The sequence below is a fragment of the Dermacentor albipictus genome, chromosome 6 (genome assembly GCF_038994185.2).
Source record: "Dermacentor albipictus isolate Rhodes 1998 colony chromosome 6, USDA_Dalb.pri_finalv2, whole genome shotgun sequence".
Classification (NCBI taxonomy): Eukaryota; Metazoa; Arthropoda; class Arachnida; order Ixodida; family Ixodidae; genus Dermacentor; species Dermacentor albipictus.
In genome coordinates this window covers 121,664,398-121,911,631 of record NC_091826.1, presented here as the reverse complement: position 1 = coordinate 121,911,631, position 247,234 = coordinate 121,664,398, and the positions used below count along the sequence as shown (strand labels likewise).

Below are 247,234 nucleotides of genomic sequence, written 5' to 3'. Positions count from 1 at the left end.
ATGATTTCCACTATATTAAAAAAGAAACATAAAAAGTGCGTGGCAAAGATGTACCGTCAGCAAAATAAGCTTGAGCTGCAATGTCCCATTCTTTTCGTAACACATCGACGAGCGGCGCCACGAAGTGTGCATGGGGGGGAAATGTCATGCTATACTTTACGGCACACATTGTCTTGTCTTGATATTTCTGCTGCACATTTAGTGTTCAGGTGGGGCAGTAAAGGCTTTGACACAAGTGGAGTACTCATAGGAAAGCGAGGAACGTTGTGGAGACAATATTGCTTACAAGGACCTTTGCAAATATTGTGTGAATAAACAAGGACATTAAATAAGCATATAACGCCAATTCATGCTCACGCATACTTGGAAAATGTAATTTACTGTTTCATGTTGAAAAAACATCTAAGGTTTGTGTATTCAAACGAGGCAAAGAGGTTGCAAGGAGATGAACATTTCAATTGAGTAACAGAGATGAGCGAGGGAAACCTCAGCCTAGAGCCAACGTTTGAACAAGCAAACATTTGTGAGGGCCGTGACCAAGACAAGTTTCCACGCTGAGGCTTCCCTTGCTCGTCCACTGTTGATTGGCTGAGTGTTAGGCCAAACTTACTCCGAGTATATTTAAAGACGTTTTTTCGAGCACACTGCTCAGGTTTGTGATCTGCTGTTTGAAGAGAAAGAAAAATGGTTTTTAGTGATTTGTTATGTATGAGAAGTGTGGAGTAGGCCGGCTGTGTGCGTTTGCCTTTTCTAGCTATCTCTTACGGTGCAGGGCTAACTTGTTTATTGATTTCAAGCAAACTGTGCATGAGCCTTTTGTAGTTAACAAATGTAAAATAATGCACGTATTCAAATCTAATTCTCATCCTAGCACTTACCACCTGAACAGCATTCTCTTAGATTTCATCATGTCATATAAATATCTTGGTGTACACATTACAAATAACTTAAATTGGACCATTAATGTAATATACGTCATTAACAATGTCAATCAGATGCTCGGGCACTTATGGCCCAACTTTTCCAAAGCTCCGTCAACTTCAAACTACAGATTTACAAGACTCTAATACGCTCGAAACTTGAATATGAATCTGCAATATTTAAAATTATGGGGTTTTACGTGCCAAAACCACTTTCTGATTATGAGGCATGCCGTAGTTGGGGACTCCGGAAATTTCGGCCACCTGAGGTTCTTTAACGTGCACCTAAATCTAAGCACACGGGTGTTTTGGCATTTCGCCCCCATCGAAATACGGCCGCCGTGGCTGGGACTCGATCCCGCGACCTCGTGCGCAGCAGCCCAACACCATATCCACTGAGCAACCACGGAATCTGCAATATGGGACACCAGGAGCGTTAATCTTACTACTTTGCTCTACTCGTTTCATTCTTTCTCGTTAGAACCGTACCATGAGTACCTCAATGAAAACAAACCTAGCTCTAATTCCACTAGCTAACCGCCGCAACATTGCCAGTCTTTCACTAGTTCATAAAAGTTTCCATCACACCACATTTCACGAGGACATCATACTGCGACCTCAGTATATTTCAAACCGCATTGATCATCCTAATAAGGTAGGAATTGATTCATGTTCCACGAAATCTTTCTTTCAATCTTTCACTCCCCGTACATATCAGGAATAGAACCACCTTTCCTCCATTATCGTAGCCATCACCGATAGCAAACATATTTTGCAAAACATTAATTACCTAGCATTGTATACTCAGGAGAATCATTACATTACCAGAACTCACTATACTTGTATGTGTGTTTGCTTTACTCTTCTACTTTGTAACCATCCCGCTTTTTATGACATATGGCTCTGGGGGCACCTCAAACAAAAAACAGAATATTAAACTGAAGAGTGATTGCGAGGGCTTCAGTCAACATGAAGTATAATTTCCTCGAAATTACATTGAGAGTTTTTGAAGGGTTTAAAATTATTTGCATTTTCATATAACAAATTAACTTTGCGAGAGAGCTTGGGATAATTCGTGGTAATCTCCGTCAAGCGGATTTGCAAAGAGCAGATGAAATAGTTTGTCCGTTAGGAAGTAGGAGCTTGTTACATTTATTTATTTTATTTATTTACAATACCCCTAAAGGCCCTCGAAGGAGGGTATTACATAGGGGGGGGGGGGGGGCTACAAGAAAAGCAAGTGTACATTCAGGTAGAGCATACAAAAAAAGAAAAACATTTACAAGACATATGTTTTTTGTTTCAACGAGTTAGTGTAGTCATCATAAGGAACAAAAAAAAAGAAAAAAGAACGTTACATAAAAACGTCAGGAGAAAGCAACAAATCACAAAGCATAAAAATTGTCTACCACAAAAGAAAATTGACTACCACAAGAGAAACAATGAGTCATGGCTATAAGGACTTGAAAAGAAACAAGTTGGCAATCAGCCTGTTACTTCTCCGGTTGTCATAAAACGCCCTTAACTGCAAGCGAGCTTGTATGTAAACTTTTAGCATTCCCGCTCGTTACGATACAAAACTGCAGACTATTGATGCCCGCACTCCTCCATTTGGTCAAGTTGCGAACATTTCATGGTGAGGCACATAGTTCAAGAGGACTTGTCATTATGGTGACTGCTGATCTTCTTATGGTTTGGTTTGGGCAGCTTGCAGACCAACAATCTCTCTTTTGTCTTTCTTCCTAAAAAGAGAACTGGTGAAGCTATGACCAACATGCAAGCAAAAAATGGTGAAACAACAATCAGTCCAACAAATGGACAAACCTGGGTTCAGAAACATACCTTGCGAGGATTCTGGCCCAGTGGTGACACATTCACTGTTGACTTGTACGTCCAGAGACAATAGTCTAAAGGGGAGAACAAATATGAGCAGCGTCTTGGATGCAGTAGTAAAAACAAAAAGAGCCTCAATTACTATGGCGGAAGCGTGGGTGAGTTAGTGATTCATGTATAACTGAAAAGAGAGCACAAAACGCTCCATGACTGAAAAGCTCAAAGACAACACTGTTTTGAGTGTGCAGTTCTTTCAATGGTGTCCTTGTGCGGGCTGTGATTAGTGAAGCATTGATTAGATGAATTTTTTTGCCAGGTACTACGTAATTTATTTATTTGAACATGCTGCTAGCCTTACATTTGAGGCTGTTGCAGGAAAGGGGCAGGATACATATTCAAGAGAACACAGTTCAAGTAGGCGTGGACATAGATAAGTCTGGGTCAACAAGGCAGTACATATGCGCTCTATAATCATTATACAATTTCTATAACAGGAGCGGCGGAAAAATGGTAGTAAACGCCATGTTGGAAGGTTTAGCACACAGAACAAAGAAAGAAAATGTAAATATTTTTGATCTGCAATGCGCAATAGACAAGGTTCAGCAGGTATTTATATCAGGGCAGAATACAAGACACTGAGAAGGGAATCAGAATGCCATTGTACGACACAACTCGCCTACGTGCTGATCGTAGCTACAGAGCATTGTTTCATAACTTGGCGATAAAAGTTTCGAGTGATGTGAAGATGAGAAAGCCATCAGGCAACATGTTCCATTCACGGATTGCATGTGGAAAAAAGGAGTACCTGAACATGTCGTTGTGAAATCTGTATTCTGCTAAGTGCTTGGTGTGTTTTGTTCGAGAGCTACGTGTATCTGTCTGTAGCAAGTAGTCACTCACATTGATTTTCATACTGCCATTAAGAAGAAGGAAAAGCAACTTAAGACGAAGTAGTCGAGCTCAATTTTGTATAGCGGGAAGTTCAGCTTGCCCTAATACTTCTGTGGGGGAGTCAAGACTGCGATACTTATTAAAAATAAATCTAATCTCTTTCCTTTGTACGCTCTCCAGTTTGGCTATGTACTCCGTGCGGAAGGGAAACCAACATACTATTCCATATTCCAATGTAGAGCGAACTAGTGACAGGCAGGCTAAGCGTTTAGTATCTATTTATGCGGATCTAAGCGAGCGTCTTAACGAGTTTAGAACTGCCAGTGATTTATTAACAGTATATGTTACCTGCTTGTCCCATTTAAGACCTGATGAAATTATGACGCCTAAATATTTATAATCGTCTACTTTCTCTAACATCTGTCCTTGTACGTAATACGGGTAGTTCATGGGCACTCTTTTATTCGTCACTGTGATAGAAACTGCCTTTTTCTGTGTTATCACCATTTGCCACGTTTGGCACTATTGGGTTATATTTTCAAGTGCACTGTTTGAGGTTATCTGGTGATCACGACAGGTTATTTCTTTGTAGATAACACAGTCATCTGCAAACATTCTTACTGTGGCGTTAGTATTAATGTGTAAATCATTGATAAAAAGAAGAAAGAGGACATGAGCTAAAACGGCTCCTTGTGGGACGCCAGATAGCACATCGCCGCAATCTGAAGAGCAGTCTTTGAAACCTACATATTGACGTCGAACTGCAAGAAAACTTTTTATCCACTTGCTGATGTTGTTATCACCGAGGTAGTGGATAAGTTTCTGAAGTAACTTTGGATGAGAAACTTGATCGAGTGTTTTAGATAGATCTAGGAATATCATATAGGTTTGACTGCATGTGTCCATTGTAAGCGCTAAGTCGTGAATTGTTTCAAGCAATTGAGTAGTCGTAGACAAGCCTTTTCTAAAGCCATGCTGATTTCTAAAGCCATGCTGTAATAAACACAGTAATCCTGTTGTGTACCAAATTCAAATAATCCAACTGTATCACCGGAAGTACATTTCCACTAATGTTCAGTGAATTTATCGCAGCGTATCATTTATGTAGAAACGGCCAAAACTATTTATTATCTATGCTTGCTCCGTGCTGGGAATTTTGGCAATGTGGCAAAGTAACAAGAGCCTTGTTTGAATACCCTTTGAAGATCAATAGCTGCTTTATTATTATTATTATTATTATTATTATTATTATTATTATTATTATTATTATTATTATTATTATTATTATTATTATTATTATCCACTTTTAAGAAATGACTACCGGAATCTCTTTTATCGGCCTCCCACGCAAAGAAATTCGGAATTCAAAATGCGAAGCAGTGCTTTTTACTCACCGGTACACACACCCTGAGGCTGCAAGGTTAATCCGTTTGCGTGAGTAGTTTCCAAATGGACTGTGCTTGGTTCCAGCGGCGAATTTTCACGCTAGCTAGCACATTTCTTCAAATGAACACGTCATTACGCGGCCAGACGCTGCAGATCACTAACCTGGAAGCCGTGCATGCAGCCGTTATGCCAGTGAAACGCCGCATCTGATAAAATTCACCGTCTTTAACCCCCTTCTCTTGCTGGCGGCTATCGAATGTAGGGCGCATAAACTGACTGATATATTATTAGTTAATTGAAAAGAACCTGCTTGATGCTGCTCAAACAAAACAACGAAGAACAAAACAGAACAAAGAACGCTGTACAACATGAATTGATAAACGGCATACACTGCAATCAATACCAGTGGACTCCTGCATATCACACGTCAGTGAGGTGTCAAAACTTATATTTAAGTAATAAAACAAAAACTTCAGTGACAGAAGTCCACTAAAAACAAATGTTGACCTACTTTGTAACAGAATGACATGTTAAAGGGCCCCTAAAACAGCTCGGAAAACTTTTGTAGACGCGTAGGATACAGCTAAAGTTAATCATTCGCGCCACAATTTGTGTGAAGCGTCTCATATTAAGAGAGCTACGGAGGATTACAAGTTACCCTCCTCCATAGCTATGCACTTTCTCCTCAACTCGTTCGTCTAGTGATCGGGACTAAGCTCCGCATTCACTGGTTCTGTATCATGATGGCACGTCGTGTCGTCTACTTCCACTTCTCTTGGAGCGAGCACGCGAAGCCTCTCCAACCTCTCCGCCAGCTGCTTGGCAGTCGGCCCCAAGCGACAGCTATCGAAGCAAAGTGCGTTGCGAGCATTCTGTCGCAGCGCCAAACGTGTCTGGTATTCCGGTAACCACAGGCAAGCTGGGCGTTGTGTTTTTTTTCTCGTTGAGCACTACACCACCAGGCGGCTGCACCGCTCCGACCACTCACGTTTTCGCCCCCACATATCTGGCAATTCGCCCAAGCTACCCCGGTTTGCCGGAATAGCGAACAAGCTAAAGGTCCCTATCTTCCGGCGTAAAGTGGCGGCCGCAAACGCGCAATTCCTGGCGCCGATCTGATAGCGACAGTGGGACGCGTTGCAGCCACTCTGCTCGTCTGCTGCCTTGCAGAGGGACACCATGTCGCAGCTTGGCATATTAGAGCGGTTTAGCTTATCCGGTATTCCGGTAAAACGAAGGTGCAGGTTGGGACGTTGGGGCAGAGGCGTAAACGTGAGCAGTCTGCATGGTGTAGTGTTAGGGTTGGCGTCTGACACCATGTGACGAAAGGAATTTCATCCGACCATCTTCGTCGAAATGAGGCGTGCCTTCTCCTGCGATGGTTGGCGTCCCGCACATCATGCACGAAGAACTTTCTCTCACCCGACCTTCTTCTACCAGGCTTCGTCAAAATGAGGCATAACTTCTCCTGCGATGGTTGGCGTCCTGCACCTCGTCGAAATGAAGCGTGACTTCTTAATTCGCCTTGACCGTTTCAAGTGTCTACCTGTCTGCCGGAAGCCCCGCAGTGCACAGCCTCATTTGTGCGTGTGCGTGTGTGTGTGTGTGTGTGTGTGTGTGTGTGTGTGTGTGTGTGTGAGAGAGAGAGAGAGTTTAGAGAGGCCCTTTCTTCGAATTGGACCTAAAAGAGGACTTCTACGAATCCGCAAAGCGCAGAAGAGGCGGACAGGCGTCCTTGTTCTTGTTCCTTTCAGCAGGCTCGGTATAACCAGAGGAGGAAGGGCCCTCTTTTCGTGCCAGTCACGTGACAGCGACGGAAGCAATATCCTGCCCACGATTGTAGAAAGCCAATTTAAGGGGCTCCGAAATGTACTTTTATTCACTTCATGCTCTTCTCTTTTTCCTTCATCTACCTTTGAATAAATCGTGCGAGTTTCGCACTAGAAAATTGTCTCGCCCTTGCTTGGTCCCCATGGTCTACCGGATGCCTGCAGCCCGCCGACAACGCCACGCTACCCAAGAAGTAACGTCGGTCGAGCTTCGATAGGCAGGCGCCGCTATTACTCGGCAGCAGTACGATACGCTGCCCTGGAGTACGCAACAGTAGCCACCTGGTGGCGCAGTGCGCAAACAAACAGAAACAGCTAATATTGCATTAACCAAGCGTATTCTTCTTCACTGCTGGTGCACATTTTCGGCACTGGCGTAACAGTGCTGCTACCAAAAATTTACACCCGTAACAAAGTAAAATACACTCGATCACTGCAGTATTAGTTGTTTCTGTCTGAGCACTGTGTCACCAGGTGGCTGCACCATGGAGACCGCTCACATTTACGCCTGCGCCCCAACGCTCCGTCCACCTGCGTTTTACCGGAATACCGTACAAGCTAAACCTCTCTTTAGAGTCTTTTAGCGTGTCCGCTATTTCGGTAAACGGGGGCCGTTCGGGCGGATTACCGGATGGTCGGGGGCGTATACATGAGCGGCCGGAGCGTTGCAGCCGCCTGGTCTAGTAGAGCTGAACCAAACAAACACAGAGCTAAAACTGCAGTATCCCACTATATCCTGCATCGCTACTGGTGCAAATTTTTGGCAGCGGTTCAATTGTGAACACGAGTACGCCACTGTCAAAAATTTACACAAGCAGCTAAGCAGAATATAGTAATTAGCTTTGTGTTTGTGTGGTTGAGCTTTGCACCACCAGCTGGCGTTACCAATCTGACCGCTCACGTTTACGCCCCCGCTCATCCGGCAAACCGCTTGCCGGAATACCGGAGCTTGTCCGGTATTCGGCTAACCTCAGGCGGACGGGGCGAAGGTGTAAATGGGAGCGGGCTGCATGGTGCCACCACCTGGTAGCACAGAGCTTAAACAGACAAAACGAGCTAATATTGCAGTAACCAGTGTATTTTACTTTGCTGCATGCGTAAATTTTTGGCAGCAACACGATTACGCCTGCAAGAGAATTTACACCAGCAGCGAAGTGGATCACGCTTGGTTAATGCAATACTAGCTGCCTTTGTCACTTGGAGCTCTGCGCCACCAGGTGGCTGCACCATGCAGACCGCTCACGTTTACGCCTCCTCCCCAACGCCCCAGTCCGCCTGCGCTAACCCGAATACCGGACAAGCTAAACGTAATCGCTACTTTTGCAGCCCACAACGCAACATCGCCAAATCATGGTGCTCGCGAAAAGACTGAGACCGACTCTGACCGTGGAGCTCTCGTCAAAATTCAGCACGTTGTAATACAAGCAGACAACGCTTGCCGTGTGCCGGAAGTGCTAAGTGTAGTGAGAAATTGTTCTAGTGCATTCTCTTTCTGTTATTTTCTCTTTATAGAAACAAATTAACTAACATTCCAACTATTATGAAGAGCATTTGTTCACCATGAAGTTGGAAAAATTATTGATGACGCGCCCTGATGGTAATTAGCGTGTACCCGCTCAATTCATTGCCAAAGGGAGAAACTTGGGATGACAGATCAGATTAAAACAATTCCTATGAGAATTTTTCTCCGTAACACAGCATTAAGTATAGCGAACATGATGAGGAGGTGATCCACGCAATTCTTGTTCCACTTAATTATATTCTTATTTGCCTGAACTTTCCTATCGGAAAGGACAGCGTTCCTTTGACTGGGCACGATCTCGGGCGGTCCTTACGAACTGGGCAACTGCGGAACCCCTCAGGGCTCGGTCCTATCCCCACTGCTATTTAATATCGCCATGCATAAACTGTCCGAGAGGCTGGCCGCACTCCCAAAAATAGGCCACGCAATCTATGCAGACGATATTACAATCTGGTCCCCGGGGGGATCTCTGGCCGATCTAGAGCAATCTCTCCAGGCGGCCATAGATGTAACGGAAGAATTTCTTACAAGCACGGGTCTCAAGCTGTCACCGACCAAATCCGAACTCCTCCTCTACAGACAGTCGAGGCAGGGCGTTAGGAACCTCGAGCCTCTGGAAACGCTGCCAGTCAAAATTACAACACGAGAAGGGCACCCCATTCCGAGGGTGAACTCCATCAAAATTTTAGGACTTCTAATCAACGCCAAAGGCTGTAATGCAGAAGCTCTAAACAAGCTGGGTGCGCAGGCGAAAAACATATTAAGACTCATAACTAGAATCGCAAACAAAAGGGGGGGACTCAAGGAGGACAACCTACTCAGGGTCTTCCAAGCTTTCTTCATCAGTCACATTACTTACACGGCACCGTACCTCAAATGGAGCAAAATTGAAAGGAACAAACTCGACACGCTCATCAGGTCCGGCATCAAAAGAATACTCGGTATCCCACAATCCGCTAGCACAGTAAAACTACTTCAACTCGGAATTCACAATACCACAGACGAATTAATTGAAGCGCAGTTTATTGCACAGATCTCCAGGCTTTCGTCAAATAAGCCGGGAATCAAAATTCTCGATGAAGTTGGTCAGCTCCTTATACAGGCACCGCTCGACAGACACCCCCTGTCTAAATTAGCCCGTGAAGGTATAAAGGTTGAGCCCGTGCCGAGGAACATCCACCCAATATATAACGAAGGTCGCAGAAGAGCGCGGGCTAGAACCATCCTTCGACGAATCGATCCTTACGGGGCAGACGCATTCTTCGTCGACGCCGCCAAATATGGCAGCGGAGACAGGTTTGCAATCACGGTCGTTGACGCGCGCGGTACACTTATCAGCGCCGCATCAATTTACGCTAAACACGCGAATGAGGCGGAGGAAACCGCGATAGCCTTGGCTCTTCAAGCCGCAAAAGGCCCAGCGACGATTTTCTCCGACTCGCGCACGGCGGTTAGGGCTTTCTCGTCCGCTCTAGTCTGTAAATACGCAGCCGACATCGTCAACAGATCCTTTCGTATTACTACGCGAGAACACATTGGAGGTCATACATTAGCGTGGTTCCCGGCGCACATGAACGATGTAACTAACCAAGCGGGTTGCAACCCTAACGAGCGGGCCAACTGCCTGGCGCGTGAATTCACGAACCGCGCCCGAGATAACGGTCCGGCTCTCCCACAGGATTGCTCCTTCAAAGATAATCTTACGACCTTTCATGAAATTACATCACATTACAGACTAAGCAGAAGAAAATTCCCTCCCCCCAGCCCGAAACTCAACAGGGCTCAGGCTGTTACTTTCAGACTTTTACAGACGAGATCCTACCTCACCCCTAGAGCGCTGAGTTGGATAGACCCGAACTTTCCGCAATCGTGCTCCAAATGCGGTCACGCGTGCTGCTCCTTCGACCACATGCTCTGGCTGTGCCCGTACAACGCGGGCTCCGACTTTCATAACAAGTCCAAGTGGGACGCCTTGCTGAAGAGCTCGGATTTCACAAACCAACTACAGGCCGTCCAGAGGGCCCGCGACGTCGCGGAGAGTCACCACCTCCCTGTCCCGTCGTGGGCGGAGCCACCAACTTGATCGGGGAGCCTTCGGTCCCCCCAATCGAGTTCCTCAGGACACTCTAAATAAAGTTCTTGTCACTGTCACTGCCTGAACTTCGTAAGTCATGGCATAAGTTCCCGTTATGAGTGTTAATTATATGAGTGTTATTATATATGCTGGCACGAGACCTCGAAAAACAGAATACATCGTAAAGAAAATAGCTTTGCTTTAGAAAAGCGAACCCTGAGACGTATGTCTTTAGGAATTACAACATGACACAGTGGTTCTCCTCCTATCTTTGAATCATAGGTCGTTTTCATTCACGTCAAGTGGTCAGGCCTTGCAACTTCACCGGCTACAATTCGTAAATTGCAATATGTGCCGTAACGTAATTAATTAAGAAGTTAATTAATGCATTATTGTTATGTGGTTTTGAACACGTGTTTCGATTTCTCGTGCAAGTAACGTCCACCTCTCCGACTACTCCAGCCTAAAGACCAGGATTATGTTATCTGCAACAGGGGTTTTTAAAAAATTCCATAAAACTTACAAATCATCACCCTGTAAAATACGATATCTACTCCTGACAAAATGGAACGCACTTTAAATCTCAAAACAATAAAAAATTCATGAGCGGCAGATGGATTTAAGTTTGTCAAAATTGTGATGACAGTAAGTTGGAATTAGAAGCCCTATCCTAGAACACACGTACTCTGTAAATGACAAGAAATTCGCCAAAGTCGAGGAACAAAAATACTTGGTCTTATCAATAACTTTTGATTTGAGATGGAATTTATACATTGATTACGTTTGATCCAAGGCCAACAAAACGTTATGAAGACTTCGGCGAAACTTGAATAGCGCAAGTCCTTAAATTAAATGCCCGGCTTATAACGCACTAGTATAGCCCATTTTTTCTGTGAGGAAATCGCATAGGATTCCTCTACAACAGATAACTGCTTAAAATATGGTAAAGTACAACCACTCGCATCCAGGTTTATACTTAATAAAGATCGGCCTTTCTAATGGGTAAGCTTCGTAAACAAGTCCACCTTCCTCCACTTGAAGAAAGGAGTGTGTAAGAAAGGCTAAAATTCTTTTTCTCTTTATTAAAGTAAAAATTTACAAATCAATCTATACTGAAATAAAATCTATGGAATCATCGAGACTACACCCCAGCATATATATTCCTCCTCCTAGATCCCACAATATTTGCTCCCCATACTTTTATTTTTTTTCGTAGGCAATCAGTAAGTGAAACAGCTTGCCAACTACTTTGCTTCTCAGTAGCAATAAGCGATTCGTTTATCAAATCGCTTGATAAACAAATCGCTTCTATACATGTTGTTCGTGCGTTTCTGTTTGTGTAATGTTTGTGTAATAGCCATAGCGGACTGAGAGTGTATATAAATTAAATGAAATTATATACTCTAGAACAATTCAGACATATGTCTGTGAAATCCTCACTCAGGCCACAAATTATTGATTATTCACGTGGCAGTTTTACTTCTGTGCGTTTCATGCCAGTACCCTCTTTGAATCGCTGCTTACGTGCGCGTATGTGACGTAAAAGTAATTATCCCAGCAAACTAGTAAATGGCACCCTCTTTAATTACTCTTCTATAGCAACAAAATTAAACCTGGAAAGAAATCTCATTTTCACACATCCAATAAACATGAGTAAGCTTCGTTATTCAGCCGTAGTGTTACCGAAACAGCTAGCCGAGTAAACTAAAAACTCGAAAGTAGGCTCGCGCCTTCAATACGACTCACTGCAGCTTTCTGCTGCTTAAAATAGTTGTGTGGTAGTCGATCACATATGACGGAGCACTTTGTTTATGCGGCTATTTGTACTGCTGCTACTGCTCTTCCAAGTCCGAGACACTCGCTTTCTACGACAACAAGTTTAGCTTGAGCTGCTCGGCACGTTTCTTGCCGTCGTACGACTGAAGCTTCATGTCTTAGCAACGTTGGTTGTTTATACAGCGCAGCACACCGCGGGCGACGGGCCGTCAAAGAATAATTCAATCATTCCTAGAAGCGCGTCTCCACTTTCAACTAGGCACGCATAATTGTCAGTACGCGCAAGCGAAGCGTGGTAGAGCTGTAGGATCCCCTGCGGGGAACGTAGCTTTAAATCATTCGAGCAACATCGCACCGGACGAGTTTGCCTTCGTTCACGGCCTCACGTGTACAGCGTCACAGCGCTTACTAGACACATTCCCGTCGACACGTGTCCAAAAGCAGCAGAAAAAAAAATGAAAGCCAATGTACCCGAGAAACATTGCCGTAGTAATGTACGGGAGATGCAAAACAGAAAGCAATGTACAGCCACTTAAGGGGCGAGGGAGGTTCAATGCTGTATCACTCCGCGCAGCCACCGACTGCTATTATTAAACTCTTTAGGTGTGCATGGTAACAGCTATTTGTGGATAGTAACAGCGTACTAACAGTTGATTAGGGTTGCCTGAGCCTGTCTCATAAAAATCAAAGCAGAGCAAACTTTTTTATGGTGTCCCAACCAGACTACTTTTTCTCGCGCACCAGAGAAACCGGGTTATCAGCTTCACCCCGTGCTGCCCATTACCCGTGGGACAGTGCTCCCGCTGTACCCGAAGAAAATTCCCAGGTTAAAGGCCGCGAAAACAGGAATTTCGCCCTCTCATCTCGGCTGCGCTCAGTAGTGTACTCGCTGGCAGCTACAGCGGCCAGAGTTGGCAGAGACCTGCTGACCCGCATCACCCTTCAGCAGTGTCTGTCGTCGGTCTGCTAAGAAAAGATGGGTCCCGGGCCCTGCACAAAGCTTTGTCTTTCAATTATAGCCGCATGGATGTTGATGGGCCGCGTATCGAGTGACGACGTAGACTTGGCACTGGCCTTAACGTTGCAAGAAGTCCAAGACGCTTACCAAGCGACCTCTCCGAGCACGACGCCCTCTCAAGCGTATCCGAGTGAGTACACCCAACATGACTTACAAATAAACTTCAGCGGCTCAGTGGCTGAGACACTGAAGCAGTGCTGAAATGTAATATTAACTCGCTATGAACCTTGTTCTCGCAAATGTTTGGCGCAAGACGTCTAAATCCGTAAAGCGCCACAGCTAAAGTATTTGAAGACTTTACAGACTTTACTTTTAGAGGCTTTTTTAAGAGCGCTCTTTAAGGCTTTACTTTTTGCAGTAGCGAAAAAAAATGAAAGAAAATAGCGGGATGGAGGAAGGCAGGGAGGAAGAAAATGGGGAGGAAGGAATGAAGGGATTGAGAAAATAGCGCACTTCAGCATAGAACAAAGTATTCGTGGATGCATAAGTCTCAACATCTTAAAGCAAAGGAAGAGCTATAGAATACATAAAGGGGGGCTTTCCAGAATAGTTTTGGTAAAATGCAAAATTCTGTAATGTGCGCTTTGAGCGTGGAAGAATCATATTTTTTTTAAATACAGGCTCTTTGTTAGTGAGTTGCAACCACTTTTCTGTTCAGTTTGTGTGTCTAGCCTTATGTCTTGGGCCGGTCCCGAAGATGGTGCAGGCTGATAAGTGCTACTGGAGTCACTTCAAAGTGCCGTCTAGAAGCAGCCGTTACATACCATAACCGGACACGTACTAGACGCCTTGCATGTACCCCACATTTCCCCACGTGTGGTGAAGTGGCGAAACTGTCGGCCGACCAGGAGCTTGGCATTTCAGACAAGCGTCAGCTAACGCAACAACTAAATATCATCGAGGAGTGCCACAGCTATCGCCAAGCGATGAAACGTCGACAGAAGACATCATGGACCAGATATCAGGCTATACGACTTTGTGCTTATCTGAAAAGGGCTACCAGGAACCGACGTAATAATGTAGAACCGACGTAATAATAACAGAACGTGTGTGCAGCAAGGTGTAACCATAACAATGTTGTGTATAAGAACTGTGGACAATTGGAAGTAGTAGCTGCAAGCAACGTCCTTCGTTATCACGCCAGGAAGAGTGAGACAAAGAAGAGGTTAAGGTTGGAGGGAGAGAAGAGGAAGAAGTCATAATAAACAAGCATGGCTACCTTGCCATGCTTAGTTATTACCTTGTTTATTTAAGCTGTGGTAAGTTTAGAAACCTACCACAGTTTTTTACATATTTAACATTGGCTGTGATGGCTATAGCAATAACGCGTGATGCTACCAATTTAGTGTGATCATGAGCTTCCACTTGTTCCCTCTATTGGCCCAACATTTTCATGGTGTGCTATCTCTTTTCTTGAAATCAAGAAAAAGAAATCGGCATGGGTAGGCCCTGTAATGAGGAGAAAAGATAACCGATGGTCGTTAAGGGTTACGGACTGGATTCCAAGAGAAGAGAAGCGTAGCAGGGGGCTGCAGAAAGGTAGGTGGGCGGATGAGATTGAGAAGTTTACAGGGACAACATGGCCACAACTAGGACATGACTGGGGTAGTTGGAGAAGTATGGGAGAGGCCTTTGCCCTCGAGGGGGTGTAGCCAGAATTATTATTATTATTATTATTATTATTATTATTTCTTCTGATGACCAAATGACAAGTTCAGAAGTTCACAAATTATTTATGGCCGTAAGGGTTACGCATTATGTATTATATAATTGTGGGATCCCGTAGCTGTCGTAGAAATTGTCAAGGGAGTCCCTATGTTATATGCTTTTATAGAAACATGAGGGCGTGTGAATTCAAAGAGCAGAAAAATTATGCTTTCGACAGTACAGATCTATTGAATTTTCATTGAGTGAAGGATGCAAGCAGGAAATAGGGAATGTTAGTTTTGAAACTGATAAATGACTGTAGTAGTGTTATATCTGAAGGTAGTTCATTCCAAAGCTGTTATGTGGCATATGACATAAAAGGAATGACAAGGAAATGACACGCAAAGGAATGAAGAAACGTTCACTTCCCACTGAATTCACTGGATTGGCATTAAAAGGACGAGCTTAATCAATAATTGTGAGAACATAATTAAAACACCATAGCAAATATCAACAGAACTCACTTGCGGCCACATTGTGTAACTACTCCTACCATTTACCATTCTATTTGGCTACGTTCACTGGTGAAAACGAAGCCGTAATATGCTATAGGTGGTCTCCTCAACGACAACTCCCCCAGAGTAACGGAAAATCGTCTCAGAGGTGATGATTTTGCGTACCGCAGGAGCCGCAAGTGATTGGAGGAGCCGGAAAAGCGTCATAACCACCTTGTTCCTGACACCCCTTTGTTGTTTGGATTGACCATGGGTGACATAAGAACACAATCAGTCGAAAAGTAACCTTACAGAATATGATCTTTTTTGTAGATCAATCCTGCAATATAAACACATGAATGTGCATATTATTTATTGTTTGATAGAGTCACCTAATGAATGTCGCAATTTGCATGCTCGAAAATATACAAGAGAAAGCCACTTCTGGTGTTTAAGGTCCTATACAGAATTCATATGCTTCATAAAGGCCATGTCTCAAGGTATTGAGCAAAATGAGAACATGGTAAAAGCAGGAGCCAACGTTTCGACAAAAGGACTTGTCCTTTTCAAGGCATCATTATGCTACGATAACGGCTGTAATTTAGGGAACAATCATGTTTCATGGAAAGGAGCCACTTTATTCGGAGGTTTTTAGCAGGCCCGAGAATATCTCCTCTGATTTGTCGCATTTTTGCATCTGACACATGCTGTGAGCGCTTGAAAAGAATTTTCTCTGCCAGTTCAGCTTAGGTCTCAGTGGTGGTGGTGGTGAAACTTTATTTCCAAAAAGGGTCCTGAAGGACACCCGACTGTTTGTAAAGGGGTAGAGAACACCTCCCGGGGAGCCCTACAGGTTCTCCGCCACTTCGCAGGCCTTCTGGACAGCCAAGAGTTGGTCTTGTAGCTCGCGGCTCCTAAGAGTGTCGTCCCACTTGTTCTTGTCCTTCAGATGGGAGGCCTGCGTCACACATCCCCGCAACATGTGTCCCAAGCCACATTTGGGTAGATACCATAAAATAAACACAACCTTGTACACTAACTCTTGCCCGTGGTGCGGGTCATGGCCTTCATTACCTCACGTAACATGGGAGTGCGCCAAAAGACCTCATGCCATTAATTCACCTTTGGTACTCACCTTACTAAGGGAGCCCTGGAAGGCCATCCTCACTCTTCCTGACCTCGAGGCCCAGAAGGGCCTCCTGGACCAAGCTGGGCGGGTCGCGATGGCGACTGGAGTCTTGGAATAGGGACCCACCCTGCACCGCTCCCTTCCGCCATTTTTCACACATCAATAAATGTTTATTCCTCCTCCTTCCAAGCTCACATGTCCACCACACTATCCACAATTGAATGATCCGTTGTATTCCGAGTCGATTCGGCTGATACGCCAAGGATTGGGGTACGAGTTCGTCTGTAGCAAGCGGAGAGTGACTGACTGCACATTGTTAAGTTCCTTGTTTGCAAGAGAGCATTCTCTACATCCTAAATAGAAGTGCATGGTGAGCTCACTATATGTCTGAAGTTGATCTTGAAAGGCCTTCGGACGAGACGAGTGGGTCTGCAGGCGAGCGCGGCTGGCAAGTCATCCAGCGGCCCTAGGAGCGCATTCGTTAAGGTTCCGCTGTCCTCTCACGAAATCGCCCATAGGGGCTGGGAACATAACTATAGAGTGCAGGTTAATGGATCTACCTTCGAGTAACTCGCAAACCTTCGCATCTACCACTCTCCTAGCATAAGCGTGAGTGGCTTCCCTAGAATTGCTATAGATTACTGAGCGCTGTTGATCTAGCAGAGCGAGTGCAATGACCATTTGTTCGGCCACCTTCGGATTCTTGGTGTAAGCAGAGAGGGCGTTGCAGGCTACTTCGTCGGCGTCTATTACGGCTACCGAAAAAGCTTCGCGACTCACCATCTGGGTGGCGTCTACGAAGACAGCATCCATAGCAGTCTCGGCAAGAAGAGCCTTCGCGCGGGCAAGCCTTCTCCCTTGGTTAAAGACGGGGTGGGTGTCCCTGGGAAAGAGATGAACCACAATCGCGTTCCTTATTTCTTTCCTAAGATGTGTGACGTTATCCTTTTCGTGTGGCGTAGAGGTAGAGCATCCGCCTCGCGTGCAAGAGGACAACGGTCCGAATCCCGGCGCGGCGCAATTTTTCACCGGATTAAAAAAAGAAAAAAGAACAAAAAGCCGCGTGTTGATAAAATTGCATAAACAGGCCTGGAATGTGGCCTGATTCCGGTGACCACAACCATTAACGCATTCCCTCACCAGAGCAGGATTGGCCACCCTGGTGCAGTACTTGGCCACACCCTTCTATATAAGTGCAACAATCAAACCCCAGCCCTCAGTCCCCAGCAGCTGCGAAGGAACTGACCACGGCGGCGGTCAGACCTATGACGCAGCAAAGGGTGCTAAGAATATCTGGGTCCGGACAGGCCGCCATTGGAATCTGAACCTGGCAACGTTTAATGCTAGGACGTAATCTAGTGAAACGAGTCTAGCAGTGCTACTAGGGGAATTAGCGGGCAGTAAATGGGATATAATAGGACTCAGTGACGTTAGGAGGACAAAAGAAGCATATACAGTGCTAAAAGTGGACACGTCCTGTGCTACCGAGGTCTAGAGGAGAGGAGCACTGTGAGTCGGATTTCTGATTAATAAGGATATAGCTGGTAACATACAAGAACTCTATAGCATTAACGAGAGGGTGGCAGGTCTTATTGTGAAAGTTAACGAGAGGTACAAATTGAAGGTCGTACAGGTCTACGCCCCTACTTCCAGTCATGGTGACCAGGAAGTCGAAAGCTTCTATGAAGACGTGGAACTCGCAATGGGTAAGGTCGAAAGAAAATGCACTATACTGTTGGGCGACTTCAATGCGAGGGTAGGCAAGAAGCAGGCTGAAGACAAGTCAGTGGGGGAAAATGGCATAGGATATAGGAATAGCAGGGGGGAGTTTTTTGTAGAGGTTCCAGAAGGGAATGGTTTGAGGATAATGAATACCTTCTTCCACAATCAGGATAAACGAAAGTGGACGTGGAGGAGCCCGAATGGAGGGACTAGAAATGAAACAAACTTCATACTCTGCGCTAACCCTGGCATCATACAATATATGAACGTGCTCGGCGAGATGCGCTGCAGTGACCAAAGGATGATAAGTTCTCGAATTACCCTAGACTTGAGGAGGGAACGGAAGAAACGGGTATATAAGAAGCCAATCAATGAGTTAGCGGTAAGAGGGAAAATAAAGAAATTCCGGATGAAGATACAGAACAGGTATTCGGCTTTAACTCAAGAAGAGGACCTTAGTGTTGAAGCAATGAACGACAATTTTATGCGCATCATTAGGGATTGTGCAATAGAAGTCGCTGGTACCTTCGTTAGACCGGATACCGGTATGCTATCGCACGAGACGAAAGATCTCATTAAGAAACGCCAATGCATGAAAGCATCTAACCCTACTGGTATAATAGAACTGGTAGAACTTTCGAAGTTAATGTACAGGCGTAAGATAGCTGACATAAGGAAGTATAATATGGATAGAATTGAACATGCCCTCAGGAACGGAGGTAGCCTAAAGAAAGTGAAGAAGAAACTAGGAATAGGCAAGAATCAGATGTATGCGCTAAAGGACAAATCCGGCAATATCGTTACTAATATGAATAAGATAGTTCAAGTGGCTGGGGAGTTCTATAGAAATTTATACAGTAACAGTGGCACCCACGAAGCTAATGGAAGAGGGAATAGTCTAGAGAAATTTGACATCCCGCAAGTAACGCCGGAAGAAGGAAAGGACGCCTTGGGGGCTATGCAAATGGGGAAGGCAGCTGGGGAGGATCAGGTTAGAGCAGTCTTGTTCAAGGCGGTGGGCACATTGTTCTAAAAAAACTGGCCACCCTGTACACACAATGCCTCATGGCCTCGAGCGTATCAGAATCTTGGGAGAACGCCACCATGATCTTAATCCATAAGAAAGGGGACGCCAAGGACTTGAAAAATTATAGACCGATCAGCTTAGCGTCAGTTGTCTACAAAGTATTTACTAAGGTAATCGCAAATAGAATCTGGAACACCTTAGACTTCTGTCAACCAAAGGATCAGGCAGGATTTCGTAAAGGCTGTTCAACAATTGACCATATTCACACTATCGATCAGGTCATAGAGAAATTCGCGGAGTACAACCAACCCTTATATATAGCTTTCATTGATAACAAGAAAGCGTTTGATTCAGTCGAAATGTCAGCAATCATGGAAGCATTACGGAATCAGGGTGTAGACGAGCCGTATGTAAAAATACTGAAAGATATGTATAGCGGCTTCACAGCCACCGTAGTTCCCCATAAAGAAAGCAACAAAATCCCAATAAAGAAGACAGTCAGACAGGGAGATACGGTCTCTCCAATGCTATTCACAGCGTGTTTACAGGAGGTATTCAGAGACCTGGATAGGGAAGAATTGGGGATAAGTGTTCATGGAGAATACCATAGTAACTTGCGATTCGCTGATGATATTGCCGTGCTTAGTAATTCAGGGGACCAAGTGCAATGCATGGTCGCTGCTCTGGACAGGCAAAGCAGAAGCGTGGGTCTAAAATTCATATGCACAAAACTAAAGTAATGTTTAACAGTCTCGGAAGAGAACAACAGCTTACAATAGGTAGCGAGGCACTGGAAGTGGTAAGAGAATAGATCTGCTTAATGCAGGTAGTAACGGCAGATCCGGATCATGAGACGGAAATAATCAGAAGAATAAGAATGGGCTGGGGTGCGTTTGGTAGGCATTCTCAGATCACGAACAGCAGATTGTCATTATCCCTCAAAAGAAAAGTTTATAACAGCTGTGTCTTACCAGTACTCACCTACGGGGCAGAAACGTGGAGGCTTAAGAAAAGGGTTCTGCTGAAACTGAGGACGACGCAATTAGCTATGGAATGAAGAATGATGGGTGTAACGTTAAGGGATAAGAATAGAGCAGATTGGGGGAGGGGAAAAATGGGAGGTAATGTCATCTTAGTTGAAATCAAGCAAAAGAAATGGGCGTGGGCAGGACATGTAATGAGGAGGGAAGATAACCGGTGGTCATTAAGGGTTACGGACTGGATTCCAAGAAAATGGAAGCGTATCAGGGAACGGCAGATAGTTAGGTGGGCAGATGAGTTTAAGAAGTTTGCAGGGACAACATGGCCACAATTAGCACATGACCGGGGTAGTTAGAGAAGTATGGGAGAGGCCTTGGCCGTGCACTGGGCGTAACAAGGATGATGATGATGATGATGATGATGATGATGATGATGAAAAATTCCTAGAGTAACTAGGATGTCCTTGCCCACTCTGGTGCCTGGCAACCGGATGACCTGCGCTGTGCGCTGAGCCTCAGTGATTTCAGCAAGAGTATTGTGTACTCCTAGTTTCGTGAAGAGCTCGGTGGATGCGTTGAACGGTAGCGCCAGAGCTACCTTGAGGACTCGACGGATGGTGGTATCGAGGAGTTTCTCTTCTGTTTTCTTCCAAACCAACACAGCCGCAACATAGGTAATGTGACAATGGACGAAAGCGTGAATGAGCCTAATGGCACGTTCCTCGCTCATGCCTCTATTTGAATAACATTCGTAGAGAATTCGTAGAAACATTCGTACAGCATTCACCGCTTTGGCAGTTATGTTTTGTATCATCAAGCCATTGGTTCCGTTACCGTGTATAGTTAGTCCCAGGATTCTGATCGACCCTAGTTCAGTGATGCACTTACGATTCATGTCAGAGAGCATGATATGACGCCTACTATCTCGCTCGCAGCCCTCGGGTTTTCGTTCTGGCCAGGAAGGACCATAAAAGAACAATTCCAATTTCCTCGACGAGCATTTGAGGCCCGCTAGAGACAGGCAGAGCTCCGTGACCCTAAGAGCCTCCGGCTTTCTATCCTTCAACTTTCCGTCGCTGCCCCCAGCGCTCCATAGAGTAACATCCTCACCATGAATGGTGTGTTCAACGCCCTCAATGTACAACAATGTTTTGGCCAGTGTGGCACCACAGATTAACTATCTAGTCGCTCATCGATTACATCTCGGTCGAAGAGAAAATCGGTTATTCCCTTTGAGCTAGCGCGCATGGATCTTGTAGGACGATAAAAGATTTTGAAACTCTAAAGTGACCCCTGTAGTTGGGCTCGACTCGTAACTAATGACGCAGCCCCACTGCGCAAATCGATCAACCATTGCTTATATGCGTCTTCTGTGCGCTTATATATTTATTTTCGGTGGGAAAGACCTCTGTTTTTACTGGTATTTACCGTCGCTATTTTTGCGCAGAGTAGCGAGAGTGCGTTCTTAGAAAGCAACTATATGAAGCACTCGCGATGTGAAATCACGTACGCTACCACACATTACTCGAAATGCCAAATGCAATACTTTTTCTCTTTCTCCTTCTATTTTCCTTTTTTTTTGTTCAGGGATGATAGATCATTGAAATTATTTGTCGAATATCCAAAGCAATGCCTCTCGGTATCCTTAATAAACCATTAACATCGCGGTATTCCTTTTCGCTTTTCATATTTGCTCAGATCCGTTTCACATCTGCAGCCCGTAAAGGTTGATTGTTTAAAGAAATGTTTACTGATCCTGTGGCACAGACCTTTTATGCAAAGCTAAATAGTATCCACCATTGCAGAATAGTGGATGAGGCGTTTGGCTTGCGAACACAAGGTCACGGTTTCAATTACCTGTCGCAGCGGTTGCACTCAGCTGAGGGCGTACCGTGGTTTTGCTAAAAAAAGAAGGGTGCTATACTGTGCCGTAGTTTTGCTGCACATTAGAAAGATAATTAGTTTGCTGCACATTAGGTGGTTTCAAATTATTGCGGATTAAGCCTCCACTACGGCGTGCCTCGTAAGCTCCTGTGTTATCTTGGAACAGTAGGAAGTTTTGGCAAAGCGTTTTTCTGCTCCTCGCTTCGCTCGCCTACACTAGCTCCTGCGCGGTACTTGAACGGAGTAAATAGTCGGTTTTACAGCGTTTGACACGTGCCAGATGTGAAGTGAGAAGTAGCCTACCGTGCCCTATGGTGTCAGGAGGTTATGCTAAAGCAGAATGCATAGTGAAATTTCTGAGAACCAAGCTGCGTTTACTTGATATTGTTGCAATTTTTGTAACAATTCAAATCAAAGATAGCGCTTTTTTTGTTTTTGCTGCCAAACATGGGTGCATTGACAGAAGCTGCGAGGTAGCGCAATAACTAAGTCGAAGGCGCTTGGCATGTCACCTGTGTACTCGTCATTAAGTCGTCGTATTCACAACCACGCTTTGGCAGCCACCGAGTTTTCATACTGACCGCGTTTCATTAGGCACTGTGCCAAATATGCAAAGCGTCTCCCGAACAGATCACCTGACCCACGCTGCAACCGCCAGTGGCAGCAGCTATTTTGTATTTTCACTCGTGTCGCTCGGCGAGTTCTCTAGCGTCGCGAAAATGCCTGTCAGATCACGTTCTCGGTGCTGATCGTTCGGAGCAGGCACACTTGCGCTCCCGCTCACTGGCGGAGGGTGCGCAAAAAAATATGCTCTGCGAAAACGCTTCTAAATTATAAATTAAATTTCATCTGTCACTTACTCGCCACTCAAAACACAATAAGAATAAAAAGTAGTCGACCTCAGGTCTTGTTTACGCAGGGTGCATCCGGAGAGTCACACCAGTGTGTGTTCCGCGCCGATAGGAACGCCTCGCTGGGATGACGGCGAGTTTTCTGTTAGAAACTCTTGTGTTGGCCGATCCCGGAGGTCGCATACAGCCGCGCCATATAAATTACACCATTTATAGGTTTCTGTGACTGTTTCGCACGTTTAATATATAAATCTGAGAATATTAAACACGAAAGGCAGGCGCTGTCGGTGCTTTGTTTCATGGCTTTTTGTTTGTGGGCTGTCATTCTCAAAAGTACGAAGAATACAACTTTGTCAAGAATGCAAAACGAGAAGTGAGCAACTTTAGTGATAGAAGGGTGTGGGAATATAACCCGCGTACACCGCGTGCCATAAAGCAAAGCGTGGCATATACATATACCTTAGTGTGCCATGTATACAATGCTTCGTACTTTGTCATCATCCTGGTGGAATTGTGCCGTCATTGCGATTGAGCTTTGGGGTCGTCTTTTGTTGAAATGCACTTTTTCTAAACATGCGGCAATTTTCGCCCGCGGACAACCCCGGCGACTTCGACACCAACACCGGGTTTTCGGTGACATGGAGACCTTAACGCTATCGCGTTAAAGAAACGATTTGAAAAAAAAAGCTCTTTGTGGTGATCGCCGCATGTTGACGATGATTATACGCTGCATACTATGCCAGACACCCACAAAGGGAGATCGGGCACGAGGAGCATCCGCATTGATGGTAACGATGGAGATGATTTCCATACAATGGCACAAATACCCCCAACATGCGATCTGCCAGAAAGAAGCCGGCGCATTTAAAATAAATACGAACAAATGAGGAAATATAAGCCATATATAAGATTTCTGACGTTGCGTAGCACGGGTGAGAGAGAGCACATGTGTGTGCCAGTTTCCTTTTACGCCGAAGAGGAAGGAAGGAAATGAGCAAATTTAATTTATGGGATTTGATCAGCCGCTCCATGGAAACTTCGCTTCGCACCTTCGAACATGTGCGCTAAATCTGCATATTTGTTTTGTCTTTGTTCAATTTCTTTTGCAGTAATGTGTATAACAGTGCACTTTCATTTTAACGTGTAAAAGGAAGACGCCAGTTTCTATGGCAATCGTCCGACCATCTGGCTTGCCTAAACAGCCTCTTGAGCCTCTGTTTGCAAACGCACCAAAATTAATTCCTCTTCATGGTTCTCCAACCACCACTCGCCCCCTTTCTTTTACCTAAGTGATCTAGTTCAGTTCAAAATGAAAATCAAGAGGCTAGTATGAGGCAGAGACCTAAATTTTGCGGATAATTACGCACTGAACGTGACTAACCAGTTGCCGACGTGGACGCTGTCAGTGCTCAAGAACGCGCGAAATTCTAAGAGTGCGACAGCAGAAATACCCGCGAGCAAAACTACGATGAAGTTGCACGCCACCTCAACAAAAATAACAGCTTTGAGCCAAAAATAATAGCAACGTAACAACAACAACCAATTCATTTAAGAAAGGAAACACACAAAAAATGTGTAAGCGATTTATTTAAGTGTTGTGTGTACGATATCTGTTAGAGGAAAATAATACGTCAGACAGCCGCCATACAAACTCAGGTTCAAGCTGCTCCCACCAAAGCGCGGACTCGTTTCAAAATGCCGTGGACCTATGCAGCAGTTCATTTATCAATCCGGCGGGCGGACCAGATTTTCCAGCAGAACTTTTTGTTGGGCTAGTTGGTGCACGTTACAGAAGTACTAAAGCGCCAAACATACGACACAAGAAGAGACACGAACGAGCGCTTACTAACAACTGATCTTATATAAGGCATCAGCTGTTAGTACGCGCTCGTCCGCGTCTCTTCTTGTGTCGTCTGGTTGGCGCTTTAGTACTTCTGTGAGCAGATTTTTATTCTCCCAATTTTTCACCAGACGGGACTACACCCAATCTTCCGCGGTTCCACATGCGAAAACACGAAGAGGTGGCTAGGTCTGTCAAACCGAATTCCGGCGTTCAGAGCTGTTCGGCGAGAAGTTGCAGGACATGTTCTGCATCTAAGACTCCTCTGGAATTGGCAACAATGACAGGATGCCATTTCGGTTGCGTGGTATAGTTTCAAAACTTCGCTGTCGTATGCTTTGGCGTTTTCCTGAGAGAACCACTTTAGACCATAGGCTACAATCCTATCAGGAACACAGTAACGAGTTCATGATCACTTTAATTCACCGAAATAATGCAAACATTGTTTCAACACATCGACGTCAACGTGTCCCCCCTCAAAAAGAAACAGACGGTAAAGTACTTCAGTACAGATGCCTGTCCTCATGGCACAAGCTTCTGCCAATGTCCATATGTTTTAGGCCATATGTCCACCACCTACAAGTCCTCAAATCGATCTACGTGGAGGCTAACGATGACAATACGAAGTCTGCGAGACCCCATTCGTATAGAATCATGAACGAGGTTCTAGGTAAGCAGTATTTTCTCGGTCATGCAGTTGAAGCTGGAGGCAATCTGTGAAAAGGTGCAGCACGTCCTCGGACACTGATTACCCCCTGAGGCAGACTTACAACCTGAGCCAGATTTATTTGTGTCACAAGTTTCAAGCCACACGTTGAAAGGTGCTGTCGAAGACCTTTCATAAGCCGTAGAACAGTCAACTCGCATAATGACGCCCGCGTGCCTCCGCCACCAGTCCCATCCGACTGCCGTACCAACCTGTACTTCCATCGGCCTACGGCCAAGCCAAAGAGTACTGATGGGACGTCTGGGAGTGACGTGATCGTACTTCTCTGTACTTCCACTGCCCGGGAGAGCAGCCCCATCTTGCTGTCTACCTTTTACGACCACGTCCGTGCTGGTTCTCACCAACGGCACCCCACGTGCTTGCCCTAGTCGACCACCTCGAGAAATAGAGAAAGTATCTACAGGTGGCGAATGCTGGCACTGCTAGAGAACTTGTACATGCTTTTCTAAAAAAAATATTTTAACAATATGCAGCAAATTTAGCTCATACTACTACTACGTCTCGCCTTGTCAAAGTTGCACTGTCGCGACACGGGGACAGTATACCCGAGCGTCAGTGATCGTTAAAATAAGTGGCCCACCTCGGGGGTTGGTTTGCTGGCAAAGGAACTGTGCGCGATTCTATCGACAAGAACTGACAATGACATGACGATGACGGGGCCGTGAGGCGCAGTCACGACACCGAATTAAAGGGACGCTGAAGAGCCTGTAGAATTCCATAAGGTGCTCATATACGGAAGCGGGAACCTTATAAACCATGCACGTAAAATTTCGGGTGGGATTTTTCACTTAGCAACGACGTAATCGCCGGTTAAAATTGCGCTGTCGCTCCACCCCCCGTGGAGCGCGGCGCGCTGCTGACGCTGACGATGCGAGCGGAGACCGGAAACCGCGGCGTAGTTACGTCAGCACTGGTGTTTCGCTCCTTCGCAGTCTCAGCGAACGTGCCTGACCGCACTTGTTTCTGCGTGCGTGCTGTCATAATCTGCCTCGCTCGAGCCTACACTCCTTTGTTTGTGTATATGTAAAGTGGTAGATGACGTGCGCAGCATCAATTGAAGTGGTGGGCCGATCACGCCGGCGTACTGTGCAGCCTACGGCTGCACGAATACCAGTGGCCGCGACGATGTTCCGTTACTCCCCGCAAGACAAGAAGCTTGCAGCTAAGTGGGAGGCTGCTGTGAATCAAATGACCTTCAAGCGCTCAGGAACAACAGTGCTGTGCTCTAACCACTTCCGTGACGACGATTACTACCAGAGTTTATCAATAATGCGTCAATGAGTGAGAGTACAGCTTTCTGCCAGCAGGCTTTCTAAACGCAGCGCGAACAGGTCGGGGCAGCGAACGCACACAGGTGGGACGGGTGCGGGCGGACTGATGGTAACTGGTCCTGGAAGACCTTACGAATACACTAACTTGTCCAAACCTGGATTTTGATTTATTGCTAGCTCCTTCGTGTTAGCACGCTGAACGGAACGTACATCTTCATCTCCCACCCTTGACGCAGGTTTCGTCGCAAACCGCCGTTAATTTTCCATTCGCACGTTTGTTGTGAAACAGCCAACAAGCAGCTACCATAATGCAGTGCAAGTATAAAATTTTCATGTGTTTGAAAGCAGGCGCACGCCAGGATGCTGCGCTCCCCCTCGCGCACAGAGAGAAACCGGCTGTCTGACGTAGCCGACGGAATTATCCGCCTTTACGGCTCCGGTTACGATTAGCGTGTGGATGGCGCGCTGATCTAGGCCACTACACGTGCTACAAGAGCCGCAAAACTTTTCCCGCGTGTAAACCGTCTGTTTAGATTGCCAACAGCTTTGGGGCAGCGCACAAACGCCGACGATCGCATCCCTCCTTACGTTCCACGAGGAGGCATGCAGGAACATAGCAGTACAGTTGTTTGCCCGCAAACGAACTAACTGGATCGCTGAATACAGCTTTGCAAAAGACATGCTCACCAAAGAACGTTTCTAAAACGAAAAGATCCTAAAACTTCGCTTTCGTTCGTGTCGAAAGTACTGCTGGCTACCAGCATCTTTTGCTTCTTGGAAAGGCCGGCTACGCATACATGTAGGGAGCAACGCTGAACTCCTCAGAGAAACGCAAGCTCTCGAAATTTACCATTACCGTCTCACCAAACCACAGCGCCAAACCACCTTGCACCGTGCTTCATGTGTGGCGGCAGTGGCCGGTCCGGACGAACATCAACGTTGACGTCACGAGGCGCCCGACCAATCGCAGGCGGAAACGAGGCGCGCGAGCTGCTCGAGTCTGCAGCTGCACTTTTCGTCGAAATAAAATCTTTTTGCGCTTTCTTTCGCTCAATTTCGATGCGATATTCGAATTCAGAGGGTTGAAAATCATTACGTACAGCTCTTCACTCATTTTTTCTGGAAAACTCTTCAGCTTCCCCTTAAGACATCACTACATGACGAAATGAAACGGCCGCTGGCCACCTTGATGCCACAGCGCAATGATGATGCCCCCTGTTACGATCGGCCTGCGGAGGTCGGCGAACTTAGGGGGAGCGACCGTCGAACTCTGCCCGGCCCGCTGCGATGGCTCGCTTTGTGAAAACAAGAATGCGCCTCGCCAACAACCCGTTGGCGCCGGCATCTCTGCTGCGGCAACTCGCTTTATAAGGACGGCAATACGCCACGTCCCCAAGCGAGTGGCGCCGGGATGTCTAGACGCAGTCGACGGACCGAGTATTGTCAGTGGATTTGCCATCACTGCCACGGTTTCTTTGGAGAGGGGGAACTCCTGGAAGGAGGTGTTTTGCGGCGCCGTCTCATGAATCTTGTCTTAGAAGTCGTCAGCCAATGGACAGACGCGGTGGCCACTGTCTGCGGAGTCAACTCTGGGACCAAGAGGCGCCTGCTGAGGGCAAGACCCATGTCTGCGAAAACCCTCTCACCTTGGTGTCGTCAGTGAAACCTGTGTGAAAGTGAGTGTGTAAACCCTCCCCCTCAAAGGCGGGTCGGCTACGATGACTTTGGACGCTCCGAAATGGTCGACGGTTGAACGGCCGTTTTCCCTCACCTAGGGATCTAGGGATGACCGAGTGTTTATAAGCAGCCATGGCGCGGCTGCTGCGGGTGCATTCTTTTTCAGTCATGCTAGACGGTGAAATGTAACGCTCTCATGTAGATACTGTAAATAAATCCCGTATTCCTCGTTCTCGATCAGAACAAGCCTCTCCCTTCAACAACGTGCTCAGCGTGGATGAGTTGGACGACGGCATGGGACAGCTACCATCTATTTCATGCCCGACCCCAACCCTTGCACGGAAGACCTCAAACATGGTGGGCATTCAAGAAGGCACCGTGTAACGAACAGAATCAACTAAATTATTGGCTGGATTTTATGAGGACTTGGTTCGAAACGGGATTGTGTCAAGTACCACCACGCTGCTATTTTTACCTTTCTGGGGCATTTATTATCGGCTTTTACTTTGTTATGTTCCTACTGTTCTTGCGTAACTATGCGTTCGTTTAGAAGCCACACTTTATCTTAAAGATTAAAAACGTCTAAAATAGTTTGAGTACATAATTAGCATAAGCAATATCCTGGCGGCGGAACATGACTGATTACAAAACAGTGTATATTCGTATAAAGTATAAAAGTGAATAATCATATATTGTACCATTTTTTGACCGCTTGGCCAACGCTAGCTTAAACATTTTGTATATCGCGCAGATATTATATTGTGATTTGTTGTCAGCTTACGCCGGCCAAACATGCTCACTGTGTCGGTCAAGATGTCTTTCTGTGCCACTTGGTTAGCTGGAACTCGGACCACAAGCAGGGCGAGCAAGTTAGCGGCGGAGTTGGACCAGATTTTGCGTGTTTGAACGCGATAGCGTTGAAAGCCCCGTGTCGCAGAATATCCGGCGTCGGCGCCGTTGTCCGCCAGGAAAAATCATCCTGAACCAGTACTACGCATGGCCTCTGGGTGGCACATAGGCGTTACTAAAGTAATTGAATTTCTCAAAAGAAAATGCGTCATTAAATTCTTAAAGTCCGACTTACACACAACCTGCAAACATCATAACGTCAGAATACAATTTGAATATAAGAGAAAATAATTTGAATATAGGAGAAAACATAATTCTTTTGCGCGGTAGCTCACACACAAACCACTTTATCCTTGCTTACGGGAGTATGAGACATTGATGATTCACTGATTGTAGCATCTGCCTTATGGGGCTATGAGCCATTGCTCTGCCCTGTACTGCCGCCGGGATCGGGCCACCATTGTTTTATACCAAGCCCCGTGTCGCAGAATACCGGGTGTCGGTGTCGGCATCAATGGGGCCCGATAACACCATCGCGTTCCGCTCTTAAAGGCGAAGCTTTAGCATCCTCCAATCTTTTTTTTTTCGCCTTTGGTCCCATCGTTCCATTCGGTGGACACTCTACCAATTTTTTAACAGCTTGGTTAACGCTAGCTGGACACACTCAAAGGGCCTCTGAGACGCACGACCCTGGTAATGAAACAGTAAATAATATTCAAATGACTCGTGATAGAGGTCAAACCCTTAAGTCCTGTAACACATCAGGTTCCATATACATACGAACATGGGCCCAATGGGCGGAGGGTGCCACATCACTGGCAGCAAAGCACTAATAGGGATAGCAAGGTTGAACTCTATCGGGTTTGAACTCCTCCGATGGTGTTCTAACTACACGTGGGTGCGACATGGTGGCGCGACACAGCACACAAGGCATCAAATGCAGTGCTGAATGAACAGCGGGCCGGCAACTACCAGGAGTCTGACAGCTCCAGCATGAGGAATAGCCCCAGCAGTGGTTTTGCAAGCGTCGTACGTCGGCGGTGCAAGATATGGGAGCGACTGGAAACCATCGACGTTATCACCGACCACTGAAATACCGAACATTAAGTTGACGTTTACTTCCCGTTCAGAGATAAGCTCAGCACGACTGCCACTGCGTTTATAGTAGTGCTTGCCAATATATGTGATACCCCACATCCGGTTTAACTGGAGGGTAGTGAATCCGGTCTTGAAGATTGGTTACAAGATCTCAAAATTAGAGCGTTCTTGGCCGGCACGTTAAACTTAAGCGGCCGTAATTTGAAGTAAAGCTAATGAGGCTTTCGGCTGTTTGCAATGCATGAAAAGGCACGGACAAATACGTATTATCTTTTGACGGTTAAGTGTACGTTCAACTCAGTTCACCAATGTGCAGGTGCTTGTTTCTTAAGGAACAATTATGACGTATCTATATACAGCTACTCGACCAAACTTATAAGTGTCATATGCCTCTTAGAATGGATGGCTGCAGCCAGCAAGAAGTCGAAACCTCATGAAGTCCGTTTTTTTATGAACTGAAGGAGCGAACAGTTCGCAGTATGTTTATACAAACCACGGAGGCTCGAGACATCGTCAAGGCCGCCTAAACGGCCCTTTAGAGCTGGAGTATATTTTACATATTTCAAACGATGCCGTAAAGAACTGCCTCGTGATTTCAATCAGAAGTTGTTGGGAACGGGTTAGTTTAACGAACAATGCATGCCTCGTAATAACGACAGTTTATTGCTTCCGCTGCGGGAAAGATATATCATATGGTCGATAAAGGCTGTTGCAGGCCAGTATTAAACAATTCATCGCTTATAATGGTTCGGCTCTCTATTTTAACCTCGAAAAGCATTTTTCAGGAGGTTGCTGTTCGTGTGTGCGTGTGTGTGCGTGCGTGCGTGTGTGTGTGTAGAAACAGTTTTTTTTAATACGAAATGCGCACCTAACTCTTCATTTTACGCATTATCGGAGTTCCCACATATTTGACTAGAAGAGCTCATAAGAGCAATAAGAATCTTGATAAAAGCTTCGCAGGCAGTTTCCTTCGAGCATAGGAATTTTTAATGTTGACGCCAAATACCAAGATTGCTGTTGTGTAAAACTAACTACTTAGACAATGTTATGTTTTGAGCGAAATATCATACAAGACTGTGCATGCTAAGTTAGCAGACAGTCTTCTCACGATAAACTTATGGACGGACACGGCACATCTCTGCATTGCAAAATGAGTATACACTTTCAACTCTACATAATGTGCTATATCCAAGCCACATATTTTCACAATTCACGCAGTTTCGAAGAAACTGCAGTTTAGCCGTCACAGCAGAAAGCAGACGGGTCTTCCTACGGGAAGTACGGCTGGCGCACCCAATACCCCGAACATACACAAAGCGGACGGCCACGCACGTCAGCCGAGCGAGCCGGAGCGAGTGGCGTCCCGGCCATGACGCCATTCGCGAGACGGCGCTACTCTAATTCTTCGCCGCTAATATGCTCCGGGATAGCATATAGACGACATATTTAGAACCGATACACTGTTGACAAAACATGCAACACGACTGATCATATTTTGAAAAGTAGCAGATAGCAAGACACGTCTTTATCATTGAATTAAAGTTTTGCCTCTTGACTCGCTTTATGGAATGAATGTTGCTCAATATAGAAACCCTCTAACAAAGGACAACAATCCCTTCCATGTGAGTATATCTCTGTATGCGACTTAGAATGTTTAGAGATCTGCAAGCACTAAGTGTATCAAATTGCTTGTTGCTCGGGATATATTTGGGAAGCAGCTTCTAGAATTCGCCGGCACAGCTATTTGGAACTTTATGCCAAATGTCACTAAAGATTGACAAAATGTTTAAAGTCTCTGCGAATAACTTTTGTTGGGTTCTTAAAAAGCATTCATGTTTGGTAGCCCTTTTAAGCACTAAATATTATTGTCTAGTTATGGGCATAGTGACAAAGTGAGTTATTCATATTGGTATACTGCTACACGCAGTATACCAATTTTGGATGTCCATATTGATATTGACAACTCCATAATCGATTACTTACGCTGGCAACACTGTCCAAATAAACAAAGATGGCTACGACATCCAGGCTCGCGGGCGGTAACGGTGGCTCTTTCGCTTGATGCTAAGCTCACGCCTTTCTCTTTCGTGGCGTCGAAGCGAGGCGTTGCGTGGCAGCCGAAAGGGGTCTTTGCTGCCGATTACTTCGTTTTGGTCGGTCTCAAGGATTTCAGCAACGGAACCACGGAAATCGCTCCCCTTTGTGCGCCAACGTCCGGCTTGCTCAGACAAAAAACCTTTCAAGCGAAGCGGAAGCTAAAAATTGGAGGTATTTGTCCATAGCGGGCTTCCGAAAAGTGCAAGCTCTTGTTCGCTGCGTTGCTGCACTGGTACAGGTACGATACTCGACTGCTTTCGACCTTCGTAGACAACTCCGCACTGCGACTCGTGTTGTACTATATCACATTCGTTTCACCCACGAAGCAGCACATAACAATTCCATCAGGTTTTTAGATCTGACACTAACCTTCCATACTCGTGGTCCCATTTGCTGGGCCTATAGTCGAAGAACTAAAAAGATGCTACTACCATATACCAATCCGTCCAATCGAAACTGATCAAGCGTGGTATAGCCAACTTGTGTTTGTCCAATGCGGTAGAAAGGCGTTGTACGCATCAAATACAAGACAGTAAAATGCAGCAGGAGAGGAGACTGTTAGTGGCAGGCTATCCTGAGGCTTTCATCACTCCAGTGGCTGAATATGCACAAAAACGTCTGAAAATGAAAAGCGGTAGGGATCGCGAAGGCCGAGACAAAAGAAAAAAGAACATAATGAATTATACCGTATGTTCATGGTATTTCACACAGATTGAAAAAGCTTGCGGCACAAAGCGATGTGAAATTGCTTTGTTCTGCGCTTTGTAAGCTTCCAAGACTTTGCATGAGGGTCTCGCACCACAAATCGCGAAGGAGGGCGTGCAATACCAAGCATGTTAACAAGCTTTGCAGGTGCAACACATGTGTAATATATAGTATCTTGTTAAAATGTGGCAATGTTGTGTCTTGCGCATGTTCAATACGGACTTGGGGGACGTTGTTATCATGAATCAACTTCAGTTGTTAGTCCAGCCTCCTTCCTGTCGCTTTGTGTATACCTGCCTCTCCATTATCCCTCCTTTTCAAGTTCGCTGGCATTCCCGTAGTATAAAGCGCTTGCCGACCGGCGCCTTGCAATTATTAGTGCATAACACTGACCTCATAACGCTGAATATAGAGATACCTGGTAAATAACCAGAATTTACAAGTGAGCCTCGTGAGGGACCCATTGCACACTTTCAAGTGTCCAAATCCTCATCTCTGTATATGTTAACTTTTGCTAAAGAGATGCCACTTCATTCGTTCTTTGCAGCGATGCCGGCCGACGGTCCCCGATACTCCCCGGCACTTCGTCACCAACGGAACCGACCGGTGCACCCGGACTCCGTGCTCATGGACACGATGCAGCTCTGGGACGAGCAGGCGCTGCTGCTGCTCATGAAACGGTCGGTCCAACACCTTCTTTCTGCACCGCTATGTACCTGGCGCTGTAGTTTATGCCGATTGCATTTTTACATATTTTGCGAAAAAGCTTTGAAGCCATTGGGTGCGAAATGGGAGTTCTATTTATTTACTATTGTTTACTTTGTAAAGGAAGTCCCATTGCAATCTGACTTCGGGACCTCCTTCTGTATATTAACTATTAGCTAATATTTCCAATCAGCTCAATAAAAACCGATTGTGATTCTGATAGCAACAACATGGATGGCGGTGGATTCGCATTCGCCGCCGTCGGCGCCGCCACCACTCCCGCCGTTTTGACCCGCCGTGAACGGTGTATGCGGGGCCCCCGCGCGGAGGATTATAATCTCTCGACGCGTGGATTGCGTTTGGCTGCAAATACGACGAAGGGAAGTGGACGCACCGTTCAGTACCGCTCACTAGGCTCGGCCGTCCAGCCTGGGAAGCGTTCTGCCTTCTGCTGCTGGCACCAGCACATTACGTACAAACACTAACTTTCCCACTGAGCTGATATGTGGATACACTGGGCTGAGCAGAACAGACAGTAAAGACCAAACGAACGTCATCTAGCATATCACTGGGCGCTGTCAAACGCCAACGGTTTTCAGTTAGTATCATCTCGTAAGTGTGTGTGTGAGAGAGAGAGAGAGAGAGTTCTTTATTAAAAGCACACTGGTTAAGGCCCTGTACTCCCTCAATCGCACGTCAACCCCGCGTCCACCTCCATGCACACTGGGGTGGATGCCCGAAAGGCGGAGCGTGACGCAAAATTTGATGCACGTTGAATCCGCACGAGCGCATAGCACGCGCACTCCGATTGGACGACGTGGTCTGTTGACAGCTGGCAGCCATTCGGCGGAGGAAAGGTGTTCAAGGTTGGCCAATATCTTTAACAGCAGATGACACTGGCATATTTTTGTAGACGAGAGTTCTAGTTTCTGCGTCACGGGAAGAACGCGACTCTAGGCTGTCACAGTCTGTTGTGCAGCCGCATGTATTGTGTTGGCACGAGTATCCTTGTTCGAAGCACTGCACAGTCATGTTATCTGCGCAACCTGTTAAAAACGTATTGCAATCGCAAGATAGAACGTATTGTCGGACGATCACTCACGGAGGGTTTGGGACTAATGCGCCATGTGTTGTGCGTAAAACAGAAAGATTTGTGTGCTTTGTGTTCTAGTGCCTACTTGAGTAGCCAAATAAATGTACCCCCATGAGCACTCTTAGAGAGAGCACTGAAATTTGAGGGTCCAGAGGCCACATTAGCTCAGCCACTATGCCAAGTATAAAACTTCTGCACAAGAAATCATGCACAGTAGCAAATTAGGTATGTATTCCCACGTACTCTTCAATTACTCCATCCCAAATAATATTTGAGTCCTTCCCGCATTCTCACCATTGTACAGGCTTTATTGCAGTGATGTGTGTGTGGAGTAAAATAACCTGACAAATCAAAGCTGTGGTAATTCAGTACATTGAAAGCAAGTTTGCATGTGGCTCAGATAATATAATCTTCCTACGTAGGGGTCACCTAAATATCAGTGGTTTCCTTTACTACTTGTTCAGTGTTACGCCTTAACAATACGGTGTCACGAGGCTCTGCTGTATTCCTACTTGCACGCTAGAAGCGCTTGCCTATATGCAAGCATCCCTTTCCATAACTCTGAAATAAAGGTGGTGCACATTTGATGTCAGAATATGCGTATAAGCATAACTTCCTGTGTAAAAATAGTGTAACGTACGTAGAATAGTACGTATGTTTGTAATTACCTGCATGTACCTTATTTTCAATAATCAAATAGGACCAAAAACTTTCTGATTCGCCTTCATAGGAGATGTTGTGCTGTTTAATTTACCCACACATACACGTAAACGCAAGGTCTGCAAGCGTTTTGCATTCACGTTTTACTGTGTGCGTCAAATCAGGACATAAACGCGTATTATAGTTTGTATAGCGCCAATTCCTATTAATTACGCAAATATTTTTTTTCTCACATTCAGCAAGTCAATTGCATGAGTAAGTTAAGTTGATGTTGTTAATCTAAGCTGGGTTTGGCTATCAAGAGTATGATAAAATAAAAAAGTGTCTTGTGTATCATTCTAAAATGGATGGCTTGACAGTATCTCATCTGGCTGGGCAGTAAACATGTGTAAAAATACAGCACACTTCCCAAAAGAGTGTGACTAACATAATAGAGGGGGTAGATATTCTGTCAGCAGAGTCACGTGAAAGTTTTGCCAACAGTTCGTTCTCATTGGCTGCCGTCGATTACATACCTAATGTTGACATATTTGTAACAATTTTTGCTCGTAATATTCTCATGACAGCCAAAAGGCACCTTTTCTATTGTGAAAGCAGCTGAATTCTCAGGAGCAATGCACCATGGCCACAGTGCATCTGCTTGAGAATGACAAGAGGCGAGGCACCTTTTTCCATAGTCTGGCCGCGCAGCTGAATATGGTTAGTTAATGAGTGGAACCATGGCATGTGCAAAATAAAAGTCAATGAGATTACCACATGAAGCGTTCAATGTCCTACAACCACGGATGTTTTATAGCAGCACACTTAGAGCTAGATGAAAGAGCACCGGAAATACATTCAATGGGCACATTTTGCAGGCACAAGTCAGTTTAACGCACGTTATTCGGTACTGGCTGTCAGTAGAATCATCAAGAGGAGAGAACCTAAAGCACTTCTCAGGCAGAATATGCTAGTACTAATAATACATTTTTCTCCCATCAAACTGAATACTCGTGCCAGAATGGATGACACAACCATAGAATGTACTAAGGTGGACCTACAAAGTAACGGCTAACGTCCCTTTAGCTTACTCGGTCTGGCTTTGTATCATGACCATGGCTATCCAGTGAGGAAGAACTGTTGGCAAAATTTCTTTCAAGCTATTCGTCTGGCTGCTACCAGAATATCATATATCACTATACCTTTGTTCAGCCTTACTTATATTTTACATGCATATTGCGTTTCGTCATAGAACATAAATTTGTGCAGTATCAGAAGGAAGCATCCAGTTGTTACCTTTAAATATTCATCTGCCATGCCACTGATGTCTGCACAAAAAAACTGCGCTTTGTCACCAACAAAAACCAAGCATTAGGATTCTTGAGCACGCAAGCCGCTTGTATCGCAAGATATAAAGCATTTTACGTCGTGCGATCTAGATATTCCTGATATTCACACCAATTTCCACATGATAAAAAGCAAAGCTGCCCAAAATTTGCATTCCTGAGATTAGTGCTCACAGGCATGTCCACATTTCACGTCAACGCTGTATGTCTTGAAGTGTGTAACTTTTAAGATGTTCCCTAAATTCCCCTCACCGATAGAAGCATCTTCGAAAGAGCAGTAACAACTTTTGAAACAAATGATACACGTAGGAATCAGAAAACGCCGGTGTTAGGTGTTATGCACAGTTCACTTCTCGAGCACACGCACACCGCAAGAAAACGAACACTTCATAACAGCAAGCGCACAGCTCGAATGTTGCGGTCACCACGGTGCACCGCAGCCCGCAAAACAGCTTGCGCACACTATACCACAAGAGGAACGAACAGCCATAGCCAGGCAGTAAAGCTTATCGCTACTGAACGTGTCCTCTAAGTTGTAAAGGACTGGCATTCCCCACTTAGTAGCAATGAACCGCACACACAAAAAACATACAAGTCGCGTACACACGGCACGCCGATCGGACACTTTTCATTGCGCTACGACCTGAGCATGTGCCATGGTTAGAATAAGCGTGTGCGTGATGGATTTCTCGTATGCAATGCACGTGCGAAGCATGGCACTAAAAAACCTGAAGTCGACGGTTTAATATATTTTTTTCCGACGCTCTCGTAAACACAACGCACACTTCCGGCACTCCGTAAGGCGAAGAGAAGAAACACCAGGACCTCTTCCTCCTCCAGTACACGAACTGTTGGGCCCACGCGTAGCCCCGACACCAACACCACATAGTTTATGCTTGTGATACCCAACGGTAACATGAAGCGGCTTAATAAGCAATTTGTCTCGATTAAGCTGAAAGCCGTGGTGCCCCACGAAATCACGGACATTCGAGTGAACACCCGAAAAAATGTACTGGCGGTTGATGTTCTGCATGCGAGTGCTCTTAGCGCCCTACGCAAGGTAACAGATCTTGATGGCGTGCAGGTGCGCTATCACATCCCGCTGGGCTCTGATGTTATCACCAGTGTCATATACCACTTAGAGTTGGCCATCCTCAGCAATGACTTGCCGATTCTGGTTAAAGCAGCGAGTGATCATGACGTCATTGTTGTTGTCTTGCACCTGGGAAACTCACGTTGCGTGAAGATTGAGTTCAAGGGCAGCTGCCTGCCGTCGCGCGTTAAGGTAGGCCACTTTCGTCATCCCGTCCGGCCTTTTATTCCGAAGCCTCTGCAGTGCCGCAACTGCATGAAACTAGGACACGGGAGTAGCGTCTGTGAGAACGAAAGAGTGTGCCCCGCTGCGCTGAGCCACACATCGCGGATAAATGTGCGGCAACTCTCATGACATGTCCAAACTGCCATGGATCTCATGAGGCTTCATCAAAAGACTGCCCAAAAATTAAGAAAGAAATGACTTTCTTAAAAGAAATGGCAAGAGATCATTCCACTCACCGAGAAGCCACCGCGAAAATCAGGAAACGACGCTTCCATCGCCGACATTCTTCAAGGAAAGCTGCGTCGGTGACGCGTGTGCCACGTCCGCGGTCACCTCCTCCACTGCCACCAAGGCCGCGCACATCAGAAAGGCCAACAAAGGACAAGAGGACTGAGAAGATTATGGACACCGAAGCCTGGCCCACGTTGCCAAAGCGGCATGCACCTGCAGATTCACTGCACGCCGACGGAAGTAATCTACTCCGAGCATTCTCCTGCCGGGAAATTGACTGAACACGATCGGCTAATGGTTGTGATGCTGCGATCACTAATGAATACGATTCACATGCTACTGAACAAGCTGCAGACACTGACTGATCAAAGCGCATTTCAAATACTGAATGCACTGAATTCAGTACTTGCAAAGCATAGTATAAGCACCATGGCTCACCCAAACCTTGCTACTCGCACTGAAGATAAAAGTGCGACGATTTTTCAATGGAATGCCAGAGGCTTGACGTCGTGCATCTTGGATTTGCATCAATTTATCTTGAAGAACCGGTTTTCTACACTTGTTATTTGTGAACCGAATGCATCAACTCCTTAAAGACCATCTGGTTACGAAGTATTTGCTTCTTCCACATGCAAGGAACGAAGCAACGTTCTCATTTACATCCGCACGGACTTGACCGATGTTTCGCATAAGGTTCAGCTTCATGACTACAACCAATACGTATGCCTCCGTGACAGAAAGAACAAAGTGTCTTTCATTCGTATTGGTTGTTACATCTCCCCATCAAGGCAGTTTGACTGCGAAAGACTGAAATATATATTGCAGGAAACTGATGGCCCCTGGGTCATCACTGGGGACTTCCATGCGCATCAATTGCTTTGGGAAACACCAAGATCAACTCAACAGAGAGGAATGTTGTGTCGCTTGCCTCTTATTGTGATCTCTGTATCATGAACGATGGTAGTCCAACGCATCTGCGTGGTCCAGTGTATAGCAGCTGCCTCCACTTGACCTTAGTGTCACGGAGCTTCACGTCACATGTTAAATGCTTCTGCGACATCGAGGCTCGCGGGAGTGGTCACATTCCCACCTATTTAAAATTATTGGATTCACTCGGACTTTCTTTCATAGTGTCCAGATGAGCAATGACTGGACTATGTTCACGTCGCTTATGAAAGAAGCGTGTCGGAGAGATTTCGTCGGCAACGTCGCCCACACCATCGCAGAAGCAATAAAAGCTGCCAAGTGTTTCTTATCAATGTCGTCAAACCGTATGGATTTCGACATTGAACTTGAAAGACTTCGTGCGATTCGATGGCGTGCAGAGCGAGCATCATCATCATCATCATCATCATCATCATCATCCTGGTTGCGCCCACTGCAGGGCAAAGGCCTCGCCCATACTTCTCCAAAAACCCCGGTCATGTACTAAATGTGGCCATGCCGTCCCTGCAAACTTCTTAATCTCATGCGCCCACCTAACTTTCTGCCGCCCCCTGCTACGCTTCCCTTCCCTTGGAATCCAGTCCGTAACCCTTAATGACCATCGGTTATCTTTCCTCCTCATTACATGCCCTGTCCATGCCCATTTCTTTTTCTTGATTTCAACTAAGATGTCATTACCTCGCGTTTGTTCTCTCACCCAATCTGCTCTTGTGTTATCTTTTAACGTTACACCTATCATTCTTCTTTCCATACCTCGTTGCGTCATCCTCAATTTGAGTAGAACCCTTTTCGTAAGCCTCCAGGTTTCTGCCCCTTATGTGAGTACTGGTAAGACACAGCTATTATACACTTTTCTCTTGAGGGATAATGGCAACCTGCTGTTCATGATCTGAGAATGCCTGCCAAACGCACCCCAGCCCATTCTTATCCTTCTGGTTATTTCAGTCTCATGATCCGCATCCGCGGTCACTACCTGCCCTAAGTAGATGTATTCCCTTACCACTTCCAGTGCCTCGCTACCTATCGCAAACTGCTCTTCTTTTCCGAGACTGTTAAACATTACTTTAGTTTTCTGCAGATTAATTTTTAGACCCACTCTTCTGCTTTGCCTCTCCAGGTCAGTGAGCATGCATTGCAGTTGGTCCCCTGAGTTACTAAGCAAGGCAATATCATCTAATATATATAATATCAGTTACTAAGGTATTTTCCATTAACATGTATCCCCAATTCTTCCCAATCCAGGTCTCCGAATACCTCCTGTAAACAGGCTGTGAATAGCATTGGAGAGATCGTATCTCCCTGCTTGACGCCTTTCTTTATTGGGATTCTGTTGCTTTCATTATGGAAGACAACGGTGGCTGTGGAGCCCCTATAGATATCTTTCAGTATTTTTCATACGGCTCGTCTACACCCTGATTCCGCAATGCCTCCATGACTACTGAGGCTTCGACAGAATCAAACGCTTTCTAGTAATCGATGAAAGCTATATATAAGGGTTGGTTATATTCCGCACATTTCTCTATCACCTGATTGATAGTGTGAATATGGTCTATGGTTGAGTAGCCTTTACGGAATCCTGCCTGGCCCTTTGCTTGACAGAAGTCTATGGTGTTCCTCATTCTATTTGCGAATACCTTAGTAAATAGTTTGTACGCAATGGAAAGTAAGCTGACCGCTCTATAACTTTTCAAGTCTTTGGCGTCCCCTTTCTTATGGATTAGGATTATGTTAGCGTTCTTCCAAGATTCCGGTACGCTCGAGGTCATGAGGCATTGCGTATACAAGGTGGCCAGTTTCTTTAGAACAAGCCGCCCACCATCCTTCAACAAATCTGCTGTTACGTGATCCTCACCAGCTGCCTTCCCCCTTTGCATATCTCCCAAGGCTGTCTTTACTTCTTTCGGCGTTACCTGTGGGATTTCGAATTCCTCTAGACTATTTTGTCTTCCATTATCGTCGTGGGTGCCACTGGTACTGTATAAATTTCTATAGAACTCCTCAGCCACTTGAACTATCTCATCCATATTAGTAATGATATTGCCGGCTTTGTCTCTTAACACATACATCTGATACTCGCCAATTCTTAGTTTCCTCTTCACTGTTTTTAGGCTTCCTCCGTTTCTGAGAGCATGTTCAATGCTATCCATATTATACTTCCTTATGTCAGCTGTCTTATTGTTTATTAACTTCGAAAGTTCTGCCAATTCTATTCTAGCTGTAGGGTTAGAGGCTTTCATACATTTGCGTTTCTTGATCAGATATCTCGTCTCCTGCGATAGTTTACTGGTATCCTGCCAAACGGAGTTGCCAACGACTTCCGACGCACATTCGTTAATGATGCCCACAAGATTGTCGTTCATTGCTTCAGCACTAAGGTCCTCTTCCTGAGTTAAAGCGGAATACCTATTCTGTAACTTGATCTGGAATTCCTCTATATTCCCTCTTACCGCTAACTCATTGATCGGCTTCTTATGTACCAGTTGCTTCCGCTCCCTCCTCAGGTCTAGGCTAATTCGAGTTCTTACCATCCTTTGGTCACTGCAGCGCACCTGGCCGAGCATGTCCACATCTTGTATGATGCCAGGGTTAGCGCAGAGTATGAAGTCTATGTCTAGTCTCGCCTTTCGGGCTCCTCCACGTCCACTTTCGGCTGTCCCGCTTGCGGAAGAAGGTATTCATTATCCGCATATTATTTTGTTCCGCAAACTCTACTAATAACTCTCCACTGCTATTCCTAGTGCCTATGCCATATTCCCCCACTGTCTTGTCTCCAGCCTGCTTCTTGCCTACCTTGGCATTGAAGTCACCCATTAGTATGGTGTATTTAGTTTTCACTCTACCTATCACCGATTCCACGTTTCATAGAAGCTTTCGGCTTCTTGGTCATCATGAGTGGATGTAGACCTGTACAACCTTCATTTTGTACCTCTTATTAAGTTTCGAAATAAGACCTGCCACCCTCTCGTTAATGCTATAGAATTCCTGTGTGTTACCAGCTATATTCTTATTAATCAGGAATCCGACTCCTAGTTTTTTTCTCTCCGCTAAGCCCCGGTAGCACAAGACGTGCCCGCTTTTTAGCACGCTATATGCTTCTTTTGGCCTCCTAACTTCACTGAGCCCTATTATATCCCATTTACTTCCCTCTAATTCCTCCAATAGCACTGCTAGACTCGCCTCACTAGATAACGTTCTAGCGTTAATCGTTGCCAGGTTCATATTCCAATGGCGGCCTGTCGGGAGCCAGTGATTCTTAGCACCCTCGGCTGCGTAGCAGGTCTGACCACCGCCGTGGTCAGTTGCTTCGCAGCTGCTGGGGACTGAAGGCGGGGGTTTGATTGTTGTGTTCATATAGGAGGTTATAGCCCAGTACTGCACCAGGGTGGCCTATCCCGTTCTGGTGAGGGAGTGGTTACCGGTTCTGGTCACCGGGATCAGGCCACACTCCAGGCCTGTGTATGCAATTTTATCAACACGCGGATTTATTTTTTTTCAATCCGGTGGAAAATTGCCGGCACCGGGATTTGAACCACGGACCTCTTGTACGCGAGGCGGGTGTTCTACCTCTACGCCACCGCTGCACCACCGCTCTCTGCCAGAGCGAGCATACAGACGCACTAATTAAATTTATGATCTCAGAGACGCACGACGCTGTCAGAAGAAAATTAAGCGTCGCATAGGCAAACTGGAGAGTGAGCGACGGAATAAATTCTGTGAGTCAGTGGGCCCTCCGAAGCTGCTTTGAGATATCTGGAGGACAGAACACGGTCTTCGTTCATCCCTGCAACAACGACACCCATTTGCAGATCTGGCCCACCATCTAGGCCAAACTGAGCTTGGTGTGGCGGATGAATTCTGTTCGAGAGTCACTGCCGAGCCTGTCAATACCAACATTGATATGAGTGACCTCCATGCGGCTCGGGTACCAGAAATGAACGTGTCCTTTACCATAGAAGAACTGGAAGCTGCCCTGGCTATTTCGAAACGACCATCCTCTACAGGCCTTGACGGCGTCACATATGCTGCCATGGGACACCTTGGACAAGAGGCAAGAACAGCGCTTCTGTGCAGTTTCAACAACTAATGGCATAGAGTTTCAGCTGCAGGCAATGCAAGTAAGTCAGCGGGTACCTTTGCCAAAGCAGGAAAATCTCCGTTGGATTTGGCGGCATATCGCTTTATCGCTCTGGCCAGCTGCATCGGAAAGGTGATGGAAAGGATGGTCCTTGCACATCTAGACTGGTATCTCGAGCTTTGCAATATCTACCCAGCTTCCATGGCAGGCTTTCGTTGTGGTCGTTCCTCATTTGATAGCATCATTGGCCTGACAAAGTTTGTGCAACAGGAAAAGAGCCGTAAGCGCATATCAGTTGCACTCGTTCTCGACCTGAGAACGAGTGCAATTGACATCTGATGCAACTCATCTAGTCTGCCAGCCCGCGATCGGGCCGGCAGACTGGATCTGTCAGTCCCGTCGTGGGATTATGCGGGTGCGCGTTTTATCGCGTTTTGCTGTACTCAATAAAAGTTTATACACTCACTCACTAACTCACTCACTCGTCCTGAAAGGCGCATGTGGCAACCTTGCACATCACGCCGTCATCAACTCCCTGGAGACTATTGGAATTTATTGGTGGCGGCATACTTCGCTGGTTATCCGCCTATATAACTCGCCGGTCGTTTTTGTGCAAACAGAAGATGGCCCCACAGCTGAACATAAAACCTACTGCAGCGTGCCCCAAGAAGGAGTATTGAGTCGAACGTTGTTTAATGGGGCACTCATTGGACTAGCTTAACTTTCACCTAAAACAATCTACCTCTCGATATACGCAGATTACATCTACCTTTGGACGCATACGGTAACTCGCCTTCAGGTTCACGCGCGATTGCAGCGGGCCGCAATTTTGACATTAGCATACCTTCAAACAGAAGGCTTGACTGTATCGGCCGAGAAATGTGCATTGATTGCATTCACACGTAAACCTATGACACCATACCCAGTCTCCATTAATGGACGCACTATAACCTATGGAAAGACCCATCGATTCTTGGGTGTAATAATCGATCGAAATCTTTCCTGGAGCCCTCATTGCACGTAGCTGAAGAAAAAACTGTTGGCGATGGCTCAGGTACTGAGATTCCTGTGCGGGAAAACATGGGTCACATCTGTGCATCTCATGTTTCTGTTGTACAAAGCTCTATTCCTAGGCTGTTTACACTACAGCCTTCCAGTGCTGTCCAGTACGTGCAAGTGAAATATTCGGTCATTAGAGAGCGCACAGGGGAAGCATTGCGCACGTGTTTAGGACTTCCTCGCTGTGCATCAACAGCTTCAACAGTGATGCTCGCCAAAGATCATTCCATCCAAACATACGTTGCTGTGGATTGCCGCACGACGCATCTGCGCCATCTTTCCCGCGTCCCTGATCATCACTTGGCGTTCTTGCCATCGCAGAGACCGCGTGCAACATTTTCTGAGGTTATTTATTTATTTATTTATTTATTTATTTATTTATTTATTTATTTATTTATTTATTTTATTAATTAATTATACAATACTGCGGACAAGAAGACCAAGCAGGGTGAGCAAAAAGGATGATATACACAGAATAATAAGATGAACCAAGTGAGTAACACGTTTTCACACAAATTGTTTGGTCGTAAGGTAGACGATTAAGAAAAATTTTAACTTGATTACAATACAACTATAATAGTATACGAAATAACAAGATTTACACAAATTATGTACAGCTCACGGGCGCTGGGGGTATGCTTCAGTTAGTTTATTCCAGTCATCTATTGTTTGTGGAAAAAAAGAGTACCGAAAAGTGTCAGTCCTTGCGTAAATAGGTGTTAGAGAATGAGGGTAGTGGTGCCGAGTGGGTCTGCTTGTCAAGGGGCATACGTATTTAGCGCTGTCTAAGGCAATCCTATGATTGTTTAAGTTTGAAAGACACTCTAGCCGACTTTTCTTTCTTCGAATTACTAGTAGTTCAATGCCGTTATCGGTTAGTAATGCAGTGGGGGAGTCAGTAGCCTTAAATTTACTGTAAATAAATCGTACTGCTTTTCTTTGAATTCTTTCTAGGTTCTTAATGTTAATTTTTGTGTGAGGGTCCCAAACTATGGAGGCATACTCAAGTTTTGGCCTAATTAAGGAAAAGTAAGAGATTAGTTTAACACTAGACGGAGCAGACTTGAGTTTGTGGCGCAGAAGGGATAGTTTCCGCAAAGCGGCAGAGCAGATGCTATTTATGTGCAAGTTCCATGATAAGTCACTCGTTAATGTTAAGCCTAAATATTTATAGCATGTTACTTTCAGTAAAGGTGATGCAGCTAAATTGTAAGTGTAGTCTAAGGGGACTTTTTTGCGCGTTATGGGGAGATAGACACAGATGCATTAAGAAGCATTCCCCATTGCTCACACCATTTCAACACGTTGTCTAAGTTAGAGTTATATGAGCTCATATTGGTCAGTAATGCAGGTAACATCTCTAATCAAAACACAGTCATCAGCAAATAGACGAATCTGAACTGGAGTGTTAACGACACTGATAATATCATTAATATATAGTAAAAAAAGTAGGGCCAAGTACGCTCCCCTGCGGAACGCCAGAAGTTACCGGAAGGCAGCCAGAGACTTCCTCTCCCACCTGAACGTATTGGTTGCGTTTGTACAGATAGGCTGAAATCCAGGAAATGAATAATTCTGGTATGCCAATCATTCGAAGCTTAGTAATTAGTTTATCGTGTGTGACTGCATCTAATGCTTTGCTGTAATCTAGGAATATTACATCAATTTGACTGTTCGTGTCTAGACAAGCTGCAAAGGTGTGAACTATAGTAACCAACTGTGTTGTGGTAGAAAATACTTTTCGAAATCCATGTTGATGATTTGATAAAACTGAGTTTTCTTCTAAGAATTCTTGTAATTTGTGAGCTATTATGTGTTCGATAAGTTTACAACACGAAGATGTTAAGGAGATCGGGCGATAATTTTGTACTAATAGACGGTCGCCTTTCTTGAATATAGGCACAACTCGGGCTGACTTCCAGTCATCTGGCAATTCTGCTGATAGCAGAGAGACACGAAAAATAATAACTAAGTATTTAGCAACAGACTCGGCAAAGCGACGAAGAAATATGTTCGGTATATTGTCGGGACCACAAGAAGCTTTAGTCTTAGAGTCAAGCAACATAGCAAGGACGCCAGGATAAGAAATGAAGTTTGCATTTACAGCATGGTCCATGTTTCTGGTGGGAAGAGAATCAGTATTGGCAGAAAATACACTATGGAAATAGTCATTGAAGTGTTCAGCAATGACGGTCTGATCAGATACCAATGAACCATCGACAAGAACCTGTGATACCGGTTTCTTTTTTTCGCTGATATAGTTCCAAAACTTCTTTGGATCATTTTTATGAAGCTTGGGAGTGACGTATTGAAGTAGTAGTCTTTCGAAGTAAGCACCGCACGTGCAAGATGATTTAGAGTGTTTGATATAAATTGGGGATCAGCAAGCTTTTTCTTTAAACTTTTTGCTTTGCGCTTAAGGTGAATGATGCTTCTCGTCATCCATGGTGTATGTTTATGCACCTTCTTACATTTAGACGGTATAAAGTTTTCAATGCAGTAGAAGCATATGCGTTTTAATTGGTCCCACAAACTGCAAACATCCGTATTAACAAAATCTGTTAGACAAGTTTCTAGGTGGTCGATAATGCGTGCATCACGGGCACGTGTATAGTCTTTCACATAATGAAAGGACGGCTTTGCATTCTGCAAAAGCCAATACAGATCACCAATACAGATTGCCTTCTAGTAGGATACATACTAGCAGCATGGCCTTCATTACCCTTGTTGTGTATCCAAGAGTCTCAGGTGCCCCTAAGTATTTCGGGTGTAAAGAAGGACAATCACCCAACAATATATCTCAAACAGATGACGCTGCTATTAATCAGTGAGACGTACGGGGACCGAATACACGTACATCTATACTGACGGTTAGGTCTCACCTACCAGCTCTTCAGGTGCCGTTGTCATTCCGGCTACGAAAACCACAATCAAATTCAAACTGTCCCCCATGACAGCATCAACGGCAGCAGAGCTTGATGCCCTGCGTGCTGCTGTGAATATTTCCTGCAAAAGGCACCTCAGAAATGGGTCATTTTTTTTCGACTCTGAAGCAGCACTTCAGAGTCTGTATTCTGCCATATATCATAGGACTCATGAGGAGCCCACATATGAAATAAAAAAAGATCACAATCAAGCTATTGCTAAAGGGCATGAAATTATATCCCAGTGGCTACCTGGACATTGGCTTTGCTGGTAACGACTTCGCCGACGAAACCGCCCGGTCTGCCCATCTGGGTGCCCGACCAGTTCAACTCCCCTTATCAAGAACCGACACTGCAAGAAAGCCTCATATTGTGGCTAAAGCTATGACGCGCAAATACTGGTCTTCTCCCAACCTCCCGAAGTGTCATCTTCATAGGCTGGATCCATCTTCAAAGCTACAAGTGCCTTCAAGAATTTCCCGCTCTGAGGCGACAGTATTGTGTAGCCTCTGGCTCGGGGTGGCATTTACGAAGGCCTACTCTTTCCTCATTGGAATGGGGATATGCCCATGTGCGCCTCTTGCGGAACCACAGAAACGATTGAACACATCCTATTCCATCACCATCATCATCATCATCATCATCATCACCATCGCGCCCTTTGCAGGGCAAAGGCCTCTCCCATACTTCTCTAACTACCCCGGTCATGTACTAATTGTGGCCATGTTGTCCCTGCAAACTTTTTAATCTCATCCACCCACCTAACTTTCTGCCGCCCCCTGCTACGCTTCCCTTCCCTTGGAATCCAGTCCGTAACCCACAATGACCATCGGTTATCTTCCCTCCTCCATACATGTCCTGCCCATGCCCATTTCATTTTGTTGATTTCAACTAAGATGTCATTAACTCGCGTTTGTTCCCTCACCCAATCTGCTCTTTTCTTATCCCTTAACGTTACGCCTATTATTCTTCTTTCCATAGCTCGTTGCATCGTCCTCAAATTAAGTTGAACCCTTTTCGTAAGCCTCCAAGTTTCTGCTCCGTATGTGAGTACTGGTAAGACACAGCTATTATACACTTTTCTCTTGAGGGATAATGGCAACCTGGTGTTCATGATCTGAGAGTGCCTGCCAAACGCACCCCAGCCCATTCTTATTCTGAATATTTCACTCTCATGAGCCGGATCCGCAGTCACTACCTGTCCTAAGTAGATGTATTCCCTTACCACTTCCAGTGCCTCGCTACCTATCGTAAACTGCTGTCCCTTTCCGAGGCTGTTAAGCATTACTTTAGTTTTCCGCAGATTAATTTTTAGACCCACCCTTCTCCTTTGCCTCTCCAGGTCAGTGAGCGTGCATTGCAATTGGTCCCCTGAGTTAGTACTAAGCAAGGCAATATCATCAGCGAATCGCAGGTTACTAAGGTATTCTCCATGAACTATTATCCCCAGTTCTTCCCAATCCAGGTCTCTGAATACATCCTGTAAACACGCTGTGAACAGCCTTAGAGAAATCGTATTTCCCTGCCTGACGCATTTCTTTATTGGGATTTTGTTGCTTTCCTTACGGAGGACTACGGTGGATGTGGAGCCGCTATAGATATCTTTCAGTATCCATATCTGTCTGTCCCCAGTACAACGCCGAGCGCGAAGTTCTCCGGACAGCGCTGAAACCAGCTTGACTCTAGACCATTTTCCGTAACGAAGATCCTTGAACGGTGGCCGTATGCGTCGATGGCTGATAAAGGCCATGAAAGCGCTCTTGAAATAGCTCAAGTCGGCATGTCTTGGGAACCGTGTGTAGACTCGGTGCGAACCTTCGACTGTGCGCGAATCTGTGTTCTCTCTCTCTCTCTGTCTCTCTTTCTCTCTTTTCATTCACATGCCCCTTTCACCCCATGCAGGGTAGAAAACCGGACGTGCGTCTGGTTAACCTCCCTGCCTTTCCTCTCTTCTATTTCCCTCTCTCTCTCCTGCGCTTCGTCGGTTTCTACCGACGATCGCACGCACTAACGAGGTATGGAAGGGCGCGTGGACTTGCTGCCTTCCATGACTATCCCCGTGGGCGCTGGATAACCGTAATCACAAGAACGAGAAACATAGACTGTTTCTGACAAGGGTGCAGCGTAGGCCTCGCGTCCCCGCTTCGCTTCGCTTGGAGCAAGCGCCATGCTTGACATGATGACGTCACCCTATCCAGCTCGGACCAGTCAATGAGAGAAAAGCGGGCGGGTGGATGGAAAAGTATTGAATGGTCACCCAGACGTGATCTAGACGACCGGACAGCCATTCGCACACGGTCGGACGCGGGCGGTGTGGACGGGTGGATTGAGCGAGTAGAGGCCCTAACAGCACACATTTGCTCACTCTGCAAGGAATGGAACGGAGGAAAAGAAAGGCCCTATGAAAAAGTGGCTAGACTGGAAAAAAAGCAAAAAGGAAAAAGGCGCAGGTATTGTGATCCTATCAGTGGCGAAGTAAGTGTCCTGGACGATGGGGGCAGGTAATGGAAGCAAATTTTGACGGCTAATGAAAAAAATTACGGCAGAACTCATCTCATGATATCTTTCGGCGGTAACGCAAATAGTAGTCGAGCACTGTTGCGACAAGCCATATTTCTGAAATTACTTTTACTTAACACGTGTAACGGTAATTATGAGAATTTTGTTGCTTCAGGCATTAGTTATTTACTTTTTTTTATTTAACCATACTGCCAGCCACTTCATTGGTCAAAGCAGCAAGGGCGTTATAACAATAAGTTCGAAAAGTGAAGAGGCTATACAACAATAACAATGATCTACGTCTGATTCAACCATAGTCAAGTTATCAAGAAAAAGGGGCACAAATCCAGAACACAAAAGCAAAAAGTGCGAAAGTACAAATAGGCTTACAAATAGCTAGGTAAGCAAAAACAAAATTGGGACGAAGATCGAGACCACCATTTGAACTCTAATCTTTTATCGCAAAAGAAGTTCACAAATCGAGAACTCATTGCACCTAAGGCACATTTGCTTACGAAAAAAAATACTTTCCAATTCAGGGGCGAAGTCTTTTGATTCTAAAGCGGTTAGCGGTAATTTGTTTAATTCTTTCCCTGTTTTAGGGAAGAAACTGTAATCAAAAGAGTTTGTTTTTGCTAAAATTGGAGCCAATATGTGTTGTGTTGTATGCCTTGTTAGCGTGGTGTTAGCTTGGTGAATGCAATTCGGGATGTTTAAAGAGGATTTTTCCTAAAAAACATCTTTATGAAGGAAGAGAAGTCGACTCATTTTCCGGCGTATTTGTAACGCTGGAATCTGGCGTTCTTGCATGAGCAAGGAAGGGGAATCTTGTATTATGTATTTACCTATATAAACCTTACGCTTTTCTTTTAGTGCGTTTTAGTTTTTCAGTGTCCTTTATTGCGCCGGGATCCCATAGTACCGACGCATATTCCAGCTTGGGCTTTATACGTATATGCATTATATGCCATAAACTCCAATAGCAAGCACTGAATATCATCAAACTTTGCTATGGCACTCGCTAGCCAAGGTCACCCATGAACATGGAGACGTGACGACGTCTGTATGACGCCGACGCTGTGACGATGGAGGGGTCAATAAAGAATGATATCGATGGAACGATGAAGGCGTATAACAACGATGGAATGACGGTAATGTGATGTCGATTAATAACTTACCACTCTGATATAACGACGACAACATGGCGACGACGACATAAGGACGATGAGATGACAACGACGGCATAACGATAGCCATATGAATCAGGAATCACGACGGTGGTCCGACTAAGACAGCATTACGACGGTGATATGGCGGCGGATGCATGATAGCCTCTGTCTGATGGCAATTAATGATGACGATAGCATGGCAATGTCGGCATAATCACGACTGAATGACGACAGCATGATTATGAAAGAATGACGAATTAGAAATGGCGTCAACAGATCGACGAAGGTGGTATGATGACTACCACATGACAAGAGTCGGACATCGAAGTTACAGTGATGACGATAAAACAATCGCGACACGATCGCGACGGCATCCCGACGACGATATGACAACTAATGCATCACGGTGATGCACTGTCGACGATGGCATGACAGCGGCATGAAGATATACAACTGGATGATGACGAGTGTATGACGACACTGGCGTGACGAGGACTGCAGCGCGACAGCTGTACGACGGCCGTGGCGTGACGAGAGTCGATTGGCGAAGCTGCAGTGACGACAAAGGCACGACCCCGCACGGCATTACGTACGACGGTCTGACAGTGGATGCCTGGTAGCGACTTCCTGACGAATACGGCATGACAAGGGAGGTGTGAGCACTGCCGAATGACGATAGTATGTGCTTAATTACCGCGGAAAGCAGGGCGAGTTGGTGATTGAACATGTTCCTATGGGTGGGCAACGCAAGCAGGACGAAGAATGTGAGGAAGTACACAATATGAGCGAAGACTAACGACGGGTTTATTATTTCAAGCAAGGGACTATAATATACAGAAAAATCTAAACACGTGTAAAGTGACGTTTACAAGAGTGTTAGCCTATCTTGCCATTGAGAAAATCTGTTTCTTTACCTGCAGACAAATAGAAGTCTGGCTGACACATCCGCCTGAGTTAACATCCATGAAGTAGGCCTCTAGAATGTCGCGGTTAATTTGATTCATATTTTTATACAGTATTTCCGTTTGTTCAAACACGGGTTCGCATGAGCAACCTCTACAATGCGCGGCCAGATTAGAACCTGTTTCATACCTGATCGCACCTTGGTGCTCCCTAAGGCGGATGTTAAGGCAGCGTCCCGTCTGCCGAAAGTACATTTTGCCGCACGAAAGTGGAATGACGTCGACCACTCCCACCGAGCATGCCACAAGCTGCCCCGAGTGTGTGACTCGGCATGTAGCTTTGGATGCCTGTTTAGGTCTATTGACAAGATTGTATATCTTGTTTAAGGAGTTCTTTGCTGAAAAGACTACTTGAACACCATATTTCATGGCTGTCTTTTTTAACCCATGCCCCATCTGATGTACATAAGGGATGACTGCGTCATCATCATCAGCCTGGTTACGCCCACTGCAGGGCAAAGGCCTCTCCCATATTTCTCCAACAACCCCGGTCATGTACTAGTTGTGGCCATGCTGTCCCTGCAAACTTCTTAATCTCATCCGCCCACCTAACTTTCTTCCGCCCCCTGCTACGCTTCCCTTCCCTTGGAATCCAGTCCGTAACCCTTAATGACCATCGGTTATCTTCCCTCCTCATTACATGTCCTGCCCATGTCCATTTCTTTTTCTTGATTTCAACTAGGATCTCATTAACTCGCGTTTGTTCCCTCACCCAATCTGCTCTTTTCTTATCCCTTAACGTTGCACCTGTCATTCTTCTTTCCATAGCTCGTTGCGTCGTCCTCAATTTGAGTAGAACTCTTTTCGTAAGCCTCCAGCTTTCTGCCCCGTAGGTGAGTACTGGTAGGACACAGCTATTATAGACTTTTCTCTTGAGGGATAATGACAACCTGCTGTTCATGATCTGAGAATGCCTGCCAAACGCACCCCAGCCCATTCTTATTCTTCTGATTATTTCCGTCTCATGATCCGGATCCGCCGTCACTACCTGCCCTAAGTAGATGTATTCCCTTACCACTTCCAGTGCCTCGCTACCTATTGTAAATTGCTGTTCTCTTCCGAGACTATTAAACATTACTTTAGTTTTCTGCAGATTAATTTTAAGACCTACTCTTCTGCTTTGCCACTCCAGGTCATTGAGCATGCATTGCAATTGGTCCCCTGAGTTACTAAGCAAGGCAATATCATCATCGAATCGCAAGTTACTAAGGTATTCTCCATTAACTTTTATCCCCAATTCTTCCCAATCCAGGTCTCTGAATACCTCCTGTAAACACGCTGTGAATAGCATTGGAGAGATCGTATCTCCCTGCCTGACGCCTTTCTTTATTGGGATTTTGTTGCTTTCCTTATGGAGGACTATGGTGGCTGTGGAGCCGCTATAGATATCTTTCAGTATTTTTACATACGGCTAATCTACACCCTGGTTCTGTAATGCCTCCATGACTGCAAAGGTTTCGACAGAATCAAACGCTTTCTCGTAATCAATGAAAGCTATATATAGGGGTTGGTTATATTCCGCACATTTCTCTATCACCTGATTGATAGTGTGAATATGATCTATTGTTGAGTAACCCTTACGGAATCCTGCTTGGTCCTTTGCTTGACAGAAGTCTAAGGTGTTCCTGATTCTATTTGCGATTACCTTAGTAAATAGTTTGTAGGCAACGGACAGTAAGCTGATCGGTCTATAATTTTTCAAGTCTTTGGCGTCCCCTTTCTTATGGATTAGGATTATGTTAGCGTTTTTCCAAGATTCCGGTACGCTCGATGTCATGAGGCATTGCGTATACAGGGTGGCCAGTTTCTTTAGAACAAGCTGCCCACCATCCTTCAACAAATCTGCTGTTACCTGATCCTCCCCAGCTGCCTTCCCTCTTTGCATATCTGCCAAGGCTTTCTTTACTTCTTCCGTCGTTACCTGTGGGATTTCGAATTCCTCTAGACTATTTTCTCTTCCATTATCGTCGTGGGTCCCACTGGTGCTGTATAAATCTCTCTAGAACTCCTCAGCCACTTGAACTATCTCATTCATATTAGTAATGATATTGCCGGCTTTGTCTCTTAACGCATACATCTGATTCTTGACAATTCCTAGTTTCTTCTTCACTGTTTTTAGGCTTCCTCCGTTCTTGAGAGCATGTTCAATTCTATCCATATTATACTTCCTTATGTCAGCTGTCTTACGCTTGTTGATTAACTTCGAAAGTTATGCCAGTTCTATTCTAGCTGTAGGGTTAGAGGCTTTCATCCATTGGCGTTTCTTGATCAGATCTTTCGTCTCCTGCGATAGTTTACTGGTATCCTGCCTAACGGAGTTACCACCGACTTCCATTGCACACTCCTTAATGATGCCCACAAGATTGTCATTCATTGCTTCAACACTAAGGGCCTCTTCCTGAGTTAAAGCCGAATACCTGTTTTGTAGCTTGATCTGGAATTCCTCTATTTTCCCTCTTACCGCCAACTCACTGATCGGCTTCTTATGTACCAGTTTCTTCCGTTCCCTTCTCAGGTCTAGGCTAATTCGAGTTCTTACCATCCTGTGGTCACTGCAGCGCACCTTGCCGAGCACGTCCACATCTTGTATGATGCCAGGGTTAGCGCAGAGTATGAAGTCTATTTCATTTCTACTCTCGCCGTTCGGGCTCCTCCACGTCCACTTTCGGCTATCCCGCTTGCGGAAGAAGGTATTCATTATCCTCATATTGTTCTGTTCTGCAAACTCTACTAATAACTCTCCCCTGATATTCCTAGTGCCTATGCCGTATTCCCCTACTGCCTTGTCTCCAGCCTGCTTCTTGCCTACCTTGGCATTAAAGTCGCTCATTAGTATAGTGTAATTAGTTTTCACTCTACCCATCGCCGATTCCACGTCTTCATAGAAGCTTTCGACTTCCGGGTCATCATGACTGGATGTAGGGGCGTAGACCTGTACAATCTTCCTTTTGTATCTCTTATTAAGTTTCACAACAACACCTGCCACCCTCTCGTTAATGCTATAGAATTCCTGTATGTTACCAGCTATATTCTTATTAATCAGGAATCCGACGCCTAGTTCTCTTCTCTCCGCTAAGCCCCGGTAGCACAGGACGTGCCCGCTTTTTAGCACTGTATATGCTTCTTTTGGCCTCCTAACTTCACTGAGCCCTATTATATCCCATTTACTGCCCTCTAATTGCTCCAATAGCACTGCTAGACTCGCCTCACTAGATAACGTTCTAGCGTTAAACGTTGCCAGGTTCATATTCCAATGGCGGCCTGTCCGGAGCCAGTGATTCTTAGCACCCTCTGCTGCGTCGCAGGTCTGACCGCCGCCGTGGTCAGTTGCTTCACAGCTGCTGGGGACTGAGGGCCGGGGTTTGATTGTGTTGTTCATATAGGAGGTTGTGGCCAAGTACTGCACCAGGGTGGCCAATCCTGCTCTGGTGAGGGAGTGCGTTACCGGTTCTGGTCACCGGGATCAGGCCACACTCCAGGCCTGCTTCTGCAATTTTATCAACACGCGGATTTTTTTTTATTCCGGTGGAAAATTGCCGGCACCGGGATTCGAACCACGGACCTCTTGCACGCGAGGCGGGTGTTCTACCTCTACGCCACCGCTGCACCTTATCCACCGCTGCACCTTATGATGACTGCGTACTTTTGAACTTTTTCGATCTGTGTTTGGGGTGCTTCCCCTTTTTTGCTTTACTAGCCTTTCACATATTGACACGATAACAGATTTAGGAAAACGGGCCTTCTCTAGACGATTGAGTTTTTGCAAAAAGCTCAGATTGGCGAGGTGGTGGCATGGCTTTCTCTAAGTGCGGAACCAAAACACGTCATAGGACTTCCTCTTTTCACAAGGTTTGAGTGTGCCGAGGGGTAGGTTAGAATTGGTTTGCTTGTCCTGGGATTATATCGCCAACAAATATTTTGCGCTGTTAATCTTAACTGCAAATCCACAAAATGAATTTCAATTTTATTGGGCAGTTCATGGGTAAATCTGAGACCCATTCCTTCTTTATCAATGGCTGCGAGAATATCTCCTATATCTTTGGAACTGTTTTCAGAGCGGGTAACTGCCAGGTAGTCGTCAACAAACCCGAAGCACTCGATCAATGTTCCTGCCAAGACACTCTTGGCAGGAGAAAGCTCTTGCTCGAGAAAGCTCTTGCTAACCATTGAGGCGACCTGAGAGCCAATGCAGACCCACTGCTTCTGAATCATAATTTCATTATCCCAGATAACAAATCTGGAATTTAAATAGAAAACCAAGAGTTAGAAAAAAGACTGAACCGGGAAGCCACTATCATTCCTAAACTTTAACTCGTCGTTTTCCATAATGCAATCTTTGATTGTTTTGATCAGCGGATTTCTAGGAAGGGAATTGTATAAATCAGTGACGTCGTTGCTGAGCGCTGTGCATGCTGGATACACCCCTTCTTCTTAAAACCTAATGATATCTTCCGAGTTTTCTACTTTGCCATTTTTACCTGGAGCCCTGTTAAGTTCTTCTGAAGATAACCAGAAACTACGTGTTTCCATGTGTTTCTCTCAGACACAATTGTGCGTAAAGGTTGGCCGGGTTTATGCGTTTTTATCATAAAGAAAACCTCAAGGTTCAACCCCTGACTTTTTTTCACTGCCCCAGATAGACGCTCAAGGTTCAATTCCACCAAATATTTCGTTGCTTGATCTTTGACTTTCTTAGGTTGAACGTGTACCTTCTTGAAGTTTTTTGTTAAAGCGCCTGAGGCTTTCTCAGAAAACTGCCCTTCCGTTAGGAGGACTAAGTACCCTTCTTTATCAGCGGTGAATACTTTCGCTTCGTTTTCTCTTAAAAATTACACAAGGGGTTGAACCTTTCGCACTCTGTCATTATGGTTTGCTTGATGTCTGACCGACACGTCAACGCACCCAGAAATGCACCTGAATTTTTCATCTTTTTCGACATGCTTAGACACTGCTCTAACAGCGGCTATCTTATTGGGCTATCTTATTGGGTGTTTGGTTTCCGCACTTGATCATGCCACCACCTCGCCAATTTTTCGCCACAACCTCGCCACAACCTCAGCAATTTTCGCAACAACTCAATGGTCTAAAGAAGGCCGGTTTTCCTAAATATATTATCGTGTCATTATGTGAAGGGCTAGTGATGAAAAAAAGGGGAAGCACCCCAAACAGATCGAAAAAGTTCAGAAGTACGCAGTCATCCCTTATGTGCATCAGATGGGGCATGGGTTAAAAAAGACAGCCATGAAATATGGTGTTCAAGTAGCCTTTTCAGCAAAGAACTCCTTAAACAAGACTTGCGATCTTGTCAATAGACCTAAACAGGCGTCCAAAGCTACATGCCACGTCAAACACTCGGGGCAGCTTGTGGCATGCTCGGTGGGAGTGGTCGACGTCATTCCATTTTCGTGCGGCAAAATGTACTTTGGGCAGACGGGACGCTGCCTTAACATCAGCCTTAGGGAGCACCAAGGTGCGATCAGGAATTAAACAGGCTCTAATCTGGCCGCGCATTGTAGAGGTTGCTCATGCAAACCCGTGTTTGAACAAACGGAAATACTGTAGAAAAATACGAATCAAATTAACCGCGAGATTGTAGGGGCCTACTTCATGCATGCGAACTCAGGCGCATGCGTGAGACAGGCTTCTATTACTCTGTAGGATAAAGAAACTGATTTTACGAATGGCAAGATAGGCTAACACCCTTGTAAACGTCACTTTACACGTGTTTACATTTTCTGTATACTATAGTCCCTTGCTTGAAATAATAAACCCGTTGTTAGTCAGCGCTCGTATTCTGTACTTCCTCTCGTTCTTTGTTCGGGTTGTGCTGCCCACCCATAGGAACATGATAGTATGTGATTCCAATACAATGGAACGATTGACGTCCACAGAACAACGAAGGCGGTGTAATGACGACGTCATCGATAATGGCATAACGTTACTGAAATGGTGACAATGATAGAGCGACAGTGTGACGATGACCGTGTGACGATGGCATGATGAGATTCAGGTGACAAAGCTCTAATGACGACGATGCAATGAACGTGACGGCATCACAAGCCCGAAAGCAAGCCTAGTGATTCAGGCTATTGGACAACTTGGGCCACTGGGTCGGAGTATAAGGCGCGACAACGAGAGCAAAACGAGAGTCATATCACGAAGCTGGAATGAAGACGATTGAATGAGGACGACGGCATCACTGCAGTGGTGTAACAACGAATTCATGACGACTTTACGACAAAGACGGCGTGATGACGATAGCATGAGTGTCGGACGACACAGCTGGAGTATCGGCAATGCAACGACCACGACGGCATCACGACCAGGAGCACATACCTAGTGGCCCAAGCAGACAGACAAAGACCACTAGGTCGGTGTATAGATAGATAGATAGATAGATAGATAGATAGATAGATAGATAGATAGATAGATAGATAGATAGATAGATAGATAGATAGATAGATAGATAGATAGATAGATAGATAGATAGATAGATAGATAGATAGATAGATAGATAGATAGATAGATAGATAGATAGATAGATAGATAGATAGATAGATAGATAGATAGATAGATAGATAGATAGATAGATAGATAGATAGATAGATAGATAGATATATAGATAGATAGATAGATAGATAGATAGATAGATAGATAGATAGATAGATAGATAGATAGATAGATAGATAGATAGATAGATAGATAGATAGATAGATAGATAGATAGATAGATAGATAGATAGATAGATAGATTGACCACGGCTGAAATAGACAAAGAAGCATTAAACATAAATTCTTGGTGAGGTTTAGCGGCTGGATCGCAGTTCAGCAAGCAAACTTTCTGATTTAAAAAAAGCCCCTAATATTGCGCTGTTTCGATGATCAAGGCCAGTGCCAGGGTTTCAGAGTCAAGAAGCTTTGATGGAACTTTTATATGTTGATCTGAAATCGTCGCTTGCCTCCGCAAGCTGGGCACTGTCAAGCCAGATTTGCTCTAGAAACTCGATGGCGGCACTGTTGCCACAATTTCGGTTTGCTTTCTGACCATTGTGAAAAAGAAGACTATTTGTGTACGAAATGTTTTGTCGAAGCCAGGGACAGAGGATTTCTACATACCGCAGTGCACATTCTGGTTGCCTTTAATGGAGTTCTTGGTCGATGTTGTACAAAAAATTGCAGTTGCTTCAAGATCAAGGCGAGCTTCTGTTTTGTTCTGTGGGCACATAGCGCCTTCCGAAAATTTAACCTTCACTTTTATTGAAAAGCATATATATATATATCGTAGCCCTTGCGGGCTGCCCCATCCGTTTTGTTCTTGCCTGTAATACTGCAGTGTCCTATAAGCCACTGAAATGCAATCACATGACCCGCCGTGGTTGCTCAGTGGCTATGGTGTTAGGCTGCTGAGCACAAGGTCACGGAATCGAATTCCGGCCACGGCGGCCGCATTTCGATGGGGGCGAAATGCGAAAACACCCGTGTACTTAGATTTAGGTGCACGTTAAAGAACCCCAGGTGATCGAAATTTCCGGAATCCTCTACTACGGCGTGCCTCATAATCAGAAAGTGGTTTTGGCACGTAAAACCCCATAATTTAATTTTTAAATGCAATCACATGCCCAGCGTTAGATGCTGTTATGATAGACCTCTCAAGTGTGGGAAAAATTCAAGTGGGCAATCCCATGTCGAGATAATAGCCCTTTATCCCGAAAGAGCGTCACCCCTTTACGTCCTGAGCAGGCACAAAGGGAGGAACCAAAGAAGAAGACACGGAAGGGGAGAAGCTCAGTGGCTATGGTGTTAGGCTGCTGAGCACGAGGTCGCGGGATCGAATCCCGGCCACGGCGGCCGCATTTCGATGGGGGCGAAATGCGAAAACACCCGTGTACTTAGATTTAGGTGCACGGTAAAGAACCCCAGGTGGTCAAAATTTCCGGAGTCCCCCACTACGGCGTGCCTCATAATCAGAGGGCTCCACTGCCATGCGCGACTTCGCGAGCCCGCTGGATCAGCCGTTGCTGTTCCTGCTGGCTTGTGCTGAGCAGCGCAGACTCCCAAGAGGAAAGGGTAGGGTTGGGTATAGGAGGAACACCTGAAGGGTTAGGGCATTCCCATATGGAGTGATACACCGTGGGTTTGGCCCCACAGTGGGGACAATAGGAAGGGTACAGGGTGGGATGAAAGATATGTAGCATGTGGAGACAAGGAAATGAATTGGTCTGCAGTTGCCACCAGACAGCGGCATCTGCTCTATTAAGCGAAGGATGAGGAGGGGGATAGTTATGGCGACTTTGTCGGTAGTACTCGAGCGTCTCAGTGTACTGTATGGGCTCTGGTGGTGCGTCGTCTGGGTTGGACAGCTCTTCCGATGGTGCCCGGCCTGTCAGACCTCGGGCTACCGCATTAACGCGTTCATTACGATGGAGAGAGGCATGTCCAGGAGTCCAGACGATACGCACCCTGTGTAACGTGGGAGGGGGGACAGAGCAGAGAATTCGATGTGTGTGTGCAGTCACGAGTCCTTGCGCGAAGGCCCGGCAGGCAGCCTGCGAGTCTGTCACTGTGGTCATGGGGGTGTCTTGGGCGGAGAGGGTCGAGGCATGGACAATGGCCAGGGCTATTGGCCCTTCCTCTGCTGAGCAGCTGTGCGTTGTTAGAACTGTGGCACACACCCTAAGCGCGTCTGTATTGTCAGTTACATCTAAACACATGGCCCGCCTCTCTGGGTAGCGGGCCGCGTCCCTGTACAAAACCCCACTCATCGAGGAAATTTTCTACTCGCTTTGCGAAATAAATGTTTATTCTCTCTCTCATAATCAGAAAGTGGTTTTGCCACGTAAAACCCCACATATTATTATTATTATGGAAGGGGAGAAGGCTCGTCGACATCACAACCTGACAAAGGCACCGACACTTCCACAAGTTCCCCAGGTTTTCCAAGGAGACATAGACGACCAGAAGACAGCGAAGGGTTACATAAGGCCGTCCTGGCCCCCGTGTTAGGAAAACCGCTCGAGACTCGGATGCAGTCACAACCATGTACCAATGAAGTGAATACATTATTTTCAACTTTTTTTTTCATCATCGCGATGCCTGCCTTCGTCGTCGTTTCTCGATTCTTGCGGGGAAGGATCACCTCACCCGGTCGAGATTGTATCGATGCTAAGTGACGCAGGTATTCCTTGATGTAGTGCTTTTCATGCAATGGCTTTGCAATGCTTTTCGGGTTCATTAAAATTGTCTATCGGTTTGTTAAGCTTGCCGTAGTACGCATTTTATCACCTGCTTTATCACATACAGCCCTGACATTAATCTCTGTAAACCCATAAATATCTTGTCTGCGGAAAGAAACGCTTTCTTTAATTTTCTTCTTCGTCGCATTAATAAAATCTGAAAAGAAAGTGGACTCTTCCTAACGCTTCTCGAAAGACGTTGTTGGATTTGAGGAATTATCATTTCATGGCATTCGACGATGCCATAAATGCCATAAATGCCACAAGAAGGATGCGTGCTTCCTATCTGGATCTGCAGTAGACTTGTTTTTGTTTATGCTTGTGCTGATGTGTATCTCTGGTTGAGCGCTTGTCAATCGGAATTTACTCTGAGCGACCAAGAAATTGACATCCACTGCGCCTTGTGATCATCTTGGCTTCCTGGCTTCTCGACGACCTCGTGTTCACTGGCATCGTTTGCCTCGGAATAAAGCCAGACATTGCACTCAATTGTAGAATTGCCAGTATAATGGTGGTGGAGTAACTTATGTGCACGAATAAGCACCGAGCTCTAAGAGTTTGTTATGTTAACTCCGTGCCAGCGCTCCAGCCATATTTAAAAACGCGTTCCCCATGGGAGTTACGCGACTGGCTCTTACCTGTTTCCGACAGATGGCGTTATTTGTCTATGGCCTAATTCCTTGACACTCGACGCTTCCCCGAGTACAGTGGACGCTATACAGCGAGGTCTGCTCATCTGATCGCCGATTCCTGAAATTGATGGAGCAAAAAATTCAGCAGCGATTCTTCCTATATCTGCTTCGTTTGATGCTCGTAGATTAAACCGACAAATTCCAACGTAACGCTTTCATACGCTAAGTTTTATGAATCAACATTGAGCCTAGCACGAAACCGGTAGTCGAGTTTTTCGCATATTTCAATACGCTTGAGCGATATTTCAGCTGTGGATAGCCCCGGAAACGAATTATTAATTGAATAGGTAGTATGCTGATCAACATATTATTAACACTACATTTATTTACGCAGTTCCTTGCGCGGCTAAATTTTAAAAGGCCAGAAATGAAAGCGAGCAAGTTCTAATTTTTCCTAATGCGAAATTTTAAGTTATGCGGCAGTTTTCCACAGTTATGGTCAAAAACTGGTTACCACGTTGATCATATTCAGAGTGGTGGAAGTAAGTTGATTTTAAAAGGAAGCGTTACCTCGGGAGCTTAATTCTGAATACATTGAAACGGAGAAATCGTTTTCTCCAGCAACCACTTCACAAAAGTTGATGCGGTTGTTGCATTCAAATGAAAAAGAAATGTCCAGTTATTACGATACTTCGTAATGCGAAATTTGAGCGCAGCTGTATAGTTTCTTAATTTCGCGATATGCTGAGGGAAAGGATTTTGGACGGAAATCACCGCCCCGACTCGCAGTGGACCAATGCTGTCAGCGTCTTCGCAGAGGGAGGGGCAGTATGGGAACGCCGGCATGGTGAGCGGCATCGGAGCCAGCTGTGCAACTAGAAGGTGACGCGAGCAGTGGCACGAGCGCATTCGTGCGGTTACACCTCTAATATTATGTTTGCAGCATATTTACAGCAGGCAAAACTGATGAATTGTACAAAGCTTTGGCATATCCCAATAAATTTATTCGTGAGCGGCATTTTGAAACGTATTTGCAAACATTTCATTGATTGCGCGTAAGCCATCAATCTATGGGGTGATCCTTTTTAAGTTTGACGGAATTTCTAAAAGTCGCCTCTTGCAGGATAACCCAATTGTAGGCCTTGAGCTAGATTATTCAGAGAGGCGGACATTACTTGCACGAGAAATAGAAACACTTATCCAAATTAAGAAAAGTTTACTAGTTAGCCTTTAATTTATTTACTTTACGGCACATATTGCAATTCACGAATTGTATCCGGTGAGCATACAAGACGTATACAGTTGGAATGAATTTCCAGAATGACAAGTTTAGAGACATGCACCATTAAACACACCATAAACATGCACTGTTCGTCATTTTCCTTTTTTTACAGCAAAGCTGCTAGCCTCTCGGTAGTTGGCATTTTCCGTGTCCACCCGTGAGCAGAAATTGTCATCATGAGCAATGGCTCATACCCCCCTAAGTAAGCAAAAATGTCAAGGCTCATAGCCCCGTGAGGCGGAGGCTACAAGCGCTCAGCAAAGGGAAGGGAACAGTGCATACATTTATTGAAATCACCCATAGAACAAACAAGCAGAGCAGCATACGTTTAAATAAAGAACAAGCTCAAAGCAAGCAACCTAACCATAAATGAAGCATCGCATACCCCCCCAGCATTTCTAATGATGGTTTTGCGACAGCTTCGCTGGACATCCACTTTCCTAGCGCCGGCATGACCGAGTAATTTTTTTAAAACAAAACGTTCCTTATGCATTGAAGCAAGAAAGCAACTTGAATACCCATATAGTGCATTCGATACTTTGGAAAACAACATCTCGAAACTGGTATCATTCTCAATATTCAATTCAAGCGGATACGTCTTTCAAACTCACTGGATACATGAATGCTTTGTTTAGCGCAAAACAACAGACACAAGAAAGACGACAGGACAAGGCACTACGCTCAACTGTAGCTCAATGCTCCACGCATTGTGCTGAACTATCACCGGATACAGTTTGTAAATTGCAATATGCACCGTAAAGTAACTAATGAAGAAGTTAATAATTGATTTTTGTTAATTAGTTGAATATGTCACGATACCTCGTGCTAGTAATGTCCGTCTCGTCGAATTATGCTTTAAGGAAAAGAATTAACAGGCGATCTTTACGAAGTCCGGGAAACTTAAAAGGGCTCACCCTGTATATATCAATTTTAATATTTTTTTCGTTTTGACGTTCTATTAGATACAGTTTCCAGAAGTGTAATATCTTTCTTTTTTCGTGACACAGTTAACAATTTCCAAACTTCCTGCTTCAAGCTTTGTGCAAAATACCTGTTTTCGAAAAGTTTGGTAACATTGCATGATCTAAATGAATATTCTGCTGCCTAAAGAGTTATAGATTTACCTTTTCCCTCAAATGCAGCAAATTTAATTCACATTGATCCAACGACTGCCTCATAGAAAAATGTCTGCCTCTCACGTGTATCTGAATGGCGAAATCGGACTTGGCCCCCACCTAAAACTTCATCTTAGCAACTTTTATTACCGCAGTAAGTCATATTGGCTGGGTCCGCGTGTAGGATAATTTGGTCTGTTTGCGCGCCGGTCAAAATTAAAACGTGGGCTACTGGGAGTTGTACACTACAACTACGATATTTTGCTCTGCAGACGCTGCGTCATTTATATTGACGCCACTTGCGACACCAATAATCAAACTCCGATATGTGCCGACTGGCAGAAACTTGTAAACATATCGCTGATAGGAATTGTGCTGCCGTCAGACCTTACGCTCAATTCAAATTATCGTTTTTCTTTTGTTGCGATGACATTTACTCTAAGCCAGCGCACAGTGCAATATACGTAGTGTAAGGAAAACAGTGGCAACCTCCGCTTGCTTTCTCTGATAGCCACTGTGTCCTGCATGTATTCGCAGGAAAAAATCACGCATACGGTTTATATCACTATTATGTTGCAGCCAGGGGCATCGATAGGAGGGGGGGCTTCGGAAGCTTCATCCCCCCCCCAAAAAAAATTTTCGTGCTGCCATCCATCGCGGACTAAAGCAACCCCCGGCACCGGAAATCGTGCTGGATTTTGTCTAGAATGTCGTTTTCACGCTCGAAAACAGATTTAAGCGCGAACATTGCGAACTCGGACCGGATTTCGCGCCAACGCCCATGCACTGGGAGTCACGTGACGCACGGAGCCCCATCCGACCACGAAGTTTCAAGGTGCGTTTTGACGGAGAGCGGGCTCGTCGCGGCATCTCGCGGAGGCCGTCGAATTTCGGGCTAGCAGACGGGTAAAAGCCACAATGGTCGCTCGCCGCCATCACTGCGGGGACTCGACGGGTTGCAACGCCTTCGCTTGGGCGCAAACTCTCCGGAAAGTCTTGTCTCGTTGATTTAGGATATCGAGCAGTATGCGCATGGTTCTCTGTGAACCAAACGTCTCATGTTTTTTTTTTTTGATATTCCTTCGGCAGCCACATTAGGTGCCCAAAGTAGGCATTCAATTGTGACCGGCATAATTTCCTCTACGCTTTTTTTTTCCTTGCCCCCGCCCCACAAAAGAAAGAAGACATTGTTGCGGTGCCGCCAATTGTCGCATGGTGAAAGTTCGAATTTGTTACTCCTACTTTTGCGGAAAGTAATGGGCTACGTGACGCTTCAGTTGCCGGATACTCTTATTAAATTATTCTGGTAGCAATTATATGGACACTCCAGGCGCATTCCCGCAATCGCCGTCGCCATCATGTTCCGTATAAGGTCCTATGAGATAACATCATGACCGCACGCCGCATGCCGTATGTGCCAGTGAAAGCGTTATGGGGAAGTGGGGGAGGGGGGCATGGGTGAGCCGACGATGGTGGCTCAGTCTTGTGTGCGCAAGGCAGAAAAGCGGGGGGGGGGGGGGGGGGCTTGTCGCCTCCTGTCGCGCACGATACATCAGGGGGAGCGGAGGGAGGGAGTGCTGTGATCCGTGAATCTGTAGTGGCGCAACATGTTTATTTGCATCGTTTGATGCGTTATTTATTATGAGTTTTCTTAGGCAAGTTGATTTATTGAACACTTATCCGTATATTAAAATATCTTGTTGCGAGGTTTAGTGGTTACGTGCAGGGAACTTTCTTTCCAGTGACATTTTTTTGCCCTTTATGAAACTGTATCCTCGCATTTGTATATTCCATTGTATCTTCACATTTCCAATGTGCGAGGGCGAGTCAAATGAAAGTGAGCCAATCCACTTCGCGCAATAATGGTTCTGTTCATTATGTGCGAGGCATGCGCGTAGCACGCAGACATCTCTCATTTAGAAAAGGGACACGCAGGTGTGAGGATAAATGTTCGTTAATGATCTCATACACTGGGTTGAACATGGTTGCGTGATATAATGGACACTCACAAAGTTGAAGGGCGTGGTGTCGGGATGTTTCTGACAGCTGAAAGTGTTTCCAAAAAAAGAAATTAGTCGCCGTATGGCTGCCATGTACGGTGAACATTGCATTTTATTGGCCACTGTGAAGCGTTGGAGCAAACGGGTCAAAGCAGGACGTGAAAGTTGTAAAGACGATCCCAGATCAGGCCAAAGCCACCATGCAATCACCCCAAAGACAATTGTACAGGTTGATTAGCTGATTAGACAAGAACGAAGGATCGATGAACTGGCAGGCTGTGTGAACATCAGTCAGGGTTCGGGTCGCAGCATAATTCATGGCATTTCGGTTATCGGCTTTTGTGTGCGGAATGGATGCATAAGATTCTGAACCACCGCCAGACGACGGAAAGGTTCGGCGCTGACTTGACTCATCTGATCCGGAATCACAATGAGGGTGACGACTTCTTGTCTGCAATTGTGACGGGGGACGAATCATGGTGCCACTACTACGAGCCTCAAACACGACGGCAAAGCTTACATTGGGAACATTCGAATTCACTACCTCCAAGGAAAGCAAAGACCGTCATTTCTGCCGGAAAGGTGTTGTTGACTTCTTTTTGTCGATCGCCAGCGGCCAGTATACTGATTGAATTTCCTAAACCTAGAGAGAGTATCAATCGTTTCCGATATTGTGAAACCCCGGATTGGCTGCCTGTCGCTATGAAAAACAAACGACGTGAAAAATAGACGAATGGGGTCATCTTGCTCCACAATAATGCCCGCCCCCACGTCGCTGATGGGGTTTACACAAAACTGGGGAAATTCAAGTGGGTAACGCTGCAACATCCACCATACAGCCCAGGCATGTCGTCTTGCAACTTCTACATTTTGGGGCATGTGAAAAAAATTCAAGGGAACCAGATTCGTGTCGGATGATCACGTGAAAGGGTCAGTCACAGAGTTTTTGAAGCAGCAACCCAGGAAGCTTTATGACACGGGAATCACGCGACTCGTTAGTCAGTGGGACAAATGTCTCAATGCTCAGTGAGACCAGTTTTAAATAAAGTACCCCCTTTGTCATATATTCGTACTGGCTCACTTTAATTTCCCTCGCCCTCATATATTTTTCAGAACTCCTCTTCTTTATATGTGCTCTTTGTTGCGACCATAATTCCGGTGCAATTACTTATAATACACGACCGGTGACAGCTGCTTCTGCGCAATATATTGGAACAGATGAAAGCGTCATTGAGATTTTTCCAGGCAGTTACACATTTACAAAAATGCAAACAAAGTTCTTGAATGACAAAATTTCATTCAAATATTTGTCCTCAACTTGTTCATTTCATGGCCTTTACATTTTTCATGTCAGCGACATGCACTGCTTTGCTGGTTTCAAACTGATATAGTTCTAGAGTTTCTGTTATATTTTCTTTACTTATTAACTAGAGAGAAATTATGGAAGCATTCATATCACTTATTTCTGGCACAATTTTTGAGACATACGAATATATTCCTTTATGAAAAAATACATATTTTACTTCTCTTTACAGTGCATAGCGTTCAAGAATTCGTTTGCAGCGTCTTTGGCAATGGCAATGCACTTGACGTCACACGTCAGCGGCCGTGCCATCACCTGCCACCGTTGCACGTGTATGCAGCTCGAGTTGCTGCGCTGGCTGACGGTTGCCTATTGCCCGCTCAAGGATTGGAATAGAAGACTCATTATATTTATACCCGTATTATCGAGCAAGTGCACTAGTTACTTTGCGCAAACCCCCAAATATTGTCGTAGGGCTGGTTTTGTTTTGTTTTACTTTGCAAAGTACATTGCTTATCACATAAATGGGGGTTTTGAGACGTCGCTTCAGTAGACACAGCAGCGATACTTTCAAACCACTAAACCGGCATTATGCAATACCAATAGTGTAAATTGTAGAAGGTCGCCACTATGCTTAGCGTTACCTAGCTTGCATTATAAAATAAAATAATATAAATGGGAATGTAACATCCCAGAGTAATTCAACGGCTAAGAGCGGGGTGCAGAGCTGAATAAATTTCGACAACCTGGCCCATTTACAATTCACTTAGAGCATTACGCACTCGCATTATTGTATTATGCCCACATCGCGATGCCACCGCCACTGCCGGGATCCGCGTCCACCAAGTCAGTGGCCATCATCACAATTTCGCGGCAAATGACGTACCACAACAGGTCACATAACTTCCTAAATAAGTATGTGCTTGTTGCACGCAAACGAAAGCATGATTCTGTTAACTACTGAAATGGTGGCAACTGGCCGAGTCTCCTCACTAGGCCACAAATCGATTCAGCATTATTTCCAATGCGGTTGTTTTTGCGTAGAACTTCGAGGGAGGTCGTAAAAGCGCTGTTACACAATTATTTTCTCGTCGAATGCACCAGGCGCAGTAGTTATAGCACAACTGTCCTTGAAAGCCATGAATGTTTATGCAGTTACGAAAACGCTACCGCGGTTTCTGCAATTTCTTCCTTGTGCGGTGCCAACGAATCCACGACGGGCTTTGCGAGCAATTTTCTTTTTCGCTGCCGCAGGCTACTGCATATCAAGCACTTTAGACCGCAGTTCCTAGGACGTGTGTGTCATGCTAAGTGCATCGACTGGCGCGGTTTCACTATAAATATCAAAATATTACAAAAGGTATTTAATATAAAAGAACACCGTTTGGTAATCGACCAATTTACGAGACACCTTTTCTGAGCCGTTGGTCAAGGTGTATCTGCTGTGAAAGCATTTCCATGAACCGTGTTGCTTTTTTTTTTCGTGTCTCTCACCCTGGACAACTCGTTTTTGTTTTCTCCCTGTTCAACCTATCCCTGTTGGAGTATTTTGAGAAATCAGGTGCTTAAGCCATCTGAGGTCCAAATACGCCCGGGGAAATAGGACATTGGGACAATCGCAAATTACGCTGTCATGTGACACATGAGGAAAGGCGCTCCTCAAAAGCGAGCAGAAATTGTGGCGAAACGAAGCGAGATGTAGCGTTCTGTGAGGAGCTCTGTCTGAAGAGAAACGCTTCAAAAGAAATACTCGCATCAAACGCTACTAGGGATGAGTGCGTACGTAAGTGCTCATTCGTCCGTCCCTGTGCACCCTTTCTCTTTCCTTCTCTCTATGAGCATTAGACTATTTTCACCTCAGGTAGACAACTATACCCTTCTTCAAATAGAGAATCCTTTATCTCCCCCTCTCTTTTTCTCTCTACTTCCGAATAAAGAACTTAGTTGTATGCAATATTTGGTCTATTCCACTACACGTCAGACAACCAGGATCTCTCAGCTTATACCGATTTCCTGCTTTATGCCGCTTACGACGCATCAGCGGCACTGCATTGACTTGAAAAACAAAACTAAACGAACACAAAAGAATGTAAGAATTTCAGAAATGTAATATGGAAAGGGAGACCAATACGAACGTCCGAGAATCTTGCTCTCGATCAGAACAGATGTATGCGCGCGCTTTCGACTCGCGATCAGATGGCAACAAACTAAGCTTATCAACCAGGCCGATGTGCTGGCATGATATGTCCAGTTGTAAGGTTTAAGGTGACATGACACACCCTGAACACACAGAAGCACAACGGTACATACACCCACGGGTATGTTAATGTACTGACCAGAGCTGCCCACAGTCTTAATATTGCTTGCAGCATTGACAAAAAAAATGTATAAGTACCTTCGTTTTGCGCAGCGAAACTGTTTACACCGGCTTCTTCTTCGCAAACTACACACTAACTGTGATTGTCAGGCCTTCGAACACTTCGGTGCTAAAACATAGAAGCATTTGAATAATAACCTAAATTTAGCGCGTTCTTACAGTATGTTCCGGAAGACTTACAGAGCGTTTGCATATTAACAGCTACAAGTTCATACCTGCTGCAGTTTCTTCTATTAAGCTCGTACTTGTGTGTTTGGTCTGAACTAGGTGCCTATTCCGTACTTTCTAATATTCGAGTTTTGTGTTATTTTTATTATTCGGATACAATCACTACGCTGTTCGCATCCTGCTATAGATATCTATGATCCGTGGAAAGCTTTTTTGGGACCAATTAACAACATCGATCTGCCGCAACAGGTTACTAATATTATAATCAATATTTTGTACTTGGATGAAATTGTATTTAATAAAACAAGCTGAAGCACAGCGTGGGCATCACGCAAGGCCCGCGGTCCGGTAATGACAATAGCCAGTCAAGCCGCGGCCATGACACGTTCTGGTCGCGGAGCGTGTCATACGTGCCGAACGCATGCCCTAACAAAAGCCCTCCGTTGTGAAGTTATTATACGCGTAGCTGCACAGTTGCGCAACGAGGCGCGGCGAGACGAAGTAGCTCGGAGACAGCGGCGGGAAAGATACACTGTTCCCGAGGCACTGTGGTCGTACTCTCAAAGACACTACGTTGGAATGCAGGAAAGAGTTAAGACTAAACGGAACAATAGAAGGCAGCAGGAAAATGGGGGTGGGGGGAGCAGAGTTTGTGCGCCAACTAACACTCGGCAAGCCCGCTTTTATTCGCCTCCTCCTGTTGTCTTCCGAGTTTTCACGGTGTCTAATGTCGGGTTGCGACACTCACATTGTTTACAACTTAAACCGTCACGTCTGCACTTACACTCGAACACGAAATCTTTTAAAATAAAGTGGTGGCATCCCCGCATATATATCTATAATGAAACGGCGCTATTTACTACGAACAACGGTAACAGCCTCCTATACTTGTGTGACTTGGTTAGTTAGGTATGAAAATAACATGCATGTTCCTAAAATTTGCAGACTCAATATACCCTTCAGCGTCAGACACCATGTTATGCATGCTGCAACATCATGCCTGCCGCCACGGTCGCATAAATTTATTTATTTGGTCTATTTATTATTTATTATTGACCCCTGGACATTCTTCTCAGATCAATCTAACATTCAGGGCTCATGTTACCTAATGCTCATATTAGCAATATTTATACCGCAATGAGTTCGGGTTACCTAAAAAATATTGATACAGGTATATATGTAAACGCTGCCTCGTTTTGATAGTACAGTAGAGAGTTGAGAAAGTATGTTGAGCTCTGCAGGCCTCTGCGCATGTATGCGACGTTTTCAATGAAGTCTTTTCTCGCAGAACGTGCATTAACGTCGGCATGACGTACTTGCATTGGTGTTTTCCAGGGGTTGTGAACGCCCAGGACCATGAACAGGTCGTGAGGCACGCCGTCCTCGTTGTCTACAGTTGAGAATCGGATTCCGTGCCGTGTTATGGACAGTTATTTTCCAAGTGTGCGCTGACGTATGTCGCGATGAAATTTTACACCCCAGCAATCTATAAATGCGTCTTCTATAGTTTTCCTTCTTTTCTTTTTTTTGCTGAAAATGCTGGGCCTGAGCACTCCGGGCCCCTTTCTCGACTTATTTGTGACAACTCGCGCCATGAGACGCCGTGCCAGACCGCGCTGTCGCCGGGACCGGCCCACTTTCCTCGGTGGTTTCCTCATAGCACGCTGCATATAGAAATCACCACCGGCCGTGTTCACCGTGCTTTGACATTTCTTGGCTGGAGTACGCACGTCATCGTCGTCTTACAGGCACCACGTGACAAATCTATAGAAATGTGCGATTCCATGACACGTTTCCGCTGATTACGTCGCAATCTCTCGTTTGCGCTCGTTCACGCGGCCGCCGTAGAAATTATGCAGTTGCCGCCATGGAGCATCGTCCTCAACGCGGTCCTCGTCGCGCTGCGGTCGTCACAGGCACGCACGCTCGTGGCCCGCATACACAGCTGCTCAGTTTACGCAAACACATTGGCTTACGGGCTATGGCTTTGCGGTACCCCAAACAACGCTGGGTATTTGCACGGAGCAAACAGCGCGTAGGACGAGGAGGCGGGACAGAACGACAACACTACTGACTACTCAAGGTGACAAGTCAGCGCTTGTGTTGTCGTTTTTTTTTTTTCACGTGTCCTCGTCTTACGTGTTGTTTACCCCATCCAAATATACAACACCAACTAGCCCAACGTCGTTCCTTAATGCTGGGTAGCCAAGTGCCTGCGAAATTCTCGCCATAACATCGATTACAACAGTGAGTGGGTCGTGCACGGTTTCTTTTCTTTCTTTCTCTTTGTTTCTTTTTTTCTGTTGGTTTTCGAACGTCTCTGACCACCTTCCTTATTTTCGCATTTCAAGTACCAGGGTCGTCCGCTTTTAGGGGAAACACCTGATTAATATTCATCCGAACATAGCAGCTCCAATTTGGCATTAGGTTCAGCAGCCCGAATTGTCGCTAATAAATATCCGCATTAGGCGTCGTAGAGCAAGGGCACATTTGCTGCATAAAGGAGAAGAAATGATGAGTTTATATGCGCTGACTCGAATACCAATGAGGTATTCGGGAACAATAAGCTCCATAAGTGGAGACACATCGTTCAGCGAGTCAGAAAAACATGAGCGCGTGCCGCCTAACGTGCTTATATTTAAACTGCGTCTTCGCACGAACCTCGATCGTTTATCGAGCGACCCTGCCTCCGGGAGTCGCGACAACAGAAATGCTGGCACATAGCCGAGTCGCCCTTGATCGGCTTAAAAAACAGTTGCGTAGACGCATGGTATTTAGATTACGCTTTCCTAGAATGCAACTATCGCAGCTTCCAGTATACGGCTCGCGACAATTTCTACAATTTCTGTTTGCGTCTGGCCTTGCAACTTCTTCGCTAATTCCTACGTCCATTTGTTTGCAGGCTGTCCGCCACTCTTACGGCGTCTACTAACAAGTGCACGCAAGACATTCTGCTTGTTCGATGGTTTGTTTTGCACTGAAAGGCCTTCTTTAGTGGATACCAGTCAACAGACCTGTGCTCATTGTGATCCGTGACGAAATGCACGACGGACGGCCAAGGTGTTCTTGCACGATCAGGCGCGCGTTAAGGTACGGGCGAGTTCGAATCTACAGCTTGATCGAAGTCCATCATGCGCGGCGAACTGCTTGGCCAAAAGCCACGGCTCGCCTCTTACAGGCGAAAGCACCAATAACGCGTTCAACGCTAGAAACAAATAAGCCTGTTTCCGAATCGCCCCGTCACGCTGTGGTCACGTCCTTTTTGCGTAGCGCTCGTTATCGATGGTCAGACGTAGGCTACGTAAGACACGTGCTGCGTGCTTTGTTGCCTCTCTTTTTCCACGTGCTCAGCATATTTCTTCTCTCTTTTCTTCTGCCCATCTAATTTCGGCAATACTTAGGTACTTATCCTCCAAGAACAACAATTCACTTTTTTTTTTTGTAGGGCTACTGGCAAAATTCGTCTGCAATGCAGCCGACTCGTGTAAACACCATGTCATCTACAAGGTTAATTCCTCGCGGATAACATATTCGTGCAAATTAAAAAACGCTTTCGTGCGCCGGCAAGTTATGCAGCAGAATGGATCACGCCAAATGGCCTAGAACCCTGGTTGCACAAACTGTCCAGTCATCCATTGGCAAGAAACAAATCTCAGTGATCGTTCGCAGTTGCCTTAATAAAAAGAGAGAAATCGCTCACTTTGTTTAGTTGGAGCCGCAACTTGTTCGGAGTCCGACAATGATGTTTCCTTTCTCTGTTTTATCGCAATAGGAAAACGAAACACTTTGTATAATTTCTCGCACATTCTTGTACACTTTGAATTACATTTTAGGAAGAATGCCCGCACTGTGAATGTAATAACAACTTCCTCTGGCGATATTGCTCACTCTTGCGTTCCATATTAGGGAGCTATAGGGCCGTGCTATGCCCTGATAACTTTACTTAACCAACCATATAAAAGCCTGGGCATTCAGTAAGGTGCCTGTATTCAAAGTTAACGCATGGAAAGCAAAATAAAACGAGCAAGTTCCATGGCAGAAACAAACGCCAATATGCCGAGTTGGGTTTTGTTTTTATCGATAACATAATTTTTTAGAAATCGACCGGGATGTTCAGCACAATTCTTCTTGAGCTAGATTACTCTCAGTCGCGGACATTATTTACACAAGAAATCAAAATAACGTTTTGACTCACTAACAATGTTTCGAAAAGTAACTTTTAAAATAATTACTTTACGGCACATATTGCAACCCGCGAATTGTGTGCCGGTGACTTCGAAAGTCGTACGCACTTGGAACAATTTCCGAGGGTGACACGAGTTTCAAGATATGTATCGTGAAAGTTTGCGACAAGATGCATAGAAATTCCAGTGATTATTTAACTTCGCTCCAGAAAAATGCGGTTTGTTAAAACACGTAGGGGGAGCAAAGGTGCGTTCGTCCCCCCCCCCCCCTCCCTCCTGTCCGGTTTGACAGCGCTCATCTGAAGACATATATGTCAACCTGCATACAATAAAATTCGTAAAAATCGTTTGGACACGAAATCGCAGTGCAATTCTACTAAACCAAAAAAAAAAACTCGTTTAGCAGAACCAGCAACTAACGAAACTAGCGACATTCTCAGGTGTCCCACAGGTGGTGAAGTATATTGGCAGCATGGAAGTAATTAAGTCAAAATCAATATTGTCTGCAACAGCGCTGCACAACTTAAAAAAGAAACATGGACGAAGCTTTTATGAGAGACGTCGGATGTTTTGCATGCTACGAAATGCAGTATGCCCTTTGTGTCATCGTGCTCGTTTCTGCCTTCAGCATGTCGGCTCGTTATGCGATGTCGACTTAGTGTGGTGTCTACATGGTGTACACGTCTCCATTTTGTCCTTGCCTGCTTGGGCTAAAATTATACTTAAGTTCGGTACGTCACCTCCTTCACAGGCAATATAATGCAACTCTTTTGCCGAGTCCTTAAACAGAGCGCCTGCTCACCGACACGTGTAGCTGCTTTCGAAGACATACGCCAGGTTGACGCCATTATTAGCCGTAATTCCTGCATTTGCCCTAATCGAGGTGTCTGTAAAACGGAATGAACGTCTGCACCCACTTCAATTGTTTCTAGCCACGGCGAACACTGCAGTTCGACTATCTTTAGCTGCGCAATGGAGCCGCAGTGTTCCTGCATCACTGAGGAATGGCCACGAAGCCGATGGAACAGTTTCTCACTTTCGAACGACTTGCGACGCTATTGTAACTGTGCCGAAAGACTCTCGACATCTTCTGAAGAGCTCGTGTCCCACTGTTTGCCGCAATTGCGCGAGCGTTTCTTAGCATATTGAAGTCTTTCACCTACGACGAGAAATTTTCCAAAAATGAAACGCTATTACGATTTCACTTTTTTAACGATGAGACAAACCGAAATGCCTTTTTTTTTTAATGGATGTGACGTGGCGGCCTTCGCACGCCGCCATCGTGAGTGGTACTGGCAGCACGTCAATCTTTGGACACTTTAGTATGAGCGGTTTGTTATTTGTATCGGCCATGGACCGTTCTTTCATGAATCATTCATGAATCAACAATCTTGATTGAAAATAAATGGAAATGTTGAAAATTAAGGCAAAAGCACCAAGCTAAAGCATCTGTTTGAAGGCGTTATTGCATACGGCCGAGATTCAGTCGAAATGTAAAGTGCGCAACCGCGTGTTCGATTGTTGTACCGACGCTGCTCCAATAATATTGTCTTGACGTCCGTAGCTAAACCATTACGATCATGGTAGTGGGTCTTCATCATATGTTCCCCACATTCCTATACCTTTTTTGTTGTTGTTGTTGTTAAACGTACTTCACGCCTGCGAACTGTTCATTGCTTGTATCAGGTTTGGCGACAAAATCGTTTTGCTCATCTTATTTAATTGCAGCATGCTACATAAAAGTTCGTTTGGTTACAGGACGCTAAATATCTGCTCGAAGGCAGCATGTCGTAAGTTGCACAACCATGAATTGGAATAATGAACGTAGGCATTATTACTAGAGGAAATGTTGATGCAGGTAGTGGCGAAGATCAAGTCTGGGGATCCGAAAAAAGAAATAAAGAAAACACGTGGACCTAGCGCAGTGCCGGAATCTAAACGACTACGAGCTTGTGTAAGTTAGCGAGGTAGCAAGAGTACAGGGGATTACACAAGCACCGACTCGTAGCCTGTATAGCTGTTAGTTGCCTGCGTGACAATTACGAAGGCGATATGCGACGCTTGTTGAGGGAAAATGTTGATGACACGTGCATGGCACAGAGAAGTGCATGGACACATATCTAATCACATTGAACGACTCTATTACTTTGTGTTGCACTTGCACATTCATTCTGGCGGATTCGCCCAGAATGAGCAGTTACGCAGTGAGTGGCGCATGCGCTAGTGCAGGGGGCCAGTGCTGAAGCTGCGTGTTCGGGCTCATATCCAGCGGCATATTTTGTCGGATATTATATATCCAGTGGCCCCAGTTTTCTACTGTAGGCCAGAAAGGAGCCAACAGTGAGTTGTCTATCCCATGCTGCTAAATACAAGGGCGCAGGATCGAATCCATCGGCTACGGCGGCCGCATTTCGGTGGGAGCGAAATGCAAAAAGCCCCTATACCGTGCGTTAAGTGCACGTTAAAGAACGCCAGGTGGTCAAAGTTAATCCGCAGTCCCCCTTTACGGCGATCTTCATGATCATGTCATGGTTTTGGAACTTACGACCCAAGAATTTATGTGTTAATTTTGTTTCTATTGCGGCTCATATCGAAGGCCGAAATTTTGTACTGCAAGACAGCAGCTATCACATGGTTGTATATATCCAGAAGTGTATCCGGCGAGCAATGGACAACGAACGCCAAATCTCGGGAAATGGGGAAGCAAAACTACGCCTTAATCGGTTCACGTAGATCAGGCGGCTGCTGCTGCGTGAACGAACAACTGGTAATCGGAATTAATTTGAAGAAATGTTCCCACCAATAATATTGCGGCGTCCCTCACCAACAAACTGGTTTTGTAAAATAAAACCTAATTTGATGGCAATCAACCAATCAATTTATTAATGGATCGAATTTTGAGCCGCCAAGATCGACGCGCTAATGCAAACTATATGACCGCTCCCTTTGTATGGTGTCCGCATGACTGACCCCGAAAATTGACCTCGTAGAAGACGTGCTTTAGGTATGGAAGCAGCCTAGGTTTTCTGTAAAGTGCCCAGGTATAAAACGGCCGACGGGATGAGTCACTTCTTGCACAACGCGAGCGACATGCCGCCCTTACACAATTCCTGTCCGCTGACTCACAGCGGCCTTTGCTCTGCACTCACCTCCTCCATCGCACCCTCGCCGGCGCCGTCTTGCTCCTTTCCACTGGACACGTTGTGGCCACGCGTGCGGTCTGTCCGGCGACGCGGCAGACTCGTTGGCAGGGGATTGCGAAATCTGTTGACGGCGTTCCGTCGATCTGCGGTCGTCGGAGTGATGTGTGTGGTGAAATCCTTTCGTTTCCACGTATGCCAGTGGCCTCTGTGAACGAGAAACGCGGTTGGGCCAGTTGGGAACCGATGACGGAATCGGAGATCTTACCGCTGGAGATAAGCAGGCAACAACTGAATTGAAATGAATTCTGGGGCTTCACGTGCCAAAACCACGATTCGATTACGAGGCACGCCGTAGCGGTGGACTCCGGAATAATTTTGACCACCAGGAGATCTTTGACGTGACCCTAAAGCACGTGACACGTGCGTTTTTCCATTTCGTCCCCATCGAAATGTATCCGCCGCGGCAGGGATTTGATCCCGCCTCCTCGTTTTTAGCGGCGCAACGCCATAGGCGCTAAGCCACCGCGGCGGGTGAAAAGCGGGCAACAACAGGTCGTCTGGAGCTGTTGCGCTGCTGCGACAGCTGTGCGTTTGTTTATCCTTGCAGGCACAGTCAAAGGTCTTCAGAACGAAGCGCTTCGACGTTCCAAAATGTTTCGTCGCGGAGATGGCTTGGTTGTAAGGAATCGCGCACCGTACCGCTCGAAGTCGAGCAGACAAGCGGTTTTAGATTTTTTTTTTTCGCTAATGGTAATCAACAGATAGATTGCAAAAGAAGTCGCTGATTTTCCTGTGGACACTTCACCCGACGCAATGTGCGACTGCACCTGACCTTGTGGCATTGATAATAATAATATTTGGGTTTTACGTGCCAAAACCACTTTCTGATTATGAGGCACGCCATACATCATCTTTGAAGTGGCATTGACAACGTCGGCATTGAAGTGGCCGACGTTGTCCGCGGCGAAACGCGGGAACGACGCGATGTGCAGCTGCGCACTAGCAAGTGACACTGTTGTCGCCCTTGTCGAAATTCTCGGTTCGTCTGCAGCCTTTTCGCTGGCTGCCTTCGTCGACCTTCGCCTTTTTTCCGACCCTTGATAGCTTCGACGGCGTCATCGTTTGTCATTTCCGACCGTATCGTGACGTTGTTGGCGTGGTATAGCAAATACCACTTATCTGCGGGAAGACAGAGGGAGAACGGCGAATGATAGGGCAGGAGGTTAGCAAGGACTGAGTCCAGCTATTTACCCTGCACTGGGGCAAGGGCAAAAGGGGAGGAAAAGATGAAGAGAAGAGAAATTCCGCTGTTAACTTCGCCGACGCAGCGGCAACACTCTGCTCTATATCACGGACAGTCCCTCAGTCCTGAAGACTCGAGAAATTTCTTATGTCTGTGTAGACAAAAGTGGGCGCTGTGTGAGGCGAAAGAAGATTTGCAGATTTCACAAATGTGAACGAAAATACTAATGTCGCTGAGAATTCTAGCATGCACTCGTGATCCCCGACTTGGCCAGATAAAAATTCTCGGCAGTAGTAGGCACACGAACTTATTCAGTTACTACCTTAGGGCACTTTCTTTAATATCAGCGAGTGGCCATGATTGTGTAGGCGATCCGTCTTTCAACCTTTACAACCGAAAGAGAGCTCGTTTTTCTTGAAACAGACGTGTGGACACCGCTGTGGCAGCCCTGTTCTCTCACGTGTGCTCGTGGTGTTATGCTTTTCGTACTTCTGCGGTGGCTCTTTCCGGTGAATAAGCAGTCTGAGTTTGGCGCTTGTTCCTCGTACCCTCCCATTTAGATCGTGTCTTTTTATCACTACCATCTGTTGCAAGTCGAAGAAGTCAATGGATCCAGATGAGGGGAATATCATAACATCTGCGGAGTCCGGACCCTACCACACGATGTTTGTCCTGGCGTCCACAGGGGGCCCTTCCCATGCGCAGAGCACCTACAATATTTTGGAACCAAATAAAATTATTACTCAGGAAGTCTGAAACAATACAACGACATATCCTAGATGAAGATGGAAGCGAAATGGAAGGGGACGCGGAATTAAATTAGATCCAAAAAATAACCACCGCATCATTCCAAGCCAATGACGAAGTTGTAGTTGAGGAAAAAAGGGCTTCAGAATAGGTAGGCGTTTGGATAACTTATTTGTTCTTACTCAGTATATTGAAACATCAAGAGTAGAAAGGAGACCGTTATTTGTTGTCTTTTTAGACAGTACAGGAGCGTATGACAACGTAGACCGCAACATCTTGTGGGATGTTCTGGAAAGGGAACACTTAGGCGACGATTGTCTGCAGCTTTTGAGAGAGATTTACCTAGAAAATACCGTTTGCGTTGAATAGGAAGGGATGAGGAGCGAGGAGAAAGTTGATATCAACCAGAGACTGAGGCAGGGGTGCCCTTTATCCTTTCTGCTGTTTATGATATACATGGTAATGATGGAAAGGTCGCTAGAAAGAAGTAATATCGGGTCTCTCATACCAACAGGCGGGTACAGTAATAGAGCAGGAGCTTCCAGGTTCGTTTTATGCGGACGACATCGTGTTGCTAGCTAACAAGCAAAGTGACATGCAACATCTGGCTAATCTCTATGGACAGGAAGGCGATAAGCTAGGCCTGAAATTTAGCGTTAAAAATCATGTGTTATGTTATTCAATGAAAACAGTGAACAGACAGTGACAACACAGGGCCAGGGAATACCTCGTGTAAAAGAATATAAATACTTTGGTATATGGATAACCTAAGGCAATAAATATATGGAAACACATGAAGAAACAATAATAGTAAAGGGGAAGAGAAATGCGGCCATAATGAACACAGAGTGGGATATGTGGAAAGGTGTAATGGTTCCAGGACTTACATATTGAAATGCGGTTGTTTGCTTGAAATTAGGGGTACTATCAGCACTCCACGGCAACCAAAGGTTAGTGGGTCGCCTTGCATTGAGCGCTTACGGGAAGACTACAAATGAAGCTGTGCAGGGTGATATGGGCTGGAATAGTTTTGAAGGGAGCGAAGCTCACAGTAATGTTAATTGGGAAGAGCGACTGAGAAACATGAAAGAAAGTAAATGGGCTGGGAGATCGCTCAGGTATTTGTACAAGAATAACATTGATTCACAGGGGCGGAAACGAACTAGGAAGCTTGCAAGCAAGTATGCGGCATGTATGGTGAGTAACACAGCAACAAAGAATGTCAAGCGGAAAGTCAGAGAGGCTGAGATAGTCGCATGGGCAGCGGCAATGGGAAAGAAACGTGCTATGAGTAACTACTTCAGAGGAAAGAACGAAATCCGGTAAAAAACAATTTATGGTAACTCAAAGGGAAGCTCATCACTTTTCGAAGCGAGATCGGTATGCCTTAGAACACGCACTTATAAAGCGAGATATAAGACGGTAGAAGAGGCATGTGGCTGCTGCGGTAAAGCTAGGGAAACGATGGAGCATGTTGTATTAGAATGTGAAGATACCTGCATAGTGGTCGATTTAGGAATCACTGGCATCCTTGAAGCGCTTGAATTCAGTGAGAACAAGGGGAAAGTAAACATATCCGCAATTGAGATTAGTAAGACACGATTGGAAGATTGGTGAAAGAAAAGTAGAGAAACGAGAGAGAAGTGGTTCTTGTGGGGAAGGAGGAAAGGCTGGCACTATTTTCTACAACCCATGCGGGAGCACGGCTCAGCGCCAGCAGGGTGGAGGAGATTGGATTAGAAGAGAGAGAGGGTAGGAGGGAGAAAGGTAGAGGGTCGTAGAGGTAGAAGCGAAGTAGTGGGGGATCAGGAAGCCCGAGGTGGTGGGATGGCCGTCAGGCCATCCGTCTTTGTAAAAATTTCCTATAGTCTCGCCGAGAGCCCCGACGAGTCGAGGTACTCGACGACACTAAGGAAGGCTGGTAGCTGATTACGACAGGGGAAGAGGATATCTTCCTGTCGTGAGCATGGGAGCCGCAGTCGGTGGAACTCTTGCAGAAGTCGGCCCGCGGTGCTGCAGGTGAGCAGGGCAGGCCATCAGGAGGTGCTCCAAAGTCTCTGGTTCACCACAGGAGGCACAGGCTGGCGAGGTGGCTTTCCCAAGGCGGTGCCGGCGGGCTGCTGTCCAGTAGCAGCCAACTCGCAGTCGGAGCAGCAACGAGGCATCCCTTAGTAGAAGGCCGTGCTGTGGAAGAGGCCGTGGAGGCCGGCCCAGGGATGCCCGTTTGTCCGGGTGACAGGCGATGATGTGCCGGCGCCGCCTGTGTCTCGAGAAGTCTGCGGCCGTTACAGCAGGGCTGAAGGGGACGCTTGAGTGAAGGGCACTTTTTGCAAGAATGTCAGCCTCTTCACTGCCCGGGATCGCCACGTGTGCCGGTAGCCAATGCAGAGATAGTGAGCATCCTGCGTCCTGAAGGGCCGTCAGTCTTGAAGAGAGCAGTGCTACCCCAAGGCTAGCCCTGCCAGAGTTCTTCAGGCAGAGCATCGCCGCCTTGGAGTCGCAGAAGACGGCTGCCGGGGTCGCTGGTAGCTCCTCTGCAAGTTGGTCACAGCAAGGTGGAGTCCTGCTAGCTCTGCTGCGGTAGAGCTTGCATGTCCCGGGAGACGGCACAGCTTACTCTTTTGTAGTGCCGATGCAACGCTGGCTGCTGTGGATGAGCCCGTCTCCGGTATCACGGATCCATTGACGAAGATGTGAAGGTGGTACCCAAGTCACTCTTGGAGGAGAGAGGCTGCCATCTGCTATAGGGCACATGTTGGGGAACGGTTCTTCGGGACACCTGGCAGCTCCGTCGAGATAGGGATTGGTGGTCGATGTGGTGGGTGAGGCTGTACAGCGTTTGCACGCGTGTCCCCTATGACTTTCTTATAGAGGCCACACAGCCGTCCCATGTGTAATGCTGGCCGGGAGCGTAGGCGGGTCAGGAGTTCTTGACCATCGGCGGCATGGTGCAGGCGATCAATGTGGCGTAGCCCCTGTTGTAGGAAGAGTAATGACAGGGGTAAGGCACCTGCCTAAGCCAAAGTGGTGGCCACTTGTGACGTTCGGGGAACACCAAGAGAGAGCCGTATTGCTTACCGATGCTACAGCTCCAGTTTCCGCCGGTGGAGTGAGGGCAGCACCACAAGAGGGAGGGCATACAGCAGACATGAAGTGACTGCAGCTTCAAATAGCTGCAGGGCCCACCTAGTGGTACAGCCCTGTCCACGGGCAAGGGGCTGTGAGATCGCCTTGTGGTCCCGAAGCGCCTGGGCGCACAGGGCCTTGGTAGCCGGCAGCCAGGTCAGCCGATGGTCAATGCGCAACCCCATGTAGGTGACTGCCTTGTTCCGTGAGACCTGGACGCCCTGAAAGCGCAGCCGGCCAGCTGAGCCGTGGGCTGATGCTCTGGGGTGCAGTAGCAAGGCCTCGGTCTTCCTGGCCGAGATGGTAAGGCCGATGCTGCACAAGTAGGCAGCCGGAGTGTCCAGTGCTCTCTGTAGGACCGTACGTGCCTTGCGGATGTGTTGCGGTGGTCCTCGCACCCATAGGGCGATGTCTTCCGCGTAGATTGAGGACTGCACGGGGAAGTGAGGGTTGATCGGCAGGGCAGCAGGCAACCGTGCCATGGCTAGGTTGAAAAGGAAGGGGCTCTACACTTACCCCTGTGGCACGCCTGCAGCGACTGGGCGGGGTGTGCTCTTCGATTGACCCACACGTACCCTGAGGGTGTGGTTGTGCAGGAACGACGAGAGGAACTTCCGCAGGTTGCCACAGATGCCGAGGAGGTACAGGCCCTGCTGGACAACTGCGTGAGGGAGGCTGTCGATGGCACCCTGTACGTCGATCAGCAAGAGCATCACGAGGTCTCCGCCGGCTTTGGTGTCCTCCAGTGTGGACACCATGTCAGCGATGGAGTCCGCAGTTCACCACCGCCGCCGGAAGCCCGTCGGTTGGTATGCCAGGAAGCCGCGAGCACGGGCCACCCAGTTCAGAGATGCCAGAACCATGGCCTCCATCACCTTGCAGGCAGCGGAGGTGAGGGAGACCGGTCGATAAGATGACAGTTCCCTAGCCGGTTTTCTGGTTTTGAGGATGGGTGCCACAATGGCTGTGCGCCATGCCTCTGGCACCTGCCCTGACTGCCAGATCTCATTGAAGCACTCGAGCAGGCGCTCACTGGTGGCCAGGTTACGGAGTATCTGTGGCGTTACACCGTCTGTTCCTGGTGCGCTGCGGTGTTTCCCTAGCCTCAGAGCCACCTGGAACTCGTGCAGGGCAAGTGGCTTTTGGCAGAGGGCAGCGACCTGGCTGGACGTCCAAGCAGGGTGGATGCTATGTAGACAGGTGGGGAGCTGGGCAGGGGGGTGTCCGACCGGTAAGATGGCTGCACTCTGTGGCACGGGAGGGGCAAACCGATACGCCAGAAGTTCCGCGAGGGCCTCTTTGCTGATTCCGAGCGAGATGGCAACTGCGAGGATGGGTTGACGGTTTGTCCTCTTGCCGGTGAGTGACTTGAGTAGTCACCAGGCTAGGGGGCCCCTTGAACGGTCCGTGATGCTGGAGCACAGGCTCACCCAGCTCTGTTTCCTCCTGCGCCGGGCCTGTCTTCTACAGCAAGCATCCACCCGTCTGTATTCAGTCCAGTGCTCTGCCTTCCCTGTCCGAATAGCTCTGCGCTCCATGCGGCGCCTGGAGGCACGGAGATCGAGTAGGCGGAGATCCGTGGCAGCAGTGTCTGGTGGCGCAGAGCACTGAACGGTAGCCTTCTGGGCGCACTCCGCGATGGCATCTAGAAAGTCACAGCGATCGGCCGCCTCACTGTAGTGCTTCCTAAACAGAGACGAGTCTATGACGTGGAAAGTGCTCGTCTTTGGCTTCCTTCCGTGTACAGAGGTGATCACAATGGGGAAGTGGTCCGAACTCCAAGTGTCCGAAGTTGTGTCCCAGGAGTAGGAGCACTGTACTGTGGTGAGGGAGAGATCGATGGCTGAGTTCACCCCTCGGCGGACATAGGTGGTTCCTCCGCTGTTCCAAGATAACTAGTCCGGCTCTGCTGAGGGCGTCGCGGAGGCTTCGGCCTCGGCTGGAGCAGCGGCAGCTTCCCCAGTCTGTGTGGTGGGCGTTGAAATCGCCACACAGGACTGCCTGCCTCCCGAGGTGTAAAGCCAGCTGGTCAAGGATAGAGTACTCCCATGGCTGTCCTGGTCGTATGTATATGCTCGCCATGGTCGTGTCTTGACTGCCGAGACGCACCGTGACAGCACAACACACCAGAGGGCCTCCTACGACGTCGGCCACTGGAACCACAGCGTGTGCCAGGTTGCACCAAACGTAGATGGCTGTCCGTGGTTTGCCGGGCTGGTGGGCGTCGTCCAGGCACGGCGCGTCCGTGCAGCCGCGTGTCGTGCAGGTGGTGACGCCTGAGTAACCGGTGTATCCCGGGAGTCGCAGGTCCTCGGCCATCGCGTACAAACACAAAGTGTACAAAGACAAAGCTCACAATACGGGTTCATAAACTTCGGTTTTGGGAATTAATCGTGTTTTTTTAACATAGGTAGGACATTAGGCAATAAAATAAGAGCTTGGTGGAGCAACCCACCGCCCCGTTCCAAAGGGGACGTTCATAACATCCATCCATCCGTCCATCCATAGTTCAGTGGCGGCTACGGTGGGCAGTGGTGGCACCGCTACCTGCGTCCGTTGTAAAGCAAAGCACCAGCTGTCGGCTACACGCAATTTTTTTCGTTGTAGAAACGAAGTCGTTGTTCGCGTCCTTACTGTAGAGACGTTCAAAATGTATACGAAAAAAAGAAAGGAATTTGGCTGGTACGTACAGAATCTTTCACTGTGCATTTTGTTTCGTTGTAGAGGTCTTCGACTTAGAGAGTCATTGGCTGCATCTTGTGGAATGAGAGCATTTAGTACACAAACTACAACCGTGAATACTTCCACAAAATACGGCGCCTCAACGCTTTTCTGATTAAAGCGGCCGTTTTAAGAAGAAGAAAAGAAAAACGCCACGGAAAGGTGAACTGCCACATCAGGAGTTTTAGTGTGACATCAGCACGAATTACACCATACATTCACGATAACCACGGTGGACCAAGCCCAGCTCGTGCAGCTTTTTCGCGGCCTTGAACTAGATATATGGTAACGCTGATCGAGTACTTAGCTGTATTTTTTGTAACTATTTGTGTTAAAAGCGCATGTTGGCGCCTGTATACCACCCCGCTTACTTCTCTAATTGCCAGATCTGCACCAAAACATATAAAAATTGTGACGGAAACAAGGAAGGAGCAGAATATATTGACAACAATTTTTAAAGTTGTCGAGGACGTAGATCCTCGAACAGGACCGCGACCTTCAAGACATAAACCGAGATCACAAACAGCCAAAATTTAATCTCGTACCCGCACTGCAAACCTATTTGCAACGTTCAGATTCCTTAAGGGTGCAAATTAATATATAGATCACGCTCTTACACATCTATCCGTGTAAGGGTTCAATTTATATAGAAAAAACACTCTTAAGGGTGCAAATCCGTTTACAGTGCGTGAAGACAGGCTAGATTAGACAGCTGGGCATTCCTGGAGCGCGCTCCAAAGCTCGGGCGATGCGCGCGCCATGGCCGATAGTTCTCTGACAACAGGCTTTTTGCGCGCGAACTAGCCGCTGGTTGACAACAGGCGAGATAGGAACAAGGGCATGGCATGTTTCGTATAATGTGTCAATGTCGTCTGTCAATGTACGCAAAAAAGGATGTCGGCAAGGAATGCTACCAACTGGCCCGAATCAGCATACGCCGTAGTTCGCTCAACAGCCGGTGAAAGGCACCCACATAAGGTTACAAGAAAAGAAAAGAAAAGAGGACAGGTGCGACCTTAGGCAAAATGTGAAAAAGAAAGGCTTGGTGACGCAACCCAGCGCCCCGTTCCAAAGGGGACGCTCATAGCATCGATACGCCCACAACATAAACGCAAAGACAAATCAGCCTGAACAGTTCGCAAGTACTAATATTCTTGTGGAGGTAGAAATGACGTCCCTCGTTTGGGCGACGCTCGAAGCACAGAAGCGACCTACACGCACTCAAGGACCATGGAAACACGGCAGCCCAAGTATGTGCGAATGACAAAAGGAAAGAAAGGGTGAAGAATAAGATTGCGCACACAAATGCAACGTTTTGATGTGATGAAATTTGCAATAATGAGATTTAGCAGTTATTAGAGACAATTTATTCTTTAAGGAACTGTACGAATTCGACGCGAGCTGCGCTGTGTCGGAATTTTCCTGATGGCGAATCACCCAACATTCTTGAGCTGCGCAAATTCGCAGTTGCAAAACAGCCGACACAAGGAAGAGGAGATCGTTTTGCTAATTTGCAAAACTCGCGTGCTGCTTCGATTGTTGCAATAACCGGGGTGGGCGGGAAGGAGGACATCAAATCCACATGCTCTGCGTTGCGCACGTCAAGGTCGCATCGGGTCCGATTACCGTCCCACGAGCAGCGGAAATCTTCGGAGACATCAAGGACGTGCATTATGCCGATGTAGCATTAAGCGTTATGAAAGCGCGACTTACGCATCGAAGATCGCCACCCTCCCCCCGCTACCAAGTTGCGTAACGACTCGAGAAGCCTGCGTTCGCTCGCGGCAGAAACCGCAGAGTTCATCTTGAAAAGTTGTCTGGCTTATATAACTTTTTGACAGCATACAATTATTACTTAAACTGAGCCGTATGCCCTATGATACCGCATATGTAATTCTTGCATACGATCCGCCGCAATTAAAAGCCATGGCTTGATAAAAAGAAGAAGCAAAACCAGAATATGTCATCAGGCGCTGTGAACAAACTAAATCACTTGAAAAGGGCTAATTACGTTATAACGAGAAATCTTTATCAATTTCGAGACGGGATTAACTTTTTACCATAATATCTTCTTTAAAAGGCAGACATACATTCCATTCAGGCAGATTTCACGTAATCTATATTTAGAACATATATTGTTTTAACTAAACTCGCAAATTAAATAATCGTTTTTCTGTTGCATTTCACGTCTGTAATGAAATTGCAAATAGTCGTCGACTTTTAATCCGGCCCTAACGTTAAAATGTATTTCCTCTCACTTTACTCATAGTCGACAGGTCTTCATCCTGAACGCATATGCGATTCTGACAATGATTCTCTGTCAGAGAAATTGTAAATATAGCGCAAAGCTCTTCTCTGGAGACTGTCTTAATCGTGAAGCAGGGCCCTAGGCAGGAAGGTCCTAAATAATATCCGTAATATAGCCCACGTTCGACCAATACAAATAAAGTCACAAGCTTCGTTTGAGGGTAAATTGCATATATGCTATAACACCACACTTTCCCACACTGTCACATGTGTTTTATAGGATCGACTCGAATGCGTTCACATCGGATCACTAAATAGGTGGGATGGGACTTATATGGCCGGCTTTTTTAAAGAGGAACATGGATTACAAATTTATGTGCACATCGGTGTGGGCACGTACGCTTAACGGAGCGTTATATTTTCACACGTGTCTCTGACTATGCGGCGTAAGTGCATTGCGAGACGCGAAAGATTTCGCATGAGTCCATAGTGCGCTTCGTTCCTCATTCTCTACTACTTATAATGTTCTGCTTTTTCTATTCATTGCTACAAGGCTGAAAGCAGTGTGTAGAAACGGAGATCAAAGCGACAGAGAAACGGACAAGGCAAACGCTTCACTAGCAACTCAAGCTTATTGAATCAACAAGTAATAAAATTCCAGCAACATTCGCAATAGCATTCGTAAAAATGTGCCCAAAATCACGTTGCAACATTCCAACCATTCATGAATGCTCCTTCTGGCGATTTAGAATGGGCAACCGCAGCACATGGTTGCAGAAGATTTAGTAATGTGAATCATTCGCTTTCCTTTCCTTTCTCTGATTTTGCACCCGCGCTGTTTAGAATCGCGACTTCGTCAAGTGCATACAGTGTGGCGTAGAAGCCTCAAGAACAGCGTAACAGCGACCTGTACACTGTTTCCTTACGAAAGCCATTATAAACGTTGTGTTCCGTTTAGTTGCCCTTAGCTGAGTATAAATTGGCAGGTCAAACTCTTACGCAGGATTTTCGCGAGGGTCTCCTACTGCTTTTTGCGCACACTTTATGTTCATCCGGCGACAGCCGTTGTTTTGCTTGGCCACACTGGAAGTAGAACGGCAGGCGCACATCGTCGACTTGGCCCCACCGCCGGCCTCGGCGGTTGAGTCCGGGAAGTGGAGCAGCTGACCTCGCGGTGCCGAATGTATGAATCCATACACCGAACTGTACTCGGCGAGCATGGATGACGTGGACGGCAATTTCGTGTTTTACTGGACCCTAAGGCTAGAATAATGTCTGTTGGTACTTCGTTGCCTTCAACTGCATCGACAATGAAATCCGCTTGCGCTAACCACCCTCCTTCGGAAAATCAAGCTGCCTGAACTGGCAGGCCAGCTCAGTAAAACTTTCTTTGCCTTGCTCTTTGTGAGGCTAAGGAAAGTATACGGTAGCGCCAGCGATATTTTCTTAGCCATTGAGCTTGAGCATGTTACCTTATTAGACGGTCTGCGCAACATAAGTGACCTCGGTGGCATCAAAAAAGATAGGGGGAAACTTAAGCTGCGCCTTTAAGGGTATGACATCATAGCTTAATTGTTCCATTCAGTGGTTCTTATTCTTACACAGTCACTCCTGTCTGTGGGCATTTATTCTTTATGACGACTATGCTGCTCCATTACTGTGGCCCTGTTTCGAGCCCGTTGTTCAGCTTCAGCCTGCGGCTTCGGCCGCTTAGCCTACGCTTGCTGTTCTTGCAACGCAGGGTTTTATTCACGCCTACCCGCCGTGGTTGCTCAGTGGCTATGGTGTTAGGCTGCTGAGCACGAGGTCGCGGGATCGAATCCCGGCCACGGCGGCCGCATTTCGATGGGGGCGAAATGCGAAAACACCCGTGTGCTTAGATTTAGGTGCACGTTAAAGAACCCCAGGTGGTCGAAATTTCCGGAGTCCTCCACTACGGCGTGCCTCATAATCAGATGGTGGTTTTGGCATGTAAAACCCCATAATGTATATATATATTCACGCCTAAGCCGCTTGACCTCCGCCTCTCGCTCTCGCAGGGCAGAGTCTTGTTGGCGCCTCAGTCGTTTAGCCTCCGCTTGCCGCGCCAGGCGCGCCTGCAGTTCGCTATTGAGCTGTTGTCGGTCGCGATCCAAATCCGTGGCTTGCAATGCGAGGCTTCGCTCCTGGCGTTTCGCTGCGCCGTCCCGCACGCGCAACTCGGCGTCTCTGCGTCGCCTACAACTCTGGCGCTCTGTGTGATCAGCATTGGTTTGCGCTTTCTCCACGCCTGTCTGCCGCGGTGTCCCTGGACGGCGAGGCGTTGGTGCAGATGAGCCAGCACGCGCTTCAGAAGACGGCCCAGCATGAGGCGCCGGCGACGGCCCAGCGCACGACGCCAAAGACGAACCGGGCACACTATCCAATGCAGAACTGACTGCAGCACGCTGGACGCTGAAGACAGAAATGCGGAACGAAGCTTCTATGAGCTCGCGCAGCACCTGTTGGACAGCAGTGTAATTAGAGCGGGGGATTACTGTATATGACTCCCCGCGGGAGCCATGTACACTAACTTTAGTCGAATACAGTTTTATGTTGGGGAACAGGAGATCGCTGTTTTTTTTATATATGGCGACAACATGCCAACACTCAGAGCCAACAATAATCAGATACTGCTTCATACATATAAACCCGCTTACATTCGCACCTTGCAAGCTTGCCCTGTGTGGCGAAGCGGTAGCGTGTCCGACTCGCGAGTCCGACTCCCAACCCGACCGACCCAGTTCGCACCCTAAGATGTGAACGCTTTTTCTTTAAAGCTAAACTCGTTTACCTTATAAATTTACATGACTGTAAGCCATCACGTGACTGTGACGTGGGTTCCTGTCGTGACGCGTCGTGGATGCCGCCGCTTTTTCCGCTGCTGGACTGGGACCATGCATTGTAGCCGGCGCAAACGACGTAGACCTAGCCATGTTTTGTGGCGGTCGACCTTCACATGCCACACCACTATCGTCTTGGTCTCCCGTCTGTGTACTTTGCGTTGCCTAAATGAACTGTCTTCCAGACGACACTTTACCGTCACAGGTGAGGCTGGGCCAATTACGTTGTGCAGTCCATCCGCTTGCACCGCGACTGGACCTCAGAAGTTCAAGTCTTCGAATCTATTCTACGGGAGTGGAGTTTGCGGAAGCGAAGCGGTCTGCTCTCGTTGTGTGCAGGCCTGCCAGACAGAGATGCGCCAACTGCCACGGACCGCACGATCCATCACCAGAGGACCATCTATTAGTGAAGAGTGGAGTTTATTAAGACAGGTGGCTGGAAACCGACAACGACGCTCTTATTGCCGACGCAAGTGCCCGAATGCATTTGAAGGTACATTTGGAGGGCCTAGTTGGCCAATACTTGACACGATGAAAGGTTACAAAACACGGACGCACTGCGAAAGAAAAGAAGTGGACACCGTACGGGACCCTTGTCCTGCGTTCTTCATGTTTTTTTTAATTTTTTCTCTTTGATCATGTCAAATATGAAGTTAATTACTCGTATTGGGCCATAAGTGCGCTATCCTACTTCACTAGACCACCGGGCTTCACCTTCTCAGGTCAGAAACAAAAAGCTAGCGGCCATGTGGGAAGCTCAACGATGTCAAATCTAGTTCAACCATTGATCCTTATAAGCCGCTGTCGCGCATGTAAAAAAAAAAAAAATTCACGAACTTTTCCTTTCTATCCACAACCATGCCGCCATCTCTGGGCTGTGGCCTTCTATAGTTGAAGTCGCTGAATATTTCTGTATAAAGATAGCTACCGAGAGGGCATTTATGAACGCTTCGATTCTGCGCAACGTCCCTGAAGTAGGATATCGAAGTATTGGCAGGCTATTTTTGGCCATACCAACAGGATAACGTATGCTGCTTTATGCAACCTTGGAAAGAAGCACACATCGTAATTAACCGCCGGCTTCTTTTATTCAAGCCCGAGAAGCCTTCACTTGAACTATCGTCGTACCAACGCATCGGACTCGCAAGCTCTGTCATTACGATAATGTAAAAGAAGACACTTTTGCGGTTACAGCAGTATTCGGGACACCACAACATTTATCCTGAGCTGTCGGCTTACGATGTGGCAGCTCCTCTATCGAGAACGCAGCCGAACTGGTGTCCTCCATTAAGGAAGAGAAATCAATAATGCATCCTTAGGCAGCGCTGTTTCTTGATGTGAAATGAATTAATAATGACGCGACTTATGGAGTCATTGTTGATGCATTAGCAGTGGCATAAGTTGGTGGTCGACTACTTTAAAGTCTAGTACGGTTCCTGTCAAGATGTTCATTCGTTCTCACTTCGGGCGCCTGAAGCGTTGTGCTCATCGTAGTGTCCTGTCGCGAGGCGTTCCGAGTCCTGATTTTTTCATCCTGGCCTTTGTAGGAGTAGTTCAACTATCGTCTCAGACGGCTAGCGTCTCAACGTACGAGTACAATATCTGCATTTGAGCGTCAGCCGTCACACGTTTCCAAACTGCGTGTAAAGCTTAGGAAGACAGCACAGCTAACACGTACGCGCCTTGTGAATTTATGGTACCCTAAGTTCTGCGAATCAATGCCCATACGAATGCTTATAAAAATATTCATGTATTTTTCGGTGTCGCCATCGATCGCGATTTGTCCTGGAGTCCTCAAGTTGTTCACGGGAAAAGATGATGGACTTTTATAGTCCATCTGTAAAATACATCGCCAGGAATCGGCCGTCGTAAAATTCATCCCCAGGTCGTCTAACTGCTTAGAATTTACCCGTGGCATCTGTCTCGGGTCCGACGCCCCACCTAGCCTCTTCACCAGTGCTAAGACAATGCGCTGCATTTTGTTGTTATTTTGCCCATATGCTCACCTTCCTTCAATTACGTCAAGCTACAAACCAGCGACACGTCCTTCTACTGTTTTGAAGACCCGCAGTATGTCCTGACGATCCTGGCATTTAAAAGCAGGAAGACTTCCCCCGGGCACTTCTGACGCAGTACTTGTATATAATTCATATTCTGACTATGGGCACACAACACACGCATTGTTTCGTTATTGCCAACAGCTCATCTGAGCGCTGTAGTTACTCTGTCAGACGTCTATCAGCAGCGTAATTTCCGCTTAACCCGGCATACGGTAGTAAAGCAGGTGCAACCACCCTTTAAACCTTTTTTGCATGTTTAATGCTGGTTTTTCTCGTGGCTAATGCGTTTAACCTCAAGTCTCTAAAAATTTTATTATTCACAACAGCGTGCTCGACCTATACATACATGATGAGAGAAGTCCTGTTTAGGTATCTTATGTTATTTCTGACCACTTGGGGCGCAGTCAAATATCTGATATCAAAGCTTGACAGCGATAGATAGCCACTCAGGCTTATTTTGTGGCGTTCTCGTGTAGTGTGTTGCAGCTATGATCTTGTTTAGTGTGGGCAGAAAGGAAAATTTCACTTGTTTCCCCTAAACGATTCGATTTCACCCCGTAGGGATGATAGCGATGGCCACATGAAACATACCAAGCTACTTTTACACACATGAAAGGGTGTAAAAATGTTGAGAATGCACTTTCGGAGCACACGATCACTTTATTAATATGCCAACAACGCTGTCGGCCGCGCGATTCGGCGCTTCCGGTGACGAGTCACACTAAATCTCGCGAAAGTGATTGCGTCCACGAAAGTGATAACTCGGGAATAACAGCCCTGATTAACATACTTGCGTGTCCTGCCTTGTGTATATTTCCTTGAGTATAAAACGCATTCACTTTCAGATAAAAAAAATGAATTAAAAAAGGTCTAGCTTTTAAAATGAACGTGTAAAGAAATAGGCACAGTTTATAGAGAGAAATGAAGCGCCGTGGCATAAATCATGTGAACCAGAATCATGTGAACCCAAAAACATCCATGCCAAACGTCATTTTGTCCAGTTAGCACAATAATGTAGTGCTTAGACCTCTGAGACGCCAACTCTCATGGATCAACATTTTGGATGCATGTAAGGATCAGGATTTTTGGGAGGAAGTATGACGGGGAAGAAATTTGTGGTAACGTTCTCATTCATCAAAATTTAGCAAAAGCTCATATCGAAAGACGAGATTAGGTCCTCCCCATTCTGCCCACGAACGCTACGTCGACCCGCAGTGCAGAATTAGCCTTCGTCTTCGGTGAGAGTGAAACTGCATTCGAGTACGGATATTTCCAATACTGTGAAACATAATACTATTCTTACGCTGTACTCACGTTTCCAGGCGTCAAAGCAAGCACCCCACCCTAAGCTTAGCTTTTTTCGGTGTCGTACAAAAGAAGGCCTGAAATGCTGAAAAATAAATTCAGCAGCAAAAGAACCCCTTCGCATGATTTTTTTTCTTATTCTAGTCTGAGAAAACTCCAGAGAAAGCTTTTCATTTTCTTATCCCGCAGTGTCTACACAAGCCTTTATGTTGTAGTTTGTAGGTGACGGGCTGTCTGGCTTCATTAATTCGCTACTTCAACTGTCGCAGCTATTACAGCGACATTTTTAATGTAATGCTTGAAACCAGTAATTTCATTAGGCAAGTCATGCGGACGATCTGAAGATCATGAGGTGGGCAACAACAAGTGAAGAGCATAAAAGAATGTGCTCATGGGGCTGGCCAATCGCCATTCTTCAGTACCGCTAAACACGCAAGGCGCTGCGACTTTTTTTCTTTCCTTTCGTGACTTCAATCTTTCAGATGGTTTTACATCTGAACACAGATAGTTACTTAGGTGTAGAGGAAGGTACTTTGGCACAGTCAGCTGATAAATAGCAGTAGGCATGGACAACATTACTTTTTTTCCATTATGTCCTGATAGCTCGGCTTCAATATCACAGCAGACCGTGGCAGCTTACCAGCTGGTAGTGACGACATAGATCCATGACTGTGAATTTTGTCAATTCTGTTTTTACAAAAGAGAGACGGAGAGACAGTGAGAGAGAGAGAGTCCACCCCAATGCAGCAAATCTGTTCTGCGTATATCCACAAGGCGAAGGAACTTTCCTCACGGGTAATTCCCCATCCACCTGAGTAGCTGCACAGGAAACCAATTCAAATGATTAGAGCGAGAAAGTGCGGTAGTTGCGATGGGTTCATCATGACAATTAATGACGCCGAGCACAAATGCGCATAACAAAGGACACGCCTTTGAAGCCGGTGTTCCTATCGTGTTTGTCACAATGAGGGCAACTGTCCTCAGTATATGGAAGAGCTCGCAGAGGCTGGCCGATGATCTTGCCCGTCTCGACATCCAGCCGCTTTCAAATACCTTTATACTTCGGGCCCTTGAGGCGACTGTAAATCTGGTTTACAGGGCACCTTACCTGATCTTTTTTTATAGAGTATACGGGCCTGAAGTCTAGGTTATGGGTATAGCCTGTGGTGTGTCGCTATCGTGAACCATCTTGTTCTTTTTTTTTACCTCTTTTCATTTTCCCAGTGCAGGGTAACCGGCCAGAAGAATGTGCCTCAGTCCGACGTCACTGCCTCTGCTATCATTAACCGTTTATCTATCTGTCTAGTTCCTCTCGCGGCTGCAAGAACGCGAGAGAGTTGCTTGAGTCAGTGCTGGTGAATGCGTGTTTGAAAAAAATAAATGTGCGTTTATCGCCGGTCGCAGAAACTGGTTATAGGCCGTGAAACGGCTTAGAGGTCGTCGCCCGTCGAAACCCACGCTTCCTTCCATGCGGCACAGCCCCGCCGGCATCCGAGTGACGAAGCCCAACAAATCATTTAGGACAGTTCCCTCTTTGAGACGCCGGAACTCGCAGAGGCGACCAAGCCTGACACGAGTGCGCCCCGAGCCTTCGAACTACCCGCCGCACTCGTTCTTCCGCCAACAGTCCAAGCGCATTTATAGAACACGCGCGCCAACGTTCACTTCTCCACCCGAAGTGCCGGGAAGTAATTTTCTCGCCCTTCTGCAAACACGACAAGCGTGTCAACAGACGAGAAGACCGCGTACCCCAGAAGACGCGCCTTGTTCGGACGCCACGCCATGTCCAGCGAAGGACCCGGAACCCGCGCATGTCGCCGGTTCATCGCGGCGGTGCGAGACGAATCGACAGCTCTTCCGTGTTTACGAATACACGCCGCCATTTCCGTGTTGTGGCTCGCCGGGACGTACTGTACGCCTGGAGGCGGCCAGGCACGCTCGGCACATACGTGCCGCCGAAAGCGCGAACTATGGCGGTTTGCATCGGTGCCAGCGTTTCCGGAGCCCAAATGAATGCAAAGGTTAAAGCGAGCCCCGGCTGGCGCATACATGCGCTAGCGCCCGTCCGCCGACATGCCCCAGATCCCAGCATCACCTGTCAAGGCCGGCGCCTGCAACTCTCGCCCATTCACTGGCCTCGACTCATTTGCCAAGAACGACGAGGCGTATCCCCTCGCCCCTCCCCCTCGAACCAAGGATCGCTCGCCTCGCTTCTGCAGCTCGGCTGGAGTCCGCGCAATGGGCAAGGACTTTCGATCTTTTTTTTTTCCTCATGCGTGTGAGAACGAACCAGAGCGAGATGCCGTCAGTAGGAGAACAAGAAAAATCTGCTTCTTTTTGCTTACCTGCCTTGAGGCCGCCATCCCTTCAGGTCGGCCCCGCTGATAAGGCGGCCAAAGGAGGGAGAAGGTCTCCGCTGTTATGACATCGCGCAATGGTCGCCGTCGTCGCGTGCTGCAATCGTGACATAACGGGTTCTGCGCGGGCGTGCACCGCGCTGGAACGCTGGCCTGCGTCTTGGTCGCGCGCTTGCGAAAGGGAAAGAGGTGGACTTGGAATCAGTAAGTGAGTGTGAGAGAGAGAGAGAGAAATATCGTACTTTGGTATCCCTTTGAAAGAAAAATCGACGCACCGTTCTTTAGCAGCTCTTTAATAATGGAGCTCGCGTATCTCCTAGGCTGCACCGTTAGTTGGCGTAGATCACTGGCGTTCTCGAAGAATATTAGCAAATGGTGTTAGCGCTATGGCAACCTGAATGCTAATATTTAGCTTAGTACCCTGTAAAATTACTGGTATTAATAACAGCCATACTAATAAGTGCTTAGCTCGCACGCTCACCACACTCTCTCACTGCACCATAGCAAGGATGACACAGTGCCATCCATGCACAATAAAATAGACAGAAGAATGCCGTGAATAAAAAAAAATGGCTGTGGCTTAGGTAAGGTTAAGCCCAGGATGCGAAGCATACTAGCCTTTATTTTAGTTGTTGAACCACTGTTTAGCTTGGTGAACTGCTGTTGCTTGGCTATATTTGGTTCGGCTAGACGAAGAAACAACTCATGCGTTACTCTGCTTCGCCTTGGACGCCCCGCATTGGACGCGGTGAGCGTCGAGCAACGCAGCGTTCGGCGCGGCAACGAAATGTGCGCCTGAACGAGCGACGCACGCCTGAGCCTTAGAAACAGCTCGTTTCTAAGGCAACACCGCATTCGCTAGAGGCGCTTTTGTACCGCTTTGAAGCATCGTACTCGTGGCTCAGTAATAAAGAAAAAAAAATACTCGTGGCTCAGTGGTAGCGTCTCCGTCTCACACTCCGGAGACCCTGGTTCGATTCCCACCCAGCCCATCTTGCAAGAGTTGAGCCAAAGCCACTTCTCCTCTGTCGTGACGTCACGGTGTCACGTGGTATTCAAGGCGACACCGCCGCGCCTGAGGAGCTGGGTTGAGCCCTCGTAATATGCTTCGCATAAAAAGTTGCAAAGGCAAAGCGCGCCACGTTCCGTAGCAAAAGCAACAAAAGCTGGGTTGTTCGGCGATGCCGTCAACACTCCAGACCGCGGATGAGGCGACAAGTCCTTTTTCTCGCGCTTGCATAAAGGCAAAAATTGCCAATGGCCCAACATCACTGACACGACGCATTCTAAAAAAGAATTGGCAAGTCGACATCGCATTAAAAACTCAAGTTTCACAGATTCCCAAAGATGTAGAATTCATTCGCTTCGGTAGAGGACAGAACGAAAGTTGCCACTAACGTTATGTAATATTGTGGGGGAACTTGCTGAATATTTCTAAAGCTTTCCAATTCCCCCCTCCCCCTCACCGCTTTTTGTGGATGGCCTCGCATTACGTGGAGGCATACAACACTGATAGCGAAAACTCTTGGCACCAGCGTCTATCCTTGCCGTTTTCTTTAAACGGTGCCCCCTTTCCCTGCTTGTTTTTCTTCCTTAAGAAAGTAATGCAGCGCTACTTTCTTCTTTAGACGAGGACACAGACAGACATTACAGGACACCCGCCGTGGTTGCTTAGTAGCTTTGGTGCTGCGCTGCTGAGCACGAGTCCGCGGGATCAAATGCCGGCCACGGCGGCTTCATTTCGATGCGAGCGAAATGCAAAACAACAACCGTGTGCTTAGGTTTTGGTGCACCATAAAAAAAAAAATCTCGGTGGTCAAAATTAATCTAGAGTTCCCCCACTACGGCGTGCCTCATTATCAGATCGTGGTTCTGGCACGTAAAACCCCATATTTTAATTAATTTATTTGCACATTACAGGAGGATCGCTACTTCAACTATGTTTATCGAAACAAAAACGCGTTACATTTATCAATACTGAGGACACTGAGCGCATGCGCATTAATGACTGCAGGTGAAGAAAAACGCAACACACTCACGCAAATGTACAAAAATATAAAACGTAGGTTAAGGTGGGCATACTGCATATTACCGGCTCTAGTTTAATAATCTGAATTCACTACCACGCGGGGTGTCTGAAATGGCGCTGGTACACGTCTCGCCACTCTGCGTGATAAAAAAGGCTTCCGATAGCTCGTGAGCTGATCTGTGCTTGCTTCATGGTTAGAATTTTGATTCCCTCAAGTCGTGCGTCACAGTTTTGATCGCTTGAATCTCTGCAATAGAGGCAACGGACAGGTAGGCTCTGGAACGAGGGCGTAACGTCTCCTAGTGATCTTTCACGTTCCCGGGCGCGTTCGTTGACACAGCGTCCAGTTTGACCCACATAGTCCTTGCGACACGAAAGGGGGACCTCGTAGACCACACCCATGGAACAACGTACGTACGGCTTTGTGTGTTCCATTGCACAGCGGGAACTCCCAGAGCCGCCACTGCGGACCTTGGGGCATATCTTGGCCAACTTACCTGGCTCAGAAAAGACCAGTGGGACGCCGTACTTGTTGCCAACCCCTTTCAAATTGTAGGATACCCTTTGGATGTACAGGTTCACCACAGATTTGGCGCTGCTACGCTCTTGTCTCCGTGCTTTCTTTGGAATCCCCTTGATTTTATGTAACAGTGCATCGGCCTCGGTTGCCGAAACCTGGTCAGAGAACACTGCTCTGTGCAGTCTGGCCACCTCGTCCTGAAAGCTCGCTTGCACCATGAGAGGACATGAATTGAGGAGTGCGTATTCAGGAGAAAGGGTCGCAACAGCCCTCTTAACAGTTGTTGACTGGGCTGAACCAAAAGGTAAAATAAATATTTCATGGCTCTAGGGCGATATCACCGAACTTGATGTGGAGGTCTAGGAATTGAAGCCTATTTTGTTCCTTCGCCACTCGTACGTCAAACAGAACCTTTTGTCATGCTTTCGGAACTGTTGTAAGATCCCAAAACGCAATTTCTTCATAACGACTTAGATACCATTCCCTCATAGTGCTGCATATATTTATATAATGTGCCGGTCGCATTCGCTACGTCGGCGGATGGGTCTGTGCGTATTGTCACATTTCTTAATTCCAGAGCTGCACTGCTTACCTCTGCGTCAGCCGCAAAACACGAGACGATACATTTGATACAGAAGCATAAACAACGGCCGCGCTCACTTACCAGCGGTGTCATCGAAGGCATCCGTGTTGTCGCGAGATAACAACACGGCCTATGAATGAGCGCTCATGCCGAGCACAGTTTTCTCTATAGCACTTTACGGAACGCGCAAACTTTAAGCATGATGAAAGTAAAGAAAAGCGAGAATCAGTAATAAATCAATAGCCCGTAATATATGTATCTGGATCAAAGTTGCCGTCAAGTGGCTCGGCTCCTCATATTGACTCGTTTGAAGGTGAAAGAACGCTGCTCATATGCGCAGAGATTTATGTTTTGCTGCGTTTTGACATTGCTCCATGTAAGCGATTGCACCTTTCCCCACTATTCGATGCTAACAACGACCTGTTGATGTTGATGTAAAGAAGTGTATCCCTTTGCTAAATCCAAAACGGAAGTCTAAAGAATGCGTAAACACAAAAACCGAGGTGCAAGTGCAGAAAGCAGCGACAGCGAACTCCAACCTCCAAGGCAGCCGCGTCGGCAGACGGAAGTCCGCGTGTTTTTATTGGCCCTGACTGTTAGCACAACAGCGCACTCAGGCCTGCTCGCCCAGTAGTCGGTGAGTGCTACGCGACTTCCAGAAACGACATGCTGCCCCAGAGAAGCCATTAATAATCATTCGCGATCCACGAAACGAACCGAAGCGCACTCAATATGTGCGCAAGCTCACACATCGACCGGCCAAAGACTCGGCACCCTTCCAAAATGTTTCCAGCAACGTGCGGCAGAGAGCAGCACAGGAAAATGAAAAAGAAGGCAGATTGGACTTTAACTTTTCTTTCTTACTTTCCTTGTTTAATGCAATCAACAACAAATTAGAACTAAGCACGTGCATTCAATTTCTGTCTGCTCTATCTGGGTGCTGTGTTTCTGGCCTCCGTCAGTCGGTGTGAAGGCATCCGGCTCTGCGTCTCCATTCTCCAGTGTGATGGCGATCTTTAGCTTTTCTAACTGAAATTAAACATTCATTAAATTAGAAAACTGAATACATGTTGCGTGAAGATACATGCATCAGGATTCACTGGCTATGGCTGCGGGTCCATAAGACATGCGCCATGCAATACAGTACACGGCAATACATTGCACTGATAGCCAGAGCCGGCGCGAAGCTTTCAGAGCCCAAACGTATTTGCAGTGAATTCCTTTCCTTCCTACCGCGCACTGTTCTCCGCAGTTCGGGAGATCTGTTCACAAATCTGCGGAGGTTGTGCGTCTTACACGTCGTCTTACACGCCTCCGCCATGTACACATGTTTATCTGTATGCGGCGGCACATCTCCGAGTCGTACATATACACTAGCAGAAGATATTCGTAAATATTATCCACGCATAGCCTGCATATATGTTAAACAAGGTCAAGAGGGCAGCATTGAGGTAGCGTATTTCGTTACGAATACTGTCAGCTTGCACCCGCCGCCGTAGCTTGGTAGCTTTTTGTTGCACTGCTAAGCTCGAGGTTGTGGATTCGAGTTTCTACCGTGGTGGCTGCATTTCTACGGCGGCGGAATGCACAACTGCAAGCGTACCGCGCATTGACAGCACGTTAAAGAACTCCTGATGGTGGAAAGTAATATTTAGTTCCCCGCTACGTAGAGTGCCGTACATACATGACTGTTTCAATAAGTAACACCCAACATATTCTTTTTTTCACCTTTCCCCGCTCCCAGGAACAACGCGTCCAAGACAGAGGTGCAACACGCCGTGGCCAAGATGGACTTGAGCGAGCTGGAGGCGGTGTCGATGCGCAAGGCGCTGTGCGGCAGGCTGTACCCGACCGAGTGCGACCCGTCCGACCCTTACCGCTCCCTGGACGGCTCCTGCAACAACATCGAGCATCCCAGCTGGGGCAAGGCCCTCAGCTGCCACGCGCGGATCACGCCACCGGTCTACCCGGACGGTGAGCGGACGCCCGGCGACGCGGTTTATCGCCGCCCCAACCTACATGAATTCGCGCTCGGCTTGGGAATCGGTCTTCACGTGGCTCAAGGTCTCCAAAAGGCCTCACGGGGGCTGGTTATTTCGGATTCAAAGATTACGCTCGTGCGTCTCTCGTATCTCGCCCTTCCTATGGCGTGAACGACGTAGCATGCAAGGATAAACGAATGTAATGCGGAATGGAGAAAAAGTGGAGGGAGAGTGGCAGCGCTTTTGGGTTTGGTATTGTCGAAGTTTCTGATTAGAGTGTAACTGCGGCTGCATTTATCGGGAGCTAGCGTAACGGAGCGATTCTAGTGGCTCGTCTGTTCTGGCCACACTGGCAGGTTTCTTCATTGCCTTCTTAATCAACATCATTATCATCATCGTTTCCTCCTCTTATCGCCCCCTTTTTTCAACACACTACTAGTAGTCGAAGACCAACACAGTAGTAGTAACACTTGAAGCACTAGTAGCTAGTAGTAGTAGTAGTAGTAGTAGTAGTAGTAGTAGTAGTAGTAGTAGTAGTAGTAGTAGTAGTAGTAGTAGTAATCATAATAATAAATAATGAATTGCTGCGCGACTAATCGCTCGAGGCGTTTTTCGTGTATTTGAGGGCTTCTCTCAGGCTAAAAAAAACACTTTTATGGAGCACGCATCGAGCAATAGAAAGCTGTATCGGGAATTTTTCAAGTTGCTGTAAAATTTTCTTATTGACACTTTTTATGTAACTATAAGATTTGAGAAGTTGATTAAATAGTTAATACTAATTATGTCATTAGGCTTAATATAAAATGTAATCTGAGTATCTCCAAGCGACGGCAAGCAACATTACCTTGGTTCTGTCCAGCGACGTGGCATTTGCATATGTTTAAGGTTTGGCTGAAGTTACGTGGGTGACCTATTATAATGTTGGCTGCATGTCGCAAGTACTTATCGCTGGCAACCTTTTCCAGTTCCTTTTCTGTTTATAATCTTTTGCAACATACATTCCAGCCATGATTGCTGGCGAAGAACGGCCTTTGATCACCCCACCCGTGTCACGAAAAGAACCGACAGAATACAGGAACACTCGGCACCGACCCCCACCAAGGTCCTCCCAAAATGGAAGTGATGTGTGAGCTCATGTTAGTTAATTGGTTCGTTAAAAGTGTTTGCTCGGTGCGGGTTTAGCCTGCCAGCCTGGGCCGGCAATTGCTTCGCCTATTCACGCCCTTCGCTGCTCGGAAACGAGTTACTACGTCGTTCTGTTCGATGCGCTGGGAAATCCACGTTAGCACACCTTGTGTGGCGCTGGGAGGAACAGCTTTTTTAGAATTCATTGACGAGCGTTAGACTAAGCCATACTTTCGCTTGTGAAATCAGATGTGCGCAGATTATTTTCATTTTCGTCTTTCATTTCAGGTTTTTCCATTTACTATCGATCACCCTATCGTGTATGTACTTGAAGCGCGCTAACGAATAATAAACAGTTGAAAGTTGGCGTACATGTGCGTCAGTCTTTTTTTTTCCTTTTGCGTATCCCAGAACACAAAATGATATCATAGCACTCAGCCCCAGTCAAAGCGTTATTGCTACTACGTGCCCATCAGTTCAGTATAGCGTACAAGCGTATGCAGCTGGAACGCGCCAGAGCTCCTTTCGCACTTTCCTCCGTCCCATGTATGCTGCACGAATGCATTTGCAACGCCTCTTGTTCACCGGTATTCTTTTCTTCGTTTTGGCATTGAGCCACCAGCCGGACCAAATGAACTTTTATTTATTGATTTCATGTTGTAGACCACAACAGGGTGCGACAGGGCAAGTATGTACGTGATCGAACAAAATACCAAATCAAAGCACAATATAGCACACAAGAACAATACAGTAGTAAGGTAACTAATATAGCTGGTAAAGTTCTCCACATCGCCGATTTTCATGCATCGTTGCATAACCGAGTAGAAGCTCGCCCACTTTTATAAGCGCACGCTGAATTGCATGGTGATTCAGCGCGTTTTCATTAAGTTAATATGGGCCACATGACTTAGACAGGAGTCGTGGCTGGTAGTCGAAGCCCGCATCTCGCACTGCAATATTGTAGTCATCTGCTGACTGTCCAGCGCTTTCAGCGAGACGTACAACCCACACTTGTGCGGCAGCCGCAAGGTTCCTGATTTCTTTCTCGATGCCGTCCGAGGTCCTGGCCAGTAGCCAAGCACTCCTGGGAAAGCAGTTTCATAACCTCCGAGCCGCGTCTGCCACAGTGAAAGACGGTTTGCGCAGATGCGTATCATACGAAGGAGGAGGGAGCAAGGCGGCAGCCTCTCGTGCGGCTTCGACGAGGGCCTTTCAAAAAAAGGAGGAGCGGGAAGAGGCGATAACGGCTCTGTGGAGGGCTCCGAGAACCGCCGGTGCGGCGACTGCCTAAGTGTCAACAAAGAGAGACCCGTAAAAAAGAGAGTAATACGTAAAATTGACAACGCGCGCTGCACAACGGTCGTTGCGGGTACACTTACAGGAACGTGTACGTGCCTCCCAAGGTCACCCCGTGCTCTCTAGCCGCAGCGCACAATGACCTTGTGTCGCCGTGCACAGCCTTTCGTTTTATTCACGCAGGGGACAGCAGCTCCTGCACACACCGCGGCTGACACAGAAACCGCTGGCTGCAGAGGCAGCGGTTGGTGCAAACCAAGCGCATTCGTGCAAATGCGAGCAACTCCTGCCCTCTAGGCGGCGAATCTGTTTACGGGAGTTCGCACGCGTCCTTCTGTAGTCCTAGGAGTGTCGTCTGCTGCTGTCAGAAATCTACCCGAGACTAACTACATCGGGTGCACTGATTTCTCAACGGCAAATTCCCTTCAAAGGCTGCACCTGAGCTTAGTACTTCTATGATGTACGCGATGCCCGACGCATCTTCCTGTCCGCCGCGCCGGCTCTAACACACCGGCCCCGCTCTGTGCAATGTGCTTCCGCACGGAAACCTTTGTACAACTCGCCTACATATAGCTTCGCTGTAGCACGAGGTTCCCCGCGCGCCGTTGACGTGATGACACGGGGAGAACTCCAGTCATATACGGAGGGATCACTTTTGCGTTTACAGGGATGTTTAAATATCGCCTATGGCGGATGGCATAATTATTTTCCTTGAGCTGGATTACTCGGGACACGCGGACCTTACTAGAGCGAAAATCTAACCACATATTTAACTATTTAACCAAAATGCACTAAATAACTTCTTAATTAATTACTTTACCACGCGAATTTCAATTTGCAAATTGTAGCCGATGAGTTGCAAGACGTACGCATGAATCTTCACGATGACACCAGTTTCAGAATATTTCCTGAAGTGTAGGACGAAATACATGGGTGTTTCGGTAAATGTTGTGCTTTATTGCACAAAAGAGTGTTTTGTTTAAAAAATACAAGAGAAACAACAGTGTATGTCTACGGCGAGTTTGATGGCGCATATCTCCAGACTAATGACATTCTGGACATTAATTGGAGATGCGCCTTGCAAACTACCCGGCTACAATTTGTTAATTCCCCTATGCGCCATAAAGTAATTGTCTAAGAAGTTAATTAGTAACTATTTACAGCGAAGCTGTTAGCCTCTCGGAGGTCCGTATTTGACGTGTCCGTCTGTGAGCAGAAATTAGCATAATCAGCAATGGCTCATCCGCCTCGTAATTCAGAGGCTGCAAGCACTCAGCAAAGTGAAGCGAACAGTGCATACATTCATTGGGATCACGCATACAACATACAGAGCAGCGTAATGTTTCAATAACGAACAAGCCCAAAACAAGCACCTATAATCAGCAGCAATGGCTGATAGCACCCTAAGCAGTCAAAATATGCAATGACTCATACCTCCGTAAGGCCGAGGCCACAAGCGCTCAGCAAAGTGAAGTGAACAGTGCATACACTCATTGGAATCACGCATGCAACATACATAGCAGCGTAATGTTTCAATAACGAACAAGCCCAAAACAAGCACCTATCATCAGCAGCAATGGCTGATAGCACCGTAAGCAGTCAGAATATGCAATGACTCATACCTCCGTAAGGCCGAGGCCACAAGCGCTCAGCAAAGTAAAGCGAACAGTGCATACATTCATTGGAATCACGCATGCAACATACATAGCAGCGTAATGTTTCAATAACGAACAAGCCCAAAACAAGCACCTATCATCAGCAGCAATGGCTGATAGCACCGTAAGCAGTCAGAATATGCAATGACTCATACCTCCGTAAGGCCGAGGCCACAAGCGCTCAGCAAAGTGAAGCGAACAGTGCATACACTCATTGGAATCACGCATGCAACATACATAGCAGCGTAATGTTTCAATAACGAACAAGCCCAAAACAAGCACCTATCATCAGCAGCAATGGCTGATAGCACCGTAAGCAGTCAGAATATGCAATGACTCATACCTCCGTAAGGCCGAGGCCACAAGCGCTCAGCAAAGTAAAGCGAACAGTGCATACATTCATTGGAATCACGCATGCAACATACATAGCAGCGTAATGTTTCAATAACGAACAAGCCCAAAACAAGCACCTATCATCAGCAGCAATGGCTGATAGCACCGTAAGCAGTCAGAATATGCAATGACTCATACCTCCGTAAGGCCGAGGCCACAAGCGCTCAGCAAAGTGAAGCGAACAGTGCATACACTCATTGGAATCACGCATGCAACATACATAGCAGCGTAATGTTTCAATAACGAACAAGCCCAAAACAAGCACCTATCATCAGCAGCAATGGCTGATAGCACCGTAAGCAGTCAGAATATGCAATGACTCATACCTCCGTAAGGCCGAGGCCACAAGCGCTCAGCAAAGTAAAGCGAACAGTGCATACATTCATTGGAATCACGCATGCAACATACATAGCAGCGTAATGTTTCAATAACGAACAAGCCCAAAACAAGCACCTATCATCAGCAGCAATGGCTGATAGCACCGTAAGCAGTCAGAATATGCAATGACTCATACCTCCGTAAGGCCGAGGCCACAAGCGCTCAGCAAAGTGAAGCGAACAGTGCATACACTCATTGGAATCACGCATGCAACATACATAGCAGCGTAATGTTTCAATAACGAACAAGCCCAAAACAAGCACCTATCATCAGCAGCAATGGCTGATAGCACCGTAAGCAGTCAGAATATGCAATGGCTCATACCTCCGTAAGGCCGAGGCCACAAGCGCTCAGCAAAGTGAAGCGAACAGTGCATACACTCATTGGAATCACGCATGCAACATACATAGCAGCGTAATGTTTCAATAACGAACAAGCCCAAAACAAGCACCTATCATCAGCAGCAATGGCTGATAGCACCGTAAGCAGTCAGAATATGCAATGACTCATACCTCCGTAAGGCCGAGGCCACAAGCGCTCAGCAAAGTGAAGCGAACAGTGCATACACTCATTGGAATCACGCATGCAACATACATAGCAGCGTAATGTTTCAATAACGAACAAGCCCAAAACAAGCACCTATCATCAGCAGCAATGGCTGATAGCACCGTAAGCAGTCAGAATATGCAATGACTCATACCTCCGTAAGGCCGAGGCCACAAGCGCTCAGCAAAGTGAACAGTGCATACACTCATTGGAATCACGCATGCAACATACATAGCAGCGTAATGTTTCAATAACGAACAAGCCCAAAACAAGCACCTATCATCAGCAGCAATGGCTGATAGCACCGTAAGCAGTCAGAATATGCAATGACTCATACCTCCGTAAGGCCGAGGCCACAAGCGCTCAGCAAAGTGAAGCGAACAGTGCATACACTCATTGGAATCACGCATGCAACATACATAGCAGCGTAATGTTTCAATAACGAACAAGCCCAAAACAAGCACCTATCATCAGCAGCAATGGCTGATAGCACCGTAAGCAGTCAGAATATGCAATGACTCATACCTCCGTAAGGCCGAGGCCACAAGCGCTCAGCAAAGTGAAGTGAACAGTGCATACACTCATTGGAATCACGCATGCAACATACATAGCAGCGTAATGTTTCAATAAAGAACAAGCCCAAAACAAGCACCTATCATCAGCAGCAATGGCTGATAGCACCGTAAGCAGTCAGAATATGCAATGACTCATACCTCCGTAAGGCCGAGGCCACAAGCGCTCAGCAAAGTGAAGCGAACAGTGCATACACTCATTGGAATCACGCATGCAACATACATAGCAGCGTAATGTTTCAATAACGAACAAGCCCAAAACAAGCACCTATCATCAGCAGCAATGGCTGATAGCACCGTAAGCAGTCAGAATATGCAATGACTCATACCTCCGTAAGGCCGAGGCCACAAGCGCTCAGCAAAGTGAAGTGAACAGTGCATACACTCATTGGAATCACGCATGCAACATACATAGCAGCGTAATGTTTCAATAACGAACAAGCCCAAAACAAGCACCTATCATCAGCAGCAATGGCTGATAGCACCGTAAGCAGTCAGAATATGCAATGACTCATACCTCCGTAAGGCCGAGGCCACAAGCGCTCAGCAAAGTGAAGTGAACAGTGCATACACTCATTGGAATCACGCATGCAACATACATAGCAGCGTAATGTTTCAATAACGAACAAGCCCAAAACAAGCACCTATCATCAGCAGCAATGGCTGATAGCACCGTAAGCAGTCAGAATATGCAATGACTCATACCTCCGTAAGGCCGAGGCCACAAGCGCTCAGCAAAGTGAAGCGAACAGTGCATACACTCATTGGAATCACGCATGCAACATACATAGCAGCGTAATGTTTCAATAACGAACAAGCCCAAAACAAGCACCTATCATCAGCAGCAATGGCTGATAGCACCGTAAGCAGTCAGAATATGCAATGACTCATACCTCCGTAAGGCCGAGGCCACAAGCGCTCAGCAAAGTGAAGCGAACAGTGCATACACTCATTGGAATCACGCATGCAACATACATAGCAGCGTAATGTTTCAATAACGAACAAGCCCAAAACAAGCACCTATCATCAGCAGCAATGGCTGATAGCACCGTAAGCAGTCAGAATATGCAATGACTCATACCTCCGTAAGGCCGAGGCCACAAGCGCTCAGCAAAGTGAAGCGAACAGTGCATACACTCATTGGAATCACGCATGCAACATACATAGCAGCGTAATGTTTCAATAACGAACAATCCCAAAACAAGCACCTATCATCAGCAGCAATGGCTGATAGCACCGTAAGCAGTCAGAATATGCAATGACTCATACCTCCGTAAGGCCGAGGCCACAAGCGCTCAGCAAAGTGAAGTGAACAGTGCATACACTCATTGGAATCACGCATGCAACATACATAGCAGCGTAATGTTTCAATAACGAACAAGCCCAAAACAAGCACCTATCATCAGCAGCAATGGCTGATAGCACCGTAAGCAGTCAGAATATGCAATGACTCATACCTCCGTAAGGCCGAGGCCACAAGCGCTCAGCAAAGTGAAGCGAACAGTGCATACACTCATTGGAATCACGCATGCAACATACATAGCAGCGTAATGTTTCAATAACGAACAAGCCCAAAACAAGCACCTATCATCAGCAGCAATGGCTGATAGCACCGTAAGCAGTCAGAATATGCAATGACTCATACCTCCGTAAGGCCGAGGCCACAAGCGCTCAGCAAAGTGAAGTGAACAGTGCATACACTCATTGGAATCACGCATGCAACATACATAGCAGCGTAATGTTTCAATAACGAACAAGCCCAAAACAAGCACCTATCATCAGCAGCAATGGCTGATAGCACCGTAAGCAGTCAGAATATGCAATGACTCATACCTCCGTAAGGCCGAGGCCACAAGCGCTCAGCAAAGTGAAGTGAACAGTGCATACACTCATTGGAATCACGCATGCAACATACATAGCAGCGTAATGTTTCAATAACGAACAAGCCCAAAACAAGCACCTATCATCAACAGCAATGGCTGATAGCACCGTAAGCAGTCAGAATATGCAATGACTCATACCTCCGTAAGGCCGAGGCCACAAGCGCTCAGCAAAGTGAAGTGAACAGTGCATACACTCATTGGAATCACGCATGCAACATACATAGCAGCGTAATGTTTCAATAACGAACAAGCCCAAAACAAGCACCTATCATCAGCAGCAATGGCTGATAGCACCGTAAGCAGTCAGAATATGCAATGACTCATACCTCCGTAAGGCCGAGGCCACAAGCGCTCGGCAAAGTGAAGCGAACAGTGCATACACTCATTGGAATCACGCATGCAACATACATAGCAGCGTAATGTTTCAATAACGAACAAGCCCAAAACAAGCACCTATCATCAGCAGCAATGGCTGATAGCACCGTAAGCAGTCAGAATATGCAATGACTCATACCTCCGTAAGGCCGAGGCCACAAGCGCTCAGCAAAGTGAAGCGAACAGTGCATACACTCATTGGAATCACGCATGCAACATACATAGCAGCGTAATGTTTCAATAACGAACAAGCCCAAAACAAGCACCTATCATCAGCAGCAATGGCTGATAGCACCGTAAGCAGTCAGAATATGCAATGACTCATACCTCCGTAAGGCCGAGGCCACAAGCGCTCAGAAAAGTGAAGCGAACAGTGCATACACTCATTGGAATCACGCATGCAACATACATAGCAGCGTAATGTTTCAATAACGAACAAGCCCAAAACAAGCACCTATCATCAGCAGCAATGGCTGATAGCACCGTAAGCAGTCAGAATATGCAATGACTCATACCTCCGTAAGGCCGAGGCCACAAGCGCTCAGCAAAGTGAAGCGAACAGTGCATACACTCATTGGAATCACGCATGCAACATACATAGCAGCGTAATGTTTCAATAACGAACAAGCCCAAAACAAGCACCTATCATCAGCAGCAATGGCTGATAGCACCGTAAGCAGTCAGAATATGCAATGACTCATACCTCCGTAAGGCCGAGGCCACAAGCGCTCAGCAAAGTGAAGCGAACAGTGCATACACTCATTGGAATCACGCATGCAACATACATAGCAGCGTAATGTTTCAATAACGAACAAGCCCAAAACAAGCACCTATCATCAGCAGCAATGGCTGATAGCACCGTAAGCAGTCAGAATATGCAATGACTCATACCTCCGTAAGGCCGAGGCCACAAGCGCTCAGCAAAGTGAAGCGAACAGTGCATACACTCATTGGAATCACGCATGCAACATACATAGCAGCGTAATGTTTCAATAACGAACAAGCCCAAAACAAGCACCTATCATCAGCAGCAATGGCTGATAGCACCGTAAGCAGTCAGAATATGCAATGACTCATACCTCCGTAAGGCCGAGGCCACAAGCGCTCAGCAAAGTGAAGTGAACAGTGCATACACTCATTGGAATCACGCATGCAACATACATAGCAGCGTAATGTTTCAATAACGAACAAGCCCAAAACAAGCACCTATCATCAGCAGCAATGGCTGATAGCACCGTAAGCAGTCAGAATATGCAATGACTCATACCTCCGTAAGGCCGAGGCCACAAGCGCTCAGCAAAGTGAAGCGAACAGTGCATACACTCATTGGAATCACGCATGCAACATACATAGCAGCGTAATGTTTCAATAACGAACAAGCCCAAAACAAGCACCTATCATCAGCAGCAATGGCTGATAGCACCGTAAGCAGTCAGAATATGCAATGACTCATACCTCCGTAAGGCCGAGGCCACAAGCGCTCAGCAAAGTGAAGCGAACAGTGCATACACTCATTGGAATCACGCATGCAACATACATAGCAGCGTAATGTTTCAATAACGAACAAGCCCAAAACAAGCACCTATCATCAGCAGCAATGGCTGATAGCACCCTAAGCAGTCAGAATATGCAATGACTCATACCTCCGTAAGGCCGAGGCCACAAGCGCTCAGCAAAGTAAAGCGAACAGTGCATACATTCATTGGAATCACGCATGCAACATACATAGCAGCGTAATGTTTGAATAACGAACAAGCCCAGAACAAGCACCTATCTTCAGCAGCAATGGCTGATAGCACCCTAAGCAGTCAAAATATGCAATGACTCATACCTCCGTAAGGCGGAGGCGACAAGCGCTCAGCAAAGTGAAGCGAACAGTGCATACATTCATTGGAATCACGCATACAACATACAGAACAGCGTAATGTTTCAATAAAGAACAAGCTCAAAACAAGCATCCAAACCATAAATTAAGCATTGCATACCCCCCCCCCCCCTTCAGCAGTTGTAACGGTACCTTTGCAACAGCTAAGCTGGACATCCACTTTCGCAGGGCAGGGATGGCGACTCAATTTCTTTTTAGTTGAATACATGCTTCCATTTCTCATACAAGTGTTGTCTGCCTCTCTGAATAATACAGCTCAACGACTAGAATCATTTTATTTGCAACCGGCAATGTTAAACACTTCAACTTTATTACCCCGTATATCATATTTCCTATGCAATCATATCATGAAAGAAAAAGAAAACATTATCTGGCTGTGGGGCAAGGGGCGTGCCATCTTCACGTCTCCATTGTTGAGACGAGTGCCCACCGCTTACCCAACGGCAATCTCTTCTGACTTCAGTGTAAGAAAACACGAATATGTTTCGGCACTTTCAGAGATGATTAGACTATAGCTATGCAGTCGCAATCCTTCTCGGGCTGCACTCTATCGCGGTAAATTTGACAAGGGGCCATATACTTTCACACACTTTCGAATATGGAGCAAACTTATATTGAAGCTACAGGCAGCACACTGGGGCTGGTGTTTTGGTAATTATTTCGCAATGTTCTTGCGAGCTACTGTCAACCTATGGAGTAAGCATTGTCGTGCGGTTCACCTATCTTACAGGGACCGAGACTGCTTAAAGAAACATGTTTATAAAGAAATCACTCCGACAGTGCAAGCTGCTTACTTTCCTCACAACAAGAAGAGCTACAGAAAGGCTTGATTTTTGTTAGTCACAACCGTATAAAGCCAACCGACAATGAAACCAAAGCGCAAGGCGAACCAACTGTGGTCTATAATTGAAACGTTGAAATAGTCTCGAAGAGTGAAGCGAAAGTGCGTGAAAAGAAACTTGCAGCCAGTGGAAGGCACACCGACGACCACCGCATAACGCCAACGATTTGCTGCCGATATTTTCCTGATCTTTTTCTTTGCTTTTCTTCTTTTTTTTTCTTCCTTTTTTGTCTCACTCTTTCTCCGCCTTTGAGATGTCGCTGAGTAACCAGGAAACGTCCGTGCTGCAGCAGGATAGCCGCTCAAGGTCGGCAGGCGCAACGTTCAGTTCTAAAAAAAAACAAAAAAAAAACAAATATTGCGCTAGATTGATCAATAGTAAGCTTTAGAGATTTCTTAAATTTAGGCGCTTAGAAGGGGGTGAAGTACGCTTCTGTACATAAGTTATGGGGTCAGGGGGACGCAAAGTGAGGTGATAATTGCCACAACGAAGGCGAAGAATCGAGTCGTCATGACAAAAGCTTTCGGAACTTCGTCGTTTTTAACCATGTACCAATACCAACTCGACCAGTTTTCTGTACTGTTCATGGTTGTCACCGGCGGCAACCAAATTAAGTAAAATGAAATAATGAACTGCGTTAGAGACTGCACTATAAGCGGGCATGTTTGTATTGAAAATTTAGCATCGATGTTATTCTACAAAATTAAATATGCTATAATCTTTTCAGCGCATGCGCGGGTTCCGAGATATCCGTCCTGCGAATCTTCACCCCACTTGGTATATATGTTGCGCATGCAAGACCGTGAGGGCAAAGCTCCTCCCCTGGCCACATAACTTGCGCTTAAATTTTATTTAAATTGTAATTTCACGAAATCTATAAAGCTATATATAAATATAGCGTTTATAAGGTCTCTCTCTTTTTCTTTGTATATATATATATATATGGGGGGGAGGGGGAGGGCAGGGTTGACATACAGCAGCTTGTAAGCATCTGACGGAGTCAGCTGACACCGTACGTGCACGACCTCTCGGCGAAGCTTTCGTATTTCAGTGGACTAATACGTGATGACAACGGCAATAGATATACAACAGAACATTGTACCTACGGGAGTGGAAGAGAAAGGCAGGTGGTCGATCCGGCTTTGCTCTGCTATAAATGAAAAGTTACGTGCCCTCATTAAGATGGCTTAATAAAAGCGCTTGATTGTTGGCGAGAGCTGTATTCGCGCGCGAGTCGCACAGAGCGACACAGTCCTCTGCGGCCCTGTCGTCCAGAGTTCCCTACCGGGTTCGTTTAGCTCGTGCTTCCTGCGTCTTTATTGACCAGCAGTAAGCATTACAAGGTCGCCGGTTTGCTATTAGGCTCTCTCGCCTCTGAATCGCGAACGCCGTTTTCATCTGCGGTGAGCACCGACGACCCGCGCAGGCAGCATCGCTTAACAAAACTGAGACCGAATTCACGAAGCTTTTCGTTCGTAAATGCTGCCTGTTGCCACGAGCAGATTTAGCCTAAGAACATTTTTTCTGGAGAACCCGAGTCGCGCCGGCGGCGGAGGACGCAAACGCGCATGGCCGCTGTCTCTTTCCTCTTGCACGTGCGACTCGGCTCGCTTCTTGAAGAACGCCCCGTCGCATCGTTAGAAAACCCATCACCGCATACAAAGGCCCCGACGAGAGTGGCACGGTGCAACCTCTTCCGAGTCGACGACGAAACAGAAAACACGGCTGGCGGCGCAACCACCGGATGCGGCGGGGAGGGGCGTTGCACACGGCGAGGTGAGCGGGCAAGCGGTCACGCAGGACACGCGCCTCGCCCGGGTCACGCGCCACCGCGTCCTCCCTTCCGCACCCGGCTCTCTCGCTTCACCTTGGTGGCTGGCATGGTCTGGGAAAGCGTAGCGAGAGAGAGAGGGGGGAGGACGTGTGGTCACGCGGCTCCCGTGGCGGATGGCCACGTGGACGAAAGACGCCGAGAAATCAACCGCGTGCAGCTGCAGGGCGCTGCACTCTCGACCGAGAAGCACCCGCCAACTCTTTCACGTTCTTGGGCCCAAACTGTTTTGTTTCTCTTCTTCCTGCCTTTCCTTTTCTTCATTTCTGTACCGAAACGAAATCTCTCTCTCTCCCCCTTTTCATTCTTCGTGTGTCTGCGCTCGCAGATAAGAACAGCGGACAAACCACGTATGCTCGCGCGACTCCGTGGCATCCTGATGTACACTACTGCAGGGCCTGCATTTACGGGAAGCTCTGATGCTAGAACTGCTCCGAAGAGAAAATTCTATTCGATCAAATTAAATACATTTTAGCGAAAGAAACCAACGAATGGCAAGAATTGCTTACGAACGAAACGCTTTCTGAATTGGGCTCAGGTAAGCAAACTCAGGCTGATGCAAGTACTTTACTGACTTAGAGGAGAGTTGGTACTATCACCGCTCCGATTCAAAGTCAGCAAATTGCTTATGCTGTCCCGAAGTTGCTTATCTACGATAGCGTTCGACATGCCGACACAGAGTCAGGCGAGCCAAAGCTGGTTGTTCGCTTGTGTGGCAATACGAGGGGCTCAAGGCATACCGGGATACCGACTGGGACAGGCCACGGGGTTGCGTCAGACACTTAACTCCCTACGGAGCTTTGCATACGAAGTTTCTACAGTAAGCTACCGTTAGCGCGATCTTCCTCTACCTCCCCCGCTCCCTCACATTGGTTTCCAGCCATTATTTGTGTACTAAAGCGTGTAGCTTTCTTTGGCTTTATCGCTTGTTTTCCTGGTCGGCGGTTGGCGGTCGGTGGCTGGCAGTCGGAAGGTGCTGGTCGGAGACGAAAAAAGACACGCACGCTTGCTCCGAGGCGAGAGTTCGTTACCGAAGGCCACCTGTCATATATATTTCTTTGAGACCCCGTGTTGTCGACCCTACCCTCGCAGGCTGCTGGACAACAGCTCTCCTCGAGGAATCACGCGATGAAACAACAAATGCCACGTAAACATCCGCACTGCAGAGAATATATGGCAGGTATAAATGAATAGACCATTCCTTTATTAAAGCGAATAGCTTTCTCGAAGCGTTGGGCTTTTCACTTACATTGACAATTATCGTCGATGAATTCTGCGCAAATTTTATTCTCTCTGTGGACGCTGTCTGCTTTTTGTTTAATTGCGACAGCGTGCCTTCCGGCATAAAGAAATATTAAAACTTGTAGATACACGCCAGATTCTCGGAGGTAGTCCAGCAATCTCCGGTGGTGGGGCGCCAAGATCCAAGTGTCTACATCTGGCGGCCGACCGGGGGGTGGTCCACATCGGAGCAGGTGTTTCTGGCGGAGGGAATGTAGAGAGGGGCAAGTCCAGAGGAGGTGCCCAATGGCCACCTAGCAGACAGGAGTGGCACAGAAGGGGCAGGAATCGCTGATGGAGGCGCGGTACTGTGCCGACCACGACCAGGTTACCGCAGGGGTGAGGGCGACACGAAGGCGTAACCTTCGTAGCAAGACCTCTTCCCAGCGCGCTAGCCTGCCAGGGAGGTCGGTGCCACACGGTGGGACAAATGCTCGTGTGGCGCACCGAAGGTGTTCTTTTTCTGTGAGGAGCCTTGTATCCGGAGAGAGGGGGCCAATAGAAGGGGACGAGAAGTTTTGTTGTGACTTGCTGCATCCACTAAGGCTTTTGTGGGATGTGCATTGCGACGCATCCATTGTACACGTACTGTAAGGGTAATTTCTCAACTGTGTCCTGAATCTCCTGTGCCAAAACGTCGGAATTCAGAACACGCCGCAGACAACGGACGGCAGCTGAGGAATCGGTGAAGATGTCAATGTGTCTACTAGACGGCGTAAGCAGCAGACAGAGGACGGATATTGCGTCTCGGATTGCCAAGAGCTCCGCCTGTGTCGACGGCCAGGCAGGGGAGCAAGCATACGAGCAGGTTGCTATTTCTGGCAATATTTCCGGACAAGCGATAGCGGTGGTGACGTGATCATCATTCACACTAGCGTCGACATACGCTACATGTCTGCAGGAAGAGCTCGCACTTGTAGTTGATGAGCTATTTGCTATTATAATCGACTTACTAAGGTGGCCAACGGATCCTGTGTGTATTCGAGTCAGAGGCCGATCCTCCGTTACTTGCTGATAAAGCCACGGTGGTCGTGACGGGCAGGAATCGCAGGGCATCACTGAACCATGTGCCATACACTTCTCAAGAGCTGCGGCTTCAGGGATATTATGGCAGTTTGCGGAACGAGCTTGGCGACGCTGGTGAACCAGTTCGTCTAGCGTATTTAATTGCGCTTCGGCCTGGAGTGCGTGAATGGGCGTAATTTATGGGAGGCCCGTAATAACCCGCATTGCTCCTCGATTGATAGATTCCAAGCAGTCCCACTCTGCTCGTGTCATGTGGTGAAACTGCGCTTAGTATATCAATCTTGGCTGTAGCACAGTACGTATGAGGAGGCGGGAGATTGTGGTTGTGGGACCACCTGACTTTTGAGAAAGCCTGCCGATGAGTTGCAGCATTTGAGATGTCTTCTGATGTGTTGTGTGAATCCAGGGGCCGGCGGAGCCGGAATCGTACAGGTCCAGGCAGAGGACGCGGAGTGAGTTGATGACCGGAATTCTGATTCCGTACAAGAGAAGGACGATATGGGTGGTGTTAAACGTAGGCAGCCGCGCGCATTCGCGACCGGAAGCAGAGCCGTCTTTTGAGGCGACAACGTGAGTCCTACATAAGAACACCATTTGTCTGTAATTGTAAGAGCGAGCTGTAATCTTGTGGCTTGAATTTGGAGAGACGGGTGGATGGTCCAGACTGTTATGTCATCCGCACAAATGAGTGCGTGCAGGTCAGCAATGTCGCCCAATCGCCATGCCAAGGGTAGGAGGCTAATGTTGAAAAGTATGGGGGCCAGCACTGACCCTTGTGGTACACTGCGATGTGGCCGAAAGGATCTCACATTCTCCTTGTTGATGCGGATGGCGAATTCACGAGATGTAAGAAAGGTATGAATAAACTTGCATATGTGCGCGGGTAAGTGAATCCAGCGTAGCACTTCAACGAGGGCAGCGCGGCTGACGTGGTCGTATGCCTTGTGCACATCCGTGCCGAGAACGGACCTCACTCGGGTCGATCGGCTACCAATCAAAACCATAGAGGACAAGTGACCTAGGCCGTCTTCTGCACCAAGGTGGGGGCGGAAGCCAACTTGCGACGGGTGGTACCAGTGATGTACGTCTAGCCACCACTGGAGACGGTTAGCCACCATGCGTTCCAACAATTTCCATAATGTACGCATAAGAGAAATTGGTCGAAGATCTTATATGTTGTCATGGATATTTGCCAGGCTTTGGGATGGCGCTTATAGCTGCTTGCAGCCAGTGCTCCGGTACTTCTCCTGACAGCCATGTAGCGTTTAACGAGCTGAGAACAGCTTTCAAGGTGGCTCCTTCTAGGTTTTTAAACGCGTCATAGGTCAGGCCGTCAGGACCCGGGGCAGTCTTCAATTTGGCTTGGTCTATTGCAGCGAGAAATTCAGCCACCGTGAACGGAGACTTCATCCCAGCGATAGCGTGAGCTGATGGGAGTGCCCCTGCAGTCGGCGGAAGCGTAAATGGGGCGGAGACCACAGGTGGTTGCGTATCATAACTGGGAAATAATGCCTGCGCCATGTCGAATGCAAAGACGTCTGTGGTTTTGCCAGACGCGAAGCACGCTCTGGAACCCGGGTCAGGAGAGCGTCCACCAACTTCCATTGCTCGGAACGTTTTCCAAATTGAGGCGGCGCTGCTGGTTGGACCTAGCGAAGAACACCACTCCAACCAGCGTTGACGTGAGAGGCGGCGTTCGTGGCGTCTAGCTGCAGCTGTCAGCTGACGGTGGCGGCGTTGAGCCTCCACGGAATCTGGGTGTCGGCTGGCATGAACCTCTGCCTGGCGACGCTGTGCCCAAAGCTGTAGGAGTCGAAGATCTGGCGCCGGACGAGATTCCTCGACCAATGACGTTAAAGGGGCTGTTTTGACCGCCGATTGTAACATTGGGATGGGGTCGCAAAGAGGGGCGAGGGCGTCCCTTGATAACGAAGCACGAAACGTGTCCCATTCGATCACCCTAGATTGGCGACGGAGGCGGTAGTTTTCTTTGGTACTAAGCCGAGCCGAATGGGATGGTGATCACTCGCCCAGCAGTCCGGTTCCCGATGCCAGGTAACGTCTGATGGCCCAACCACCAGGCCAGGTCCAGTGAATGCGGTGGCATTCGTGGGTGGGTGCAACGTCGTGTAGGCATGGATACGTCATTAATCAGATTAAAGTTGTTCTGGGTGAGAGTATCAAGGATGAGACCTTCACGTTCACTAGACACAGAGTACCGCCACTCACGGTGAGGAGCATTGAAATCACCGACGATGAGAATAGGACAGCCAGGCTGATGCCGACGAAGCCAGGTAACCCACCCTAGACGAAGACGGGGTGCCTGTCCCGAGTGAGGACGCACATAACACGACACAAGCACAGCAGCACACTGAGAGAGTTGCACCTTTACAGCCACGACCTCTTGCCACGCAGTGCACCATGTCACCATAGGTATAGCCGTCTGAACAAGGGAGGTACGAACATATATAGCTGCTTTGCCTGGTTTATCACCTGACAGGCACGCACGGCCATCTGTGATGGAAGGTGTTGCGTAGCTAGTAAACCCCGAGATTTAAGGAAGAGAGTTCTGCTCCTGCAGGAGGAACGCCCAAGCTCGAAGTGAGCCCAAGCGAATGCGTTCTCGGAGCTCATCAACCTTGTTAGCGAGACCCTGACAGTTCCATTGAATTACATATGAAGGCGGGTTAGAGGCTATTGTGGCAGCCATCAATTTAAGTGCTCCGCAAGAGTTAGGGCCTGTAACTGTTGCAGAACGTAACGCGGAAGCGATGCCGGGTCGGAGGCGAGTTTAGGCGCAGGCTCATGCACAGACGCAATACCTGACACCGCTACTGGTGGAGGACACTTATGAGGCGTTTGCGCCGCCGATTACCTATTTGTTGTCGACGAAGTGTTCGCAGTGACAAGGCGGTTGCGGCGAGAGTTGAGTGTGGATAATTCCGTTTGCAATCTTTCGATGTTGCGATCCATGTCAATCAATTCCTCTTGAAGTTCCTCCTGGGCCGTGGTTGTAGACGCACGATGTCTGTGACGAGTCCGGCTAGTAACATCGCTGTAAGTTGCCTTAGGTGTAGATACCCCTTAGATGATGAAGGTCATCTTCCTCGATGGCTTAATCCTCTTCTGTTAGCGGAGCGAAGCGGCTGGGAGACACCAACAGGTCCTGGGTATGTGGAGTAGGGCGAAAAGTGCGAACGCCACGTTTACTTTTCTGAGCCGTACGTTTCGTTGGGAAAGCTTGATCCGTTGTTGAATGGTCATTGGATTTGCATAGACCACATCGGGATGCTTGGGATGTGTTTGGCTCATTTGTCGTCATCTGAGCCGGGTTAGGGCACGATGCACGCATGTGGCCTTGTTGTAGGCACTGGTAACAGTATACTACGCTTCGGCGGTATGAACGAGGTGGAACGACGCACCCATGGTAGATAAACCGTTTGGGTGGGGTAGCGGGTCCTGAAACTGTTACCAGGCATGTGCGACCACGTCCTAGGTAGCGGGCTAGCAGCACATGATGAGTTTTGAAAGTCGCAACCACGTAGAGTTTCTGGCGATCCGTGAGGATCGACCCTTGTTACCACGTAGCGAGAGATGTCCGTGCCAGAGAGCAGGTATGCTTGAACGGGCAGGACGCGTCCATTGGGAAGGGTGATTGCTGTCAATGTGCACAGGGTGCACACTTTCTCTAAGGTCGGCACCCACACGGACACCATGTTGGAGGCTCGGTGATATCTGTAGCCTGAGAAGCCCGTCCCGGTGACGCAAGAAGCGAGCGTCTTTGAAGGGTCATCGTAGGGATGTCTTCTATGTTGCAGCCTTCCTTTGAACGGATGGCAACATTGTACGATCCAGGGGGGCTGTTAGATGGGCGTTCCGGGAGAGCGTCTGGATTCAGCAGACATGGACGCTTTTGGACAGGAACAACTGACGTGACAAGCACGGGAGACGCACCCGGTGATGCAGCGTCACACGGAGACGCCGGTGTACGCGGGTCCTCTAGCTCGTCTTCCATCGTCTCTTCGTTGGTGGCGGTTACCAACTCAGCAGCAGGAATGGTCGCCATGATCTCCACAGCTAACTGCTGCCGCAGCTGCTCATTCTTGCGTGGCGTTATTGCGCCTTGGAGGGATCGCTGTTCACGCGATGAGGCGGCTAAGCCTAAAGCATTCTGACTCACTTTAGGCGACGCTGTCTTGCCCCCGGTAGCATCCCGGGCGCCGTCGATGGCTCGGTTCGGTGCCACAGGTGGACTGGCTATGAGGAGCACCCAAAGGTGGCGGAATTTCACAGTTCCAAAGGGAAAAAAACACTTAAAGAACACTTCAAAAGCCCGAGCTGCAGGAACACACGTCCGGCGAAATCAAGCGCTTGCGGCGCCCCCTCACGCTCTCTGCCTGCTCACCATGGCCCTCTTCTATTTCGCATGCTGAATGCCTATTGTGAAGCATCGCACCGTTTGCTGACTCTTCAATAAAGAGAAAATGCTTCCGGGGGTGACATCCGAACCAGGGTGCTCCAGCGCAACAAGTCGCCTGCTGAGCTTGTTAGGCCTACGAGACATGGAACTAGTGAACTCCAAAACAGTTGACTAGTTGGCCGGTTGGGTGCAGCATGTTGCGTTGTTGAACGGAAAAAAAGAATGGCGCGAAGAAAGGAAGCAGACGGTACAGACGCCCGGTTTAGTGCAATAGAGCACTCTCCTATTCCCTGTACTCTCCTATTCATTTCTTGCTTTTTTTTTCGCTCAACACTACAAGTCCACCTATGCTGCTTTCCTCTCCTGGTGGCACCTAAGGCTCTCAGACGATTGACTCGTGCGTCACGTAGCAAAGCTGCAATTTGCTTATCAATGCGAGCAGCAGCTCCACGCGTGCCTGTTTTCTCCGTGGCTCCGAGGGCTGCTGAGGAGACGAAGAAAAATACATTGCGAGGAGGGGGTCTTTTGTGTTTGCCGCAAGATGGCTCTGCGTGTGCGCCATGCGCAGAAGAAATGTAGCGGAAACGTACTTCGCTACTTGTTTAACTGCGACTTCTGTAATTTACATGCTCATAATTACCGATATCACCGCAGTGTAACTTTCTATGGAACGTTTCTAGAAAAGGAAACACCGCATTCACTAGAGGCGCTTTTGTTCCGCTCTGAACCATCGAACTCATGGCTAAGTGGTAGCATCTCCGCCTCACACTCCGGAAACCCTAGTTCGATTCCCACCCAGCCCATCTTGCAAGTTGTTTTTATTTATGAATTACCTACCGGGATTTTTCACTCACGGCCAACGCCGCCGACACCGATGATGACGACACCGGCTTTTCTGAGACACGAGCTCCCTAATGCTATCGCGTTAAAAAGCGTGGCCAGCCGAGCAAACGCCACGACGCTTCCGTCAAACCAACGTCTTCGTTGTGAACCTGTTGCGGCCGTCGTCATGACATCCGTGACCGCCCCCATTTTCCGTTACCACACCCTGATGCCGCACGCAAGATTCCTGTTTATAAACCGTCAGTTGTCCGGTGGTAGGGGACCGAACGACGGAGCTCCCGCACCCGAAGTCCGGGCGCTTTACCCGGTGGGCCATGGCTGTGGTTCTCCCGCAAAATTCTTGCTAGTCCGGCCTTGAATTACTCCAGACGAAGACAATTTTTTCTTAAGCTGCAAGGCTTTCTTTCCGAGAAACCCGTATGGGCTTGCTTTGTAGCTTCGTGCTGCATTAGGGTGTATGGCAAGTTTACATTTTCATCAGAAATCATTGAGCCTTACGTGTGCATTGCAGATGGGACAATTTTATTCATTCTGAAATGTGGTCGATCGCACGCGCACTGCTTTTTTAACTGCTGTTTTACAAGTGTGTGCTACTTCTAGTAAACGTTTAGGTAGCATTCTTACATTTGTATACGGTGTAGGGAAAGCTCAAGAGCAAGAAACATCGAAAACAAGCGTGATTAAAAGAGCTCTACCTGCCAAATGAAAATATTACGGGGACGATCACAACCTTAAGGAACTAAAAATACAAGGAAAATGAGACGTGAGTAGCAAGAGCGCGCATGTGGTTAGCATAGTCAAGAAAATGAATGGCTGATGTGCGAAAACCCTATAAAAGATATGCAAATGGACATGGGGGGGGGGGTCTTATCCAAGGGTGCCAACGAAGGCATGCTTAGACACATGGCGCATATTTTTCGTTTACGACAAACTTCAATTACTTGAAGGCCTGTACGCAGTCGTAGCCTAGCTGCACATTATGCTTCGAGCGACCGGGTTCGTCATTTTGTTCGGCCACACGTCGTCAAGCGCTCCTCGAACCGCGGAATGTTTGTTTCTGTCTTCCACCGCCGCCTTAACCCCGCTACCCTCGTGGCCCGCGAGCGCAGCGGTCGCCCAGAAACCTGCCCGGTCTGGACAGACGGTGCTGCCGGTTGCCGGCCCGACCCCGCCGAGAGTCGCAGCGAGCATTCCGGGGGCGCCGCCGGTCGGTCGCGTTCCATCGGCCAGCGAGCGACCCAGAAACCGAGACCTTGCATCACCGACGAGGGAGAGTGGGGGAAGGGGGAGGACGGCTGGCATCGGCGCTAAAGGGGTAGCACGCGCCGGAGTCGAAACGCTTGGTGATCGAACAGCCAAGCTTGCCATCCCATTAGATGGTTGCTTGGTTGGTTTGCCTCTATGTATACGGCATGCGGTTCAGGACTTCGTTGTGCCCACAGGGTTTGACGGGGCTTTTTCGGGGCACGGCTTTCTTTCCCACGACAGTTCCTCGCTAAAGAAGACCGAGTGTCATGTCTGGAGACGCCTGTGCTCATCTCTGTGACCGGCGGCGGCGTGTGCTTTTAAGAACACGAGTCCTCCCGCAGCAGAGGTGGACTCTCAACCACGAGGCCATGGTTGAAGGGCTATTGTGGGCAATTGGCCGTGAATTATTCAGATTAAAAAAAGAGCGTACTAATAAATATTTTTGAAAAGATCAAAAAAAATTCAATGGCATACCGTTTTTGGAATTTAACAATGAAATCGTCCTGAATCAAATACACATTTCTTAACGGCTATGCAGGCATCTCCATGACAATGTCCTATTGGCTACCGGCTACCGAAAACAGAATATCAGGAATGGAATTTGCTCAGTCTAATACCAGTGAAAAGTCTGTCTAAAATAGTTCTCCTTATCGATGATATCCTGGTTTTTATTATGTACTTTATAGATATATAACCTTGTTCTACATACACGTGCCGAGCTGATAAGCGGCGCACCTTTCAACACAGTGCCGCGTTTCACGTTTATTGATCGGTAGGGCTCGATAGTGCGCGAAGGCATTGCTTTGTAGCGCATAAAACACTCCGCTTCGTATTGCCCCCACTTCGGTTGCCTAAAAAATATATTATTATGGTTACTTCGAATGCAAAGGCCACCGTCACGACATTCGTCAAAAACTGAGAACATAAAAAAATTCAGACATAATCCCGAAAGAATATTGATAGGCAATGGTTAGCTTGCATTCAAAGATCGTGAGAAAATACAGTGATAAATTCTGGCTCTAGACCTGGTCGGTCACATCAAAACTGCTGTTACGGTGTCTAACGATCGCCGCTACCTAGTTCGCCGACATGCAGTGATAGTGATGTTTAAGATAAGCATGACTAAATCTTCACTGACAAGTGCGCTTAAGGCAGGAGACACCAAATGATTCCTTTGGATTGGGGTAAATAATGTTAAGTTCAAAGGCCACTATAAAGCGTCAGGGAGGACATTTCCCCTTCTGAGGAGGGGCTGTCTTGATGAACGGCAGCGGCCTTCCTAAATTGTTTGCAGCTGTACCAGAATAGTCCAACTGGCTGTCGCCATTATATTTTAGTCTCCTGTCTTAGGCGCCACTCCAAGCCTATAAAAGTATTCGAACAAGTAACGGCCCAGGAAGCTGCCAAGGGTCAACAACCCTTGGCTGAAACCTAGGCGGGGTCCAGGCCCACCCCACCAAATCGCAGGGCACTGAATAAAGTTATTTGAATGAATGAAGTATTCGAACATGGGGCCTTGAACATAGAAAATCAATGTTCTACCTCTACTTCATGTCCATATCGTCATGTCCGTCATGTACTTGATGTTAGTTTTCGTACACTTACGAATACATGCAGTGGCCGTGGGAGCACTTAGGGGCTTTCTGATTCATTGCTACTTTCAAATGGAAGGATGGGGGCTCCTTGCATACTGTCCTGATATTGAAAACGTGGCGAAACATAGATAGTCTGCTTGGTAAGCAACGATTGAAGTATTTTAACCCCCCTACGATAATGCCGTACAGGCGATGTAGGTATACCGAATAAATAAATAAATAAATAAAGTGCACTTGAATGTTATAGAATGTTGTTTGGCAAACACCCAGCCTAAACGCTGCCCATCTTTGCGCTATAGAGACTTGCGACCGGAATCAGGGTGGTGAAACAAAAATAATTAATGACGCTTTCATTTATCTCCATCAGAATAAGTGATATCCATAGATAATTTTAATAGCGTCGACCACTAGACATTTCCAAGAGTGTGATGTAGGATGTTGCCAACGGCTTTAATCACTTGACTGAGAAGATTTAATAACAGTGAGTTCCTTCGTTCGTACAAGGAACGCAAATGAACGTATCAGTGTCCATGATAATTCTTTATCAACAGTGAAGCATGAAAAGCGCACAGCAAAAATAGGGACGTAGCTAATGCTTGCAAGATTGATGACGATCGTTATTGCGTGGCAGTATTGTACCATAAGGGGTTCACAATTTCTCTGCATGCAACTTCAATCACGGTGTGCGACTGCTGGCGTCTGACAGCTTCGGCAAAAATAGGCTGCGGCCCAAGGGCGAGGTCGCCTGCCAGACACAGGTAGCTGTACTACCTCATTTGAAGGTGCACACGAGTTCGCTGTCGTTTTGGAAGTAGTAACACCGTCAGTGTGGTTTTCAGCGTGTCGTGTCGGAAGGCAGACATGTTAGCAAATTTCGGTGCTGGGCAGTATCGAAGGTACATGCGTTTTAGGTGCCATCTTAGATGCTGTTCGGATACCTTGTATCTGCATAACGATACTTGCGGCAAGGTGTGTACCAGTTTCTGTATTTCCGATATGTTAAAGAATGTATCGATTATCTTAAGATACAAGGAAATGCTATCGCAGCATCCACGTGCGAAACTATAAACGTAGGCTGAACTCCGCTCCCCAAGGTGATACTGCTGTAACCAAGCCAACTGGATAAAACTAAAGGCACCGATATTGTTTGACCGTTCAGCCAGAGACCTCCAGCGAGGGCAGGCGATAAGGTCAGCGCGTCCCTATTGGAGCAGAGTCACGTGGTGGCGCTCGCGTAGTCTTGAAAAAAACAAGCCCGCGAATGTCTGCGCGCTGCCGACCTTTTGTTTTCTTTATATTTTTTCTCTGTTGCGTCGGTGCCATGGCACTTGCTCGTAGCCACCGTACTGTGCTGTGTACGTCAATGCGTGCGGCGCCTTTCGCGCAAATTCTGATGCAGCTATAGTGCAGTTACTCAAGTTTATCATGCGTGGTGCATTGTTACGAGGTCTGAAGGATGCAATAATGGGGTTGCCTTGCGTCTAGTGGCTCTCACACATCAGCCATTTGAAGGATCTCAAGGATGTAAGTTTGACTGTTCCGAACCAAAGCGTGGATGACGCTGCTTTCAGGAGACTTGTGCACATCTGTAAGGCGGCTGTTCTTGTACGTGATTGTTGCTCGGAAACACCAAAAACCGTTTTTTGAACTACGATATAAGATTTCTGCGAAATATGAATGCGCTATGAAAGCTGTGAATTACGGACGTACCAGCACTTGTTTATGCGTTACGAAAGTTTGATCTGCTCGATTATTATAGTCAACGTGTTGCAAACATAAGAAGGCTATCTTTTTTAACTGTCAAATTGCCGAAATTGGACAAACAATCCTAAGAAATTACGTAGCATAAACGTCAACTTCAACAGCCCAAGCAAACAATGTGCTGACCGTGTTATATTTGGGATTGGATTTAGGATCTACATTATATAGATCTATGATAAGAAATTTGCGAATGTATCGAGGTATCTTAAGATACAAATGGAAAGTATGGTATCAGATACAATAATTTCCTATAGTACCTTATATCTGTATCTCAAATACTTGTTGCCGGACTATCTCGTATCGTGTCAAGATACAATTGCAAAGTATCTTTGCCGATCAATGTTATTAATACGCTTGTAAGCGATTGGAATCGGCGTCCGTCAAACAGTTTTATGGCGGAAGACTTGTATATATTTGCTTAAACAAATGCGCTGAACCAAATATTTTGTGGATGGATTTTGATCGCACTGGTGCAGCAGTGAACAAGAGGTATGATAGCGTGGTCTCCTCTGAAAAATTAATTACCTATACTCCTAGGTTATTAGTTTCTGTTGTTGTTTTCTATAATCTCAAACACTGTGTGCGCTTTCGTATCCAAAAATAGAGATGGATGATATTCTGTTTACTGACGGTGCCTTACAGCTCCACTTACCACTTTGCTATTTCATGGTGCTGCCCGTTGCCTACCTTTCCGAATTTGTCTGCAAGTGGACGCGTTTGCGCTTTTTCTTTTATCTCTCTCTCTCTCTCTCTTTGATTTCTTGTGATATAATGGACTTGCATTAGCAGGCTAACTTACCCACCTCTAATTAAAATCTATCTCACCAGCACCCACGTACTTTCGCATGCATGTTGCTATTTATAGTTTCCTTCTGATACATTCTTGGAATACGCGAATCATTCGCACATTGGTTTGGCTGTATGGGGCCCATAAAGTAAGACAGCAGTTCGTGTTCGAGAGACGACTGCCCTAGGCTATCGGCCTGGCATAACGCAGCAGATCATTCTTATATATATAGTTTTCTATAGGTTATAAATTTCTGGGTTTGGCTGACGGACATCGAGGTGTTGTGCAAAACAAATTGATGCCGTTTTCGTGCAATTCTTCTTTAGGCTACGCAAAGAAGCATAAGCCGGTTCAGACAGATTTGAACCTTTGTTCTTTCGTCTCGAAGTTGAACGAGACGCGAGTCGTTTTCTCTGAACCGGAACGAAATTCGCAAACGAGCAAAGTTACCGTTCCACGCTCAAGGTCAAACACTCGAGCTGGAGATCATCGCGTTATGGTGAACTTGGGCGGGCCTCACAGGCCCGCTCTCCGCGCAGAAGCAATCGACTTGGCGTTTAGTAACCGCTGGAGGCACAGCAAGGCACAGGGCGGCAGCTTTGAGTTTAGGCAATATATGACTATGTTTCTGTGCGGTAGCAGCAGAGCAAATTGAAGTGTCAATTTAACTGCAGCCAATTAGTTATTGGCATTCATTTTTAACTAATGAAAAGCAACAAAAAAGGAAAACTGGATGCTTTTCGATTTCTTAGTAAAATAAAAAAAATAATTCGAAAAGCATTTTGGTGGCGGCCGTACAGACAGTGGCGAAAATGCGGACCTACACTGCTTAGGGCCATCGGTGACGTCCTGCTCATCGCCGTGACTGTCCTTCAGTACACATGCCAACTTTTCGGAGGTAATGGGGGAACGTGCTACAGCGACGGAGATGTTCCGCACGCTGAGCTCAGTTATGCACGGCGAAACATGCTGGCATCTTGCGAGAACACGGGCTTTTGCTGGGGAAGCAGAAGAATAAAACGCCGGTCTAGGAAGATAATACCTCTCAACGCCCCCCACGCCGTACAGCTCGGACCCACGTTTATGCATTCGTGCAGACGCAATCTTTCTGCCTACCACACTTCGTCACGCGCCTAATCACCACTATCACGACCATCGCGGTGGTCATCACGAAAGAAAAAAAGAAATTTCAAGGTTGGCATTGCGCCGAGGTCCGTACGGGGCACGGAGTGGCTAAAGAACAGACGAAAAGTTACCTAATTAGACACCGTGCACCCAGAAGACGGCACCACCCTACCAGCAGCGCTCGCCTCGCACGGCGCGAGGACATCGCTCATTAAGAAGTCACGCCGCAGTACAGCGTGCGCCCGGCTTGGCATCCCGCCCGAGCAGGATCAGATGCGGCGTCGTCCCCGCAGCCACAGGCACGGCGACCACCACCACCAAGGGCGGCTGGGAGAATACCCCGAAGAAACGTGGCCGTCGCGAAAGCCACCGATTTGCAGGGAAGTATACTCGGTGGCAGGCGCTCGGTGCGCGCCTGTCGCGTCCAGCGCTCCTCCAACGTTTCCCGCGAGCGCTCGCGTTCATGGTGACGCCATAGTCGCAATTCACGCTACGCAATCCGGCAATCAATCAATCAATCAATCAATCAATCAATCAATCAATCAATCAATCAATCATAGGAGTGATTACGGAAGAAATATGGGGACGACCTTATTGAGGTTGCCATATGGGGGTGACCAAACATAAGGGTGACCACGGTAGTGGAAGTAGGCGGCATATCTGGCATGTCCCCCTTTCGAAATTTGTGTCCGAGGATACCTAGCATACAACGATGCCCCTCGCCTCCCGCCCCCCTCCCTCAGTCTACTACGGGCTCCCTTCCTCCCTCCGCCCGCCCCCTCAACCGCTGGCTTTCTGGCTGAGGCTGATGGTGGAAAAATTCTCGGTTACCTGACTGCCGCTGACGGGTGGAGAACAATGTTATACAATTTGTAGCTGGACGAGGCTCCGGCCCCCTATAGAGCTATAGACCGCAAGTGAGCCGCGGTATACTTCTAAATAATACATGTACAGGAAGATATCAATGCAGATGGGTAAATCTGTGCATCATGAAAAAAAATCGCACGAAAAACAGACCTATTACAGACAAAAGAAAAAAAAAGGGGGGGGGGTTTAGTTCAGATGCCTCACCGCAAAAAAAGGGCACAGAACGCTGAAAATGAAAACATGTCGCAAAGAAACTAGTTTAACATGTATGCGGGTATGGATACGAAGCACTTTATTAAAATCATCCTGAGAAGCACCGCCCCGTAGGGCGACACCGCGGGCCGCTCCCACGTGGGGACAGTTATGCCCAGCGTAACCGTCGCATCGCAGGCTCTCTGGACAGCTCAAAGCTAACGACGGTATTCCGAGCTCTTGATGGTCGAGTTCCACTTTTGTTCAGGGATGTCCTTATCCTCTCGTAACGAGGGACACCACCAAATCGTGTGATCTATATAACATGTCCCCCCGCAGCTAGGACATCATCATCGTCGTCGTCATCATCATCATCATCGTCATCATCAGCCTCGTCACGCCCACTGCAGTGCAAAGGCATCTCCCATACTTCTCCAACTACCCCGGTCATGTACTAATTGTGGCCATGCCGTCCCTGCAAACATCTTAATCTCATCCGCCCACCTAACTTTCTGCCGCCCCCTGCTACGCTTCCCTTCCCTTGGAATCTAGTCCGTAACCCTTAATGACCATCGGTTATCTTCCCTCCTCATTACATGTCCTGCCCATGCCCATTTATTTTTCTTGATTTCAACTAAGATGTCATTAACTCGCGTTTGTTGCCACACCCAATCTGCTCTTTTCTTATCCCTTAACGTTACACCTATCATTCTTCTTTCCATAGCTCGTTGCGTCGTCCTCAATTTAAGTAGAACCCTTTTCGTAAGCCTCCAGGTTTCTGCCCCGTAGGTGAGTACTGGTAAGACACAGCTATTATACACTTTTCTCTTGAGGGATAATGGCAACCTGCTGTTCATGATCTGAGAATGCCTGCCGAACGCACCCCAGCCCATTCTTACTCTTCTGGGTATTTCCGTCTCATGATCCGGATCTGCAGTCACTACCTGCCCTAAGTAGATGTATTCCCTTACGACTTCCAGTGCCTCGCTACCGATTGTAAATTGCTGTTCTCTTCCGAGACTGTTAAACATTACTTTAGTTTTCTGCAGATTAATTTTTAGACCCACTCTTCTGCTTTGCCTCTCGAGGTCAGTGAGCATGCATTGCAGTTGGTCCCCTGAGTCACTAAGCAAGGCAATATCATCAGCGAATCGCAAGTTACTAAGGTATTCTCCATTAACTTTTATCCCCATTTCTTCCCAATCCAGGTCTCTGAATACCTCCTGTAAACACGCTGTGAATAGCATTGGAGAGATCGTATCTCCCTGCCTGACGCCTTTCTTTATTGGGATTTTGTTGCTTTCTTTATGGAGGACTACGGTGGCTGTGGAGCCGCTATAGATATCTTTCAGTATTTTTACATACGGCTAATCTACACCCTGGTTCTGTAATGCCTCCATGACTGCAAAGGTTTCGACAGAATCAAACGCTTTCTCGTAATCAATGAAAGCTATATATAGGGGTTGGTTATATTCCGCACATTTCTCTATCACCTGATTGATAGTGTGAATATGATCTATTGTTGAGTAACCCTTACGGAATCCTGCTTGGTCCTTTGCTTGACAGAAGTCTAAGGTGTTCCTGATTCTATTTGCGATTACCTTAGTAAATACTTTGTAGGCAACAGACAGCAAGCTGATCGGTCTATAATTTTTCAAGTCTTTGGCGTCCCCTTTCTTATGGATCAGGATTATGTTAGCGTTTTTCCAAGATTCGGGTACGCTCGACGTTATGAGGCATTGCGTATACAGGGTGGCCAGTTTCTCTAGAACAATCTGCCCACCATCCTTCAACAAATCTGTTGTTACCTGATCCTCCCCAGCTGCCTTCCCCCTTTGCATATCTCCCAAGGCTTTCTTTACTTCTTCCGGCGTTACCTGTGGGATTTCGAATTTCTCTAGACTATTTTCTCTTCCATTATCGTCGTGGGTGCCAGGTTCATATTCCAATGGTGGCCTGTCCGGAGCCAGGGATTCTTAGCACCCTCTGCTGCGTCGCAGGTCTGACCGCCGCCATCGTCAGTTGCTTCGCAGCTCCTGGGGACTCAGGGCCGGGGTTTGGTTGTGGTGTTCATAGGAGGTTGTGGCGAAGTACTGCACCAGGGTGGCCAATCCTGCTCTGGTGAGGGAGTGCGCGTTACCAGTTCTGGTTACCGGGATGAGGCCACACTCCAGGCCTGTTTATGCAATTTTATCAACACGCGGATATTTGTTTTATTTTTTTAATCCGGTGAAAAACTGCGCGGCACCGGGATTCGGGCCACGGACCTCTTGCATGCGAGGCAGGTGTTCTACCTCTACGCCACCGCTGCACATGAAAAGCACGTAAAGAATACTTGATTAACTCAAGCAGGCTACGGCTAGGCGACTATTTGTCACTGCGCCGTTTCCAAGGGACACTGTGAGCTAAAAACGTACGGGAACAAACAGTGCATGAAGGCCAGGCTAGGATAAGAGCTAGTCTGAAGCATCCTAAGGGCTATAGCCTCAGCTCTTGCGTGCGTTTTATGTGGTGAAGGAAAGGTTCTTCTCTCCAGATAGAAATGTTTAGTGAATTCATTAAAGGTGAATAGAGTGTCCCGGAACTCTTGGGCATTGGACTGTGAGAAGGCTCGTCCTCCCGCGTGGAGAGTTACTACGCGCGCCTGGGAATTGGCTATGCCATTGAGGTTGGTGAGCGAGTCCCGATTCAGGCCCAAGTGTGGCGGAAACCAAGTGATCGTATGTGAAGTAATTGCCCTATTCCCGAGAAAACTATGGCCTCTTTCGCGATGGAGCCCGAAGCGAACTCCCTGATTGAAGATCTAGAGTGTGTCTACATTTGCGTTCTGTTGTCGTCCAAAAGAGCAAAGGCAACAGAAACTTGCTCCGCTTAGGAGTGACTCCAGCCATCGAGGCCACCGAAACAGCATGACCTCTGTGATCTATTGCCGCTATGGCAAAGCGAGCCGACCGGCCATATTGAGCCGCGTCCACAAAGCAGACCGATTGGGTTCGTGTTTGATCTTCTTCAGGACGGCATTCGCCCTGACCCTACGCCTTCCCCTATTGTGCTGCGGGTGTACATTACGAGTGATTGACGCAACGTAAATGATCAGTTCAGCAAGTACTGGGTTATGGTCGAGGATGGCCAGAATTCTTCTCCCCGCCGAAGAGCAGGACAGCCGAGCCATTTGGGCCGATTGCTGCACCTGAATAATCTCCTCCAATGAATTGTGGACTCCCAGTTGATAGAGGCGTTCTGTACTGGTGGTCGTGGGAATGCCCAGTACCCTTTTGATGCTTTTCCGAATAAGGATTTTCAGCTTCTTTTTCTCAGAAGTGTGCCAATTGTGCATAGCTGCTACATAAATGATGTGACTCATAAGGAAGATGTGGAAAATCCTGAGCAGATTGTCTTCCTTCAAGCCTCCCCTTCTGCTTGAGACTTTGTTGATGAGCCCAATTACATTTTCCGTTTTCGTGGTGATTGTAGCCAATGTGAGGTTGCCGGACCTATTCGATTCAATACCCATGCCTAGTGCACGGATATAGTCGACTCTGGAAATGAGACTTCCATCACGTGCGACTAGCTTTATATCAACATCCGAGAGTGGCTTCCAACCCTTGGGATTGGGGCCCTTTCTGATTAGCCTGTAATTGAGTAGCTCGGATTTACTAAGCGGGCATGTCAGCCTCATGTTTCCCAGATATGACTTGACCCCATCTAGTGCCGTCTAGAGGCCTGCTTCGACTTCCCCTTCGCTTCCTTTGGTGCACCAGATGGTTATATCATCTGCATAAAGCATGTGACTGACGCCACAAATGGCAGAGAGCGTTTTCGAGAGACCGTTCATTGCTATGTTTAAGAGAAGTGAAGGTACCACAGACCCTTGTGGCATCACCCTATGAATGAGCTCGAATGCCTCTGTCTTGAGATCACCAATCTTGAGTGTCGCGTGCCTCCCCTTGCGAAAGGAGCTTATATATCTATCAAAGGCAGCACCGACATTGAACTCCGATGTGGCATTCAGAATGTGAACGGCAGACACATTGTCAAAAGCCTTCTCCATATCTAAACCCAGAATAGCCCTGACATCTTTGGCTGCGTTGTCAATGACTTGTCATTTTATGAGCTTTATCGCATCCTGTGTGGACAAACTCGGACGAAAGCCAATCATGTTGTGCGGGAATAAATTGTTCTTCTCAACGTCTTCCGAAATGTGGTTGTGAATGACGTGCTCCACCACCTTACCCACGCACACGGTGTAAGAGTAGTTTAGGTGAGAGAGCGCCCGCGCCCAGCGCCCTGTCGTAACATTCTACTTTCACCCGCCGTGGTTGCTCAGTGGCTATGGTGTTGGGCTGCTGAGCACGAGGTCGCGGGATCGAATCCCGGCCACGGCGGCCGCATTTCGATGGGGGCGAAATGCGAAAACACCCGTGTGCTTAGATTTAGGTGCACGTTAAAGAACTCCAGGTGGTCAAAATTTCCGGAGTCCTCCACTACGGCGTGCCTCATAATCAGAAAGTGGTTTTGGCACGTAAAACCCCAAATATTATTATTATTAACATTCTACTTTTGGAGGCAGCCGACAGATGGCGCGACCAACTTTTCCCCGCTCCGCGAGCGACCGGGCCACACCGGCGCGAGCGCTATGCGTTGCGTTGGGCCTGTATTTCCTTGAAATGCGTGGTTAACTGGCATTCCTCTTCCTCTTCTGGTATTCTACTTTGGGGATGTAAAGTGTCCTTTATTTACACAAGAACATTTCACCTCTTTTAAACAAAGCGTCGAAATCAGTATACGAGGGCCTAGCGCGACGTGGCGTTGATGGCATGCACATGCATTTAATAAAACACTGCCTTTTATTTCGCATTGCAGACTTCGTACTAACTCTGCCAGTTATTAGATATTGCCGAACATTACCCTGTGCAAGGAAAAGACCCATAGCAATGCCGAAGAGATACACGGGCGCACCGCCACGGATGTTAGCGTGATATTACGATAACATGAATTATATCCATACTCGCCCCGCTAAGATCATGAAGACGCTTCACTCCATGAATGTCAAAGCTCTTAGAAATTTGTTGAACCATTCTGACAGAAGCACAAGTCCGGTAACAACTGGTTAATGTGGGAGAATAAAGTGAGGGAAAATATGGCACGGCAAAGTAAATTTCAGCGCTCATGCAGTCGCTTCGAACCACGGGCTCACACAACTTTTGACAATTTTCGCAAGTCCTGGCTCTTTTTGTCTTTCTGGCTTTTCAACTGCCTGCGGTATTGACGCATGCGCAAGCACACGTAGTAGTGGATGAGTTTCGCAAGCATGTCTTCTTTGTGAAGACTGCATAGAAATGTAAACTGGAACTTTTCCAGAACGGCATCAATTGTCCTATCGAACGCATGCCTGTCACTCGCATATTTTTCAAACTTCTGCTCGCAGCAGGCACGTAGCCAGGATTTTTTTTCGGGGGGGGGCCCACCACCTCCATCATCATCATCATTATCATCATCATCCTGTTTTATGTCCACTGCAGGACGAAGGCCTCTCCCTGCGATCTCCATTTACCCCTGTCCTGCGCCAACCGATTCCAACTAGCGCCCGCGAATTTCCTAATTTCATCGCTCCACTTAGTGTTTTGTCGTCCTCGATTGCGTTTTCCTTCTCTTCGTACCCATTCTGTAACCCTAATGGTCCAACGGTTATCTAACCGGCGCACTTCATGACCTGCCCAGCTACATTTTGTCCTCTTGATGTCAATTAGAATATCGTCTATACCCTGATCCAAACCGCTCTCTTTCTCTCTCTTAACGTTATGCCTCTTCGCAATCTTCGTTCGATCGCTCTTTGCGCGGTCCTTAACTCATTCTCAAGTCTCTGCCCCATATGTCAGCACTGGCAAAATGCACTGATTGCACACCTTACTTTTCAATAATAATGGTAAGCTTCTAGTCGGGAGCTGGCAATGTCTGACGTATGCGATCCAACCTAATTTTATTCTTTTGTGAATTTCCTTCTCATGATCAGGGTTCCCTGTGATAAATTGACCTAGGTAAACGTACTCCTTCACAGTCTCTAGTGGCCGACTGGCGATCCTGATCTCTTGTTCCTTTGCCCGGCTATTTATCATTATCGTCATCTTCTGCATATTAATATTCAACCCCACTCTTACACTCTCTCTGTTAAGGTCTCCAATCATTTGTTGTAACTCGTCTGCATCGTTGTTGAATAGAACAATGTCATCGGCAAACCGAAGGTTGCTGAGATATTTGCCGTCGATCTTTACTCCTAAGCCATCCCAGTTTAATAGCTTGACTTCTTCTAGGCACGCAGTGAATAGCTTTGGAGAAATTGTGTCTCCCTGTCTGACCCATTTCCCTATAGGTATCTCCCTGCCTTTCTTGTGTAGAATTAAGGTAGCTGTAGAACCTCTGTATATATTCTTACGCGAAGGACGAGCCAATAAGACGAGAAACTATTTACAGATTATATTTACAACAACGGTTGCAGCGCTGACCGGTTAGATTTACAGCGCGAGCCCAGTTCGTTCTTCTTCCTCTTTTCTGGAGTGATGGCGCCCACGCACCTCGTTCAAACAAACAAATACCAAACGCATGTAGCAATATTTTCAAGCTTTTTACGTAAGCGTTCTGTAGTCCTTGATTACGTAGTGCCTCTAGACAGCTGGTATCTCTACTGAATCATATGCATTTTCGTAATCTATATAAGCCACACAGAGAGGCTTATTGTACTCTGCAGATTTCGCGATAACCTAATTGATGACATGGATGTGATCCATTGTAAGGTATCTCTTCCTGAAGCCAGCCTGTTCCCTTGGTTGACAAAATCCAGTGTTGCCCTTATTCTATTGGACATTATTTTGGTAAATATCTTATATAATACTGGGAGCAAGCTAATGGTCCTATAATTTTTCAATTCTTTAACGTCTCCTTTTTTGTGGATTAGTATAAAGTCTGCATTCTTCCAGTTTTCTGGGACCCTTGCAGTCGATATACACTTCGTATAAAGAGCCGCCAGTTTTCTAAGCAATATGTCTCCTCCATGTTTGATTAAATGGACTGTTATTCCACCTTCTCCTCCCGCTCTTCATCGTTCCATGTCTTGCAGGGCCCTTCTGACTTCATCGCTAGTTGTAGGAGAGTTTCCGTATCCTGTTCATTACTGTTTCTAAGTGAGGTATCGGGACTCCTCTGGGTACTGTATACAGGTCAGCTTAGAATTTTTCCGCTGCTTTTACTGTATCTTCGAGATTCCTTATGATATTATCCCTCTTATCTTTTAGTGCATACATCATGGTTTGTCCTATGCCAGGTTTCTTTTTTACAGATGTCAGGCCGCGTTCATTTTTTTTACGGCTTCTTCAGTCTTCACATGTTATAGTTTCGAATATCAGTTATTTTCGCCTTGTGGATCAGTTTGACAGTTCCGCGAATTGCGTAACGCTCTGCGGCCCCCAGTCCCATACAAACGCGTAGAGCGCAGGACTCTGCAATTCTAGACGTACTGCGCTCACCGAGAAAGGTTAGAAAAACACCCACATAAGCACAGCAGAGAAGTGGCTACGTGAGGCGGTTCGACCGATAACTGTAGAAGCGTCATTCAAAGCAAGTAATTATTCTCCACTTCCGGCGGCATTTTCTCTACTTCCTTTTTAAATAAAAAGATGTTGATCCATAAATATTCTCATAAACAACGGTTAACATTTTTATTATTCGCTTTTGCTTGCAGTTTGGTTGTTGCGCGTTGGCTCTCTCCCTTAGTAGATCGCTTAATTTCTCAACTCCTTGCCATTTTTGTTTCCGGTTTCCAATTTTGCACGAAAAGTGCGATACAATTAAGGAAAAACAGACGAGGTAACTGGCGACAGTCATCTTGCTTATGGGTTTAAGGGTTATTGCAGGATTTCATGATGGACGCTCTTTCACATCATTTTATTTCCCACCTTATCTAACCCATATCACGTGTATATGGTTCCGTGCATCGGCCAGTCGCGGCGAGCCGTAACTCAAGGAAATAATGAAGCAAAGGGAAAAGTTAAACGCAATTGGTGTTTTCTCCGGCCGCAACTCGTTCCATGAGAGTACATACCAGCTAAGTAACAGCCGCATCCCTCTCCTGGTCCCAGGATCAGCCTAAACAAAGAAGGTTGAACTAACAAAAGCAACAGCTGCACGTGACGGTTGAATAGATGGTGACAACTGAGCGCATCTCGAGTTAATCGCGCGGGTGCGGAATCTATGAGAAAACTGTCCTTCACATTACAAGAAATGCCGATAACTACCGCCATCTAAAAGGAGTGAAAAAGGCAGCATAAGGCTGACCGATTAACAGCTGCCAAGTCTCAACATTAATCTGGCGGCACTTTAGGAATGTGTGAGGAGTGGTGGCGTGGGCGGGGAGGGGGGGGGGGCGGGGGGGTATGCCACTTGATTTCGGGGGGGGGCCCGGGCCCCCCCGGGCCCCCCCCTGGGTACGTGCCTGGCTCGCAGTATTTGAAGAGATCAAAAAGATGCATATTCGGGTGCGTCAGCCTGCCTCTCGTTTTGAAGTTCACCAGGTCGGCTTGAGGCACGTTTGCGATCCCTTTTGTTCCCTCAAGCGCCTCCTTGCAAATCGTACAGGAGGCCTCATTTGCGAGTTTTCTTGAGACAAAGCCAGTGACGTAGTATACAATGCAGTCTACAACGTCTGCGTCGCAGTCGTTTAGCTCAAGCTTTAGCTTTAATTCTTGCAGTTTATTTGGCTGCTCCATACCTGAACTATGATATATCTCCCTTAAATCCGCCAGAGTAACAACGGCAGCCTGACTGTTATCAGGCGCTGCACAGTTTCCAAACTGCGGAGGTTTTAACAAAGAATACATGCTTAGCATGCGGTATAACTGCAAGAATGTGGGAAAGGTCGGATGTTCATTTTGATCTCCCGCCTGTCTGATTATTCCGAAAAAGCATTCTAAGGGGTCCTGGTTCATTTTGGCCGTCAACACGTACTTGAAACCGCAGTCTTTTAGAAGGTAGGTAGAAAGTTGTTGGACAGATTTCAGCGTAACGCGCAAACCTTCGGCAGTCGACTGGGTCAAAAAGAGGTCTTTTGGAATGTCACCGTTTACAACCTGTTGTTCCCATGAGTCGAGCCATTCAGATGCAGTTTGGAGAGTAGTGAAATCTCTGCTTCCTGGTCGAATGCCCTCTGCAGGGTACCGGGGGTTTAGAGCGTCGAACAGGTCTTTCAAAAAAAGTGTAAATTTAGCTGTCGGTTCCGCATCAGCCAACCTTGGCGCACCTCTGCGTGCATAAAACATGATTCCTTTGGCAACAGAATTGCTGAAAAGCTGTGTGGCCAGCTTTACCCTCATCTTCAGCATGTTCGACGGGTTTACATGGTTGTAAGTAAGCTTGGGGCAGACTCGAAGCGCACCGGTGTTCTTGCTGTCGGCAACAAACACAGCGTCGTAGCACGACCATCTAATAAAGTGGCCATCTTTTTTGAGAACTTTCTTGTCGTGCAGACGGTTCCTAATGCACTTTTTTCCTTTTTTTCTGCTTCTATTTCTTTTCTTTTCTCCCCGCGTGCCCACTCTCACGCTCTTGTCCCCTCGTCTTGAGAATGAAGCTCACAGACGTCGGACGACAGCGCTTGTTTCCTCTTGTAATCTCTCTCTTTAAAACCAGCCGCCAGCGACAACACCCGCACGTGACGTCACTGCACTAACCCTTTAAAACTAACACGCCGAGGATGACGAGGCCGCCTTTGACGAAGATAGGTCCTCCTATCGAAACGTTGGCCAGCCTGTCTGAGGCACTTCATCCCTGTTTACAAACTTTATACTACAGTCACCATCGCACAGCCACATATAATAAGTCGATCCGGGCGTTAGATTTGACTAAACGCGCGCGCGAAAGCAGGGACAAGCCGAAGCAGACAAAAACAATCGAATGGCGCGAAGGCGAAAGCGGGAGACCCGGGGAATAAAGTCCCTCAATCATTTAAAAGTACCGTCAGGCTTTGATCCAGCCGACAACGCCTGCGATCGGCTGAGCGGTGACATGTGACCTTGCTCCGCCCCTTTGCCGCCATGAAAGTTCCTGCGCGCCGGGCGAAGAGCGCGCGTTTCGCATGTTGTGCTTTGCCCATCGCTGCGATAATTTCGTTCCGGGAGGCCCGAAATGCTTTGTTGCTGTGCGGTTGGGTTCCGAAACCGGACGAAGGATGGCAAGAAGTTATTTTGCATCGCACGCGGCAACCAGAACTTAACCAGACGAAAAGTATGGTTACACAGAATTGCACGGACGGACTTTGAACCGTCGGTAAAAGCACGACTATGCGAGGCAAGTAACATACAACGATACAAAAGTGCCATAGAAAGTATACACGTGCGTGTGTCGAGCGGTGATAGTATTTCATTCGCGTGCATGAATGTTTAGGGCCGAAGTTTGTGGAGATTATTTATTTTAGTTCGCTGTGAGCCCGCTGAATAGATCGGCATGACCTAGGATGCGAAGGACCGAAATGCCTTGTTGCTGTGCGGATGGGTGCCGAGATCAGACGGAGGACGACAAGAAGTTATTTTGCATCCCGCGCAGCAAACAAACCCTAACCAGAAGGTTATTCTGGTTGCATAGAAATGGACGGAAAGACTGAACCGTCGGTAACTGCACGACTATGCGAGGAAAGTAACGTAGAGCGATACGAAGGTGCGAGAGAAAGTATACACCTGTGTGTGCAGAGCTGCAGTATTATTTCATTCGCGCACATGAATGTTGACGGCCGAAGTTTGTGGAGATTACTGATTTTAGTGCATTACGAGCCCGTTAACTTAGCAAGTGCAGTATGACCTAGCATGCAGTAAATATTGGGGCAGAAACGCATTAACTCGCTGACAAATATCCGCATTGCGTTACGTGCGATAAAAAATAAAATTCAGCAGCGAATTCTACTTTTACACTTTCCTGTGTTTGTGCGCGCGTTGCTAACTGCGCTTTACAACATGTCCAAAACGTAATTTCCAATATCCTAATCGTATTTTGTGCATTGCATATGTGAATAAATATATTGCTAAGTGCCTGCATTACTCTGTTTTTAAAAACGAATACTGCATAGCCACAGCTACTGACCGTCAAATAATAAAGCGTAATACAGTATATCAAAGTACATTACACACAGCTGCGAGCTCGTTCCTTCCAAGTTTCCCTTACACTCGAAGATGTTTCAGTAATCGACAATGCCATTTTATTGATGAAAAACGCACAACTGCAAATGAACATAAGAAAAACGCCACAAGCGATACGCGGATTGCCAGCAAAACACAGTGCAGTAATAGCTCGGTCAATCCGCGTGCGTTTCGTATAAGGGCCCTCTAATTCTTACGGGGATGTAGCGGTGCACGGAGGCGAAAAGGGATAAACACAACAATGCGCGTCATGATTCGAGTTTACGCGGCGACGTCGCACGGTTCACGAGAACAGTCAACCACATTCACACACGCGCACACACTACGCTCGATGTTGGTGTGCCGCGAGATCAGATTGCGCTGGCAGCCCGAACACGATCGAGGAGACACGCTGACACGATCCATACCACCTCTTCATCATGTCACGACAGTTGCACTGGCTCGTAGCATTGAACCACAAGACACAGCAGTCGTCGTATAATCGCAACCACACAGACACACTCAGCGACAAGAAGACTGTTGGCGCACTCGTTTCCACAAACACACAGGATGTTGTTTATTTGCCGTGAGGGTCACGCGCTTTGAGAATCGCACGTTTGAGCGACGTTATGTCGAACGTTTTCCGGTCAAAGCGACTGTCAGCCTTCATTTTTACACAACTTCTTCGTTCAATGCAACCGCTATGTGTACGCAGCACACTTACATGCAAAAGATTTCACAGAGCATACGGGATTAAGCGTAAGCAATCACCAAGGCTCGCGCGGCGATTGAGCGCAAACGAACGAAATGTAAACACGCGGAATAGAGGCGATCAAGCCCTCATTACGCTCTCCTGAGCTATTTTCTTGGAGCACTTATTTGAAATTAAAGGACTAAATTTAGCAGTTCGGGTCTTTCTTTCGTTTTTCGCCACAGTCAGGCACCAGAAGGTTTTATTTCCGCGCGTATGCAGATATTTTTTCACTTCACGAATGCCGCGGCGCCGCGGTTTAGCGTGGGCGCCGTCTGCTACAGGAACTTCCTAGGTGGCGCGCGCGGCAGTTTGGCGCTACCTTGGAAATTATAGAGGGACCTTAGTTTACAAACTTTATAGCACAGTCACCATCGCACAGCCACATATAATAAGTCGATCCGGGCGTTAGATTTGACTAAACGCGCGCGCGAAAGCAGGGACAAGCCGAAGCAGACAAAAACAATCGAATGGTGCGAAGGCGAAAGCGGGGAACAGTCAGTAGCGCCCTCTGTTGACCGCCGTGTAAGCAGAATGCTCCGACCTCCTCTCTGCGTAGCGGCGCGCCCTCGCCGTTCCCTCACCTAACCTATTCTTACACCGTGCCCACGCAGTACGTGAGAAAGACTGGCCGAAGATTTGCAAGTCCCGTGGGCTTCGGAATTAGAACAGCCTATGCCGACTTCCAGGTTTCCAGCACCTATTCCCGCTCCCAGACCGATTATTCTCTTCAGTGAGGAGCTCAGTGGAGTCATCCTCCAGGTTCTTTAGAGCTCTATTATAGATTCCGTCTGGACCTGAGGCAGACTTGCTATTCAGACTGTGCATTACCGTCATAACTTCGCTAGGGCTGAATGGCACGTCGAAATTTATTCAGTATACCCTAAGGCCCTCCGTTGGAGGGTATTACATTGGGGGGATATGCAACATCGTCAAAGGTAACATATAACATGTGACAACAATATACTAGGTAAAAAAGAAAAGCGGGAAACATTCACACTCTAAAAAAATATATTGTAAGGCCAACTCCTGATAAAGTGTCATTTTGTGCGCTGCAAAACAGTGCAATGGTTATACAATGCAAAACATTGAGATTTAGTGCCACGAAACTGTGGTTTTTTAACTGTAAGTAAATATAAAAAACCGAGAAAAGAGAAAAGAAAGCTGGAGGAACTATAAAAAGGGGACGAGCACGATTGGTGAACATTCAGTGCATAAGATACGACCGAACAAGTCTCTGAAATTGATTAAAGCCGAGTTCTGTTGCAATGTCAGATGGCAGCTTATTCCACTCGGTTGTAGTGCGTGGTATGAAATAATGAGCATATCGTGATGTGCGACAAAAAACGCGTCTTAGTTTGAAAGGATGATCATGACGAGGGAATATAGCAGACGGGGTATGAAAAAAGCCTTCATGAAGGAACGGGTGGTAAAGTTTATGAAAGAGGGTTAAGCGTGCTACTTTGCGACGTAGCAAACTGATAAATTCTCGAGTTCGGCATGCTGTTTTAACTGCGTAAAGCTAGTTGTTCGTGAACAGTCCGAAAGAAATAACTCTCGTAGCCCGATTTTGCAGAGCTTCAATATCATCAATAAGGCACTCTTCTTCTGGGTCCCATAAGGCCAACGCGTACTCAACCTTTGGTCCAATTAATGTAATGTATGCTAGTTTTCTAATGTGGGGTGATGCGTCTGTTAGACTACGTTTGATCAAGCCTAGACTGCGGTTAGCAGATGCTAAAAAGTTTTCAATGTGGCTTTTCCACGTAAGATCACTGCATAACCGGAGCCCGATAGGTACTTATAACTGGATGCAAGCTCAAGGTTACTGTCGTTTAATGCGAAGGAAATTTGAATTCTAGTAGTTCGATCACCAAAAGATATCAATTTAGTCTTTGAGGCATTTAGTGACATTGACCAAGTATGGCACCAAGCACTTACAGAGTTGAGGTCAGTTTGAAGAGCCTCTTGATCAATGGGCCCCAATGTTACTGTGACTTATTTCGGTACCTTTTGGTGTATTTTTTTTTGCCACGCTGGCCACACAGTGTTGTGACGCAGTTAGCGAAAGACATGTCGAAGCGAAAGTGATATCGGCTGCCGTGGTAGAGTGTGCTAGAAGCGCGAACCGCTGCCGTGAAGAGCGCCTCTTCGTGAAGAAAAGTAACGGGGTCGACCGCTCTTGAAAGCGTCGACCGGCCTCGCAGGCGGCGGCTTGCCACGGTGCGTCTCCAATAGAGTGTAATAGAATGGAGTACACTCTAGTTTACAGAAACTGTGAGTTTCCACAAAAAGAACGTAAGAAAATGGATGTTTCATCGCGATTGAACCGCATTACCGCCCCGGCTACAACTATAATCAGCGCCGGGCGAGCACCTGGCAGGCTGAGAGATTTTTTTTTTTCCTGACGCGCAAAATTTATGTAACTTTGTTTGGCTGGGGTGAAGCGGCACAATTACGTCATTCTATAATATTATATAATTAGCCTTCCACTTGTAAGTTTGATCAAACGTCACTACTGGAGCGGTCAATGGCCGTCGTTCAGTTTACTGCCTGTTTATTATCAATTTTTATCTACAAAACGCTTTCTAACGAGCCCTGTGGAACCTGTGAGCAGTATTGCAATGACTGGATAACTATTTTTGATTTGGCCATTGGTGGATTTGGCCATTGGTGGATACTGTCTGTTATCATATTCCTTATTCGAACTGTAAGAAGGTCACACTTAGCTCTTACCTAAATGGACGCGAAAAGAAAGATCAGTTTTATTGGCACCCACTGCACCATTTCTAATGGGGTCTGTTGTATTTTGAAAAAAAACTTTCAAATGATCAGACTGTAACAAGCAGAATTTTATTAATGCTCACAATCTTTATCGTACACATATCGTGAAACTAAAAGAAAGGGAAAGCATCAAATTTAACTCAGTACTAAACAAAAATTATCACCAATATTTATACTGCAATAATCTGCTGGAATAGGGACAGTGCGCAATGTTGATGTATTATGCCCTGCTCTGAAGTACACTCGCAAATTCTGAGAAGGAATTATGGAAAATATTCGCAAACATTGCAAATATTTCTTCGAAGCTCTACATTTACATATACCATTTCTCCGCCCGCAATGCTTTAACAGATACACAATTGCGATATCTGTCTTTAAAGCAGTTTTACAGATTGCAAACTTTGTTCTGCTTGTTTCTTCAGCGCGCACGCTTTCGTGGCTTTCTGTAGCGAGTATACAGCGTCTGAAGTACGCTTTTGGCTGGCGGTCTTCGAGCGCGTAGCGGATTTCAGGGGATGGGACGACGAATCGAAGCTCCGAAACGAGTACTTCAGCCTTTTGGACGGTGCTCGCACGTGGTTCCAAAACCGCGAAGGTGTTCTGACATCATGGCGTGAGTTCTGTCGCAGCCTCTTGGACCCCTACGCCAGCTCCGATCGCCGGGAACGAGCAGAATGGGCCCTCCAATCTCGCATTCAGAAACCCAATGAGAGTGTTGCTATGTACGTGGAAGACATGGTGCGTCTGTTCAGGCGCGCTGACCTTACCATGTCTGAAGACAAGAACCTGCGTCACTTGATGCGAGGCGCGAAAGAGCATCTTTTTGGTGGACTCGTTCGTAGCCCGTCCAAAACGGTTGAAGTAGACGTTTCGGAGCTTCGATTCGTCCGTCCCATTCACTGAACTCCGCTACGCGCTCGAAGTCCGCCAGCCAGTCTTGCCAAGGAAGGGACTTGGCAGTCCGCAATGAGCTGCGACAGCTGCATCAGGTGCAGCAGCCATTAGTCAACTTAATAGCTAGCGTAGTGCGTGACGAAGTGCAGCATGCGCTCGGCGTACCACGTTACGAAGCATCACTTCAGGCCGCTCCACAACTTCAGGTGCTCACAACTTGAGCTGAACCACGACGCACACCATACGCTGACGTTTTAAGAGGCACCGTCCCGTCACCAGCGACCCAGCTACCATTAGCGAATACCAGCGTGCGACTTATGCCGACGCATTCGGGCGGCCTATCCCCGCAGCAGCGCCGTTACTAGCCGTCACCCCGTATGCCATGCTTCAATCAGTGCCGGCGGTTCCTTATTTTGGAGAGGTTCGACCAGCCATACGTAAATTGGACATTTGGCGCATGCCCGACCGACGACCGCTCTGTTACCACTGTGGTGAGGCGGGTCATGTCTACCGAGAGTGAGAGTACCACCGCCTTGGACTCCAGGGGTTTCCTGTTCCTTCACCCCGACCCCGTGTCGGACAACGGCCACCTGAGATTGAAGATTTTATCGGCCGAAAGCGCGCGCCACCGTCATCAAGGCGCCAGTCGCGGTCGCGGTCACCACGACCATCCTATTCGAGAGGTGCAAGTAGGATGTCGCAAGGACGATCTCCGAGCCCTCGCCTGGAAAACTAACGTCAGCGACCTTTTCAGGCGAGGCCGCTGACACTCGACGGGCGCGACCTCCAATCGACGCGACCTCAGGCCGACGGGGACTTGACGACACCGGTGTCTAAGGCTGCAGGAGACAACTTTTCTATGAACACACCTGTGCTGATCGACGGCCGAAATGTTCTACTTTAACAGACACTTGCGCTGAATACTAGATTACCAGCTAAAAGCTGGCAAGCAGTTTAAAGAAAGTTGTTACTCCTTGGGCAGGGGCGTACGTACGGACAGCTGGTGGACAGGCCGTCAAACCACTTGGTGTGTGCACTTCTCGTGCACGAAATCAAAACTCTACGTTTCCGATCGGTTTCCTTGTTCTCCGAGAATGCTCCCTTAAATTGATGCCTGGAATTGACTTTCTTCGAGAGTATGGCGCCATCATCGACCTCCGCCGACGCTGTTTATCGTTCTCTACAAAGAAAGCGACGACACGATACGCCTGCCGCCATAGAGCCACTGTCCTTATTGTCATCCGACAGCTCGTTGTTGATGTCGATATTAGGTAATGCTTTCTTCATCGCTGCCGCTTTCTTCACAAGCGAAACACTCGATGACGTCCTCCAAAGCTTAAGCGTAAGCGACGGCAGTGCCGCGGAAGAGGTGTCGGTGTTCATTTGTGAAGTTGGTGGTCGAGACGTCAGCTTGACCATCCCTAACGTCAATGATTCCTCGAGAAATGCTAATTCCGAGGGTAATTAGAAGGTAGACGTTGCACTCTGCGAGTACTTCGCCTTCGCATGTGCCCTCGGATGTTACACAAGGTGGTATCGTGGCGCTGTCGTCGGAAGTTCGAAGAGCAGCTCTATTGCGGCAGGCGTCTCGTGTCGTCGCTTTCTTTGTAGAGAACGATAAACAGCGTCGGCGGAGGTCGATGATGGCGCCATACCATCGAAGAAAGTCGGTTCCAAGCATAAATTCATCGGAGAATTCTCTGAGAACAAGGGAGCAAAGGAATTACAAATAAATGTTGCCCTAGTTTATTATGTGTGCTGGGACTGCGGAGACACTGCACTAGCAGCTCACTGCAATGCCGGCCAGCTGCTACTAATGACTGAATGCCAAGAATCGGGCAAGAAGCTTAAGACGCGATTCTCTTTTGGCATGGCAGAAACGTGCAAGGCGGCAGCAACGTCTCTAGGTTGCGCGGTTTGTCACTACAACGTCTTGCGCGATGCATTATGGCCAACTGTGGCGTAACGGTACTGTTAAGGATCACGGTTGCCTTGTGGCCGCCTGCACTATTGCGCGTAGATTCGCAGAACTAGCGAAAGCGCAGCCTATCATTCTATCGGCAGGCTTATGACGCACGATTGCGCTATATAGGGCAGCGAAACTGAGCAGTCGATAAACAAGATCAAGATGCGGAATGCACTTCGGAGTAGGCAAATGACTTTTCTTGCAAGGGTATGTAGGCCGCTGGTTACGGTAGCGTTTGTTTCGTAGGAGCAAGTAACCCTTCGTTAAGCCAACACTTCAGCTCGTGAGAAGTGAGGAGAAAGCAAAACGACTGTCGAAGGTAATCTGATGGTGATCAAAAGGAAAATGATCACATCTCACATACAGCGTCACATCTGTGGGTCGACGGAGCAAGGAACGTAAAAAAAAATGGCCAGGCTTAGCTTGGTTAAGCCAAGAATGCGTTGCATATTGCGCGAGTTGGGGCCCAGCTTTTCCTCCGGCTGTCGTGACGTCACGTCAAGTGGTTGCGCTAAAGGTCAATGGTGGCTGCCCGGCCGCGCCCAAGGGCTGAACTGAGTGATTGCAATATGCAACGCATAAAAATAGAGGCAACCTAATAACAACCATAGCAAACTTAAAAGAGAATAGACTCACATATGAGACGCGCAGCAATGAATATGAGACGCGCAGCAATGAACAATGGCTCATACCCTCAATGGTAGCTGCGCGGCCGCGCCCAAGGGCTGAACTGAGTGATTGCAATATGCTACGCATAAAAAAGACATGAAAGAAGGGGCAGCGGGCAATGGTGGTGAAGAAGCGAAGTGCAATCTGTCGGTCCATTGAACGGCGTACTATTTAAAAACAAAACACAAACCAAACTAACACGGATAACCGACTATTGTAAACGGCTAACAACCGACAAGACAACAACAGCAACAAAAGCTGACAGAGGCGAAAAGGGGGACGTATGACGCGCGACAAGATACGCCAATACGAAACAGATCCAGTTGTCGAGATACGTAATCTCCTCGCCAAGCAACAAAACTGACAGTGGGCTGACGCACCTGGAAGCTTCGTTTTTGAAGGTGTAAGCCTATCAAGTTTCGCGTGCACATGGCAACACTGCCGCGAACTGCAATAGCAGCAATATCCACATTGCACTCGAGTTACATTCTTTATTATGCCTGAAAAGCGCAATGGAGCAACTCGAAGCCGAGTTGGCGTATTTAAGGAACGCGACTAAACCTAATTTAGCACAACCTCCAGCGTCACCTCAGTATTTCGTGGGCGAAACTCCCATGGAAGTTCCAGTTGAGGAATCACACTACGAACTTCCGGCTAAAAAGAGAGCTATAGCGGAACCAGAGCCTAGCAGTTCTGCCAAGGGAGAAATTAAAGACGCCATTAAATCGCTTAGCATTACGAGCCACACTTGATGGTCTCGTGGAAAGTTTCAATTAATTTAGTAATAGACAATACGAGCTTGAGAAGCACGTGTTTGACATGAGGCAGCCTGCGCAGCCTACTAAGGGGAAGAAGCCATACTCCGCCTCGACCGAGCAGACAGTGGCTGCATCTAGCAGCATCCTATATGACCAACTAACTTCCAAGTCTAATCATGGCGGCGAACCGTAAACGAATTAGAATCTGGCAGTGGAACTGTAGGGGATTCCAGCACAAGAGGCACGTCCTACAGCAGTTATCTGCTCGCATCAGAAAAAGCCGCCCCTCATCCTCCTACAAGAAACGCTCATGGATTCGGTCTACTTATTGGGCTAGAAAGGGTATACGACACGCAGTAAAGAAAAAAGGGGCATCAGTACTCTGGTAACGCATAGAAGCACTTTTATCTCCCATTACATTAGTGATAATTCTAGGAATGTGGAGTACACCCTGGTAGAAATTATACCGGGCGGTCTAAAACGATCACAGTATTTTCATACTCATTATATACAGCACGCCTGCTGACCATAGGCAGAGGTATGCAACGATTGTTGCGAAAGCGGCCAGCAAAGTAAGGAACTCCCCCCTAATCGTAGCCGGGGACATCAACGCTCCGCATCTAGCTTGGGCGTACCCTCAGAATACCCACAAAGGTGCCGACCTACGGCAAGAGTAAAGCTAATCACACCCTAACTTTAATTACCGACTCAGCCTTCCCAACTAGATTAGGTAATTCCTGCACCAGATATTCTACCCCGCACCTCACTTTCATGAAGGACGTGGATACGGCGAACGGTAATAACTTGTCAACGGACCTGGGTAGTGGTCACATCTTAGCCACTAGCATTAACGTGGAGAAGAAAGGACTCAGAAATTTTCGCATTGCAGCTTGGGACCTGTTTCATAAAATCCGGGAAGAACGTAAGTAGCATAGGACCCGACCCCTACCCTGGACCAATGGTCAGAGCAGCTCAAAGAAGATGTCACGGCGGCCACCAAGTCAATCCAAACTGACGTCGAAGTCGACAGGATAGGCAGTCGTCTGGCGCATCTTCTGGAAGCCACAAAGTCGCTCCTGCAGCTTCAGTACACCTCAAATTAATAGCGCCACAACACCCGAAATTGTCACAATGCTCAATTACGTGCCTATAAGCATAAATTGCTTGAAACGTTGCGCAGGCTGTCAAAATTTCCCACCCCACCTGGGCCCAATAGCTCAGGAGTGCCGTGTCGAAGTGCAGCACGAACGCAGAAATGCGCCGAGAGCCATTGCCAATACCGATCCTCTATCGAAGACAAAAGCTATGTCACAGAAATACGAAATTATTTGGGCAGATCGATACTACAAATATCGTGTTTCACAGAGGTTTTATTTTGCAAAGGAAGAGTCCAGAAATTAGCTTACATCCATAGCGACCCTGCAGCGCACCATAAAATACCAGCACATCTCAGAAACCCTGATCCTTGGTATGTACCACGCTTTCACGCTCAATAGAAATTACAGTACAATAAACACAATTTACCAAAAATCGTTAATAATTATGTCTACATGTCTACACTACTAATTTTTCTCGTAGGGAATTGAAGATGTATTTTGTTCACTTGTAAACATATATATTCATGTATAGGATGACCGTTGATATTTTTCTTAATCTTATCAAATATATTTGAATATTGTCTGTTTCTGTATTGCAAGACAATTATCCTGTTAAGAGGCTTGTATATTAAAATGTTAAAATTCATTTTGTACGGGTAAACTGCTTCGGTTTGTTTAGTGCTTGCGTTACAAAGTACTCTCTGTTATCGCGCTATCATGTACAACAACACCTCTTGCATAAGCTTATCTACCGGGGGGGACAAAGTGTGTCATTGCCGCCCCCTTTTGAAAACGGCCACTTTCGGCTGCATGCTGGAAAGTCCAACAAATGAACAACTAAAGCTAAATTTTCTTTCTTAACAGAGAAAGACATAAAGAGAGAGAGGGGAGGCATGAAGCAGAGTCACCACATAAGTAATACTTTTCTTTACTACGCACCCTCTGCTTGGACAACGAGGACTGTCTTTCCTGCCTTTTCGGGACACCCTGTAGCGGACTTCGTGCGAGATTCACCATACACGCCCGCATTGCTGAGAATGGCTGGCGCTGGCCAGTTCCCGCCGTAACAAATGTCCAGTTCTTTTTTGACCGCTATATCCGTATTCGAATCAGTTTGCTACATTTAACCTGTGGCCGAGGGTGAGGTAAGAATAAAATATTATAATCCGCCGCGCCCGACGATTGTGTGCTTATGGCATGAAATCTTTGGATTATCAAATGCTGGAACTATTTATCTTTGTTGAGACAGCCTACGTAGCGTTGCAATCTCAGTATCTTACCATCATCAAAAATCTAATGAAGCTCTTACGGGGGTAACTATCGGATTTCATTGTGTTATCAAGACTCATCGTAGACATGTTCCTGCAAATGACATTAGTGTAACGTGCAGAGCCATTTCAATACCAATAGAACACTCACTTCAGTTTTTCCCAAGGGCACGTGTCACTTCTGACTTTGAAAATCTAATTTTCAGTCTGTTTCTACATAGGAGCTGCACTGCTACGTGTTTCCCGGCAGGAGGAAAAACAGCAGATATTTCGTATTTTGAAAAAAAAATGAAGGCAACTTTTTGGTGACGTGTGCTGAAAATTTGCCCTGTTGAGGTTGCTTACGTGCCCTGAAAATAGTCACTGAACAGTCCCTTTCTACCAATTTTCGTGCGTTATACACGCTATTTAGTTTTCTCCTTCGGTATTCTCGGTAAACCATGCGAAGCACGGTGTATATATTTATTCAAAGTACGAAGCAGTGTTCTGAGTGACAAGCGAAATATGTTTATTCTGTGTAGGTTCGTTACAGGCTTTATAGCAAGTTACTCATTGAAACTTTCGAGGGTGTCATACAGCTCTAATCGAAATGTTTCCCAGACTCCTAAAACAACAGCACGAGAGACGGTCGAATTCCCGTCAAAAAAATTTGGAGAACTCTTGAGCTTCGCCTTTAAGAGTGGAACGCGATAGCATAACCCTGATTGCTTCGCACGCTTCTCGGCAACTGCAGATTACGTAACCGCAATGTTTACCGGGAAACGCTGGCGGTGAACGTTCTGCCCCAAGGCGAGCTTTCTGGTAGAAACGCAGCCTCTTGCATGGACCGATCTCCTGTTATGGGTTCGCACTTTAATATTTCAGTCTGGGAAGAACTAACGTAAAAGGTATGTGTTGGTGTTTCCTTTCTTTTTTATCATGACATTTCCTTGTGGGCTGTCATTCTCAAAATTCTGAGAAACAACTTGGCAAAGAATGAAGCATAAGGTATGAGGAACTTTGGTGATAGAAGAGTAATTGAGTATGCGTGGCTCGGAATGTTTTTCGCAAAAACGGCGGCGGATACTGGACGCGGGACGCCGGCGTCGAATCTTTTGAGAGAGGAGGCCCTTGACGCAATCGCGTTTATCGAGAGAATTTTAAGCGCAATGCCTTGGGAAACATTCATTTTCCTGCTTTAAATGCTAATGTTGCATATAGTTACTGTAAATGGACAACCCGTGGTCACAGCTAAAAAGCTTCCCAAGGCCGTCTCCGAGCGTTTCAACCAACCAGGTCATAACTTTGAACTTAAACTCTACATCTTACAGTCAAATTTCCGTTCTAAACGAGAAGGAAAACACAGAGAATCATACCTTATCCAGAAGTTCACGACATTGCAACCAATAGGCATAAACGTTTCAAAAGGAGCTTTAGAATCTATTCGCTATGCTAAATGTCAAGCTGTAGGCAAGAACACGTAATTTGGTCGCTTAGTGTTTTTTTTTTCCTTTTATTTATTGACTTATTCCATGACAATATTTTCTTTCAATTTGTTTTTTTTCTCTTTCATTTTTGAGGGGCTTATGGGGCTTCAGACCCCCCCCCTCCCGACATTTTTCAGTGACGTCATTCACCGCCGACCAAAACAAACCCCGGCGCCGGAAATCATGCTGGATTTTGTCTAGAATGTCCTTTTCACGCTCCAAAAGACATTTCAGCGCGAACATTGCGAAATCGGGCTAGATTTCGCGGCAACGCACATGCACCGGGGTCACATAACTCAAGGAACTCCATCCGAGCACAAAGTTTCAATGGCGTTTTGATGGCGAGTGGGCTGGTCGCGGCACCTCGCGGAGGCCGCGGAATCTACGGAGCGCATTAATTTCATTTGCGACTCTTTATGGGTATAAAGTTCTTATAAACTTTTGATGCGAAGGTGCATTGAGATTTACAAAGTCGTGCTTTATTTAGATTTTAAATTCCGGAACAATGGGGGTTTAACCTTATAAACATTTGACGCCAAAGGTGGATTGACTTCTTTAATGTCGTACATCGGACCATGCAACTAGACAAGCTTTACGAGCACGCTATCAGACAAGTTGACAAAGCACGCAGCGAAGTCCGATGAGACGAAGCATTGTGGTGGTTCATTTTTACCGTCATGTCACAGAAAAGAATATCAAAACATTTTTTTCACCTGCGCCATTGCATCCACGTCAAGACACTAAATACACGAAAGGTAACTAGGTTCTTATTTATCTTTCAACTTTGACTTGTATTCGCGTGGACACATTGAGCCTCTTCAATTTTGTTGTTCTCGCTACCCGCGGGCAGCCGGAGCCAGCCAGGGCGCATGCGCTTTTCTAGTGTTGCCCCGACGACCGCGCGGAGCACATCGATGCGCGTTCGTTTCTCTCTGGCCGAGCGCATTTTCGCCTGGTAGAGTTTTGGACGCTTTCTGGCTAGCAGACAAGAAAAAAAAATGGGTGCTCCCCAGCATCATTGCGAAGGCTCGACGGCATCCAACGCGCTCGCTTGAGCGCAACCTCTTAACAAAATTTTGTCTCGCCGGTGTAGGATACCGAGCAGTATGCGTATGGACATCTGTTGACCAAGCGTCTCACGTTTTCTTCGATAGTCCTTCGGTAGCCACATTAGGTGGCCAAAGTAGGCGTTCGATTGTGGCCAACATGCTTTCCTTTGCGTAAAAAAGCAAAAGGAAACATTGTTGCGGTGCCGCAAATTGTCTCATGGTGAAAGGTCATTTTCTTACTTCTTTTGCGGAAAGTAATAGGCCACGGGACGCTTGAGTTGCCGGATATCCTTATTATATTGTTACGTGTGAAAAGACACAGAGAGACGAGACTATTTACAGGCTATTTACACTGGAGCCAAGCAGGCAGGCCGACACTCGCTCGCGCCAAGCGCACCCACCAACTTCGTCGTCGTTCTCGCAGCGGCTCGTTTCTTGAGCACCGCTCGATGATTTCGTAATAATATTGTTACGTAGGAAGAATACGGTGGGGAGAATACTATAAGAAACAATGAGGCCGATGCAAATGCTAACATTATTTTTGACATTATGCTAACACATGATATTATTCAAGTGGTTAACAAACCCACGCGTGTGCAAGGGTCATCATGTTCTATATTAGATGTTATTTTTTTAAACCGAGCTTTTTCCGAGCATACCATGTCAATCGAAGATGGCTTATCTGGCCATTACCTTATTGCACTTTCCTTGCCCATTGTCAAAACTACTGTTCCTAAAACTTCCAATACCGAATCTTTTAAAGATTACGCCCGAGCGGATGACGCCAGCATAGTCGACTACATGGAAACTTGTTTTACGCGCTTTGCAGATAGTAGTAGTGATGTGTCTGCCCTTTGCACCGCGTTTACTACAATGTGCAGGCATTGCATAGATACATTCATACCGACTAAAACTAAGAAAGTCAATAAAAACACGCCTTGGATGACGCGCAGAATAATACAACTAAAGCGCAAAATCAAACAAATAAAAAAGAAGCATCCACGCACAGTCGTTATCACGGAACTCCAAAAACAGCTGCCATGCGCCGTGCGCGATTCAAAAAATTTTTATTTTTCCACAACATTGCCCAACTTTATAAAAAACGCACCGGATAATTTTTGGGGATACCTTGGCAATAGCAAGAAGGCTACTACAGAAATTGCAGTTAATGGAACCATTCTTAACGACTTGAATGCCATCGCACAACATTTTAACACCTATTTTCATAGCGTATTCTCCCGTGCACGGTCAGGACCACCTTTCAGTTCTGCAGTGTTTGAAGAGCATGAGGCAAACTTTATATCTTACCATGGCATAGTGTCTATGTTACTCAATTTAAAAACCAAAACAACCCCTGGCCCTGACAACCTCCCGAATGTGTTTCTTAGGCGATACGCCGAAACTGTTGCCAAATTCTTAGTTGTATTATTCAGAGCATCTTTGTTAAGCGCGAAAGTGCCTGAAGATTGGAAGATGGCTCGAGTTGTTCCGGTCTTTAAGAAAGGCGATCGATTATTGTTCGAGAATTACCGCCCCATATAATTAACGTCATCGTGCTGCAAACTTTTCGAGCACATAATCGCAACTCGCATTAATGAATTTTTAGATGAACACTCCATACTAACAAGTGCTCAACATGGCTTACGAAAAGGTTGTTCCACTACCACACAATTAGTAACAATAATTGATTCAATTGCCAAAGCTTTGGATGCCAACGGTCAAATTGACGCAGTGTTTTTGGACTTCAGTAAAGCATTCGATAGGGTAATTCACAGAAAGCATATTTTAAAATTAAAGAACATTAATCTTCCGGACATCATAATTACCTGGATTACAGACTATCTGGATAATCGCCAACAGTATATTTCAGTTGACGATCACAACTCGGGATATCTACCAGTCACTTCAGGTGTTCCCCAGGGCAGTGTCCTGGGTCCATTGCTCTTTCTTTTATATATTAATGACATTGTCACCGTCGTCAAACCAGGAACACAAGTAAGGCTGTTTGCAGATGACTGCGTTGTATTCCGGGCTATTAAGTCAGTGGATGATCAGAAGGAACTTAACTCTAGCTTGAATAATATATTTTTGTGGTGCGAAGAATGGGGCATGGCTGCAAACATAGATAAAACTGTCTCTCTTCGCATAGCGCATAAAAAGAATCCCCTAGAATATACGTATCAAATGGGATCTGTTTAATTAAAGAAAGTTGAGAGTTACAAGTACCTTGGCGTAACGTTCACTAATAAATTTTCTTGGAACCTTCACATTGACAAAACATGTTCTTCCGCATTTCGAAAGCTAACCTATCTGCGACACAAACTAAGAAATGCCCCTTCAAACGTTAAGCTACTCATTTACCTAACCTATATCCGGCCAAAACTTGAATATGCTTGCATTGCATGGGATCCTTATACTAAAGTCAATGTTAACAAACTTGAGAGAATACAGCGAAAATCTGTTCGTTTTATTTATTCTAAGTTCAAAAGTTCGGATTCCCCGTCAGAGCTCATGTTGGCTAACGATATTCCTTCGCTTGAACAAAGAAGGCAAAAACACAGGCTAGACTTCTTACATAATCTAATTAATCACAAATTGGCTTTGGACCCTTCACTATACGTAAGTCATCTCTCCACTAGGTACACACGACACCATCGTCCGGATACGCTGACACCTATCTATGCTAGGACAGACAGCTATAAGTTCTTTCCCTGAACTATCTCTGAATGGAATTCGCTGCCCGCGCCTTACAATATGTGACTGTGTGCTATGTGAGTTTTTATTGTCTTTTTTTCTGTATAGAATGTGTTCTTCCTGTTGAATGAGCGGGGCAGGTCCTCGGCTCTCAAATTCCCTTGCCTTTGATGTGCAATGTGATGTGCCTTTGATGTGCAATTCCCTTGCCTTTTTTTTTACATTTCATTTATTCAACCTTAAGGGCCCGAAGGCATTACATAAGAGGGGGGGGGGGCGTGCATCAAAGTCGAACAGCTTCATAAGAAAGTTACATAATAAAGTGCACATTAGTTGTAATAGATACATAAAAAGAAAATATCAAAAAAGAAGAAGACGGAACGTATACACAATAACAACAAGGCGATAAATAAATAGATGTGGTATTCATGTGGTTATGTTGGCATTATCAAAATCGTTTAGTTTTTCGCGAAATGTTTTGCGGTCACTGCACGAAACAATGTCATCCGGGAGTGCGTTCCAAAGTGTTATGGCATGGGGGAAGAATGAGCTGCTCATCGCCGTCGTCCGGCACTTTATCGCCGCCAAGGGGCGAGTATGAGATAAACGGGATGATGTTCTGAACGGGCGTTTTAAGAGGGTGTGTCCTGAATGGGTGAAGTACATTTCATGACGCCCAGGTGACGCCCATCGTTCTGTTTGCACCATTAATTGATTTAGGTATTCTGTTTTTATCTTTTTCACTAAATGTTTCTGTGAGCAATATATCATTGTAAAGTCTATATATTTTATGAACGTATACGAACGTATCATGTATATGCCTTGTACTCAATGTCTGCCCGTCCTGCAAGGACCACAATGTGGTCTGCAGTATGTACTCAATAAATAAATAAATAAATAACGTCGTCCAAGTAGCACAGGCACGTGGGCCATTTGAAACCTTGAAGAAGGGAGTCCATCATGCGTTCAAAAGTGGCAGGGGCGCTACATTGACCGAGCGGCACCATTTTAAATTGATAAAGAACATCGGGTGTTACAAAATCAGTCTTCTCGCGGTCGAGATCGTCCACAGCAATCTGCGGGTAGCCGGAGCGAAGGGCAATAAAGTAGAAATAGCGAGCACCGTGGAGGCAGTCAAGGGCGTCATCAATCATAGGTAGGGGATACACGCCCTCTATGGTAACCTTGTTAAGGTGCCGATAATCCACCCAAAAGCGCCATGAGCCATCCTTCTTTTTTACCATTACAACAGGTGACGCCCATGGACTACATAAGGGTTCACTAATGTTCTTGGCAAGCATTTTGCGAACTTCAGCGTGAATAACTTGACGTTCAGCCGGTGACCCTCAATACGGGCGACGATGAATAGGAGGGGCATCGCCGGTATTAATGCGATGTTTAAAAGCTGTAGTTTGAGCCAAAGGACGATCGTTAAAGTGAAAAATATCGTGGTAGGAAACCAGAACGCGGTAGAGCTCAATAGCGTCCTCTGATGGCAAGTCGGGTGCAATCATTTTCTGTAAATCGGCGATGGTACAAGTCGCCGACTGCGATTGTAGAGGAGGTTCGGCTGAATTCTCGTCTACTGCGATAGATGCGACTGAGTGATCCTCAAATGAGCAAAGCTGGGCCAGAGACATCCCGCGTGGCAGCACTTGTGTCGTCAAGCCAAAATTGACCAGTGGCAGGCAGACGCAATTCGCCGTAATAGTTAAAACTGTATGAGGTACTGGGATCCCGTGTGTTAGGAGGACGTCTTGCATAGGAGCCGCGATGTAGTGACCGTCGGGGACTGGTGGGGATGACACGAAGTCAACGTAAGTCACTGCCGAAGGTGGCAAGCGAACGAAGTCGACGGAACTGAGACGACTGGGGTGTGGTTCAGCGGGATCCAGAACAGGCAGGTCTAGGCGGAGAATACTGGCGGAACAAACGATGAGAGCGGAATGTGCGGAGAGAAAGTCTAAGCCGAGGATGATGTCGTGGGGACAGTGGGCGATGACTGTGAATAGCACGATAGTGAGGCGATCGGCGAAGGAGACGCGGGTGGCACACACACCAATTACGGGGGCTATTCCGCCATCGATGACACGGACAACAGGCGTCGTGGCGGGCGTGATTATTTTCTTCAGCCGGTTACGAAGGTCAGCGCTCATTAACGACAAATGCGCCCCAGTGTCTATAAGAGCAGATACAGAAACACTGTCTACTTGCACGCCTCGTCTACGCCTCGAGATACAGCGTCATCTCGAGGCGCTGCATCGTCTAGTTTTCCGGCTGGGAGCGGCTTCCGAAGGGAGTCGGAGAACAGGAGCGACGGGGCTGGGGAGAGCGAGACTGTCGTCGTTGGGGCGAAGGCGAACGATAATAGGGGCGGTTCGGCGCAGGAGAAACTGTGGCGGCATTATTGGAGCGAACGGCATATGGACGAGAAGGGCCACCTGCGGGGCGAGAGTAGGCAGTATAAGTAGACCGGGTCGGGGAACTCCAGTGACTGCGACAGTGCCGAGAAATGTGCCCAATTCGATGGCAGTGGAAACAAATGGGCTTGTCGTCAGAAGTGCGCCATTCCGATGAGTTTCGGAAACGTGGTGGGTAAGGAGATGCGGGACGGGGCGGAATTGAAGAAGCCGGGTGGGTATCAGGGCGATGGGCCGAGCAGATGGTTTGAAGACGCATGTTTGCGAACTCTTGGCGGACAACTGCCTGGATCAGGGAAACCGTGACTGCAGGTGCGTTGGAGGGGCTGGAGTCGAATGCAGCCAGATAGGCGGCCTCATTCTCACGCCAGGCGATCCTGGTAACATCACCAGTGTTGTTGGGACGAGGAGCGTCGGTGGGTGAGCTGACGATGGTGGCTCAGTCTTGTGTGCGCAAGGGAACAAGGCGGGGAGAAAGCGCGCCGCCTCCTGTCGTGCGTGATACATCAAGGGGAGTGGAGGGAGGAAATGCTGTGATCTTTGTATCTCTGATTTCGCAGCATGCTTACTTGCCTTGTTTGACACATTATATACAGTGACTTTTTCTTAGATACATAGATTAATTGGAAACTTATACGTAATTTAAATATCTTGTTGCGAGGTTTTCTGAATACGTGAACACTGTTTCCAGTGACACTCTCTTGCCCTTTATCAAGCTGTATCTTCACAATTGTATATTTCAATGTATCTTCTAATTTCTAATGTACGAGGACGAGTCAACTGAAAATGAGCTAACCCACCCCACGCAATAATGATTCGGTTATTTATGTGCGAGGCATGCGCGTAGCGCTGGGGCATCTCTCATTTACAAAAGTGAGACGCAGGTGTGGATAAAGGCTTTTAATGCTCACATTCAGTGGGCTGAAGATGGTTGCGTGACATAATGGATACTCCGAAAGTTGAACACCGTGGTATCGTGAGCCTTTTGACAACTGAAGTTGTTTTCCAAAAAGAAACTAGTCGCCGCATGGCTGCGGTGTACGTTGAACATTGCATTTCATTGGCCACTGTGAAGCATTGGAGCAAATGGTTCAAAGAAGGACCTGAAAATCGCAAAGACGATCGAAGACTGGGCGAAAGCCACCGTGTAATCGCCCCGAACACAGTTGCCAAGGTTGATGAGCTGATTAGACAATAACGGAGGATAAGCATCGATGAACTGGCAGGGCGTGTGAACATCAGTCACGGTTCGGGTCACACCACAATTCATGAACATATCGGGCATCGGCTCTTGTGTGCGCAATGGGTGCCCAAGATTTTGAACCACCGCCAGAAGACGGAGAGGTTCGGCGCTGCCTGGACTCACCTAATCCGGTATGACAATGAGGGTGACGGCTTCTTTTCTGTAATTGTGACCAGGTACGAATCATGGTGCCCCTACTACGGGCCTGAAACACTACGGCAAAGCTTGCAGTGAATACATTCCAATTCACCGCCCCCATAGAAAGCAAAGGCCATCATTTCCGCCGGAAAGGTGTTGGCTTTATTTTTTCGATCGTCAGGGGCTATTACTGCTCGAATTTGCTAAACCTGGAGAGACTATCAATCGTTTCCGATATTTCAAACGCCGGATCGGCTGCGTGTCGCAATCAAGAACAAACGACGTGGAAAATTCAGGAATGGGGTCATCTTGCCCCACGTCGCTGATGTGGTTAAGATAAGCTGGCAAAGTTCAAGAGCGAAACGCTGCAACGTCCGCCATACAGCCCAGACATGTCGCCTTGGGGCTTCCACATGTTGGGGCATTTGAAAAAACAACTCAAGGGAACCAGATTCGTGTCGGACGATGACGTGAAAGAGTCAGTTACAGAATTTTTGAAGCAGCTACTCACGGAGCTTTATGACACGGGAATCACGCCACTCGTTATTCAGTGGGACAACTGTCTGAATGCTCATGGAGACTACTTTTTAAATAGTACAGGCGATTCGATCATATATTCGCATTGGCTCACTTTCATTTCATTCGCCCTTGTATATTTTGCAGGACTCCCGCTCTATACATGTGCTCTCTGTTGCGACTATAATTCCGGTGCAATTACTCACAATACACGACCGGTGGCAGCTGCTCCTGCGCAACAAATTGAAACAAAGGACAAAATAATTGAAATCTTACCCTGGCCGTGTCTACGTACAAAAATGTTAACGAAGTTCTTGAACGACAAAGTTTCATTAGAATATTTGTCCTCAACTTGTTCATTTCATAGCCTTTACATTTTTCATATCAGCGGCATGTACTGCTTTGCTGGTTTCAAACCGACATAGTGCTAATGTTCGTGTGATATTATCTCTACTCAATAAGTAGACAGAAAATATGGAACCATTGATATCAGTTATTTCGGCCACAACGTTTGAGACATACGAGTATATTCTTTTATGAAAAAAATACATATTTTATTTGTCTTGGCAGAGCACAGAGTTCAAGAATTCGTTTGCAGCATCTTTGGCAATGCCGATGCAGGTATTATTCACGTATTTAATCCCTCGACAAATACTATGAGGAGGAGGCCAACCTGCAACAACAGCCCCCTCCCCCCACCCCCGAATGAAATTTCTGGCTACGCCACTGCCCACGACCACCAGCGAAACAGGTAATAGAGGGTTGCTGCACACGCCGTTGGCACGCCGGCTGACACATGGGCGTTGATGCGTGATTGACAGACGGCCGTGTCACTGGTCTTGTGCACAGCACTTCTTTATTCTCATTTCAACACCCTCGCCGCTAACACCCTTCTCTCGTCGCCGCACCCACCATGCATACACCCTCTCCCCTTTAGAAGAACACCACCTATACACACTGCGGCAAGGAAAGCATATTTCACCTGGCAGAAGACAAGTCCACTTGCCGAAACGTTGGCTCCTGCTTTCACCTTGTTCTCGTTTTGCGTCGTATGGTTAAGATACGTTAACATTCTGCAAGATCGCACGCTTGCACGTGCTTGCGTGTGTTTTGAATGTGTTTTCAGTCGCCCTAAATTTCTCTAGCGCTTTGTTTTCCTTGGGCTAAACCTTTAAAAAAATTATGGGGTTTTACGTGCCAAAACCACTTTCTCATTATGAGGCATGCCGTAGTGGAGGACTACGGAAATTTAGACCACCTGGGGCTCTTTAACGTTCACCTAAATCTAAGTACAAGGGTATTTTCGCATTTCGCCCCCATCAAAATGCGGCCGCCATGGCCGGGATTCGCTCCCACGACCTCGTGCTCAGGTTGTGCTAAAATTTCTCCCATTTAATAGAGGAAACGAAGCAAACGTGGGCGTTAAGCCCAGAGGGTGAGATACTCGGCCTCCGAGCGTGGGGTCATAGGTTCGAAACTCACCACGGCGAACGTTATTTTCTCTGGAATTTATTTTGCTTTTGCGTCTTAGTTTCCTCGTGGAGTAAACATAGAAATGCTTACGCATTTAAGAGAAGCTTGTGACCAGGTCACAAGCTTCTCTTAAATTTTTCTTAAATATTTCTTAAATTTAAAGAGAAGTAAAAGTGGCAGGACACGTTGCTATCAGTATGAGCCGTACTTTCGGTCGTGAAGGGAGCAAGCTGAACTCCAGCAGTGAGAGTACCCAGCGTTGAACAGGAAACTTTTTAAGAGAAGGTGCCTTTCTCTCTCCCTCTCTGTGTGTGTGTGTGCGCGCGTGTGTGTGTGTGCGCGTGTGTGTGCGTGTGTGCGTGTGCGTGTGTGTGTGTGTGCGTGTGTGTGTGTGTGCGCGCGTGTGTGTGTGCGTGTGTGCGTGTGTGTGTGTGCGCGTGTGTGTGTGTGTGTGTGTGTGTGTGTGTGTGTGTGTGTGTGTGTGTGTGTGTGTGTGTGTGTGTGTGTGTGTGTCTGTGTGCACACGCACGCGCGCACGCGTTTTGTTCTGTTTCACGTTGTTCAAAATTCTGCTGTTCAACAACACGTACCACCTAGTCCAAATGAACGCGCTGTCTTTGAGTATCCTTCGGATGCTTACCCTATCTCTAAGAGTGGCTCGTATATGCAGATACTTCAATCGGTTACCTCGCTGAACCCAGCATAAGGACAGGGGTAACATTATACAAGTAGTCAGCCTGTCGAAGCGGCTAGGCCATTTATTCACAGGGGACCCTCATCATAAAGGAAATTCCCAGAAGAGCAAAATTGATTTGATCCGTAGTGTTGGAAGGCGGTAGAAAGCACTATACCGTCGTGACCGATCACTCATCCTTAACTTTGAAAATAAACCGGAAAAATTATTGTATTCTACCTCAACTAATATCTGGGACAGAATCTTGGATGTTTTACCAAATAAGCTGGAGGAGACCGCGCAAAACGCGATATAGGGGTGAGCGATAGCATGGCCGAATTCAGAGCGTGAACTATTGGGAGACAACCTAAGGCACAAGACAAGACGCGGCGCTGTGTCGTGTCTTTTTTTTCCCTTAGCTTGTGTCCCAGTAGTTCGCGCTTTGAATTTAGCCATGCTTCCACACTAACTCGCCCATTTTTCACTTTTGAGGAATGATAGTTTCATAACGTTAAGAGACAGGAAAAAAGTGGTCTGTATTAAACAGTAAACGTGGGTAGCCGATAGTGTAGTTGACATTACTAGAAAGAAATAAGCCGAGCCCCGTTTACATCGATACGGTATAGAGAAAGTATCGTATTAATTTACCGTATCGCATTTACTCATACACAACTGTTTACAGTAATGCGCATTTTCCTGTCCAGCCAGCTAACGCCATATACAGTGACACATCTGAAATTTAGCGCTCACTTCTGGCAGTCCCACGTAATGTGGGCGAGAGTTGGCCGGCCTCCGCACCAAGGACAGCGAGCGCTGTACAGCGTTGGGTGAATGGCATTTTTCAAATAAAGGTTTGGAAATATGTGCGTCTGTATTCGGCGCCAGTCATAAGAGTCCTGCCTGTAGCCGGCAAACTTTCCGGAAGGGAGCAGTGGGAGACTTGGCTCGCCAGCGAGGATCGGGAGATGCAACTAGCGCTTCTCGACCAAGCACGGCGGACCGCTCAAGCCAGTGGGGCCCTGGACTAGGGGCTCCACCCACTCGCTTTCTGCATTTTTTTTTCTTTTAAATAAACGTTTTGATATATATATATATATATAGCGCTCACTTCCGATAAACGTGATTTTGCTGCCGCGTTGCGAAATGCACTGAAGGTACCTACCGCGTGTCGGGAGGTTCTCCTTCATTCGTCCACGCAGAAAAATTTACGCGACGTTTATTTTGCAGAAACTTACCGCAATATATCGGGATAATAAAATTTGACAGTGTGCCCGCAACTGTTGCCGTGTCCTGTGGTAGCCAAAAGCAGCCGTCATGGCTGCTGTCTCTTCAAAGTGGACATGACTACGTTAACGGCGTGAGTCAAGCAACACACTCGTGTTAATCTCATTTATCAGTGACAAAAAAATATCGTTTCGACAGGTAGTGCAGTCGCGTAATGTACTCATGAGTGAAAAGAAATCGCCGTGCGGCCTCCTCCGTAAGCCGCAATTTTTATTTTCGCGTCCTGCGGTGCGGCTGTACGTGGCCGCCGCTGGTTGGTTGGCTGATTGTCATACCGCAGTGAATACCTTCCCAGAATTCCTGATACAATGCGCTTGTGTTTACATACGCCACGGAAATGCGCATCCTACACCTCAAACTACTTGGCGCATTTGATGCTATACGCCTTCCAAGCGAATTACCTCCTTTAATGAGACGCGATGCATTCGAAAGCTAATACGATGCGCTTCTGTCGCATTCATGTAAACCTGGCTATAGAGTTTGTCTGGCCTTGTTGTGCGCTAGCTGAACAGATAACTGATGATCTGGGGGTGAAACAGAATGGGTGTCAAGGGAAAGGAAGCGTAGTCGCGTACTGCAGCAGAAAATGGTGTGATAAGATAAAGTATGTGTGTAGGAACAAGATGGGAATCGGCTGACGCGAGACAACGTTTATTTGAGATCGCTGGCAGAGGCCTCCGTCCTGCAAGTGGGCATAAATGGGTTTATGATGGCGGTGGTGGTGATCACGTTGCTGGTGATTGCTGATGATGTGAATGATCAGGGTCTCGACACATTACTAGTGGTTACATCGTTAGACATTGTTAGTGGCTCAGGCACGTACCCAGGGGGGGGCCCCGGGGGGGCCCGGGCCCCCCCCCCCCCCGAAATCAAGTGGCATACCCCCCCCCCCCCCTCCCAACCTACGCCACCACTCCTCACACATTCGTAATGCGCCGCCAGATCAATGTTGAGACTTGGCAGCTGTTCATCGGTCAGCATTATGCTGCCTTTATCACTCCTTTTAGATGGCGGTAGTTATCGGCATCTATTGTAATGTGAAGGACAGTTTTCTCATAGATTCCCCACCCGCGCGATTAAATCTAGATGCGTTCAGTTGTCACCACCTTTTCAACCGTCACGCGCATAGCTGTAGCTTTTGTTAGTTCAACCTTTTTTGTTTAGGCTAATCCTGGGACCAGGAGAGGGATGCGGCTCTTACTCAGCTGGTCTGTACTCTCATGGAACGAGTTGCGGCCGGAGAAAACGCCAATTGCGCTTAACTTTTCCCTTTGCTTCATTATTTCCCTGAGTTACGGCTCGCCGCGGCGCTGGCAGATGCCCGGAACCATATACCTGTGATATGGGTTAGATAAGGTGGGAAATAAAATAATGTGAAAGAGCGTCCATCACGAAACCCTGCAATTACCCTTAAACGAGGTAACTGTCACCCGTTACCTCGTCTGTTTTTCCCTAATTGTATAGCACTTTTCGGGCAAAATCGGCAACTGGAAACAAAAATCGCAAGGAGTTGAGAAATTAAGCCATCTACTAAGGGAGAGAGCCAAGGCAACAACCAAACTGCAAGCAAAAGCGAATAATAAAAAAGTTAACCGTTTTTCATGAGACTATTTATGGATCAACATCTTTTCATTTAAAAAGGAAGTAGAGAAAACGCCGCCGGAAGTGGAGAACAATTACTTGTTTTGAATGACGCTTCTACAGTTATCGGTCGAACCACCTCACGTAGCCACTTCTCTGCTGTGCTTATCTGGGTGTCTTTCTAACCTTTCGCGGTGAACGCAGTACGTCCAGAATCGCAGAGTCCAGCGCTCTACGCGGTTGTATGGGACTGGCGGTCGCACAGCGTTCCGCAATTCGCGGAACTGTCAAAACTGATCAACAAGGCGAAAGTAACTGATATTCGAAACTATAACATGTGAAAGACTGAAGGAGCCGTAAAAAAATGAACACAGCCTGAAATCAGTAACAAAGAAACCTGGCATAGGACAAACCATGATGTATGCACTAAAAGATAAGAGGGATAATATCATAAGCAATCTCGAAGATACAGTAAAAGCAGCGGAAAAATTCTAAGCTGACCTGCATACAGTACCCAGAGGAGTCACGATACCTCACTTAGAAACAGTAATGAACAGGATACAGAAACTCTCCTATAACTAGCGATGAGGTCGGAAGGGCGCTGCAAGACATGGAACGATGAAGAGCGGGAGGAGAAGGTTCTGCAGAGTACAATGAGCCTCTCTATGTGGCTTATATAGATTACGAAAATGCATTTGATTCAGTAGAGATACCAGCAGTCTAGAGGCACTACGTAATCAAGGACTACAGAACGCTTACGTAAAAAGCTTGAAAAATATTGCTACATGCGTGTGGTATTTGTTTGTTTGAACGAGGTGCGTGGGCGCCATCACTCCAGAAAAGAGGAGGAAGAACGAACTGGGCTCGCGCTGTGAATCTAACCGGTCAGCGCTGCAACCGTTGTTGTAAATATAATCTGTAAATAGTTTCTCGTCTTACTGGCTCGTCCTTCGCGTAAGAATATATACAGAGGTTCTACAGCTACCTTAATTCTACACAAGAAAAGCAGGGAGATACCTATAGGGAAATGGGTCAGACAGGAAGACACAATTTCTCCAAAGCTATTCACTGCGTGCTTAGAAGAATTCAAGCTATTAAACTGGGAAGGCTTAGGAGTAAAGATCGACGGCAAATATCTCAGCAACCTTCGGTTTGCCGATGACATTGTTCTATTCTACAACAATGCAGACGAGTTACAACAAATGATTGGAGACCTTAACAGAGAGAGTGTAAGAGTGGGGTTGGATATTAATATACAGAAGATGAAGATAGTGATAAATAGCCGGGCAAAGGAACAAGAGATCAGGATCGCCAGTCGGCCACTAGAGACTGTGAAGGAGTACGTTTACCTAGGTCAATTAATCACTGGGAACCCTGATCATGAGAAGGAAATTCACAGAATAATAAAAATAGGTTGGATCGCATACGGCAGACCTTACCAGCTTCTGACTGGAAGCTTACCATTATTATTGAAAAGTAAGGTGTGCAATCAGTGCACTTTGCCAGTGCTGACATGTGGGACAGAGACTTGAGAGCAAGTTAGGGACCGCGCAAAGAGCGATCGAACGAAGATTGCTAGGCATAACGTTAAGAGAGAGAAAGAGAGCGGTTTGGATCAGAGAGCGAACGGGTATAGACGATATTCTAATTGACATCAAGAGGAAAAAATGTAGCTGGGCAGGTCAAGTAATGCGCCGGTTAGATAACCGTTGGACCGTTAGGTTTACAGAATGGGTACCAAGAGAAAAAAAAAAAGAAAACGCAATCGAGGATGACAAAACACTAGGTGGAGCGATGAAATTGGGAAATTCGCGGGCGCTAGTTGGAATCGGCTGGCGCAGGACAGGGGTAATTGGAGATCGCAGAAGAGGCCTCCGTCCTGCAGTGGACATAAAACATGATGATGATGATGATGATGATGGAGGTGGTGGGCCCCCCCCCCCCGAAAAAAAATCCTGGGTACGTGCCTGTAGTGGCTGTTCCAGTGCTCCCGCATATCATAACGTCCTAAGAAAGAATCAGGCCGGCGGGAATCTGCGTACGACCATCTCTCGACGGCGCCCGCATCGCTGCATCGATCTTGCACCGCCGCCGCACCGTTCACTGCGTACACAGCCAGGTCACCTTCGTCGTCGACTGAGCGCCGTGCAGATCGACCGTCGATACTGCGAAGTCGCGCGCAGGATAACCGCAATGCCACACGGGACTTCCGCGTTTGGCGCCGATCGCACTCATCTAATCTCGACGCATCTCGGAAATCTCGCCAGCGGTCAGATTTTTAGCAGCAAGCAAAAAGTACTGAATTAGTCAAGAATCGAAAGCGCTCAAAGAGCTAGCCAAAAAAGGGAAAGCCCGAGTTTTTTGGCGTAACGTAGGAGTCTAAACAATCTTCTTCCTTTACATTTTCCTTTCTCGCGTTGTCACGAAGGTCACCGCGAAGCGAGGTGAACGCGCCTTAGATGAAAAGCTTTGAAAGAAAGTGGCGTTCCTTTTCGCCGTCCTATACCGTCGCGCTCTTTTCGATCTTTATCGCCACATCGACGCCGTTCGGCGCGTGGTCACGGCTATCGCGGATGCCGGTGCACTTCGAGAAAGGTCGTGCGGCACTGGGTTAAGCCAGAGATAATTCTATATGGGGCGGAACGCCGAGGCGAGCGAGCTTACGTAGCGCCGCGCGACCTCTGACGGCACCCTTGTGTGCGGATGTCCTTTGACAGCAAGGAGGGGGCTTTATTACAGCCGCGGTGCTCTGATCAAGGTAGTTCTGCGCTGGTTCCGCAATCCGTCCAGCCTGGTTGCTTAATATGAACTCTCTCTATCTTTCTCTCTCTCTCTTTCTTCATGCGTGTTCTATTTTATTGCTGTGCTTTTTGTCGTGTCTCGTCTTCCGCGAGGGCCCTCGGCAACGGCCCTTGAAGGTATCTTATTTAATCGTGTACCTACACGTATTAAAAGCGCATAAAAAGAAAAAAAAGATATCAGGATTGTTAGAATCAGTTTGACGTAGCATGAGTTGTAAGGAAAGCGGCCAGGACTTTTCAGTAAGACAGCTTCAAACACAGAACCACAATCTGAAAGAAACCATTCGCTGTATAGACCAGTGATACCATTTCACAAAGCCTTGTAATGGGTTGTTCGGTTTTGATAGTGGCTGAACGCAAATCGCTGTAGTTGGCCACGCTGTAAATATCTAGCTTAGGTTCTGTACCCCCTAACGGTGGCCAGCTGAGGGGCGGGGCAGCAAAGGAGAGGAGGAGGTAATGTAAGAGAGCAAAAGAGGAGTAGCATGATAAAACTATATATGCTTACCTACAAGAACCAAGTATGTCAACAGGGGCCGTACTACGTAAAACTATTCAAGTATAACTTTATTCCAATCTCCTGAAGTCAAATTTACGCAACAGCCAGCGCAAGCATCGGGTGGTGACCCGCAAGTTAACAGCCCAATTAAACGTTCCACTTGTTTTTAGGAGGCCACTTTGGTTTGAAAGGAAATAGCATTGCTTGCCTTCGTACGTTTTTCTTATCTAATTGGCTGACAAGAGGCGAGGCGTGCGCAGAAGTATAGCGGGTTTCGGTTGGGCCGAGCCAGCGCAGTGAATGTACATAAATGGATGATGAAAGTGGGGGCCGGCATCTGCGATTGCTCCTCTTCCCCTTGCTTAGCTTCGGTTGGCTGGTCGAAAGTCGCGATGGCGTGCAACGGAAGACAAAAAAGAAACGATAAAATGGTTCCTCGGCGAAGAAGAGTTGGCAGAGCAATGTCGTATACGTGCCGAAAGGGGTCGAAAACATTGTGCTGCCACTTGAAGTTCTTTTTTATTTATTTGTGTCTCTTCTCGCTGACAGCTACGAGTAGCCAGTGCCAGAGCTATCGGTGGTCAACCGTACTTTTATTCCTTTCGGAAAGGGCCAGTGTCCAGCTATTCCGAATAAAATTCAGTCTTGTTCGGTATATTAATTCATCTTAAGTGCTTACACGTAACTTTGCCGTAGTGAATTTTAGCGGTTTTCCTATGTCTCGTGACAGGCAGACGAAGTGGGCACAGCCCGAAAATTTTTTACCACTGCCATAGTGCTCCTGGAGGAAAAGTAGTGGAGTCCTAAATAATTTTTTTTTACCGCGAAGGTGTTAACCGCTACTTTCCCCACTATTTTGTACGCGTCTAGAAAAAGATCCCGAAGACAGTGCAATGCCGGGCCGACCTGTGTCGGAAGTAACACAGGCGTTAAGCACTCCCCATACGTGGGCCCATCCCGAAGATAGGACAATAACTGGCGTACGGCAGAGGAGCAGTTCATCATCGTTGGTCAGCCTTCTTCACGGAGTGAAAGTGCGCTCAGTTTCTTTCTTTTTTTTTTCTTCTTTTAAAAACGTTTCCGTAACTCCAGGCAAAAGGAGCTGGTGTATCTCAAGTGTCATTCCTACATCGCAGATTTTTTTTTTTTTACTCAATCTCGGCCTGCACAATACGTGGGAGGAACTCGCAGAAGCGGACGAAACAATCCAGATTGAAGGACTCAAATTGACTCCCACCGGGAGAAGCGGGCTCCTTCGGCTGGGTTACGATGTGGAGGCAACTGTGAAATCGGACGAAAAAGCAAGGCTACCAACGCACATACGACACTTAATCTTAGTGGCACCTGTACCCCACAATATGCATCCGAATTTTCATGCGGAAGAAAGACAGGCAAAATTAAGAGCACTCCACAAGAAATAACCTGCAGACCATAACACAAGATTCACGGATGCGTCTATGTATCCAAGGAACGGCTTTCGGAGTAACCGCAATTATTACCAAAGGCGAAGAAAAGTCCGCTGTAATGATAATCGCAAGAGGTTCGGACGCGGCCGAGGAGGTGGCAATAGAACTGGCCGTCTCCACATGTACCGAACATGCCGTAATACCGAGCAACTCGCACTCTGCGTGTCGTAATTTCCGAAGAGGCATGATATCCACCAAAGCGCTGAAAATCCTGCAAGAAATATCGAAACGCACGCAAGTTCCCGAGACCTACGTCGTCTGGACCCTGGCCACGAGTCCCTGGCGGGAAACAAAGTTGCACACGCCGCAGCCCAAGATCATACAAGCCGGGCTTTCCTGCCAAAGGGGTTCCGAAAGCGACGAGCTCTGAGGATATTCCCGAAAATATATTCGGATATCCTGGAGCATTACAAATTTGAAAGAAGGGTATACCCATTACCGCATCCCAGTCTAACCAGAGAAGAGACTGCGCCGCCTCCAAACAAACTCCTATGTACACGGCCTTATAATGCATAGAATGCACCCGACCCAATTCTCATACCTTTGCCTATCCTGCGGGGCGCCGGACACCTTTTGTCACATGCTGATGGGGTGTCCTAATCTTGCTGAAATCAACATCTAAGAAGCTCAATCAGGAACCGAAAACAAAAGCACAGAAGAAAATCGCCAAGAATCGCGGGATGCCATGCTCGCGACCCCAGACTTGGAGTACCAGCGAAAGCTGAGGAACCAGGCCAAGGGAGCAGCAATGGTCAATGGCTACCTGGAGTGAAGAGGCCATTCTCCTTGGGTGAAGAAAAAAACTGTTTCTCACTAATTCACATTATTAAATGTTCGTTCTCTCTCTCAAGCTTTAGCAAGTATTTGGTGGTACTTGGCAGTTTGCTTGTACTGTGCATAAACATTACGGTTGCTATTTAGGGATCGTGTGCCTTCCTTACTTTTTTTTTTTCACCAAAGCATGCACCAAGCTACCCAAATTATCCCTCTGCTGACGCTTACTTTAAGCATGGGCCCCGCCATTTGTCGCCGTTACATAAGCAACGTGTCGAATTTGTGCGCGAAGAAGTAAAATTAACGTGGCCGCCAAGCCCGTCTGCAGAACCATTTCATTCGTGCAAATCGGCCGTCGTGCTCACATATAACTTGAAGCTTCAACTCGTTCAGTGTGAATTCCTCTAAGTGTGCGGAACATTTTTGCGAACGTGTTTTAATTACTAGAACCAGTATGGAACGAGAGAAAGAGTGACAAACACAAGAGATCAGCGCGAAGTACACGGCTGGACGCTAACACCTCTGGTGCTGAAGAGAGCGCAATTTCACGAAGGCGAAATGAAAAAAAAAACGCTCATTTACTTAAGAGTTAGGCGGCTGTTAATGAGCTCCGGGTGGTCGAAATTAACCCGAGTACCCCCGCCCATGGTTTGCCTCCTAATCCGATCGGAACTATGGCACGAAACACCACAGAATTTATTTCACAGCTGTGACTCGAACTTGAAACTTCGCAACGTTCTTAGCCCATAGTGTAAGAAAGAGATACGAAAGAAAAGAAGAAGGGGGGCTGGTGGGGGGGCACGTTCTAGTGACATCCCGTTCGAAACGGGGCGGTGACAAATAGTCGCCTATATTTTGCTTGAACAAATCAGGGTTTTACTACATCTATCGCGTAAATCTCCGTGATCGTTTCTGTCTTCATTAAAGCTTCTATCGCTCCGTCCATCGATCTTCCTATTCATCTATCTCCATCGACATCTGCCCTGCTTTTTCTCCCACAATCACTACTCTAAACGTCTCTTCTTTACCTCTACCACTGATCACTGAATGCTCCTATGCGCCTTGAATCCCAGCCCTTCCTGAAGGTGGGCTTTTCTCGCAGGTCTCCCTGGGTTTCTATTTTGGCACTCCATTACGAAGTGCCGAGTCGTCCCAGGACGCTTGCTGAATCGTCTCCTGGCTTTTTCTTTTTTTCTTCAACATTTGTAGCACCGTATCAGGCATACAGCGGGGCAAAGTATCTGCAGTTGTTTCCTTAAAGGCGTCTACCTCACAGAATTCTACTGAAAAAAAAAGAATAAAAAACACTTTGCTAATTGCTCTGTCCCCTTTAACGCTTTCTGTCTATTTTCCTTTCTTTTTTTTCTTTTTTGAATGCGAGGTTTCTTTGCTTGGAACCAGTCTGTTTTGAGCACACGTCAGTGCTGGTTCGCTTTATCTACGCGTATTTGTCCTCAGCAGAATTCTCAGTTGCTTAATTCAGCGAAGAGTTTTATAACTGCGCGAACAAACGACCACAGATAGAGAGCACACAAGGACAGGTGTAGTCCTTGCGTGCTCTCTCTCTCTGTGGTCGTTTGTTCGTGCAGTTATAAAATTGTTTGCTAATATGCAGCAACTCGCCTAGCAGCAAGTTGTTCTAAGCTTAATTCAGCGCCTGTCTTACCTCGGATGACGATGATAAAGAAGAGGAGGAGAAGAAGGAGCATACTTATGATGATGTTTATTGGCAACGCCTTAAAAACGAGGCGCGGACAAACAGTCCCCTAACCTGCTTGATTTAATCAGGTTTTACTACACATACCCTTATCTAGATTTCTGGCTAGCGGACCTCGGTCTTAGCTTTTGTATTTAAAACCTCCATCACTATGTGTTACCACTGTCTACAGCTGCATTGACTCCGGTTCTATCAATCTCTTCTCCACCTTTTTTTTTATAGCGATTACGCCACCTGTTGAGTTGCAAGTGAAGTGAACATAAACCAACTCGCCTACTTGTCGCGTTGTTACTGCTGCAGATCGAGTGTGTAGCGCATCTTAGCAGTCAAGGATGACTATACTGACGCACATACACACACGTGTGCATAAACTTTCATTCGAAGAGGAGCGCTGGTCCTGTCCTCTTTGTACTTTGACTTCCTGCGCGCTGCGCGTAATCAGCTTCGCCCCCCCTTGGCTCTCCCGCCTCATGACTACGTCACCGTTCGTCTCGCAGGCGTGTCCTCGCCGCGGACGCTGTCCCTGTCCGGCCGGCCGCTGCCCAACCCCCGCCAGGTGTCCAACGCCCTGTGGGACCTGCGAGCGGCACCCGGGGCCACCTACTCGCAGCGACACACGCACCTGGTCATGGCGTTCGGACAGCTCGTCGACCACGACCTGGCACTGACGCCCGACGCCAGAGGAGGTACGCGCGCCCGTCGCACCCACCGCGCGTCCGGCGTCAGGCGCGCGTGGGAGCCCGCGGCCCCCGCGCCGTGGGCGCGATGCTCGAGCGTCGAACGTGCGTCTGCACTGGCAGACCGCTCCCATAGCGCTTACGGTCGACCAGGGCAGGTATTCCGTAAGAGTCCACCTAGTGGACGTGTCCATTACGTCTGCTGTCGAAGTTCTGAATGGCTGGGCTGGATTGCGCGTCCACTGCAGCGAGGAGCCACAGCCAATCAGCACGTCAGCAGCAGACGAAATGGATATGTCTTACTAGGTGGACTCTTACAGAATACCTGCCCTGGCCTACATTATCGCCGTGGCGAAAATAAAACAGGTGTTGTATACTCACGAACAACGTTGCAAAACAGAAATACCATGAAAGCTACGCGGAGGACAAGCGCACGCGTAACAGCGTGCTTGAGAATTCACCCACAGTTCTATAGGCCTTTGTTTAGTGGATAACTGCCAGGTAATTTCACCCTTAAGCAGGTTAGTAATAAGTAGCACCTACTGTTAAAGCAATCTTTGCCACGCTGAACGGCTGGTAGTGAACCGTCTAATATTGTAATTGAGAGTCCTAACATGGCGCCTAAGCAGAAAATTTTATTACAGTTTAGGCTGGGGAACAGACAACACAAATACCATATTACCTGCAACAACTGTATTAAATTAAGACAAAAAAATGAAAGAAAATACCGCTCCCTGGTAAATTTGAACTTTAATTTTTCGCTTTCGTTATTCCGCATCTTGGTCAATGCGAAGCTGTGGCAAGAAGACAGTTACACCGTTTCCGCATCTGCTCCGAATAACCGAAACATAAACAGCTGTCAAACTCTGCAGGACTGCTTGGTGCAGTAACACAACACGTGCAGAAGTTCCACCGCTGTAGCCTTCCTTTCGTAGTCACAGAAAGCTGTAACGACGGTTGCGCAGGCTATATGGCAGTGGTGAACCCCGAAAAAACTTCGCATCTCTGCAGACGGCTTTGCTGAGACACAATTGGGCTTTCTCGCACATTCAATGTGCAGAACGGTTTCCTTTTCATGTTTTCAGATGAAGGTAACACGCATCGTGCCCCATACACATTTATGCACAGTTTCCCATGTATCGGATATGTCAACAATAGCTTAAAAGTTATATATAGCTGCGGAGAAATAATACGTAACCTGCAGCCACGGATTCTGTATTAGGCTAAAGCTGTTTGCTCTTGTGTGTCCTAAGCAAACTAAAGCAGCAAGAAACCTGTCCACAGGCGCATATGCAAGGAGATTCACCCGCTCGAGCAGCCCACAAAATTTATCAACCTATAATAACCTGCTAGCACCATTAATTTTGCTCCCCAGTGAATCGTAATTTTATGAATGAATTTTTCCCCGAGAAGCGCAAAAAATTCACACACATTAGCTGGACACATATGCGTCACGCGTCTTATATTTGAACGCACCTAGAATTTAATAGTCATAGTCGACTACATGACCAAGTACAAATGTTTTTCATTGTTTTCCACTGGGCTGCCAAATACATGCGAATTTATGTTTTCTATGTGTACAAGTGCATCGGATGCCAAATCACTGGAGGGTGTGTGCTTAGAGCTTTCCGATGTACCCGCACACTTGCTCAGCATTGTGGTATGACCTCAGCTGGTGAGGTGCTGCTCATGTGCGTTGTGCAAGGCTGCGTGGTCTGGCAACGCCGGCTGGATAGTCAGTCCCCCCGAAGTCTGCTTTCCATAGTAATACATGCGGTGGCTCAGGAAATGTACGGACTCTTGTCAAATTCTAAAAATGACAAACCCGTCATTTCTTAGGATAAGCGTAAAGTCGTCTTGTATAGGTATAGGTGCCAAAATGAATTTTCAGCACGAACCCATAATAATTAAACCAGTTTGACTTATTCCGAAGCCCAATTTGTAGTTCAAAAAGTTTCGTTCTATGTTCTAATCTTTATCTGTGCAACAACCTTGCGTTGACGTCGATGCTAGGAGTTTGTGTCTACGCTCGTGTCAACATGTCCCTTTCTTCATCTGCGTCTGTAAGGCGCGCTGAATTATAAAAATGATCCCCTCATTTCTGTCGAGCCCGATAGAACTCTGCGTTTCTGCGAGAAGGATCACATTTTGGGGGGCAAATTTATGGCACCTGCCATGGTTGCTTAGTGGCTATGGTGTTAAAATGCTGAGCACGACGTCCAGGGATTGAATCCCGGCCACGGCGGCCGCATTTCGACGGGGGCGAAATGCGAAAACACCCGTGTACTTAGATTTAGGTGTTCGTTAAAGAACCCCAGGGTGTCCAAACTTCCGGAGTCCTCCACTGCGACGTGCCTCATAATCAGATCGAGGTTTTGGCACGTAAAACCCCATAATTTAATTTGTTTTTTGAATTTAGGGTTTGCAGAGCATTATTTATTTATTTATTTATTAATATACCATCACAGTAAGTATTTACCATCACAGTAGTATCCTCACAGTAAGTATACACTATAGGGGGGAGAGGCTACATAAAGGAGGTCAAAAATGAGAAAATACAGAAAGCGCGCAGTATAAGTAAGAAGAAGAAGAAGAAGAAGAAGAAGAAGAAACTTTAAAAAAGAATGGTCCGGCAGTTCTTGCTGTGGTGGCCTCAGGTGACGGCTCGAAGTCCTTGGACTCGAGCGGCATCTTCGGCTTGCCGGACGGCCCAGAGCTGGTCTGCCAGCTCTGTACTTCTGATAGCCGCCTCCCAGCGGCGGCGACGCCTACGGAGAAGGTGCCCGGCGGCCCCCGCATCCGGGGCGGCGTCGAGAAAAAGCGAGCTCGAGCCTTCTCCTACATTGGCAGCGGCCGCGATTATGGACGCGTCGCCAACGAGCTGGTTTGATTACCGTTGTTGCCGGCACACGCCCAGAGCATGTGTCGCAGCGTTGCTCTCTGTCCGCATGTTTTACACGCGTCTGTTGAATATAAACGCGGATAGCAGTGGTGTGAGATAGCGAGGCTAGGGTAGGTGTGTGTCCGGAGCAAGCGTAAAATTACGGCCTCGTTCCTGTTCAATTTATTGTGCGGTGGCGGGAATGTGCGTCTTTCGAGTCTGTAGTGTTGGGTGAGGTCTCTGAACGTGGTTAGGCGATCGCCCCACGCCCAGTGTATTTCTTGTTGCTGTGTTTCTGTTGTAGTGTCCCGATCCGGCAGATCCGATGCAATAAAAAATTATTATTAAAGACAAAATGATACATCCACTGAAACATAGCTAAGTGCTACAAAGAAAACCTATACGGGTTCCTCGAATGAAAAGCTTCGCAGTTGAAGAAAAATTCGTCCTGGTCCAGGACTCGAACCCCAGACCACCGCCTTTCCGGGGCAGCCGCTCTACCATCTCAGCTAACCAGGAGCCTAGCAGATGGCAGGCGAAGTCCAATTTATCAACAACAACTAAGAAGCAAAGGCAAGCATTTGACGCAATGGAAAACCGGAAAACCCGCAAGGTGGAAGAAGAAATTTATAAAGCATTCAAGGCTAAATATATGCCCTCGCATGTTAAAGTGGGACACTTCAGACATGCAGTGCGGCCTTTCATTGCAAAACCTCTTCAGTGCCGCAAATGCATGAAACTGGGACACATGAGCAGCGTCTGCGAAAATCAGGCAGCATGCCCGCGCTGCGGAAGCCCCACGCTGCAGATAAATGTGGCGCGACTGTAATGAAGTGCTCAAACTGCGGAGGATCACATGAAGCTTCATGGGAGAAATGCCCACATATTAAGAAAGAAATGGCCATCTTGAAAGAGATGGCGAGAGGTCATTCATCTCATCGCGAAGCCGCCGATAAAATCAGGAAGCGACGTTCACGTCGCCGGCGCTCCTCAAGGAAGGCTCCTCAAGGAAGGCGCGTGCCACTTCCTACAACACCACCTCCTCCTCCACCGCCCAGGCCAGACAATGTGGAAAGGACCGCGAAGAGCAAGTGCACTGAGAAGACCACATCTGCCGAGTCGTGGCTGGCTCTACCGCAACGACAACGTTCACCAACAAAATCACAGCAAACTTTCACTGGACAACCCCCGACGTCTACTGTCGGCAATTTGTGCGACCAAGACAGGCAGGTGGCTGATATGCTGCAATCGCTAATTAATACAACGCGCATTATACTGAACAAGCTGCAAACACCAGCAGCTCGAAGCGCTCTGCAAATACTGGATGCACTAAATCCAGTGCTTGCTAGCATCGTTTAAGCATCATGGCTCGACCAATAGTCCCCTTCCGCACTGAGCTTAAAAGTGCGTCGATCTTTCAGTGGAATGCCAGGGTTCTAAGAACCCGTATATCAGACTTTCCCCAATTAATTTTTACAAATCGCTTCCCCATACAGGTCATTTGCGAACCAAATACTTCAACTCCACTCAGACTGTCCGGTTATGAATCTTTCGTCTCGTCCACATGCGGTGCGAGCAAGAAAGTGATCATCTACATGCGCACGGACTTAACATATGTCGCTAACGCGGTAGAGCCTCATGACGACAAGCAATATGTCTGCCTAAATGTCCAAAAGAAGAATGTGTCATTTACACTAATTGGAGCCTACATATCTTCAGCGGATCGCTTTGACGGAGAACGGCTTAAGAAAATATTACTAATGAACAATGGCCCCTGGGTTATCACAGGTGACTTCAGCGCGTTTTACCAGCTATGAGGAAGCACTAAAATTGACTACAAAGGCAGGAGTCTTGCCTCCTGTGCTGCCGACCATGATTTGTGCTGTGTGAATGGTGAATGACGACAGCCCTACATTTCTGCGAGGCACGACCTGTAGTAGCTGCTTGGACTTAACTTTGGTGTCATGGCGCTTTGCCTCGAGCGTCCAATGGTTTACGGACATAGAAACACATGGAAGCGACCATATTCCAACATATATAAAAATTAGAGGAGTTGAGCAACGCTCCTCTACGGTCTTGCGTACAGTTGTTTGGTCAAAGTTTAAGAAGGATATGGATGACACATGCCGGGAAGGCCTTTCACACACTATCGAAGAAGCAACCGCAGAGGCATTGAAAACATCCATCTGCTCGCTTACAAGGTCAGCAAAGCGAACAGACTTGGAGATGGAACTGGTGAGGCTGCGTGCGGCACGCCGACAGGAGGAGAGGAGGTGTCGGCGCACGAATTCCGTCTTGGATCTGAGGGCTTCACGACGCATACAAAAGAAAGTCCAGCGTCGCATGGATAAATTGGAAGATAAGCGATGGAGAACATTCTGTCAGTCGCTTGATCCCCGAAAATCGCTCTCGCACATATGGAGAACGGTTAGGGGTCTTCGCTCATCTCCGCATCAAAGGAAGTCTTCGCTGCTCTGGCCCTCTACAAACTCCGCTCGGAACTTCAACTGGCTGAAGAGTTCTGTGCACGGGTTGCTGGGTCCGTGGCCATCATTCCTGACGCAGCATTGAATGACATCCCTGAGGCACGTGTACCAGAAATGAACGTGCTATTTTCACTCGAAGAGCTCGATGCTGCGTTGGCGACCTGCAGGCGTTCTTCGTCACCAGGACCAGGTAGCATCACCTATGCTGCCCTATGCCACCTTGGACATGACACAGGTGATGAGCTGCTCAACTACTACAATGAATCTTGGCAGAACGGCGTCGTTCCTAAACAATGGAAATCGAGCCGCTTGATCCCCATTCTGAAACCTGGAAAGTCTCCGCTTGAGCTCTCATCATATTGTCCAATTGCGCTTTCGAGCTGCGTCGGTAAAGTGATGGAAAGAATGATTCTTGCTCACTTGGAATGGTACCTAGAACGATTCAATATCTATCTGGACGCCATGTCAGGCTTTCGTCGAGGTCGCACGTCCATCGACAACGTCATTCACATCGTAACATGGGTCCAAAATCAAAAAAAGCCTCAAGCGCCTATCTGCGACACTTTTTCTAGATATAAGAGTAGCATACGACAACGTCGCCCATGAGACCATACTGAACTCACTTGAGGCTGTTGGAGTTGGTGGCCGGATATATAAATGGATTCGGGACTATCTGACTGAGAGGCGTTTTTTCTTACAGACCAAAGACGGCCCAACTTCAGACCATTACATCTGCTATGGTGTGCCGCAGGGTGAAGTGTTGAGCCCTATTTAGTTCAACTTCGACCTGGTAAGACTAGCTGATTACCTACCGCAGACAGTTCATGTCTCAATATACGCCGACAACATTTGCATCTGGGCCTCTGCGGTGACTCGCCCTCAGCTGAGAGCCAGGCTTCAGCGGACGGCAACCATGACGGCGTCTTAGCTCCGAGAACGAGGCCTCCGTGTGTCTACTGAAAAGTGCGCATTACTTGGTTTTATGCACAAACAAATGTCATTGTATCCTGTTTCCATCAATGGTCAAGCTGTATCCTATGTTAAGACGCACCGCTTTCTGGGCGTCATCATTGACCACAACCTCTCGTGGAGCACCCACTGCGTCTATCTGAAGAAGAAGTTAGTCGCCATTGCTCAGGTCTTCAAATTTCTCTGCGCGAAAAACTGTGGTACACCAGTCCATTCTGTACAGGGTTTTGTTTCTCGTACTCCTACGTTACAGCCTACCAGTGTTGTCAAATGCATGCAAGACGAACTTTCGCGCCTTGGAGAGCATACAACGTCAAGCCCTACGCAAGTGTTTAGCGCTGCCTCGGTGCACCTCAACAGCAGCAACAATCGCCATCGTGGGAGATCATATAATCCAAACACATGTAGCTGTCGACTCTCAGAGCGCACATTCGCCATCTGTCAAGGATCCCCGACCATCATTTGGCCTTCCTACCAGCCGAGAGACCTGAAGCGACCTTTTCACGAGTGATTAGCGCTGATCAAGAGTGCATACCGGCATCTTTTACACCGGCGGCGAAGCCTTCCTCTCCCCTGTGGTGCCTGCGACAGCCTCAAGCGAATTTTGCTATTCCTGGAATTATAAAAAAGTCCGATTATCCAGCGCCGGCTCTGAAGCAACTTACGCTCCTATTACTGCACCCGACGTATCATGACCACATTCATATATATACCGATGGTTCGACCTCACCTACTAGCTCAGCTGCCGCATTCGTCGTTCCAGCCAAGAACGTTACAGTTAAATTCAAATTGTCGCACATGACTACATCTACATCGGGAGAACTTGCAGCTCTCCATGCCGCTATGATGTATCACCGAAGAGCCAACAGAGAAATGGGTCGTATGTTGTGACTCTAAGGCAGCCCTTCACAGCATCAAGTCTGAATTACGTCACAGAACTTACGAGCAGGTGATGTCTGACATCAGGTAAGTACACCGCCATGCTCTGGAAAGAGGACACCACATTATATTTCAATGGATCCCTGCTCACTGTGGCATCGTCGGCAACAACTTAGCTGGCAAGGCTGCCCGGTGTACCCACGCAGATACCAAGACGCGTCCAACACCTTTGGCGAAGTCGGACGCTGCCAGAGAACTTCGCCTACACGCACGCAAGAAGTCACAAGATCTCTGGATTTCAACTGCCTTCAATTGCAGATTACGTAAACTGGACCCCACGCTACGGCTACAACTGCCATATAGCCTTTCCCGCGGCGAAACAACCTTATTGTGTCGCTTGTGGCTGGGAATGGCATTCACGAACGCGTACTCCTACCGTATGTGAATGGCCGAGAGCCCGATGTGCGACTCCTGTGGGTGCGAGGAGACCATCGAGCACCTATTGTGTACCTGCCCTCGCTACGATGTCCAACGCCTCTCTCTGCGGGCAACTTTACGCCGACTATACTCGAGACCGTTCACCGAGTCAAAGATACTCGGACCGTGGCCACACCCGTCACTGGCTCAAAAAGCTATTCGTGCACTAGCGCAGTACTTGAAGTGCACAGGCTTAAGAGACCATATATAGTGTCCTTGTGTATGGTGCCCCTCCCACACGTACTCAGTGCTTACTCTCTCCCTTTCTTCCTCTTTCTATTCCCCTTTCCCCCACCCCCAGTGTAGGGTAGCAAACCGGATGCTGTTCTGGTTGAACTCCCTGCCTTTCCTATCCTTGCTTTTTCTCTCTCTCTCTCTTATAGAGGAAAAATGAGACATTCACCCAAACGTAGCTAAGTGCTACAAAGGACTGCTAGCCGCCTGGTTAGCGCAGATGGTAGAGCGGCTGCCCCGGAAAGGCGGTGGTCCCGGGTTCGAGTGCCGGACCAGAACGAATTTTGCTTCAATTTAGAAGCTTTTTTCTCGAAGAACCCGCATGGTTTTCCTTTGTAGCACTTATCTACGTTTGTGTGGATGTTTCATTTTTCCTTTATTAATATCTTCCTTTTGAGAAAATTGGCAATCATTTGGTGAAGGCTGTTCTGTCGTCATAGGCGACAAATAGCGACCATGAAGTGTGTCTCGAATACGACGAAAGAACGTTTAAATCTTGGAATCGACGTCAACATAGCAACCCACTACGTAATTTGGCATTTCCAACTGTGTGTTTATGCAAAAAAAAGCAGTTTATTCCTTATCAAACACAAGTAGAGAGTCAGTTTGTCGATGCACATGGAGATGATGCTTCTGGCATCTAACAATTCCATGGTATATAAATGGTATGGTAAGTATCGTGGTATATTAACCTGAAATCGTTCTTTCACGTTCGCAACACAGTAATAAGAGCACACTTGGAAAGCAATTACGTCACTGAGCTGGTCTTCGTATTCAAGAGGATATACCGGCTTTTATGTAGTTATATGCCTATACATAAAACAATTTAAGGTTGTAATTATTTTACATTTGAAATGCTTATTGCCAATAGTTCCAACACCATAAGAAATCTATAAATAACTAAAACCACAGTATGTAAAAGATATCACGTTGGGTCAGATAGAAGACGAGTGAGAGTCATTCCAGTTAATCATAGGTAATCGCATCGTTCCAGGGAGATTAGTGTAAGGATCGACAGGTGCGAAAGTTGTCCAGTTTCACTGTAAGGAATTTTAGAATCTCTCGAAGCCAATGGCATACGTTGGCATTACATAGTTGCACTATATATACGGGGTGTCCCAGCTACCATACATCGCGTTTTCAAAAAGACGGGCCATTCTACGCAAAGATAACCAAACGCAAACTGTTCGCAGTCGAATAGACCTTGTTGTTGATGCCATTCAATTTAATAATAATTGCAATCAGCTCATTTTTAATTACTGCTCTGAATGACTTGCTGTAAAAGAATTGTTTGTAGAAAACTGACATAAGACTGGCATGTTTTAAGCCAGGCACTTATTGCACGTTTATTTCTTCCACCTTATAATGAAAGCCCGCGGAAAAAGGAAAAATACCCCCCATGACTAACCGTCCGTAAGCATCAAAAATCACCGTTGAAGAAGAAAACCGATGCGCTTCCTCGCATATTTTGAGAGCGCATATCTGGAACCTGGTATCAGGTACAGAATTTTTTATAGGTGGATATTCTTTCCGAGCTCACCGGATACAATTCATAATTACAGTACTTGCGGCAAAGTGTTTAGTTAAGAAATCTGCGGACCCTACGTATACCGGTTAATCGGTGGTAAGAGAAGCTTTTCCCAATGTTTACTGATACTTATTTACTTCTCCTCTTTCTTCCCCTAGGGTTCGGCTTACTTATTCTTGCAGCGACCCAGTGGTACATACGTATTCTAGGAGATTGATGGAGAGAGAGGGATAATATTTAATGGCAGAAAGGCGGAGAGGTGGCCTCAGTAAAGTGCCTCTAGCCTGCTACTTAACGCTGAGGAAGGAGTTTGAAGAAGTAACAAATATATAGGATATGAAAAGGAAGGGAGGGCGGAGGGGTTGTATTGAATATCATGATGATGAGGGCTCCGCAGCATACTGCTTCTGTGCAACGCGTAGGTGTACACTTCACAGCACAGCACAGTCACCTTCGCGGGCAGAAGTCGAAATTACTGCAGTGTAGCCAGGAGACTGTCCGTTCCTTTCATGATTTTTGCCGATGTTAACGCCACTGGCGCATTTAAACCAAACATTAGCAGCTGCAGGGCGTCGATTATTTGTCGCAGCATTGCTTTGAGAGATTGCGGGAGAATTTTCGCGTAACCAGTAGCATCGGCCCACTTGCATATACTGAGCAACCCAAGTTGTTGCTTTTTTCCGGCACATTACCCAGTGGCACTTAACCAGTGGCCCAAGTTGCATAACAGGCAAGACAGCAGGATACAAGCAACAAGAAATCACAAAAAAGCGAAGAAGCAAATAAAGTTTCGCTTCACAAAAGCTCCCTACATGCGCGGCTTGAAACATCAGAAGAAACAGCGTGCGCTTCTTCTTCGTACTCCTTGTAAGGAAAATCACGCCTTTAAATTCCGGCGAACGGTCACCTACCCACTCGCCATACCCGCTCGTGTAATTACGTTCCAGATGCAAAGCTCGTCCGCGCCTCCCAGAGGCTAAGGGCTCGCCGTTGGTTACGCAAACGAAACCGGCCCGAGGCAGGCTTTCGGTGCTTGCTCAACGTCGTTTGTGCCCGATTCCGAGGCGGGGGCTGGCGCAATTACTTTTCAGGCGCCACGCGTCGCCCAGCCCCACGCTGTCGTGCGTGAGACGTTCAGCGGGCTCGAAGAAGTGCCGCAATCCTTGCGGTGCCGTCGCCGACCACCATCACGGTCCGCGCGCGCATTTCGCGAACGCCGCACGCGTCCGGAATCCATCGCTTCCCGTCGAAGTGGAATGCGGCCCGTTGTTCGCGACGTGCGACTCTTACGTGATGTACACGGGATACGATAACGGACCGTACGATGGACACGAGGCGCGGCTGTACGTGAAGAGCGTGTACAACGAAGAACGCGCAGTTTATTGTGCGCAGGCCACTCTGAAAGGCCAACCAATTTTCAGCCTGTCAGAAGAAGCGCATGGACCGTTGTTTGTTGGATAATAATTTAAGTGTGTGAAAAAAAAGTAAGAGAAAGAGCAGGTGTCGCTGTTGCTCGATTTTACGAAGAACTGAAAGGAAGCTATTTAATGGAATTCACATAGATGGCACAATATTTTCGTGTATAGGCACTTGCAAGAAATCTTGAGAGTGCTTCAGATGTATGCCAAGAAAATAGGCCTGAACAACGACTATATAGCTTCAACGGCTGTCAAAAATTTGCCTAAACAGTGCCACTGGTCTGCTTTTCAGCGTCTCGCTCTTTATCTCTTCAATTTTCTGTTTCTCTCTGTCTCTCTCTGCGTCTTTTTGTTTCTTTACAGGTGAAATATTTTCATGCGATAGAAATATTTCAATATGCGTCTACGGGAATCGACGTGGTTGAGCGGCTGAGCTGTTTAAGACAAATTTCGAAGGACTAAACGAAAAAAAAACGCAACACAATGATACTTATCCGGTGTCCTTCATTGTACTTGTTTCTTTTACGCTACTTTGATCCTTTTCACAACGTGCGGAAAGAAAATTGGCGCGAGGAGTAGCAGACTGGCACCTTATTACGGCAACGCGGATTTCGGCTCGCGCTATAAAAGTAGCAAGCGGTATTTACCGCAAGCATTTCTTTCGCACGCCTTTTTCTTGTTGGTCGTGCAACCGCTGTCCAAGCTGAGGGCGCGAGCCATTTCCAGCTTCTTGTGACGAGCGAGCAAAGTGAGTGCTCCCCGTCGTGCTTGTCTAAATGCGTAAGCATTCGTATGCCTAACCAACGGGGAAACCCATCCGTCCGTCACGTAACGCGATCGCTGTCAACATAGGGCCCGCAGCAGCGAGCGAACGCGCCTTTGTGCCGCCTCTCGCTTCGACGCGAACTAAGCGGCGACAACACCGCGCACACGAAGCTATCCGCACTCGGCGCGCGCTGTCCCCGTCGCAGATCGCGTTCAAGATGGGGCGTGTGCGGCCGCCGCCGTAGTGCAGCAGTTGGTCACAGTTGATAAGGGTTGGACGCGGATGGCTAGAGAGAGAGAGAGATGCAAATGAGAGAAAGGCAGGGAGGTTAACCAGAGTTAGAACATCCGGTTTGCTACCCTGCACTAGGGGAAGGGAAAGGGGAAATAATGACTGAAAGAAGAGCGTGACAAAAATAAAAGCGTGTGAAAAAAAAAGATGAAAAGGGACGGATGGGGTCATTATAATCTTTCTAATAAGCCGCTGTCACGTAAAAAGGTCAACAAAGCCTTGACCGACTTTCGCTGCGACGACAGTTCATGTCGCAGCGGCGAGGAGACTATCGAACACGTACTTTGCCACTGTCCTCAATAGAGCGCGCACCGGCTGTCACTAGCGACCGCGTTGGCACGCCTTGACGACAGGCCACTTTCAGAACAGTATGTTTTGGAATGCCGCGGATGGCTAAGGTGCTGAAGAGCTATAGCGGCTCACAATGAGCGGACCATCATCAGCGCACCTGGCGCAGTTACCTGCAGTAGTTTGCTTGCGTCACCAATTCACCTTGTGCCGCCGTCCGCAGCAGTTCGTGTCGCCACAGCGCTGTCACTTATACTGGTTGGATCAAGTTTCACAACATTGGTAATGACACCGGGCTGCGTGGAGATGAGCAAGTAGCACAATGCTTACGCATACTTAGACAACTCTGAGAGGAGTTTCTGCGTGATTTTTTGTTTGTTTGTTCGTTTGTCAGGTTGTAGAGATGATCGACAGCCTCCGAAAGACACCTGACCTTGAGGTCGCTGAAGGCTGACTCTTATTTGGCCATTAAAAACGAAAAACAAGAAGAAACAAACAACACGGCAGAAAAATGAAGTGGGTCCGAATGTGTTCTTCATTATACTGCATGGACGAGTACGTGCTAATGCTACACATAAGATCAATAGCGTGGCTGCTGTGCATTTATCAGTTACTTGTTCGATTGATATTCCTTCAATGTCGAGTCTGCGGCTCGACTAGTGCTCGCTACTCGAGTAACAGACAGGGGTCGAGGAGAGATCGCAAGAAAGTCACGTGCTGAGAACGATCCACTTGGCATTAACGACAGTTATGTGCCATCTTTGTGTTTCATGGTTTCTTTTGCGAGAATATGCTGCTTGACAATATTTCACCTATTTATGTGACTTCAATTTCGGATTAAGAGTGCTCCACTTATTGAATGTTAAGAATTTATTGACCTACAGTTGCAGCGAAGGTCAAACGCGAGGCTGTCCAAGGTCGCAGTTTGTCGCCGACGCACACGTAGGCGCGCGCGGACCGTTATTGGCTCGGCCCCTCCTTTCTACACGCGTATGCGCGCTGTCCCCCCTCCTCGCTCCACTCGCCGGTACCGGTGTGCGGGGCACGAATAGCCGCGGCTCAGTTGCGCCCCGCGATAAGCCCTGCGAACTCCGAGACTCTGCTAAGGGACTCCCCCCGCAAGTCTGCAGCCAGCATTCACTAGGAGACGCTCGAAAAGTTCATAGAAATCAATAGACACTGCGTGACTTCAAACAGACGCTGTTCTTAGCGCAATCTATTTGCAAGCACGACAAGCGAAACACATTCGTATCGCAAGCCCTCAGTGAGTACCTGACTGACTGAGTATCATGCGATCCTTGATCAATCCTACATAGAGGGTGTGCGTCACTCAGAGCAACACGAACGAATGAGTGAATGAATGAATGAATGAATGAATGAATGAATGAATGAATGAATGAATGAATGAATGAATGAATGAATGAATGAATGAATGCAGCGTTTGTTAATACAAAACTACCTCTATGGCCTAAAAGAGCAGGGTATAGGAGAAAAGGCGAGGGAGAGGAGGTGCAACGAGAGAATGAGCGGCTGATCAAAAACAAATCAGATTACGGCGCTCTGATCGCGGCCACAGTGCATCACGGCACTACAATTGACTGCGCATAGCTCGGAGCAGAAGTGGAGCGCACGAGATGATGCCGATAGGAATCGTTCTTCGACAGCACACAGTGCAAGTACTACGAGCGCAAAGCGGCTGTGTCGTATGGTAATTGGAATATTGCGCTTGCAAATGCGTAATCGTTTGTACACGCACAAACACGCGCGCGTGCGCGCAAGCCTTAATTGCTTGCCTCTGCCAGTGAAAATGATCTTGACACCCTACGTACCTGGGAACTACTCTATGTTCACAAGAAGTGGTAAAAATGACGAGAACAAGATATCTTTAGGCTGCTGTTTAGATCGTTCCTTTTTCTTTTGGTACTGATGAGAGAGAAGTGCATCTGCCTGCCTTGCGGCTTCCTTTCGTGTATATGCACTGAGCACTTCTTGTCGATTCAAATGGGTGTACTTCTGTATTTTTAAAGACGGACTTCAAGAAAGACCGCTTGCAGCATTCGCGCCAAAGCCTGCGCCTCGATAATTGCTTTCGAAACACCTTGCCGCTATACCTTCAGGCTTTCGCCCTTTGTGCAGCATCGCGCCGCGCTTCGACCTCGTCTGCGCCCAACTCTTCGCACAGATTCAAGACCACCTGGATTCAAGACCAACGGGCCACGTGGCAGTGGAGCCCGATTTGGCAGCGCTTCAAGTTACGCCTAAACGGTTTCGCCTAGACTCTCTCCCCTCGTCCTCATCTTTTACTCTCTCTCTCTCTCTTTCACCGCCTTCCTCCTCGCGCCCTTAGCCTTTGCGACCGGGCCGGAAGCGATCGCATCGAGTTCGCCTAACAGGCATGAACGGTGCACGACCTTAGGCAGCGCGCATTGCAGCGGTGTGCTCCTGTGTACAAAGCACTTATCGTACGCCGAGATCTGGCGGCACACGTCCGCTGTCTGAAGGGCGAGCTTATGTACGCGCGGTGTTCCCGCGAGTAACGTCGTTTCACCTTCGGGTGGCTGTTGAAATTTCGCGGTCCGTCGGCAGCGAGGATCTCGTCCTATCAGCTATCGGATGTTTGTGTTAAAGGGACTGAGCACCGACCCGAATGCGTCGTGAGAGGTGTATGGAAATGAAGTCACCGTGATTTGTAGGGATGTAATCCGGCAGGCCATTCGTGATTTAAGTAGGTATCATACTTTTAAATTGGCAAAGGAAGTCACAACAGTCAATAAGTGGCGATGTCTTGCGGTGAAATCTTGGTACTTCGGATGTATTGTGTGAGAATACTGTGCGGAAATCGACTATTATTCAGTACAGCATAATTATTGCTTAAAATTGCATTTGTTATATTAGACACTTGCGCTTTCTTCTTGCTTCGGATATCAAAAGCGCACGCATGGCTGTCGTTTCGTTTTCGAGCCGATTGGTATTGTTTTTTGCAGGCTAAATACCAAAGCATTTGGACAGGGAACCACGAAAACACGTAGCTATTATCGTAGAAATACCTTAACACTTTGGAAAACAGGAATCACAGGAACATCGACTTGATAAACAAAATAATACCTTCCCACAGCTACGGCCGCACTTTTCGTCTGCCTCCCACTAATGCCGGCGTATCATTGCTATCGCGCTCAACTATAACCGTTTTCAGCATGCTTCGCACATGATACATACAGAATACACGCATAATGCACACCCGGAACCAAAAGTGTACGGACCACATGGTCACCGAAAAAACCGGTATTTCTTCGTCATTAACGTACGGAAATTGAAATTGACAAGTGTACTGGTAATTTCACAATGCCAAGTTTGAACTGCAGTCTTTAACTTCAAGTTTCATTCACAGGTTCGCATACTCTTGCTCACGGGTGCACATATGTTTATGTATAAGATGTCGGACAGGTTCAAATGACTATTGGATGAAGAAAAAAAACGATAAAAGGATGAAAAGAATGAAGAAAAACGCCATACCATAGCACAAATACCTTGTCAACGTTATCGTGCCATGCCATACAAATCCTATAGATAGAATGGGAATACCATTCCAAATACCATACCATAACAAAAAATTACCGGCTATCCCGTAATCGAGAGTAGATGGAAGCAGGAAATGGCAACAGGCAAATTAGATTGGTTCGAGATGATACTAGCCACAATCTTGTTTTATTATTGATATGAAAATAAAAAGAAGAGATGTAGCCACCCTATAATATGGATGACTATTCATATATATATATATATATATATATATATATATATATATATATGTCGTAGGCAAATGAAAAGAAACGACGTCACGAGGTGAGAAATACACAGCGCACAGTCCTGTGCATCCACGATCATATAAATATAGAAAGCAAACGCAACTCGCACCCCAACAATCTTAAAATAGGTGTAGTGCATCTCTGCCACGGCGCACCACACCACACCGCACCAAGCCGTACTGTGCACTGGTCCATGTCGAAACTGCCCAGCTAGACGGAGAAAACCCGCTGAAGGCTGCGTGACAAGCTGCGAAACACGACAGGAAAAAACTGCCCAGCTAGAAGATGAATGGATTAATTCTGGGGTTTTACGTGCCAACACCACGATTTGATAATGAAATACGGTGTAGTGGGTGACTCCAGAATAATTTTGACCACCAGCGGTTCTTTAACGTGCCCCCAATGTGCGAGACACGGGCGTTTTTGCATTTCGACTCCATCGAAATGCGGCCTCCGCGGCCGGGATTTGATCCCGCCACCTCGTGATTAGCAGCGGAACACCGCATCCGTTAGGCCACCGCGGCGGGTGGAAGGGCCGGAAGGAGGCGCCACGCAGCGTGGCGCCATCTCTCGAGGCGACGCGAAACCCGCGCCGCGCAACTCGCGGACCGCTGGCTTTCAGCACTCAGAGCCAAAAGAGGATAATGAAGTATACGGTTCCCTGTATCTGCCTTTTGAACGCTCCATACTGTAAATGACAAATAAAACTTAAGCGTACTAGGAGCTACAGCTTGAGTGATATTGTGAATAGACATTAGGAAGAACTTGGACGCAACAATTTTGTAACGTGTTTGGTCAGTAACTAGTGTATTTAACGCGGTCCTGTAGAAAGGTTTTGGGGCCAGAGAGCCAACTTTTTAAAGTTTTGACTGGCTGCCCGGGTGATCTCGTTTTGTTCTAGCAACTTCCCCGCATGTTCTCATTCGAGAGCCCGGATAACGGCTCTGGCTTTTGGCTCAAGTTCACTTGAAGGTCACCGACAACGGGAGCGAAAAGCATTTCATGCATAAAATACCATAAGAACTTGCAAGTGAAACAGTAAAATATCTGTGGTTTACGGTTATACCTATAATAAAACTGTATCATTCAGATGACAAAATTTACGTACTCATTTTATGTCATTAGATCTGCTACCTGCATGGATGTTGTCGTTTTCAGTCTGAGTAGAGAGTTGAGAGCGTATTATTTGTTCACCGCAGTTGGTTCTGAATCGAGGAATATGCCAGTAATCGTTAGTGCGCTTGGATAACGTTAACTTATTTTCCTCAAGGAAAAACACTTTCTCGAACAAAGACGATAGCATTTCTTACTAGAAGTGTTACATAATCCGAAACAGGGCGCAGCGACGATGTCCTGCAGCGGTCGCCTGGCATTAGTGGCGCCGCAGACAAATGGTCCCCCCAGCAGTTAGAACACACGCGAGCATATGTAATAAGGCGGTTAATTCCAAGGCCACGAAATTGGGCATGCGTGGAACTCATGCTGCAAATGCCGGTAGCACTGTTCAAGGCAGCAGTCCGAGCACACCGAGGCTCTGGCCATGGCGCACCGCTTTCTATGGTCGACCACGCGCGTGGAGCACACCACCACCCGGACGCCGCATGAAGACACTGGGGCAATGAAAACAAGGAAACCATAAGGGAAATGACTTCTTTATTTATTTGAAATGTAGAAATCATAAGTAAATGTACACGAAAGTGGACGAGTTCACGCACAACGTGACGCCTCGCGGCAGAAAGGATTCTCTACATCGGCCGCTAAGGCGGCGAGTGGTGGCGCTGGCTAACACTCCCAGGGTTAACACTAGTGTGCATACGTAAAATACCCAGAAAAGTGGACGGGAAAACGGCGCCGCGGTGGCTCGTTGGGTAAGAGCTTCGGACGAGTTATGCGAAGAAGTGCTATCGTTAGCAGGGTGTTCAATGGGGCTGGTTGGTTCATATTTAGAATAAAAACAGGAACAGCGCAACACAGGAAACTGTCCTGTTTACTCGCTCGTCCTGTGTTGCGCTATTCCTGATTTTATTGTAAACGTGCTACCATGTCCCACCTGCGGCCAGTTCTTTCTTCTGTAAACATTGATTTTCATTTATTTATAAATTCTATGATTTAATGAAAATAAAGAATTAACTTCCATTACGCTATACTTGTCATTGTCTGCCAGCTTTATATGGTTCTGACACATGACAAAACCCGGCCCCTCGAATCTCTTCCTCTCGTTTAATATATATGTATGTGTGTGTGGGGGGGGGGGGGAGGCGGTGAAGAGGTTTCCGCTTCAGATACGTGAGCCAAGCCACTTTATTCTCGATGCACACGCGCTCGTTCCACTCGCGCACTCTTGGCCCACTTACCTTGGCGTTGCACTTACGCTTCTGCTTCAATGCATGAACGAACGTTTTCTTTAAAATGTGGTACGTCAATGCATTTTCGTGGCAAGCTTAATGGGACATACCTCCAAACTGGTGTCATTCTGAAAATTCCTTGCAAGCGGATACGCCTTGCCAACTTACCACCTACAATTCGTAAATTGCAATAGGTGTCGCAGAGTAAGAAATGAAGAAGTGAATTATTTATTTTTTCCAATAAGGTAAATATGTGTTCCGGTTTCTCGTGCAAGTAACGTATGTCTCTGCATAATGCAGCTCAATAGCTACAAATATTTTATCTGGAACAGGCGATTTTTAAAAATTCTGGGAAAATTACAAATGACTCTCCCATATCCCCCATTTGTATGTATGTATGTATGTATGTATGTATGTATGTATGTATGTATGTATGTATGTATGTATGTATGTATGTATGTATGTATGTATGTATGTATGTATGTATGTATGTATGTATGTATGTATGTATGTATGTATGTGTGTATGTATGTATGTATGTATGTATGTATGTATGTACGTACGTACGCACGCACGCATGCTCAATGAGACACACTTTGCCGGTTATACAGCTATCATACACTCTCCCAAGAATTTTACGCATGCCGAGAATGTGCTTATTTGTTGCTCATGTTGTATTTGTGCCTTTAAAACGTAACGAACACTACAGTGGGAACATCGTTTTATTATTTGTGGTAACTTCTCTTCGATATTCGACACCTACTTGAATAGTGTTCGATATTCGATTCGACTCGCTTCTGCCATTATTCGGTTGGTCTTGTATATTCGGTCTCAAATGTTACTATTCGCACGTGCCTAATAATTAAAAACGTAAATTTTAAAGAAGTCGAGCTCGAGCCACCTTAGGCTGTCGATGCCGGTGCCAGATTTAAAAGCGCAATCCTCCAAGAACGGGCGGGCTTGCCTCGAAGCGCACTTGTTGGGACAGCACGCGTTCACGGCGCTACCGGCTGGCAGCCTGCCAGCAGCGAAGAACAACAGCAGGTGCCGCACCAACAGCTTCGCGCGGCGACCGTACCTGAGTTTCGCAACAATCGCAGACGTTCGTCTTGCAGGCGCAACGCGCAGGTCGCCGTTTGAATGTTTAATTCGATGCGCGCTCGCGGACCATTAGACACGTGGGCCTGCTCAAGAAAGCGCTCCTCGAGAGACCACGCTGTCAGCGAGTTGGCCCCGGGAACGTGAAGTACATTGGCAGCGTTCGCATACGGGCGCTATACTTGCGCAAAAAAAAAAAACATACAAAATTCGCCATGCATTCAACCCTCGGTGACGATTGGAATTAGCAATCGACCTTATGGCGGTTGTGGAATTGGTTATTACAAGTTGGAGACGGAAACACCCTGCATTTCCTTTTCTTTCTACCACTTCTCGCTTAAGTCGTTGGCTACGCAGTAAAGCCAGCAATTCATCAATAAAAACAAAAGTGCACAGTCGTTGCATTCTATGAGTGCTAGCATATGGGGCAGAAACTTGGATGTTAAGAAGGAACCTCGAGAATAAGTTAATGGCCGCGCAACGAGCGATGGAACTAAATCGTTATGCGTCGTTTTAAGAGACAGGAAGACGGTGGTGTTGATTGACTAGAGTGGAAACGGGGCTCGCCGATATTGTGGTCGCCATTAAGAGAAATAAATGGAGATGGGCAGAACATATTGTCCGTAGGGCACATAACTCGGGGTCCATTAGACTCACATAATTGGTGCGAAGAGAAGCACAGTCGCCGACGGCAGAGAATTAAGCGGCGAGACGAAATTAGAAACTTTGCAGGCGTAACTTGGAACCGGCTAGCAAAAGGCAGGGGTAATTGGAGAATCACTGGGAGAGGCCTTCGTACTACAGTGGACATAAAAAATTGGTTGATGATGATGACCATGATGACGATGATGATGATGATCTGCATATGTTTCAGTTCTTCTGGTCAGAAATGAACTACTCGCTTTCTCCCTCTCCCTCTGCCGCCCTGCAGTCAACGGGTCCCTGCTGCAATGCTGTGGCGACGGGGGCGAGAGGTCGCCGTCCTGCTTCCCGGTGAGCGTGGCCGGCGACGACTCCTTCTACGGGCCGCTGTCCGTGTCCTGCATGAACTTCGTCCGCTCCTCGGGGTGCAGCGACTGCGGCGGAGTCATGCGTGCGTTGCTTGCGCTATGCACTCTCACGTTAACATTAAAGCGCGAGGTGTTAAAGCGGTGTGAGGGTTAAAATTAAGCGACAGAGTGCGCCTTCTGCACTAAAGGCTGCTGTCGCTGGAGAAGGGAAATATATATTTGGGCCGTATACAACAACCGAAATCGCAAAAGCTCTCATTCACCACCCTAAAGTGATTTTCGGATGCATCGAGAATTGCAGCGAATTCCTAGAGTGGTATAAGATGTGCTGCACGAATTATGTAATGTGGAAATATCCCTGTGCTGCAGGCAGCGTAACGGTTCTGCGAAGTGTATACTGAATGTCCCTGATGGGTTATTACAACTTAGGACTGTGCTTACTTAAACTATAAGTGAAATGAAAGCGATTCCGCTATAATTTTATTCTTGGAACATTAAGGGAACTGTGCACTATCAGGTTTCAACATTTCTTTTTATTGTTTCCGCGCCTGTTTATTTCAGTCAGTCGATCTTCATTATGTACAGTTTACCCAAGCGGCAAGGAGAAGCAGGCATCACCTATGACGCCAATGTCTCCTACGCACACATTTAATTAAAACAAAAACAAAAACTCCGTATCGGCTCGAACTGAGCGAAAACAAAACACGCGTGACTCAAGTGGTGGGGCATATTGTACCCTTATTTTTCTGACATTCGCCCTCACCGCTCTTTACTACGTCACGTCGGAATTGTCATCGCGTCTCACTCGGCGTTGTAAAAAGATGCCCGTTTGCGCAGCACACCGTTCCGATCAATTAACGTGGCATTGTTGTTGTTGTTGTTGTTGTTGTTGTTGTTGTTGCACGAGAACGGCGGGAGGCGTTAACAGTCACAGAAAAGGCTGGTTGTACATTTCTGAATACGTACACACTCGCAAATTTTTAACCAGATTGCGCGAACACCGACCGCATAGCATGTCAGTGCCTTATGAAGGTGAGGAGAGGCGAGATAGTAGAAACGCAAGCGGCGAAAATTAATTTCCAGTTCGAATGCCATCGTTGCGCTGTTCGCTTCAGGCGTACACACGACCTGCGTTCGTGCGCTTACTGTCGCCTATCTTGTCGTTTCTCGCCGCTATAAGGCGCTGTCATGCCACGCGGTCTAACGTCTTTAAATAAAACAACTTGTTTTATCTATAGGGACCTTAATGCGGTCAAGGCTCCTGCGTTCTGGTCCAACATTTGCAGGACTGTAGATGTTGGGCGGGAAACGTACTCCGTGCATGTTGGGCCAACACATGCAGCTATGGACTTTGTGACGCGCATTACCGGGACACTATAACGCATCTGAGCTTGCACTCGCACGGCTTCGCGCGGCCACGGCCGAGTGCCCGGTAAGAGCGCCGAGGGCGCACCACTGGGCCGCGCTGTTCTTGCAGAGAAGGCCGCGAACAGCCCGCACTGTTGCCATCCGTACCGCAGACGAGCGTCGATTTGTGAACCAGCAGAGCGCCTACCTGGACGCCTCGCACGTGTACGGCACGAACCAGTTGGAGCACGACACGCTCAGGGACCCCGAGGGCATGGAGCTGATGCTGCTCTCCGAAGGGCGCCTGCTGCCCCGCAGCCTGAGGCCCGACCGCGACGGGTGCAGCGACCCCGAAACGGCACGCTTCTGCTTCCGAGCCGGCGACGGCCGGGTCAACCAGCAGCCGGCCATCGCCGTGCTCCAGGTAGGCGAGCCGACGCCGACGTCCACTAGCTGGCCGGGACCGCCGTCCGTTGAGCCCGTATAAAGCGGAAACACCGTTCCAAATCGAGGAAAATTAACAACAAGTTGCGCACATCAACTTTTACTCTCCGTGGAGAGTGCATTGCCTAAATAATAATCAAATGATAATTGACTGAAATGATTTGAATTGCAAATTATAAGTAGTTGGTTTGCTGAACTACACAGAGCTGGGGAAGCTCCCTCCAAGGTGTCAAAAGCGCAAAAAAAAAAATAAGCATTGCTTTAAGTTTGCGCCGCAATTCCGCGTGCCAAACATTGTACGTATGTCTTCCTGAGGGTAAGCAAACAAATCAGTCGAAAACTCTACGAAAGGTTTACGTGCAGCCGGCACGGTGTATGTTTTCTCAGTGGTGGTGAGGCTTCCGAGTCGTGCCTAGGCCTCCGAGATCACCTGCTCGCTCGCCAATCTCGAAAGCCACAATGGCACCTTTCTATGATTAAAACAGGAAAAGCGTCCGTTCACAATATCGTGCGAACGATGCTATCATATTTGTTACAGCTATAATTTGCGCAATGCATAGAGTTTTTCCGACACTTCTTAAGCCGCATTTATAACCCTTTCTGACGACTGTTAAGATCTACGCATGAAATATTAATGACTTTCGTAATGGTGTATGCATAATTTCGCTAAATCCTAGACGGCTTTAACACCGATTTCTTTTAAGATTTTCTTCTAGTCATCCTCACGCATGTCTCCTTCCCCAACTGTAGGGTAGCCAACCGGGCTCGTCCTTGGTTAACCTCCCTAGTTTTCCTTCTTCATTTCTCTCCCCTCATACTCACCTTACAAACACTGCACATGATGGCACCTTTCGCGCAGTTGTACGAAATGGCCCGGAATAAAAGCTCGACAGCTGCCACCGGAAAACGAAAACTGAGTAGCCCAAAAACTCTATGCACTTGTGCCAAATTGCTGAATAGAGCGTTTGTGCCCTGTCCGATGAATTGCTGCAGATAGCGTATGCTCGCCAGCACAACCGCATCGCCCGGGAACTGAAGAAGCTGAACCCCGGCTGGGACGCCGAGACTGTGTACCAGGAGGCCAGGTAGGCACTCTTCGCTCTGACTTTCTCGCTACTGCGCGCGATGACATATTGAGAAAGAAAAGATTATGCAGATCCCACGCACTGTGGGAATCGGTGTAAGCGAAGCTTTCTGTGCTGGTTGCTTTGATTGACGATAATTAGTGGTGATGTTCACGGCGAAAGCTTAATTTCTTCAACGTTTTGTCTCACACGAGAGTGGTGAGTTGATGTTAAACGTTACTTTGCGTGCACCATTGCTGTTTGTCTGCGTAGCTCACACAACACACAAGGAGAGGTGTTTGCTTGAATCGTTGTTGTGCGCCATACTTGATAACGTCGAGAGGGTTTAGCATATTCGTTGCCTCACATGGTACATCACATCGTGACAGGAGTATTAAACTTTAATTGAAACATGGGATGGTATGTGCCAAAACCACAATCGAAACACGAGGCACGCAGTAATGGCAGACTCCGGATTAATTTTGACACCATGCTGTTCTCTAACGTGTCCCAAAATCTAAGTGCACGTGCGTTTTCTATTTCGCCGACCCCCATCGAAATGCGGCTGCCGCGGTCGGGATCACATCCACGAACTCTACCACTAGCAATGCCATAGCCGCAAAGCAGGCACGTACCCAGGATTTTTTTTCGGGAGGGGGGGGGGGGGGGGGGGGCCACCACCTCCATCATCATCATCATCGTCGTCGTCGTCGTCGTCATCATCATCATCATCATCATCCTGTTTTATGTCCACGGCAGGACGAAGGCCTCTCCCTGCGATCTCCATTTACCCCTGTCCTGCGCCAACCGATTCCAACTAGCACCCGCAAATTCCCTAATTTCATCGCTCCACTTAGTGTTTTGTCGTCCTCGATTGCGTTTTCCTTCTCGTGGTACCCATTCTGTAACCCTAATGGTCCAACGGTTATCTAACCGGCGCATTACATGACCTGCCAAGCTACATTTTGTCCTCTTGCTGTCAATTAGATTATCATCTATACCCGTTCGCTCTCTGATCCAAACCGCTCTCTTTCTTTCTCTTAACGTTATGCCTAGCAATCTTCGTTCGATCGCTCTTTGCGCGGTCCTTCACTCATTTTCAAGTCTCTGCCCCATATGTAAGCACTGGCAAAATGCACTGATTGCACACCTTACTTTTCAATAATAATGGTAAGCTTCCAGTCAGGAGCTCGCAATGTCTGCCGTATGCGATCCAACCTATTTTTATTTTTCTGTGAATTTCCTTCTCATGATCAGGGTTCCCTATGATTAATTGACCTAGGTGAACGTACTCCTTCACAGTCTCTAGTGGCCGACTGGCGATCCTGATCTGTTGTTCCTTTGACAGGCTATTTATCATTATCGTCATCTTCTACATATTAATATTCAACCCCACTCTCACACTCTCTCTGTTAAGGTCTCCAATCATTTGTTGTAACTCGTCTGCATTGTTGTTGAATAGAACAATGTCATCGGCAAACCGAAGGTTGCTGAGATATTTGCCGTCGATATTTACTCCTAAGCCTTCCCAGTTTAATAGCTTGACTTCTTCTAAGCACGCAGTGAATAGCTTTAGAGAAATTGTGTCTCACTGTCTTACCCATTTCCCTATAGGTATCTCCCTGCAGGCACGTACCCAGGGGGGGGCCCGGGGGGGCCCGCCCCCCCCCCCCCCCGAAATTAAGTGACATACCCTCCCCCCCCTCCTCACCCACGCCACCACTCCTCACACATTCCTAAAGCGCCGCCAGATTAATGTTGAGACTTGGCAGCTGTTCATCGGTCAGCCTTATGCTGCCTTTTTCACTCCTTTTAGATGGCGGTAGTTATCGGCATTTCTTGTAATGTGAAGGACAGTTTTCTCATAGATTCCGCACCCGCGCGACTAATTCGAGATGCGCTCAGTTGTCACCATCTACTCAACCGTCACGCGCATAGCTGTTGCTTTTGTTAGTTCAACCTTCTTTGTTTAGGCTGATCCTGGGACCAGGAGAGGGATGCGGCTGTTACTGAGCTGGTCTGTACTCTCATGGAACGGGTTGCGGCCGGAGAAAACACCAATTGCGTTTAACTTTTCCCTTTGCTTCATTATTTTCTTGAGTTACAGCTCGCCGCGACGCTGGCAGATCCCCGGAACCATATACACGTGATATGGGTTAAATAAGGTGGGAAATAAAATGATGTGAAAGAGCGTCCATCATGAAACCCTGCAATAACCCTTAAACCCATAAGCAAAATGACTGTCGCCAGTTACCTCGTCTGTTTTTCCTTAATTGTGTGGCCTTTCCGTGCAAAATTGGAAACCGGAAACAAAAATCGCAAGGAGTTGAGAAATTAAGCGATCTACTAAGGGAGAGAGCCAACGCAACAACCAAACCGCAAGCAAAAGCGAATAATAAAAATGTTAACCGTTGTTTATGAGAATATTTATGGATCAACATCTTTTTATTTAAAAGGAAGTAGAGAAAACGCCGCCGGAAGTGGAGAATAATTACTTGCTTTGAATGACGCTTCTACAGTTATCGGTCGAACCGCCTCACGTAGCCACTTCTCTGCGGTGCTTATGTGGGTGTTTTTCTAACCTTTCTCGGTCAGCTCAGTACGTCTAGAATCGCAGAGTCCTGCGCTCTACGCGGTTGTACGGGACTGGCGGCCGCACAGCGTTACGCAATTCGCGGAACTGTCAAAACTGATCCACAAGTCGAAAATAACTGATATTCGAAACTATAACATGTGAAAGACTGAAGAAGCCGTAAAAAAATGAACGCAGCCTGAAATCAGTGAAAAAGGAACCTGGCATAGGACAAACCATGATGTATGCACTAAAAGATAAGAGGGATAATATCGTAAGCAATCTCGAAGATACAGTAAAGGCAGCGGAAAAATTCTAAGCTGACCTGTATACAGTACCCAGAGGAGCCACGATAGCTCACTTAGAAACAGTAATGAACAGGATACAGAAACTCTCCTATAACTAGCGATGAGGTCAGAAGGGCGCTGCAAGACAAGAAACGATGAAGAGCGTGAGGAGAAGGTGGAATAACAGTCCATTTAATCAAAGATTTACAGAAACTATTTACAGACTATATATACACAACGGTTGCAGCGCTGACCGGTTAGATTCACAGCGCGAGCCCAGTTCGTTCTTCCTCCTCTTTTCTGGAGTGATGGCGCCCGCGCACCTCGTTCAAACAAACAAATACCACACGCATGCAGCAATATTTTTCAAGCTTTTTACGTAAGCGTTCTGTAGTCCTTGATTACGTAGTGCCTTTAGACTGCTGGTATCTCTACTGAATCAAATCCGTTTTCGTAATCTATATAAGCCACATAGAGAGGCTTATTGTACTCTGCAGATTTCGCGATAACCTGATTGATGACATGGATGTGATCCATTGTAAGGTATCTCTTCCTGAAGCCAGCCTGTTCCCTTGGTTGACAAAATCCAGTGTTGCCCTTATTCTATTGGAGATTATTTTGGTAACTATCTTATATAATACTGGGAGCAAGCTAATGGTCCTATAATTTTTTTAATTCTTTAACGTCTCCTTTTTTGTGGATTAGTATAATGTCTGCATTCTTCCAGTTTTCTGGGACCCTTGCAGTCGATATACACTTCGTATAAAGAGCCGCCAGTTTTCTAAGCATTATGTCTCCTCCATCTTTGATTAAATGGACTGTTATTCCACCTTCTCCTCACGCTCTTCATCGTTTCTTGTCTTGCAGCGCCCTTCTGACCTCATCGCTAGTTATAGGAGAGTTTCTGTATCCTGTTCATTACTGTTTCTAAATGAGGTATCGTGGCTCCTCTGGGTACTGTATACAGGTCAGCTTAGAATTTTTCCGCTGCCTTTACTGTATCTTCGAGATTGCTTACGATATTATCCCTCTTATCTTTTAGTGCATACATCATGGTTTGTCCTATGCCAGGTTTCTTTTTCACTGATTTCAGGCTGCGTTCATTTTTTTACGGCTTCTTCAGTCTTTCACATGTTATAGTTTCGAATATCAGTTATTTTCGACTTGTGGATCAGTTTTGACAGTTCCGCGAATTGCGTAACGCTGTGCGGCCGCCAGTCCCATACAACCGCGTAGAGCGCAGGACTCTGCGATTCTAGACGTACTGAGCTGACCGAGAAAGGTTAGAAAAACACCCACATAAGCACAGCAGAGAAGTGGCTACGTGAGGCGGTTCGACCGATAACTGTAGAAGCGTCATTCAAAGCAAGTAATTATTCTCCACTTCCGGCGGCGTTTTCTCTACTTCCTTTTAAATAAAAAGATGTTGATCCATAAATATTCTCATAAACAACGGTTAACATTTTTATTATTCGCTTTTGCTTGCGGTTTGGTTGTTGCGTTGGCTCTCTCCCTTAGTAGATCGCTTAATTTCTGAACTCCTTGCGATTTTTGTTTCCGGTTTCCAATTTTGCACGGAAAGGCCATACAATTAAGGAAAAACAGACGAGGTAACTGGCGACAGTCATTTTGCTTATTGGTTTAAGGGTTATTGCAGGGTTTCATGATGGACGCTCTTTCACATCATTTTATTTCCCACCTTATTTAACCCATATCACGTGTATATGGTTCCGGGGATCTGCCAGCGTCGCGGCGAGCTGTAACTCAAGAAAATAATGAAGCAAAGGGAAAAGTTAAACGCAATTGGTGTTTTCTCCGGCCGCAACCCGTTCCATGAGAGTACAGACCAGCTCAGTAACAGCCGCATCCCTCTCCTGGTCCCAGGATCAGCCTAAACAAAGAAGGTTGAACTAACAAAAGCAACAGCTATGCGCGTGACGGTTGAATAGATGGTGACAACTGAGCGCATCTCGAATTAGTCGCGCGGGTGCGGAATCTATGAGAAAACTGTCCTTCACATTACAAGAAATGCCGATAACTACCGCCATCTAAAAGGAGTGAAAAAGGCAGCATAAGGCTGACCGATGAACAGCTGCCAAGTCTCAATATTAATCTGGCGGCGCTTTAGGAATGTGTGAGGAGTGGTGGCGTGGGTGAGGAGGGGGGGGAGGGTATGCCACTTAATTTCGGGGGGGGGGGGGGCCGGGCCCCCCCGGGCCCCCCCCCCTGGGTACGTGCCTGCCGCAAAGCTACCGCAGTGGGCACAGAAGTGTTGATTTGATGGTTGACTGCTTCCGTAGTGTCGCCTGGATTGTATCGTACGCTTTAATTAATGCGGCTCTGCTTCTGCACGCCCTGCATAATTTGTCCGCTTAACATATCTGCATGGGGTTTATTTTTCGAAAATAGTAGGAACATACTGTACTGTAACTTGAACTTAAGCTTATCCATTTTCGTCGCAACCGCTGTCGTGTAGTAGTAGGGTTCCCTTGCCTTCTCACGTCAACCCCCCCCCCCCCCTGTATGGGAACTGCCTCTGCTCTTTCCTCCTCTCACTGTTCTATCGACGTTCCCTCTGGACTCGCACGTTGGTAGAAAGGGAAGCGCTGCAGTTTCTGCTGCTGTTTCTGCAATGCTCTTGAGGGGAGTCTCAGATAATTACAGCTGTCAAGAAACTAAAGTGGTCGCCATATTAGCCTCTTGAGAGGGCATTGTGCACATGCCACGTGGTGCGGTCCTAACGAGTTCCTCGCGTCACCTTTCCTCTCTGACTCGCTTCTCTCATGTATACACACCCTCGGAACCACCCCCGACGCGATGTGCCAGATAGCAGCAGCCACAGCACCAGCAGCAGTGGGAAAGTCGAAGGAAGAGGCAGAGAAAGCTTCGCTGTAAGAAGCATTGCATTTGGAATCGCCGCAGCCTGCAACAGTGGCACAGAAAACAATAACTGAGAACGAGGCGCAGAGAAGGGCTACAAGAAGCCTGCGTTCAAGAGATGTTTTGAGGGCTCCCTGAAACAACACTTTCATGAAGGATCACTATTATATGGGCTTGCACGCTGGAATATAGCAAGAACATTGGAATTCAAGATGAAATTTAAACTTTGTTCTAATATCCAGGGCACTCAGTCAAAAAGCCACGACACGGGCTTGACCAGGACCACGACCGAATACTAATGGCAGGGACAGCGAATACAGCATAGGAAGAATACATTTAACGCAAAAAATACACCGACATTTTGCGCAACACAATAATCTCGCAGACAAAGCATGAGTATTAGCCGCTGTGGTTGCTTAGTGGCTATGGTGTTGAACTGCACGAGGTCGCGGGATTGAATCCCGGGCACGGCGGCCGTATTTCGATGGGGACGAAAAGCGAAAACACCCGTGTACTTAGATTTAGGTTCACGTTAAAGAACGCCGCAGCTGGTACAAATTTCTGAAGTGCCCTATTACGGCGTTCCTCATAATCAGATCGTGGTTTTGGCACGTAAGACCCAATAATGTATTTTTAAAGCCTAAGTATAGGTGCAAGAGAAGCATAAAATGATACATGGCGTCATTAGCAGTAAACACAGTGAACACACTATATGAGCACTAGCTAAATGTACACTCTACGAAACACTACAAATGATAGGGCCCAAATAACCCAGTGTAAAGGAAATAGTAGGTCAAGCATTGGTAGCATCAAGTATTGAAGCTTTTCGACAGTTCAACGATCAAGCATAGTTCTCGCAATCCTGCAGAGCATCACGTTCCTAGGTCCCTGCTATTACCCGACCTGAATAGCCGCTACCACTATAGCGCCTCGACGAAAACCAAGTTTACAAAAATGCGAGCTACTGAGACTTAAATCATATCGAAATATATTCGCTTTCGCACGTTTCTAGAATAGTGGTAACTTGAATGTCCTGCGTGGCGATATCTACACACGATACAATAGGTACCTACAAAAGAAGAACTGTCGATAGAACTCATATGGACACGGAGCAAAATCCAAAAAGGAGACAGTACCTTATCCACGAGCCCTTATCTCGTCGTTATCGCTTGCCCCAGCGTGCGCCCAGATTCTGCTGACAATTCGGTGGTATTTATTCGGAGGTCCAACAGTAAATGCTGAATTACGTTTGTTGTGCTAAGAGGAAGAGAAGGGATGTTGCGGGAGCAGTTCTCTCTAGTAAGCGGGATATTTTCATTTCAAATGAATTTCTAGAAGATCTTCTTTTTAAGCCTCATTTTTCTCCTAGATTCTCTTCCGTGAAGCGCCTGCACTTGGCTTCGGCCATATGAACGTATGGGACGCCCTGTTTATGTTTGATACAACGAGACTATCATGCTAATTTTATTCTTATTACCATTATTATTTTTTTCCGAACCCTTTATCAGTTAGCAGCAGCATTACTCTCTTTTATTTATTTGTTGAAATTCACTATACAATAGATTGCTGCATGGTGGTTTCTTCATTATATTTGGATATTCATTCAGTGTATAGATCAGGATTGGTGGCCTATTCTTTGCAGTGGGATCTATCATTTCGCATGAAAACCAGCCAACGCACTGTGGTTATATGAGCCGTACATATTATTTGTGATGTTCCGGCGAAGAAGAAGAAGACAGAAGAGACAAGAAGAGGAGGGGAGAAGAGAAAGAAGTGATCAAGATGGATACCTGTAAATAAATGAGTGTATTTTAACTCGTACTTTATATTTGGCGCAGCCGACCATGTGGCTCGAAGTAACGTTGGCAAGAAGAACAGATGGGCAGACGACCGTGAAGACCTACCAGCTTGACGGCGAAGATCCAGTGCTTCTTCAGGAATCAGCGACTTCATCGGAACTGCTTCGCATCATCGCTGAGAAGAGTCAACTGAACGAAGCAGCCCTCGTTGAGAAAGGTGTGGTAAGAATCGATGCTTCTATGTCTGAATTTGAGGTTATGTTTCCGGGACATTCAAGGATAGATTCCAAGAACGAGACTGAGCACTCGCATAACGCCTTGTTGCAAGCGCTGTTTCAGCAGCAGACCACGCAGTATGAGCAACAGCGACTGATTTTCGAAGCAGTTAGCGACTCACTAAGAGCACAGAAACCACATCAAGAAGAGTTCAAGCCCGATAGTTTCGATGGGGTGTCTAATGCCGCCAACTTGTGGCTCAGATTTTATGAATATGCATGTGCGCAAAACCACTGGACGTCATTGGACGACAAAGTGTGTAACATGCGCCGTTTTTTATCTGGCAATGCCAGAACATGGTGGGACATGCGAATCGCAAGTCAATGCCGTGATTCATGGCAGAAGTGGAAAGATAGTTTTCTTTCTGCTTTTGAGCGAAATCCGGTTGACAGATGGGACGACGCATTAGCTTTCAGACACAGAGAAGGGACAGTCATGGATTATTTTTTCGAGAAGAGACGTTTACTCTACATTGCCGACCCTAATCTACCAGACTCTGCAATCCTTCCCCTGATAATTCAAGGCATGACTAACGAATCGCAAAGAGAGGTTTGTGTACACCGTCCAACCTCCACGGATGACTTACTTGCTTGCCTTAAGTATGTGTCCAGTGATTTTCTGATTCACGGTCCCATCAAAAGGCATAGTACTCTACCACTGAGCATTGACGCACATGGCGAAACGGTAGAATATTTTAATACCGAGTCCGACCAATGTGACACGATGGAAAATGTATACCTTCTGAAGTCAAATCTCCTATTTGTTAAAATGATGGTAAATGGAAAATGTCTGGACTCCCTGGTTGATACTGGAGCATCTGTAAGCCTGGTAAATCAGGAAATCATCCAACCGAGCAAGGTTTATGAAGGAAGAATAGTTAGTGTTCAAAGCTATGATGGAAAAACTAGAAGGTTGCAACACTGGGCAGAAGTAGAGGTTGAATTTGGTGGACATCACCTAAAAGTAGATGCCCTTGTCATGCAGGGTGTTGATTTCCTGTTTCTTTTATCTCGGCCTGATATGAAGCGATTGAAGATGAATATTTCTTGGAGAGACGAAGTGACTATTGACGGATCATTTAAGCCTAACTTGCGTGGAATTGAAAATTCACATCGAAGAGTTAGAAATGCTGATGAGATACTGACAAATTTTCCCGAACTTATTTGTGTTGAGACGTACCCGCCAGCAGCAGATGTCTTCGAGGTACCGTTTAAGCTTCGTGACGTCACAGTAGTGCGTAAAAAGCCGTACAGTCTTTCCCTCGAGAAAAAGACCTGGCTAAAGGCCGAACTGCAGCAAATGCTAAATGCCGGTATTATAAGGCCATCAACATCCACTTTCGCGTCACCAGTCACCATAGTACCGAAAGACGATGGCTCATTTCGCCTTTGCACAGATTACCGGCAGATCAACGGCCAGACTGATTTGTTTCCTTTTCCCATGCCCCGAATAGACGAGATCATCAATGAAACTGGTGGATCAAATGTTTTCTCTCGGATCGACCTCTGTAAAGGATACTGGCAGGTGCCACTACAAGAAGATTACAAGCAGTACACTGCTTTTGTAACACCTTTCGATGTGTACGAGTACAACCGCTTACCATTCGGTTGGAAGAATTCTGGAGCTTGGTTTCAGAAAATGATGAATGGCATTCTTGATGAGTTTCTGGGAAAGTTTTGTAACGTATACATTGACGACATCATCATATACTCACGTACAAGAGAAGAACATGAAAAACACCTCTCGTGCGTGTTAGAAGCCCTCAGCAAGTCAAAGTTAAAGATTAACAAGAACAAGAGTGAATTTTTTCAGACAAATGTTGTCTTTCTAGGAAGAGTTTTTGACGGCAAAACTAAAACAACCCAAGAGGAGTCTATACAAAGGATGAAGAAGCTCGTCAAGCCATATGACCTACACTCACTCCGTGTTTTCCTCGGACTCGCCGGTCATTTTCGTGCGTTCATTAAGGATTACACTGCAAAGACAAGATGCCTCACCAAGCTGACGCAAAAGGATGTGCCATTTATCTGGAGTGAAGAGTGCGAGAAAGCGTACGAGTACCTTGTTGAAGCTATATCGTCGGATCCTGTGCTTGTGCTACCTGACTTCAACAAGCCTTTCGAGCTGTGTACGGACGCTTCACAATATGGTACAGGGGCCGTTCTATATCAACGAGACACAACGGAACAGCAAGGACGCCAGCTCAAGGTGATTGGCTATTATTCTTCTACGTTCTCAAAAGCTCAAGAACATTACACGACCACAGAAAAAGAGGCTCTGGCTGTTGTGATGGCACTCCGGTATTTCAGAAGCTACATAGAGGGTCGTCATTTCCGGCTTTTCACTGACAACCGAGCGTTAACCTACCTCTTGGGATTAACCCAGCCCAAGGGCAGAGTGGCGCGTTGGATCAGTGAAATACAACAGTTCACTTTCGATGTAAGCCATCGACCTGGTGATAAGCTTCCTGACGCAGATGCACTTTCCAGGCTTCACATCACAGAAGTGAGAACATCTGATCATGAACATGTTTGCAGCTTGTGGGAAGGCACCGAAGATCTGACTTGCAATAATGGCAAATTTTGTGTGCCAGGAACTTTGGTGAAAAAGGTTTTGAAGCTGTACCATGACAGCCCAGAGTCAGGAGGGCATGATGGATTCTGGAAAACTTATTGGAAGATAAAAAGTCGATTCATCTGGAAAAATATGAAGTAAGATATCAAGAACTACGTGCAAACATGTCACCAGTGCCAAATTAACAAGGCCAAGTATCGTCCAAGAGGGAATCAAATGGTCATCGCCCATCATTCCCAAGTCCCATTTGAAGTAATTCATCTAGATTTTGCCGAACTAAAAAAGCGAGGAGAGGGAGTCAGTAAGACTCAGGCTTTCCTTGTCGCAATAGATGAATGCACACGCATGGCTGCTGCAAAGCCAGGAAAGGAAGACGCCAATTCTGTTTTGACGTTACTGGAGCGGAATATGTTCAAGAACACCAAGGTAGTGGTCTCCGACAACGGGCCAGCTTTCCGCAGTAAGAAGCTTCAAGAATGGGCCCGTGATAGAGGAATTGCCCTGCGATTTGCCACACCCTACCATCCAGAAGGAAACGGCCTAGCTGAGAGGCTCATTCGGGATTTGAAAACATTCATCGCAATTTACCATGATTTCCATGGAGGATGGAAGTGTGCCTTGGAAGCAGCAGTCAGGCACCACAATCATTCTCATACCATGGGATTAGGATGCACGCCTAACTTTGCTGCATCAGGCGAAGCAACTTGGCTACCGGCCGACTACGACCTTGGAATCGTTGGGAAAGTAGATCTGCAGGAAAGGCGCAAAACAGAAGAGGAGCTTTCACGCTACAGATCAACAATGAAGAGACACTTCGATCTGCGACATAGCCCAAAGATGCCTGTAATAGAGCCTGGAGATACAGTTTTAGTCCGGAGGAGTTTAGATGGACCGAAGTCCAAATTTTCTGGGCCCTACACAGTGATAAAGACCGTCAAGCAACAAGGAATCTTGAAATCGCTACACTATTTGGGACCGGAAGGAAAAACTGAAATAGCAACAGTGGGAAATGTCATACCCTATCATCCCAGGAGGGATGAAAACCGAAGTCCGGGAGGATGTGATGTTCCGGCGAAGAAGAAGAAGACAGAAGAGACAAGAAGAGGAGGGGAGAAGAGAAAGAAGTGATCAAGATGGATACCTGTAAATAAATGAGTGTATTTTAACTCGTACTTTATATTATTATGCTTGGGAGAAGTAGTCTGACCTCGCATCGAACATAAACTGCCGTGGCACCGCGCTATTCGAGCGCGTCGTAACCGCGAGTGCAGCGCCACCTGAATTTCTCCACGTCATCGTGGGGCTCCAGCGCCCCCTGAGATGCAGAGTCAACGGGACAGCTCGACGTAAGTGATGTGTCGCAAGCCTTGTCGTGGCTGTAGCAACAGCCGCGCGCCCGCCGCGTTCGGCAAGCGCGTGGAATGACACTGAGCGCCCCTAACGCGAGCGATATCTCGGACTGTAGGCTATAGACCACCGGCAAGAGCTTCAAGTCAAGGCACCTCTTTGTTCTGCCTCTTTCGAGCTATAGATCAATCCCTGGTTTTAGCACTTCGTCATCCGGTCTAGGGTAGCCAACCGTCCTGACTTAGCCGGACCGTCCCGATTCTCGAGTAGATGTCCCAAGTACCGACATTACTTGACCCGGTCGAGACGACCAAATGTCCCGACTAGAGCTTTTTTTATGGACGCTCCAGGTGCATTTCTGCGATGGCCATCGGCGTTTCCGTCACCGTGAGGTTCTGTATAAAGTCTAACGGCGTTAAAATCGTCGCCGCGCGCCGTATGTTACATGTGCGAATGAGAGCGTGCGAGGGTGCAGTTCTCACGGTCATCGAGCGAGATGTGTTGATGTTTGCTTGCGCGCCTGTGGCACTATGCTTGTGAATTTAGCTAGTAATCGAATGTTTACAAGCTCATATGGCCAATAACACTACTATCCTTACTTGGTATAGCTGTCCACTAATTTCCTATCGCAATCGATGCTTCGCCTTTCGGAAGAAACTGTGACTTTTTTCTGCTGAATAACAATGAATCAGATTTTTTTTTTTTACTAATGCCTGACATCTCAGTTGCTCAATCTGTTTGGTCTTCTGTTTCATTGTCGTAAAAATAAAGACCGTTTCGCTTTTTCTCGTATTTCTTATTGCGATGCAGGACCTAACTGCTCACGGTATACCTGTATCTGTATTGGCAGCTGTGTTAGTGAGGCAATTACTGCACCTTGATTGTTGTAAATTGCGATAAAATAGGGCTGAAAATATTTGTGTAACTTCATTGCACGTACCACGCACTGGCAAACTTGGACGGAGCCAGATCCCCCCCCCCCCCCCCCCGTCCTCCCCATCCCGACTTGATCCACTCGAGAGTTGGCAACCCTACTCCTCCGGCCCGTTGCAGCAGCACGTTGTTGGCGGTCTCTTGCTGCGCAGGCGCGTCTTGGTGGCCCAGCACCAGCACATCATCTACACCGAGTACCTGCCCGTGGTGCTGGGCCGGCGGTTCCCGCCCATCCCGGGTCTGCGCAGCCGCTACGACGCCCGGCGTGACCCGTCGGTGCTGGTGGAGTTCGCGACAGCCGCGTTCCGCTTCGGACACGGCATGGCCGACCACTACTCCCTGGTGGACGAGCACTTCAGGGGCACCGTCTACTCGCTGGCCGACCACTACTTTCTGGTGGACGAGCTGCACGACAAGGTGCGCCCGCGCGAGTGATTTTACGCCCATTGTCAGGGGAAACACCTCGTTTCTCGTCGAGTCATTACGAGCGCCGCATTCTTTTTTTCTTGGGCATAGTACGCCTTACGCGACGCCCGATGCAGATATTTATCATTCAGAAATCAGCGTGCTACATATCGTGCAAAACGTAATCTGGTGTGAGTGCTTGAACACTCATCCGATGCTTCCCAGAACAGGGTACGTACGCCTGCAGTGTGTATAGCAATGCGGGATCTCCATTTCTTTAATTATTTTTTTTACTTCATGGTGGAAAAACGGGCTAGTTGGATGACATTCTTCCTGGGAAGTATTCTTGAAGTGCGCCGAGCCAGACGAAACACAAAAAAAAAAAACCAACATGGCAAGAAGCTTTTCTTTATTTGTTATCCGCCGTCCCTTATTTACGCCGTTTCTACGTGTACTTGTATTTGCCTTTTAAAGCACATATCTTTCTAGGCCGCTTTTCCCCGTTTTCGTGGCCTCTGCGGCCGGGCTTTCTCCGCCAATGCAAAGGCGCGCACTCTCGCTCTACCGAATTTCGGGTGGCGGTCGTCTCCGATGTCCGTTGCGCGTCTGTTATCTAGATGCGCCGATACATATCTTCGCTTAGGCCGACTCCCACAGAGTGAGAAATTTGCATGATCTTAAAGCGAATGGCCGGAGGAGTATCTGGCCTTCGCTGTGTTAAACGAGCGCAGAAAAAGAAAGAAGCGCAGGTACGCAGCCGTTGTCCTGTCGTGGTCGTCCCACCTTCGTCGTTCAGTTGTCGTCTTGCCGTCTGGCTCACGCTGCCGCCGTCGTCATCTAGCTCAGCTTCTATTTAAGCTTGATCGAGACGAGCTCCACAAGGAATTTATTCGTATGAAACTAACCCTATTTTGTCGGGAATAGCGTTTTCTCGAGGCTGCGTTTACAATAATTTGACCGAGCTACGTAAACCATAAGTGAAGACAATGAGGTGCAATGTCTCTTTTTTTCCCCGCGTCTTAACTACAGCGTCGAAACGTTGGTATGACGTCACGAATTTCAAGGAATCTTTCATAGCTTGGCGGGCAGCGCGAGGGACGAAGACAAAGACAGCAATGCGACAAACGCGGCGCCGAAGTTCAATGTAGTCAATTGAAGGATGATATTGTTCTTGGCTTTTGCTTGTCTTGCCGCTTTTTGCTGCTGCTTATCGGTACACCTTTAACTAGTCCCGAATAGGCGCTGTTCAAATGTCATGGCGTCACAGCAAGTTATAGCAGGGGAAGTATAGCACACCCGTCTTTCTTCCTGGCAAAACTGACGTTTCCGATATTCGTGAGGTATAATTCGTCACTTTAACTCAACTAACCGCACCTCTTAAGTGTGCATTAGATTTAACTCAGCTGTTACTAGAATCTATGGAACTATGGGTATCTAGATCGAAAGTTCTTGTGCGCAGGTACAGTTCTTACAGCGGCATCAAGATGATGACGAGACCTACGGTAAACGAAAATTCCGGCAGAATTCCGCGGCATGTTGAATGTTTACGTTAACACGATATCGAAGAAATGTAGGCACACAGTATTGCCAACGCAGAAACGTGTCTTGTGTAAGCCGTCTATACATCCGGGCTGCTCTCACGCGCATCATTCGTGACATGCTGCTCCATCCAGCGGCGCCGCTGCGAAGTACGCGCATGCCACGTGTATGAATATTGTCACGTGGTCGTGACGTCAAAGAACACAGTAGCAATACTGTGAAACACAAAACTAACTTTTATTGGGCGAACCTGTGCCCACAAAAGAGGCTACACTTATAGCACAACGATAGCGGGGAACACGGTCGGCGATCGTCGAAAATCTGATCAGCGGGTCAAGCGCGTCGGCTTTTATAGAGCAGTCGTCGAATGCTCCAGACTAATCGTTCAGACCCGCGTGCCTTCCACAAAGTTCAACACCATTCGCGTCAGGTGATGAAATCAGATACCGTAAGGTTCGGCTACAACAGACACCGAATAGAAGCATCGATAACTTTCCAGAAACTTCGGATACATGCAGGCGCGTCCCACGCTGTGCGATTACATTTGTTAGGCGGCGAAACGTGGTTGCCCGATACAGATCAGTACACGTGTCAATATATATTAAGACAAGATTGTCTTTATACATGTGACACCGATTAAATGACACTGAGCACCGGGTAAATTTTAAAGGATCTTAAATGATGTGCCAATACCCGATAGCACGTACCCAGTGACCTAGTTTGACAGGCAATAGGTTCACTGAATAACGGCACATGCCCAGCGTCACTTACTCAGTGACCCCAAGATGGCCGAACACTTTATTTCCCCCCACACAACAGCCCCATGTCCTACCCATTAAGCCATTGACAATTTGGGGGCTCAGTTTCGCGTCAGAATGGTAAGAAATAAGCATGCAAATATGGAAACATTCTTAAAAGGGCGGAAAGTGTTTTAAAAATGCTAATCGCATTAATATTAAGAATAGTACCTCATACTTGAAAGGCCCTCCGCACAATACCACATTCAAAGGCAATCAAGGTCCCTCCCTGAAATCCCTCATGCGAAGCCCGCCTTGACCTGCACCAGACATCCCGGTTATGCCGCGCCTCGTTTCTTCAGGCCTTACACTACCCGTACACTGGACTGGATTATTCTTTCCATGACTCAGAGAAACCGACGCTACCTTCTAGGCCACGTCCATAAAACTGCTGAAAGGTGCCGCTAGGCCAGATAGCCCTGTAGTGAGGGCTCCCTAGCAGAACGGCGCCTTTTTACACTAAGAGGATGGTTTGCTGGGTAATTCGGTATGGCATTCTTGAGGCAGGTCACACAATCAATAGCACAAAAAAGGAAGAACACTGACTATTAAATGAATACATTTATTTAAATCAGATCTACAACTAAGGATAGCCTATCTCACAACCGTACAGCACACAGCCTGCTCATTTGATAGTGCCTGGTGATTTGGCTAAAGGTGAATAAGATGTCTTTAAATTCCCCATGCCCATCTTGCAGACCTGCGTCCTCCACGGGACAGAGGGTTACAGCGCGCGCCCGAGAGTGAGCAATATCAGAGTTTTAGTTTAGGAGACGCAAGTGGCTTGCGTACGCAAGAACTTGGATCGATGGTACTGTGCATGCGCAGACCGCTACATCTACTTGCGTCCTTTGGTTATTGGGGCGGCCGGAAACATCGCTGCCCCTAAGCGGTCACGTTACCCACGTGACTCTCGCCTTGTACGAGAACGTACGAGAAACGAGACCAGCCGAGACAAGCCGCCGCACAGACGGAGAACACGGCTGCGCCGGCGAGGACTTGTGCACGTGTGCATTTCACGGCGGACGTGGTATAGAAGCTGGTCGCAGAGCACACCGGCACGCTGTCACCGCAAACATGTCATGTGAAAATTTGCAGGAGCCTCTAAATAAACAAAACACAGACTACGACGGATTATGCTGCACGAGACGCCTAAGTACAGTTTACCAACCGTGTGTTTGCATTGCTTCGGCTCGGCCTCAGCCGTAACGTATAGGCGCGTAGATAATCTTATATTTTGCCCAGTGTCGACACACACACACACACACACACACACACACACACACATATATATATATATATATATATATATATATATATATATATATATATATATATATATATATATATATATATATATATATATATATATATATATATATATATATATATATATATATATATATATTAACTGCTTTTAATAGATTTAATTTAATGTACTTTGCTTCATATGCTTGATTTCATATTTTAAGAAAGCATAACGCAGCAACGATCAGACGTTGATGGCGCTGCGAGCACATGCGACCGCACTGCGGCTTGAGTTTGGGGCCGCTAACATATAACGTGTTTCTGCTTGCGTACCCAAACGCACCCAAGGGCTAGCGGCCCCAACGCCTTGCGTCCCTTAAATTATAGCTCTCTATTATTGAGGTTGGTGAGGGAATCTATCAAAGAATCGAGATGTGCCGGAAACCAAGTAATGGTAAGTAATTGCCTGAATACCTCTACAATTACTAAAGATTTAGTCAAATTATTAATTTGTTGGATTATTCGTTCATTCGTTGCTACAAACGCATCTGGGATCTCTCATACAAGAGGCTAATTTCCTAAATTGTGTGTGTGCATGTGTGTGTGTGTGTGTGTGTGTGTGTGTGTGTGTGTGTGTGTGTGTGTGTGTGTGTGTGTGTGTGTGTGTGTGTGTGTGTGTGTGTGTGTGTGTGTGTGTGTGTGTGTGTGTGTGTGTGTGTGTGTGTGTGTGTGTGTGTGTGTGTGTGTCGATTTCGCTAGCTATGTGTATCATTTGATGTATCGTCTTTTGCAATTAGTGCGACCTGCCGGCTTTCCTTTTTGCTTTTCTCTCTCTCTATTCCAACCGTCACACTTCATTATTTTTTCATTGTGGCACTTCAGTTCTTGTGAACTGTCATCCTGTTCTTTTTTCCTCTTTACTTCCCTTCTTCCTATCCTTCATTGCTTTTTCTATTACGTCTTTCCCAAAGAGTAGCCGAACTTCATGCCCTCTTCGGGGGCCTGCTACTTCCTTTATTTTCATCTCTGTCCATCGTGTTCATATCGGGTAATAACGGTCGCTATCATTCACGTGGACGTGGCTCCAGTTTTTCGCTCGAGAACCTCCCTCTCGCAGGGCACGGTGGACCGGCTCATCCGCGGCCTTGCCCTCCAGCGTGCGCGCGTGCCCAGCCCGGCGCTGTCGGACGCCGTGCGCGAGCACCTGTACCGGAACGCGAGCAGCCAGGCGGGCCTCGACCTGGCCTCGCTCAACGTGCAGCGGGGACGGGACCACGCCATACCCGGGTACGCCTTCTGGCTGCGCCGATGCCTCGGACGACGGGTGCACGACTTCGCGGACCTGTACGCCTTCATGGAACCTCGCCGAGCACAGCTTCTCGCGGAGCTCTACGAGTCAGTATTCCGCGACCTCCCGCAGGCGACGCAAACAGCTACCGCCCGGCGCGAGCCATTTCGAATAATTTTCTCCGTGCTGTCCTCGGTGTCATTTCTCGATGGCGTCTTATGATTTGGCTATATATACTTAACCAAATGTGGCAGAGTTGTCGCTTTATCTGGCGCGCCCTGGCCGCTCCAGCCGGGCGCCACATATCACCGTTTAACTCCTATGAAGCCTTGTTTAGGGCGCTGCTTTTTGATGCGGATGGACGGTGAGTCAGGTGATATGTGTCATTTTTCTTGGGATTTCTTTAACAGGCGGAAAGAATAAACGCGCAAAACTACGTGACTGAAAACATGCCAGTTCTCAGTTGCTTTATTTTTGACGTACTAGTTCTGCGGAAGCCCGCAAGGTGGAGGGAAGTAATTAATGAAGGGAAAACGAGACACGCTCCCGATCGTAGCAATTGCTACGATTGGGTGGATGTCTCATTTTCCTTCTATTAATTCCTTTATTTTCTACAAATTCTTTTTACGGCAGGCCATTCAGAGCGGTACATAAATAATTCGCTAATTTCAATTAATAAATTGAATGACATCAACAACAAAATTACTGGCGGCTACTGCACTCGATCGAGAACAATATGCACTCGGTTATCTTAGCGTATAGAAGGACCCGTCTTCTTTAAAAACGCGATGCATGATAGCTGGGACACTCTGTATATTATACATACATACATACATACATACATACATACATACATACATACATACATACATACATACATACATACATACATACATACATACATACATACATACATACATACATACATACATACATACATACATACATACATACATACATACATACATACATACATACATACATACATACATACATACATACATACATACATACATACATACATACATACATACATACATACATACATACATACATACATACATACATACATACATACATACATACATACATACATACATACATACATACATACATACATACATACATACATACATACATACATACATACATACATACATACATACATACATACATACATACATACATACATACATACATACATACATACATACATACATACATACATACATACATACATACATACATACATACATACATACATACATACATACATACATACATACATGCGTTTAATGCCCATTAGGCTACTATTTTTTAACATCTGAACATCCATACTATCAATTTAATTTCCCTATTTCATCGTGCACCCCATAGCTTATTTTCAGCATTCATTTTCTTTTTTTTCCTGTTGCCTTCTTCATACAAAGGTTAATTGATGACGAGCCACCTGGCGTGTTTACTTACCTAACGAAATGCGCCCGTGAGCTTGATTCTTGTCTCCTACAATTTCTTTCTTTTCTCTCGTGTTTTACTTCTACCACGCCCCTTTTTCCATTTCCCCGGTACAGGCTCGCCAACCGGAGACATACTTTGGCTAACCTACCTCTCTTTACTTTTATAACTCTCACTCTGTCTGTCTTTGACTTGTGACGGTGTTCTGCAGATTTAACTGCAATTGAAAAGAGGCACCACACTATTGCATGCGAAATAAACACCACAACAAATTTGTGGGAAAATGGTGGCTCTAGCAAAGATGGCCACGTACTCTTGCACTGTCCTTATTATTTTGTTCAGCCTGCCCGTTTGGAAGTACAGAACGTCGACTATCGTACACAGGTGCCATGGACAAATATACGGGACGTCAGGTTATGGTTATGGTTACACGGTTACAAAGTCGGTAGCCCAGTCAAGTATGTACCCATGGCAAAAGAGGGCGCGCGTAGAATCAGTATAAAAAATAAGTTTCACAGCATCGTATCCGTCTTCCACGCTGTGCCTGTCCTCTCTCATGGGCATGCGCCATTCACGTGGTTTGTCGCCGCCGTAGGGCATCCAAGCGCCGGCCGGCAGGCGCTGGTGTTGTGTTCTTTGCTAGTTGTCCAGCTTACTCGACCAGTGGCTGCAGCCCAGGAGCATAGTGGGAGGCAACCCATCAAATACAAGCACACTCCGCCCACAAAAACGCAGCGCACCTGCCCTTCACTTCACCTATGAAAGAAAGCCGAGCCAGCTGGAGTCCTCTCACAGCCTAATGACCTTGCTCTGCTAATGTAAATGCTGGGCTTACTAAAAATTCAGAGCTGACTGTTTCAAACAAACACATTACCTTTTGGTCAGGATCAACCATGAAATTCGCCCCAGAGATTCTTGTTTCATCCTGAAACTGGTGAAACAAAGAGAGACATCTGTAAGAAAACAAATTACGGCAGGAACCATCCTTGATGGTTATCTAAATCAATGCGAAGCATGCCTCCGTCGAACGCGCCGCAAAGCCAGGGGAACGTTAGATCGCTTGATGACCGCCATATGCGCGGGCCGCGACATCCAGACGACGTGCAACTGGAACCAGAAGTGGTCACAGATGCTAGACGCCGCTGCAGATTCGCCTTGGACGAAGTACTTTCGAAACTACGCGTACGCGTCTCGCAAGTGGCGCTCCTGCATTCGGCGCCGCTTTGTCTCGGCGGCCTGTTTAGCGGCCATTCGTTTTGTGTGCCGCTGTTCCACGGCCGCGCATATCTCGTCGGCCCATCGCTTCGCCCCCTGTCTCGCCGCTTCGGTACGCATCTCGCATCTCTGCAGTGTCTGCAGAACGTTGGTACCCTTCCGCTCCTCTTCTGCTTGGTACTTTCGAGCGCTCGTTGTCGTATGTTCAAGTAGAGGCCTACGCGCAACTTAGCGCAGCTGGCGCAACTAAGCCGTGTCTCTATTTGTGGCGCGCGCACCCGTGCCGGCGAGGGTATCAAGGAAACGAGGTGGCACGCCAGTAGCGATGTGCGAGCACATGCGTGGAAGAGCGCGCGTATGCTCCGTGGAGCAAGCAGGGACCCAGCCAATAGCGGCCAGTTAGCGGGCGCATGGGAGGTGCGCGCGCATCGGCGACAAGCTCTGCGATCTTGGGTGGCTTCGCGTTTGACCTTGGCTCTGACTAGGCAAAAAAAAATGCATCGCATTTTTAAAAAAAGCACCTGTTTTAAACACGCAATACCACCTAGCGTCAGAGAAGTAAGCGAACCTTATTGCTTGTATTGGCTGTAAGATTATGAGTGCACTTGTGCTGGCTCGGCTCGCTTTCAGTAGGGAAGGATAGGTACACTGCGTTTTTGCGGTTGGAGCTAGTTTGCGATTTTTAGGTGGTCACCGACTATTGGAGGCGATATCGAGCGGAGTCGCCGCCTATCACGGAGTTGGGACAGCGTTGGTTGCGCGACTCGTCGTCCCCTAGCCGCTAATTCCTTACATGTTTGCGTACGGCGCACATGTCCCTTAAAGCCTGTTTATTCCGTGGTTGTGTCCCCATCGTAAATGGTGGAATGCATTTATTTTGCGATATAGACGCTCATCTGAGTTTGCGCTGCAGCCTTTGGGCTGCAATAAAACTTGTCACTGCTCGTGTGAAGCACGTGATCTATGATTGTCGAGTCCTAGGTTGGGCACAAACATCACGCAGTCGTCCTTAGCAGTTACTGAGGTGCCCTTCTATTATGTGGATATCTCACTGCGCAGAATTAATTTAGCCTGGCAAGTGAATGTTCGCGCTTTGGTACTTTGATCACCTGCTACAGAAGGGAAGCGGAAATAAGATATTACAAGAAGATCACGTGTAACGTAGCAGTTGCTAGATGCAGGACGTCGTAAAACTGAGTTGCTGTCGACTAGTGTAATTGACTCTTTAGTGTGATATGCTAGTTAGGTTCATCGATGGTAACGGCCATTTTTTTCATAAGTAATGAAAACAACGTATAATGAGGTTGCCTCTCAAAATAATTGATTATTCACATTATTCTGATGCAGGTAATAACTTATACTATATATAGACTCGCGCAAAACAACTTCCGTCGTCTCGAAACGGCCGCTCGTGAGGGGATGACTTTTCGCGCCTCGCCATATCCTGAACTATTCTCGCCTCGGTCAGCCTGCACTATTTCGGGCGAGGTTCGGCGCGACGCACTTTTAGCGGTGTTTTTTTTTTTTCTATTGACTCTGTATCCCGAGATGCCTAGCGCCCTCTCCCTTCTACTATCTGAATATGTACAGTAGTTTTTAAAAAATCGAATGTCCGAAAATTTATTTGTTAATTAGGATGCGACTTATATATGACGAAAACCCATTTCTGAACAGCGTCGGAATTGTTTCTCAGGCGCTTTAAAAAACATTTTTTTCTTTCTTTTGGCAGTATTGCTTTAAAATGGTGCACGTTGAAGCAAACGAAATTTCTGAGGAACCTGTAACTCTATGGCCACAGAGCTAAAGCCTTTTTGAAGACGATCCCCAGTGTGTCTTTTTCATACAGCAATAAAATTTTAATTGGTAGCTCAGTTTTTCATAGATTACGATTTTGAACTGCGGTGCCCATTCAGTTGGGCAGTGTCTAGCGGATGTCCATCGAAAGGTGGCGTTAGGTGTTATACACGTGCCTTGTCCTGGATTTCGACATGTATGTCTGTATTCTTTGTGCGCACAAGGTAGTTAAGGAGTGCCTACGTTTGGTTTCGTTTACGCCCTTCTTCCTGGTTGCAAATAAAACTTAGGTCGTGGGATGGAATCCCGGCCACGGCGGCCGCATTTCGATGGGGGCGAAATGCGAGAACACCCGTGCACTTAGATTTAGGTGCACATTAAAGAACCTCAAATGGTCGAAATTTCCGGAGTCCTCCACAACGGCGTGCCTCATAATCAGAAAGTGGTTTTGGCACGTAAAATCCCATAATTTAATTTTTTCAATTTAAACAAAACTTTTGGCAGCTATGTTCCAACTATTTGTCCTTTACAATGAAATGACACTTGATCTAACGTATAATTCTAGCTCTGCAGATTGACAAAACAGTGCCATAACCCCATGCAGATAAATGGTTCGTGTATTTATGTTTTACCCTTACAGACTTTCACTTTTATTTTTGCATTGAATGCCGAACGCTGTAATGAGGGAAGCAGTTTAAACATAAGTATGCGAGCCTTTTTTCATGCACACGCTGCCGGTTGATTCACCAATAAAATGTGCTGTCAACCACACAACACTCATGGTCGTCACGTTGGCCAGTGGCCAGTTGGTAATTCTAACGACTCCAAATTTTGTTTTCACGGACGGTCAGTGCCCAAGGGCCGTGTTCAAAGCAGGTTATGTGCGTTCTCTATATACCCAGGCATGAGGGAGGAAAAATTTTTCAAAGTTCTCTGAATCTTGTCGAAAGGAAGATTTCCCGTGCAGTCTAAAAATGCTCGAACGAAGAACTAACGTGCAACAATGCTCCAGGCGCCCCGACGACGTCGACCTGTGGGTTGGCGGCCTCATGGAGCGACCCGCGAACCCGGACGCCCTGGTGGGTCCCACGTTCGCCTGCATCATCGCACGCCAGTTCCGCGGCCTCCAGGAGGGGGACCGCTTCTTCTACAGCCACGGGGGACCCATGGCTCTCACGGACGGTGCGTATACAGCCATGCTCATTCTGCTGTACTGTGTACCGCTTGTTCCTTATTTCGCTGAAATTCACTGTCACATGCATATACGTTTCCAAAGAAATATTTAATAATAATAATAATAATAATAATAATAATAATAATAATAATAATAATAATAATAATTTGAAGCAATATTGCGATGAATGAAAGCTTGTGGTGGTCATAGCGAGCGCATTAATTAGATGCGGAAATCTTCCGCCAATAACTGCCGTATCTGTTTCGAAGACTTCGCGGCATTGTATGTTCGTGTTGTATCTGGCTTCGCGGAGGCGAAACAGTGCAACCAGGGTCTGGTACTCTGATAATATTTCATTTCAGTTATAGTCCCAGCCGACTGCAGCTCGAAGTTGGTCGTTTCCTCGAGCAAAAACTGGTTAACACTGCCACTGTGACGGTTTCGCGGCAGCCGTGTTCCGCTGCTGAGCTCGCGGGTTCGACTTCCCGCCACGGCAACCACATGCCAACGTGGACGTAATAATATTATTATTATTAAGTGCTGGTGCACCGAAATTTGGAAAGCGCACTTCAGAGAATCACAGGTGGTGGGTACCAGGCCGCTGCACCCTACTACGGCGTCTCGATGAACGCCTAAGCCATTTCGTGAGTTTCTGCGTTTAGAACATTAGCATGCGGAGGCGCGTGTGCCAGCCACCCTGCCATTCGTTTATGATATCACGAAGGGAAGTATTTCAGAGCTAGGTGACACTGCGTTTATTTTTTTTCTGATGTTGCACCGTTAGATGGCAGCATTGATCCCGTAATCAGAAGTTCGCCTTAACTTAAAGCCAATGCTTGACTTGGTCAAAATGATACCTGCTGTGGACGTGCCCGAGATGTTCATTGCCTTTCGTTGTGCGCCTTCACATTAGGCGTCATTTTGTTTTGAGCAATTCATGCATGGGTTCCGAGTTAAGGCCTATTTATGAATACGGGAGTTCCTGCGTGACGTAATATCGTGTTATACCACGTGTCTCAGGTAACGTTAGCCAAGCTATACAACGAAAAAATAAATATTTAAAAAAAACATGGTGCAAGGTAAAATTACACGGCTTGTGGTGTTCGGTCGGCGGAGTTCTGACAATGAAACACCATACGTCTTAAAATCGTATCTTGCACCGCGCTTTTATTTTAAATCATTTTCTTTTTTTCGTTGAACAGATCAGCTAACGTTACCTGGCACGCCCTAAAGACTGTGTATTTACAAGTGTGTAGGATTGCATGAGTGGCATTGCGGCGTATTTAAGCTGCCGTTTTCATATCAGCAATTAGGTAGTCAACATGTCCCCCATGCTTTCCTTGATTATCGCTGGTGTAACTTAATAATATATTACCTTAAGAATAATGATAATGTTAAGTTCAAAGAAAAGCTTGTTCCCACGGTCCAAAGGAAAGTTGCGTGCCGTGTACAAGTGGAACAATACGAAAAAAGTCGGGACAGCGCGAGCTCTCAAATTTGGCCGTGGCCTCAAATCTTTTCTGCAGCGTGCCAGACACAGCACGCGCCATTTCGCAGTCCGAGAGAAAGCGTGTCGCGTGGATTATGAGAACGGCCTTGGACACAGGGCCTGTTCGCGCTGGCCCTAAAGTGTTGCGAAAACGCGGTTCTCTTGTCTTGGTCACAATGGCGGCGACAACGCGAGGTGTCAGTGATGTAAGATCGGGTCAAGGGAGCAAATTGCGTCCGTGACATGAAGGAAGAAAACGAAGAATGCGACTGCGCCCGGACTTTGGCGACACTTGGAAGAAACTCTTATTGTGTTTTGCGCGTACCGTACGCAAACCAACATTCAGACATAACAATAGCTTCTTTTTTTTTCTGCGCAGAATTATTCCACCAAAGTGGTCGCGCTGTTCCGCAATCATTTAGGCCGCAGGTATCGCTACAGAATTTTGGAGAGAATTTTCGGAGTAACACTGCTGTGCGCAGTCTATAGCTACGCAGGAATTTCGGAGCGGATACTGACAAACTTTCGAGCAGAAGGATTTTTTTTATTCGAAACCGCTAAGTCAGACCGAGACCGTGACAAGTATTCTTCTAAATAAGTTAGATGGCACATATGTATTTCGAACAGATTTCTTGAAGATTCTCTGAAACACTTAACACACATCGACCACTTCAGGTAAAATAGTTGAAGTGGTGCATTACTGGTGACACCGTAAAATGCAATGTTCAGATAGCTAGTTAATTTACGCTAATTCCGCTCTTAGTTCAGCTTCTTTTACTTGCTTTAGGGCACACACACTGCAGCCCCATAAATGACGCAGAGTAATAATAAAAGAATATCCGCTTAGCAGAGATTCAGAGACTAGCATCAGTTTATCATCGTTTATCAGTTTAGCGTCAGTAGCATCGTCTACAAAATCTGCTAATAAATGTGTGGACTTCTTTTTTTTTACTATTCGTGCGAAGAATGCTTTTGGGAAACTATTAATTGAAAAGCCAATATATTCTACAAAACATTTGAAGGAACAACATCTCAAAACCATCCCTTCCCTAAAAATTTCCTATAAGCAGGTGTGAGTTTACGAAAGCCTGAATTTCATTAATTCTTAAATTACGGCATTTCTACTGAAGCGAGAACTCAAAATTTTGTTATAGAAAGTTTCTTAATTACCTTTCTGAACGTTTTCATCGGTCGTGTGCATCGGTCGTGTGTGTGTTACCTGAAGTACAGCCGATCAGAGCGATCTGTGACAGCAGTTATCGCTCACCTTTCTCGCATCGGTAAAGAGAAAACACACTGCAATTAAGATTGCGGAAAAAAAACAGAGCACGAAATCGTAATTTGCCAGCACTAAATGCTCCCATAAAACATTCCCAAACTACGAATATGTCAGGTGATTAAAAGCTTGCAAGATACGTTATATGCGAAATGCCACTTCCCATATTTCTTAGTCGACAGCCGGTGATCTATGATGAGCGGACAGACCGCATGCTTCTCTGTTACAACAGTTCCCAAAACGACGAAAAAAAAGCACTTGACATCCACGAATTGCCTTTTACTAAACAGCTCATTTATTATGAAGCATTTGTGTCGAGTTCGCAACTTGAAAGCCACAACTTGGCTTATGCAAGGTTTGTCCGAAAAGGAGGCCGCTAATTGGGGCAGTGAGCTGCAAGGCTACGACCGTTCTTGTCAGCGACAAGCAGTTGTCAAGGCGGAAAGATTGGTTGCACCAGCAGCATAAGCAAACCGAAGACGCAAGAGAAGACAAGAAGTCTGTTTTCGCCTTCCTTGCACTTGTGTTTCAACCATGCAATCGTACTAACTCACCCAAAAAAAACTTCAGAAACTTTATTTGACAGGAAGATAGTTTAGGCAGGGGTGGGCGGAACCCCCCAGTCCAGGGCCCCACTCGTCTCTGCCGCCTGGCTGACCTAGTTAATGAAGGACTTTTGTTATGTCGAGTCGGAACGGGCGAGCTGTGGCTCCCACTGCTCCATTGTGGCATTGATATAAGACCTATGAGGGTGCTTAGTGCACTCCCAGGTTACATGTATTAGGGTGGGTGTGCCACCGCACCAAGGGCAGTTGGCCCTATAGCGAGTGGGATACATGGTGTTTAGCAATTTTATGTGGGGGAATACCCCAGTCGGTATTTCGTGCCAATCGGCGGCCTCTTCCCCGCTAACTTGTGGGTGAGGCAGCGGGTATTTTTTGTGTGCTCCGCGCTGATGAGCAAGGATGTCTTTGGCATTTAACTTGATGGAATTTTGAGAGGGAAATGCGAGTGGTTGGAGTTAGAAGAGAACGCCGTCGCTCTGTTGGTGCACCCTCAAGCTAACGCGTTGGCCTGTTCGCTCCCTTGTACCCCCGCGTGTCCCGGGCACCAGAGTAGGCGATGACGGTGGCTGAAAGATTTGGAAATTATCGCGAAGCTAGCCGGCAGTCACCCAATGAAAATATTTTAACAGTCCTGCAGCTGGTGGGCTTCTCCCTGACGCTTTCTATGTACGCCAGCTACGAAAAGTATATGGACCCCTGGTTCACTGGAAAAGCCGAATGTCTTCGTAATTCATTTTTCCACTACGTGCTATTTCTACATAAAGCCTCGAAGGTATAAAATATGATCCTTGTATGCCGACCAGGCTTGTCCAGCTCTGTTCTGCGAAATAATAAAATAAGGCACCTTCCTGCATAAAACCTGCAGATATATTGTCGGCTCACACGCCTTTCTAGAGCACAGCGATCTGTTAATGAATTGACGAATTCTTTTTGGCGGATTCTTTGATTTACTTTACTCTACTTTGTCTAACCTCTCAGTATTTTCCTCTCGGATCTCAGCTACTCCTTCACAATTTCGTTTCATTTCATTTAATCTTATTTGGGCCCATTTACAAGCAAATGGAGGGGGCCAAGGTAAAAGCTGCTTATTGACAGCTTGAGTGGTCCCTGGCCTCCTTTACACATTGCAGACCGGTGGCAAAGAACACTTTCAGAAATGAAAAACTAATAACAGCGGGTCGCATCAATTAAACGGAGTAGTTACATTTCCTTCATTGTGAATACACGTGGTTTCACTGTACCATGGTGATTTAAATCGTAGTTTTCGCCAGACACATGAGCTCCGATGGTGTCAAGGCATGGATGTCAATGCCGGCTTCTAGGTAAGAATTTAGCAGACGTGGCAAGGTGTTCGCGACCATTTGATGGCCGTAATTTGTTCTCGAAATAGGTATGAGCCATTTCTCATGGCTGCGCGTGTCATATGTGGGTTATTGTCTTTTAAGTTTTCTATATTTGGTATTAATTAAGCTGCTTCTATCTTTTACCTGGAAGTAGTAGATGTGTAGGAGAGTTTGTAGAGATGATGACTTTTTGTTATGTTGTGCTTGGTGAAAATACCTTCAGTGTGTGAGTTGTACGGCACATTTGCGATAGCGCGTAATATTTTTTTTTTTTTGCATCAGCAGTATTTTAGAAAGATTGGAAGCTGATTGTGCCCCATACAGGATGACAATAATTTACATGTGAGGCAAACAGTGCATTATAAATGATCCATTTAGCTGGCGTTGGTAAAAGGTATCGATTTCGATGTAATATACCTGTTATGCGGCTCAGTTCCTGGAGTATAAAATTCACGTGAGTGTCCCATTGCAATGTGTCGGTAAGGTATACAATGGGCTTGTCCCACTACGTACGATTCCTGCAATAAGCATGATGGTGTAGTATCGGCACAAGATATATCTAAAGCACAGGGAGCTCATAATAGAATGGTTAATTATATTTCAATAATTCTTTTATTTACATTATTTTGCATTTAGCCATTCACTACTTGTCATGGGGGTGTGCTCGACTACTAGTTGCATGGTCGTTGGGTTGCTGAGCATGAAGTCGCGGGATCGAATCCCGGCCACGGCGGCCGCATTTCGATGGGGGCGAAATGCGAAAATACCCGTGTACATAGATTTAGGTGCACGTTAAAGAACTCCAGGTGGTCGAAATTTCCGTAGTCCTTCCACGACGTGCCTCATAACCAGAAAGTGGTTTTGACGCGTTAAACCCCATAATTTAATTTAACTCGTTGCATGGAAGTGAACGAAATCGTACTGATCGCCGTTATTTGTAAATTATACTATTAAACGCTTTACTGAAGTTTCACTTCACATAGAATAACGTGAGCAATGAACGGGTCTTGCGTTTTTTTTTTTTGTAGTTCTGGCGATTTGCGTCCCACCACTTGGGTACACTAAGCTAAGTCTCCTTAGTTAGCCAGAACTTTGGTTCAGGCCCACTCCTACGCTTTCCTATTATAATAAATGTCTCCTCCCCCTCCCCCCTCCTTCTTTAATAAGTGAAACGGGGAAGCGACATGCTTTGCACTGGGACGAACGCTCTTCCTGTTGAGAAGCGCGAGAGGCAGAGATGGTGTGACGTGGTCTGTTTTGCCCCTCCAGCGCAACTGCTGCAGGTGTCGCAGTTCAGCCTGGCCAAGCTGCTGTGCGCCAACGCGGACGAGCCGCACCGGATGGTGGTGCAGAGGGACGCACTGCTCAGGCCCGACGCCATCTCGTAAGCGACACGTTCCCCATTTAAAGCACCGTTCACTCTCCGAGGGCGTATACAGTCTGGGCCGTTCCTGCCTAGAGCGCGGCGATGATTGGTAGCTAGATGCGCGGACTTTTGGAGCGTTCCCTTTGCAACGCTGTAGATGCTGTTGTCATTAGGCTGGTTGTTTTTGCTTTCCTCGTGCGTGTATTCTCGGCCTTGAATACGAGCGATTCCGTGCTGGCAAACCATCAAACCGGGAGGCATTTCGCTGCCCCACAGTAGTTGCCCACTTTTGATTCTGGTGCATTGTCTAACTTTACGTAATTACGTTGGCACAGCCCTCTTTTAGCGTCTTTAAAAAGTAAGTACTCGGAGACTTGTAACTACGTCCTCATCTACCTCGGAATAGACACTGCAACATGCCAACAAAACATGATGAATAGTTCCAACGCAATTTCCGCATGCTACGCGTGAACAGTCCTCATCGGTAGATCTCTGCCCCTCGTACACTCCTGTTCGAATCCCACATCAGGGTGACCCCCTGATCTGGGATTCGAACAGGAGTGTACTGCAGTTTGAACTAATGTAAAATTATACCCGTTTCATTTCCTCCTTTGCTTTTCCACAGTTAGTGATATGGCGATATAGTTCCTCATAGCTTCCTTTCTTTCCGGAACATCAACTTACTGCGGATGATGATAACGATAACGGCAGGCACAAGTTACTGTAACTCGTGCCTGCCGCTTTTGTGACATCTGTGGCGCATTACCAGCATTTTCAAACTACCGTATCTACTCGTGTAAAGCCCGGACTTTTCCCCTAAATTCTTGACGGATACTGGCCGTACATGAGGCACGCTTCTTGCTACTCACTGAAGCCTACAACTGCGCTCAGACTACTATGCAAATGAAGGCAATCAAAGGCGGTCGACTATGACCTCTTTTACAGTCACCGACCAATTTTGAGCATATGAAGAGCTGACACCTTGTAGTGGCTTCCGGGAATTAATCAACACATGAGTTTGCGCGTTACTGTTAGTGAAACTCTTTTTGCCAAACTTTCGCACTTTAAAGTGGGAGTGCAGGCCTTACACGAGTAAATATATTATATATTTTTGTTGACTTCGTGGTGCTTTTAACGCCTGCTCTTATTTCTTTGTTACAAGTCCTCGACCTGGACGCAAACGGCGCAGGTTTGGTGTTAAGGACATAATATATAAGCGTAAATAAGTTCTTCTCGTTCTCTCTCTTTAGCCATTTTTCATCATTATCACATGGAGAACTGACATTTTGGAGAGTATATCATGACAGCTCCCTGCTCCCTCTCTTCATTTGTCCTCCTCGCTATGCCACATAGGTGACCACAAATGGTGATGCATGCAGGAACCCACTGACCCCGTGTGACCATCTACCGGACACGGATCTGAGGTACTGGACGAGGGCGTCCGCCATGGGGTGGGACCGCTAGTTCGGGCCCTGCGTCCATCGGCTGTCGCCCGCACCGGTAAGAGCTCTAGAGCTATAAAGCACAGAGATACGTTCGCGTTGCAGGTGGGCATTTTGGATTGCACAGACTTTTGATGACATTCTGCAACGCTGCCTCCGATCACCGTCTCTGCCACTTGCTCTCGAGTCGGGATTATTGCTGAAAGTCATTAAGCTGTTTTTAGGGCGTCGAGAAGCTTTAGTATAGTTACACAGAGCGGCCTCTCCAATACCAGGCGGCGCCCGGTGATCTTTGATATTCCGAATTCCCTCGATTGCGCAAACAGTGACGTAAAGCACCATGTACAGAGTCAGTCATTAGTCGTATTGCAGTACTTCTCCTTCAGCTAGCAGGAGACACCCATTAGAAGAGTTTCGCAAATGAACGCGCACACTCGCACGAAGGCGCTCGTCTTGCCTGACTTCGCCAGTGTACGTGTGTTAGTTTACGCGTCTCTGGTATTAATTAGTCAATAATCTGAAAAAAGTGAAAGAAAAAATGTACGTACCGCGAACAGAAGCGCAACCAGCGACCTCAAGTTCATTTTGCCCCCGAGTTTGGTATCTGTTCGTGGAAAGTCCTCTCCACGACTAAAATAAGCGTGCGCTAATGGCCGCTATATTAACGCGACAGCGTTAAGGGCCCCATGTCGCAGAAAATCGGCGTCCAGCGTCGGTCATAGTTTCGGCAAAAAGATTGTCGGACCACCCATACCCAGGCCCTCCATGTGGAGCGAGGAAACTACTGTAATAATCAAGTTTCTCAAGCTAAAATACGTAGAAAAACGCAACGTACGACCTACACACAACCTACAGAACCTACAGATATGTTAGCGTCGGATTGTAAATTTATATATACGAGAAAACGTAATCCTGTTACGCGAAAACTCAAACAAACTCCTTTCCAGCGTATCTACCATCCATAGACCAGCCACGGCGTCCGCCACTTGCGCGCGCTGGCGCGCTACCATGTCGGAGGCCACGGAGCGACGCGCCCGTTTCCTTGAAACAGCTCCAGATGGTGCTCGCCTCCGCCGCATCGCGGCCCACGCATGAGGATGCATTTATACCAGAAAGCCCGGCTTCGTGCATAGCATCCGCCGCGAGCGTTTCCTGGTAAACATTACGGTTGAATAAGCTGCACTTGCCGAGAAGCGTGAAATACAGCCAGGGATCTTTGAACGCTATCATGTTCTACTCTTAAAGGCTAAGCTTAGGCGTCCTCCAAATTTTTATACCATATGAGATCTATTTCCTGACATTGTAAGGAAGATAGCAATTTCGGAACAGATGTTTGGCCATTTCGAGACGTTCAGCTTCGACGAGCTGACAAGCGAGTCATTGAAGTTATTAAAACCTTGGAATATTCTGTTCTACGTCACAATGTCTTCGGGAATCACGTTTCAGTGCGTAAAATTGCTTCGAAATTCTGACTTCAATTTTTTCTTCACATGCCTCAAACTTGAGACGTCATTCGGAACATATTCTAGGCCACAAAATGATGTACCACTCACTTGAGCTATGGGGCAGGGCATGTTAAATCTATGTTCGTTTAAAGATTTAAATAAATTGCTCATGTAATAAGCTATTCGCTGAAAATGGAGCTTCTGTGAAAAATCTGGCTGTTTACACTCGCAGTCACCATTGGGCGCTAGTTGTGTATTTCTATGCAGATAGAATCAGAGGTCGACTCGGCGCATTTTAAATAGATAGATATTCAGGCAGCATGAACAAAGGGTGTAGCCTACTTTCCAGATGTACTGGTGCTCACAGGTGATATGAACATGAAATGGTCAGCGCTTGAGATAAGCAAGGATCGTTTTAGAGTATCGACGAATAAAAACATAAAGCAGCGAATAAATCGATGGAGCTCCGCTCCTTGCAGGCGTGGGTAAAGGTACATGATAGGCGGCGCTATAACGTAAAGCTATTCCAAACTTTTCTATTCCAATTCTGCAGTCAGCCCTCGACAATGGGTGAAAAAATTTGTCATCACCCACTGCGCCTCTCTGTCACACGATGTCACGAAAACTGCGAGAACACCCCATATGGTATCGTATGTGCACACTGATTATGCATGAATAGACATAACGAAAGAAAACTAATAATTTCTGATTGGACGCCTGTTTAGCCATTACCGAAAAAGGCGTCGTTCGACCAATTGCTATTGGTCAAACGTTTTTCGGTTACGCCCACTTTACCTGTCTGTCACGCGACGTCACAAAACAATGAAAACTCAACGCATCAAGTTGACGTGTACGCGTTAAAGACGCATTAGTAGGCCGAACAAAACAGAAAGTTTTTCTGAATAGCCGGAGACTGCCCCGTTACAAAAGGAATAGAAAGGTAGGCACTGGCTACTCGGAGCTACTGGGGAGCATGGATTTATTTGCATATAATAATATATATATATATATATATATATATTTTTGCTTGGCCGTATAACGTTGTCGAGGCCTTTCGGCACATATACAACATCGCTCTGCCAAGTCTGCTTTACTGAGGATCCGTTTTAGCGGCATTGTTAACCTTCCGTTGCACTCTGCCGCCATCTTCGACCAGGCACCGCAAGCTAAATAAGGGGAAGCGCACCAATCGCAGACGCCGGCACCACCCTACTGACCCGGCTATCTATTTTCACTGTGCTGGCTCGGCCCCATCGAATCTCTCTCCATTTGAGCATGCTCCTCGCCTACTCTCAGCCAATGAGATAAGAAAAACTGCCCAATGTAGGCAATGCTACTTGCTTTGAAAGCAAAAGAAAGTGACCTCCTATAAACGAGGAGCGCGTTTGATTGGGCTTCTCAAACAACGCTGCGGGTTACCGCCCGATGCTTGCGTCGGTGGTTACGTAAATTTGACGCCAGGGGGATCGGAATAGGGCAGATTGGTATAGTTTTATGTTATAGGGCACAGGAATATTATTTTTAAAGAAGAGAAAGAACATTGTTGAGATATAGGCTAACTTATAGACCATAGAAAACCATGATTAGCTCAAGCAGGCTATATATGGTGAGCATTTGTTGCGCTTCGGTTTGAAGTGAATGCAATAAAAAATCATCATCGTCATTAATCAACACTTGATTATGTTCGTTACCTTTAGCGAAACTTTCTTGGCCTAACTTCCCCACATTTCCCCGAATGTCCCCAAATTAGTATTGGTCATGCTGGCTCCCTTTCTCCGTTCAAAACAATAGCAAACGCCTTCAAATTTTTCTTCTTTTCACTCGCGGTAAGCGAATGCGACCTTCTCCAATTGACGCCACTACTGAGCACAGGAGCGATCGAATACCCGGTTCTCTAGGACATTGTAGTATTTCCTCCTACGTCGGTGCGTTTTATGCATGTTTTTTTTTCTTTTAAACGAGTGTATTTTTTCTTAACTTTGCTGTAATCTAGACGTTTTACTGGCCTGTTGCGGCTGTACTTGGTTTACATCGTACTTGATTTTATTTCGTCTAATTTCTGTAACAATTGCTGTAATTGGCTTTTGTACTCGATATTTTTGTTGCTTTATTTATACTGCTGTATTTGTTTTGTTTTGTATACTTGTTGCATAATTTCTCTCTCTAACTTATAACTGTTACCCCTCCAAGGGCCCTTAGTAAGGCCTGGAGTATTCTATAAATAAATAAAATAAATAAATATTCCGCCGCTTGAGTGAGCACTCCAGCGAATAACTTGCCCAGTGTACGTGTTCCTTCAGCTGTGCTCACAAGCAGGCTCGAAGCAGTGTGCAAGAGCGCAGCAACAAAAATAATGCAATAGCTTGCAGACCTTGGTTTCTTCAGATGGGGAACCGGACGTTTCCACATATGAAAACACTCAGTGGCGACGGGCTTGCTTGTTTATCGCACAATTGGAGCGGCATTTTGCAGCGTCTTCTAGTCTTGAGGAAGCACTTTATCAGTATTATACAACTTCGATGTTCCTTCGCTTTCCGACTCGAAGAGCGGACAATATGAAGTTTAACAGAGCAGCTAATTCAGGAAAGATTTATTTCTCGGTATCCTCACTGCAAATTTTAAGCTTCTGTGAGCGTAATTATGACGTGGAAAATAATTACGCAGAAAGCATCGGCGATAATTGTCAATGCAAGAGAATAGCCCAACTCTTCAGGAAAGCTGTTCGCTTCATTAAAGAGATGGTGCACATGACGACCCTATATTTCTTGCGGTGAGGACATTTAGTATAGTGTCTGTTGTTTCATTGCATCATTCCACGAAGAACAAAGCCGTTAGCCAGCGCAACTGTAACGGTAGTATGTAGAAGGACAACATGTGCATCTCGACAGAACTCTAATAGTTGCTACTCGGTCATGAACGTGGCCCGCCACTCAGTAGCGCCAGTGCACGCACCATTAGCGTCGGCGCTTTGTTATCAGCGGTGAAAGCCCAACCATCGACAGAGGAAACGGATGAAAGAGCCAAGAAAATGCAATCGCTTAAAATAAGTTACCGCAGTTTCGCATGATAGCTTTGAGCAGAAAATTAAACGCGATAACAAGTTTGAAGTTCTTTGTTGAAACGTTTCTATATCAAATGATACGCAGAGAGACTGTATAACGTGTGCAATTTTATTTTGCTTCCAGCAACACGAAAGAAATTGTTCACTTTCTCCCACGCCTGGGTTTACAAGGTTTTCCGAACCTACGACTACGTGAAAGCATTTTTGACGAACCGGACGGCCGTTCTAACTATCGGGGGGATTGAGTCATCCGAGTTGCAGTTGGTGAGCAGGGGCACGCCCCAAGGCCCGGCCCTGTTGCCCTTCCTCTTCAACGTCACTAGGCTCGGTCTCCCTGAAATATTAGGAAACATAGAGGGCCTGCATTATAGTCTCTGTGTGGACGACGTTACCTTCAGGGCGGCGGGGGGAAGCGACGGACACATACAAGAAGTCCTGCAGAGAGGTATACACGTGATGGAGGCGTAGGTCAAGCCGAGAGGCTTGGGTTGCTCTCCGCAAAAATCAGAGCTCCTTCTCTATCAACTACCCCGAGGGGGTGCAATTACGCAACTATAACGCCGCCAGTCCAACTCTACACCAGCAGGAGGCAGCTCATTCCGACAGTACCCTGCATCAGGGTCCTTAGCCTGCGAATACAGGCTAACGGGTACAACACCAAAACCATAAGGGCACTCGAAAAGAGCGTATATCAGACGACCCCTCTCATCTCGCGGACCTCCGAAAGGCACCACGGAAGGAGAGACGGCCGCCTTAATTAGCCTCGTTCAGGCATTCGTCCTGAGCCGCGTCTCTACGTCGCCCCGTTCCTGAATCTCAGGAGGGACAAAAAGAAGAAAATAGGCACCATGATCAGAGAGGCCTTCAAACAGGCACTAGGCATACTCGTCACAGCCTCGAATGACGGTTGGAAACACTCGGGCTTTACAATATTCTAGGCGAGCTTATCGAAGCTCAGAGAATCGCTCAACTGGAAAGGCTAACCAAGAGCCGGACAGGGCGGCACATTTTACAATCCCTGAACATTAATCACGAATCCCGATCCGGAGCCAAATTGAATATCCCAGCGGACATTCCAGCGGTGACCAGGACAAACATCTACATTCCGCCACTACCAAAAACATGCACCTGCTATATAACGCGGCACGGAGATGGGCAAGAGCACAGACAATGCAGAAAAGATTCGAGAGGTGTGAGGACGTGGCCTACGTGGACGCCGCTGATTATGACGATTGCGACGCCATGGCCATAGCAATAGTAACTCAACAAGGCGATTCAGTCATGTCCGGCACGATCCTCACAACGTCGCCGGAAGTTGGGGAGGAGGGTGGCCAGCAAAGGCCGAGGGCTAAAGGAAAAAAATTTAATTAAACTAATACAGGCGTACATATTCAGCCGGGTGAGCTATGCAACGCCATATCTCGATTTGAAAGTGGTGGAAAGAGAAAAGATTGATTCTCTAATGAGAAAATGCATAAAACGAGCGCTGGGACTGCCCATGTGTACATCTACAGAGAGACTGATGGCTCTAGGAGTGCACAACACATGGGCAGAACTGGCGGAAGCGGTGCGAACCTCTCAAATTGAGAGACTTAGCACCACGAGGACAGGAAGAGCAATATTGGCCAAAGTTGGAATAAATCCGGACAGAGGCCCCACCCAAAAGGTGGAAGTAGATAGGGAAGTTAGAAAAATCTGATTATCCCCCCCCCTGCCAAAAAACATGCACCCGGAACATAGCAAAGACAGGAGGCATAAACGAGCCGAAGCATTAAAAATTAGATTCGGTAATATCCCGGAACATGAGGTGGCCTATGTAGACGCGGCGGGAGGTAGCGGCAGTTTTACGGTGGCAACGGCCGTCAGCGGCCGGGGTATTCCCGTGACCGCTGTCACTCTGCGCGGGCGCAACATAGAAGTTGCCGAGGAAATTGCGATCGCATTATATATATAGCTTGCGCTGGAACGGACGCGAAATTTGTGATCAGTGACAGCAAAACTGCCATACAAAATTTTAGCAAGGGAAGGATCTCGCCCTTAGCGGCCAGAATCCTAGGCCAGAGAAAGCTAGATAGAAAAATTCAAATAATTTGGACTCCGGCGCACGAAGCCGTCCCCGGCAACGAGGCGGCCCACGAGCTGGCTCGAGATCTCTACCGCCGAGCCGCTACGGGGCCCCTCGATGACCGAGGGAGCGGAGAGCGCATGCTAAAATATGGGGAGATCACGCAGCATTATAGATTGGCTCGTAGACTGGTATCCCCGCCAGACCCAAAATTAAACAACAGACAAGCAGTCGCGTGGAGACGACTACAAACTTATACATATCCGCACCCGGTTAGGGCGAACCACATGTTCCCCGAGGCCAGGAGCGATAAATGTAATCTTTGTGGGGCGAGAGGGACCCTCGACCACATAATATGGGAATGTCCGTACTCTCCCGGGGGAACGCACAAAATAGATAGTAGAGACACCTGGGAGACCCTGCTGTGCAGCTCGGACTCTGAGCTCCAGCTCCGGCTCGTCCAACTGGCTGAAGAGGCTGCTGGGACCCAAGACCTCCCAGCCTGCATCTGAGGCGGCGGCACTCGCCCCCTGACCTGCGTGTCGGGGGGTGGGTAGATCGCCTTTTCTGTTGGCCATTAAAGTTTATTCGATCGATGGGGAGGAGGCGTCCATTGCCCTAGCAATGACGGCATCCTCCAAATACGAATTCATTGTGAGCGACTCGAAGTCGGCCATCCTAAATTTTGCAAGGGGACGGGTGTAGTCGAAAGCACTCAAACATCCTGTTGACCGGTTTTCGTGGCAACCGAGTCAGGGGGGTCCAAATCGTCTGGGCGCCGGCCCACTCTGGCCTCTGGGGGGAACGAGAACGCGCACGGCATGGCTCGAGGTGTAACCAAACGAGTCGACACCGACCTTTCCACCGCTGACGCTGACTCGTTTCGCCTGTCGGGCAGGACAGGCTGGTGTCCTGTCAGGACATCCTTGATCATTATAAAGATGCGGGGGCCAAGTATCCTGTGGCACACAGAAATTTAACTAAGTGGCAATCGGTGGAACGGCGTTTGCTTCGGACCAACACCTTCCCTAACCCTGTAGCCTACAGCCGCTGTTACCCAGGACTGTATGCAGCCAAATGCAAAATCCGAAAGGCAGGGCAGACCTTCAGCACATGGTTGGTCGTGCCCCCTCAAACGTAGTCACGTCCAACAGAAAGATCACTCTTCTTTAGAAATCAGGTCTGTGGAGCAATGGGAGACCACTCTGCTCAGCTCCGATCCGGAAGTGCGAGTCCGACTCGTCGGGATGGCTGAAGACGCCACTGGGGCCCAAGGCCTCCTGGCTGCCGCCTAAAGTGGGAAGAAGACAGAAGAGGATCTCCCACCTCTTCCCCTTCCCTGGACCCCATCCCGGGCAAACAATAAAGTTGTTCTCTCTCACTTTCTCCCATTGCAGATTGGTAATGTTATGATAATTACTAAAATTAGTAAATAGAAAGAAAGCGGCCCCAACACATGATGTCGGCTACTCGATCGTTCTCACGTGAGTACACAACAAGGTATGACAAAAAAGGAGGAAATAAATATAGAACAAACAGGGCATATTATGGCAATAATAGAAAGCATGAGCGCAAGATAATTACAACGAAATAATAGAAACTTATCTTATTGCAGGCACATCGCCTCTGCCTTCACCGCAGCCGTCGAGGCAAGTCGGGCGTCGGCGCTGGACGCAAGGTGCAACCTCGAGCGACGCAGCCAATGGGCGCTGTGACAGCGCGCAAAGCAAGCTGTCGTCCCTCAGTCTCGTCGGGAAGCCGAAGCAATTGAGAATAAAGCCGACAGCTCATTCTCAGAAGAAGTGCAGTCTTTCACATGCCTCGTTCACTCCCTTTTGCCCAACACAGGGTAGCCAAGTTGTACTCACACGTGTTAACTTGCTTTTCCTCCCTCTGTTTTTCTTATCTCTCTCACTTTCACGAGTCTCAGCAAAGTAGAATGTGCTCTTTCATTTTTCTTTCTTTATTTTATATCCCCGCCACTGTCATGTGCGTCCGGCGTCACAAAACCATTCAGGCTCCGGCATTCGTTTGCGGGCCCAGAATTTTCATCAATGGGCCCTCGTCGATGACTTAACACGCCACTAGGTAACATGTCTAATGTAATGAAGAAAGGCACGATGGTCACATTGATAAAAAGATCGCACATATTGCGCAGCGTGGAGTCTACAGCTGCGCTGTGGAGCTCCAGTGTCATGCTCCCGTAGGCATGACCAACCAATACCCGTCAAAGCACCGAAAAAATGCTTACAGGAGTAATGCTCAAGCTATTCATCAGTCCCACTGTGCACTTCTAATTGTCATCACCTCTGTGCCCCTGGAATCAGGCAAATTCCCCAACTGAGAGGCACGATTATATTTATCAGTTTGCCTAGACCAAGCGCCTATCACCTTGATCTTTATGATATGAATGACACGCACATGTGTAGTCAGCACTGCAGTTTAGAGATCATAACATCAGCAAAAAAAAACAGATTTCCTTTAGCACAATGGCGTAACGTGTAATTGTTTCAATGTATGTCTTTGTTCAAACGCATGTAGGCTGTACCATTTGATATCAGCCGGCATACCTAGGCTTGAAGTTAAAAAAAATAAAATAAGAAATCGTGGCCTTCAAACTTTTGCTCGCGACTCTACACTAAGAATTGACTAAGGGAGCTGGTAAAGTGTAAGACGACTGTATGACGCCGACAGGGTGACGATGGAATGACAAACAAGGAGCGATATCGATGGAGCGACAGAGGCGTATAACAACGATCGCGGGATGACGACCGTGTGACAACAGCCGGATGAAGAAACGGGAATGACGACCAAGACGGTATGACGACGGCGGTATTACGAAGAATGCATCGCAGCGTCTATGTGACGACTACGCAATGACGAAGATGGCATGAAAACGACGGCATAATCATGTTTGAATGACGATTGCGTAATTACAATTGAATTACGGACAAGGAATGACGTCGATGGATTGAAGAACGTAGTATGACGACGATGCCACGATAACAATACCCAAGTGAGGAACACACTGAAACGAGCGCATGACGACGACGGCGTGGCGAGAGTCGTATGTCGAAGCTACAGTGATGACGCTGGAACGACAGCGACCGCCTTCCGACGACAGTATGACAACGAATGCATGAAGGCGACTGTTTGATGATAACGCTGTGACATGGACGGTGTGACAACGGAATGAGAACAATGGGATGACGATGAGTGTATGATGACAATGGCGCGACGATGATTCCATCATAAAACCAGAATGAAGACGATGGCGTGATGATGAGGGCATGGTAAGAGTCGGACGACGACGCTAGAGTGACAATATGTTGTATGTATAAGTATGTGTAAATAAAAATTATGGCACGATCACGACGGCATTACGACAATGGTCTCACAGTGGAGGCATGACATCGACTGTCGGGCGACGGCGGCGTCACAAGTGCGGCATGATCACAATTGCTTGACGACAGCATGATTACAGTAGAATCACGAACGACTGGCGTAGATGAAGCGATGAAGGCGGTATGACGATGATGGCATGACGACAGTGAGGTGCCGTTACTGAAGTGATGACAATGATAAAACGATAGCGCAATGACGATGGCGTGACGACCTCTGTGAAAACGATAGTTTGATGACAACAGCATGACGAGACTAGGACGATAAAAGTGCAATGACGACGGTGCACGCGACCACGATGGCATCACGACCCCGAACATGTACCTATAGTGGCCCAAGCTATTACACAACTTCGAAGCATTTCGAGAGTCAGATCACGAAGCTGCAGTGACGTCGACTGAACGACCACCGTGGCGTCACTGTGTCGGTGTGACAGCGAACGCATTCGAACTGCTCGATGACGCTGGTGCGACGACGACGGAATGACGAGTGTCGCATGACGAAGCTGGAATGGCGGCGCTGCAACGACCACGACGGCATCACGACCACGAGCCCGTTCATAGTGGCCCGAGCTATTAGACAACTTTGGCCACTATCTTGACCTAGAAGGTGTGACAACGACGGCATGACGAGAGTAAGGTCACGAAGCTGCAACAACGACAACGAAACAACGAAGGCATCATGACCAAGAGGACATACCTAGAAGCCCGAAGACGTAAAGAACTTGGACCACTGGGCTGGCGTAAAAGGTTGGATAGATAGATAGATAGATAGATAGATAGATAGATAGATAGATAGATAGATAGATAGATAGATAGATAGATAGATAGATAGATAGATAGATAGATAGATAGATAGATAGATAGATAGATAGATAGATAGATAGATAGATAGATAGATAGATAGATAGATAGATAGATAGATAGATAGATAGATAGATAGATAGATAGATAGATAGATAGATAGATAGATAGATAGATAGATAGATAGATAGATAGATAGATAGATAGATAGATAGATAGATAGATAGATAGATAGATAGATAGATAGATAGATAGATAGATAGATAGATAGATAGATAGATAGATAGATAGATAGATAGATAGATAGATAGATAGATAGATAGATAGATAGATAGATAGATAGATAGATAGATAGATAGATAGATAGATAGATAGATAGAAAATACCATGCATATATGCATCAGTAGCGACAAAAAGCAAGGAAAACACATAAATCAGTGAGTGAGTGAGTGAGTGAGTGAGTGAGTGAGTGAGTGAGTGAGTGAGTGAGTGAGTGAGTGAGTGAGTGAGTGAGTGAGTGAGTGAGTGAGTGAGTGAGTGAGTGAGTGAGTGAGTGAGTGAGTAAACTTTGGTGAGTCCAAAACGCGATAAAACGCGCACCCGGCTAATCCCACGATGGGACCGACAGGTCTAGCCTGCCAGCCCGATCGCGGGCGAGCTGGACGGCCAGCATTTGGTCTTCAAACACGAAACTTCGCAGGAGCGTATCCCACTCTTCCTTGGTGAACTTCGGGAAAAGACAAAGTAGCAGCCTCACAACAGGCTCCGCAAGAACAATGCGAGTAAATGTCAGGATATGTGCTGTTAATGGACGCCGGATTTGGGTACGAGTTAGTTTGCAGGAGTTTGATCGCCTGAGGCCTGCTTAGCTTGCAATGAAAATGCGGGAAAACTCTTCTCTCTAAATAAAAGAATTTAGTAATTTCATCGTGCGTGATAGGAGTGTCCCTACGTCCCCCGGAAGAGTCGCCCGATCCGAGGGTAGCGCGCTCGGTAAAGTGACGCACCGCCTCGTGGGCTGACTCGTTGAGGTTCAGAGGAATCCCCTCGATCGCCCCACGTGAGCAGGGAGGCTAAGGATGGAGTGTGTGGAGCTGTCGCCACGTTTGGCGCCTTTCAGAATTTGAACTACCTGCCGGGCTACCCGGCCTTTCTGGAAAGTCCTGACGGCCGCCTTCGAATCGCTATGCACTCTGCCTCGCCGACGGTTTTGTATGACGAGGCCCTTGCTCGGCCACCTCGGTGTCCGTCGTCCGGACCAAGGCACACGCGATGGCTTGGCCCAGCGTGTCTACGACGGAAGCCGCAAAAGTTTTGCCGTCTCGGTACGCGGCAGCGTCTAAGAAGCTTGCTTATATCGTGTCCTCGTAGATTTGCTTTAGTATCGTCGACGCTCTTGCCTTACGACGACCTGCGTTGTGCACAGGATGAACATTGCGGGGCAACGGGGTGACGACTGGCTTTACCCCTACTTCTCCGGGGATTTGGATTTGGGAAGAAGCGCCGTGCAGGCACGGCGCTTCTTCGGCGGCTGAGAGCAAGAACTCGCTCACATTTCCATGCGGTGCTGAACACCTTTCGATTTTTAGGATTGGAATGGCCTAAACGAAGTCGCCTTGACCCGCCATGGTCTTTTCCGGACGTTACCTGTAGCCTCAATGTACCCCACCTACCGACGAAACGCACCATTTCAACTGCCGAAGCCAAGTTCATTATGCTGGACCACTTGAGCACTGTGTTTCAAAGCCATCTACAAGTGTACACAGACGGTTCGGTGTGCGCACAAACAGATAGCTGTGCAGCGGCATTCTGCATACCATCCCTTGATGTGTCATGGTCTGACCGACTGGATCGCGTAGTTTCCTCTACAACAGTAGAAAGCGCCGCAATCACTGCGGCTTGGCGGAAACTACGGGCGTTTCCTGCACGAGATGTCGTGGTGCTGACGGATTCCAAGTCAGCATTACAAAGATTACATCGGGGCCTACCACTAGAGAAGTTTACAAGGCAGTCTCTGGCACTGATCGATGACCTAACGAGCAAAGGATTTAAGATAAGTTTTCAGTGGATTCCATCACACGGAGGAATTGATGGAAACGAGGAAGCTGACGCCCTTGCACGCCTAGCGCTGACATCTGTCCCAAAAGTGAAAGCTCCAAAAGCTTTTCGAAATCCTAAGGGTGCAATCCGTCTTCACTTTAGAGAGATGTACAAGAACCCACACGAATCCTGTGTGACTCATGGATTTACACGCGAACAAGCGACGCTTTTCTACCGCATCAGGACCGACTCCGCGTATACCCCAGCTTGGTTATTCAAGACTGGGCTTCGCGCTTCCCCACTCTGTGTTTTCTGTGGTGACATTGGCGACATCGAACATTTCATTTGGCTATGCCCGCAGTTTGACACAGAAATAAAAGCGATGGTCGACAACTTGCAAAAAGCGGTCTCACGCACAGGACCTTTGAAGACGTTGTTTTCCCCGGAGGGCCTGCGGCATTCAGGAAGAGAGCGCAACGACTGCTGATAGCCTTCCTGCGAGACACGGGGCTCATCGACATCTGGTGACACACCACTGATCTCAACTGGAAGGAGGATCAGGCGGAACAATTGCCGGCTTTGTATGCCAGGCTAACCCCACCTGCTTCAACATCACCACCACCACCTTAGCTAAGTTAAAATGAAACACTTCGTAACACTCTCCGATTCTGACTTCCTATGCCACAGCGAAAACAAACCGAATCTTTTACACTGAATGTCACGTGCGTCTGCCCACAGACAATCTATATCTGTTGCAATGTCCCATAAACTCATGAGCGGGGTTTTAATGCGGAACCTGACGCATACAAAAATCCATGAGCAGTCATTTCTAAATCAAAGCTTTCTTTGCCCCTACCTCTGACTTTCCCCTTACAGCTGCTACTGGTGCTACTACTGGCTGTGATGCTGCTGACTGCTGTCGTGCTGCGTAGCTCATACACAGTACCACACTCTTATCGTTGTACTCCCTACTTGAGATCATTACTGGGATCTAATGTCATCATGGTCATTCTGTTATCTTTTTTCTGTCATATACATTCCACTGTCGTCAAGTCCATGGCTTGTACCTTGAGAAGGTGATCTAGGCGCTGAACAATGCGATGGTTGAGCTGCATCAGCAAGAATCGGCTTCATGTTGTATTTATACCGTCGTTGTCGTGCCGTTGTTGACATAGCCGCCATCATTCTAGCTTCATCACATATTTGTAGTCATGCCGTCGTATTCGCGCCATCGTCGTCGTCATTGCACCGCCTTCAGGCTATCGTGATCATTCTCTCATTGTCTCCGTCATCGGCATACTTCCGCCGTCTTCACTATCTCGCTGTCACTGTGTTGCTCTATCGTTGTCCTCATTCCGGATTCTCCGAGTCGTCCTTTTCACAATGCCATCCTAATTCCATCGTCACCGGTCCATCGCCCTGCCATTGTCTTCTTTGCGTCATCGTCCCAGAGTCTCCGTCGTTTCATTGTCGTCATTTTGTTGTAGGAATTCCGCTATCTGTCATACCCTCGTAGTCACACTGCCATCGCCATGCAGTTGTTGTCATTGCAACATCGTCATACCATTGTCGACATACCATTGTAATACTCGCCGTGGCAACACAATAGCTTTGGTGTTGCGCTGCTAAGCCCGGGGCGCAGGTTCGACTCCCGGCCGCGGCGGCATACCAATAGGGGAGAAATGCAAAACACATGTGTCGTGCATTGGGTGCTCGTTAAAGAACGTCAGGTGACCAAAATTAATCCGGAGTCCCCTACCCTGCCACGCCGTGCCTAATAGTCATATTGGGGTTTTGAGACGTTAAACTCCAGAATTTAAAAAAATATAGATGTTATTGTAATCATTTTGGCATCGTCATCCCGTTGTCGTCGTGTCATCGTCATCATTCCAGCTCCGTCATCCCATCGTCACACAGTCGTCATACCGTCGGCATCATTGCAGCATCGGCATCACGTTGTCGTCATAGCATCATCGTCATTGCAACGTCGTCATCCCATGCTCGTCATGCCATCATCGTCACATCGTCGTCATGCTACGGTCATCATTGTAACGTCGTCGTACCGGAAGAGTCATTCTATCTTTGTTATTTTTTCGTCGTTATGAATTAGCATCATTGCAGCATCGGTGCCACGTTGCTGTCATACTGTCGTTGTCACTCCAACTTCGTCATCCCAGATCGTCATATCGTCTTCATCATTTCACCGTCATCATGCCAGCGCCATGGTCGTCCCATTTTTCTTATTTCTTTCTCGCCATACCATCGGCATCATTCCAGCATCGGCATAGCGTTGCTACGCTGAAACTGTAGTCGTTTCGCTGTCGCTGTGAAGTCACCACTCCAGCGTCGTCACGATTATTATGCCATCCTCGTCGAGTAGTCATCGTCATTCCGCAGTTATTGTGTCTGTATTGTTAATGTATCGTTGTAGTGTGGTCCTCGCCATGCCGCCGGGGTTGCCCCATTCTTATTATTTTGTCCCAGTGATTACAGCGCCGCGATTCCATTGGCGTCGTCGCATCGTCGTGATACAGTCATCTTCATGCCGTCGTGGTTGTTCCATCGTAGTCCTGCGTGGCATGAATACGATGCGCGGTGGTTTCCAACAAAAATGTGTCCAAATGGGCCGCGTACCCTCTACTTCCATAGTGTCCCTAAGCAGGAACAACGTTCTTTGAGAAAAACCCGTGAAAGCTTCGCTTAAGACGATTCCCACCGCGCGTAGGATCCGCAAATTTTTGTCTCCTTTATTATGCTTTTTCTTCTCTTATTTCTCTTTCAGTTTCCACAATGTCTCCAATCCTTGCTTCCAACCCTTATGCCCTGGCATGACGACGACTTGACGCTGACGAGCATGGCAAATAATTTAGTGGCCCAATTCACAAAGCTTCTCGTTCGCAAGTGATCTTTAAAATTAGTTTACATGTGCTCTTACGTAAACTTCTAACTGCTCGCAATCTTCGCGTAAAATGTAACCTAAGATCCTGAATGCCAAGTGATCATGTAGAGATGCAATGTCACTTTCAGTGAAGAAAGTTATTAAGGTCTTCCCGCTGATGGCTGTGAAAATGCGTTGTCCCATGGCCCAAGCCACTTTTGTGTGCCGAAAGGAAAGGTCATCGAAGGTCACCGTTGTTGTCACCATAGAAAACACACCAAGAAAATAGCATATTCCGAACTTCATTTAAATAAACCTAAATAAACAATTGAGCATTACAACATATATAAATGATCACACAAGGACTTACCGAGTGTTTATTTGAAGATACAATGTCAATCTTAGTAAAGAAGCTTATCAAGGCTTTACAAAGCTGCTCACTGTAAAAATGCATTATCTCATGGCCAGCAACTTTGCCGTGATAGAAGGACGATCATCAAGGGTGACCATTGTTGCCTCCAAAGCGCTCCTTCGTTGTTCACACTTCGGGCAGCCCATTATAACGTGTTGAAACACACTATCTTTGGTCGCCTATAACTCTTTCAGAAAAATGAAAAGCCAGCGTCCTACGAGCACTTCGCCGCAGGAAGAGCGAGCATGAATAGCGTTCGCCGCATGTCGGCGACGAAAATAAAGAAATCAGCAAGGCACGCAAGCAACTAGGCCGAGAGTTATATTGAACAAATAAAAGCACGAAAAAAAAACCCGATTCCAGTTGCGAAACATCTGCGATAACAAACCGGCAGTGACTGGTAGCAAAATACTTTGCACTTGTTAGAATGAAAAACGTAAATCGCTGTAGCTGTTGGAGTATTTCCTCGCTTTCTTTTTCTTCTAAAGCTTGCGCGATGATCGAAAACTCCTGATTGTCGGAAATTTATGACCAATCGTGAAAAACTTTTGGCATTGTATGCCTACATGCCCACGTCTACATCCGCTCAACAACATCGCTGGCCATTTATGCTTAGAATAACAATAAGGCATCACTCGTCAGCTCCTGCAATGTTTTCCTCTTAACGTTGCTTCGGTCCTATTTTTTTTCCTGTTAATAAGCTGTGCTGTTATTTTTTTCTTCCAAAGAAACCAATCGACTCAACCAAATATTCATCACGGCAGCTACGGCAGCTACGGCACCGAATAATTAACCGAGCTGACTTGACGACCCTCCGTTATTGAATAATGCATCGCTTACTTTTTGTTTGCCCCACGTTCCTCACAACCTTCAAGAGGGGCCAAGAGTTGCGAAGTGTCTGGCAGCGATTTTTCCTTGTCGAAAGCGTTCTAGCGGCACTAGTCTACGTTGTAAATACGTAGGTGTACACATGTTGTAAATACGTAGGTGTACACGCGTTGTAAATACGTAGGTGACAAGTACAGCATCTCGGGGCGTGTGAAAGGAGTACGACAAAGAACAATAGGGCATAAGTATTCTTGAGGTGTCGTAGCCATTTTTTATTTACTGACATAGAATAATGTTTTTTTCAGCCCAGAAATTTATATGATTGCGCAATTTTTCTATTTCTATCGTGAAGCTCTCAAATTACTCGTTCTGGGAAAAGGAAAGGACATAAGCCAGAAACACTCACAAGTGACTCGTTTTTGTAAATTTAAAAAAAGAAAGTTTCCAGACCATCCTCGAAGTTTTATTTGAAAAACTGGACGCAACAGAATATTGACCCCCTGTTTTTTCTTCTATTCGCTCAAATTAACAGAGCTAGAATCGCTGTTGTTGCTTTTGGGGAAAATCTTTTTGTACCTTTTTTTGTTGTTTTTTCTAACAACAAGCTCACAGCCCCTTGACCGGGGCTTAGCACCTTAACACTCAATCATGCGACTGATAATTATTAATATCGATATTTACGGCAGACCACGGCCAGTTTCTCGAAGAGCCGGTCGAGTCTTTCTTGACACTGATTGGTTGTTAGGACAACAGAGCTTGCGATCACGTGTGCTCAAGAGGAAGCATTGTTTGGGAATGTGCTCCTCTCTATCTAAATAACAGGGAGAAATCGTTTTTCTCGGTATCCGCTACTAGAAAATTGATTAGCTTCTTGCGTTAAGCAAACAGGTTAAAATTTACTGACTGTATTCGTTATATGTTTGATTTACACCATCAATTTTCAAATAAAATTGTTCTAAGTATCAAGATCAAGAGCTGATGCATCAAACCCTGTATTTTAATAATAAAATATATCTCGATTATGTAAACTACACCTGTGGAGACATCTAAAGTGAGAAAAACGCATTTATAACATATCGCTCTGAAAACATGGGAAATGCGGGAGATGTAAATTCAAGACGATGAGCAAAACGTCAAGCATACGTCGCCTTGAAGAAGACAAGTCCACTCGTCGAAACGTTGGCTCCTGCTTTCACCTTGTTCTCGTTTCGCTCATCGCTCTGAAGTATGCCACTAATGGCTAGTACGACTTTTGCATACCCCTCGTAAATATTGTAAAATTATCACGTAGAATATGAAATCATATGTCATATTTGTTCGCTCGATATGCTGCAGCATGTGTACTTTGCACAAGTGCGATATCTGTTTTGTTGGTACAGAACCGTGGATATGCAAACTCCGTGCTTCAGTTGCTCAAGCTTGTCAATTTTCCAGGAAACATTGAGGCCCTAAAATGAACTTCCGGGCCCATAGTTCTGGGTCACGCTAGAATTGTTGAAAAGAGCAAAATTCCAAGCAATCCGAACGCTGGACATATATCATTCGTGATGACAGCCGGCCAATTACAAAGAAGTTTTACGAACGGGAAGATTCGTGAATTCGGCCCTTGTTTCCTATAGTCGGTAGAATTCAGGGCAAAAATTCACGAAGTTTTTTTGTTCGTATGTGCTCTTAAATATTTCCTGGCATCCTTCGTTAACAATATGGGGTGATTATTTTTAAGTGTTCCAGAATTTTTAAAAAGGGCCTGTGGCAGATAGCATATTTGTTGTCCCTGAGCTGAATTCGAAGAAGCAGACATTACTGGCACAATAAATCAAGGCACATACTCAACTAATTAATAAGAAAACATCAATTAACTTCTTAATGAATAGCATTGCGACACCTATTGCAATCACGGTACATATTGCACCGCCAGTGAGTTTACCAGACGTATCCACTTGAAATGCATCTCCAGGATGACACCAGTTTTGACATATCTCCCAAAGTGTGGGACGAAATGCATGCGCGTTCCAATTACCTTGTCGTCACAATGCATAACAGAGCGTTTTCTTTAAAACGTCTGTGGAACAAAAGTGCATTTTTACGGACAGCTCTGTGGCGGATATCGCCACAGTGGTGTCACTCCGCAAATTCAACTCAAGTGGATACCCCTTGCAAACTCGCCAGCTACAATTCCTAAATTGTAACATGTGCCATAAACCAATTAATAAGGAAGGTAATGCGTAATGTTTTTAATTAGCTGAATGCATGTTTCATTTTCTCGTGCACGAAATGCCCGTCTCTCTGAATGATCCAGCTCAAGGACTAGACTTACGTTGTCTGCAACAAGTGATATTTAAACATTCCGCAAAACTTAAAAATGATCACCCCGTACATGTCCAGCATTACGATTGGCCCAAATTTGCTCTTACAAACTATTTTACGTAAGAGTTTGTCTGTCTTCTTTTTCTTTTTTGCGAGTGTTGGCTCAGATTAATCTATAAGATGCGAAAAGAAACAGCCTTCCAATAGTTTTACTGGTTGTCAGATGATAGCTACCCTGCGTTTCACTTTCCCCTTATGGCTTTTTTTTTAGTGACACATAAAAAGCACCAATATGAAGGTAACACAAGTTGAAACGCTCTCCTTCCCTCGGAAACGTCTCATTACGGCGCTAACAATGCAAGGATACTAATTTTTGGCGATAAACTGAAAACAAGTGCCTCGAAACGAGGGTGCCCCTCATTGAGAGG

The 247,234-nt window shown here is 46.9% G+C and overlaps 2 protein-coding genes across 3 annotated transcripts; one reads left to right on the top strand and one right to left on the bottom strand.

Moving 5' to 3' along the window:
• Positions 1 to 12,833: 12,833 nt before the first annotated feature.
• Positions 12,834 to 235,943, top strand: LOC135913798 (salivary peroxidase/catechol oxidase-like). The gene is made up of 13 exons (XM_065446489.1): positions 12,834 to 13,379; positions 33,795 to 33,927; positions 101,192 to 101,421; positions 172,990 to 173,178; positions 193,567 to 193,728; positions 195,166 to 195,416; positions 196,430 to 196,521; positions 209,321 to 209,585; positions 214,275 to 214,552; positions 219,922 to 220,091; positions 226,027 to 226,141; positions 227,503 to 227,623; positions 235,752 to 235,943. Exons 1-12 carry the CDS (start codon positions 13,208 to 13,210, stop codon positions 227,585 to 227,587), a joined length of 2,142 nt encoding a protein of 713 aa, XP_065302561.1. The 5' UTR covers positions 12,834 to 13,207; the 3' UTR covers positions 227,588 to 227,623; positions 235,752 to 235,943.
• LOC135913799 (uncharacterized) lies at positions 16,164 to 96,513 on the bottom strand. 2 transcript variants are annotated; one of them, XM_065446490.1, is made up of 6 exons: positions 96,304 to 96,513; positions 77,655 to 77,853; positions 62,083 to 62,194; positions 17,300 to 17,402; positions 16,526 to 16,658; positions 16,164 to 16,348 (listed from the first exon to the last, which is right to left on the bottom strand). In XM_065446490.1, the coding sequence occupies exons 1-5, from the start codon at positions 96,319 to 96,321 to the stop codon at positions 16,530 to 16,532; spliced, it is 561 nt and encodes a 186-aa protein (XP_065302562.1). In that variant the 5' UTR covers positions 96,322 to 96,513; the 3' UTR covers positions 16,164 to 16,348; positions 16,526 to 16,529. The 2 variants fall into 2 exon arrangements, with proteins under 2 accessions (XP_065302562.1, XP_065302563.1); XM_065446491.1 differs by lacking the exon at positions 16,526 to 16,658.
• Positions 235,944 to 247,234: the final 11,291 nt, after the last annotated feature.

Bases quoted from the DNA above. Each gene is read 5' to 3' on its own strand.
- LOC135913799 (XM_065446490.1), bottom strand. The intron at 17,403-62,082 runs GTAAGAGCCAGT...TCTCTTTCCCAG, and splicing joins ACGCCATCTGTCGGAAACAG to GGACACCCACCCCGTCTTTA. The intron at 16,659-17,299 runs GTGAGTCGCGAA...AAATGGCGGAAG, and splicing joins TCGTAGACGCCACCCAGATG to GGAGCGGTGCAGGGTGGGTC.
- LOC135913798 (XM_065446489.1), top strand. From the start codon at position 13,208: ATGGGTCCCGGGCCCTGCACAAAGCTTTGTCTTTCAATTATAGCCGCA. The intron at 101,422-172,989 runs GTGAGCGGACGC...TTCGTCTCGCAG, and splicing joins GCCACCGGTCTACCCGGACG to GCGTGTCCTCGCCGCGGACG. The intron at 196,522-209,320 runs GTAGGCACTCTT...CTTGCTGCGCAG, and splicing joins ACTGTGTACCAGGAGGCCAG to GCGCGTCTTGGTGGCCCAGC.